The sequence below is a fragment of the Styela clava genome, chromosome 11 (assembly GCF_964204865.1).
Source record: "Styela clava chromosome 11, kaStyClav1.hap1.2, whole genome shotgun sequence".
Taxonomy (NCBI): domain Eukaryota; kingdom Metazoa; phylum Chordata; class Ascidiacea; order Stolidobranchia; family Styelidae; genus Styela; species Styela clava.
The window spans coordinates 11,819,841-12,104,557 of record NC_135260.1 but is presented as its reverse complement, the minus strand read 5'-3'; the positions used below and the strand labels follow the sequence as shown (position 1 = coordinate 12,104,557).

Genomic DNA, 284,717 nt, shown 5'->3' with positions numbered 1-284,717 from the left:
ACGCAAAAACATGAAAGCACCGAGAGTGTCATCATTAAGCTGATTTTGTTGATAAAAATCAAAGTGATGAAAATGCACGCACATCCTCAACTGACGTAGGTTTGATTGTTTTTAGTAGGCCTACTTCATACAACTTTTCCATGTTTTCTGGCCTCTGCCTGCTTGTCTATATAACAGCGTTTCTTTCTCAGCCGCCGCCATTCGACCTCCATAAGCACACCTCCGTCCCTCTTCGTTTTCATCGCCTGCAAGCTGCAACAAAAGCATCAAAGTGACTATATCACGTCATTCGAGTGTCATCGTTGTGGCTGCTATCTTTCTGGATCAAATACTCAGCATTTTTAATTGTTTCTCGATTGGATTCTTCAGTACAAAACAATTTTCGAAGTATATTTGTCGCCAAGTCAGTAATTTTATGACGACTCACAATGTGTCCAAACTGATTGATATATTGATCAATATACGAAAGCTTTTCTCCAAAATCACGTTGCGTTTGAATTTTATATCGAAGGTAGTCCATCTGGGGGAGGAATATCGTAGGCTACGAATTTATGTACCGTGTTTTGCCGGAAGTAAGACCTAGCCTGAATTTAAGAAATAAGACTTTAGCCTTCCTCTGAAAATAAGACCTATAGGCAATAATACGAAGTTTTTTTGACCGATTTTTTTTTGTCGATTTTGACCTGGTCGACGCGTAGAAGAGATAAGGAATCTCTCCTACGCGTTTTGAATGATTAATCATTTTTGTTTTGCAGTTATTGTGAATAAAAACGTTATTTATAAGTAAATGAATATCAATTTTGTATATTCGGAATTCTCTACTTTGTAGATTTGTTTTTGATAAATAAAAATGAGACATCCCCCGAAAATAAGCCCTAGTGGTATTTTTCGGAAGAAAATTGAAATAAGACCCAGTATTATTTTCGGGGAAACACGTTAGGTAAGGCAGTGGTTCTCAATCTTTGGTACGCGTACCACCTAGGGTTGCCGACCTTCTTTATTGGACACGAAATGGGCATAACGATCGTTTCAAAATTTTGTTGTTATTGTTATTTGTCTCCGTCTCCATTTTTAAAAAATCGCTTCTCTCTTCGAATACTGGACCAATTGCTTTGAAATTTTCAGTGGTTGGAGAATTTTTCTCCAGAAGGCTATTACTTTTTTTTCGCTATGACGTCATCAAAATTATTGCCATTGGGTGGCGCTACGTGTCCATATATTTGAGCATAGCTCTCTTGTTTCAAAGGACAATCCTTTAATTAAGTCCTTGTCTTCAATTAGGTCCTTGTCCTTTTTAGCATGCTAATTGTCCTTTATTCTTTCCAACCACGTTTTGTCCGATAGTTATAGTACTGTGTTTGATATTGTTTCGTTCTCAAGAAATCGCGTCCGTTTATGTATTTGCAAGCTTTTAATTATTCTTTTTAATTTCGCTTTGGTCCGACTCAAATAGCCGAAGAAATAAAACAATTTTATTACCATTTCAAATATTTTACATTAATTTTCCGAAAATGGCAACACGATTTGAGTATATTCTAGTTCAATAACTGAAATGGCACTTTATCTTGAAAAGTTTTAATCGTAAGTGTGTTAATGTTTTCATAATGGTAATATTTGTACTCTCAATTCCTGAAACCATTTTTAGTGTAATGTTATCTAAATGGCGCAGTAAAAGAAACAGATGCTCCGTACAACTAATAAAAAGTGAGCTTTTAGTATAATTCAACTTGAAAGACACGTGTCGTGAATTTTCTGGAAAAGTAAAATGGGATCCACAATTTCTGAATTCAGCAAAAAATCAAAAGAAATTTAACTTCAAGATTTATAAACAACTGCAACGAAACCAGGCAGGCATGTTTTCGCCCGTTTTTCGTGTTAGCTCGCAATGCATCTGCATTGAGAAATCGGCCACGAAAGGAGCGTTCGGTGGGAGTTGTCGATGAACCCTGCTTAATGTGCTGGCTGATACGCATATTCTCAAGTTTTAGGGGTAATTTATCAGTAAGTCATTGACTTAAATATTAAGCATGTCGATGCGAAAGTGTAGCCTACCTCCGAATATATTCGCCCGAGGTTTGGGATAAATCAGTGATAGCGATAATTAAAGCTTTTCAGTCCCGACGGTATATAACGCAAATTCTCTCACGATTTTGCACGCAATTGATACGTTGTAGCCGTTGGTTGTAGCTACATATAAAATTAAATTAATTGCATTAAATTAATTAAATATTTAACGTTCAAACCTTGCACAAAGCTCAAAGCGCGTTTCTTATGCCATTGTTGCCTTCCCCAAAACAGGGGGGCTTTGTCGGTGGTAAGCGGTCAAGTAAAAAAGTTGAGAACCACTGATGTAGGGGGTGACGTGAAAACAAACGTAAATAGTAGACAACCAATATGATGTAACAATATTATCAACAATTAACGTTATCTGATTGGACAAAACTCGACTCGAAAGATGCCTCGTTTCAGATCCTCATTTTACATGCAGGCGAGCATGGAACTAGGGTTGCCATATTGGCTTTTTTAACGCCAAATTTGCCATTTTTGGCTTTTTTCAAACGCGTTTGGCGTCAGAATTTCCGTTTGGCTTTTTGGCGTTTTTTTGGCTTTTTTCAAGTCTATTATAGTGTCTATTATTCAAATCATATGAAATACGATATTTAGTGTGTAACAACTGAACAATACCGGTAGCCTATTACCTGTACTTATTAGCTACCGGTACTTAACATTAGGATTTCCTGGAGCATCGATTTCCTTGTTTGTTACATTAACTCTTAACCCTGTAACCATACCCAATAAAAAATAATTGCAGTTTCTGCAACTGCTCAGACAGATGTTCAAGCAGGGTTGTAATCATTGCCTCGTTTTTATAGTTTTGCGTGTTATTTGTCAGTTTTACGTTCTGATTCCAAAAAATAGTTGTACCCGTAACTGTTATAACTTAATTTCATTATGCCTGATATGGTTTATGTGAGCTTTAGTTTAATTCTGCAATTGCAGTAACGATGTGATTAACTACGCTAAAATTACTGAATTAGATATCAGTGGTCCACTTGCGAGCGGCAGAGGGTTGGATAATTTTTTAATAAAATTGATGGTTTATAAATTTTAAAAGTAAAAAAATTTTCAATAGTAAAGTACGATATAGGGAGACTTTTTCAAGGTATATCACAAGTTTAAGTAGAAACATGTAGGTATATTACATACTGACAGACTGAAGCGACACCCTGTATTGTATATTTTGAATGGTAAAATAAGGCTGTCCGCTTGATATTTATTTTACTTTCTAAAGTTCTATAGGAACTTTACTTTCTATTTGTGTGCCTCGCTGAATGAACTGATGGCTCTACATCATCATCAGTATGTTGCCAAGGGCTTAAAATCTGACAAATCATGGGGCTTTTGTACTTAGTAAAATTGTTGGCTTTTTCTGGCTTTTTTTATGTCTTGATTTAGCGTTTTTTGATCGCTGGGGTCTGGCAACCCTGCATGGAACAAGCATTTTTTTCGCAGAAACACATAGTCTGTACGTTACGTTTTTTTCTGGCTGAGCTCTTACGTACGAACTGGTTGCTGTTTGATTGAGAAGATGGTACATTCTCGCAGTTCGCTGTTTGATTAAGACTATGATGTAAATCTATTAAATATCAATGATGTCCAGTTGTAGCGATGGAGGAAATGGGCAACATGCAGTGGCGCAGCCAGGGGGGGTCGGGGTCGAAACCCCCTCTTTTGAATTTTTTTGAAAACAGAAAAAGTCGCCGATAACGCGTGCAATTGCTTTCTGCTAAAATCGCCGTATGTTTTCATCAAGGCGGCGTGTTATGTGGGCCGTAAACGCCTTCTCGTTGGTATTCATTCTCTCTAAATCACAAATTTGTGCCACGGGAACAATTATAATTATTTTATTTTTGTACTCGCACGGAATTGTGAAAACTGAAAAAGTGTGCAATTGCCTTCTGCTAAAATCGCCGATTGTTTTCATCAGTGTGTTATTTAGGCCGTAAACGCCTTTACGTCGGTATTTATTCTCTCTAAATAACAAATTTGTGCCACGATAAACATTATGATTATTTTATTTTTGTACTTTGCAAGGAATTGTGAATTCGGTGAGAGTTATTATACGTTCATCGGCGGCGACCGGCGAGGTTCTAAAGACAAATGAAGGAGTAAACCCGCGATCTAAATTTGACTGAAAATCGCCAATATAAAATACTGGAAACAAAACCGTAAACAATAGGCTATAAGATTTGTTGAGTCCCGTGACAGTCTAAAAACGCTTTTCTAATCTAAAAACGCTTTTGAAAATCGCAAAATTTCGTGTGCCCACGGCACACATTATGTTTCCTCGCTGTTTAGGAACATACGGCCAATAAAATCGAAACACGGCTAATTGTGGGTGGGATCCATTACTTTAAAATTGTCGTCGAAAATTTTAGTGTTATCATTAAACAAGGTTAAAAACGCGATTTTTTCCCCGTTAGTGATGATATATAAGATAATTAATCTGAAGTATATATATCCATCAATTTTTATTCTACTGAAATAAATTTTACTCCATGAGAATTTACAGCAGATTTTATCTTTAAAAATAATCGAAGTGGCAGCATTGCGATTGAACGGAGTCAATGTTACAAGCACATCTCAAATTTGTCGAATTCGCAAAATAGAAAAAATACGGATCAAAACAATATATAAACGGGCAGTTTACCACACATTTTTATGTCCGCGGATTTCCGTGGTGTTTTAGAGTGGCTCTTGTTTTGTCGGCGCAACCGCGCGTTAAATTGAAGACAATTAAATTAATAAAGCAGGACATTTTAAATATGACCTTATCGGTCATGGATTGGTTACCTCGCGCAAGAGAAAAATCATTTTTCGTTAGAAAAGTCGGCTCTTTTAACAAGTGACGTAATCGCGGCGACTGTTCGGCGTGGATTTCGAGGCGGTGAATTTGTATTTTTGATTTACTGGTATACTTAATATCTATTTTCATTGTATGAAGTAAAATTGTACTAAACGTGATTTTATATCAGATATCGAGATTTTACTAACGGCGATAACGAGGTCACAAAATTGCAAAAATCAAAATTCAATATAACAGGCAGCTTGTCTCATTGTTTTATGTCCACGGCAGTAATGTTTTTATTTTGACGTAGAAAGTCGAGACCACGAGTTGCGTCAGGGACAATAAAATTAATATATACGTAAGGACATTTTAGAATCTCGTAGTTGTAGTCTCGTAGTCATGAATTGAATATTTTACGCGACAGAAGCTGAAAAGGCGGCTCTATTAACGAGCGCGTGATCGCGGTGACTGTTACAGACGGCATTAGTAATTTCCCTTTTTTGAAACCCACCCTTTTAAAAATCCTGGCTGCGCGCCTGGCAACATGCGCCCACATTAATAAATTTACATAAATTCTGATACTGGTAGTGAAGAAACCATCTCTTACACTGGAAGAAATACACGTGACAACGACGATGAAAGAAAAGAAGAATCTCTCCATTCCGTTTTAATTAAATTTGAAAAGTAATAAAAGCAAAAACAGTACAGTATTAATAAGATGGTGGAGAAGTTGGGGTAGTAGAGGCCGCTGAGGTAGACGGTAGAGGCTCTGTAGTAATAGAGGCAGCTGATGTAAAGAGCGCAGGTCTCTCAACTTCGTTATAATACTACTCCATGTTAGACTGGACAAACAGCATTTTCTTCTCATCTAAAATCTTTTTGTAACACTAGTAAATCCATAATGCCTCTGGAAACCCTAGCAAACCTTTCCATGTTAGATTCCTGAGCCTCAAAAGTTGCCAACGCTTGCTGTATCTCAGCAAAATCTTTTGACAAACCTCGCCTTGTGAAAGCCTTAGGCTCTGGGGTCGCGGTTTTTTCTTCCTCTAGGATCTGCTTCTCAAGTTGTATCAAGTCTCCAGCAGATAATTCTTCTCCATGAAATTCCAACAACTCTATAACATCAACTTCCACATACAGATCAATTTCCTTACTCAAATCAACAATATTCATAATAATGTGGTTAGCTCTCTCCTCTAACCCATGGAAGTCGTTCACAAATTGAGGACATAGTTTCCTCCAAACACCATTCATGTTTGTAACCTTCACCTTCTCCCAGGAATCAGCAATGTTCTGTACAGCATCACGTATATTGTAAGACTTCCAAAAGTTTTTCAGAGTCAAATCCTTCTTTCTTTCAGTTGCCTGTAACGCCATAGCAAATGTCCGTCTGAGATAGTAGGCCCGCGGCCGCGGAACAATATAATCCGGCCCGCGACGCTTCACTGAATTATAGTAACAAAACAACTGTATTGGCGATTATATTCTTTACGTAACAGAATTTGTTTAGAGACACTGAATTATAATATAACCTGACAAGTATATGATTCACAATCACTCATTTAATAATGAGCCTATAAATTGATTATAACTAGACAACTGGCAACAGAACGTAAAAAAGTTGATGCTGAGTGCAAATGGTTTAATGGCGCAGAAAATATTCATATGATCAGTCTTCGCGCGCTGCTTGAAATTTAACTGAAATCTGTGTGAAAAAATGTGATTCATTGGCCATTCCCTCGGTTTTTAATTTTCTAAAAATATGTGCGGCCCTCCCAATAACTTACAACCTTTAATTTTGGCCCGCTAACGACAAAAGTTTGCCTACCCATAGGCCACTCCTTGACCCATAGGCTGTAAAAGGGCCGTGGTATTGGGTGGAAGGTAAAGCACTTTGACATTCAAGTCTCCCAGCTTAGCAGGGTGTTCAGGAGCATTGTCCAACACCAGTAGCACCTTAAATGGGTTATCCTTTTTGGTGCCATACCTCTCTACACTAGGCACAAAATGGTTAGTAAATCAATCTTCGGACACTGCAAGTGTCACCCATGCCTTCTTATTTGCCTTCCAAATGACTGGGAGTTGACTATTGCCTATTCCCTTGAGCGCCCTTGGATTTTCAGCCAGATATCCCAGCAAGAGCCTCAGTTTGAAGTCGCCAGCTGCATTTCCCCCTAGTCTCATCCACGTTGAACACTTGATAAGCAGAATACGCCTCCGTAATTATATCAGCCAATTTTTTGAAATATTCACTTGCTGCTTTCTCATCTCCTCTAGCAGCTTCACCTTTCAATTTAAGGTTATGGTAAATGGCCTTAGACTTAAATCGCATAAACCAACCCCTACTAGCTGAAAACTCTTCTCTTTCATCTTCTCTTCCCCTTTCTTTTCTTAATGCTTCAAACAATTTTTTCGCCTTCTTTTGAATCGTCATGAAGCTCACCGGAATACGCCTTTGATTTTGATCTTCTAACCTAAGCACCAACAATCTTTCCATTTCAATAGACCACTTCGAGAAATTCGAGAGACCACTTCGCTGACTGAAATTGACAATAAAATATCACAATCACCACTTTCAATCAAAGGAACACAATGAGGAACATATGGAACTCGACCAACTAGAAATAGATGCAACCCCATCATTATTGAAATTGAGTAATGAAGGTGATATATCAGAAAATAATATTTACGTAAATCAGATTGGATATGAAAAGCCCGAAAGTCAGCCAAAGATCCTTTTGATAAGGGATTCACAGGTAAAAAGAATAAAAGAAAGACATAGTATCACCGCAAACTGTCAAAACAATTCATATACCAGACGGTACATTTATGCATAGCGAAGAATGGTTAAAAGCTAAAGATCCATGTAGAAAACCGTGCCTTATATTTTGGCACAAATCATTTATATGATGATGTTGAAACCGTTAATCATCAAGTAGAAAGAATATTGAAATGTGTCAATCAGTCCGCTATAAATGTATATTGTATGGAAATTGTGCCATATAAAAGCCTAACAAAAAAGAAAATAGATGTTAGTCAAGTTAACAATATCAATAAACTGAATGCTATACATCTTGACATCCAAGTTGCAGACTTAACAATGAAAATCTGGGAAAACAACGACCCACTTTATAAAGAAGATGATGTCCATCCAAATGAAGAAAAGGCAAAACTTCTGGCAGTTCTGGCAACAACAAATGACTTTTGAAAAAAGAGAGATGGATATCTCCCCAGTCATTATCAAAAAATATCAAAAGTTAAGGACATAATTATGAAAGGATCAGACTTGTAATGTATTTTTGTCATTTATCTGATGTTGTTTTCTTGTGTTACATTAGCTGTGTAGGTGGTTGTGGTTATTTTTTTGATTTTTGTAATGAATAGTATACCTAGGTTTTAATACTAAGAGAATTAGCTTATTTTTTTTTGGACAAAATGGGCATGGCTAATAATGGTAACCTACTATCTCTCATAACATATAATGTAAATCCATTTGATTTTGAAGAAATTCATACAACAAAAGATTTGCATATAAAGTGTGAAAAAAAAAGACTGGCATGATAATTTCATTAATAAAAAGTGGTGCATATTGCTCAGAGGTATAATCATAGACAATATAAAATGGATAGATATTTGGAATTACTATATTCCCAAAAAGCTGCAAATTTTAGGATGGAAAATCGGACATGAGGCATTAGAAACAGGATTACAGGATTATTCTCCATTACAGTCTTTGACCTATAATTTTACTCCAAAATGTAATACCAATTTTAGGACTAATTATTGCAGCGGGCAATAATATGGGATTTTCGAAATCATATTATATTTGAAGACAGGGATACTTACCAATCGACCCTGCCAACAATGTTCAAATGGAAGCTTAAAGCTACAATCAAGTATATGGGGGAAAGAATGTGTATAGTGGTATTTCATTTAAATTTTGAAGGTACCCGTATCTATTTATAGTGGATCGTTGACATGGATAGTAAGTAGAAAAAACTTATAATAATGGTATGGAAGTTTTTCTTATTCCTATCTAATTTTTTAAAAACTTTAATTTTTAATTATATATCAAAATGATAACACGGATCAACTATATTGGACTTCAAATGGACATTGATGTAATATATATTTAATTCATAATTTGGTATTGAATGATTTTGTAACTTTTCTATGTAATAGGACTTTTTCAACTGGGTGCAATTAAAATCATGGTATTCAAAAACTTGAAAATTCAAATAAATGATTAATAATCATGATCTACTTTCGGAATCTAAAACAATAATTAATATTTTATTTCGGCACTAAAATGCCCCCGAAAATAAAAATAAATGCATTCTTTGGAGACTCCCGCAAGGCTGCATTGTTATTCTTGTTTGGACCGAATGAGAGTGAACAGGCTTATTTGACGTGGCAAATGGCAATATTGATGCGATTAATTTTTATCCCATTATCGCTTTCCATTGTGGTAGGATAGATAGAATTCAACATGATCCACGTAAGATGCGTGAGCACGACGTGTATCCAGATCAGAATTCAGGGTGCCCCTCCCACGCAGATGATCAACACTGCAACTGTCAGTACATCTCTAATGCCCAACAATTCAACACATTGCTATTGTAAAATTTTCGAGCAAATTATATTTTGTAGTTTACCCATCGTGTGCGGAACAGACCAATGGTATAACAGTAAAACCAACTGCATTTCTTTTTTAACATACCTATGCCCTGTTATTACAGAAAATAAAATGTAGCTCATAAAAATACTGAAATATTCAACTTGGTGGAATCAGTGGAGGCTCATAATTTTGCTATGCAAGATTTAAAACAATCAAACAGAATGGCTGATGCTGATATCTTACATAGCTCTAAACAAACGGAGCACCGTCTTGCATTGAAAAAGTCAAGCAATCAGAAACTGATTGAAGATATTGAAAATGTCATGTCAGGCCATGAAAATGATGAATCTGCTGAACCATATTCGTTTTGTAGCGGAACCATCTCTTGGTACAACAACTACCTAAGATATTACACTCATGTGGTCATTTTCTTTGTTATCTGTTGTGTGTTTCTGAACTCATATATCATCGTCTTCGATTACTCATTGTCAACATCTGGCTTTGGTGATCTTGCTGATTTGTTGTACATCATACTTATGTTTTTACGATCACGAACTGGGCATCTCATTGATGGGGTTGAAGAACGAAATCTTTTGAAAGTTCGGGAAAGATATCAGACCAGTATCGGATTTTTCCTGGATTTGATAACCATTCTTCCATTCTCATTTCTTCGATATATTTTACCTGGTGAAGAACATTGGTTTTATGTCATTGATAAGCAGAAGATCTATCTCCGACTTCACTACGTTCTGTACTACATCGGTAAGATTTATCTTATATGGCTGAATGATTATTAAAAGAAACAATATTATTTATTTATCATTAACCTGAAAAAAAAGTATTATTTTATTATCACTGATCTGATTTTTATTTTCCACTGGATGATTATAAAAATAAACTACGATATATTAGGATATTTATTTTTATATTAACTTGAAAAAAACTATATCACTTTATTAACACTTGTCTGATTTTTTTTTTCTACTGTTTCAGGGTGTAGACAAGAAGAACCTGGATCAAGCACTGTTAAATTCAGAACCACGCTTTACATAACTTTATCAAGCATGGTGATTCATTTCTCAGCATTGGGATTTTATGGTGTTTCATGTGCGAATCCAGGTTATGAAGAATTCAGAATAAGCATGTGTCAAGGGAATAGCTGGTTATACCATGCTCTTTTGTGTAAGATCAATAAAGTTTGTTATTATGTGGTATTAGAAGGATATTGATACAGATTTTTTTTAGTTAATATGAACGAGCGTTTGAATGTTAATATTCATAAAATGGAAGAAGATGTTACTGATGAAGTTCGGCATTTGGCTCCCTCCTATATTATAAGTCTTTACTGGGCTGCTCATTCATCCTTTTCAACTGGATTTGGTGATGTACATGCCCATACTATCATTGAAAAGGTAAATTTTTCAGTTATGATGTATGTAGATTGTAGTATCTGTCAGAGTTGCGATTTACATCATGTATTGATGAATTGATTGAAAGATGAAATATACTTATTTAGCATTCTCTGTCAGTGTGGGAATAATTCGTATATGGTATTTTCCTGCCTCAGCTGTCTGAACAAAAAACCATACCATATATTTAAACAGGTGTTCTCAGTGTTTGCAATGTTAATTGGAATGGCTTTCTTATATGGAATGGCTGTTTCAGGAATTACCTCTTTGCTTTTGAATGCAGATGCACGTCGAGCTTCATTTGTTCATTATTATGATGCTTTCAAAGGGGAATTGGTAATACTTTGTTTCATTATCTGATATATTTTCGCCCAGTTTTTATTTCTTTCAAAGACGCATAAAAACACTTCAACATTCCGTATATTCTCACATGTAAGCCTACTGTACATATAAGCCTAAAAACAGCTTTAAAATAGAGGATTTATGAAAATTTGCATATAAGCTGACACTACGGACTGTAACACGCCTACGCACCTATTACAGTCAAGGATATCTAAGTATTATACTATTTCAGCTTATTTTCGAATGATAGCCACTTTTTGCCGCCATCACAGGGTTTCGTTTTCAAGAGAAATAATCGAATTTTAGCGCTTGCCAGATATTGTAATGACAATAAAAAAATGGGCACTTTGATTGTTTATCTTCTGTGCGGCCCTGCGTCTCCTATTGTTGCAACACATTTGCGTAGTTGTGTGGTGGACATTGCTGCCATTTCCATGCAAGGCTCTTATATAACATTTATTTCCATTATGTCGAAAAATTGAAAATGATATTGGTAAAAGTTGTATCACTGCCCGGTAGAATGTAATAAGCCGTTTCATGTATGGTCACAACTGAAACGTTTTTATCGATAACGTAATAACAACATTTGAAATGACAATTTCCACAAGGAGAAAGAGGCAATTTAGTATGGACAGAAAACGCTAGTTCTATAAATAGAATGGAGTTGTACCTCTGCCTGGTAGAATGTAATAAGCCATTTCATGTATGATCATAACTGAAAAGTTATTGATGGTAATGTAAATATTTCAATTGTCATGGAGATAAGAATTCTTATCAGCGCCACTAAAAAAGATAACATATCTTAAAAATGATTAAAAGTGGTGCAGCGTTATTTGCATACGGCGATAGCATAATGTCATTCCGTTTTTTTAGTTGATCTGAGTTATGCGCATATAAGCCGGCCCCTTAGTTGACAACTTTTTTTGGAGTTTTAAACTCAGCTTATATGCGAGAGTATACGTTGATATTAAAAAATGGTATGACAAAGCGTTTGCCCCAGTTAAGTTCGTGCCAAACAATCAGTCCTTCACCTAGTGAACAAAACTGAGAAGCGTTTGGTATAGCGCAAAATGCCTGCATCACTAAAGAGATTAGGGCACAGTAAATCGCATGTAGTTTTATGCCTTCATTGTCGTTACAATTTTGCTTTTGTTTAATATGATTATTAAAAAATTGGTCGACTCTGTGATCATCTTTTTGGTAATTTTTACATACTTAGATACTTTTATTGGTCATCAAGATCATTTTTTTGGTAATTTTTACATATATAGATACTTTCATTGGGCTTCAACACTTTCTCAAAGTAATCATTTGGGACAATGTCAAAACCTTAAAGATGTTATAGGTCATAGGATTTTGACATTGAGTTCCTTATCCTTTCACACCTCACAATTGGGCTCAAAATTTCACTGATGAATTTATAGGCAGCAGGCAACATGGTTGTGATCCATGATTGAACCATGAATAAATTGTATCCAGGCACGATATCGCGTTGCTCAGTAGAAGCTCATTTTCCAACTTCACTACATAATTTGAATTTACCGGGAGCCCTTCATCTAGATCAGTGGTTCTCAAACTTTTTGAAAAATTATGCATAACGGCCCTCTTTCAGTTTTTCTGATTACTCGTGGTCCACTAAATAAATGAAAGCAAATAGCAACGCGGTATTTCAAGCATTCAATCATTGAATGATATTAAAACAGTTCGATGAGATGGGTACGCCTGCTTGGCTCCTACTAGTTTCCTCTTCTAACTTGGGTTCTGTTTTGGATAATGCAACTTTCATATCGTGTCACACGTCCATTCTGTTTCAACATTTTGTTTCAATAGCGAGTAACGTAGAAAAAACTGTCTCACATTCGTAAGTTGTTGCAAATAGAATAAGCATTTTTAGCGCCATCTTAGCGAAATCGGGATAGGACGGTGCCACTGTGGTTTTTTTTCCTCCAGAACTTATCACGGCAGAATCAAATTTTACATATGAATCGCATTTTTAAATTACCTCGTAAAATTTACAACCAGACCCACACGCCTTCCATAAACAATACGCTCTGATTTACGGTACTCGACACGTTCACCAACGTTTGTTATACGTAATAATGTCTTCGGTAGAGCGTGTCGTGCTTTGGAAAAACATTGTAATGACATGACATCAAAATATCACTTCAAATCAAAGTGCTTCTGTGCCGAGGTTAAAGTTGTTTTGTGGTATCCCTAAAATCGGTTCGCGGACCCCAGTTTGAGAACCAATGGTCTGGATTCTAAACTTTCGTGACCAAAGAAAATCAGTAGGTGTAATGTCTAAGTAAAACTCTCAATCTTGTTATGGGATCATTACGGAAGTGAGTTTGCAAATCAAAATTATGGCAAAATTGCATACGAGGTCAGCTTCCACCATATACTCTGATGTGATTAAGATTAACATTTGAAAGATGACCAGTGGCCAAATTTGAGAATTCTTAAGTAATTTATACATGTGGGTATAGAAAAAATATGGTGGAAATGGATAATTAATTAGTTGAAAACTAACTCACTCAACTAATTTCAATAGGTTTTGGATGATAATAACTTTCGATAATCGAAACTGTCAAAATATATGTGGAAAAAGAATATATATAGGCTATATATATATATATATACGCAATGTATCAGAAACAAAATTTTAATGTGTTGAGAATGTGTCTAAACATTAAAAATAATTAATGCAACTCGGTAATATACAATATTGAAGTAAAAGTAACACAATGGATAAGGGCAAAAGGCATTTGAGTTTCTATTAATGGGTTTTACATAATCTGAAAATGTTTATGTAGATATGGATCATTTTGTTATTATGCTTTTGTTGATCATCTTTATTTCATGAATTAAAGCAAAATGCGCAAGTAGTTCCCTGTTTGATATCACTACCTATTATTTTTGGCAATTCGTTTTCAATAAATATGCTGCATTGTGCCTAAAACCATGATGCTCCAAAGGATGATCAGAACAATACATTAGAGGGCCTAGTGAAAATTTAGTCTTAGAGTAATTATAATATGCGATTCATAAAAAAACCTCATTGATAATAATTGTATAGTGATAAAAATTACATGTATATGATTCCGAACATTTTGAAAATTGGAATCTATATTTTAAAATAACACAAAGCCGTAACTGAGATGAAATCCATAGGTTATTTATGAAGCCACCTGTCTAGTCTAAAAGTGATTTAGTTATTTCATTTAAGGAAAACATGTGTGTCAGAGAGCAGGTCAAAAGTGTGTGTTCTGGATATTGTGACTACATATGGCATAGATTTCAGGGTCTCATGATCTATGACATGGGAACATTGGATATTTTGCCTGACTGTCTACATGGAACTTTCACTGAATATGCATTCAAACCACTGCTGGATGGAGTGAGTTTTTTACTTTTCAATTCCACTTTCTATTGATTCTTTTATTTCAAATATGTCTTTAGCCAAGAATCTAACTATACATTTATTCAAGTATACATAAGTTGTAGTATGAAATTCAGTTGAAACATACGCATCATTTTTGTTAGGCAAGCTTGTTGAAAGGAACTCAAGGCGCTTTGTGTAGAAAACTTGCCCGAGTGTCAGAGCATCGAATATATTTGAAAAATCAATATGTTCAGCGTTCTGGAGAGATTGCTGATGCAATGTGCTATGTTCACCGAGGATTAGTTCAGGTTTGTTTCTGACTGAAATCATATGAAGTTTTGTATAGACCATAAAATTTTATTTTTGGTTATAGATTTTGGACCAGTCAGAAAAAAAAGTCATTGATACTATATCAGAAGGTGAATGCTTTGGAGAAGTGTTTTTACTTTTTGATTTGCCTCGTTTAAACACAATTAGATGCCTGACAGATTGTGAGTTATTGTGGCTGGACAAACATGCATTTGCTGAAGTCATTGTAGACTATCCTGAAGGTGAACTTTGTTTTCTTTTCGCAAGATAGCTTGGGGACCTTTCTGTTTAGTAGCTAGGTGAAATCCACACTCTCTGATGAGTTCAAATAGCAGTAAATTCACCAAACATCACACAAATAATAGTTGATACTTATAATTGTCTGATACTGATTTTAATCTACTCTCAATTATGAATGACTTTATTTTGATTCAGTAAGCGCTTAGTTTAGAATCTATTATAATAAATACTTTATTAAAGGTAATGGACATTAAAATATTAGTTTGTGAGAAGTCACTCTAATTGCTTTCTTATTTACTTCCACAATTCTATACAAATTTGCCATCACCAGCTAGTCTTGGTAAAAGCTATATTTGTTGTAATTTCAGCTTCTGATCAAATTAAGGATGCTATCAGAGAAAGATGTAAAGCTTCATGCAGGTGGCCACTTGATATCCCTACATTATCAGATTCTGTCATTTTGGAAAAGTGAGCCGCATATTTTTCAAATTTTACATGTTATTATTTATAGCATATATGTACATACTTTTAATATTTGATAAACTAAACAATATTTGTTTTTGTATGTTTCACATATTTTTCTAGCTATCATACAGACATGTTTAATTAACAGAATTATGAAAGGCCATAGAAAAAGTATAGTTGAAGATTTAGAAGACTCAATACAGAAAATAAAATATCATCAAAAGGTAGAGTCACCTTCTGAAAATGTTTCTGGAGTTGTAAGAATGACTGAAGTTGCAGATACGGAGTATGATGGAATTGGTCTGTCTCGTGTCACTTTTTGTGATATAGGGGGAGGTACAGTATATAACAAAAGCATAAATTCCTAGGCCGTTAATTGAGTTATTTTATGATGTTTAATTTATTGTCCCTCAGATAAACAAAATATCCATTTAGGACAAAAGATAAAAAATGCATCAAACAATAATTTTAATTTAAAATATGCAAGGACAAGTATGGTAAATAGGGTATAAACTTGATATAATCAATGAACAGACATTGTAAGATCAATCTATTATTTCACTCGAAGGTATTTTTTATCAACAACCAACGATTTTCATTTGGCGCTAATATTATTACTGAATGAATGCTGTATTCTCTGAATAATTAGGAAGGTTATGTTTGAATAATTTAAGTTAATTCATATATGTCTACCTTCAGATGGAAAAAACTTTGCTGAGGATGGAAATGATGATTCAAACAAGGTTGGTGAACAAGTATTAATCAGTTATATTCATATGTAATATTAAAATGTATGCACATATTTGAACATTGGACCTTTTAATTTATATTCAACAGCTTTTATATATCAGCTTTTAGACATTTGTTCAAAGTATATCTTACCATACTTTATCCATTAAGTTTTATTTCTATGAAAAATTAGTGTCATATAGGGTCTACATAGAATTTGCACCATGAGTGGATATACACCAAGTAAAATATTTCAAACAGTCCTACTGATATAAGCTAAGGGGATTGATTGATTAATGCGCATTGAATTTGTTCAGTTGTGCAACTCCTAATATCACCTTATGTGCATTAAAAGACTAAATGAAAGATGTAGATGAAAGGGTCAGTTCAGTAAGGTTGTGAAACATTATTCTGAAAGTTCTGTTTTAAGTTTTCCTTTATAAATATCGCTTTGTAGAATGTGCAGCTCTTTTTTACAAAGATGTATATGTGACAGTGGTGGGTAGAATATTCAATAAATTAATACTTTATTTGCTGTATTATCAGTCGAAACTTTCATTATAAGAGCTTACTTGAATAAGAAACAATGTAACTTAGGTAGTATAAGTTTAACTTCAGTAAATATATATTGTAGATCTCTATTGACCAAATTTATCAAAAAATGTATCATTCAATTTTTAAAATTCCAGATGACTTTATTTCAAAGAATTGAGGAAGCAACAATATGCCATACAAACGGAAAATTTTATTGGTTCTGGGAAAGATATATTACAGCGCTGTCTCTCTTTGCATTTTTGTTTCAAACAACCATGTTTTGTATGAACCAGATAATAAGAAGGGGTAAAACCATGGCTTTTATTATGCACCGGTTATGCAGTTTTTCACACTGCAAGTTAATAAGTTCTGTCTAAACTACTTTGTGGGGTTCGCCTCACTACATTTTTGTGCTTGTCCTTCATTTTCTTGTGTCTGTACTCGATTAAATCAAACAAAATTTGATATGAGATAAACTTGTGAGAGCTGTGAGAGTTTATTATAGCCCAAAGTGAGCTTGTTAAATGAAAATTTGATATGAGATAAACTTGTGAGAGCTGTGAGAGTTTATTATAGCCCAAAGTGAGCTTGTCAAATTTTTGTTTTTTTATAAGTAAATCCATGTGGCAGAACATGCCTTGACAATCTGCCAGTACTAGATGTTGCTGTAGATATGGAAGATGATGAAAAAATATTTGAATCTCTTCAAGTGTGTAAAACTGAATCCAACGTGAATGGGACTATTGGATGCATTCTGGGAGTCGGTGGACTGTTATCTGAAAGGATAACAGGCAACCTCACTACAGGATATGTGTAAGAATATTCACAGTTTGTTGTTGGAGCCTTGCTATCATTGATCGAAAGTAACAATTTTCAACTTCAATTCTTATATTGGTTATTGCTATGGGGCCAATGTAAATCAGATATGCATACTATTACCCTTAAATTACCTATCATCTTTATTTACTTTTCGAATGTTGCAAATTGTTGTTGATGTTTACCGAATTACATGCATATCCGCACAAATCATTTGTAAAGAGCCATATTTTTTATTGCTCCCAATGATATTAAGATGGTATTAAAACGTTTATAAAAAGCAACTCCATTGAATTCTTGAATTCCTTAAATAAGCATTTTTGAGTTTATAATTTGGAAACCCTAATGCCTTTATTATATGCCACAAACAATTGTTTTGCCTGGCATTACTCATTGTTTATGCTATTTTCTTGGGCTTATAATGAACGCATTTGTTGCATAATGAACGCATTTGTCGCACCATAATGCACACTGTCAATAAAGGGGTTTTTATTTAAACATAAGGTTCCTGGGACTATGGGGAGCAACAGGTTTTAAAGCAATTCCAATATTGGTGTAGGCAAGAAAGCACAAACCACTACCTGATCCTCACATTAAGTGCACCGGCTTGAATGTCACACAATCAATTTTGCGAAAAAAGCAAATATAAACTACACCTTATAGTCCATAAAATACGGTATAGTTATTAATCATGACAAGGTATTTAATGATGTATATATGGTTAAGATAAATACCATCTACATATTTTTGTAATTTTCTATATGAATGATATATATATGTAAACCGAGTATTGATGTCAATTGCACAAACTTTATATATACTCTGTCCATATTTTGATAAAAGTCAAGTCGCTGTATTAGAATGCTGTTTTGTGTTCAGAGTTGATATACCTTGGACATGGGATGTTACTATTATGGGCTTGAATGTGGAAACTGTTAATGGCTGGATACATATTATCATTTCTTATTTGATAATTGATCTTTCACTTTGGTTACATATCTTTATAAGTATGAGGACTGTTATCCGAACCACCCGAGGTAAAATAAATTCATAGCAGTAAGGTTAATATTATTGTAGTAGATGAGCTACGTTTACACTAGCTAATGAGTTTGCAGTGTTAGATTTGCGGTGTTGTCCTATTCATTTGTAACATCATTACAGTTTTTGAGGTTGGCACATTAGAAGCATTACTATCCACTTCGATTACCTGTTTTACTGTTAATATTGGGAACATTGCAAAATTTACAATCATAAAATAATAGGGCTTTTGTGTGAGCGATTTGTAATTAAAAATGAAACTAAAGAATAATTGAAGTTATGAATCTGCAACTGGTGGAAACAGTTGTGTTGCAATATACTGTTGAACCAGACTATATAAATAGGTATGGTTTTATTCTTGTGTGTTCAATTTTCAACTTTATTAAGATATCTTTTTCAATATTATATTCCATATATTCTCTGAGATATTTAGACTGTTTATGCTTGTAATTGGTATTTACTTTATTTTTTGCAGGGGAAGTTACAAGCTTCCGTGACATTGGAAAGTACTACTTGACATTTAGAAAGTTTGGCATTGATCTGCTCTATGTGTTCCCATTTGAAATTCTTGCCCCAACGTTGTCAATGTTTAATATGCGGAACAGAGCGGGAAAACATGTTTGGTGGCTGCTGCTGCGAAATAACAGAGTCTTATCAATATTCCGTCACTTTCCCAGAAATTTTGGCAAATGGAAGCGAAGCCTCAATGCTAATATTGTGCGAATCAAGCTGTCATATGTCGTCTTTATTTTTGTTTGTATTGTACATACCATATCAGTTTGGCTTCCTTGGTCAAGATGTACTTACATGAATCAGGATTGGAGGTCAGGAACAATCAAGTTTATTAAAGCAATTACAACTCCTCAATAATTATCATAATTTGATTAACTGTATTTGTGCTTTATTCTTATTATAATCATCTTTCTCAATTCAAAAAACGAAAACTCAACAAATAAATCAGTATTCAGAGTCAGCTCTTTTAATGAGTGGGATGACAGTTACATGTTAAAAAGTTTTATTTTATATTTTTACAGTCATGAACACTTTGGTAATCCGGGTATTTATAGTGCAAGTTGTCAAGAAATTCAAGAATACTTTCATTTGTTTTATATCTGCAGTATGATTGTTACAAGTACAGGGTGAGTTTTTATTCTACTAAAAAGAATTCATATTCGTAGAATTAAGGTAATTGGTTAGTGTATAAATACAGTGTAAATTTTTGATTGAAAAGTGGCAATATAAAATACTTGGTCATGGATTGATTACTTTGCACAGCAGAAAAATCATTATTATACATCGAATATGCCGTTTCGCAGGGATTCCGAGGCGATGGTTATGTATTTTCAATATACTGCTTTACTTTATATGTATTCAATTGTACTCTACAGGATTTTATTACAGATCTTGCGATTTTTCTAACGGCGATAATGAATTCGCAAGATCACAAAAATGATTATCAAATCTAAATATAATTAGATTTAAATTACAATTAGGATTTTGAAACCCCCCTACTGAAAATCTTGGCTGCGCGCCGGCATTCAATACTTGAACATAAAAGTTCAAATTTATCCACAAATAACATATATAGGGCCATACGCAAGCCCCATATTGAAGCTACCATACCAGTACTGGATGATCTTTGTGTACCAACAAGGTAGTATTTATATTTAAGTTATGACAATCAACTGGACACTTCTATTTTCTTTTAATATCTGAAACCTACAATTTAATTTGTCTAAAATCCGGAATGGTGTGGCGTGACACCTTTCTTGGTCATACACTCTGCCAGCTCCATTTTAGTAGCACAATTCACATTGTTCATTATCTTGTACGCAATAGAAGATGCGCCAAATGAAACACATGGTCATGTTTGACCCACTGCCCACAAAATCTGTCAGAATTTACTGTTAGTGATACAACTGCAACTTATTTTCGGTACGTCAACTTCCGTTTCTTGAATAAGTTGAATGTATTTCATAGCATCGATATAATGCGACTTGTCAAGCTAAATCATTCCATTAGTAAAGACAATCAATTCCAACCACTTGAATTTTTTTGCTCTGTATAGCACAGGTTGTAAATCATGATTTCAGACCCCCAATAGGTTTATGTTAAACTTGTGAGCAGGCAGGGTATCACCTGTTCCAATTCCCAGTCAAATGTTACTGTCACCCAGTTGATTTAGAACTGCCTTGATTTTTCATTACCAATAAACACTTATCCAATAATTATTATTAGGATTTACATCAACTTGATTGAACGTATAATGAAAAACTGATCGAGAGTATCATGGCTTGTCTGTCCAAGCTGTACCACTTACCGCTTTCTGCAATAGACCTTAGTCATTCAAAACCCATTTTATGCGCAAAAATAAAAGTGGCGTAAACAAAACAATTTCAAGGTTGGCTCTTATGGTGAATGTGATCATCAGGGCAGAAATTTGCATATTTTGTGATTTTCTAGGTATGTTTATATAAATAGAAAATCTAAAGTTTTATATATAGAGTGATTTTTGGATATTCTTCCATATTTTTATGACGATTAATGTGGTCAAATTTTTTCGATAATTGTACATTAATAGGCGGGGTTTTGCCGCATCTAGACCCTGACATTCTGCCAACCTATGAAATATGCGCGCTAATGTTGCCTTGGATACGGTACCGGTAACATTGACAGTCTTTTATCTATACCAGGGATCACCAAACTACGGCCGGATACGGCCCGCGGCGTCATTTTATCCGGCCCGCAATAACACGCAAAAATGGCGAATATTTTTTCCAAGGAAAATTTTTCCCAAGCATTGCCTTCCTTGTTTATTTCGTAACATTGTCCAATCAGCAAGATGCAAAAAGTGACGTAATAATAGGCCTTTTCGCATCCGCTTAGATACTTTTGTTTTGTCACCCTGACAGATTTTCAGTCGTGGTTGTAAACAATACTTCCTTTTTTTGCGATTTTGAATGCTATTCGTTAGTTTTTGGTTGTGTTTGGGAAATTTAATTATGAATTAAATTTTGGCTCTGATTCAGCGTATTTTCCATACAATAATTTTACACGAATGTACTGAACAGTACCGGTATCTAGAGTCGCACAAACACTCTCAAAATTAGCGACAAACTGTAGGAATAATGTTTGGGGTCAAAGGTCAAACGTCCATTTTTGCTCTGATCCAACGTATTTTTTATCCAATACCAGTAATTTAACGTGGATATATTGGGAGGTATCTAATGTCAAAGTCAGTTGCACGCCGTGAGCTATAATTGCACGCCAGGAATTCTAATTTACACGCGGGAATTTCTGATGGCACGCCGGATTTCTCGTTCAAAAAGGCCATAAAATCCAGACTGGCATTTTTTGGAGCGAAAAAGCGGATTTTGTAACATTCCTGAATCCTAATTCATGACTGCAACGTTTTGATAACAGCTAAACTCAGGATAGTTGTCTAGATATAGAAATGTTGTATAATTGTTTTCATAGTATGGGCTCGATCTATATTTTGCGATACCGGTATAGATAGAATTTAATATTCGAGTCTTACGAAATATAGCATATATATCGTTGAATAAATTGAATGGATTTCCCAACTTTTGTGAATTTATTGCATTGCATTGACAAAAATATTTGTTCGGCCCGTTTCAACGGCTGACGGCTAACTCGCCATGAGGGCTAACTCGCCACGGACCACTCGCCATGCGACGGCGGTTAACGGGTTAGCCTGCAACTGTGCGGAGGCTCTTCTTGTAATGGGAGATGGAAAGGTGGCTGTTTATACTAACAACTTGAATAGTAAGGATAAATATATTAAATTAAATGTGTTTGGTTACAATACCTACTGTGCAAATGGTAACAAAGTGACAAGAAAACGGGCTTATATGTCGGAAGGCATACCGGTACCGTACGGTACCGTAAAACCGGCTAACTTCGGATGATTTCACTATATTTTGAACAATATCTATGCCGCATGTTGTTCAACTGAAGCCAAAATTGAAATATAATACATTGTGGCTATTCTCGTCTTGATAAAGTCGGTTCCATATCCATCAAAGCCTTTTTTCATTAAAATTATTGTCTTTATTCGTCTATTCTAAAATTATCTAACTTCGGATGGCCACTTTTCTCTTTGCGTCAACTCGTCGTGAGAGAGAAATGTCTGCGTAAGCAATGACGCGTGACAACGTCGCTGAATAGACCTTACGCCGCCACGACCCGTCTTGCGTGTTGCATACTGACGTTTGTACGTGACGTTACTCTTGCCGCTTCGCGAAGCTCAACTATTTATTCTTGTGTCCTTTATTATAACTCGTATATATTTCACTAACTACTCCTAATTTATTGCAAAATGCTAGTTCGTTCTTTTATGATCGTTTATTTTCAATGCAAGAAAAGGATTAACAAAAAAAAAAAAACGGAAGAATTGAAAGTACCTAACACTGGTGTAGGTTGAAATTGAAATGCAATATGGAACAAGTAAAGAATGAACAGACATATCTAATCATTATGATCGTATAGATACATGTTTCAGGCCTAAGTATTACCAATTGCTACGGTATCTATCGGTGTCGGAGGAAGTATGCAAAAACAAAAATCGACAAATTTCATATGCATTAAGCGTATGCATACCCATATTTTTAAATAAACAACATATGACTGAGACGATAGTGATGTTTTTGTAGGATTTAGTGACTAGGATCATGGATAAGCATAATTTTTAAATTTTACGAAACTGGGCGCCGCGATGTCTGGCGTTCAAATGTCGCAGCGAGTAACGCACGAGCTACGCAAAGTGACGTCGGCTACGAAGAGAGAGAAAGGGATTTGCGTCGTTGACGTCACGCTGTACGTAATCATCAAAACGTCGATATTTTGATGTAATTTTTAAATCAAAATAATCGATTTCACTCGAATCTTGTGATCACTGTATTTTTTTGTATACATTGTGTACGCCCTCTAGCGCTTGGCGGTGATTTGACGAAGGTAGCATCTGTAGAAGTCACGATTTGAGCCGCTCGAAAAAACGGTGTCATTTTTTTGGTAAAATATGATTTTTTGAATGATAAAAAATCAAATCGAGCGATTGGAGGCTACGGCAGATTCAGATATGTAAGGCCTTACTATAGAAACCGACAGAAGCGCAATACGACGAAATTTAGTTGAGATATGAATGATTGAAAATTTCATCCGAAGTTACAAGGCATCCGAAGTTAGCCGGTTTTACGGTACTCGACGCTCAAAAGATGTCTCAACTTATCATTTTCATCTAAGCATGCTAAATATATCATCATATTAATTGATTGTATGAGCACTGAATCAACAACAACGCTAAATATATCAAAAGTTCTAATTTGCTACCGGCAGTCTCATTTTATTCTAACAGCCGTTGATTGCGAGCAGAGAGGGAGAGAGAGAGCTAACTCGTCATGTCTTTATTCTTTATAATTGACGATCGACATCGCGAGTTCGAGAGAGAGAGAGGGCTAACTCGCCATGTCTTTATTCTTTATAATTGACGATCGACATCGCGGGTGAGAGAGAGTGAGAGGGCTAACTCGCCATGTCTTTATTCTTTATAATTGACGATCGACATCGCGAGTTCGAGGGCTAACTCGCCATGTCTATTTTCTATATAATTGTCGATTGCCCTGATGCCGGCTGATATTTGCGTTAAGCCAACTCACCACGACAAGGTTTCAGCCTTCGAGTCAGAATTTCTTTTTACCAGAAGAAACCCAAGCACAGATAGGCATCATAGCTGTACATGAAAAAAAAACTGAGGAAGGGGAAAATACTTACACTAGGTTACTTACTCTTTACAAAAGGCCGGGCCGTAGATTTTTGAACATCTTCGAAGGAGAGCCTCCGCAGATAATCCTCCGTCCTTGAAAACACTCCAAACTTCCTTCAGCTTTTCATTTGCCTAAGGCTGAAACCTTGTCGTGGTGAGTTGGCTTAACACTAATATCAGCCGGCATCAGGGCAATCGACAATTATATAGAAAATAGACATGGCGAGTTAGCCCTCTCTCGAACTCGCGATGTCGATCGTCAATTATAAAGAATAAAGACATGGCGAGTTAGCCCTCTCTCTCTCTCGAACTCGCGATGTCGATCGTCAATTATAAAGAATAAAGACATGGCGAGTTAGCCCTCTCTCGAACTCGCGATGTCGATCGTCAATTATAAAGAATAAAGACATGGCGAGTTAGCCCTCTCTCTCTCTCGATCTCGCAATGTCGATCGTCAATTATAAAGAAAATAGACATGGCAAGTTAGCTCTCTCTCTCCCTCTCTGCTCGCAATCAACGGCTGTTAGAATAAAATGAGACTGCCGGTAGCAAAATAGAACTTTTGATATATTTAGCGTTGTTGTTGATTCAGTGCGCATACAATCAATTAATATGATGATATATTTAGCATGCTTAGATGAAAATGATAAGTTGAGACATCCTTAGCGCGTCGAGTACCGTACGGTACCGGTATGCCTTCCGACATATAAGCCCGTTTTCTTGTCACTTTGTTACCATTTGCACAGTAGGTATTGTAACCAAACACATTTAATTTAATATATTTATCCTTACTATTGAAGTTGTTAGTATAAACAGCCACCTTTTCATCTCCCATTACAAGAAGGGCCTCCACACAGTTGCAGGCTAACCCGTTAACCGCCGTCGCATGGCGAGTTAGCCCTCATGGCGAGTTAGCCTCCACCCGTTTCAACACAGTTTGAGTCATATCTGGCCTGCGGTCAAAAAAGTTTGGTGACCCCTGATCAATACCATTTCACTCGTGTTTTTTACTGGTGTTATGCATTTATGCATGTACAGTTAGCAACCATTTACTGAATGCACGCTGACTTGTTATTTATTTCAAACTACCAGTACCATACCAAGGGGGTGAAAGCTAAATTCTAACGGAAATGTTAGCAAATACGGTACCGGTAGGAGAAGTTGTATACAGAAACAAAGATAAATATCCCCAACCTATCACATTAATTCAATAACGGTACAGTACCTTTACTGTATCATAACTAGGTTGAATAACATGTCAGCATGCCTTCAAAGAAAGGTCGCTCGCTGTACCGGTAGGATATGCGCAAAGCGGGTCTAGTATAGTTTAGTACCACAAGTACCGGTACTTCCGTTTGGCGTAGCATAACGAATTTTGGATATATCATCCAAAAATTACGTCACTACGACGTCACAATCATGTCATAGAGCTTGTCAAGTATAGCTACTATCGTCCGAAATGCCATCTGCGCCGACAATACCGAACTCACTAACGCCAGCGGTCTCTCTCATATCGGGATCGTTGCGATGAGAAAACGAGAGAAATAGCTTGCTAGATTTCGGGTGATCGTCTGCGCGTTTTGGACGACCATCTGTACACTTTGTAGGTATTTATTACGCAACTGTGGCGTCGTAGTGACGTAATTTTTTGGTGACATAGTGAGGTGAGGGTTAGAAATGAAATATGCAAAAGTTGTTGAGCCAGGCTAACTAGAAGTGCGTGTGGTACTAAACTACACCAGACCCCGCAAAGCGAGTAAGGAAAAGTGAATCTGACTGAATACGTGCACAGACTGCCATTCCGGCTAAACTTTACTAACTAAAATAGGTCTTTCTTTAAACTCCAAACACTGTATGTTGTGGTCCTGGTATTCTGTTATCACATAATAAGAAACGCGAACAGTTGGACTGCATATTTCACAGACCACAACGTGTTGACAGAATGTCATGGTATAGTGAGAAAGACGCCAGTGGAAACATTACGCCCATTATAATTTCAATGAACGATTATCAAAAATCTTGACCATGTTTATCATGATAAAAATATATAGAAAATATTCTATTTTTAAAACTGCACACGTCTACAATGAAGGATAACTAGAAAATTACAAAAAAACAAATTTCTGCTCTGATGATCACATTCACCATAAGAGCTAATGTTAAAATCGTTTTGTTTTTGCCACTTTCAACCTCGCTTTCTTGAGATATCGCGTTCATCTAACAGACGAATAAACAGACATACAGACAAACAAATACCTATCAACATACTTACCGATCTTAAGATCGATAAGTAATAACCTGAATCCAATAGCTCCGAGCATGTGCCCCCTGTACATGGATATGGAGGTGCAGTTTCTAAAAACAATTGGCCCATGGGCTGTGAAAGAACTTTTGTTGAGTCTTTTTGGGCTCATGAACATTTTAATATTCTTGTTCTTTCCTGTATTCTTTTTGTCACTTTTCCAACCTGTTTTTACCGTATCACCCCTCATATTCGTCTTAAATTTTTGGTCTTTGTTTGATGTCTGATTCTGAATTTGGCTCTTCAACCTCTTCTTGTTATCTCAGCTGGTATTGATGAGTTTATTTCCCATAGACTGTACCAATTGAAACCAAACTCTCCACCATGTTCAGAACGAAATATATTTTGTTCATTGCTGTTGCCGCAGTGAATCCCAAAAAAACGAACAATTAATTCTGCAGCCTAGAAATAGTTTCAGAAAAACATCTACCAAGGCCAAAAAAAGAAAGCAAATTTGATAAAACCCTGCAGTTGCTCGAAATTTGAATCCCAAAGATTTGGAATATCATCAATAATGTCTTGAACAACGGAAAATCTGCCAATTATCAAAAGCCCCAAAATTATAAGCTCATTCAAGGACAAAGTGGAATTGTTTACAAAATTGCTGTCAATAAATTGTGCATTAAGAGATTTTACGATACCATGATTTCCCAAGTAATTGCCAAGCTGAGCTCCCGGACTGTTTTATGGCCTAGGTTTGAAGAAATATTCTCCTCGACTGCCTTTGATATTTTTGAAATTGATTAACAAATGTTTGTCGGAAACCTCTTTCCATATTGCTCGAAATTGGCTGCCAACTATAGGCAAGGATTTGAATAAGCCACTACTGACCCCTAGAATTGCATAGCTTTTTAATTGACCGACTATATGTTTTTTTTTTTATATAATTCTACAGCTGATCTGTTAGTTATTATAACCTCTAGAAGATTCTGCGAATTGGATATAAATCAATTGTCTTGAATGTTTCGAAAGATTTTGATAGAGTTCGACACACTCGAAATCTGGTCAGATTTTCGACATTATTGAATCATTTCTATTTGATCACAATTCAATGTTGTTACGGATGAGAAACATTCTCAGACTTTACCTTCTGGAGTTCCTCAAGGCTCAACTATTGGATCTACATTGTTTCTAATCTTTTAATCGTTATATCAATCTTGATGCAGCTCTAATTTTAATCTCAAAGGAAATACTGATAAAATCATCCAAATTTTGTTTGGTTGAACTCACCATCTCCAAGAATTTGAGGTCGAATACATAAAGAAGTTTAGTAGCTTGAACGCATCAATGAAAGTTTGGGCGTTAGTGGTGGTTATGCAGAAACTACAACTATATTATATACGTAATATGAAAGATAGATGTGACAGTGAGATGGGGTTACAGTCAGTAGTATGTAACAATATTTATATGAGGGTCTTTGTATTGAAATGATTTTATTTTCTATTCTTACAAGTTACCTAAATATTTTTCTGGGAACTTTCTGTATCAAATTCAGTAGACATGAATATATGAATATTTTTGCTGGAATCATGTTTTTGTCATCACTAATATACAAACATATCTTTACCACATGCCGATGGTTCTTTTTTCTTTTGTATAACTGTAGATGCATTCACATTTCCACATGTAACATATAATTTATAAGAGTGAATATGCCACTTTATTTTTCTGTCTCAACAAAGGTATGGTGAATATCCTGCGACTGACGCTGTTTTGATGATTGTGACTATAATGACAATGACTTTGGGAACAATTATGTGTGGTTGGATAATTGCAGTCATTTCTTCAATGATATCCAGTACAGCATCAGCGGTTACCACTTATAGCAACAATCTTTTGATGATGAAAAGATATCTGCTAAAACATTCTGTGAGTTACACTTTTGACTAATAAGTACAGTTTAAAACTACCATATATTTTTCTGTGTATTTTTTCCAAACATCCATTTCAAGAGATATATTTCTGTCTTTTCCATTAGGTGCCTCTTCAATTGATAAACCGAGCACTTGATTGCCGATATATGCTTTGGGACAGATTCCTGGGTGATGCTACTCCTGGGGAAGGAAGGCATGCAGCTATTGATGGCAAGCTGCCCTTGAATCTTCATCAAATGCTTATGTATGAAAGTTTCGGAAGCTTTATTGAATGTGTCCCTCTGTTTAAAGGCCTGCCTCCTGCTGCAATATCTAAGCTATGCAATAATATTGATGCTTATCATTACTCAGAAGGGATGGTGGTTATCTATGAGGTTGGCATGGCTTTGGTTTAGTAGTGAGTATTTAAAAAGGTTTGTTTATCATAATTTGTTCATTATTTATCTCAGGGTGACGTGTTTGGTGGATTATACATCATTAAACAGGGACATTGCGCTGTTGTTACCGATGATTTGACAGAGTCATTTGATGTTTTGCATCCTGGAGAATATTTTGGGGAAGTTGAGGTATGTGAAGTGAATAGCAAAAATGTATTTGTTATAATCGATGTTTTATATACAGGAGAAACTCAGCTTACAAAATTAATTCCTCATTCTCAATTAAAGCAGAAATTCCATAGTATGAACACGTTTTACCCTATAAATGCCCTTCTCCGTTCTAAGCCCTCACAAAGCGTGGACATAATATTTGTATAAATAATAGGTAAAACCTGTAACAAATACATATTAGAGTTAGAATACTGCATAATGAATAAAAGAGGTACACACAGAAAAAAAATAACAGAGAAATAATGAATAAAAACTATGAGCGTTATGTTTATTTACTATTGGTGTTGGACGACTAGGCTAGGCTAATAAGTGAAGACCGCTGTGAGTTGGGGGACAGGAGTCTGAGAACGTAATGTACAAAAATGAACATACACACTAAACTTAGAAATGAACATTTACCCACAAACATAAACAAACACTTGTTGTTCACTGACTTTCGCTAGCAAATAAAACTGAGTGAGACACAGTGTACATGCCCACAGAAAGCAAACGGACCAATGGGAATATGGGATGACTAGCAGCGGGTATTTTAAATGTTTCGTTTTTGAATATAATTATGCCATACATTGAAATCAATATAATTTTCCAACATTCCCAGTCACCCATCTCAACCATTTAAAATGTATGTATTTTCTGTTTTTCATTGTTAAGGTAACCATGTAGAATGTTTCTAATTCTAAAGTACTTTTAGGAGTTAGGAGGAACAGCTCCCAATAGATATAACCAAATAACCTACACCTAATTCCTTTCATTTTGTTGGTTCAGACTTTCTATGGTAAAGGCTCTGCTCGAACAATTGTTGCTGATACTAGTGTGGAAATCCTTTTCTTGAAGAAAGTTCATATTATTAGCATTGTTGCTACCTTCCCATCAATCAATTCTGAAATAGCCAAAATTAGTGATAACAAGGAATACCATGACATGATCATTCAAAATATGCAACAGCGTACAGACAAGCTAAGGTTCTATGCCTATTATTTTTTTATTAAGCCTTTTGCAAACTTGCAAACATAGATTTTTTTTTGTAATATTAATGATCATGTTGATTCAATTTAGAAGATATTATGCTACTGTATGCTTTTGATCACATTTCTATTTACTGCTTAGTTTTGCACTCTGACGAGCATTGCCTTTCTACTGCGCATAATATAATAACTTGATATTTTTGTGTGTACTCAAGGGTTGATATGAGTAAGCGATTTAATATTCATCATCTGAATGGAGGTGTGTCATATTACGGTGACAAAAGTGTGGAATCTCCTGCAGTTCATAAGATAACAGATGCTGACAGCACTGACGATGTTGATGTGCATCCTGTTTTGAAAACTCTGGCAAAACTGTTCTTGATGCCTTTCACCTTTGACCCAGGCAGCAGGCAATACTTATATTATGAAACATTCAGAACGATTCTGGTCATAATTACCCTGATCATTGTGCCAATCCAGGTATGACTGCGCTTAAACATTAATATCTGCTGAGCGTGGAGTTTTCTTGTTTATGGGTTTTTATACCTCATATCAAGCAATTGGGGGAAAATTTATGTGGAGTGACTGTATACCGAACTGAAATTTGATATTTGGCCATGGCTATGTTAGCTCATCATTTAATTTCACATTAATATGAAATGGTAATATTCTTGTTAATATGAAATGATTTCTCAGGTGATATGTGATTACAATACCAACTTATATATTCAACAGGCCGCTTTCATGCCCAACATACCAGCGCTATTGGTATTGCAGTACTTCCTTGATGGATTGACTATGGTGGACCAATACATTAAGCTCCATACAATGTATTACAACGATCGCAAGGTTCTGGTGTGCCATCCATTATTTACAGCTGGTCATTATTTCAAGACTAGTTTCTTTGTTGATTTCATTTCCTGGTTTCCTTTTGATTTGATCGTAATGGCTGCATTACCAACACCATGGACTCTTGGTCAATGGAGGTTCATTTGTATGTTTCGAATACTTCGTATTCTACAATTGTACAAGGTTCGTACAGATTTGTCTAATGTTATAACATTTTAGGGTATAGTCAAAGTTATACTTTACGATATGATATGTGATGACATTGGGAGATTCTACTATTGCAGATGTGTACTAGGGCTGTCCAAGCAAACCGAATATTCAAAATCGAATCGCAAATTATTCGAATCATTTTCCGGCTAATTTGGGAAAATGTAAAGCAGAAAAGGTATTGGTAAAATGTATTGGACCTTTTCGACGGCTCTTCGTGCTCAAACGACTCTCGCCCCTCGCACAACTGGTTTCTCAATATTTCTCTCGCCTTCTTTTTGCTTTTAAAAGGTGCAGCAATCACCTAATACCCGGTGGCATGTGATTAGGCATTTCCTTCTTGCTCATAACTGAAAAGTTATTATTAGTAGTCACATTTAAAATAAGGTCGCTAGTTGTATAAATAAAATCAATTTGAAACTGTTGTGTTAGTCATCACAGGAACATGGTACATGTAACTCAGAGCTGAACTTGATTGGTGGATTGTTATGATTGCAGTACCTTGTTTTAACAGACTTTGTATTATCTATCCATTACCATTACACTCTTTGCATTTTGATAACTGTTGTAAAGTACCTATACAGTCATCATATATTAATTTCTGAATTCGTGACCTCTCTAAATGCAATGTTGAATTTCTTGGGAAAGAGTTTTATTTATATTAATGGTTGTTTATCATTTTGCTGAAAATCATTCAAGAAAATCTCAAGAAGACTAATGATAATAGGATTAAAAACCCTACAAGCTTCGCATGTCGTGTTAAAACTGAATCCATTAGAATTGAGCAAAGGTATTAACAGTATGGGCATTCATCTCTCAACACTTAAAGCCCTAATTTTGGAGACCTCTGATTTTTTGACCAGTTCATGTAGGCATGTGATCTCCTCTTATGGACTCTGGAAACATAGTTATGCAAAATACAGCAGTATTGTGGATGTAACTGCACATGCGTTATCACAATACCAAAGGTTTTTATTGTACGATGCAGACAGAATTAGTGTTGCGCAATAATATTTGTTTCAAGAAAAGATTTTGGACAGCCCTAAATTGTGTACTGTGTAGGCTACATATTATTCTTTTGAATTCATTAAAATCGTATTACCTTCCTGGTATTATTTAATTAAGATATTTTTTGTTTAATTATAGCGAACAGACCAAAACTTCATCATGCATTATAATTTTGGAAATTAAAGTGACATGAAAAAACAGGTTATAAAGTAAAACTGTTTACAATTTACACATATTGTTTCATACAGAATGTGTCGAGCATATGGATAAATCATTCCATGAAAAAGATGAAAAATACTTCATATTAGTATTATGTAATAATTGTTTGTGTAAGAGATTTATGTCAACATTTTCTAGCTTATAAATTACTTCAACTATTGGCAAAGTGATGTTCGTTGGAAAAGAAGATTCTTAAAACAGTGTACTAGAGTTTTATATACGATACTAATGCACAACTCTGTTGCGTGTGTCATGTACATGACAATGGCTCAACCACAGATCAAATGGGTTTGTACTTGCTACTAAATCACTCTCAATAAAAAAATTTACCTTTTGGGCAGCAGCTTAGCTTTTTTGTCGTAATTTAATGTTAATGATGTTAATTTGCAATGTGTTGTGACATGTATTACTTGGATTTGATAGCATCTCGAGTTTGGATCTAGTAAATGAATATAGTACTTCTATAATTCTAAGTCGCCAAATATTACTAAATTATTACCAATATGTTGAAAATAATGCATTCTTTCTCTCGTTGGATCACAATAGACATTTTTTAAATCTATTTCTTTCTCTGATTCAGGATTGAAGATTTTGTCAGTTGGAAATTGAATATTCTGTGATATATTTTTAGGCCACAAAGGCATTCTTCGTCAATCAGTATATCACCGGATGAGAACAGATAGGGTTTAAGTCACATTTTTGGGAAATTCACTTTTTTCAATATTTTGGGGTTTTGAGTCGTGTTCTACGAGATGGTGGTCTTGAAATCCTGAATTTTTCAGTAAAAAAAAATTTAGCTGGATTTAGGACCTTAATATTTTGTAGAATTCAAGAACAGAATAGGCCTAAGTTCCAATATGATGGGCATGAACATAAGAAATAAAATGTCCGAAACCTACATCTCTAAGAACCTGTTCAGTGCAACTTAGGCCTAAGTCACCTTGTTTTACCTTGCGTCCTATACAAAAAAATTAAGAAGTTGTTGAGAACAGAATGAGCCAAAGTATTTTTTGGGGAGTAAAAAAACAGAAGGGTAGTGCCAAAATATATTGAATGCAAAGATCTTTTCATTCACATTGAAATAACCAGAGCTCAGGTCTTTACTAAGTGGGAAGTTATTGTTCATTATTTGAAGGCTGTATAACAGTTAAATGTTTTACCACAAATTAGGGTTTGTAATATCAACTTGGCGCATAAATTAAGCTGTTTTGTCCTATATGTTAGTTCAATTAGCAGTAGAAATAAAAATGACAAACTGGTCGCAAGACTTGATATTTGTATAATTCGTTGTATTTTCTATTGTTAAGGGAGATCTAATTTATTTTGTCAGGTTGACAACAGTAACAACACTGATTACATAACTCTGACTGGTGCAGCTGGACCATTCTCTGTTCCAAAAGCATCGTGGGTTGGAAAAGCTATCATAGATGATGTGTTCCCTGCACTAGACTTGGTGAACAGTACCTTTCATCGATATCTACTCAGCTTATACTATGTTACAGCCACACTTGTGTCTGTAGGATATGGAGATGTTGTTGCTGCAGCCAGTGTATGTTATACCTGTTGTTTTGGCATTAAGACATTGATTTTTTGATGGAATAATATAGGGCAGGGTTTCACAAAACTGGGGTCCATGATGACTGCAACGATATGGGAAGAGTCTCAAACATATACAAATAGATCATAATCTCATCGAATTGCCATTAGCCTGCCAGTATTCAACATTAGTATGTATTGATTCAGACATTCATGAGTTTTATTTCGTCAAAAAATACATCCTATCTTTTTGGTTAGGCACATAAATTGATACGTCATAGGATTGGGGTCCGCACAAAATAAGATTCACAAACGGTGGTCCGCGACCCAAAAAGTTTGGAAAACCCTGATATAGGGTGTTCTTACAGTTTTGAATTTTTTTAGAATTGCAAAAGGAATTTATTGATACCATATATTTTTTGACCTTCATAGATGTATTAAGTCAGTTCTTAATATATCTTGACCAGGTTTTTTTTTCAGTCCGTAATTTTCAAGTATTTTTACTTCATTTAATTGAAATTGTAAAGGGACTTTATGGACACTCTGTATTTTAAGCAATTGTTTTAGAATGGTTCTTGAAGTCATTGACTACAATTTATTCTGCTCAAACTCCTGTTTAGAGACAAACATTTCCATTATTGCAGAGAAGTTGGCACATTCTATGTCAAATTTTTTTAGAAATAGAAGAGGATTTTGATATTAATTTCTCTTTTGAACCAGAAATAAGTTGATAGATTATTATTCTGGATACCAAGGGTGGGGGAAACCTTTTCTGTACAATTGGCCAGATACAAGTCATGTTATTTTGATTTCCATAAAAACTGATATGTTTTGCTTCACATGATACTGCATTTATATTACTTTATATGATTTTGGTCAGGTCTGTTCTCTGACAGTATTATCTAACAGGGAACTACTCAGGCAATTGATAATTCATTCATCATGTATAGAGTTTGAATGAATAGACTAGAGCTTGACCGATATATCGGGCCAATATTGCGTCTTTGCCCATATATCATATCGGCAATACTCGACTGTATAACTGGTTTCACAATATTTATCTCCCTTTCATTTTGCGTTGTGTAGCAATATCCTATTTCCCCGGTAGCATATGATTCATCATTCATTCCATGCATGGTCATAACTTAAAAGTTATTATCGGAAGTTACATTTTTGAGAGAGTACACAATGAGAAAAAGGCAAATTTAGTATCAACTGTAAATGGTAGTTCAATAAATGGAATCGATTTCAAGCTGATGAGTTATCACGAAAAAAAGGTATATTTAGCTTAAAAAAAAGAATGTCATCAAAGTACCAATATTTCCGAATTTGTGACCTTCCCAAATTTGATTTTGCGTTTCTCGGGTAACAGTTTTATCTTTAATGATGGTTTGCTGAGAATTAGACAAAAAAAAAACCCTAATCCATTATAACGGAAATAAGGTATTGAGAGTCTCTGAAAACATAGTTATTTAAAACATCAGCAGTATTTTACATGTAACTGCACATACGTTATCACAATATCAAAGGATTTCATCATTATAATGATTCACTTTGAAATATATCAATTTATAATTTTCCAATTCCCTTAACATATGCTAATAGTTATATTTAAAAACGTCAGATTAACAATTCTTTCTTCTGGAAAAGGCTAGACTGATATTGAAGGCGCAGGAAAAGTTACAGAATAATATTTGTTCAAGCATTAACTGGAGTTACGGTAGTTAAATAAAAGTCTTACTGCAATGATAATATATATCAAATGAAGCTACAGACGCACAAGGTACATCATTAAAGCCCATTTGTGGCTCACAAAATTAATTTATATTAATATCGGTTATCGGCCACTAGTTAGCCGATATATCGGTGCCAAAAGTGATATCGGTCGAGCTCTAGAATAGACCCAAGATTAATAACAGGCATGATTGTGGTCCCTGAAACCTTCTTTTCAAACAAAAAATAACTCATTCTTTAGTTCGATATATTTTAAAACCTGGGATTTTTTGGTCTTTGTAATGTTTGATACATCACAAGTATATGACTCGAGTATCATATTTGTGACAAATTGGATATCTATAGTGTTTGTTCTATAATGTCCTGCCCAAGCTTCACTGCTTCATACCAATAGCCAATGTTATGTGTATTCGGTTAAATCTGTGTATATCTGTTTGTGAGCTTAATGAAGTGACTAGGTGAGGTGGTAAATCTTATTTATCTTTTTCAGATCGAGAAATTATTTTGCGCTATACTGATGTACTTAGGAATCATTTACTATGCTCTTATACTGGGAGATATTGCTGCCACCATTCAAATGGATGATACAACTAGAGCTGTTTTCAAAAAGCGAATGATGGACATTAGAAAATTTTTCAAGCTGAATCATGTTTCAAAAGAGACAACAAAGCAGGTTCGAAATGGAATATGTTTTCAGTATTTTAGTCATCTGAAAATCTCATCGTAATTTTTTATCTATGACTTGTATTGGATATTACTGGTATTCAATTCAAGTTTTACTTTAGGTTATTGACTTCTACTCATACCTTTGGAATAGAACAGGAGGTGTTACCCCAAATGATTTATTCCGAGGCCTCCCTCCAAACATCAGAGCTCGCCTGTGCCATTGTATGTATGATGAAATGATTCGAGAATCTTTCCAGACTTCAGACACTATTGAAAAGTGAGGAAGTAATATTTATGAATTACCGGTAACTAAAATGAAGTTTAATCGTGTCACTCAAAGAAATTTTGATTTTTAGGCATATCGATCACGATAGTTATGACATTGTTATTTGTTTATCATGTTTAGCTCATATATACATCTATCAAAAAGGTAATCTCGCCTTTGTTTCTGGGTCTAGTTAGCTGCATAGTATTCAGCTACCTCTTCCAACCTTTCATTACTATACAAATATTGGACAACTTTTTTTTTCAATACATAGCTCAAATATATCAGAAAAGGATATGAATCGATTTTTCAATCTTCTATCTATGTACATCCATCCACAAATCTTCCTGGCAAAAACTATCATATTCAGGTGCTGTATTGTTTCTATATTGTAAAAAAAGTTAAATGGTGCTAGAGACATGTTTCGTGAAAAATTATCCATGTTCTATAATATTAGTTAATTTGGTTCGATAAAGAAAAATGAATTATGTAAAAATTTTGCTCAAATTTTCATCATTATGGTAAATTTGTAAACAAAACATTTGAGATTATGTTGAGCAATATCCATATCTTCAGTTATATTTTGCATTTCCAGTCTGAATAGTGTTGGAGAAGATATGTATTTTCTTCAGCGAGGTAATGTTGCCATACTTGAAGAAGATGATGTAACAGTGAAACGTGTGCTTGGACCAGGACAATATTTTGGAGAGGTGAGAATTTAATACTTGCGGTAACACATTCTGAAAATTTTGTAGATAGTCTACATCCGCGGTTCTCGAGGTGGGTGTTATTCCATTTTTGCTAGGGCGTCGCAAAACTCTTCCACATTTGCGGAATTGTACCTATTTTGCGGTGCGTAGAAAAAGTATAAATATGAAATTGCACTGTAGAAATTTACAAGCGTAAAAATGATACTGAACAAGAAAAGTCTATAAAGAAAATTCGCAAGTATAATGAAAGCTACTTGGACTTTGTATTATTCAAGTTTGGGGTGAAAAGTGCCTTGGTTTTTGTTGCAACAGGAGGTGCGATGCTGCTTAATTCCGCTTAGCCCTTTAGGTAACTCGCTTTGGGCAAAATCATGCTACAAACAACACACTGCGGCTTTTTTCGCCATTCTGTTGAACGGAATCGATATAAAAAGAAAGTGAATTCCGAAAATGTAATGAGTTTCTGAATTTCATTGGATAAAGATGATCTTTCTTTGGTAAAAAGAGCGTTGCTCACTGTCATCCCTTTTGCGATTTCATATATATTTCCTGCTGTTTCACTGACTTTTGTCAAGTTTCGTTTGTTCGTTTAAATAAACTCATTGCAATAAGGTCTTTTATTGAAAGGTATTACGACGTTTTTTATGGAGAGTCGCAACTTGAGCATCTTTTTTGAAGGCGTCACATCACAAAGAAGTTTGAGAACCACTGGTCTACATAATATCAATTATTAGCTAAACATCCTATAACCATGAACATTATGATAAACAGCCTGGGATTATATCACTCATGATCTGTGTGTAGTATATAGAACTATAGTTTATAGATATTGTGTTCACTGAATTATATTTTTCCATATGGACGGTTTATGGGTTGTACTATCAAAAAGTGGTGTGGTTTTTATCAGTGGCGTAGCCAGGAATTTTTGAAGGGAAGGGTTCCGAAATTTGCTATTGCCAAGTTAGACTGTAACAGCTAGGTTGTAACGAGTTTTCAAGAGAATTGGTGTTCTAAAAAGCTATCCGAGCCTACGAAAAATTGCCATACTGTATGTGGTACAGAAGATTGTTTTTAGAAATTGAAACTGAATATGTCAGGATTCGCCACGAACAAGTGCTAAAATAAATATTGTGGACTGAATGAATTACCTTATTTGGTCACAATCATGTGGCTTCTACTTTAGACAACAAGCGGCGTTTCCCCATTACAAGATTGATATCAATAAGATTGTCGTTAGAAACAGCGTAGCATGCAGCAGTGCTTTTCCAAAATGAGTAACAAACAGAGAAATATAGCTTCATATTTTACAAGATCAGGGGGCAGCAATGACCAAGGACAGGTACCCTCCTTTCATAATATTTCAAAATCCACAGACGAACTGAGGTCTAAAGAAATGGATCGCCCTTCAACAACAGAATCCGAATCGAAAGTGAAAAAAGTTTAAATTTCCTTTGAATATTGGTAAATTCATGCGTGAATCGAATGTTGATGATCGAATGAAATACGATTATTTGACTAACCGTTGGGTCCCAAGCAAAGACTTCCATCTTCCCCTCCAGCGAGCGTGGCTGAAGAAATTCAAATGGCTGGCATGCACCCCAAACGAAGATGGCAAAGGGTCAAAATTGCAGAAGCTTATCAACGAGCATTTGCAAAACTTGTTAAATGCACTTAAGGAAATGCACTTAAGGCCAAACCCATGTCACAGCACAATTACGTGCCGAAAATTTCCTCAAAACTTACACTACCAGAAACGTTGTTGGTCAAATGACCTCTGCAAGAGCTCAGCAATCTGATGGGAACAGAAGGGCACTCGCATCAAGAATAAGTGTTCTGCGGGCATTAAAGTATAGCCTCAAGAGGTCACATAGACCATGGAGTTTTGTCAAATCTGACAAATTTTGAAATCAAAGTTAACGAAGGGGAATTTCTGTGCGCTTCCGCGATTTAGAATTTCCTCTGGAATCAAGGTTTTTTGAATTATGTTCAGAATGCTTCTTTAAATACCTTGTACCCAAGCCCGCAAATCCAAAATGAGATCATCACACTGTGCAGCAAAATAGTCCGAAAGATCCTTGTGAATAAGTTCAGTAAAAGTAACTGTTCCACCGTGCTTGCTGATGAAACAATTTATTTTAGACATATTGAACAATTTTCTGTTTGTGTGAGATATGTTCAGGATGAGCACAATGTCTGCACCCTTCGGGAGGATTTTCTTGGATTCGTCGAACATGTCTACTTGTCTGGCCAAGCCCGTAGTGCAGGGATATGACGGTGCCGCCAACATGCAAGGCTCTTCTTGTGGAGTACGGGCAGTTATTAACAGCACAGGAATTTTCAAGAATGCTGTCATAGCACTCCTTCCACAAAGTCGACATACACAACACTTTGTGAAACCAAATGGGTGGAAAAACATGAGTCAATCATTATATTCTGCCATCGCCCACTCTTTGGACCAGATAGAAGAAGAAGAGTCGCTGCTGTTAGATGAATTTAGATACAGGATGATGAATGCAGGTTTTATTTTCTATTTATGTATACTGAACAGCATACTTGGCATTACGCATCGATTGTCAGTTATTCTGCTATCAAAAGATTCCTACACAATAGGGTGCTGTCTAATGCTCAATGCTTTTACACCACATATAGGATAACACATATGAAAATTATTTTAGAAATTTCAAACGAAAGCAGATTGATGACCAATGATCACCAAATTCTGCTTGTTATGAGATCTCTGAATTCGACTAGCGTGGATTCGGAGAGTCAATGGCTGGCTTTGCCATGCTTCTAATGCATCGGGAAATTCCAACAGAAAAAGTTATTTTTGCGTTTATTCAGAGCTCGGCGTTTAGTAAAGGTTATATTGTAAATATACCTTAAAGTATGTTGTATCACAAGTAAGAATTTGAGTAAAATGGAATTTCTTTGAAATTTTTGAGAATCCTCAGTTATAATCTGTATTAAGGAAAAACTATTTTATTGTATGCATTGCTGTATTATGGCACCACTTGAAACCATACATTTATTTTTTTCCAGATTGCTTTATTCTCTTCAATTCCTCGTACTGCAACAGTTGTCGCTATGACTAATTGTGATTTGAGTGTTATCAACAAGCAAGATTTGAATAATATTCTTGATAGACACCCTCAATTCAGGGAAATCATGACCAACATTGCCCTTGTAAGTGTAGTAGTATTGTAGTAGTATAACTTCTGTGTGTATAATGCAATGCAACATGCATACTGATTCAAACTAAATAGATAACTCGAAAACTGGAAAGTGGCTTTGGGTTTATTTTGTTTCATACATATGTTTTTGGTATTATTGATGATCATACACTTTCCGAAATTCTGTTGTATTATTCTGCACTAATTTATGGTCTTATCACAAATGTATCAATACTAAGGATCGCAGACTCAAAGGAACAACCTCAACTAGCTATGTCAGACGCAAGAGCATGACTGACCAATTCTCCAATGCGAATGTTTATGATGAAAAGGGTAACAGGAATGATGGTCAAGATAAGTTCTTCTTTTCTAAGGTTAAATTACCTATTTTCTTCAATTGAATACAGAACTTTGGTGGGTGTTAATAATCCATCTTGTTTCAGTATAGCAAGACGAATAACAGTGGAAAGATTCATTAAGTGTTGCCCCTTTTGAAATTGAGATGTCATTCTCATTTCATAACTTGAAAAGATTGAAATTATGTATGTCTGTATTCTAAATGATAATTATCCAAATTTGCAAACATAAAAACATGAAGTAGTTAAGAAAAGTGTAGCAAGTGAAAAGTGAAGCAACAGAATTGTGTCCTTATAAACCTTAAATATTACTATATTTGGTTCAAAATAATTTTTATTGTGTATTCAAATTTTAAATAGAAAACTGCAATTTTTCAACAGAATATATTTTGATACAGATAATAGATCGTAACTCAACATTTGCACAAATATGGGATCATGGCACAGTTATCTTGGCCTTTCTTTCATCCTCATTGGCTGTCTATCAAGCATGCTTCCTTACCCACGATTCTGGAATTGATACTTCTATATTTCTCATGGATGTATGGTAAGTTTATTTGAATATTTGGACTCAATAGTCATTTTGGTTTAAATTTTCATCTTCATTTGGGATCTAGGTGCACGAATTCTTTCATTTTTATTTGAAAACTTTTGTCTCAATATTCTTATGTTTTTATTATTTACAGGTTTGCAATTGACATGGTGATATGTTTCCACACAAGTTACTTTGACAAAATGGGAGACATTGTTGAAACCTTGGAAAAAATTCATGCACATTATGGGAAGGATTGGAGGAGATTTTTTATTGATTGTGTTACAAACTTTCCTTTTGAAGTTTTCATGCATTTTGTTCCAATTGGTGGAACAATGAGTGAGGTCAGTGTGAATCTTTATTAAACACTTTTGCTTCATGTCTCCTAGGTTTTGTCTTTCATCTTGTTGAAATGTTACAAGAATTTTATATATCTTAGACCTACACAAGAAAGTTGACGATATTGTCTTATCTACGATTGAATAGAGTTCTTAGGATGAGGAAATTTTTCACTATATTGGCTATGTGGGAACGAGATCTACAGAAAGAGTATATCATTTATATCTTTGCTGTATTTTTCTTTGCAATTTGTTTCTGCAGACAATAGAGAAATGTAACCTTTTTCAGCACATTGTTAGTCAGAATGTACAAACTTGTTCTTGTGCTTTTCTATATCATCAATTTTTTTTCTTCTGTCTTCTACTTCGTTGCTTGTCCTGGTGGAAGTTGTGTTGAATTGAGTTGGACAACAATGCCTTTGACTGGTAAGTGTTAACCAAGGATGTAAGTTTTGAATATTTTTTTTTTGAATCAAATTTTCGTATCAGAATGTTACGACTTAAATTTTTCAGATTCAATTTAGTATAACATTTTATATTGATAACTTTCTTTAAATTTGGGAGAACTTTAGTATAAGTTGTGATTAAATAATAATATTGAACTTGAAGAATGAATAAAGTTATTGATAAAGCACATTGAATGTATCAATTACCTAATATGTTAGGGATTTTAGTCAATGTAAACACAGCGCTGCTGCGTCACACGACCGCCTCGTGTTATCCAAATTATTACATTTTTGGATCAAATCAAGCCATTTTTTCTGAATTTGCTCACAATTGATGTTGGTTATTGTTGTTTGATTAAGATTTAAAACTAGAGTTGACCTAGTTTTAAATATAAAATTTAATACATCTTGATTTATTAACACCATGAGTGGAAATAAAAAACGAAACTATGAAAAAAAGCAATCATCAAATAAAAAAAAACAGTCCAATGGAACTCTCAAAATCAGAGGCGATTTCAAGCATGCCAGGGTCATCATCATCGACAGGCAAATGGTTGATCGATTCGAGCTCATTTCTGCCAGTGTTCCATTCTTCCATATTTAATTCAATGAAAGTGCAGCTGCCTACTATGATAGAACGATTCCTGAATGATAGATCTGATCTTTCAAAGGTATCTCTACAAAAATCGTAGAAATATTGAATCTTGGTTCGAAATACAGAATGACATATCTGAGATAAAAAAGATTCATGATTACCAATCAAACAAATTCGACTGGATTTTGCAAAATCCTGAAATACTGAAAGATACTACATCCTCTAACCAAAAATTTTCGAAGAGCGTATCTATTGACTTGATGATTACTTGCAGTATTATGCCGAACACCAACACAAGCAATAAAGGCACTTCAGGCTCTACAACCTGGAATTTCATGGAGTTCCAGTCTCAACAACCTCTTCTATTCAAATCGACATCAATTAACAGATATAGTCAATTTATACAGTTTCAACGCCAGAAATAGAAACCAATCAACATTGGCCGATGTAAAGACTCAAAGACCTCCTCCTATAATTATCAAATTTTTCAACAGAAAAATTATTAGCCAAATACTAAAAATAAAAGAAACTTGAAACTTATTCCTGAAGACTCTGGATACCCTACCAACATGTTCGTAGTAGAAAATTTATCAGTTTCCACAAGACATCTATTGTTTATCAAGCAAGAGGAAGGTGACATGGTCAAGAAGAATGACCCATTCAGACCAATACTCATCAAGGATGTAGGAACATAAATAATTCTTCATTGAAAATACTGACTGTAATGCTTTCGTTAAGTAACCAATGTCATATATCCTGTATAGTAAATGAATCTTATTTTTAGTTTGTCCTCTGTTTGAAACCTTGAAACCTTTTATATGAATTTTGCAACCAATGATATTGCGCCCCACTCAATTGTCCATACAACATGTAAATAAAGCTATATTTTCCAATTCAATTGGCTCTCAACAACGATGTCTAGAAGATGATCCAAATTTTGACTCTATGACAAACTTTTCATGACTATTGAAATAGATGAAATGCCCTCTAAATCCAGTCTTTCTCTCATCTAAAATCTAAATATTCGGTAAATCCAGAAAAATATTGATGCTTTAGTAAATCTCCCGTCGTAATTCAAACACCCACTTAATATTATCGGAATCAGTGAGAATCCACAAATTAACATTCAGGAAAACAATTTCATTCACCAACCTTTTAATACAAATGCTGGAGGGGCAGGCACGCAGCCAGGATTTTCAAAAGGAGGGGGGGGGGTTCATAATCTTAAATTTCCATTGCGGTCTGTAACAGTCTTCGCATTACGCGCTAATTAAAGGGAGGTCTTTTCAGCGTACAATGATTATTCTTGTCGCGTGAAATATTCAATCCCTGACAAATACAAAATTCTAAAATGTCTTTATATATTAGTTTAATTGTATCCGACGTAACTCGCAGTTGCTTCTTCTTACGTCAAAATTAAAACATTAGTTCTCTGAAATGCCACGGCGATCGGTGGACATAAAAATATGAGATAAACTGTGTATTTAATTTTAATCGGTATTTTTGGAATCTTGCCAACTCGTTATCGCCGTTGGAAAAATGTCAATAACTGATATAAAATCCCGAAAGGTACAATTTTATTTCGTACAATGAAAATGCATATGAAGTATATCGTTAAATCAAAAATACATATTCATAAAAGATAAAACCTCCTGAAAAATCCGTAAATCTGCTGCTGTAAATTCTCATGAAGTAAAATTTTTTTCAGTACAATAAAAATTGATGGATATACTTCGGATTAATTATCTTATATATCATCACAAACCGGGAAAAAATCGCGTTTTCAACCTTGTTTAATAATAACACGAAAATTTTCTACGACAATTTTAAAGTAATGGATAATAGGCAAATCCCACCCACAATTAACCGTGTTTCGATTTTAGTGACGGTATGTTCCTAAACGGCGACCAAACATAATGTGCGCCGTAGGCACACGAAATTTTGCGACTAGAAAAGCGTTTTTAGACTGTCGCGGGACTCAAAACAAAACTTATATTGTTTACGGTTTTATTTTCAGTATTTTATAATAACGCTTTTCAATCAAATTTAGATCGCGGTTTTACTCCTTCTTTTGTCTTCAGAACCTCGCCACCGATGAACGTATAATAACTCACGAATTCACAATTCCGTGCAAAGTACAAAAATAAAATAATTATCATGTCTATCGTGGCACAAATTTATGATTTAGAAAGAATAAAAACCGACGTAAGGGCGTTTACGGCCTAAATAACACGCTGGTGAAAACATGGGCGATTTTAGCAGAAGGCGATTGCACGCTTTTTCAGTTTTCACATTTCCGTGCGGGTACAAAAATAAAATAATTATCGTTGTTCCCGCGGCACAAATTTGTGATTTAAAGAGAATAAACACCAATATAAAGGGCGTTCACGACATAAATAACATGCCGCGTTGATGAAAACGAACAGCGATTTTAGCAGAAGGCAATTGCAACTTTTTCACTTTTCAGAAATTTCAAAAGGTGCGGGGGGGGGATTCGACCCCGAAACCGTTCATCCTGCTTGGGAATTTCAATCTAAATCTTTTAAAAATTCCTCGAACAAATCCTTATCTGAATACATGAATATGATATCTTCGTATTTCACGGCACACATCACGAGACCTACCAGGGTTTCGAACTCATCTTGCACATTAATTGATCATATATACACCGACATCATACATAAAACAAGATAGCAATGCTCAAATATATGGACACGTTACCTAGAGCAAGGCAGTCCTTACCTTTGATGCTACCGGTACCCTCAAAAAATCCCAGAGTTATGACAACTTTCATAATACCATCAAATTGTCGACTCATTCACTCATTTCTTCATCTTATTTAAAGTTTATATATTATAATCTCATTTGCATCCCGCTATGGTACGGTACCTACTATTTATGCCATGTTGAGCTTATATACAGCAGATACACAAGGGTCGGCAGCCTAGATGACTTTAATCGGTCTTGCACATCGACCCGCACAAAGCAATAATCAATCACTGCTGAAATATTTTCATTATTGTATTATTACTATAATAGTGTTGACTTTGTATTGTGGCAATAAATCGCTCTCTAGCGGGAATTTATAGAATCAAACCGGACAACCAGTGTCCCGTGGATAAATCAATACAGCGAAATTTAGGACGAAATATCAGATTTCACACGAAATTTAGAAATAAATAAAAGTAATAGCCTTCTAGCAATTGTAAAAGTAATAGCCTTCACAATTTGGATTTAGGGACAACTATTCAACAAACCATGCTATTTTTGACATTAATCTATGACAGATTAGAGAATAATGAGATTTGTTTTTCCCGTTTTCATTGACGTAAAAAAGGCATCCGATATTGTTGACCACATAATCTTACTTTATAAACTGTCTAACTATGGATTTCGTGGACTAGCACTAGTCCAATCACTCCTAAAAGCTACCTAACAAACCGAGTTTAATTTGGTAAAATTGGCGACGTGACATCAAAAACTTTACCAATAGTTTGCGGCGTCCCGCAGGGATCCTGTTTAGCCCCAATATTAGGCTAGCATATATTGATGATCTCAACCAATGCTCCAACCTATTAACAAAATTATTTCCTAATCACACAGATCTCCTTTCAAATCATAAATCAATTCAAACTTTAGAGAGGAATGTATACGATTAAATGATTGATAACTACTTCCCAAAAGCATCAGATAAACTGTGAATTGTCAATAAATACCTTTTAATATTTATTGATTCTGGTCTAAAATGGGACGCACATATCGAGCATGTGGGGAAAAAAATAACTAGAGAGCCATCGGTATCACCTACAAGCTCAAAAAAATTAACTTAAACAGCGATCATAAACAAACGTCCACAAGTTTACACAACTATATATCGACTGGTGAGCCAGATAGATGAGATGCGCCGTGACAATTAAGAGTTGTCTTTGTGTCAATTTTTTTTTCTATTCCTATTTTTGACTCGTTATATATCCTGGTGTCGCAGACTCATGATGACCGGTTCTGGTCCTTTGACTCCCTGTCAATTACAATTAAATATGATATTCTAATGTATAATACTTCGTCTCTGAATATGAATTATTTGTGATTTCTTGTATGACGAAATAAACTCATTGACCATTGTCTATTGATTTGATTCGAAATTCTGGTATCCATAAACTTGACCTTTTTATAGATTTCATCAATTTAATTAATAAAATGAATAGGAGGATTTTACTATTAAAGCTATTCAGAATAAAATTCAATATTAAATATCATTGTTTAACATATGATAAGTATATAACTTTCTTTTACTATACTAACGTCCATGTTTTGCTATGATTACGGAGTATTCAATTTGGTACATTTTTTTAAATAGACTATAAGAATAAAGGCGTTAGAGGTGAAGAGCTGTTACCATGGGTCGATGGATGCTATTGGACTGTTGCTACGATGACATCAACTGGTTATGGAGACATCAGGCCTAAAACTGCCACTGAAATTGCATTTGCAATGTGTGTTATGGTTGCTGGGAAAGTACTGATCGGTTACATATTGAGTATGCTTGCTGCTACTTTAGCCAATGACGATGCAAGAAAAGTATGGTATGAAGAACAAGTCAATGTGAGTTCCGAGATCTCAAAAAGATATCTTTTGTTGCATTCATGTCATATTATTGGTAAAAAAATATGAATTAACATTTTTATTTACTTTCGTCTAACTTCAATCAAATTAAACTGCCTTAATCCATATTGTTCACAGGCTGTTAAAACATATATGACGGACATGAAGTTTGATAAAACTATATTCGATCATATTGAACAATATTATGATTATATTTGGATGAAAAATCAGGGAGCAAAATTTTCTGAACTTTTCAACGATTTGTGCTACAGGTTTGATCTTAATGTATTCGTAAATTAATGCAATGTACGTAGCATATCATATGTCATAAAAGTACTTCAGCGAGATTTTTATTTTATGATATTGAATTTCCTATCTATACAAGATTTTGTCTACTGTTTTTATGTTTAAAACAGCCTGAAAGCAGACATCATGTATCAATTAGTTGGAAGTGATGTAGAACGGAATGAATTGTTCAATGGATGTTCGATAAATTTCATTCGCCATGTTTGTTCGTTGATGCGATCTGTCTCGTACATGCCAAGCGACTATATTTGCCTCCAGGTATATGTTCATGTTGTATGGCGAGCGCATTTATGATGTTTTCCATATTAAGCAGTGGTTGTTTTTGATATAGTCCAAAAGTACTTAACAGTATTAATGTGATGAGCTAAGTTTTACCTCTGTTTTCGTTCACAGGATGATGTTCGTAGCGACATGCTTGTTATACATCGTGGAGTGGCCGAAATATTCAAACGTGATGAGAAAGGAAAAAACATTCCCATACGTTTGATGATGGACGGAGAAACTTTCTTATCAGAATGTGTGCTTAGAGCAGTAAGTTATAGATGGATTCTGGTAATTGATCCTTATGATTTCAACGCCTCAGTCCTTTCGTTAATACTTGATCAATATTTTGTTTTACAGACTTGTGTTTCATTTTCTGTACGAGCTAGAACATATGTTGACGTGTATTTACTTAGCAAAGATGATTTAAAAACTTGCATTGAGAGTTATACCATTGATGGGGATATTTTGCGACAAAATGCAGCAAATTTGCATTCAATATTAGCGTAATATTTATTTGCCTTTCAATGTAGAATAAATCATTAGTGTTTGTGTTTATTGCAAAAATCTATTTTCGGTTTACCATTTTGTTGTTAATTTTGTGGTATAGTATTATTATAGGCTCGGCCTTGTTTTCAGATATAAAGTTTTTTTTCATGAGTGATTGTTCTTCCAGTGATTATCACGAGTCATTTCCAGATAGTGAGGAGTTTTCACCATTGAGAGTTTCTAAAAAAAGCGTAATACCTTGAGGAAGGGGAAGTTGATGAGACCGTTTAAACTTATGGCGAACCACAGCCTCTTGTCTGGTTATCAGTCTATATCGGGTATGGCATTAGTTAGCCGGTTATTTGTTTTCGGAAGCATGGACTCGATGGTGGAGGAAGCGGTAACCGACCAGCGGTTACGTGAACCATCCTACGGCGAGTTCAGCAATCCTCTCGCGCATAATCACGCTCGCATGGGATTCGAAACCACGCATAGTAATCAGAGGTGCGGTGGCGAGCGTGTAGGGACAATCATATCAAGTTGATTGAGTTCGGGCTAATAGTATTATTAGTTGTAATAATCGGGTTTAAATCAGATTCTTTTAATTAGGACAAAACGAGTTGGTCCGAACAATTCTGAGTTGTTGTTCGCGTCGCAGGCCATAGCCCGGGGACAAAACATAAGATACGTTTATTTCGACTCCATAATCAGCAAAAAGGCGATAAAATGGTTGATAAAAACAAATTTAAAAAAATGATTATGAAATCAGGAGAGTAAACAAAACCTTGGATAAGATTTATAACGTACAGAATATAAGGTGGAAAGTAGCCTATTGCCAAAAAGAAGTGGCCTACGTGTTCACTCACCTAAAACTATTAAATCAAATCATTCACACTCGCACACACACACAACCATGGGGGATTAATAAAATTAGAAAAAAGAGAGAAGCTTTAGATAAATTATATGATAACAAAAAATAAATAAAACGAAACACATAAATTAGAATAATAGATGAAATGTAAAAAATAATAAGAATTGTTTGCCACACCATTTTAATAAAAATTCCCAAACATGAGTGAGCAATAAAAAAAAATTATTTTGCCAAGCTGATTATAATTGGAGTCAAATGCCAAATTGCCCAACCAAAGTTGAGTGCATGAAGAGGTGGGCTAAACGTTTTCATTCACCAAAGTAAATGCCAAATTGTAGTCCAGATTATATCAATTATTAAATACTACTGGTAACAGTTTAAGTATAATATAATTAGATCAGGGCAGGGGTGTACAACCTTTTTGCTATTGGCGGCCAAATTGCAATTGTATTCAACACGGCCTCCAGGGGTTTGATTAGCGCGCCAAAGGCGCGTGAAATTTTTGGCTTTTATGACGTCATATCCGCGTATTTGACCCATGCGAGGTGCAGTCTGTCCAATTATGAAGTATGTAGGACTACTTGGAAGTATAATATTCGCATTTTAAACGGATTTTTTTTAGTTCGGTGGACCTATTCTTGAGCAGATATATTGCAGCAAGTTGCATATTGGTTGCACAAACGCGGGATCAATATGGACCGTGAATGGAAATCCCAACAGCAAATACACCAGTATGTTCCCCAGCTTTTCTTTTTGGGGGGGGGGGGTTTCAAAATGTAGGGGGTGGTAAATAATTTGCTATTAGAGATAAAACTAGGCTATTTGTATTCTTAAAAAAATGGTATGTATTTAAGAAACGATGTACATGGGGGCCCCCAAGTTGATTGACGCGAGCCAAAATCCACAGCAGAATGAAATTGTAGGGCCATAAAAGGGAAGCGAGGAAAAGCGCGGGACGACACGGCTGGGGTTCAGGGCGCGCTCAAGCGCCCTGAGAAAATTTTGAGAAATAGGCATCAAAATAGGCTCTAAGCTTGATTTTAGATACACCTAGCATCGCAGTTTGTTATGTAATGAAATCAATAATTATATTATTTAGCTGATAGAATTCCAGGGGAATAGATAACAAGCACGGCTTTCAACCGTAAATATATACTACTACGTTTCAACAAGTAATTTGCAACTGATAGTGACTAATGAAGTTACTTGCTAATCTGGCATTGTATGAATGGCTACTTATGGCTTGTTTTGTTACATATTTCTAATTTTTTTGAACATGTTTGTTTGACTTTTGTATGAATTAAATTTTGAAATAAGCTCGTCAACTGATCATAATGTCGCATAATGTTGTATTCCTTCAGAACTGAAATATTTTGTTGGTAAGAAGACAAATCGCTGAAGTTTGATTCTTTTCGATAAAGAAATAAAAACGCTGTCATTCATCTAAAAAACGTCTGTTTTCAGTGCCTAGTTTTCGTTTTGTGACATCTTTAAGCTTTCTTAATATACGGCTGATATCTAAAATACTGCAGTGTGTAATCCTAATACCCATACGTATACATAAGATACCGGAATAATTCAAATGTTACGAAATAAACGTGCTTAAACTGTGATAATGATGTAACAATAGACGGTATATAAAACTCAAAGGCCGTAATTGGCCCGCAGACTGCGGTTTATAACCCCTCAGTGTGGAATCGCACCTCAAAATTAGGGGGGGTGTTTGAAATTTTAGGGGGGGTGTTCACCCCCTATAGGGGGGGGTGTAGGGAAATCACTGAAATACACCATCCAGATTGTGACGCATTGTGTCATCTGACTTTTTTGCAGTGCTTCTGTTTTGCTTCAAAATACGCCAGCATAGCCGCCAAATCCTATATTTTAAACTTTTTTTGTTTATAGGATTTTGTATGTGGACGGCCGCATTATTTTTTCACGACGGCCGCAGGTTTCACGTCATTCGATGATTGTGACGTAGTCTAAAAAACGATCTGCGAGTAGGTGTTTAAAAGATTGCATATATGGATATATGTTAACCTATTAATTATTAGAAGATAAATGAAATTGTTGAATTGATTTCAGGAGGTATTGATCATTAAATTATGATCACTTTATATTGGTGTTTGGAGAATCCAAAAGCAATTTCTGTTAGGGACACAATTGTCACACCATGTAAAAACACTCAACTTTGATCATATCACACTATATACACTTTGGTCAACAAGTCAACTCCACAGCAATAGCTTACCTAAACATAAAGTGCATGCTTACATTGAGAGGAAGAAAACCACATCAAATTAAAATCACCAACACAAAATTAAAAATTTATCACACACCAAGAAAAGAAGCATAACCATGCAATTGTCGGAAAGTGAACAGCTATTCATAAAAAAATACCATCCAAGTATGTCAGTTACCATCTGACAAAGCAAACAACATTTATATATATATACAGTGATAAGAATGCCCTCACCAGATTGCGATCGAAACAAGACTAATTACAATTTGAAGCAGGTATAAAAGAGCTACACAGCACACCTAGTCACAGTAGTTAGTAGCTGCAGGAACTATAACAGGATTTCTATAGCTGTTCATAGCTGACAAAAAACAAAGAGCAAGTGAGGAGTGTCCCGACTTTTTGTCATGGATTGTCAGAAAGATATTCATTTTTTTTTAGGTTCGATTGCTTCGAAACTATTAACACGTATCAGTGAGTGTTTGAAACAGTAATTTTTAATATTCGGAGACTAGATAAGACTTAACTTGTTTTCGAAAAGATTTTTTAGACTTCAATGTTTTCAAATTTGATGGAAGAGAGTTTCAAAGTTTGGGTCTATTAAAACACAGGGAATGCTGGCACACAGATTTACTCATGAAGGGTAGGAACAAATCGTAGCTACTTCGGTTGGAGGTATTTTTGATAAGTATGTCGTCGAAGCAGTTTGGTAGTGCGTTATTATGAAAGTCATAAGCTAATGACAATACTTCAAATTTCGTCATATCTTCAATCTTAAGTATATTTAGTGATTTGAAGTAATGGTTTACACTTTCATATCATTTTTTCTTAAAGACAATTCTTAAAAAATTATTACAAGTACTTTGCAATTTTGAGACTAGTTTTTTGTTTTCATGGAGCCAAACTGAGCAACAGTATCGGATGTGGCTGAGTAATAATGATTGAAACATTGCTAGTAAAGCCGATTGATTGACACACTGGGAAACCTTGGCAGCAATTGCAAAATTTCTTTCTGTTTTGCCAATAACATGGATAATTTGTAATTTCCAAGATAGATTTTCATCAAAGATAACTCCCAAGAATTTTATTTCACTCACTCTTTCAATTTCTTTGCCATTGATTGATAAATATTTTGAGCAATTCAAATTTTTATGATTATTAGGATGGAATAGTACAAATTTAGTCTTGTTGGCATTAAGAGATAGTTTATTAGTCAGCATCCAACTGTGAATGTTGGATAGTTCTCGGTTCGCAACTCTGTATAGATCTTCCAGATTTTTCCCACAGAGAATCAAGTCTGTGTCATCAGCAAACATGATTGACTCAGATGAGTCCAAACGCCTAGGCATGTCGTTTATATAAGCTAGGAAGAATAATGGGCCAAGTAAAGATCCCGTGCTTCATGACAAAAATATTAGTAGAGAATGAATTGTCATATTGTACGACTTGCTTTCTGGCATGCAGGTAGCTCCAGATCCAATTGAGTGGGATCCCTTTTATTCTATTTTGATAGAGCTTACCTAGAAGAATAGAATGGTCAATGGCTCGAAAGCTTCAGAAATATCGAGAAATATTCCATAGCATTTGTTTTACCGATTAGTTAATTAATTGTTATCCACACTGCCTCAATGCTGCCCTTATGAGAGGCAAATTTCGACTTATATAATAATTTGATTTCTTTTTTTTGGAGCAGTCGAGCATAAAGATTCCTACATTCACTATACTGTGGTTTAAGTTCTATGTTTTGTTTGTTCATATTGTTTTGATCGGACAATCCAGATTAGATCTCATGCCGTGCTTGATAGTACATCAACTTATGGACCCAATTTGTTTTTAAAAAAGATAGGAGAGGAAGGTTCAAGACAGAAAGTAATAGTATTTATCCGTAAGATGCTGTAGAATTGTGACGATCGAGGTATAAAATATCAATTTTGTGCTGGTAAATTCTGATTCCCTTGCATTTGTTGTTGGAAGTGAAGATCAGGCAATCTGAGAAAGATGGTGCGATGGAGATCAAGCTAAGGTTTGGGCCGCTCCCTACGCCTTTACACAACGTAAAATCAGTAATAATATTATAAACTAAAGGCTATAAGCGTGAAAATGATAATAATGAAATTCAGCTTATTTGCCACTTTCATTTCTCTCGCAAGTGTCGACAATAACGCTATTGAATGATTGCAATGGGAGAAACATTTTGAATTGTATTACCCATGCGGCCGCGTAACTTTCACAATAATGTGAGGTGCTCCGAAGACGCTCTCGTTTACATGAACGCAGCAACGCACGATTAGGTTAAACAAACAAGGTTTGAAGGTGCATCAACGCAATAGTGTGAACATATGTGAACGGGCCCTTAATGTAAGAAGACAGTTATAATATTTAACCATTTGTTTGCGTTCGACTATCGCACTCTTTATGGGTAGAAAATGTTCTGGTTTTGTGATAGGTGTGTCGCAAATATTAAAAGAGCTAAATAATGTGCCGCGATATAAAGAAAAGTTGGGAAGCACTGGCACTGCCCTAGGTTCTTTAATATTTCTGCGTCAATATAACATGAAATAAATATGTGATTTTATTGTCATGCAAGTTGTTTCAATGTTTTACTTAATTCCGAGAAACCCCGGGATTATACGGCTCAATCCCGAAATCGGGATTTCAAAATCTGGCCCCGACATCCCAACCCTAGTATGGGATTAGTTAGTTATCTGTTTTTGTAAGCATGGACTTGAGGGTGGAGGAAGCCGTAACCATAAATTTTACAAAACATACGTCTTGTCGTTATGCATTGTTTCTGCCGCAATCGACCAGCGGTTACGTGAACCACCCTCCTAAGTAGCCTACTACGTTGGCGCGGCGGTATGGCTCATCGTGCTAAGCGTTCGGAATACGCTCACAACCGCTCCTCTGATTACTCTGCTTGGGTTCGCAGGTTCGAGTCCCATGCAGAGGAAGTTATGTGCGAGAGGATTGCTGAACTTCTCGCCGTCGTAGGGTATGTGTGTATGTTTATTTGTTTCGTAAAAGCAGCAAAAGCGTAGATAAATCGTCAATACTGAAGACGGGATGTATGCGCAAGACCATATTTGCCTAAAACACGAACGTGCGCCATGCACCCCCTTCGAAAAATTTCAAAAAGAAATAAATCGAATACATATATATAATATGGTCTCTTATATACCAGTTGTGCAAGAAGAGTGGGTGAGTGTGGTAACAGGGGTAAGGGTGGAGTATACAAAACTGTTTGTACAAGGGAATTTGTAAGACAAGACAACATCCATAAATGAAACATAACACAACACGAAATAAACTGCATGTATAAATAATACTAAAATTTAGAATTTGGATATAAATACAACACCCTTGAGTGATGGTACCACATATATAATATAAATGTGGTATGGAATGGTCGTGTTCGTTAGTCGTTGGTCATGTTTAAGTAAGTGTTAGTGTTCGATTTCTTACGCGTACTTGGTATGGACTACTCAAGGATGATAGTGACTTTGGTAAAATATGGCTATTCTAGCAAAACGTTTTGGTGGAATGAGATAAAAATATGTATCAGCTTATCTCTCTATTTTGGGTGCTTCATGTAACCGCTGGTCGGTTACGGCTTCCTCTACCATCAAGTCTATGCTTCCGAAAACCAATAACTAACTAACCCCATACCCGACATGGAATGGTAACCGGACGAGAGGCCGTGGTTCGCCATATGGTTAAGCCGTCGTATCGACTTTCCTCTCCTCGGGATAAATATGTAAATCCTATCGTATTGTACCGTATCGCACGTTGGATAATATTTACAATTTACATGGTATCGCTAATGTGTCAGAAGTATTTCTTTGTTAGTGGGGTGAATAGCGCTCCGTTCATCCACCGTACATTCTATAACTAGTGAAAATTCACGTTTTTACACCTAAAAGTGTATGCACGTTTCTGATTTTCAGCTCCTTTGTTGTTGTTTTTCTGCACTTTTTGGGGTGTTTAGGTGCGAATTAGTAACAAACTCGCTTTTCGATTCCGATCCGGCAATTTAAAATTTAGTCTCGCAGACTCTGCGCAAAAACCTCAAAGCACAATACTGTGAAGGTTGGTTCAGTCCATTGAACTGGAAATACATGGAACGATCTTCTCTCTCGTTTTGCGTTGTCTCGCCGCGGGATCATTTGATCGCCGCCATCTTGGCATTTATGCTTCCAAAGTTTCTTCGTGTTGCATATGGTTTTGGCCAGTATTTCGTCTGTTTCAGTACCCAGTGGGCCGCATATGGATCTATATGCGACACTGTGTGGGTATTCAAATACAATTATATTCGAGTTGGGAATTTAGAGTCCGGTGTGGATCTCGTTCTTGAAAAAATTTGATTGTTCAGGCGATTACACAATAGATATAAGTGGAAACAATTTTTTTGCCTGATATCATAAAAATGCAATATCCTCCACGGGGAAACTTTCACCCAAGTCTTGGGTATCGTGCGAAGCGCAGCTCCCGTAATCTGTGTACCAGGTTGGGGTCAGGCTATACCTTTATTCCTATTTTGGTTCTATTAATATATCGGGTACTGTGTGTGTTAGCCAAGTGAATATGTCTTTCGGTCCCTTCACACACCTTGATGTAAAGTAGGCGAACTATATTAGTTACCTCCATATTGATACACACACTTCTAGAGCGCCCTTCAGTTTTATTTATTTATTCATAGCTCGGGTACTACGGAACCAGGCCACGCAATGATATTGAGATAGCCACGCAAAATACTTGAGGCGGTAAAACATGGCCAAATACAGATGAACGGGGAAGCGATTCCTATAAGCCATCTTGGCTAATGTTCTGTGGTCGTTTTTGTTCGATTTATTTAGACCAACGACTAACATACCGATTTAGACTGATACCTTGGCTATATTATTAACCACAACTTGAGCAATTTTATAAAACTACCAAAATTAGCACCGTATGTTGGTCAGGGATATATTAGCGTTTGATATATAATGAGAAACGAGTCATGATCAGGAGAATATGCGAGAAAAATTGACGCAAATAATTGATTTCTGTCAAATCTCATAAGAAATGCATTACGCGACTAGGAAAACTCGGAAGCATATCGTCAAAACGAGAGAGTGTTCAAAGGATCCCGCGGAAATGAGAGAGAAGCGCACTCTATTTATAGATCTATGTGGTTCAGTCAAAGTGACTATAAGTGAGCATATGCATTGGTAACGTTATAAGCGGGTGTGTGACGTCACACCCGCCATTTTGGGTCCAGGGTTCTATCGCTGTGTGGTATGTATGTATGTATGTATGTATGTATGTATGTATGTATGTATGTATGTATGTATGTATGTATGTATGTATGTATGTATGTATGTATGTATGTATGTATGTATGTATGTATGTATGTATGTATGTATGTATGTATGTATGTATGTATGTATGTATGTATGTATGTATGTATGTATGTATGTATGTATGTATGTATGTATGTATGTATGTATGTATGTATGTATGTATGTATGTATGTATGTATGTATGTATGTATGTATGTATGTATGTATGTATGTATGTATGTATGTATGTATGTATGTATGTATGTATGTATGTATGTATGTATGTATGTATGTATGTATGTATGTATGTATGTATGTATGTATGTATGTATGTATGTATGTATGTATGTATGTATGTATGTATGTATGTATGTATGTATGTATGTTTATTCGTCTCGTAAAAGCAATATAAAAGAGTAAGTAATTATAAATACTGAAGACGGGATGTATGCACAAGACCATATTGGCCTAAAACACAGTTGTGCGGCATACCCCCCTTTTGATATATATAAATTATAATAGGGTAAATCAAATATGTACAATATGGTCCTTTATACAGGCAGTTGTGCAAGGAGGGTGGGTGGATGAGGCAACAGGGATATGTGTGGAGTGTACAAAACTGTTTGTACAAAGGAGTTTGTTAGACAAAACAACATGTATAAATAGAGACACAACACAACATGAAACACACTGCATATGAATATAGTAATAAAAAAAATTTAAAAAAAAAAAAATTAAGAATTTGGATGAATGTACAATACCATTGAGTGATGATACCACATACTATAAAACGCGGGAATGGTCAAGTTTAAAGGGTGTGTACATATATGGTATGCACCACTCAAGGGCGACAGTGTTATAAGTGGTCTATGGCTGTTCTGGCCAAAATGTGACCCTACAGGTTTTGGTGAAATATGATAAAGGTATGTATCAAATGACTCACTATTGTAAGGTTTTTTTTGGAATTCTGGATTCAGCCAAAACCAATGAAGTTTCAAAAAAAAAAAAAAAAAATTAATAAAAAGCATTTCCACAAAACCTATTATGGTTGCATTTCAGCCAGAAGATTAGCATGGTATAAAGGTACAGTGGGATAGGGAATGATAAGTTAAAAAGAGGAGCCATTTTACCATGTCATGGATTTTCCAATGTAAATTAAAATAATAAAATTATATGGTATCCTGGGATGAGCAGAAGAAAAAGTGTGATTCGGTGATAGGTAGCAACAATGGAAATAAATTGAACAGCATGCTACTCAAACAAAAACCATTGTCCCTACTCCCTACTATTTGAGCATTGAAGTTCTATTGAATTGTACTATCTATAACCTAAATTGCTGTGCTTTTGTTGTTGTCTAATTACGCATGATAATGAAATTAGAATGGTGTGCTAGATATTAATTCAGTCCATTGTTCTGGGTGATAAGTGATTCTAACTAAGTGTTTTAAACCTGCGATCGTTACACATTTGAATAAAAAAAAAGATGCTCAATAATTCGGACCAAACTCTCGCAGCAGCAAAACGAATGAATATTCTTCTGAAAAATTAATTTTCCGCAGATGTTTTTCTGATAACTCGGCTCGGTGGTATGGTCAGCATATACGAAGTTAAGATTAAATCCGTCCAACTAAACTCGATAAATCAACACCCAATAAGACCAAAATATTAAACAAAGAGATGGGCGCGGCGGTGTGGCTCAACGGGCTAAGCGTTAGGAATACGCTCGCCACCGCACCTCTAATTACTCTGCGTGGGTTCGCAGGTTCGAATCCCATGCAGGGATGGTTATGTGCGAGAGGATTGCTGGACTCCTCGCCGTCGTTGGGTGGTTCACGTAACCGCTGGTCGGTTACGGCTTCCTCCACCACCAAGTCCATGCTTCCGAAAACAAACAATACAGTAAAAACTAATCCCATACCCGACTTGGAATGATAACCGGACGAGAGGCCGTGGTTCGCCATATGGATAAGCCGTCTTATCGGCTTTCCTCTCCCCCGGGATAAATATGTAAATCCTATCCTATCCTATCCTATTTTATTATAAAAATTCCTGATGTAAGTATATCACGTGGAATTATATCTACTTAAACCCTAACCCTAACCCCAAATCAATCAAAACTGTATCCATAAGAAAAACGTTCCAACTTACCAAATATTTGAGACAGCCCTGTCTTTACGGCCCACCTGCCGCGGTTACGGCAGCAAAATTTTACCTGCCATTGGTTTTCACCTTGCTGCCGCGGTAACGGCAGCTCGACCATTGAGGTGTTATATACACCACAATGAGCTCGACATTGGTTTGTGGCAGCTAAAAAGTCAGTTGCCATGAGTTTGGCCGTAGCGGACATGGTATGGAAATACCGCCATGGTTTTGCGGCAGCTGCAGAGCAGATGCCACAGAATACTTAAAACTGCACTTGCGGTTTCGCGATTCGTCGGACCCAAAATGGCGTCCGATATGCATCATTGCATTTGTTGTTTCCACTTGTATTATAGTCACTTTGGTTTCAGTGAGCTCAACATTCTCGACTGATGTTGCGAACTGGTGTTGTTGTAAGCTTTAGGCCAGTGCAGCAGTGTGCGCCTACTGACAACCTCTCGTTCGTTTTGGTGTTACTTTCATAACGGGTACAGCCGGTGGTACCCATATCATCAGTAGACTACTACAGCACGGTATCTTGTATATATAGACTTATGTCATACCTGTTCCTTATATTTCAGTATTTAGTCAAGTTAGACTACCGGTACCGGTTATTCACATAAGAAGAAATCACATTTATTCGTTCTGAAGCAAAGCAATCAAGTGGATATAGGCCCTACTACTGTACGGTACTAGTCTACAAGAACATAAGCTCGCACAAGTTTAGCAGTTCGGAAGACTGGAAGAAAAGTTTGATTGTGGAATGTCTGTGCATGCTGCTGGGCAAAGTGTTGGCGCTGGAAATGGTAAAATTTGTAATTAATTTTTGTTAAAAAATATGTCTGTATGTGATACGTCAGAACAGGGGTCGTACTTCTAGTAGGCGTAGCATAACAATTTTTTGACATGTCAATCCTAACCCTCACCTGACTACGCCATCCAAAAATTACGTCTCTACGACATCACAATCACGTCATAGAGCCTGCCAAAAGGAGTGGCTTAGCCACTTTGCAGCTACGACTTATTTGCGGCCATCAACTTCATCGATTAAATTGATGCAGAAAAAATTAACGAAAACCGAGACGATATTTCTCACGCGTTATCTTCCACTAATTCCTCGTAGCCCTGCGAAGTTACACTGAAATGCGGCCACAAACAAAAAAGTTACGACTGAAAACCCGATCGAAGAAAAAAAACGCACCGTTTTTTAGTGTCGCCAACTACCCATTGTCTCTCTAGAAAAGCTTGAAAGTCCATACAAATATAAGAGATAAAAAGGTAAAATTTGGCAGGTGGGTAGAGTTTTGTTTCTTTTAACCATCTTTTTTAAAGTTTCACGTTTGTACATTCAGACATTTAAAGGAGGAGGAATAGGGAGGGGGTGCACATTTCCAATACGTCGATACTGCGATAAAATCTTTGCTGACCAATTTGTGACCACAGTGTTTTTTTCTGTTTGATTATTGTGATGCGGTGCTTTGTTTATAATTTGACGAGTTTTGTTCGAAATAACTGTGTTCTTAAAATATATGACGGTCAGAAATGCAATTAGAAGCCCAATTTTTTCACGCATGGCTGCGTATGCTCTAGTCTCGACGCAGCAGAAACTATGTTCAAGGCTTGAAATCCGGGGTCGCACACTGGTCGTTCGGTCGCAAATACGTCTTCCGAGTGTCAAACTTTGGTGATTTGTATAGCTTTAACCCCTGCTCGTAGAAAGTTAATTCGAGGTTTAGCATGCCAATGCACCCATGGTAAAAAATTAACGGGTTAGAAATATTGGTTTTTGTTTTATAGCGGTTTGAATGAGATCGTCCGCAGCCTGGCTACACCACCCTACACGTACGTTCGCCCGAAATGGCATTGACGCGGAGGATGAAGAACTGACCAATGCAGCGATCTCTCCTATCGGGATTGTTGCGAGGAGAAAACGAGAGAAATAGCTGTTCGATTTCGGGTTCTTGTCTGCGCGTCTTGGGTGACAGTTCGAATAGTTTTAAGAGCTCTATTACGTCATTGTGATGTCGTAGTGACATAATTTTTGGATGGCCTAGTCAGGTGGGGGTTAGGATTGACACATGAGAAAATTGTTACGCTACGCCCACTAGAAGTACGTTAGGTAGGAAACTACATGAGACCCCCTTCTGTAGATAGGCTACATATATCGTCATTGTGCCGTACCTCTTTGTCTTGTGTATTGTACTAGAGTTTTATTTGTATATTCCAGGTCTGTTGTCCTACTACTATACTATAACGCAGCAGTCCCAAACTGCAGTTATACTTGTTAATGTGTTAAGGGTCCACATCTGTGTCTAAGGCAGTGTTTCCCAACCCGAGTCCGCGGTCTCAAATGAGTCCGCAGAGCGTTTGAATGAGTCCGCAACGAGCCAGAAATTCACTTCGTGCAGCAAACGTTTTTGCGAAACTCAACTATCAGCCAAGTTACGATTTACGTCAGAATTTACATAAAACATAAAAAGCAAGTTTATTCACATAAAATTAATCGAGTTAATAATTACTGGTTACTGAGTAGGGTTCATCATATATTCGAAAATTCGACTATTATAATATAAATTTACTATTCGAAAATTTGGTAACAGGTGACGTGAAGGTCACCTGCGCGTCGCCAAATCAAACGATCGGATCGCACAATTCACTTGCGGATTTCCGACGAAAACACGAGGGTGCACACGCTTCGGTAGATATCTAAATGGAGTTTCGCAAGTTCGAACAACAAGGAATAAATATTTTTTTCTGATGATAAGTGTCAATGGTGGCAACCCGAATTTTCTAAATTGAAAAGCGGCAATACTAAAAATAAAACGGAAAACACCTTAAATTTTGTTTTATGATGGTCCGCGACCGATTAAAAACGCTTTTTTAGACATTACAAATCGCAAAATTTCGGGTGCTACCGTAGTATACATACCAAGGCATTTTCCCTTAGGATTCTTTGCTTTACCGCCTCTACTTTAGTACGTACAGTACTGGAGCACCGTAAGTGTTGTACGAACAGCTCAGATTTGTCGAAAATTTACAAAAATACGAATCAAAACAAAATATAATCAAGCACTTTACCATGCATTTTTGTGTCCACGCATTGTCATGATATTTTCTGAGTAGCATTGCTTTTATTTCGACAACACAACTGCAGATTAAAATGATCACAACTAAATTAATAATAAAGCAAGACGATGAATATGTATTTTTGATTTATTGATATACTTTAAATATATTTTTAATAAGTACTAAATCAAGTTGTACTTTCTGGAAATTTATAGCAGATGTTAGGATTTTTCTAACGGCGATAACAAATTCGCAAGATCGCAAAAAATATAATCGGGCAATATTATATATTCTCACATTATTATAGTCGCACATTGCCCTGCCATTTTAAGGAAGTAATGCTTTCCTCTTGTCGTAAGTCGATGCAACCGCGAGTTACCATGAACACAATTAAATTAAAATAGAAGGACATTTTAAATTCTCGTCGTTGTGATAGATTGAATATATTTGGACAGCAAAAGCCATTATACACATCGTAGTGAAGTAATACGACCCTCAGAAGTAAAAGCATGGTCGCGCTGACAATCATTTGAAATCGCGTAAGCTATTTCTCTCGTTTTCTCGCCTCAACAATACCGATAGGTGAGAGATTGCTGGTGTTAGTGAGTTCATTATAGTCGGCACAAATGCCATTTCGGACGATCGTAGCTTTAATTTAGCAAGCTCCATGGCGCGATTGTGATGTCGCAGTAATGTAATTTTTGGTTGACATACTCATGTGGGGGTTCGGAATATTATATGCAAAAATCGTTATGCTACGCCCGGTAGAAGTACTTGAGGACACGTACTTCAAGAGACCTAAAATATTAATATCAGATTACGGTGCAGCAAAATTTTTATTTTATTTTTTTGTCTAGTTTTCTCCATTGTATACTTTAGTAATAAATAAATCAAAGGTTTATTTTCTTCAGATGCATGAACTTGACGATGGAGTAAGCTGTAATCCGTGTTGAATAATTTTAATATATGGTGTTTCAAATGTATGTGTTTTATCTGTGAAAAAATCTGTTTTGCCTGCCTTTGAAATATTTTAAATATTTCAAGTTCAAAGAAAAATTCTAGAGATTTTGTAGCAATTCAACATTTTTTCTCAAATGTGATGTTGATATAATTTCAAACTTATCTAATTTTGTATAAACTCAATCATTTCATTTATATTTCTTAAGACTCAACTAAGCAAAAAACGACCCATCACCATAAACATCAAGTAGCTTCTGCATTAGTACAAAACACAGAAAATGTAAATTCATCTGATGTTATACCACCACTACCTAAAGGATGTAAGCCTCTTGCTCATCAAGTGGCGGGGCACAGATTTGGACAAGGACGTTTAAAATTGGGTAATAAAATCTTTTTGTAGAAAGAACAGCTTTCATAGATGGTATTGGTCATCCAGATTTAAAAAAAATAGAATCGTTAAGAATGAAGCACATTGGGGTCAATTGATAAACAGAGAAAAAAAGCAACTCAATTTTTCTGATCCGCTTATTTAGCCGAGGAAAATCTTGGTCTCTGCCTATTCGCAGAGCCAGCTTATTACCCGGGAAATATGGTATTTGTTATTTTCGACAATATATCTTTTTATAATGTGTTGAAACCTGAGAACAGTAAATTTGATCTATGCATGGTCATTTTCTCTGATTAAGAAACAAAAGGAATGATCTCTGAGTGAACTTGCTCGCCTCCACTAAAGTGCCAAGTTTTACTAACACTATGAAGAATTAGTGTTTAATATAGCATTAGTAAAGTAAATACTGATTGACGGGACAAAGCAGTTAACTATGATCTATACATAAATCAATTATATTGTAAATTTGTAATAGTCTGAGATTTATCCGAAAATTTAATACATCGTACATATCAAAAAGCATGGATATTGTGTTACAATTAAGACCCAAGAACTTCCATTGATCTTTAAATTTTACATCTCTTTTTCTGGATATTTCCCCATAAAACTTTATGCAAAGATAATCAATAAAGTATCAAATTTCTGTATCTCTGTTAGGAATGTTACAGCATACAGATGGGTCAATTCTAAAACCTGTGCAACCTCCGCCAAGAGGAGAATGTGAAGTTAATTTTTATACCAAAGTATTCAACCCAAAATGTGAAGATCCAGTTTTGATGACACTGCGGCCATTTCTTCCAAAATATCTTGGGTTGTGTCATCCTATTATTGTAGAAAATGAATCTGAGTCACGTAAGTGAAGTTACTTGGTGTTATATAAAGTTCACTGTAGTTTTGTACTGCTTTGCTGTGTATGTGAAGGTGTCTGGAAAATTGAAATTGATATTATAATATAAAATTTTGAAATAGCCAATGTTTAGGATGTTTATGAAATCATTACTTTGCTTAGGTTTTTAAGTTGGAAGCTTGTGAGTATAATTATGTGCAAACTGCGAATGGATCGCTGGACTCTTTGATGTCATAGGCCGGCCCATTACAACTTCCTTCCTCCAGATTCATGCATTTAGAACAATCAACTGGTTACTTATTCCCAAGCCTGAACTTGTTTGTCAATCGGATGAGAGTGACAAGGCATGACAAAAAACAAAGAGTGACAAATTCTATGATTAGTGGTCACTTTTATCTGGCTTTCTCTCTCCTTGGATGAACATGGAAATTTTTAAATAGCCTACTATATGTTGCAATATTTTTATTTTTAATAATTATTAATGGTTTTTTCTATCATATGAAAAATGATTAGCCTATGTATTTAATCTAACACTCAGATTCTCTTAGTAATCATTTGGAATGTCTAGACCAAGGGTTCTCAACCTGGGGTTCGTGAACCCCTGACGAGAAGATTTCTAGGGGTACTTGGATGGTAGTCGAGTTTTCGTGTTTTTTTTTAATATTCTTCAACAAAGAAAAACTAAGTATCTACCGATTGAAACCCAGTGAGGTTTTCCCCGATCCTGCGATGTTGTGATTGTGACGCAACAACATGAAATGACGGCTTTGCAGCCAAACCGTGAAATCTCAAAAGACAGTGTGCTGCAACCTGCAAGCATTGCAGAAAGTGATATGCTTATCGATACTTGAGAGAGATATTTCAAGAATTCATTAGTTTGGCAGAGGATAACGGCAATAACACCTACATGGTTGTCTGTGAGCTATCATCAGTTCATAGACAATAATATGCAAAACTTATGCTATCTCAAATTCATTACCGGATAACTTTTTCCTGATCATCCTCCTTATGTTCATGGAGCATGAGGTCAACTTATAAAATAAGTACATTTTTCTTTAGCTGCATACATGAAATTAGAAGATGCATGCCGCAGATTTCGCAATCCTTCAATTCTAGACATCAAAATTGGAAGAGTGTCTTATGACCCACATGCAGATGAAGCGAAAATAGCATTCGAAACGGGAAAATATCCACCCCAGCAAAACCTTGGATTTCAATTGTTAGGAATGAGGGTGAGATATTCTCGTTACTATATTTGTTTGATTTTAAAGGCTTTTGAAATCTGATTACTACGTATGAATTTGGAAGTACCACTGGCCTTGATTTCAACTTCAGGCATCAGTTTCATTTCCTCCAAAAAATTCTCTGGATAAGTGCCAATGATGTGTAATGATTTTCACTTTTTATAATTCGGTTTGCTACAAATTATTCATTTAAACAGAGTATTTGAATTGAACTCTGATAGAACTGATCTGATCTTGATTGATCTGATCTCTGATCTTGGTTAGAACAACAAGAGCTTTTAAACTTGCACTATTACACTTGCAAAGACATTTGGCAGCTACAAGATAAGAAACAACCAACTAATTTGGTGAATGATGGAAAATGAGAGTTGCCTTGCCCTATTATAGTGTTTAGCAGGTCATGTAATGTTTTTTGGTCATGTGGTTAAAATTGTGCGTCTTGTGTGATAAAATCTGATAGGCTGTGCCCACCAGTAATCTTTTTAGTAATTGTATATTTAATAGGAATACTTGTCTGCAGCCTTGTTTGGAGCCAGTTCACAATAAGATTGAATGTCGGATCTCTTTTGTAATTTCTAGATTTTTGATAGTGAATAGGTATAGGTTTCATAAATTTCAGTTTATTTATTGTTGTCAATTCGTGTTTTTCTGTTTATATTGTTGGTTTTATTATCTATATATTACATAAATATACAAACTTATGTAACTTGTGCTTCGTATTTTGTCAATCAGTTTTGTAGTTAAGTTTATTAATAAGGTTTTTGTAAAATTCCATTTTGAATTGACTCCATTGATGTTTTATTGTGTTTGCCTTAATTTAAATGTCAGTCAGGATGTTGTAAATCATTCAGCTGTATTGTTTGATAAACATATCGTATGGTTGTTCTGTAATAAGGTTGTAGTCAAAAACGATGATAAAAAAATATGAAAAACATCGAAAAATGATGTTATTTTTTTTATCTGAAAAAAATTAATTAAGACTAGAATTGATAAATATATAAAAATCTCTTACACCATTTCATATGACATTTAGGGTTGAAAATTCAATCTTTATCTACTTTTTAAATTACTGAAGTTAACTGGTCGATTGGTAGGCTTACTATAAACAACTATAGGTAAACTTTAAGCAAGATAATGGAAATTTATCCTGTCGCCTCTAATGTCATTGTATTATGTTATATATGAAAGTTAATAGTCAATAAAATTCTTAACCCACAAATTCTATTTTTAGTCCCTCCATGTTTATACAATTTTGCTTAAAACTGGTATTTTAGTTTTTTTTAAATGAAGGCATGTGAATTATGTATTTACCCTGAAGGTTGAATATGTTTTTTACAATTTCTTTGTAGAAGTAAATGTAATAGCCAGAAAAAGTTATCCATTTGCACCCAGCCATGTATTTCCTATTAAGCATTTGGGTTTAACAGTCTGAATACATTCCATAAAAGCACTGGAGGGTTGTTTATTGCTCCTCTAGAACTCATGTATGGTTCGTTCATATATAATATTATCATTTCCTTTGACGTAATGGCCCGTTTGATTCACTCACTTTATGAAGCCTATTAACAGCTCATCTCTAACATATGTTATTATGTAGAATTATTTTAAGCTGTATAAATTATACATTGACAAGCTATAGTTTGGTCTGCTGAGAAAAACAATATTGTGGACTCATCTAACGTAAGTTGATTGGATATTTTGCCTCGGGGAAGAAGCTTTGAACCTGCTTGTTGCTGCAATTTGCAGAACGAATCGAATAATCGAATCAGTCCAGACTAATATTACTTGATATTTCAAATTTGTAATAATAGATCCATTTGAAAATTTAATATTTCAAGCTATTGAAATTTTACAATATTACCAGACTAGCCCTTGTTCAATTTCGGAACGTTTTCAAATACACACCTATGTTATTTTTGAAATATTAGAATATTCAGTTTCCATCATCCATGGATGTGTATTAAATTTTTTGTTTCCATTTCATGATAAAACAAATCGCAATTGCACTATCAGACTAGAAGAAGGAAAATTCCACACGCCTGAATAAAATTTCGAATAAAAAATTATGAAGGTTGTTAGTTCTTCATAGAAAGCATGAATCTGGATCTTTTTCACTAGAAACAGTTTTCAATTTATCAATACTGCAAGCTATATTATTGTTAGTGGAAATAATTGGATAATGAGCTATAATAGCGTAAATAATCATCATTCAGTGTAATAGGGTAGAATGTAGAATAAAAAAATGATAAATTTCCTCTTTAACCCGCTATGTTGAAAATTTTAAATTTGGGAATTTTGCTGCTAAATTTTTAAGATATGCTTGTCCACATTCTATAATATAGATATCTATTTCTGAACAATTTGGTATTCTAGGATTATGCATTGAAATTAACTTTGATTTCATACCGTTCGTATGGAACAAAATCATGATATATTCTGGATTTCCTCTACTTCGCAAGGTCATTGTTGTGGAATGACAAATTAATTCTGGTTGTACGAATGTTTGAAAAGATATTTCTATTCTTCAGATTTCATTTAAATCAAATTAGTACCATCCGTCAATGGCGAAATTCATCAGTGTTGGGCCAAATATGGGCAGAGGATGTAGATTTTAATAATATGGGCGTGGAGAAGGATCACATGCCTTTTACTGGATGGTTGTGCAACAGATCAGTTAGGCTTCCACTAACTACATCAAATAGGATTAGGTAAAATGAACTGGCCAATTAATCTAGGCATTCCATGGATTAGTAACCAAACAATACGCTTCTGCTCCCTTTGCTTTTTAATTGAGATCCTAATGTAATTGGTGGAAATAGGCTATTGAATTGAAGTAAATATTATTTCTATTTTTCAGGAAACTAAGTTCATCATCGTAAAGCATTTTTGTTATATAATTATGATGGATGGATTGTTGATATTTTGATAAGCACGCCTCATATTCTTGCTTTGTAGTATGAATGTTACTGATTTATTTTATGTTGCGTTTCCAATCGAATAAAAAAAAATATGTTGTTTTTCTGAGGATGATAACAAATGATGATGATGATGATGATGATGGGAACTTCTATTCAATTTTAATTGTTTTTAAATCCTTCTTTATTAATACTATTATATAAATCACATTTTACTAGTTCTTAGTTAACAAGATTTATCGGCTGATATACAATATGAAGATAAATGATATGTTCGATTTGAGTGTGATTTTTAATTGAAATTCAGCTTATCATGTCAAAATTCTGTAATTATTAGAAACTGTTATTCGCCTATATTATACTATTCTGTATTATCATATATATCATATTAGATACAATCTGCATTTCTTTTATCAGTTTTGAATCTTCTTTGAACATTTTTAAAATTCTTGACCTTACGATAAAATGTATACATTGTGTTTTACAAGTAGTGACACTGAGCACGTTTCAAATTCATGATATCATAATGCTGTGAAATCAAGCAAGCCTGCATTATTATTTATTTTATTGTGGTCATAAACAAAGCTGCCATTGTTTGTTTTCACAAGTACAAATCATTTTTGGATAACATCCAATAGAAGTTACTAATCTTAATTTCATACTTGACAGTGGTAATAATAACGCTGATGGTTGCTTTGTTTACGAGAACAATATAATGAAGTTTTAATGCACTTTCATTATGAGATTAAAAGCTCAGATTTGTTATTAGGAACCACAACTGAAGAAGACTTTGTGTCTTTAGTGTTTAAAACGTGACTGCCTTATTATCAGACATTTTGGAAACTAATTTATATCAACAGTATTGTTGTCTTTATTATTTACTAAATGACTTTATTTGCTTTTTATTACATCAAGATTCTAATACTGATACTTATTCCAGACTTTTTTGTCTGCCAATTTTGGCAAAAGTTATATCTGATTATTATAAAAATGGTATTCATTAATTAATCGAGAATAATCAACTTTAAATGTATATGGCTTTCAGACATATTATCATTATTAATATTATAACATATTTGAATGATCTAAGATTCCCCAATTTTTTGGATATGTCCAGAATTGTCTAAGAATTGGTTCAAAATGAAAAGATTCATTTTCAAAAAAAATCAAAAATGCTGCTTTTAATTTAAAAGTTAATTTAAAGTACTTTCTACTTGTTGAATAATCAAAATTAAAATTAAGTGGTAAATTTTAGATCCAGCATGATAGAATATCTTTATTAAAAAGCTTATGTAGATGCCAAAAGTAGCAGCTTCCAATCTTGGACTTGTTTCAATGTTGCATTCATCACATCCTAAATTTGCATGAGTAATAAAATTATGGGCATTAGAAATAACAAGTGGCAACTGTTGTACATGATTTAATATTAAATTTGTAATATTACTAACGTCTGTCAGTTAACCACAGCTAGCCCAAAGGGAATGAAGCATATAAATTCCAAGATATGATGTAATATGTAAGTCTGTGTTCGTGTTATCTGAAGGTTCACACCAGTTAGTTCGAATGCCCACCAATCTTCTATCTCAACTTTGTTTATGAAAGGAATATATTATGTAAAACTTTATTGAACTTGAAGTTCCTGTAATACTCTGATGGGTACATAATACACATACGGTAGATTGTTTTATGCCACTTTCTTCTCCTTGGATCGAATTCTTTCATTTAAAAGAAAATTCCTGAAAACAAAGTCACACTCACTCACTCAAGCAAGCGAGAATAGAAATGTGAATAAATATAATATACTGGTAGTTAAATCAGGGATATTTTTTTATTTAATAGGTCAAATCACATAAATTAAATTGTTAGTAATGTATTTGTTCAAAGATAAATGTGCAATAACACCTATTCTTTACTCTATATATAACAGATATGGGATTTTTTTTATTCAAATTTGTACACTATCCTTTCCCTTTGCACGGTATCAGATTAAAATGAGCCAAATTACTGTACTGGAAAAAATTAGACCAGTAAATAGTCTCATTGTTGCATTCCATTCCCACCCACACATTATTTGTCATTTTACGCATGTTGATAGAACAACCATTGAATTGTGAAGCTTGTTTTTGTAGGACTCAACTTTTCTCAATATTAGTAACTAGGGTAAACTCATAAAATTGCTTGATAAATAATGTATCAGAATCTTACAGAATTTCCAATTTGTCCATTACCAAATTGAAACTGCACAACGACTTATCAGTCAATGGTTTAGCATTCAACAGTAGCAATGTTCATCTATGCAGTGGTAAAAAATAAATAAATTTCAAAACTTATCTTATGTGAAAACATACCTTATGCTATATCCAAGGTTCATGAAATTTTTATCATCGTGAATACTCAATTGTCAAGTTCAAGTAGCACGGTTAACTTGCTTTGGATTTGAAATCGGTTGATAAAATTGTACTTTGTATACCAGGCCCACCAAATTGTCAAAAAATGAGATTTTAGGCATGATTATTGGTCAGTTTTATATGTAAATAAACACATTACTGAAATTTGAAACTGTGGGATTCTAGAAATTCTTGGAATACACCCAAATAGTTTGTTCACATTATTTAGTATCAGCTTATTGAAAAGTTTTTGGTCAGAATTTCATAGCATATTAATCATATATTACAATTTTGATTAAAATATATGAAGAGGGTATCATGAGGGAAAAGTTGAAATACCCAATACACAAGTTACACTAGGAATTGCAAAAAAGTTTAGAAGGGTTTGTCAGTCACAAACTGTGATTTCAAATTAAAAAAGTTTTTTCAAATCAAAAAATTACTTTGATAAACTAACTTTTACGTATATATATAAGTAAATCATCGTTGCTTCCAACGTTGGAAACCTTTATTGGAAAATCTTTCTATACATGATAAATTACTTCAATCTCTAACTTATTTATAATTTAAAGTTAAATCTTCTTATTTGCAAGTTGCGAAGTTATAAATATACAAGGATTCTGATTCTGACATACAACAATGTCAATATTTGTTGACTTCACCTTTACATTAAACATGTTTTGATGGATGGTATTACGTTTGCAGAATGCTGAACCCACAGAGGTTAAACAGTTTAAGGATCGTAAATATTTTTGTTGTTTGTACGTTTGGTCGGTTGACTGGTTTATTCCTGATTGAAGCACACTTGTCATTTTTCAATATCAACCAAGCACCTTGAAAAAAGACAAGAGCTTTCATGGAAACTTGAGTGCTTTTTAATTAGTTTTGTACAGATATTTTTTTTATTTACTGTTTTTGCAAATACTGTTCTGAATATTCCATTACTGGTTCAAGGGAATCTATTGTAAATCTGATTTTAACCTCTGTAGAGATTTGTCTCCACCCAATATTACGCTTTTACTTCGAACAAAACTGCACAAGTTACCACCGCTTAATATAGAGCTATTATAGTTTGGAAGGACTATAAAAGCTTTCAGTTGCAAACAGTAGAATTTTTCCGGTTCATCAATGGCCGCCCAATTTATTACACCCTGATTGAGGTGGTGGGCATGGGATTTGAATTCAAGATAACAATGTCATCATAGTTGATAAGTCTAATAATGCTCCGACCACTGGATCATTACGCTTTTAATTCTGCCATAATTTTTAATGGACACTTCGCAGAATAAATTTAGTTGTGCAATTTTTGTCAAAGTAGTACTAGTATTATTAATGATTTCTTGTGGTGTTATGTGCATATATGACTCATTTCATGATTTTTAATCATACATTTTTGTTCAGTTATTTTGTAGAATTTCATATTTATTTATTGATATTTATGTATATTTTTCGTAAAAGGTCTCTGGTCAATCACCTAATGAAGCAATCTTTTTGGACAAAAAATGGGGGAGATCATTAACTGAGGAAACCATCATGGACGGTATGTGAGAGACTAACTACCCATCTTTCCTCTTTGGCTTTGCAATAGTGAAAACAAATGTATCCATATGTATTGTGTTTATTGTATTTTCGCAAGTTCATATTGGACCTTGCTATTAACAGATTTTAGTTGCAAATTGTGAAAAAAGAAATAACGAAAGCTCCCTAACATTTTTTACATTCTCACATAACATGTTTCAAACCTTATGCTTTGGTCATAAAAATTGTAAAATTATTTTTGTTCTTTATTATAGAATTTACCTGTATATTTTAAGATTTTGTTCTTTGTTTAATGATATAAAATATAATATGCTGATGTAAAATTTATTATTTATTTAATTTATGTCTCATATTAAAAAAGATTATGCCAAATAGTAGATCTCAACCATGCTAATTCTTGTATTCAGCTCATTATACTGATATTTTTTTGTGGTTGGTATTGGTCTGCTGACTTCATAAAAGGGTTGAGTAATACTACACACTACACTAGATATTTGCATATGTGAAGGTAGTTTGAAATAGTCTTAAAAAATGCTTTAATTTACATAACCCCCTGTAACTCACATTTTCATTCATTGGTCAAATTTTTTTTCAAATAAGATTTTATCATTCCCCAAGTGTTAATAGGGTAAAATATGTGTTTAGTCATTTCAAAATGACGTTATATATTGTTTGCTTATTTATAATCACTCCGATGGGCTTAGACTTAGTAATACACACCGGTAATATAGTTAGTCATTCAGACTTCCTGTGCTAGAGCCTGTTATTAAATTTTATTGAACATTATAAGAAACAGTGGTGGCAACCTGATGGATGTCACATCTCACACGCTATATGAAAAACATGTTTTAATACTATATATTTTGCAGTGTGCCCTCAATAGATGTTCAAATAATTTGAAAAATAACTTCATTTACGAATATTCTATAGGGATCACTTTTTCGTACAATATACCCATGCATAAAATGTTTAATTTGGGAAATTTGGATAACAAATTATACATTTTAAATCAGAACAACAATTTCAATAACGAATGTGAATAAAATTACTTGGGAAGACAAATAAGTCTCATTTAAACCATTTTATTCAGCTATCATTTTTCTACACATATTATGCTGCCAATAGGTTTTGCTTTGATATTCTATGCTATGGATCAGATCTTTTACACATTAAAGCAAAAAGAGTATATTGAGAATTAGTTTCATAGTCTATATGAATAATGGGGATGGGTTTACTTTCAACCACAGTAAAATTGTTCCATGATTTTTAACGATGTCTTATTCAGTTAATCTCTTTGTGTGAACCTCAATCCATTTATACGAAAGCTTTTATTTGATTACTGTAAACGCAGGTGTTATTTATCCAAGTGTATATTTTTCTGAAGGATGGTTTTGCTTAGCATGCATTCACTAAAAGACAGGTTAAAATAATGGGCGCTCCAAAGGTATGTGTACTTATATGGAGGTAACTAATTTTGTTCGCCTACTTTACATCGAGTTGTGTGTGTAAAGGGACGGAAGCCTATGGGCATGGGGTATATTCACTTGGCTAACACAACAGTCCCCGAACTCGTAATAGATCTAAATTACAGAAAATCGGAATCAAATTATGGCCTAACCCTAAACTGGTACACATACTACGGGAGTATCAAATAATGTATATTATCAGTGGTTCACACTTGTGGCTCCCTCCTCTTCGATAAATGTAACTAGATTTGCTTCAAACAAGTTTATATAAATTATTTTATTTGTCGCATTGCCAACATACGAGAACAAAGACATTACAGTCAAAGAGTTAACCAAATTGTGGCCGATTTACTTGAAATGAATTCAGTCATTACGAATGGTACCTACTACTAGTGAAAGCTTTTACTGCCCATGGCCCAGAGAATCGTACTGGGCCCACTATTGGGGTCGAGAGCCCAGATTGAGTAATGCTAATTTTTTTTTCTCACAGGTCTGGAGGTTTTCTTCACTGGAAACAAAGCCTGGCGTAAACATTTAATAAAAGCTTTCTTGCAAAGACTGGAAACTATCTTAATTTGGTTCGAATCACAAAGCCAGTGAGTTGACACTTCATTTTTGTATAGAATTTACTGATTTATAAAATGTAATGCGACTTCATAAGCTGGATAGGATTTCCACATTTATTTTTAGGATAGGAATACTGAGAAGACGATGTAATCATAACGAAACATTTCGTTTTTTGTGTTATCGGTTCAGGTTGGATATGGAAATAGCTAACTAATTTAGTCTTCCAGATACATGTATTTGGATGGCTAAAGAGGCCGCAACTTATTACTGACAGTGTGAACCATTAGTCTAACACATGATCATATTTAACTAACACCCTAGCTTACGGTTTAAAATTAAATTATAATTAAATATCTTGTTATTCCTTATATAGTGACTATATTGCTTGTATATCTACTATATGTGAATTAAATTTTTACCTTCAGTAGGCTATAAATATCAAGGTTTCCCAAACATTTTGGGCTGCGGACCCCTGGTTGTGAATCTTTTTTTTTTGACGGACCCCCATCCCATGCCGTATCAATTTATGTGCCTAACCAACGAGAAAGAATAATGTTTCCTTCGTCGAATTAAAACTCATAAAAGTCTGAATCAATACATACGGTACTTACGTTAAATACTGGCAGGCTAATGGCAATTCAATGAGATTATGATCTTTTGGATATATTCGAGACTCGTTTCATATCGTTACGGACATCCTGTGCAGTCATCACGGCCTCCAAGGGTCCGCGGACCCCAGTTTGGGGACTATAGTATAGCAAACCTTTTAATGCAAGCATTTTTTTGCAACTTTCAGACTTCAGTTTTACTCATCGTCAATACTTCTCATATACGAAGGAGAATTTTTCGATGGATCATCTGATTCTGATGAAGAATTTATGCATAAATATAGATCGTATGTTCCTAACAATTTTCGTGTCAATGAGTGCTTTCGTGCCATAGATAAAGTTCTGCAGGTATATATAACCAAATAACCAAAGATGCTTCTAAATATGGAATACCGAAAATATAAAAAACGTGCTGCCGTTTGTTTGAGAGGAAAGGCAGCTCGGTTCGAAAGTGGCAATCCTGAGGTGCTCTGTCATTGTCTGACTCCCAGCAACTTGACCCATTGACCCGTATGTTTCCAGCGGGTATGTACAATGCGTCTCTGTCAACTGTTTGCCACCTCTCTGATTGCCGTCCTCAAACTCAGTGGTCTTCGCCTAGCCTAGTCGGCCAATGCCAAAGCCAAACATACCGTTCTTTATTTATTTCCGGAATAACCTAGAATAGTTTCATAAAAATATTTTATTTTGCTGAGCTGTTAAATTTTCACATCATATCCAAAAATGCCTTCACTTTATTTTTGCTACCTTATTTTTTACAGACCATAGGGCGCACCTGGTTATAAGGTGCATCATCAATAAATTGCTTAGATTGGTGTTTTGTCCATACATAGGGCGCTCTGGACTGTAAGACACGGCCGTTATTGCTTCTGAGTGTAGCCAATAAAGCATGAAGCACTAGAGAAAAAAGCACTTTTAAGAAAAAAATAATTCAAAGTGCACCGCTTAGTCTGTGAAATACGGTCTTGTTTATTTGGAACCACTCTGCATTTCCAAAACAATCTCATTGTATATTATACCAGTGTTCTATGTTAAACATGACTGAATTCAGAATAAATCCGATATGCCTTATTATTTTAAAGCATTATAATAGAATGTATTCGGATTTTGTAATACTATATTTTTCGGTTTTGGTCTTCCCTTCTATTGGCCTATCATCTCTCTAATTTTAACCTAATTTTACACCTGATTTGTATTATTAAACGACTGTAATTTTGACATTCCGCAGGCCAATCTTACCCAAGACTTGAGAGAGAATTCTCTTGAAGAGAGTCTTGAATTTCCTACATGTGATTTTCCAAGCCAACATACGAAGACAACAAGTAGTAATGAAAACAATGAATCGTCGTCAACAAATGAACAACAAAAACAACCTCAACATGAAGATAAGACAAAAGAAACATATGCAAGTAAGTATGGCAGTGTGTCTCATGATGATTGTAACCAACAAGTTTCAGTAATCTTGGGGAGGGGTGTGCAACCTGCGGGCCAAATTCGGCCCACAAGGAAAAATTCTGCGGCCAGTGGAGACTGTCCAATTTTGAATTGTGTGGGCCTGCGTAACAGGTTTTCAATTTAGTATAGTGCGTGCGAGTAATCCCAATTCCTTTTCCTTTTTTTATGAAGTTACAATACTCTGACAGCTAGCTTGTGCGGAACGAACAAGGCATGTCATAAGGTCGATAACCAAAATTTTTGTGCCTAGTAGAAAGTCTATGTTAAATAAAGGTACAGCCCGCTGTTTTATTCAGGTATTTGAATCTGGCCATCCTGTATTAAACGGTTGCACAGCCCTTATCTAGGGCGTTCTGAATGAAGGTAATGTTGTTTCTAGAATGTGCTTTAAATGGTTCTGGTTTTTTATTCAGGTCACCTTGTATATATATATATGCCCACACCTTGTATTCTGACTGGTTTCCCAAATCTGTTGTCTCAAGTGTTCTGAGAAAGAAATAATGGAGCTCTTTTTGTAACATTGAAAAACTAAGCTCAAATTACTTTGTATAGCAAACAAAGAAATGTCACAAACTCAACCATCTGTACCTGCAGGAGGAGATAATTCAAACAATCAAACATTCCGAACACCTAGTGGAAATGAATCTGGGTAAATATGTTTAATGTTTTTGTGCATTAAGATTACATTTATCCCAGTGTAGTATATGTAAACATGTAGTACCGGTCGTTTTTTGACACAAAATAGCATTTATTTCAGGAATGTCCGAAACGAATCTTCGAAATTATTTGAAATTTATATATTCGAAAAAGAAAATTTTTGTATTTAGGAATAATTTAGAATCTTTTTATTGAAAAATTAGAAATTTTGAGCCGAGAGTCGAGCGAATCTAAACGTACGATATCTCAGCTGATAACAAACAACACAGAGAAAACAATGATTTTTATACTTGTGTCGTTTTAGATCAACATGGAGATTTAGTGGTTTATGTAATTTTCCACATGAACTTGCCCCAATTTAGGAAGTATTCAGTATTTTATATTTAAAAATATTTTTTCAGAATCGATTCGGAATAGTGAAATATTCTATTTTGGCCATTCATGCTACATAAATGTTCAAAACAATTTTATCTCAACTCAGCAAATTTACAATTTGAGCCGAAGTTGAATTACTTGAGTCTTTTTTTTCTCACAGCCATATCACTAGTAAAATGTGCCCAACTTTTTCCCAACAAAATAAACTGTATGTTTTATTCCTATTCTGGCAATGACTATAACCAAGTTTTAATTCGTAGATATTCGAGTGAAGTCGATTCTAAGAAGAAATTGTCAAGTGAGGTCAGGGTGCAACAAGAATTTGTAAACAATTTAAGTCGAAAAATGCAACAACATGCTATGACTGAATACAGTAAATACAGGTTTCCACCTGACCTTGTAGATGTCAGGTAAGTTCATAATAATTTTCACATTGTTTGTTTTTGTTTCTATTCTGTAGCTGGTTGTATAATTACCTTTGAAGAAAATTTAAAAAATATTCTAATTCTATGAGACTGACTCAGTGTGTGATTGCTAGTAGATTTATAACTTGCCATTACATAGAAAATATCACCATTTGTTAAATTAGCACAGTTTCAATACCTTCCCCCATTTACCCGTTGTCTATTTTGAAAATCATTATTCATCCTCGTTATGCATAAAAACTCTGTTTCCATTTTTGTTCAATATCTGATCAATCACTAGGTTGTAGAAATTTGCACGACCCAACTCAGTATTTGTATGATTTGAATTGTTTATAATGTGTGCATGAATATGTTTTTAAGTAAAAAATATCAGTATTATTACATCGAAATACAATGTAAAAATTCTGATTCTGAAATATTAAAATCCCTTCCTACCTTGGGAGAAATTCCTCCCTGGATTAGCACTTATCACATCTGTGACAAATGCAAATTTATTTTCAAATAAGTCAAATGTTCATTTTTCGTCATTTTGTTTCATTTACATTTCTAGATATTCCGCTTATGGTTAGCTAATCTCAGTGCTACTTGAGAATTTTACAAATAACATAGGAAAACATTATTAAAAAACTTTTTGGTGCTCTATGCATAATTATATTCCAAAAATGGGAAATTTTTAAATGCCATAAATTAAGAAATTTTGTGATTTGATAAAATCTTTATAAACAGTCTGTATGTTCAGGTTCAAATATTTTCCTAAGTCATCTTGATATCTGGACAGGATGATCGTAATACTGCTTTTGCCATTAAGTCGATTTCATTCATGACAAACAATACCTCGGGCCGACTATTTGTATTCATGATTGTTTATCCAGAATATTATTAGCCTGTCACACCCACTTTCCTCCATTTTGAAAGTCATTCTAGCGTGGAGGTGTTCGCTGTGTATTTGAAGGACTAAACTAAGAATATATTACACCATGCGTTGTGATAACAAATAGCTTTTATGTTTAATCAACACAAACATAATATATCAAAAAGTGTAATTCATGTAAGTCAGCAGTCTGGTATTATCTCTATTTATGTATTTAATATAATTCCAATTCCATGCATAATAATATATTCTACTGTATTGTTTGACATTGTTTATGATAATCAAAAGTTTTGATATTTGTCACTTCATATGGAACTAATTTAGTCGGTAAAATCAAGGGTGCTGGGTTGGCACAGTAAAACTCGTTCATGGATTGCTAATTATAGTAGGCGCACTTTGTTTTAATTTTGAAGTTTTTAATAGATAGGCCTACACTTTGACAGCATCGTAAGATTGACTGAGTGTGGTTTTTTGAGTAGTAAATGCCACTAATTGTGTGCTCACTTTAAATTCATACATACATATCGATACATTTAATTTTTTAATGTTGTTTTGTACATATTCTTACATGACCAAAAATGTGTGATATATTTGGCTCTTTATATCTGTAAGAAAGCATCATTGTACATTTTGTTTAATCAAATAATATTCATCCAAAACTGTTCACCCTACTTCTGAATACCAGAAAAGCATGAGCAGAAATTTTTCTTTGTTTTGGCTTGTTTATTTTTACTAATCCCTACATATCTGAAAACATGAACTAGGCCCTATTCACGTAACCAATTATTTCAACTCACTAATTCAACATTCCCTCGTTTTACAGAATGATTGACTTCACTCACATATTTGAAGATAAATGTAAAGATGAAAATTACATATACGGATTACGGAATCTGATAACACATCTACGACTCCTCCTTAAGCGATCGTAACTTTCTCACGTGGCATAAAGTAACCAAAAATCTGTTTCCTGTTTTTAATAGTCAAGATTCTTGAGTTTTATTTTCATCATGTCAGTTTGTTTTATTTTTTAACAATGCTTTTTGTGTAACTATGTCGCATAATGTGTTTCATTTAAGAATCGTTTTGCTGAAAACAGGTCAGACATAACGCTCAAATTTTTGCTTTAATTGAATTATTGTTTGTGTACTCTATGTAAATGCGTTTGTATTTGAGTATTTTGTTTATATAGCGTTGATATTGCCACAAAATTAACAATAACCCATTTGAAGATAATTGTCTATTTCATCATTCATTTCCACAGGAAAATGTAATAACACACACATACTATATGTTTATATAGACATCATATTGACTGTAAAGTGAAATTTTTAGGTTTACATGTCAAATATCAAAATCCCTGTACTCCCATTTTTTCATAGTATTATGGCACGTATTCTCAAATATTAAATCAACATTTGACGAAAATCAAAAATAATACAATTATTGCCTTGACCTCAATAGACAACTTAGCACCTTACCTTGGAAAAATTCAATCTAGTTTAGTCGTTAGAGATATCTCGTGAATATATTTTGTTACCAATATTTTTTTTAATTTATTGCAAAATTAAATTTTGGCCTCTTCACAAAAATAAAGCAAAGTTTATATTTTATTTTAGACACAATTACAGTGAATATTTTTGACTCATAAGATGCAAACCATGTTTTTAAAATACTTCCATATGTTTTTTACATGACTGTTCATGTAATTTGAGAATATTATTTTCTAACTATTGGAAATAAATTTATAATTTGTCTTATTGCTATTATTATGAAAGCAATTTTACACAACTAGTAAATTGTTTTGTTATTTCAGTTTTACTCGTCGATTGTCACTGCTTTGTGTTTGTGCGTTCTTCTATATATTCTCTTCTGTTGTGTTTGTTGTTGAAATCATTAAAAACGGCTAGAGAATAGTATAGCTATCCTGCTACTTGATATATGCTATGTAACATATATTCAGTCACTAATATACGCCAGTGGAAATATTTACATACAAAACTTTCTTCCAATTTTCATCCAAATGTCATACAATTCATACAGTATTTTAGTTTCACTCAGATTCGGGGCATGGCAATTAATCGATTGCTCTACTTTAAATGTTTTGGATTGCTGTAACATGTAACTTAATGCTTCTTGCTTTTATGTGCCTTCAAGAACAAAATAACTTCACAATTCAAATAATTTGATTGGAAAAATACGGCTTCAATATGGGTTTTCATTAAGTATTTAAGTTCAATAATAATAGAAATGAGACAAAAAAGGCTTTGTTCATGACCCCCAGAAAGCAGCTCCATGGCCTCTTGAGAAGCCTTGTATGCAAATAGTTTTTGTATCTGCTATCAAAGATGGTCTTGATTTTATAATGTCAGCTAAAAATGTCTGTCCATTTATTCTTTATTTCCTTCATGTATTTTGAAGCATATTGTACATGGAAATACTAAAACATTGCTCGAGTGTGAACAATAACTATCGTATCTTGAAAACTTGGTCTGGTATTTACATTCATGTTTTTATTTGTGAAATTTTATAGTTTTTCAACCTTCTATTGCATTGTTAGTCAGGATTAACTATGTACATTTATAAAAAAAATACTGCTCCAAAATAATTGCATCAATTTATTTTTTATGATTGTTTTTTTCACTTTTACATTCACAAGGATTCATCTCATCGATACTAGTCATTCAGTTAAGATGCTTTAATGAACTCGTCTATATAAACGTTGTTTCACAAAAAAGCATTTTTCACATTTTCACAGCAATTTCTTAACGTTGTGTATGTGTTTCTTGGTGGTTTTTATATGTGATTTGAACAATTAGACAGAACAATGGACCAAAATCTATCCTGCAATACCCTCATTGGTAATTTTAAATTCAATTAGTTATCAATTTCATGGTATATTGTTAATGGTTGATATTTTTGATAAGGTTGGTCAAAAAAAGATCTATAAACACGCCACTGTAATTTAGAACTACTTACAATCAAACCCAAAAAAATGGCTTCGGAGTATAGTTGGGAATGCACAATTTGTACATAAAGTATACCATCTACACATTTAATTGTGCCTTATACATTTTAGCTTACTATTACCGTATATTTTCTATATATTCGAAATCTTACTATTTTGTTTATAAATTTAACAGCGGCAGTGCTTTATTATTTGTTAAATGTATTTTACTGTATGATTAAACATATCCATAAACTTAATTATATTTGGAATCTGATACCAGTGTGGCCAATTCTATCGTAAACTTTTACTTTTGGTCGGTTGACATTAATCGCTGTGAATGAGAACATTTTATTCGCGATTAATCAGCTTTATTTTTCTTTAACTAAAAGAAATTTTGTCCACTGAAATTATTTGGAAAATTACCTATTTCATTAATGACTTATTTATGGTTCCTTATCTTTAATGAACACATAATCTAGTGAAATATCTTAGTGAATATCTGTTATCAAATATACTTCCAAAAAATGTGAAAATCTGACATTTTTCCACTGTTAATGACAACATGTTTTGAAAATGAAATTCAGCCTCATTTTCTTGATAAATGAATAACAAGACTTTCAAAGCAGGTGGCTTTATTTTGCATTCATTATAATTTTTTGGTTTTACTTTATTGTGAAAAATTCTTTGGAAGCAATAATGTGTGATAAATTTGATTTAGGATGAAACTATCTTTCTGATCATAATGAAAGTAAAAAAAAATCTGTATATCCTGTTTTTTTAAATAAGAAATTTCTATTATCTGGTTAAAGTTTATTATCCTGTTGCTCAGTAAATGTACAGGCATTTAGTATTCAGAAATCTAACTAAAAAGTTATTGTTTTAAATAGGGTTGCTGAATTCTGAGAATCAATTTAAGACCTAATTCTGATATCTCAATCAAAACAATAGCTTCATTGGGCACTAGCTTGTTTTACCTTCATCGAGACAGACTTGTTTTTGTTATGTGTACATGTTATTACACCATAAATTGAGTGGATCGTATGCTTTCGTTTCTGCCTTGCTAATTGAAAAGCTTATTATTTCGATATGTTTTTGTAGATCGTGTGGAAATACTCTATGTGCATGCCAAAGTTTTTCCAAGAACTTGGCAACGTTTATATTTGACTACCATTACAAAAGATATTAATGAATTTGTCATAATTATGAACTGAATTAATAGGCGACAGTTGGCAATAGATCAATTGAATAGTATTTTTTTTTTCAGTTCAAACATTGGTGCTTCAAGTCACACTGTATTGGACTGTGTCCAAGTCATTAATCCCTTGTCTTCTTTTGAAACATTTTGTTTTCACACAATGACTGTCTAAACTTAATATGATAGGTACCGCGAGTCGAAGTGTTTGAATAATCCTTCAACTTTCAACCCACCCATCGAAATTTGTGTATACACTGTGCCCTTGTGAAATATACTAGACTATTTAGTTGGAAGCTTCAATAATTAGAAAGAATATGTGCCTTGAATTCGTCTTTTATTGAAAATTGACAGGTTTTCGAGAATATGGATATATTTAGTATTCTTTACGTTTGAGTAAAAACTTTAGCTATGTATATAAAACTTGTCGAATCAATGCTTCAAGATACTTTTATAAAACTAACTTTCTTTTGAAACTACTAGTATTACATTCCTAGTTGTAAAGAGACGCTTGCAACATTAATTTACCATGATCTCATGGAGAAACGCTTTGCCATTGTAATTGTGTATTAGGCTAATCTGTAAGTAACGCTGGATTGAATGTATCCAAGAATTATCTAGTATGATGTTATATGTATTCGTTCGTTTTTCTATGCATATGACTGAATCCAATAAACCTTGATTACATGTTGGGAAGGATATATATGAACCTGAATATTAACATTGAATATTGAAATAAATTAAGAGTGCTTTTACATTAATAAGCTGGTGTGATGATTGATGACTATATTTCCAAGGCCGGTGAGATTGTTCTGGCTTGCTGGCCCGGCTGTGGCCGCAGAAGTCGGCTGAGGGTCTTACTTTTAAATCAGCGCATTGTTATACAGGTAGTATTCCACCTAAATTGCATTTTAGATTTGCTACAAAATCCAATGATCAACAGTCTAATCTCTAATGAATCAACATAGCTTCATTTATTCTAAAATTCAGTTTTCAAATATTATCACAGAGAAAAATGCACCACATTACTTACAACAATATTTTTTTCAAATTATTGCTTATTGAGAATATCATCGAAGTCTGTCCAGGAGCATCTATATATATTCTTCAGTTTTTAAAGATTGATGTTGTCGCTGGAAAGCTATCACTTTTATTTATTTCTGTAGGTTCGATGGAATTCGTTATTTGGTGTTTGATGACGTTATCGAAATAAAAAAAATTGCGCATCTTGTGGAGGTTACGCGTTTGAGATTTTTGCTATTAGCGGTCCGCTCACTCCATGTCGGCAAATCTTGTGCTATGCGAAAGAGGAAGAGAAATACGTTGTATTGTCAACAAAAAATACAGTCATCAATAAAATTGGAACAGCAATGAAATCGTTTGGTATGGACGACAAGGACTTTAGTTAATCGGTAACTTGCAATTTTTAACGACTGTTGTTGAATTGAGATACCCTACGTTATTATTTAGATAGAAATACGAATTCTAATTTTTTCCAACTTAAAAGTAATTATTTAAAACATTTTACGATTAACACTTACTTTTGCGCCCCTGTCGAAATGGCTGCCATACGCCACGGTGGTGCTGACGGCAGCTTTGCTCGTATATTTTTTTCAGCGAGGAAGCTGTTTCCAATTCAACACCATGTTATCATAATTGAAAGGCAAACATCAAAAAATAAAGAAAAATATATCAAATTTTGTGTAATTATGAATGACCATCATTTTTATTTAAAAATTTTAACCACTTTCCATTCGAAAATACTGATAACGTTTTTTTTAGATGACCCAGACTCTGAACTATTTTTTTAACCTTGAAAACGATTGTAAATTTTTTCCGGCTCCACCGCCCAAGCCTTGTCTATTGCAGATTCTCGATGGTCTTTTTTTCATATCTTCACCTATCCATAGAAATCAAAATGACGATTCAGTTATTTGATTTATACCTGAATTTCGTAGACACAACTGAAAACTGACAAAATTGCTAGCAAAGCAACGAAAACGAGCTTTTTGTTTGAAAACAATTGAAACCCTTTGATCTAGCTAAAACCTATAAGTTGGAATTCAGCATAAAAAACACATTAGATATATTGTCCACGAAGGGTCTCACGGAGGACAAAGAGAACCCAAATGAAGAGAGGCAGATGGACTAACACAGTGAGCAAAAACAGGTATATCATTTAAGTATCATGGATATTATGATTTGCTCTTGTCTCGATCATACTTACAGTGTAAGTGTATATTTCCAAGCAGTCCGTGTTGATTTACACACGTTAATTATTTTTGCGATCCATTAAGTTAGTCGCGTTGTTTGTAGATCATGGTACCTACTCATCACAATCCCATTTAAGAATAGAGAAATGATTTCTACAATTCTCCTCGAGAAGTGGAAAACTGATGAGACTGGCCCGTATGGTGAACCATCGTTTTTTTGTCTGGTTAATCAGTCCCAACAAGTTATAGAATCCATAACTAAATATAGTCAAACGCATAAACTTAGTTGGTGGAGAGAGTCGTAACATGAAAGCGTTTTGTGAATCACTTTGCAATTTTATCATACTAACATAGACATCGTTGACACTTATATTCGCCCGGGTTTTTCTTTGAAAACAACAATCTGTTTCAGTGAAAATTCATGAACAGCTGTTCGGATTTCACTTGTTACGTTACCGCTTACCACTTGCTAGTTGGCCAATGTTATGGAAGTAACTGCGGAAAACATCCATTGTCTCGCTGAACACCATTCTTGCGCAGAAAATAATTTCAATTGGATAGAGGGCACTATGGAGCACAGGAATATCCGTATATGTGAGTTGTGTGATGCGGTAGGACTTTACGAACTAAGATCATAATACGAGGAAGATTTTGAGTGAAAGAACGGTAGTGTACGCATGATTATGGGAGCGCGATATAATAATAATTCAGTAATTGATAAGGGTAATGATATTACAAAATATCTCCTTCTATTCTCGTGGAAGTGGAAATAAAGTAATATGAGCATTTTACATTTGTTTTCAAGGAAAAACCCGGGCGAATATAAGAGCCAACGATGTCTATGTATGATAAAAAATAAAATACGAAAATAAAATAAAAACGGAATAAAAAAAAAAGAATTGAAAAAAAAAACGTGAATAAAAAGAAAATAAAAAGATTGACAACGATGGGCCGCCTCGTGGCCCATCGTTGTCACGCGTTTATATTTTGAGAAAATTTGCTCCTGCTTGGGACCAACGTTGTCATGCATAATCCTACGCGCACAAACGGTGTTCCCTGGGTTTTACGCGTGACAACGATGGGCCACCATACTCCACCAACTAAGTTTATACGTTTGATTATATTTAGACGGTGACCGTACATTTGAACCCATGTACATTTGAACCCATGCGTATATCCACGGGTTCAATATATATGCGGGTGCTAAAACCCATGGGTTAGGGTTAGTATGGGTTTAACTATCCGTGAAACAAAAAAAAATTCCATAGGTGCAATAGCATACAGGTGCAATTGTCATGGGTTCAAATGTACGTGGGTTCAAATGTAATGGAACCTATTTAGACATGGCTTCCATTCTTAATGGGACTGGTTAACCAGACAAGAAACGATAGCTCACCATACGGACCAGTCTCATCAGTTTTCCATTCCTCGAGGAGAAATGTAGAAATCATTTCTCTATTCTTGAATGGGATTGTGATGAGTAGGTTCCATGATCTACAAACACCGCGACTAAAAATGGATCGAAAAAACACGCTCGGAACTGCTGCTGCTCGGAATATACACACAGTGCAAGTGTAATCGAAAATTGAGACAAGAGCAAATTAAGTCTAATGCGTTAATATCGAATTAGAAAAATCGGTGATTTCATGTGACGATCAAATTAGATTGGTAATTTTACCTGATAATGAGTTTAAAACTGCGTAGTAGTTGGAAATCCATGACACTTAAATGATATTCCTGTGTTTGCTCACTGTAGTATGTTAGTCCACCTGCCTCTTTTCATTTATCTTTATCTTCGGGTTATCTTTGTCTTCCGTGATACCTTTCATAGACAATTTATGTAATGTGTTTTTTATGCTGAACGGCAATTCCAACTTATGGGTTTTAGGGAGATCAAAGTGTCCTAATTGGTTTTAAACGAAAAGAAGATAACAAAAGAGTTCAATAATAACATCTTCATCCCACAACATCGCAAGACAATAATCAATTAATTAGATATTTTTTACATAAACATATTCAGTTTAATTGTTCTGACAATTGACTGGCGCCAAAATATCGTTGCTTCCTTCTCTGGTGTCGGGAATTTTAGTCCATTAACGGGTCGACAGTCCGTCCGTCTTGCCAAGCATAGATCATGAATCGAGCTGAGTAGCCGATTGTATTTTCAGAAACAAACATTCTTAGACCTAGAGAAGCTCTTAACAACAGGAAAACAAGTTGTTTCACCTCTAGCGCGTGCCTCAATTTATTCAGCTATAAAAGCCAGCATTAAAAGGATCGCTACAAGCTGTTGATTTGTGTATTGTGTTGCTTAGTGGAGTTTCGTGTCATCAGGCTTGTTCACAATAGGCTAACGACGATCGTAGACAATTGCGCTATTGAAACAGGTTATTATTTTAAGAGCTAAAGGTTGTTTTGATTGCCCCGGAGTAACACCAACATTTATTTCAAAGAACTTTTTGTCGAGCGATGTATCAACTGTGCACTATTATATATATCTCTGCGATCTTTCTTTTGTCTAAAATGTTTTAAAATTCCTACGCAGGCCTGTCCGGATGTGTCATATAGGATCCCGCTAAATGTAATAGATCAAATTTGAAATTACAAATTGGTTTTTAAAGATCGGAAAAATAGTAACACGCATTTTACACCATACAGACTATTACATATGTCGCTCCTACTTTTAACAACTGGAATTCTTTCCTTCGCCTTTTCTTCATCTTCGTCACCATGAATCCATGCCGTTCTTATAAACATAATATAAATAATGCAAACTGCATTCAAACTCTAATTTCAAGGAGGATATCTGATTTCTGTTTAGTCAAACCGTTGCAGTTCTTCCAATTCCATAAAAAATATTCAAGTATCTACAGCGTTTTCTCTATTCGATTGACAAAATGGAGAAATGTAAGATTTTCCATTTGAACTGAACTCGGAAAGCACGCAGTTACTCTTATATACTTTTAACTGCTACAAATAATTTACACTGATTTAAAATAAGCCGAAATTAAATGGTTTGACCTTCAGCGAATCGAGAAAACTTTTTGATAATTTGCTATTTAAAGCAGAAGTCGTTTATGATATTGATTGACTGTTACTTAAGCATCCTGCATTTCACTCCTTTCTTCCAACAAAATAAAAAAAAATGCGGTCATTTAAAGTATTATGACTTCTCAATATTGTGTATTTATTTTAACAATTCATCTTGATAACAAACAAAATTTGTCAATTGTTATTCTGTTCGCATTACCGTTTGAAAAAAAAAAACAACACCTTGTAATGCGCAGGTAGTATAATTGTCCAATGTAATTACTATTGTAAGATTTATTTACGTTTTGGTACAAAATAATAGGCCATTATGACGATAAGTTCAGCACCTGTGATTTTGCTGAGTAAATTGAATAAGACAGTTGCCACATTATATTGCGATACCTCGGTCGAATTTCGTTTCCCTCTCGTTTTTGCAGCCGTGCGGAACGATACCGTTAGTTATGCGTACGAGTTATCATTTTCCTTAAATGATCTCTCGTCTCGGTTTGCAAATAGTTCAACCATTTATACGCCAATATTAATAATAAACGTATCGCCATATGTAATAACATTCTCTTTCGTCGCAATTTCGGAGTGAAATTGGCGCCCCCTTGTTTAAGCGGGGATAAATCGCGCACAAAACTCTTATCATCAACACCCCACACCAAACGAAGGATAAAAATTCAAAGAAGAGCAGACGAAACTACCCAACATTCGTTAAACAAATACACCAGCGCTCGAGGTGTCTTTCAGCTTTTATTTACTTGGTCCGGTCCGGTTGCTATAAAGCGATAGCTTTATTGAGACGAAATAGCGACGTTTGTTTAACATAATATTTGTTTTAATAAACAAGGGCGCAACGTCGTTACAAAGGCCACAAATGACAGAAGCCAATATACCACTGGCAGAAATATATTTGAAATTACTTTTAGCGTGTGTGTGTGCCCGCGAGGGGCCAATGTCACTATCGGCTGAGTCTAACTCTAAGTACTTATGTGTCTTCTACATTTAGCCCATTGAACTTGGAATCCTAGCTCATTATACGAAATACTCACGTAAATCAAACATTTTGGAGCATAAATGACGGAAATCTCATCTTAATCTCTTTTATCCATTTTGAAAAGACATTTAACTGATGATAAGAGGTGTGCACGTTAGTCACTATAGTAGTAACAGTAGATTAGTAAAAGTTTCTTTCCTCCGAACAACTGTACAACAAATCGTTCATGTCATGCAAAACTGGGACTCACTTCGGGTTATGATTTTAGACGACTGATCATAACTCGCGGATCGCTTTAGCGCGTCCTAGTGCATAAGTGCAGGTGGCGGCGATAAGCGAACGGTGATGTTAACCTCACAACCTCATATTGAGGTGTTTAATGACAAGCGGTTATTAATACCGGTCCAATTAAGCTTATCTCTCCAACAAAGTAATCATGTAGTACTAAATTACCTTTGTTATGGCATGCAGTGGTATTCATACCACAGGAAAATAGTTTAGTATTTTTTACCACATTGTCATTGACCCGACATCTTTTATGCCAGGTAGATTGCGGACTGGAGGTCTCTTTTATCATAAAATTGCTCTTCAATTGTTTCAACTGTAGCTCGCAACGTTTGGTGAAATATGCAACCAGAAGATCACGAATGTCGGTGGGATGGAAGGGCAGACAAATTAAGCAATCACATTCTGTTCTCGAAACTATAAATGGGCGTTAGTATCAAAAGAAAGCGGGGAAGTCGGAGGGCGACAAAACGGCAATTTAGCTGCAATTTGATTCCAGGCCAACAAAGGCCTCTGCCGCTGTAAACGAAATATTAGATTACTGCTAGTAGTCCAAAACGGGAAGCACAATACTTCGACACAGTGAGTCAGTACAAAAGAAACCCTGTATCGTTAGTTGTAACACAATGGAGTCAATAAGCCGACGTGTATTGAGGGCGGCCAGAAAGAAAGGATCTATTTGCTACTTACGCTTTCTCTTGTCAAGTGATTGTATAGTGTTGTTACATTAGTATTTTATGGATTTTGGACAAGTCATTTAACAACAATAACAGATTTTTGAATCAGGTCAGTCAGTTTGGTGGCACGGTGGATGCCGTGAAAGCAACAACGTAATGGTTGTCGCTCATCTGCAATGTAGGATACCGTTAGTAGTATCGGGTCTGAAGCTGGGTAATAATTGTTCTACTTGCTGTTAATCCGAGAATTAAAATTTGATGAGCTCTGCGCGCTTTCAATGCAGTCAAATAAACTAGTCACACTAGTGCTGGCTAACTTGGCTTTCTTTAAAGGGCCATCAGCGTTAATTTGGCAGTGACGCGTACCGTATGGAGACGTAATCAAAATTGATTATTACTTACAGTAGTCTGGTAGCTTCGAGATGTATTTGTTTCCATATACAGGTTTCAAATAAAAAATAACAGGTTTGCAGGCATAGACACTAGACAGTTTTTCAAGCACTTATGTGGTCACAGTGACGTCACCATACGAAACAAAGACATTATTATTTCGTGTCAACATTTATGCTTCAAAAATATCTGTATTATGTAATGTATATATTTGCATGCTTTGATGACTGGTGGGCAATCAAAGTGCAATAACCGTGACAGAACAGTGAGAACACCTGCGCTAGAAAAGCTTACTATTCCGAAACAAACGAGCGCGAAACATATTTTTAACAAACACGTAACTTTCTAGTTGTAATAAACCCAAATGAAGCCTGTACACGCCGTGTATCCTTGTCTTATTTTGATTTAGGTAGTCAACAAAGCTTTTTTCAGGTGAAAGCAGTAAATGCCCTGCTATTCCGGATCTAATTTCCAACTTCTCTCACGACACTAATACGAGGATTCCGATACTATTCGGTGTTATACATTGAGATCAATCACTAAAAGCTTCGATAAAACTTGTAGAATATATGTGTGCTATGTAAACGTTGACAGTAGTAGCAGATTACACCGATCTCGTTACCGCGCGTAATGTCACGTGTCAGGAAAGAATCTTCCGGTTATCTTCTAAAAATAGCAATTGCTGACGAAATACGTGTTACTTTGTCTTGCTGCGGTTGCATTTCCTTGTCATTTGGTCATAAATAAAAATTATTGACGAATCTTTTCGACACATAGGCAATAAGGCTTTACTCAAGCGCGTTTAATTATTTAAACACTCATTAATCGATAGCTTAAATTGATTTTGAAAGATGCAACGGCATGAATGAAATAATTTTAGTCACGGACTGATTTTAACAAAAAAAAACGTTGCGTTTCTAGATTTTCTAAAGTAATTATGAATAAGGAACTGTTCTGAGGGGACTGTTCTGGTGGAACAATGTTAGTCACTAATTTCTTATGCTTTTATAAAGTTATATTGATGGTTAGTCACGGCTTGCAGAGTTTGAGTATAATACGACGCATATGCTTCATTGGGTTTCAGTGGCATGTTTATTTGATGATAAATCCCGGTCAATATATGTATATATATTTCAGAATAGCCATATGATAAACGTAACTTATGCATTAGAGAACATAAGGATGTAGTTTTCGCGCATAAAGTTTTCAGACGTTTTTATTTCGTATATACTATTTGTTACATCCTAGAAAGTGTACTGGTAAATAGGCAATAACAAATTAGGGAGTTTATGTGCTAAATTGGTATGGTAGGTTGATATATTGACGGTGTGTTTTTTGGGGGTTCTAAATGTGAAGCAAGTGCTTGGTTCTATTTTGAGAAATATTTGTCGGATTTTAACATCGTTTGGACCATATTACTCGAGTGCTATTAATGTGACTGTAAAGTTGTAAAGAATAGAACCAGTTGATCGTTGAAAATATACCTCGAAGGTATGTCGTAAATTAAGATTGATGTAAAATACCATATCATAGTTATCATAGGAGTAACAAATGGGATTTTCTATTCGATTATTAGAATCTTCTACAGTACATTCAATAGAATAAACGCGACAGACCATGTCCAATACCTCTTGGTTGACAGGATATTGTTGGCATTCCATTATTGCGACAAATACTTGGCTCGTTACTCGCTCTCATACGTCTGGGAATCTGTTCGAACTTGATCCGTAGAGGATTGCGTATTGTGCTTAATTGCTATTATTTTCTTGGAAATGAGGCGGATATAAGAAATGATTTGAGACGTCACGTTAATTGCAGAGTTGTAAAAATGGTCTTGTTTTGGGAACTTGCGTGCTGCCATCACGCAGAATATAAGGTGTATAAAAGAGACGCAGGGGAATATTATGCCATATGATTCTGAATTGCTCAACGCATGTTTGTCTTTTCATATAATGTAAAATGGTTTACAGATATATTTTAAAAATATTTAACATTTACTCATTTGCATAGCATTCAAAACTAAAGACATGCTGCGTGTTTTTCAAATTTTTTTTTTTCACTTTTCGAGACCTCTTGGGCTTTAGCTGTACTTTTGACTTATTCAGGATAATCGTTCCCAAAGTATTATTTTAGCTATGGCTTGTGTTGTCGAGACGGTCCATGGCACGATATCTCACAGTTACCATTTTTCTTGTTGTGGGATATTACCTTTATTTCAAAATGGTATGTTCAAGTTTATTTTGGATACTTGAATGTTCAACGTACAGAAAATCTATCAATCATTATGTATCAAGTCGCAGATAAGTCCGATAAGGTTGGATATTGGTAATGTCGATTATCCTCGATATAACATGATCCGTTTGCATCCGTGATTTATGAATGCTTCTGCCTAATGCAACAAGCATGGCAGAAGATAATTTCGGCATAATTCGATTAGAATTTTCAATTGAATACTACCACGACCATGCCATATCTGACGTAAAACAAAAATAAATTCTGAAGAATAGGCATGATGTAATTGTTGCTACTTTACTTTTTAGGACTTCTGAACATTTTGTACAGGAAACCAGTATTCAATATTGCACTCGTACAACCTATCAGAGTTTATGGGTATTTTGGGGAGAAATTTTTGCCATATTCAGAATGTTCGAGAGAATTTGTTATCATATTTAATCAGTACCAATAATTCATCTCATTTACAATGGGAAAACGTTTACGAGCATTTGGCTTTGACAGCAAAACATAAAAATATATGCAATTTTTTACGGAAAATATCAGTAATTCTACCGCGAATCAAATAAATAAATAAAAACCGCAATATGTTCTGTTATACGGTGGTGGAATTATAATTTAAATTACAATATTGTTATATTGTTTTCAGTGTGTTGGATTCCGCGTGAATAGAAAAACATAAGATATTGGTATGTCGCCATATTAAACAAAGGAAAAAGTAGCAAAATTAGTGAATTGTGAATATCAATGAACAACTACGACTTTGAAAGCTCTTGATTCAAATCAATACATAAAAACGAGTATTTTCAGCATCAAACATGGGGATGTTAGTCGAACGGCGTTTTCGGGCCTGGTTCGAGAGCGGGGATTAATTCGAAATCGCCAAGCAAAAATCCTCTGTTCTAAATGTCAGTCAAATTCATCAATTTAGTGGAAAGTAGCTCACGCTGATGAAATAATGAGGATTATTTAAACAAAAGAGCGATGCTCAAATATAGGAACACGAATGCCAAAATGAAGTAGTACGGATATGCAATCTTTAATAGTAGACTACCGGTACCTTACCGCAGCAGATCCCCAGATATCAACTTACGCGAATGCGGAACTACTACAAGGAGCGCAATTTTGATGACGTCATTGCACACAAAAAACAAATCCATGGATCAGCTGCAGCGGAGGTCACAGAACATTTGGAAATGAATAGAAGTAATATCCTTCTAGCGAAAAATACAATCTATAATCACTAAGAATTTCAAAGCAATTGGTCTAGTAGTTAAAAAGAAAAGCGATTTTTTCCTAACAATAAGAAGAAAAATATTAAGAACAACAACAACATAATTACAAAACGATTCATAGGTCGTGTCCAATAATCGATATTTTGTGATTTATGGATATACAAGCTCCTCCTGGAACTAGCCTGAATACAACTTTATCTTCATCGTACTCAACATACCGTTGGTAGAGATTGATTCATCAACAGTCATTGTATTTTCTTATTGTTATTGATCCAATCGTAACGGGTCGCGTAAGAAGGCGTAGACACAAGATGTAACCTCACTGAAGGTTGTTTTCTCGTTTCCGCACTGTTGTGCGACATTTTCGGGTTATTGCAACCACATATGTTGCAACTTTCCAAAATCGTTTCAAACAATCAAAGCGAATGTATAATCTAGGAATAGTATGTATGAATCACAACGCCCTCATTTCATACAGAGTCAGTTTAATAAATATTACACTTGAAGGATGCAGACTTTCGTTTCCCATGTATACGTTTTATTGGTATATTGCAATTTACTTCAGATTTCAAAGTTTAAAAACTCTATAATATATATTTATCAATCACTTACGTAGCAGCGCTTTATCTGAAGTCAGATCTTAACTTAGGGTAAAATTCACCAATATCTTCTAATTACCTACAGGGTAATGACAACATTAGTAATTACAACATAACTATAAAGAAAATGATTATTCATTCCCTTGAATGAATTGCCTGAACAATATTTTCAGTTTTCCGTTCTCGGCGTTTGGAAAGTGTAATGCCATCCATTTGAAAATTACCAAGATAAATAAAGTTTTACTATCTTTGTACTTGATTTTTCTTCGAAAAAATCTGAAGCTTTGAAATTCTGGTGCTTTCAGTATTCTACTATTAATTACAATTGGTGAATTGACGAAGACTTGTAATATTCCTCAACATAACTATAACTCTTCAAATTTTTAAATAAACATTGCTTTGTACATTTACTGTAAAATGCTTGTAAAATTCTGTTTATATCCGTGAACTATTTAAAATCACTAGCTTACATAATCAGAATTTAGTGTAATGCTACACACACTGCCTTATATAAGCGTCACATTTCTGGTATAAGAAATCGGGAAATTTTAAGCTTTTGTCGTCAGACCCGGTTTCTCCGCAGAAAGTGATGAAGAGTCGCGCTGTTTCTGACAACAAATGTAATGACGATCAAATGTAGCAAAAAAGTTTCAGTTCAGTGTTCATCTATACTTACTGGCAGTTGGGCTTTAAGAGTCGCTAGAGGACGGCCAATAGTGCAATTCATTGTGCTACACATTTTATGCCGTGTCTCGAAAAACCCTAAGCGAGAGTTTTGTGTCATTTTTGGTATATTGGGAAGTAGAGAGAGACTTATAGTAAAATTTTTGATATAGCTATTTACTCATGACTAATATTATCAAAAATAGGTTAAACATAATTTTACTGCATCACGAATGGGAAACGGATAAATTGCATCACAAGAGGACAATTAGTTGGATGGTCCGTGCGTGACCATTCGTGATTACCATTTATGTCAAGTTAATATCGATAAACAATAGTACTAGCGCCTGCTAGCATTACCGGTGGGATGAAAAACACACGGTCGCGACTAAAGAAACAATATAATGCCTAAACTGCCAAGCGATCCATTTCCTATTGCCCTGTGTTGTATCCTGATTTGCTATGCGGTGGTTTCTGTTTTATTTGAAGCTGTTGCTTTTATTTTTTTATTTTTGCAGAAGAGAGATATACACGCATTAAAGCAGTTGCAATCATGTTAGAAATCCCGAAAGTATTACGTATTTCGAGGTTGCATCAGATGAGCCAGTTCAAACCAAATTTGAATTTACTCTTGCTTCGTTTATCAAATCTCATCATATTAAAGCACAAATGAGGTTTCCGCTAACGTTTAGTGGTGAAATGTAAGTGTTGAGCAGGAAAGAGGGAATTGGTTTTCATTTCATCGAATTACGCAAGTAGTGGATCAGAATAGATACTCGTAGCGTAAGTATCGAAATCTAGTTATTTTAAATATGCAATTTGCTTACATGATAAAAATCCATAGCACCTGCTTTAAATTTTCTTAATAAAATGTTGTTCAGTTATTCATTACAAAAACTTAATACACACGTGTTATTCATTTTTGACGCTCAAAACAATTTTGAAAATTTACGTATCCGTAAAGTTTTCGAATCTCAGCAATATAATCTGAGTATTTATTACAATCCGGTCAAATAGCGTTCTTTCTAAAAGTAGATATCATGTATATATATATAACAAATACACTCCAGGGTCCAGTTGCGTCCAATATAAAATTTGTAAACCATTAATGAAACGACAGAAAACAGAATTTCAATGTGAATTTTATTCGGTTAATGTAAGTGATAATTCCAAGGCACACCTCCATCCAAGCTTCTTAAACAAACCTACATTTCCAAATTGTCATTTTGCAAGCCATGCAGACCTATGCAATGATCTGGGTTTGTTGCATGATAATAATCATATGCAGTCACCACACGTACATGCATAATGCATCGGAATCTCTTTCACTGGCTGGTAGGTGGAAGAGATTGATTCCCTTATTTCCGGGTTAGGAGACTGTGGTAATTATATATTTACATATATCGAAGGTAAACTTTAGTTTGCGTTTCCTTTTAGGTGAGTGTTAGATTGCTGAGTAGTTGAAGGAGTTATGTAATGAGAGAGAAGAGGAGTTCTGCAGATGGAGAGAGAGAGAAATATTAAAAAAAAATAGTTCAAATAATATGGGGATGAATATACGGGGATTGTGCATTAGAATATACGAGTTTATGACTACAACGGAATTCGAATAAAAAAGTATTGTAATTCATTTTAGCAAAATGTCTACAAATTATGTGTAATATACTCGCAACTTCAATATTTCTTATTTTGTTTTATTCAATCCATTATGTTTGTACATTGTTTCTAAAGTGTAGCATATACATTATTCTATCAGTAAATGCGGATATGTGATATCCTGCATGAAAGCCTTTGTTTTGATAATACAGTACTTATTTGAGCAATCATTTTATTCTTGTTAGAAACACTTATATATTACTATATAGACGCGTATGGGCTAGTGATGACTCCTGTTGATTAAACACGATCATCTATAGTTTGTCCTTTTTGAAAAAATGAATAATGCTTGGCGGAGATGCTTCGTAGCGTTTGTGTTTGACTTAGTCAATGTGAAAAGCTGTATGCCGGCCGGAATACATGTAATGACTCAAAATGGAATGGAAAATAAAATTGTTTCACAAATAATCTGCATAACTATCTGCAGTAATGAAATAGCTCAGACATATATATTCTATACTTATATATATTTTATATTATATATATATTATATATATTTTTTAATTTAGACTATTAATTTAGATTTATTAATAAGACTAATGTAAAGTTTGACCTAATCCTATACGACGGAGAAAAAACTCTCTTACGTGAAATGACAATATTTCGTCCAACTTGTTACGGCTCACATTTGGGATATTTCGGTTTTATACATTCCACTAACCAATTTGATAAATGTGATACTAAAAAATAAATACTTTTCCGGGGGCTTGCGATAAGTGATAAAAAATATTAAATTAAATAATATAATTCTGAGCAAATACAAATAATGGGTATTAAAACCGAATGACGTTTGCGTTAGCGCTCTTACCATCTTCCTAAATTTTGATTCTCATTGTGTTACGCTAAAAAAGAGCATTTACGCGTCAGAAAAGTCTGATTTTCCTGTGGAGGAATGAATACGCCTTTCTAAAATTATATAGCGCATACGTGTGTAACATGATTTACATCTCATCAACATAACTGAACTATCAGGCTCAAACATTGTAGGATTGAAACTTATAGTTTTGGAGATGTATGTATCAGTGTACAATCAGCGATGCGTTGCTAATACGTGATACATGGGCTCATAGGGGTAATAGATTTTCCTTAAAATTTGAAAATATTTATAACACCGGTTAAAATGTTTATTTTAACTTATTTATATACGTGTTGGAATTTTTCATGAGAAAATCCTATATATAACCTAAGGATTTTATAAATCAACGGATATATTTTAAGATTAACCATCATTTAGGATTTATCGAATACCTCTAAATAAATATACCAATAACTTGATTAGATTTTATCACATTGATAGTGCGTATTATGAAGGAAGAAATCATTCATAACGCCACATCCAATACAAAACTTTCATGAAAGCACTCGACAATTTGCAACAAAGGCAAAGAGTCGAATCGATGACAATTATCCTGGCAGGAGTACACTTACGACGATAGTACATTGCTTGTTTCTTAGATAAATGAAGCTCATTCGCACATTTCTATGCTTCTTTGCTGGTTCTTTAAAGTCAGTTTAATGTTTAAATAACGACAGAAGCGATCTTAACCCCAACAGACAAAAGCAATTAGCGTTTATTTTGATATGAATAGCTTCTACTTAAAATCACCAAACTCTGATTTGGTGATTTTACTTTCACGAGAGATCAAGTACGTACAGATAGTTGTATTATGAATAATTTTGAGTGAATATACTTTAGCAAGTTGGTATTTGTACCCAGGTTTAGTTGTATGTTTTAAGCCTAGACTAAAAATTAACACAGGTTCAAATTGATTTTCATTGTAAATCGGAATTCCTGCTAGGGTTATATTTAAATTTTTTTTAAATGTTCATAATCGTGTTCTCCGATGTTTCATAGATTTATAACTTTATAATGGAAGTTCTTTCCCTGCACCGAAGTTCCTTTCTCTCTGAAATTTCACCACTGCAAAGGTACATTTATAAACAAGGTCGATGGTATGCATAACAATAACGATAAACATCAATGTAATAATTCTCCTTGATCCCATTTTCTTTGCTTATGTATATTTGTGTATCATTATCTGCGAATTTCTCAGAAATTAACGACCTCGAGACCGTGTTTTGAGTTGTTTGCCTTGGCACATCACTTTCTAAAAACCTTAAAAGATCCTTTCTCAACCAATCCACGCCTATATCCCATGGCTACTATGGAATGTATTGATATTCTCAACAAAGAATTAACTTTTTCTGCTGATCGTGTTTTGTGGCTGTATCGCGTGATCTCAAATTCATCAAAGCAATGTATACGTGGTCTCGAACCAAAGTTATTTAATTTGAGCTTTGACAAAAGATGGTTTAATACCAAAGAGCGACTAAGCAACGACCAATTTTACCTTAATGGGGAATTGCATTATATTTTCGAAACTGCTATCAAATTCTGTCTCTTTTGATTAGTTGTTAAACAGTATGCATCATGTCGTAGGCTAGATGTTTGCTTTTAAATTCAAGTTCTTTATCATCTCACAATGAATACATCTATAAAATGTTAAATACATAGATATAAAATGGTAATTGTACTGTACTTGTTATTCCGACGTATGATTACGTCAATGATACAATATACAGTAGCAGGTCTTTTTGCAACTATGCGACAGTACCAAGTTTTCTCTTCGCAGAATATTCAAATACCTCTATACCGAGTTCAAAGCCACGATGCTAAATTTATCTTTTGTATATTTTTCTTGTCGCTTCGTCTCGTATAATAGTCTGCAAGTTTCATTAATATTAGATATCGGTGGGCAATCTATATGTATTTTTAGACAAAACGTTGTTTTATTGGGCGGGGCATTCTCTTCGAAGAATGAGAAGAGAGTTATTAAACTAGGAATGCGGTGGCGAGACCAAATTAACGTAATTCTTGAAGGAATCATCTTTGGAAGGGTTTAAACTTGGAAAAAGCACATATAAGCCTAACATCGGGAAGTTTCATTTGGAAATGGTTACAAGTTTGTTGTTTCTCCATATTTCTTAGACTTCTGGTGACCACCAATTACTCCCTATTGAACTTATTTATTGATATCTCATACGTAACAAAATCAATTCCGACATTAAAAGGATATTACCTCGCGCTATCTATTTTCATACGTTGAGAATTCAAAAAAATACACTTTAAATTTTTGAATGATTTCTGCTTGATTTTTGAGCGTACATCACTGAGGCAGGATGATGTCTGGACATTGTTTAACAAACCAATTGCCTCACCAATTTTTCCTCAATTTCCTATATTTTTCATAAATTTAAAATATTTCAGCAGAATTCATTTTAAAATAGTATAAAAATTTATATTATAAGAGGCCAGCTACTTGTGTAATATAATTTATTACTATTGCTTTAGTACTTGTGTTGTTTATGTCAATCTTTAATCGGCTATTTCTTGTAATCTTTATCATTCGACATTAACAGTCGTCTTCAATCCCGATTGCGACGACAAGCTACTCGGCGTAAAACAAACATTGAGGTTCCAAGTGCTGTTTGAATACCGTTTATGATTAACTCTCCTTTTATTTAATTTCATTGCATTGGAATATTTTGTACAAACAAAAAGAAAAGAAATCACGTCGCTTCATTTCCAATAAATTAGAAATATTTGATATTTTCAACCTGAAATTCATAGTTATTATGTTTTTGAATCCATCCAATCTATCTAAGCAAACTTGTAAGCAATTAAATTTTTATCTCCACTTATGAAATTGAATACACATAATCTATTTTTCAAATACAATCTAATTTGGAGGGACGAAAAGCCAAATTTCCCTCAGAATACTGTTAGTTTTCGGAATTTTTACAATTATAAGTTTAGTTTAGTTTTGCTGACTGAAAATACCGTTGTATATGTAATGTTGGTTGCCGATTTCATTTGCGTCGTGTTCTGTTATAATGAGATATGTCATTTTAAAAGTTATACTGTGCACATTCGGTGTCGAAAACTAAATATACTAGGACAAGTTGAGGCATGATTTCAGATCATATTGGTGATATAGAATGGGCTCGGCCAGAGGATGGCCCGAACAAGTTGACTAGAGATTTGGCAATATGTAGGTAATTAACGAGTTGTATCTCACAGATATTTACAAGGACTATCGAGTTTTATTAGCCCGGGCTTGTTATGTTTGATATTTATTTTATTGGAGGTGGAGATTAAATTTGTACAATGTCTATATATATAAATAATACGTTCATATTATATAACGTTAAGTACAGCGATTGATAAAGTTTCAGTCGATGATGAGGTTTGCAGCATAATAATGCAGATTGAGAGTTTTGGCACCTTTAACTTCACTTTCGCATTATTCTAATTTTGATGGACGGAAAAGACCGATGTGGAAAATTGTTCGATTATGTGTGTGCCTGTGTGTATCCGCGTGTCTTTCTGTTAAAATTAAAAATATTTTGTTCTTATTGTTTGTTATTATTTTTAGTTGTTTTAAACTCTATCTATTTTGTCGGAGCAATATTTATGTTCATTATATTTGTTTTCAGAAAAAAAATTCCCCAGCATCGAAGTATATCGAAATATTTAATGCTTAATCAACCAGCCGTAATTAGAAAATATAGTATCAATTATATAAGGATGACTGTGTATTATGCATATTTCTTACAATATTGTTAAGCATACTTTCAATTTCACATAATATGTGCAGTTAATACTGTATATACATATATCTGCGTATGTGATAGGGAATTTCAAAATAGAACATCATATTTCATTTATATATATATAGGATATAATTAGTTTGCACAATATTTGTCGTTCGTTCGGAAATTAGTTTTTTTTTCGGTTTTTATTCAAAATTTTATTTGCGTTAATCACGTTCAACCCCGCAACATAGATAAATCTCGTCTTTAATCTTTGCCCCATATATGACCAAGATTTGGTTTTATTAAGGTTACAAATTACACTTCCTGTTATATGGTGCTTTGAGTGATTGATCAACAAATCATGTATTGTAAGTATTATTCGGTATAAGAATATGACGTCTGTATTTTAGTAATCAATGTGTTTCTTCTCGATGCCCATATTTTCAATTGATTTGTGCATTGTCATTATCAGGTGTTACATCTTGATGAATTGTTGCAAGAATGTACCGGAAATGATAGTGTGTTGAGTTTAAAACAATTAGCGAGGTGACTTTAGATATACTACACTAGATCAGTGGGCATTGACCAAAACAAAATCGTTCAGCTTGCAGTAGTTTTGGTCAATATATATATAAAGTATTTGAATTGTTACTATTCAAAATGTTGTTTTAATGAGTGTAAAGGAAATAAATTTCAAGTTTAAATTATAAATTTCAAGTTCAAATGATGATTTGTTTGGAGATTAATAAATTTGTTTCAGGGCCATGAAACATTCTGTATGTTTATTTTTCTGGCAACTGTTTCTTAAATAGTCGTGCAAGAATATGGATTGTATTTCAGAGTCTCGTTCAGAGCCTATTTTATGATAAGTCGAGGAGAAGGCTTTTCGAATTTGAAATATATTATTTTTCAAATCACGACCAACACCATGTTTCAAGAAGATTTGTGTTTGTAATATGGTTGAAAATAAATCAAACTCTGAATTTTATGCTTGCTGCTCTAATATTTAAGGACACAAATTACGGACAAATTAGACCTATCGATCGTACTGCTAAATTGTTGTTGTGGTTCAACCACAATAGTATCCTTATTTATATGATCAATCGCTTTTAATTATCAATCGTTTAGGTTTCTTGTACGAAAAGTGTCCAGCGGGAAATATTGCTTTTTTAGACTTTTATATACCTCTTTTCTACTTATTTTATGACAAATTCTCTTATTTTATGAAATTTACCTTCCCAACATTTCGATTGTGACTATCTTGAGCAATTGGTGTTAAATAAATCGCGCGCTGCTCTCTTGTTTCATGGATTCTGTCATGACTAAAATCACAATCTATTCTAAACAATAAATACTCGTACATGCGTGCATGTTCAGTTTTTTTGTTTAACACATTGAAACTAAAAAAATCCTCCTTGAATTATATAGATTGACAAGTGTAGTATATACAAACATACATTATCGACTCGAGAGACTATCGAATGCATATCTCAGTTTATTTGTACAATTCTTATACAATCATCGGAAAGTTGATGTAAACACGACGGTAAATGTAATTAAATATTTCACAGCAGTTGCGCTCATAGGTGCAGTCAATATGTATCAATAGTCGTAGTTGAACCATAGAAAAATACCAGTGATTTAAAGCATTATTTGGAAGTGTCAACGAACATGATCTACATTCATTCATCTTTGTTTATTATGAATGTACTTTCATGTTGTAATGTGGAATGTTATCGATACTTTCGTCCAATAAAATAAACAATCCCCTAATTGTTGATGCCAGGAAAGACTGGGATTTAATGAAGTGCATTAATTGATGAGAATTTATTACAATAATCTTAACCTATCTCAATTTAACTTTTTTATTTGTTAATAAGTACAAATGAGTATGAAGTTTATAATGTAGGAAAGGAAAAAAGTTCGTGTCTATTTACTTTTGTTTGAATGAACATTTTTGCTGTATGGTTAATATTTATGTATGTTTTCGTCGCTTTAGACCAGGGGTGGGTAACGTTTTCGGACCAGGCGCCAAAAATTTTGCCCGCCAACATGTAAGTGTGACGTATAAAATACATTTTATGAACAACAATTACAGTTTCAAAAACGAATGCGGAAAACAATAGACCTGCCAAAATTAAATTTAATCGCAATCTCAACAAATTTCTTGAGCAATTTTCTGCTAATTTGGCTTTAGTTAGGTTGCGGCAGCATCAGGCGGGCCAGATTGAATTATCCAACGGGCCGGATTCGGCCCGCTTTCCGTAGTTTTCCCATTTCAGTTTTAGACGGATATATATCAGCCATTGCGATTGGTTCACTTGTCACGTTGCGTATTATTATGAAATTAACCATATTCTTGAGATTGGCGCCAAACTTCTTCTCTTAAAACATTCCGTTCCGAGGTTTGCTTGCTATAAAAAGCACAAAGTTTAATAAAAATTCCTTATCAAAAGCCATTATTGGTCCTTCCAATCAAATATATTCCGTTAATGGAACGGACCGCCCACAGGTCCACAACAGTCGAATGATAAGACCATCATTTCAATTTCATAACTAAGTACAGTCAATGTATGGTTATAATAAAATTAAAATGTTAAGGCATGGTTTGAATTGATAGCAATACGGCTTTCTTTGTTTCCAGACATTTTTTTTTGAATCTTAGTGTAACGTTAGGCTCTCAGTTTGCGGCGACAGGTTGCAACACCGATTCCCCTTTCCCGTTGGTCCGACTCGCTCCTAAACAAACACACACGATTGAAATTCGGGCACTTGAAATCGCTTATGTTATAGTTATGTCTTTGAAACACACTTTTAAAAACATTTGAAAAACTAAGAGTGCATTTTGGGTAATTCTATTGTGCAAGTCGTTAAAATTATGTCGCTAGTCCTATCTTGGATAAATGAGCAACATATTCCAAGTTCGTTTTATATCAGCATTGTCTATTCGTTTTGTTTTCTTACGTAATCATTCCATAAAATTCTAGTGATATTAACTTTGTTTTTAAAACATGATCAAACGTTAATTTGTTATTCTTGTCTTTATTTTATCTTTACTCATATAACAGTCTGACCAAACATGTATAACAGCTGTTTCAAGCCTTTTATATGATCCATCGATGGTCAGGTAATATTTCAACTTTATAATTAATTATGCTTACTCTTATTTGGTGAATTATTAGGATTTTATTATGAACTATTCTGCAAGCACGCAGAATACCACGATTCCCTCCGTTGTGAACATTTTTTCTTCATGACGAATTCAAAATTTTATCAATAAATGGGATTCATATACGCAAAAAATGGAAATGGTGTTTTGAAGTGTTGATAGTTATTTCACGATCACGAGGCCTCTTATGTATTTATTAATAGAATAATAAAACGATTCTCGCAGTTTGTTTTTTGTTTGTGAGAAACTTTATGACAATTTTATTAATGATATGCCATTATTATCCGAATTTTCCCTCTTGCATTCGATGTGTTTAGATTGACAAAGAAAATTATAATAAGTAAAATACTATATATATAAGAAACAAGCAACTTTCTCACGACATTCAAAATTCCAATTATGTAAAAATTTATTCAGAATCGTTTTTTTATCTGGCATATCAGCTGGACTAACTGAATCATTTCTTTCCATTTAATATTCGTAAGTTTTCTGAGTGAATATTCTGATATTTTCTTGTTCATTATTCGATGTGAATAACAGTAATTTTACAGTGAGGTTTACTAATTTACTATTACAAATTATAGACCAATCCATCAGATCAAAAGTTCTACCATATGTATCATAAATGACGTGTTTATGCCGCATTTTGTCAAATTTACGTATTCATAATTTTCACGATGATTTTCCGAAAGTTACTTCGTAAATAATTAAACAGCAAGGAATACTAAGAATTTGATCTGTAGGCGACATCGAACGGAGTTAAAACTCATTCTCTTTTTACGCGAGATGACGGTTCGTAGTCCTGAATAAAAATGAATCGTTGTTCGAGTTTTGGTCATGACTCTTCTGTAGCATAATATGGATGTTCACTTCGGAAGTAGCATGTTTGAGCAAAAAATATTGAACAGAAAAAAATATTGTGCTTCTAGATTCTCTGCAATCTGATTCTAACAGTCAAACACTTATGTTTATAATTAACGGTTCCACAGATTCGCCCTTTCAACCCCGTTAAGCTTTTATCGTTATTATATAACAAGGAACTAGAAATCTATGAAATTCCTTAAAGAGTTAACTCACCGCTGCACTGTCACTTATCGTATGGTAATGAATTATTTAGCTTGGGATTCTGAGACTTGAATCGATATAGGCAACTACGTGCACTCGTCGAGTGTTAAGTCAGCTGCTCAATTATTTATGCCTAATATACCTTTATCTTTTCTATATTATGCGATTTTTGTCTTTTTTGTTTTTGTTTTAAGATTAAGAATAAAAATAATTAAAGCGCGAAAACACGGCGGATCCGCTTTTTGCAGCAGCAAAATGGGCAGTGAATAATCGAAATTGGTTAAGTAGCGTACGTAAAAAATGTCAACACCCCAGAGACATAAAAGTGATAATTTTATCATGCTCGGTAATACATGGGGTAGAAATAAGCTATAGTGCTTTATATGGGGACTTTTTATTCCCCAGTCTTGGTCAAGATTAACGTATTTCTCAGTTTGAAAGATTTTATAAAAATTATTGTGTCCGGTGAAAATCCCATTAGTAAGCAGACAAATCGATTCAAAGCTGTCACGAACGGTTTCAAACTTGCTGAAAGAGTTTTTTTCTGTGTGTAGCCTAAACAATAATGTTGTGTATATTATAATTAACCCATTTATTGTCATATCATATGATATCATACGAATATTTAAAATCAGAACATAATTATTTATTTAATTATTTTTATAATATACATTATATATGTTAAGTCGACATAGGATGGCGCAAATATAATTAAGATTTAAAAAGAAGAATTATTGAAATTTGCAATTCGATATATAAGGGATTAATTAGGTGATAGTCATAAATCATCATCGATAGGTGTGTAAAACTGAGTTTAAGTAAAAAATAACGCTAAGGGTTCGATTCTAGAAGCAACTATATGACAAAAGACGTTAAGTTTCTTAATTTGGAACATTTCACGTGTAAGATTAAGTTACACTGAGTGCTCCAAACCATATATACTTAAGCTGTCGTTTAGTAACAAAATGAATGAAACTCATTTGTTGACAAAATTGGAGAAGGGATCATTTTTAGCACGATGACGCGACGTTATATTTTATATTCAGGTCATCTTCACGTTGTAATCTTAAAACGCTACTTCTTCCAAGTATGGTGACAAAACAATGATTTCTTCTCTTTTTAATAAGGTCACAGGTGGTCTAATTGAGTATTACACTGGTGAGTGACCAATATCAAAGACGAGCTATTTCATATTCTTACACATTCATGAGTAAACTTTTTCATATATCGTGAAGTAATATTGTCAAAAATAGATGCGTGTATTCCTCATAAAATTTGATAGGTAAATGCTACCCGTAATGGAATTTTACAAAAATATCTGGTTTCCTTCAACGTTGTTTGTTTTCGCCGTCGAAGACAACTAAAATTCCAACCTAACTAACTCGTGTGACGCCGCCCTATTAAATGTGTACGTATAAATGGCATCGAAATCTTACCATATCTCAAAATAAAAGTGTATTGTCATTTTAATGTCAACGACGTGTTTAAATTTTCGGATGATTAATATTTCATTCATTTTAGTTTTGTTCCGAAGAATTTGCAAAAAAATGTGTCTGTAGAAAATGCGTTAGATTGGCAGACATATCAGCTCGTTTTCAATTCTCTCGCCGAAATCAAAAAGGATAGCGTTTTCGGCGTATGATATTGATAAAAAGCGCTACGTCTTCAGCATTGTCGTTAGTTGCCATAGGTTAACATCTTGGCATTAACAATCCCAAGCATAGGCTGCGCAATGACGAAAATGGTCTAATAAGCCGCGAGGTATCTCGAATGAGAGAAATTTAAACAGGAACAAAAAGAGAGAGAAATTGTTCAAAATGAGAGCGATTAGAAATTCGAGAGAAGTGGGAAGCAACCAGGGGACGGTTCATCGATTTGAATTCATTTTGTCACTAAATAGAGAGAAAGATATATAGGAAGTTTTACCAGTACATAGTGGGTGGAAAGCAAACATCACAAGTGGCGACCGGTGTACAATAATATCTTAATTTTAAGCGAGCAGACAACATTGATTTTATTTCTTATAGTGAGTCATTACGTGCGATATGATACTAACTCTATAAACCTCGGCTTCATGATGCGCCGTGTCTGCTCCGTAACGATATCGCGGAACAGACAACCGGTGCGCCAAGGGTTAATCTTATCATCTGAAGCGCATTCTTGAGTCGTTGTTCAACAAATCTCGTATTTGATGCCTGTTTTTAGATTGATTCGTTTTTCCTTAATTCTCCTTGGGCCTAATGTTGTTAACTACCGCCATAGTGCCGTTTCGACATAATATCGTCACCCCGCTGGTCAATAAAATATCATAAGTATCTCTGTTTGTTGAGACTGCGAGGCAAGAGCGTGCGTGGTTTATCGCGTAGCGTTAAATTGTGTGCAGAATATTGTCAGTTTCGAAAGTAGAGCGTTTATGTATACGATATAATAGTTTTACAACACGACAATATGATAGTATCGTGATATGGACTTAAAATTTTATGTTCGGACAAGCACGGGGCAAAGTTAAATATCACAGATCGTAATATATGGGTCTAACGTACTGCTTATATAATACTGTATATATTTCCTTTCGAGTTGTTGGATATGTTATTGACCACAATGAATAATAGATCGATAATGAGCGAGAGTTGAGACAAATTAGGTCATATGAATTTCGTGAGTATCGCGTTTCGTTCAATTTTTCTCCTGTGTTACTTGAGAAACTTATACACCGTATTGTTCACTTCAAATACAAGTGCATTGATTTGAAAATTAAAACAGAACGTTAGCTGTCGGTAATACCAAATCATAATTGTAGTAAAATACTGTAATATCAGTATTCCCCAAGTAATTTGCATTGAGCATTGTAAGGATTTCGCAAGAAATATTTATTTTGAATGCCGTATACGTATATTGACGTAACAATCGATGTCAGAGATATGTAGTAGAAAGTCAAGACGGGAAAATGCCAGGTCAAAAGAAAATCAAAATTAAGTTTTCGAGAAAACGTATTCAAATTGAAAGCAATCGTGCTACGATGTCGTTACAAACAGAAAGTCGGGTATCATATTCACTCGTGTTAGATGTATGCAAAGTTAGGCATTAGTGCATTTTTGCGAGTAATTTTCAAACATGGGGTGTTGCATCAAACCGTTTATGTAGGATAATAAGACATAACATAAATATTACCTGTTGTTCATATTGCCATGTAGGTGCCACTTTGGTATGCGATCTCATAAAACTACCTTGTAGGCGATCTCGCGTGCCCAACGCGACCCTGTCATCGTTGGGTTAGGGTATTCCTAAAAATCCTTGAGATCACACAACCGCCGAGATCGCATACCGAAGTGACACCGCCATGTATTTGTTTGAAATTGTCGACCAGTCTCTATGCAATTTAAATATTAGAAAGTTCATTTATGGATACCGGGTAAGAGATCCAATAAATATAATTGAATTACCATTATTACTTTGAGTGGTATCTAAATAAGAAAACGATTTAAGTCCCTGTTATAAAATCTTTAAGCCTGCCGTTTTGTTTTTGTACAATAACTACATTATCATGGCCTATGCATATTCAATTCAATATACAGGTTTACATAACTTGAATGAATCTATTATGGCATTTTGAGAGTGATATCCTGTTTTATCTCCTACAGCTGTTTTAATGAACATAAACCGAGACTCGTTTAGTATTATGTAATATGTAAACATATCCAATAAAGTTTTTACTTACTGTAAACAATATTTTCCAGTTAGTAGGAAAATATTTAGTATGGTCCTAGCCGTTCTTATATTGGTTGTAGATGTATATATTGATATTGTTAATACGTTTGAAGTCTCAGTCACGTATTTTATTAGTTCGATAGGACGCGTTGACGTCACAATTACGACATCATATTCGTGATAAAATTATTTTCGCTGTATCAGCGTGGAATTTTCTCGTTGACCAAAAAAATATTTTTCTCGGGAGTGGAAAGGCAATGGAACAGAGATAATTTGGGGCAAAGATTCCTAATTTCTATAAAAATAGGTTTATGTTATTTCGCACGGACCTGGTGCATCATTTCACCCGGTATCAATGCTTCTGGGATTGAATATGGTAGGATGGTATCCAACATTGGGTAATTTTCATGGTTTTTGTTGCTCTAAAACTATCCTACAATAAATTTCAAATGGAATTCGACGGGAAGATAACATTTAGTGATATGACGGATAAAATGCTTGTATCGTTTCTTGTACCCATTCCCTACTGCATAATATGGAAAATACAGTATAGAAGCCATAAGTAATCGATATAATGAAGTGGAATTAAATATGGAGCTATTATTTTCGCACTATTGCCACCAAAATAGCAATACTCATCGCTCTAATCTTTGTGATTTGCTAACTAACCCATTTCCTACCAGTAATGCTTGTTTGACATAAAATGATTATTGTCTCAAATCTTGCCTAATGTGGTATATTTTGATATATGTTTTTTACCCCAAAGGTCGAGTTCTGTGCACGGTCACATAAATGTCGTGAGAGCTATATGTCGTTATGGGTAATAATAATATTGCGAAATGAGTAAATTGAGTTGGAGAAACGTCTCACGGAAACAACCAGAATGTCTAGTCGTTGTTCGTAACGTGCCCCATTGCACCCCCCTAATTTACCATAACTGGATTTGTGAGGATCAACGGAAATATATCATTAGACAAACTTTATCTAACCCCATTCATAAGTTCAAGGTTAATTGACGTCATCATACAATCTCTTTCCAGCTGTTATATTCTTTATTATTTTGCAAATTGAGTTAATACTGAAGTTTCTCCACGTGGGAGAACGGAACGTCTAAGGAATATTTATTAATATATTTTGATTTATCAGGAACTGGTAATTGCCAAGCTATGTGTACTATAGTGATGCACGTATTTCTTCTAGTAATCTACGAAATTACTCGATTCTCAGAATTGTCCAACGCCGGTTGAATATGGTAATAAATTACCCGACGCTAATGGCGTTGAATTTCTGACGTTAATTTATGCTTCGGGCGTTATTTATGCTTCAGTTATGTGTTAACAACGCGAACCTTTGTCTTTTTATGATGCTGAGGCCATATATTAACAGCTTTTGAGCAATGTGGTCTTCTAGCAAATTGGGTGGCATCCGACTTCTTGCGCAGATACGATGCCCCGCAAGTATATATCTGTTTAATGCGATACAAAATACCACAAAATTTACTAGAATTTAGAAAGTTGTCAAACGCATAGCTTCTTTATGACACGACCCTACAATAAGATCGTATGGTATATTCCAGGATTCTGTATGTTACCAAAACATCTTCTTTATCTCATACCTCCACCATGTAGGTGGGTTGCTCGCTGGATTGAATCGTCTTTACCAATAGTTTTATTTTTAGAGATTACGCCCATCATTGGTGAAATTTGATTCCGGCGCGCAGAAAAATATTTTGATTTGAGCAATGCACACTCATAACTGAGCATCCGTGCCCGATCCATTAGCGTCTGCATTAGACTGTGTCGCATTTGTTCCATGATCTTACTAGCCAGTTATTGTGTTTCGTCTCGTTTCTGACTTAATTAGTCAATCGGTTCCTAAAATTATTAGAAAGAAATATGATATTTTTGTTTGCACTTTAACATAGCGAACGTGAACACGATATTTAGTATAATTAAACGGGTTAACTCGGCGAATTTGGAATTCCATCGCGTTTTATTTATTACAAAATATTAATTGTCGATAGTTGTGACAAATTGACAATGTGCTTCTTAGACGATTAAAAAAAAAACACTCATCTCACAGTCACAGCCTGCCACTGAACTGCCAATTTGTTCAACATTCTTGTTATATTTGAAAATATCAGAATAGAAATATAAAAATATTGAAATCGATTTTGCTTTTGATAAGTAGCATATTTTAATGGGATATTGGATAATTTAAAACTTATAATAGATACCAGACATCATTTTATTTACGGTGCTTCCTTTGTAAGTATTTCTGAGGTCTGCTCAATCAAACAGGTACAGGGCCATACTGACTGTCTCTTCGCGGACAACACACCGCAACAATGAAGGTCGAGAGTTTATGGCGTCTGGCCTAAATTAGCGTCGATAAGCTCTGTCGTGTAACCACCCAAAACAAATTTAACTACGTTGAATTGATTTTTTTTAGTTACTTTAAAGTTTGAGGGGTCAAAGTTCTACAGCCATTAACATTTTTAGACTTGCATTTCAACTTTGGCATTGGAGGAAACCGCCGAGAATAATTATAGACATTTCAAAACCGATATCTGTTATATAAAAGATCTTTCGGATCTTTTTTACCCTAATTGAGTGGAATCGGAAAATAGTAAGAGTAAGTCGAAACCCAAGGTGTCGGTACTGTTACAAGAATAAGTTTGCGAACCATTTCGCTCGAACGTATCGGAGTGGTTTTTGACATAAATATATGATGTAAACATATTTACTGCGGGATCGAATTGCATTATGGGCATGGGTACAGTGCTATGAAGTGTTTGCGGGACATTCTACAATGTCACGTAGGGGAATGACGCAAATTGTGTGGTATGACGTAAAAAAAACAGCAGGATGTACCTGTGTGAAATTGATGTTTGCAGTGTCGATTTATTGAAATGATCACAGAATCATTGTTTTTTTTTTATTTCTAACGTAGGTTTTATCTATAAACACCTAGTTCTTACCGCTGACATGTATATTTTGTAAGACGTAATATATAACCAATATTCCAGGTCGATTGCACCTTAACGTAAACGAAATTAACACAAATAAGTGTCTCTGATTTTAGGCTCAATGAGGACTGTCAGTACTTTTATTCCTATTATTCCATACAAGCTCCAGATACATCTGAAATAGTAAGAAAAGGTCAGTTGCTATTAAGGGAATGATATATATATATATCTTCAAAGATCGGTATACCTTTCGGGAGTTTTTTAGATTGGTTTCTTATGACGATATAAATATTTCATGAACCTCACCTAAATCAAACGACAATATTGACGCCTTACTACCTATACATGCATGAGTGTATTGTTGACGAGCGAATTTGTAGGAGAATCAATTCTTTCTAGGGCGACATGACAGCAGAAGACATGCTGGGTGCGTATAACTATACCAATACAAAACGAATTTACTTTCTTTTATTGATCACTGACCTGACTAAATTTTGACAAATTATGGAATAGTATGCTATATTGTACTAATAAGAAATTGAAATCGAATATATAAATGAAATCCATGTTAGAATTTTTACCTGAATACCCATTGAATATAAAAACTAATTATTACAAACTAGGAGCGTTACATTTTGTGTTATGAATGCTGTTCCATTAAAGACTATAAATATGTTGGCTAGACTATACACTATCGAAAATATTATTATAGTGCGTTATTATAATGTGTGCGTTGAATATTTAGTTGCATTTTTAAGTGCAATAAATAAAATATCAAACATAAGTAAATTGAATGCCTTTCCTAAAAGTTTCGAGAGTTTCTTGAGCCGTTGGATGGATTGTATTGACGAGTTTGAGCAATTTATAATTATATGTTTCACAAAACGTATCCGTTAGCATTCCGAATCGCCAATTTTTAAGAAGAAATATAGGTTTATCAAGTAAGAAATTGATCACAAATAAATGGAGGCTTGCGTTTGCTATACGCGGTGGCAGCGAGGTCGTCGATTAAATGACATTGAAAAAAAAAAATGAGAGAGAGCTTTGCGTCTGGTCTCTAGTCACGGTCGGTTGAACGCATAATAACTGCGATAATTCTCTCATATTGACACATCGACCCTAATTCCACGAATGGAATATTTTGTTCTCGGATTAAACTCGATCAGGAAATGATTAAACGAAAGCTAAAGCTAGAACTAGTAGCAGGCTAACTATCGCGCCATGATCATTATATTTATGCTGTTGTATGAAGACCGAAAATAAATTGTTATGATATTACGGGTTTGGAATATAATAATGTACTAATATGCGTAACTATATCACTATATTTATGTACCATGTATTTGTGAAAAATAAATCTTACAGATAAACAATAAAAATATACAGATGTTTAGAATATATAGAAACTAATAGGTTTGCATAATTTTGATTTGATGAAAAATTCTTCAAACTAATGTTGAATACTAATTTTCGAATATCTATTGAGCATTGATTGATTCATACTATTATCATTTTTGATTTGGGCGTATATGCATGCTTAAATTGCTCTAACCACCATGACGCTTCTTGCAACGCCATTAGTTTTCATTTTTCACATTACAAACTTTTGAACTACGAGTAATTTTGCTTCCGTTCTCCTAAATATGATGACGCATTTGTGTGGTTTGGTGCGAAGAAAAGATTTCACGAAAAACGCGCGCTCAAACCCAATACTTGTAGTTGATGCATGGATTAACTAGGAGTAGTATTTGAAACACCAAACTATATTCTCTTCCTGTCTCTGTCTTATGCATTGACAAAATATATATTTTCCGGTGGTTAAATATTACACTCGGTGCCGCTACTGTACAAAATATGACGCAATTTTGTGATGGTAGTTTTTGTTTTACAAATATTGTACAATATATGGAAGTTTGCACTCTTTATGATTTGGAATATTTTATTTATTATTCACGTTGTACGCTATGCAAATTGGGACATTAACATATTTTGTAAGAGGGAAATATCGACGCGCTGTCGCCATAGTTAAATCCCATTCGCGCGAGGGCTCTATTCCCCCGGGCTACCACAATTGATAATTTATAATCCACTGCTACTGTAGTCAGTAAGTGGGGTTTTGACAAGCATAGAAATTAGATAACTATACCAATCAATGTGTGGCCATGTTTGATTTTCATTTAAATACTCTAGTTGTCACATTTTCAGTTGCAGTCAGTTTTGAAAAGACAGAAGCGAAAACCGAAGTCGTATCGTTTACGTCGATGATTTCCTTTTTTCACGTCACTCTCGCCTTTTCGTTTACCCGGCTCGCTCACTCTCTCTCGATATCATCGAGTTTTAGTACCTTACGTTCGATGACTTGTATTTTCTTTTGTGCTCTATAAATCTGTACGCGCGACTAGTCACTTGCTGTCTAATAAGACGCGGTTTAACAATAAACAAAGAGTCGATGTAGTGTCTACAAGAAACAAGCTGTCCTAATATCAGTTAGTCGGACGACTCGCCGGGCGCGCGCGTTATTCCGTGACAACCGCGTCGCCGTTTCGCCGCTGATCGCTTGCCATCTGCACTTAGAGAATGTTTGTACACTTACAGCAGCAATAAAGTGATAAGTTTTATTATACAGCATTAAATGACCACAGTTTGATTACTGTATGGGCTACTTTTGAGCAAGCAGACTATTACAGCTCGATATGTTTATATACCGCTAATTAATTTATTATTAATGAGACAGTTCTTAGATTTTGAATATGTATTTGATTTTTGAACAGAAATTTATAGCATATAAGTGTTATTAGATTTTACTACTTTCTGTATTATAAAAAATGCATGACTCACCAGCTGGCAACTGTTCAATGAAAATGGACTTGATTGTAGATTTATTTTCAATGGGTTCTAAGCAGTACCGTATCTAAGCTCAGATTCTCATCATTTTCATTCAAGTTAACAGAGCTTTTGATTCATTATCTGAATTCATTTTCTACTCCTGTTTTGATTAATAGTATTAAAGCCATGCTTTATAAACATGATACATTTCATTGTTAAACCAAGAAGAATTATTTGACTTCTGTCATTGGTCTTATGTCTGTATGTATTTATAGAACTTATCGCTGTATTCCTATTGTTGTAACGTTACAACATATCATCTCAGTAAAGGCCCGACTGGACTGTAATCATTGTTCTACTTGAACGACTCTCCACGGGATTAAGTGTCGACGAGAATTAATTCGTATGCATGGGAAGCTTTCTGTGGCAAAATGGGATAGCTAACTAGCGCTGAATGCCTTCTATTGTTACGGAATCACACAATGCTAATTCTGTAGTGACGTAGCGAACAAACAAGATAAAAGGACATATAATAACATTTTACAAGTCGAGTGATTTAATGATATCATCTGTAGTGGTTCTTTGATTAATTACCACGTGTGGAGAATTTAAAAGGAAAAATACTTCTACAAAAGAGAACTATGGCCCACATGGGCGGCCCTAACTCAATGTCAAATGGCGGAATGACACAAGTCGCCAATGCCGAAGTTGAACGTCACATCCGACAAAACAACGAAAGACTTAGGTGTATTCAGCAGGTATGATTGTTTCAGTTAGTTAGTGTCATTCAATTTTTATATATTATCATGATCATACATATATGGGTAAATGCAATTAAAGTTAATGTATTAGCGTAATTTATTCGCCATCAGTTTCGGTTTTGGTACAGGTACGTATTTGAGCCCCAGACATTCAGGAGTTAAGGGTTTGTACTGGTGTAGCAGAAGAATCGACTTAGTGGTGTATATGGTATTTATTTGAAATATATTGTTTTTATTTGAACTATTTATGTAGTAAGAAACCTAGTGTATACCTACATCAATCAGTACATCGATAAATCACGCTTGAGTGTGATAACAGAGGACTACAAAAGTATTTTCATCGCTTGCAATTCCGAACTCGCGGTTGTTTCCGAGAGCGATCGTAATTTTTCTAGACAGGACGAAGTCGTCGTCAAAGTATAACTTGCTGTCCTTGAAATTTCAGCATTTACAAACGCCTGAAGGTTTCGATAAAGCCGCTAAAGAATTGCTGGAATGGTGTTCTGATCAGAGAGCATTTCAAAAAGCATTTGAACAGAGTCTGATGAGCTGTCTAACGGTACGTTCATTTTTTTCATAAAAAGTTTTCCTTCCTCTTATGCCGAAATTCGAAATTTGCTTTGCTGATAAGTACAATGTAATGAGCTTATTTTTCGAGTTACGTTGTTTTTTTGTGTAACGGTGACTTTGTCCGGTGTCATCAAAACGATAATGACATCATTTGTCTGATTGATAAAAGAAACTGGAGATTTTTGTCGTATCATCTTTTATAAAATACCCAACAACGATTGGGAGTTTCGGTATGAGGCATGATGTTCCATTAGTAAAAACAGGTGGTTTTTCCCCCTCAAATCATATAAGCCCCCATTTCTATTTAAAAAATCAAGGAACGTTTTTGTTCATCGTGCATATTTATTTTGAGAACTTGAATGTTTCTCTTTGTATACAATGCGTAAGACCCGCATAACTCTGTTAATATTTTTGTACGTATCGTATTACGTCATATTTGAGAAATTCACCTGCTTTGAGTCTCGGCGTACCGAGTAGCCACGATTTTTTTGTGAGAGGGAATATTAGATTGGTATATTTTAGGCAGTTTCGCAATTTTGATCGCTTTACTAAACCAACATACGTCAATTCGCATCTGGCTGAATAATTAATTTTAGAAGCACTTGAAATTAATATTTGCAATATTTAGTATATCTGTCTTTATCACATCACAATAAAACCATTCAAAGATTTCACAACACACAAATCTAATGCCTTGTGTTTATTTATAGATATAAAACCTATTTCTGATTTTAAATCATACGTATTTTTAACTCATAGCCCATGCCATGCAACCTTTTCTCTTATACATAACAATGCTTTATTTAAATACTACGCACTTATTACTACCAAAAAGCAAGCGTGGAGTCCATGGGTTTACAATATTTACCAAACTGCAATATACATCGATTTTACAACGTGCACATATTAGTGTCTACGCGCCGTAATGACGTCATCATAAACATGACAAATGATTCCGAAGGAAGTAAACAGTGTGTTTGTTATCATGCAGTAAGAGTTGACGTAGTTCGGAGATAGTAGGAGTGTAATTTTTGAGGTACATTATCAAGTTATCAAATACTTTCAGCTAAAATTTGCTACGTAGTTACGAGTTTTCGAAACAATCCAAAACCGTATTCGGCGATTCGAAAAACATATCCTGTATCAAATATATATCTTGCAAATTAACCTAATAAGAACGATTAATAAGATAATAAGAACGATTTTGTGCCATCACAACAATTTCCAAACTGTCGATGTCCTGCGGAGTTGCCAATCTGTTTGTTTGAATCGTGTGTTCTGCTGTTGTTTTTCTCAAGAATGAGTACAAAGGTACTGCGAATATTTGGTGACGAAGGAGGGATGACTGTATTGGATATTAATAAAAAATGTTGTTATGGCAATTAGGCCACTCGTAAATTCCACAGCCTACTCAGTCAGTGAAAGCAAATAACCAAGGATTTTTAACAATGTTGGAAATTTAAATATTCATTCGTTTAATCACGTATGTAAAAGATATTTTACACCTGGTACATTTTCACCTGATTTCTTTATTTATTTAGCCCTCACGGTAAAATTATTGAAAAAAACCTTTAACGTTGGATAGTGTTTATGATATTCTTTAATAAAATATAACTTCCCACAAAATTTGGGGTTAGGCCATATTTTGAGGTACAAATACTATGGGATTCACTTGGCTAGTCCCCGAACTCGTAATAGAACTAAAATGAATAAAATTTGAATAAAATTATGGCCTAACCCTAACCTGATACGCATACTACGTTCCGGTGTCCGCCATCTTGGTTCACATACTTCGGGAGTACCCAAAATTTTATTTACTCATCGCCCACGCAATAATTTCAAAATTATCGGTTTATGAGAAAATAATATCAGTTACATAAAAATAGCATTCAGAGCGATTAAAGTGTATTGTTAGTTATCGAGTGACACTATATTTAGAACGGTCAGCCGCTCTGATATTCGGGTCAAGTCAAAACGCCTGATTTGTTGTTTTATTGTAATCCGAATTTTATATTTGTCATCGCTGTGAAAATTACCTTCAAAATATATTAGTTTTTCACAGTTATTTGAATAATTAGTTACACAATCATGGTGACGGGCAGACCTAGGTTGGTTATTGTGTGAAAGACGATCATCGTTGTCCAAATTAGACGAAATATCATTACGTTATATTTATCTTACGTTATTTAGTATATCAATGAGAACGACAGTTATCAGTGTTTTGTAATTAAATTTTAAACATCGAACCCTAATTATAAAATTTTGTTCACTACATTCAATAAAATTATACTTCGGTTTCTTGTATTTATGTATTACATGGGTCAACAGAATTCGAATACACATAAAGGACAGTTTATGTCATTCATGTCCCTCATCTCCAATTCCCATTTATGCACATTGTGTTAGTGCAAGACAAGTTGAGCGTGAAGTTATCGTCTGAATTGTCGTTCAAATCAGTGCCAACACTTGTTGTATCGTTTATTATTCTCATTTCTTTGTACTAATATCGTCACGCAAGTGAATTAGGTCCTTTACTCATAAAATATTAACGCCGAAGACAAGGGAAATAAAAGAAGTCGGTTTTGTGGTTTTACTATTGTTATGTAAGCCCGAGTATGGCAAGTGAAAAAGGCGCGATTTCTAACATGTTTTATCACGAGTTTTGTATGGTCAGAGGTAACTAATGATGAAGTTTTGGGAGAACAGAATCTAGTTGTCCTAGCTCCCTCTACCACAGAATCGATATAATGTGTCTTGCTTACTCCGTCGTCGCAAACTCTTGCCATCCAACTAATGCCATTTGCAAAGCAGCACATCGAACACACATACGGTGATAGACAATAGTCTTTACAAACATGTATTCCGCTGATCGATAAAATTGCGAAGGAATAGCGATACTATTCATTGTTCAATGTTACCATGTATAAAAATTATTTTAATCATATTTTTCATGTGTGATTCGGAACACTTATTCGTTTATGCGGGTTTATGAACATGCTGGTAGTTATATTGATACCCCAGAACTATACCTGCAAAACTCAGATATCTGCGATTTTTGTAGACTTTCACTTTGTTATGTTATAGTTGTTGGGACAACGTCAAAACCATTGCGACTTCAAATCATATACGTGACAAACAAAAAATAAATATCAATGAATATAGCAGGATTGGCTTATAACTTGACTTTGGTCAAAATTACGGGTATATATATGGAATTTAGAATTAGATGATACTAAAATGGCGGGTATAGTGCGGATTCACACATTGTTGGAAGGTGAATCAAATTATGATGTCGCATTGCTTGTTTGTTGAGCTATGATGTCGGGACGCGAATATTTATTTTTCAATATAACATATGGATTTTAATTCTATATTGGTAAATGGTTAACAAAGTTGAATGATGTACCATACCCATATAATTGAAACTTGTTAATTATAGGTACATCTAAGAATACAAACTTTAAGAATTCTTTGTGATTATCGAAATAAAAAACTTGCACCTCGTAAAAGTTCGATTTTCTTTGTGTGAAAGATGTAATAATTTGGGAGGGTAGGGTACAACTCCAGTGATTGCACAAATTCTTGACCCTTGTGGATTTTTCTAGCAAAATCGTTGGCATCTAACTTATATATGTCAAGACAGAATATTGCGTATTTTTAGATTTAATTTTATCATTTGGCATTCAAGGTCAAATCGCGCGGCATGGCTAAAGCAACAAGGGGCGCGTAGATGCACAAAATTAGACGTCTCAGCTAACCGCAGACGGACCCAACGCGCGTCGATTTTTTGTTACCGGCAATCGACCGTGTCGCTGGTATCAGAATGCTATATACACATTCATTACAGATATTTAAAGTTAAGATTGATCTGCCATATTCCGTCGCTATTTATTCGTTCGCCATGTACGTACTAACGTGAACTGAAAGATCAGAATACGTATACGGTCGTCATTTTTTCTATTACGACACATTGTTGATTTTGCGGATGTCTTCTCAACTGTAGCGTTAAAAGCCTTATACGTTAAGTATGTTATCACCCAAAACTTTAAAGTTGACGACAAAGAGCCTACTTTATTGAGCAGTTTTATTTGATAATGACATAGTTTCTTACGACGAAAAAATAATGAAAAAACCATCGAAATGTTGTGAAATATCGAATATTTGCTAATATTATTTGAAAATGATTGGAGTCAAGTATGAGATAAGAGGTCATAGCTGATTAGTACGATTGAACAAACTCGAATATTCTCATAATCAAGTTTGGAATCGGTTCCACAATAACAGAGTACAGGTGTAACTCCGATACGAAATAAGAATGGATCGGGGTAATATTAACTTTACATAATATCAAATGGACCTGATGGATCACCTATATTGCAAATAAAAATCACATTTATCGAGATTGCTAGTTTAAAAATCCTATTATTCACTGATATATCATCATAATATACATAATGTTTGCATTCTTTCCATTTACACTTCAATTTTCTAATTGACAGTATTTGAAATTTTGATTTTGTCATTTTGTCATAATAATACAAACTTGAATACACTATTTTGTATGCAGGAAACAAATATGGGCTTAATTAGGTCTTCAGTCTAGCTGAACAAACCTTTATTCTAACCCCTTATCGACTATTTGAATCCTTGAAGGCAGAATTATATACAGTATAGCAAATAACGCCTGTAAATCAATGGCCAGTGGGAGCCGTGTTGAGCAGTTGTCATTCATAGGTTAAGAAATGTGGTCGATGTTTTGCGCGATTGCTATTTTCAATGAAAATTGATCGATTTCCTTTCAAAACTAAACAAAACTTGACAGATGTAGGAAAAATAACACGTAAAATAGTAGTTTTTCAGGGAAATCGTTTGGCGATAAACATTGATAATACTCAAATAACTGAATTATTCAAAAAACAGATAAAACTAATGTAATAAATATTTTGATCAATGACCGTGATATCGAATGAAACCAAAACCAGTGCAATTTTGTATAATTTTAGTCTATATTGTGATAATGATCCATTGTTTTTTGATTCGATGACGAACAATATAATTTAATGATGTCTAGAAATATTGGAAAATACTTTTCTTCACGTACAAGCATTATGCAAATGACATTGAAATTGAAGGGACGAAGAATTATATAACTTGGATAGTCAACGCGACATTACAAATTTTCCAAATCATTATGTATCCTGATCATCATTAATTTTATTTTTCATTTACATCATTAGTTGTATTGTGAGTTGACAGGCCGACCATGATCATTTGAATGTACAATCGTAAGAATTTTTTTATTGAAACAAAAGAGCAGAATATCAATATGAATGAAATTCTTACCGTGCTAGTTTCGTCAGGTATTGTGAAATTTCTAACACACAACATATGCATAATCTAGTTGTCGTGATACGTTTATACTAACCCTAATTACGATCGTTACAAATTGCCTTGAGCTAAAATACTGTCATTCGTCGTTCGTTATACGAGACAATTACGACGCATTAATAGCATTTGCAGATTGTCGTGCAAAGTTTCACTCGATTTTTTTCTGGCAACTTGGACATTATGATGCCCAAGTTCAAAGGTTTATTTAAAAAAATTCACTCCATTTAGGGACAAAATTCGAAAGATATGCTTAAGATTGACTTATGAGCATTATGAGATACATTAAATTTAAACCCACAATAAACCCTCATGAACTTCGGGCGGGAGGCAGTTATGCAAAATACGCGAAAAAAAAATAAACATCTTCCCACCCTGTTACATATAAACAATAAACAAGTACGGTTACACCAACGGATCGAATGGGTGTCAGCATTTTCAAAAATAATGGTCTAAATTTAGCAATCAACAATAAATTAACAATAAATTTTCATATATATTAGTTTTCATATTAATTTTCATATACCGTAAGTGTTCACAATTAATGTATTTACAAAAGTTTTAAATCATATCATATCTATAAATATATTTATAAGTTGAATGATGTATTTTCCATAACTGATTCCATACAAACATTATATATTAAAATTTATTCACTTGAAGTCCCAAAAATCTCACAAAAAACTAAAATTCATCTATCATGTGGCAGGTGGTATTGCCGTTAAAATAACGCCGGTTGCCGCAAAACGTCTCCGAACGCCAATTAACCATATGCTCAAGTCGCCCGGGGGTCAAGTCTTACGGAATAATATGCCTTTCAAAGAAAGTAAGCTGTAGCTAGTTAGCTATAATATATGACACCAAACATAATTTGTAGCTACGGATGTATTTTATTACTGGGAAAATTGACTTTTATTTATGTTATATTGTACTGGACCTAGCGCAGTAAAGAGTCTTCAAACCGGCTAAATTGGCATTTACGGTTGCCATAAAATAAGTCCATATACCGAAACTTGGGCTATATTATTTAGTACCCTAGCAATTATGAAGAACAAAATAAAAAAAACAAAATATGTCAAGTAATAAATAACCACTGAATACAATATTTCTATAGATAGGATACTATAGTGAGAAACAAAACGGCCCAACTCCGTGATGGTCGAAACCCAAATCACACCTAAATTATCCTAATTTAATATTGTTATATTTTTAAGTTAACGGTCAAGATTTCACAAGTCGAAACTTTCGCCTGCTAGCACAGTTCTAATCGAATTTTATGTTTCGACTTCAAAGACCATTTTTGTATTAATAGAATTCGCAAATAAGTCAAAAATCTGAATGCGCACTATATTTCAACCCATTGGACCGGGTGTACCCCAATTGATTTTACGTAATGAAGCTCTAGTGTAGTACAATCTTTTCTATTTTTGATTTGGCGTTAAACTAAAACTTTTACAAAGCCAGCTTGATTTTTTTTTACAAAATTAAATAAACATTTTTTTGACCTCCGTGCTAAACATTTTCTTTTTATCACTTAAAAATGGAATGGTATTTCCTGCCGCTGACATAATGTTTGCTTTGGTTTGTCGGTATTGTACTTTGTGACCCCGACAGAAACTTTTTAACGAAATATCCATCTGATGATTGACCATGTATATGCAAAGGATATATCGCGCTCCAAATGTACGGAGAATATGTAGATCATACTTGGAGATGATAGAGTTATGCATAAATAATTTTTTAGGATACGGAGTAATGACTTCGCTAATCTACAACCGGCTTTTGTGTTGAGAGACATAGCAAATGTCAAAAGTTGCCTTTTTTTCTTAAAATCAATCTTTTTGTCATTCGTTTGCACATGATTTATCACAGGCCAAGTATAAACACCAACCAATTAATGATAAACTGCCTTTTTAGATATTATTAAATAAGACTTGGGTGCGGGTTAGCAATTTACACGGTTTATACCGGAATCTATAACTCAAAATACAATAATGCCTTTGTGTCTTTGATGCTCGTTGTCCGTGACAATTATGCGGAATGCGAATATACGCACGACGAAATTTGTTTGGAACTTAAAATTAAACAAAATAATAAAGTAATAGAATAAAAAACGAAAGCTTTTTCGACTAAAGGGTGCTGAGATTATCCCGAAATTTTTCTCTCCTGAAGTTTTTAGTGACGAGTCAAAAATCTCGATTCAAAAGAAGTGTTCAATTTATTTATTCGGACTTTCACTCAACGGCCATTTTGAGATTTTATCAAGTTTTTACTAAGGGTGACACTAAAGTAACAATATTCAGTAGAATCGAAAAAACTGTTCCGTAATCATCTTCATTATTATATGACGACACAATTGCCTTTTCGTCACATATCGCTTATATTGAATATCTCCTTACACAACTCATGTTATTTTATGCTATTTTATGCCACGTTTTCACACCATCCTGGATTAGGCAAATTCTACGCAACAAATCCTGTCTGTGACGTCACTATAAAATTAAAATGCATTGGCGTTTTGAATTAATTAACAAAATTTTTTTCTGTTAAATATGGATAGGTAATTAAATAATTGAAGTGTACCGACTAAGAATAAAATAATAACAGGCGCGATTTACGAACGATCGATGTATGAATTGATCTGAACAAAAATATTTCGGACCAGGTGGAGAATAAAATACAATGAATAAAAAAAATTGTTGTTTTCGTCTGAGTCTGGTGTAGCGAGGGTGCTGAGATTAAATATTTGACAGTGATGATGATGTATAGCAGATGTAAAAGTCTTCTTGGCAGGAATATTCAAGCCCGACATCCTTTTTAGTCGGGTCAACGGCTGGTTGCGGCATCAAACTCGAAATTCCGCAGCGATTAGCCATTTTTGTACCTTTTTAGGGGTGTTAAACGTGTGTTGAGCTGGTATCAACAGAATTCGATTTCAGACCTTGTCAAAAAGTGACGCATGATGACCTTTCTTAGGATTTGTTGCAATAATATTTACTCAACTAGAATAAAGATGGAAATGTTACGGATTTATTTTGTTTTTACTCACTTACTCACCAAGAGTAACCTCAATTTTAAATGGATGATTTCATCTTATTGTAAATTTTTATTGTTCTGGTTAATGGCAAAGGTGCATATTATATAACCCAAAGTAAAGCTAGTGCTTAACGCTTGGTATTTTAAGAATATTTGTGTTATGTCAAAATAAAAAAAATAAATGTCAAACGTTTGCATTTTTTGGTATGTGTAGTCGTTCTAGGCCGCGATTCCTTTTCTCCGCACGCGATTATCGAGGGACTCATCCCACGAAAATTTGACATTTTTGTCACTAACATAAAAACAATTAAAATCGTAAGGAGGCTGGGAGTCAGAAATGAATGTTCATTGTTTTTTCCATTTTTCTCGTTAATATGACAGCAAATATCGTTTTGCATCAATTGCAATATTCTTTCAAATATCCTATTCGCTTGAAGACAATAAATATTCTAGCTAACTGGTTTTATTGAGCAATTCCACTTTTTAGTAATATTACCATCGCATGTGCTAGAAGACGATCAACTCATTTGTTTGGCATACAGTCAAGTTTTGTCTGCAGCCCTTTCTTCACTCAAGAAATTGGCCACTTGCCACATTTTGGATTTTCAGGAACCCCACAAAAACGTGCTCCTTCCTTGAATAACTGCCAATTGATACTTGCAAGGTCATTGCCGTGTTCATCCCTAGATATTTCGTTCCCCCATATCCAAATTCGTTGTTTCGCCTCATTTAAAGTGTCACTACTATGTAAGTCAACCTTCACCCCGGCTTTCCGGATACACTCGTAAAGTTATCCACACATGAAACAGAAATTAAAACCAAAAGTTTTTTATTAAATCTTGCAAATCATTAAATATCCTCATAATCTTTAGGCTCATCGTGAAGCAATGGCACGATTTTGTACAGATTTTATAAGTCCTTTATTCCCTGAATGCATTATCGAGAAAATAGCAATTTTTATTCAAGTAAATAAACACTGATTGTATTGGTCGATTGCTTACACGTGTCGAAGGGGCTCAACTTTTCGGAAGCCTGCTGATAAGACAGATTTTTTTTTCAAATAATAACAAGATTCACAAAAACTATTTATTTATGCTTATTGATTGTATACTTTCGGACAAAATGAGTCAACTCTTAAAACTCGTTATTTGTTTCATCCGTTTTGTCTGTCATTAATTTACAAATTAGAAGGGGTTAAGCATGGGACCCACGAATCATGATGAAAGACGGCCCGGGGATCAATCGTCCATGTATGTATTTGATGAAGCATTATACAGTAAATTCCGAGCGTTAAGTAGGTGTGCAAATCGCCCATTCATCTTTCAAATTATTAGTCACTTTGGGGTTTCACTTTTAAAATGTGTAAATGAAGTTAAGTGACTGTAACCTGCTTTATAATATTATACCGGCAAAGGATATCTACTTAATTATAATACCACAGAAGGCAAATGGCATGATTTGCTTAAAAAAAACTAATGAAGGTATCTCGACGGTGCTTGATATGATCGCAGCAAAAAAGCTGGATATTGTAGATATGTAATTGCTTCTTGTTGTTACCCTGTTTTATAAATACGACTGTTAATCAAGTCGAAATGTTAGTTATCACATACAAATTGGCTGATAGCTCCGAATGTTTTTCTTTATAAGTACATCTCCTCCGAGTTCGATGCGCTTTGACGATTTTTCGCAGGTCAATTTGGGTGGCAGAAAGTAAAAGGCGTGAAAGGGGAGCGAAAATTACTCGAAAATTTGTTGCCAATGTACCGTGCAATCTCGCTCCAATTCTTTCATTGCAACGGTAACTCGTGGAATTAAAAATTCATCGAGTTCATTTGTTAACAATGTAACAATGTACCTTTTGCAATAACTGTTCCATGATTACACTGGGCGGAATAAAACTTAATATTTGCGATGTTGTACTCATTCCAATAAATATTTTCCTACAGTGTTACATGTAACCAATTGTGGATCGTAATTCATAGAACGATGCTAAGATAGAATAGAACAGAATTTCAAATTCCCACAATTATTCCCAAATAATTATTTCACAATACGAAGAAATACTTCAACTACTACATCGTCACGTGTATACTGTCTAACGAGCCAATTCAGTCAAAAACTTTGAGCTTAATATTGAATAAGTGTAAACCATTATTAATTCCAATAATGCAAATAAAGGAAAGGTCGTTCATACCTAAACGTACTTGATCGATTGTAATACTTTTATAAAGACTCTTTACCACGTGATACAAAAATATGCGTATATCTGAAATCAAACATCACATGATTTGTGATTTATACTTCGGGCAGTAACCGGAAACAATATGATCGTTTGGTAAAAATGTATCTCTCTCCTTCAGCCTATTAGCCTTCCTGATAGAGACCATACTGAAGATGAAGTTATTTTTTTTTTTATTTAATTAAGGAAAATTTATGAGCAACCATAAGAGGATTTTGATCCCGAGTTGAAGATCATTTTTGGTGTTTTCAGATTGGTACATACTATCGAATCGGCACTTATTCGCTATAAACACGTTTATAAATATTCTCAGACTGTGGTCGAAACAAGAGCCATCTGCAGTTCATACGTTTGACAGAATACCTCCCTACGACACAATTAATGCTTATCAAGCGCTCAACTCTTTCGTAATGGCAGAAATATTGTTGCAATTGGTTTTCACAAATAATATTATACAATAATTACCAATACAAAATCATACGGACGTTTTGAAAATGGAAGATAAAACCGCTTTGATCCAAAATCAGACGAAACTCGTGACAAACCTGCTCATGGGTCACCAAAATTTGTTTTTTTTTCTATTCAAAACCATGGTACCGTGACCAACCGTGGCTAATGGTCAATAAGGGATAGCCACATTAAAGTGACCAGACACTTGTTATTTTGCACCAAATTATTTACGACTCATGGGCCATATACGTTTGTACGAATTGGGTGATTATTTTCTTATCATTCACGCTTGGTATGCCACACAATCTTATTCTCCTAATGTTCCGCTTAATATTTGGAAATATGTAGTTTCGGGTGGTTTAATCTAGCTATCTGCGCCGGAAACTAAAAAATCGAAAATGGGTTTGTCGCCCCCAATTTTTACAAACGAAAACAAACACAGTCGCGTGTTAATGAAATCGAGGCATCAACGGACAAATACTGCGGTTCGCCAACCAGGCGTATCCCCCGCTCATGGCACACCGTGACGCCATGCCTTGTTCACAATGTCACGCTTGAAATATTATAAATTTTCCGTGATAAATTCGTGTTGGTGTTTTCCTTTTTTCACTAAAATTACAATTACTTTCATTGTATTTGTAACACTATCGCGTGATTATAGAATCGCGAAATATGTCATTGTTTGAAGCGTTGAGGAAAAGTTATAAATTTCCAACAATGGTGTAATATTTGTGACGTCACAAAACTGTACGAAGAAATTGCGCATCCTACAAGAAACACTATCACAATTTTTTTTCCAAAAATCTGATACGCCTTCACGCCGTGCTTGATAATTTCACTCAATGAAAAAGTAACTCGACGTTGGTGGCATTCACTTTAACACATATTATACATTCTTCTAACACGCAAGGTTGCTTTGGACACAAAATAATAAGCTATTCAAAGAACCTGTCAAACTATTTATCTTGCATAATATGCAGTCGGACCAGCGCACATATCCTACTTTATCGACTTTAAGCCGATTCGATGATCACCTTTACCCCGTTCGCTACACGTTTTTGCCCCCTTCACGGCTTAAATAACCACTATTTCCATCATATTTTTTATAGAAATATAATTTCATAATACGGTAATGAAATTACGAGTAATTTGAAAGCCTTTTTCGGTTTATTGCCAAGTACGGTTCAGACTAAATTTCCAATCTCAAGTTGAGTTTCATTGGCATTCGACAGACATTTGGATGGTCCAGATTAGCGAACTTTTTTGAAATTTAATGGATTTATAGATATGAACGTGAATAAAGTAAACACAGTTCCGTGTATTACGTAATTAAACTGAAAATTTTATGTAATATCAGTACATGAAACGAAGCCGCTTTCTGTTTCGATTGTCGAAACGTTGATTTGACAACAGACACGTGCACTTTAATTATTACTAACAATCATGCTCAGTTATGCAAATTTAAATTTGTACCAGTTTCACATATTTGTAAAGAATTGTGCGCATCTGGAATCTATTTAGACTCTAAATAATGTGATATTAAAAATAGAAAAACTGTTTATTTTACACCGGTTCATCACAGTGATTATATTTTGCTTTTGGTTATTTATGAAACAGCGGCGATGTTATTCATGGCGGTTGCTAGTTCGTTTTACAACCAGATCTTAGAAGTTTCAATGATATTGCAAGTAGGTCAAACAATCAAGAACCTAAATTATAAATGTAGTCATTGCCGCATAAAACCCATTGGGGTTTGCGGTCTTATTTATGGGTAAATGTATCTAACACCACCCTATCATTTTGCATTCTGTGAATACCTTTCAATCAGTGAGCGTGTCGGTTAAGGGCTTACTTTGTTCCCATAAAAGGGCGGATTAAAGCACTTTCGGCAATCCGAAAAGTGAGAAAATGAGTATTCCTGACTTTTGACCTGTCTATCTCAGATTGAAGGTCGAGGTTAATTGAGCAATTCCAATAGAGTTGGCATTGCTTCGAGTACATCGATGCAAAGTTGCAGTTAATAACGAAAATATGGTGAAATTTCGTTTTTTCATTACAAATATATATGCACTACAAGTTTGCTACATATTATGAATTTGTCTTCATATTTAAATGTTTCCATTTCCAATTGAAATAACATTACAAAAATTCAGAATATTCTATTATTTAATATCAAAATACCGAGGTTATATCAATTTGTCGATTGATTTATTAAACCGATACAAAGCGTGTATAACCTATTGTTTACAAACATTTCCCCGCTTTGGCAAGCAACTCAACAGCTGTCGATTCTAAATGCGCTCATCTCGCTAAGTAACAGCTAACATTTGCGACAGCGTCCGTCGCCGATGGTCTTTAGGGACAACTTCGATTACCGACCCGCGTAATGGGTTGTATATGACCCTAGCCGCCTGTAATCCGATCACGACACTAACGCTCTTCAGATCGTCAGTTACATAAGCTTTTAAAATCATGCAACAATACTAAGTCTAAGACTACTGAATCTTGTTAACCACTTGGGTAATATGTAATTGAAAATATTGTGTTCATTTTTTTATCGAGGGGTGACCGACCGCCGGATCATAATACTCACCAACCGTTGTGGACTGATTTTGGGTAAAGGGGTATTGTCTATACGTAACAAGCCTTGTTATAGGACACCTGTATAGGACTGTGAATGAGCGTTAGCATTATTGGCAATCATTCGTTCTTATAACTTACTAATTACTTACTCAGCACTGTTTTTGATATTTCAACGCGGCGGTTTCGTATTTCAATATGATGATTTCTTTTTATCTTTGTACCTTCGAACACCATGTTCTTTTGCATCGTCGTCTGCAACTCCGAGTACCACGGGTCCCCAAGGGAATGGCATTCTGAATCCAAACGATGTCGCGATTTCTATGACCCATGAGGCCTCTTGATGTACCCGCTCCTTGCGTCCGCACCCGCGACATGTGACGTTTCTAAACCTCAAAGTAAAGCAAAGTAGGCTTAATGCTTTTTAGCGGTAGGACATTGATATTAGTTTTATCGTCATAGGTCGCTACGGTCTAATACTGAGTATAACTTGGCGTGTCATTAACGGTATAAGAAGTTAGAAAACATTGCCTATGCTTTTTATAGTTCAAATTTTGTGTTATTGCTAACTTCTGCAGTGCGGTTGTATGATTTAAACCCGAGTATTCATTTTGTCACGCAACAATCCATGGCTCATCCACTCTTTAGTCTTTTGTAGTCCCACCTGCTATATAACTATTAGTTACATTAAAATTTACTGAAATCTGTTTATAGTTTATTCACAAAAGACACATAACTTCGCCGTACCCACGAAGGCTTAAGTACCCCTTTTTCAGCTTTTGCTTTTACTTTTGTTTTTATATGATTTTATGCTCTCGAGTTGTTGACTTTCCATAACTGCCTCGTTTGAGTGATCGATCGCGAAGCTTAAAATCGCGGTTTTTGCCACCGTACGGCCCAAATATTTTTATTGAAGTCAACTTAACCCATACGCCTACCGCGTGATGCGACAAAAATCGTGATATAACATGTATTGTAAAATAAAAATTCTGCTATTTTACTTTGAATTTACAGTAATCATTTCAATCTGTAATGTCGAATACAGCAATGTTGATTGTTGTTACTTTTTCAATCGTGGTATGCAACAAATATCATTCTGAATATTTCGTTTATACTTGGTCGTTCCAGATCTAAACTAATGGTTTTATTTTTCAATTTTTTCTACCCCATTACATTAAAACGTAATGTATAGTTTTCGTTTATACACTTTACAATTCATCTCAATTGATAGTGTAGTTACTTCAACACAGGAAAACGAGAAATTTAAGTGACCAAAACGATAGAGACGATGAAAGCTCATAGAGATTAGTATCAAATTCGTTTTATGACATTTTATATGAATAAACGATCGGCTTTGGCACTTATGCTTAGATTAGCTTGTCGAGTTGAATTTGCTATCTGATCGGATCGTGTGTGATACTTAACATGTTATGTCGAAGAATAGTGATCATGGGTTCGATTCTCATTTACTCTCCACAATCAATTATCACCAAACATTTTGTTTGGGGTGATTCGTATTTACACGTAGTACTAGTGGAAAATTAGACCGAATGAATTTTATTTGTAGTTTTAAATATATTAACAGCTTAAACTCGTATTTATTAGGAGATGCGCCAAATTCATTAATATTCTACCGTTGTGCATATGCAATAGGCTGATAAATTACTATGCAATATTATTCAATTTGTTGAGTTTGTTGATATTGTATATTGCGTAACTTTCGTAACAAAATACAGATGTTTTGAAGACATTTTAATAAGAATAAAAAGACTTGACTAACAACACCAACTCCTAGCCAACGAATTAAAATTCCCATCTCAGATAATTGTTATATCAAAATAAGTTTGATCGAACTATAACTCTAGTTATTAAGTTTGAGGTTAACCAATCATGATCAAAACAAATCTTTGTAAAAAAAAATCATATGCTAATTTGATGGTGAATATTATATTAACGAGTGTCTCCTGTCAGCATATGCCTGTTGTTTATCAATGTGATCTATTATCTTGATAAAGATTAAAATCATTTCGTTGGTTTTATATCTTATCATTGTTATCTCTTGCGTCACCATCAGTTTCATCGTGTTCTTTTGATCCGTCCAGTATGTGGAAACGTGTTGTTAATTTTGTGATCTGTTTATGTTTGTTATTTAGCAAATTGCCACCTGTGAAGAGAAAATTATAGGGTAAAAAGGATTCAAATGCCACTGTCTCATATCTTGATACAATTTGAGGCCATCATGTAAAACATTTACACTTTGCTTTTACTTTATATTGATTGGGAAATTTTTTTATTGTTGGATTCACTTATTACGCATTACTTATCAATTGATATTTCTGCACCCCGACTACTCATTTTTAATGTTGTGCAATCCATATTTCTATTAGACGTCTTTTAGTCATGATCGAGGCTTGATCATCACCTCGTCCAAAAGTTTAATTTTTATCATGGACTCACAAAACAATGCTGTCTTAAGTATCAGAGACACTCCATTTGGAGGCATACGTATGAAACACTTGACACAAATTCTGTTACATTTTACGGCTTAAGTTACTTGCAAGTGTTTCAGACAGTTGTTAGGCTCAACGAAAGATTCAAAACTTCTCAATTCGTGTAATTTCTCGTTTTCACTTTCTACTCATCCCCTCCAAGAATACAATTAGTTTATTCGAGTAATATTGTCACATTAATGTGTTTTTTCACATGACATGTGAAGTCGTCAATCACATTCAAAGCTCCAAACAAACAAAATTTTATTTTTGTGTGAATTAAGTGAAAGTAAAAATAGAAAATAAAGAGAATATTTGATTTTCCCATGGATAAGAAAATGGGAATATTTCAATATTGAATGAAAAATTTACTTGTGTGTATAACTCTCCCACGTATCTTCAGTGGGGCATTCTTATGACGATTTGGGGTGTAATCGCTCAAATAGGAGAAAATAAATGAGCCTTCAAAATAGAGAATCACTGTATGTTGCGCTTGTCAGTGTGGCAACTACTAGGCAAACAAGCTTTTGAAACATTTAATTTACAGTAATTGCTTTTCGCGGTATTATGAACAACATAATACAACATAATTGAAAAGTTGTTGCTTCCCAAGCACAAATGCCAATATCTGTTGTGATACTCGAATTCGAGCTGGAGGAGGCAACCAAAGTTTTTTTGTAAGTTTGGGCCGAACCACGATTTTATTAAAACAAATGAACCTGAAATTTGAAATATCCTAATTAAATAAGTAATGTTCCTTATCATTGGAAGCGTATGTGATATGTTATATAAAGTTTGAATTTTATGTGTGACAAAATTACGATTCGCCGATCTGAAACTTACACTGGGCCAGATTCAAAATTCTGAAAAGTAGTGTGTGTGAACTGGCAGGTTATAGTTGCAATTTCGTCACTCTGCTGTAGGCTAATGTCAACCCACATAACCGCAAAATAATATCATTTTTTATTTGTTTACGAGATCCTTTAAGTATTTGACGGTAAACCGGTGAATTGCCCGAAGCGCCGGATTCGCCTTTTATGTGTCGTTGATATGTATGTGCAGACTCGACATCGCAACATCGTAAAAAAACAACTTAAAAAGTTTAACGATGTCGGCTACCATTTTAAATAAATATATCCTAATGTGCATATACATTAGCTTAGGATATCCGTTCACACTTATTAGATATTCATCGTTTATAACATATTTCTCACATTATCTGCTGTAAATAAGGTTCATAGAAATTTTATGCTTGGAAAGAGCTACCGCATCTTCTTTATTCCGCGTTTTAATATGGTCAGACCCTCGAATATATTGGTCCTATAGTTTTGACGTTTTCAATCCACATACCGTCTTAGAATCCGACTGTTTTTGGCCTCGTTTAAACATAGAAACCTCATGTCACAATGTATACTTGTTGTGGTCGTCAGCGTTCATGTCGTATCGGGTTGTGCTAGTCTGTGAACATCATTTCTGCAATAGGAATTGAAAGATATTTGTTTATTGTGGTTACGCATGCAATTGAGTATGGATTGAATTGCCCCATGATTATTTTATATCTTCTGAGGATTTATGTTTCAGTTGCATTTAGCGAAAATTATTTCCATAAAAGATGTCTCGCGAAAACACTCAGAACAAGTATAAAAAACTTTGCCATGGGGGAGTATATAAAAAATATTTGTATTGTATAAATACAGTATTGTAGTTTAAAACGAACAAAATTAAAGATTACGGATAATTCCAGAATTAATTCCATACTATAAGAATATAGACGTCGCAAGGGTGGGTTTATACCATAAATATTTCATACGTTTTGCTGCCATAGCATACAATGTATATGAGTGACGTTTTGCGTTGCATTACCGATGAAAGATACCAGTGAAACTATTTATCGTACAAGACATAATCTTTTTATCTGCCCAGCTTTTCACCTGTGGCATAACTAAGAATGCGGGTGGAACTTCGGTGTGGTCACACAGGAATTATTAAACAGAAATGATTTTAATGAACTTGACTTTACCACAATACTATCACTGTTTAGGACCGACCCATCGTATTTTCGTGGTAGTTTGGTTTTCTACGGAGTGGTGATCGGAAAATATTGTTGGATTGACAAAATGCAGATATATTCTAGTTGCCATATTTAGTGTCAAAGTCAAAACAAATCTTGGGGATTGCAGCATCGCAGTTGTGACATATACTTTAGATAACGTATGCCAGGTTGTGGAATTTGATGCCACGGAGTAATGTCTCGCAAAAAGTTCATTCTACAGGTCCAATCGAACATATAATCTTTAATCCGGAAATAAAAGTGGTTTCTTTGCGATCATCGCAGCACCAATCTCGGTTAAACGATATAAAGAGGGAATTATGAGCTAAGTTTATCATGAAACTTTATTCAAATTGTCGCTATATATGCTGTCATGTCTTCAGGGCATAATTTCGCCCGTTGTCAGCTAGGAAAGGCAATTTGGTTACCGCCGTTTGTGTACAATCACATTCCAGTCACCTACTTGTCATTTCACTCGTTTTCAAAGTTTTAATAAATGTCAAAAACATTAATTATGAATCATTATTTCGACACAAATGAGAAAATTAACTTTAAAAATGTTAAAAAAATATCGTTAACGTTGTATTTCTCGTTCTTTACAGGTCATCAGTGAGGTGGCAGCGAAACCTGGTTTTAACTTGAGTCTGGGATATCGATTATTGGCAATATGTTCAGCTAATCGAGAAAAGTTTTCACAAAAGTCGTCGAGTGAGTACACATTCCATAATTGCCTTGGATTGTATTACAAATGACCACAACTAGATCTTTATATTCACAAATTTGAGCGATGTCCGACTGTCTAATTTGAATAAAAAACACTAATTTAATATCATGCGAATTGGTCTCTTCATCCATACTTTCAAGAATACGGACAACAACTTAAATATTAATACTATTATCATTATTTTGACGTTGTATTCAAAGAGCCACGTACACAGACATATAGAGCATTAGGTTTTCAAGATACACATAGCTTTTAAAATATGACAACTCTTTATAATATTAACGACTGTACGATATTTAACATGGGGTGCAAGGTTAGTTTCGCTAATACGTCAGGCACAAATTAAGCCATCGTCTACCTCAATAGTGTCTTCAAGATGGTTATGTCCTTTGAACTATAAGTGTCGTATTCTATGCTTGGATCTCTCCTTGTGTGTATTAGTACTCATTTGATGTTGCTTGCGTATCGATTTTTCCAAACAATCGATTTTCAACTCGGCTTCATGTTAAATGACATATTCGCAAAAACTTTGGTATCGATCGATAGTAGGTGGATATAATATATTATGAAAATTAGATATGGCGAACAAACATCGATGTTGAATATTACTCAATATGATATTAGTCTCCATTAGGGTATAAGAGCTTTTAGACGAAAATTACATGAATATGGGAAGTACTTTCCGTGAATAAATATGCCGGAGAAATATTTGATTAAAATTTGCAATCATTTTACTTACTCTGATATAAGAATATATTTTCTGAATATCAGCCAAGCTAAGCCTTCGAGCAGTTTAGCAACATGAATTCTAGTGTTTAGGCGATTTGATTAAAAAAATATCCGATATCACTACGGTAGAAAACTCGCACTATAATTAATCTGTTCTTACTCGAAGTCTGGGAATTTCATATTAGAGAATCATTTAATTTACATATTTTGTATTTATTGCTCTATTCTAGATTAGAGCAATCTAATATTACGAAATTGAAATTAAATTTTTAACCCCCTACTGTTTTAATATACACAACCCCGATAACATTGTGTTCTATGTTCTATTTCAATGTTAAAAGATTTGTATATTTGTTCACATCAGATATGTTACATTATTGGTGTGAAGAACTCGGTAGATCATTGCTGCTTCAGCACCAAAAAACCCGACCAAACGATGGAATGAAACCGGCAGGAAGCCCAGCCCCAGGATCTAACATGCGGCGACGTACCTGTTATTCTCGTGGCGCCAGTATGGGTCCTAGAATGGGGTGAGCATTTTTGAATTCAAATTTCGATGCTACAAACAGAGCTGTTGAACTAAAATTTTATATTATTGTACTTCTATCGCCAGGAAATGTGATTAGCGTCTCGGCTCAAATTCACCGTTGATTTCCTGGTTGTGTTGACTTGAACTGTTCGAGTATCGCTTCAATCGTTTCTTACCAACGCGTAATGCACCGCAATAATTTCAATGACTTTGACGACAAAAACGCCGCTTAGATATCAGTGTTTAAAAATTCATTCTAGAGAAAAACTTGCGAACTTTACCTTCTGTGCATTTCATACGTTTTTACAATATAGTAAATCAATTATTGTGGTAAAAAAGCTAGCAGTTATTTCCGGATAATACGATAGTGTAATAATTTTGATATTCTGTATCTGATAAAAAATACCGACAGGCTTTAAGTCGCTAAATTCATTTTTAGGTATGCAGACTCGCCTGGTTGGAACAATGGTGATCCCGGTCTCAACTCCGGTGCGATGCCTGGACCAATGCCACAAAGGCCTCAACACCATAGCGTTTCCGTGACGACCACCGTATGGGGTGTGACAAACACTACACAGACCCCGCCCATAAGAGGTCAATCACACCCTCCTATCAATCAATATCCTATGGGACCTGGATCTGTTCCCCATTCGCGTCCTCAAAACTCTGGTTACCATTACCACTCTCAACAGAAGGCGGGACCTTATGGTGGTCCTGCAGCATACCAGAGACCCGACTATGGGGCGCCTATGAATGGCCCGCATCGTGGAATGCCGGGACCTGGTTATGGCCCGAATACAGGGACTCATCAAGGACACCACATGGGACCCGATACGGTAACTAAACACACCTATTTGTTAATGATTAATGGTTAGTGATGGCTGAAACCAATTATAATTCAATGTTAATAAAATTAAAGTCGAGTTTTCGATCATTCAGTGTTGCTGTAGCCTAAACGGTTTGTGTTTAACAACTTTTTCCATTTTTCAGGGCGATTATCCTCCAGCCGCTGCCGCCGCTGCAGCGGCAGTTGCGGCCGCAGCAGCAACCGCTACTGCCACCGCTACCGCGACACTGATGGTCAACGATCAACAACAACAAAATGATATGTATGATCAGGTTAGAGACATTTATCTACTCGATTAACAAATATATCATATATTATCATATATTTTCCAAGAACAATCATATGGACTAAATTAATATTTAGTATAATTGAATTATTACTATTTTTTTGTTGCTGTTGATAAATGGACCATTTCTTTATCAATGTTATAGATATCGTTGAATAACGAAAAAATAATGTATATTTTCCAATTTTTCCTGTTAACATTAGTTTGTTTATCTAAATATAATTGCCCTATTACCCATTTTTTTTTTAATCTTTGGGCCTTCCGCGTTGACGTAATTTCTCCCACAATGACGTGTTCAGATCACCCATGTTGTGATAGGAAAGTAAACAATGTCAAAACGCTGACTCACAAAAAAATATGGGAAAATTCTAGACAAAGTGAACTAAAAATGTCTGGTAGTTCTTTCGGCCATTTTCAATTTCTAAAGTCTTGCGTAATTTACCCTATTATTGATTTTAATTGTGAAAGCATATGACTAGCGATTATCCTTAGTTGAGAATAATAATAAAACAAGAAAGCAAAACGCGTTGTCGGCTTGCTCTATATATCGCAATCTTAAATCATTGCTATTACATAATTATTGGTCACGAAGTGTGCCGATGGATCATTTTGTTCTTGTTGTTGATTGTGGGGTTTTTCAAGTTGTTGGAAAATATCGCTTTTCTGTACAACTAATGGACCAATCGCCCTCAGATTTTTAGTGCTTACAGATAAAAGAAATCGCCAGACGGCCATCATTTTTATACACCTTTTTTTCAAATTCCCTCCGAGTCCGTTATTATACCCGAAATATTGCTGCTTTATTTTAATCAAAGGCCGACCGCCTCCGTATTGTTTGATTGTCTTCTTCATACTCGGTGCTTTCGGTTAATACCGTATCGGTATCGATTCGCGCGACTTTCGTATCCATTTATTTGAGCATCGTTCTCATATTCTGTTCGAAATTTAATGACATGTAGCTGATAAATAAATAATGTTATTATCATCAATTAGTAAGATAGTTTGAAATCATTGCTTCAGTGAGCACAATTCTTACTAGTATCGTGAGGGTAGGCGCAATGGAGTCGCATCTCTCATTCAAAATTGTCATGTTATTGTAAGCTTCGAGCTGAATTCCAGAAACTCCGTTTCAAATTTCACTTTCAATATCCTTTTTTGGGGTGACATCACTCATGTTTATTCGTGGGATACGATGACCCACGTCTTGTCTTTTTACCCCGCTGGGCACGCATCAGGGTATGAATCACGAATTCTCTTTGTGATCCACGACTAACTCTTTTGGAATTTCTGTTTTGAATACAAAAAGATTGGTAAAGTTAAGTTGGGTTTCACGGTGATTGTTTCATTTATCGGTATTTACGAAACGTCCCACACTTTATATACTATGTTTCCTTAATCTACAGCAAAGTTCGTTCCACAATTGTGTTCCCAACAAGCTAGGTAACCGCACGAAAACGGACTTACAGTCTTAATAAACTATAACTTTACTATTCGAAGAATAAATAAACTTTAGGATCAAATGACACGATAACATTTTTTAAGAATATATATCTTTTGGGGGATCAGTAGTTTGCTACTTCAATTAAATTAACAGTAATATCATAGTGTTGTAATACACTTACTGTAAATTGATTGTTTTATTCTTTATGGGCTTCCCCTTTTGTTTCTTTATCATTTTGTTTGTTTGTGTCGTGTTACATGATGGAAACGCGAAAATAAACGATTGCGCTCAAATACGTTTAACTTCAACGATATTCCGTCTATGGCTATGCTATATGGTTTATAGTATAAACTTTATACAATAAGCGATAGCAAAATTGGAAACATCGCTTAATAAATAGCCCGATAGCCTTAAAGGTAGTCTCGTAACCTCTTGAGTTATGTTAATTATATGGAACAGAAACGGGCGTTAACTATAAGGCATTAATTTTAGGTTATTATATCGACTTATAATGGCATTTTTCTGTCGACGTATTTTTATCGTTTTCGACAAAAACGTTAAACGGTGTTTTGTCGCTGAATATCTCGAACTGAACCTCAGGCAAAATTTAACCATGTATGGCCCATGCATACCAGGCAGATACCTATACCATATAAGAATGAAACTAGACCTATATGAAAAGCTATGAAATTGCTTTAAATTTAAAATATGCATGAAAAAATTAAGTTTCAGGACACATTAATGATGTTTTTGGCATTTTTGGTTGGTGAAATATTAAAAAGATTATAGAGGGGCGCCAAAATGACCCAGGGACACCCGAGATCATTAGGTTAAGAAATAAGCTTTTAAATAATTCCTATCAAGAAGTAGGCTATTCGAATGGCGATTGAGAATATATTATATTCAACCTTACTCCGTACGTCGTATACCAAAACTGCGAGCTCGTTCTAAGGATCCCTTAACTTCGAGGTTCTTGATCCTTGTTTGGGAAAATAAATCATTTCATAGTCCCAGTCCAATACCAATGTTTAATTTTTGAGGAAATAATGCAAAAAATTCAATTTTTACTTTTGTGAAATCGTTGATAGGTCACGCATTTTTGCGTGAACAGTTAATGATCACATACGCGTCTTATGAATTATCATAATTTAGATTTCTTGATTAGATAAAATCAGATTATCTAAGATAACTTTGACTAGAATCTTTTGGTTATAGGTTACGATTAGAGAGCTGGTTATATAATTTCTAATAATTTGAACATTTTGATATGATTATCGTTAATTTGCATAATAAATGGTCAAGCGTGCTGAAATTTTTTAACCAATCACGCAAGAATGTACTGTTGCCGCGTCGTAAGCGGTTCATTTAATGGTAGCGAACCAAGTCCTTTTGAGATTTAGGCGCTGAAATAATATATTCATTTGATTATTTGTGTACAAAATAAAAATATATTAGTTCGTACAATACAAATCTTCGCGAGCCAGCAAATCCTGAAAATTCGTTCGAGAAAAAGTCAGATTTCCACGCTAAATCCATATCCTTTATACCAACTATCCATTTATAAGTACTGTTCCAATTTGATTTCCACTATCCTTGTAATTGGACTTGAGAAAGTGATTTTAAATCCATCATTGTTTGTACATATTTATATTATTATTATTTCATATTTCATAATATTTTTTATATTTTTGTATGTATTACTTTTCTATAAAGGTATTAAAAAAGGATAAAGTGGTTTATTTTGAAAATTAGGAATGTTAAACTATGCGTTTGTCACGTACCAGAATTAAATTAAATATGGCTTATTTTTAATTGAATTGCTCCTTATTCCAATATTCTATTATGTAAATTTATTACATAAAATAAAATATAATAAAATTATTATTATTATGTATGTTTATGGTCAAAATAGTAAATGTCATAAAAAGTGCATTTTGCTAAATTCATAATACAAATAATGGCATTTTGGAATTCGAATAGCAGGTTTTAGGAATGCAATTTTTTGATTAAAAAATACCATTTAACCCAAAATTGCAAGTCTGCAATATTCTTGTGTTTACTGTAAACTTGATAGGGAAGGCAAATCACGTCGCGAGTTTCTAAGGATTGACATAACATTATTTGACGAGATTTTGGCCTTTGATATATGAGTTGTGACTCATACGGTACTTGGCAAAATATGCGACGTAGTCTTGCTCCCATCGGCTTTAAATGTAACCGCACTTATGAATCAAAAATCGACTTCATATTGTGGTAACTTTCTCATGAATATACTTTTTGGGGCTAATTTTGACCAAGCTTGAGATATATATCAATCAAGATCTTTTCGGGGACCATACTTGGTTTACCATTTGATACATACATACTTGGCCTGGGAACAAATAATAACCTAGTCCTTATTTGGTGTTTACTTCTATCTTCTGGATGATGAGTGATACGTCATTGGTGACGTAATAAATAATGTTTTAATTTCCTTATTTCAGATGGGTCCTCATCGGAATATGCACCCTATGGATCCGAGTGGTAACAACATACCAGTTGGCATGATGCGGGATGGCGGCGGACCTCAAAGTGGCGCGATGGGACCTGGTGGTGCACGAGGGGGGATGCGACCTGGCATGATAGATCAATATGGCCAACCAGGAAAAACTATGGGGCCTGGACCCCATCCGATGAATCACCCGGCCAGCTCTCCCATCGGTGGACCCACGCATGGTCCAGGAGGTTATAACGGCATGAATTCACAATACAGACCTCCGTATAGACAAAATTCGGTAAGTATAGATATTAAAATATAACCCCATTTCAATTCATTTTTGACGAAAAACATGATCGCCAAGTCTCAGTTCAACTTGGAACACAGCATTTTTCCTACTATAGATATATGTAAGGAAGCATTCCTTACTATTAAAAAACGATATAACTAATGCTTTTTAATTATACCTTGTCATTGTCAAGTCTTTGTGTGTTTCTCACAACAATGTAATGAAACGCGATTTAAGACGGTTAATTAAATTTTCCGGATGAGGTTTTTGCTCGATCTCCTGACTTGAAAAATTTAACATTTGACTCTTCTACCGAATTGATATGCGTAATAGAAATAAATTGCTTAAAGAATCGTTATTCTGAGAATTTGAGAATTGTTTGTACGTTGGGCTTTTCAAAATAAAGATAATCAGCAAATACAGCTACAATAGGTTGTCAAAATCATGAATCTAACATGACCGGTCCATGGATACAAACCTACGTGACATATGGTTACAAAAATGTCACAGGATTTTTTTTATCTGTTCCTCCAAAGCCAAAGGTAAATCGTGGTCGCGCTCTTTCCGCAGTATTATTTTAAATATCTTTAAGTGATCTAAAACTTATTTGACCCACTGCCAAAACTGAGCCGGTTTAATTGCGGCTTTATGTAATGAGAACCGTGTAATTATTTCGCAGTTTTGCTAAAATTGCAGGTTTTTATTTTAAATATCTTTTTTAGAGGATTTTGAATTTGGACGATTTTATTGTTCGCACAAAAACTTCCAATGTCGTGACTTGAGATGACTTGTACATTGTTCTGTTAAATTAATGCTATATTAGTATTGAATAGTATTGAAATTGTTTTTCACTGCGAAGTTGCAAATTCAGCATTTTTTATTCATGGATTTTGCTGCAGAAACTAGTGTTTTTCTGGTTGAACCAGTATCTCCTTTTTCACTAAAATTTATTTTTTTCACAAATTCGTAATGAAGGATATTTTACATGTATGTATAAATTTTTGATAATTATTATCGAGGCACTTATATAGAATTTTTTTCCCTGGCGAAAAAAAGCCTAAATTATGCGAAGTTTTGAAGTAAAAGTATTCCAATCACACTTTTATTTTTTGGCCATAACTTACATTATTTAACTGTTTATTTTAACAGGGTTCATACGGTCCAACCTCACCATACGATCCTGTTCCTCCACATCAGTTCAAATCACCGCCATTAACGGGTCATCCGAGTACGCCAACTGGTGGTTTCAGTCCTCGAATACCCACACCGTCCTCCCACACACCGGGTCCTCTCCTCACTGCTACCCCTGGTCTATATCCATCTGTATCATCAGCGGGTAGCGTCCCTCAATATTACCCCAATTCCCATTCAACCCCCAATTCCGGGGTACCTACGCCGGGACCGATGGGTGCTGGATACTCTTCACAACGACCACCCTTCAATCAATATGGTCCGACAATGGTAAGTACTTCTGGTTTTGTTTTTTGCTCTAATGCAAATCCTATTGTATTGTCGTCATCTATGATTTGAATATTTATAATTTGCGGTGAACGTTTTTTTTGCTTTCTCCTGTGCAGATGAAACATTTCAATAACCAGTATACACAGCTGCTCCGCGTGTTTTGTACGCTCAATACCATGATTATCAGGGTTATTATGAAATTGAAATATAATAATACAATATATGAAATATACAATGAAAATAAATTCATATCCTTATACATGATATTGTAGGTACAGTCGTACATGTCATAGTGTAAACACGGCATAAACATGCTACATACGCTCATTATAAACGTTTTTTTTCACTTTTTCACAGTATCGAGGGCATCCTCAACACCAGCCGCCGAACCCCATGCCTGGGAATCCCACGCCACCTATTACTCCTGGCAGCGCACACAACGTTCCACCGTACCCAGGACCAGACGTGAAGCCTAATATAATGGACTTAAAGCCAATCATCTCAAACCCGGCTGGACTTCCACCCATGGAAGAACCAATGCCGCCTAACCAGGGAGCGGGACCGATGAGTAAGTCTAATAAAATTTTACATATTTTGTATACACACGGACACAAATGCGCTCTACATAGTATTAAGATTTGTTTGAAACCTACTACACATTTTATTCATGATTCTAAAAAGATTTGTTGAGATTTTTTATTATATCTTCACTATACTTAACAATGTGAAAAATTCGACATTTTTCGATTTTTATAGATATCAAATTGTTTCCATTTATGAACGTTTTAAAAATATATATGCAATTTACTTTGACAAATTATATATACCATAATATAAAATGCAAAACACTATTAGCTACAAGACGTAATGCCAATTGAAGGATTGTGAATAAAATCCGAACAATATACCAAATTCAATTCCTGCTTTGTCTCAGATCATGACGAAATGAGAATGACGTTTCCTGTCAGAGATGGCATCGTGCTAGAACCTTTTAGACTAGAACACAATCGATCCGTCAGTACACACGCCTTCCATTTAAGACATCCAGCCTATCAAACGTTAATGTGGAGGTATGTACAAATGTTGTCTATAAACTTATTATTTCGAAATGTCTCCCTATGTCAGCTTGTTTGTTTGTGTGTCGCAAGGTGCTTTTTGTTTATTCAATCACGCCCGTATCTGTTATACAAGAAAAGGTCTTCTTCTCGTTGTTCTTAGATTAACCGCGTCTGGGTGGTGCGTTTTATCAATAACCCACAACAGAACAGACTATTTAGAAAATATAAAGATTTTATGATATTTATGAATAGTAGTAAATGTATTAACATTATAAAAATTTAATGGCCTGAAAATGAATCAAGATCAAACGCAAATTGAACATTAGGTAAATAATAATATCTTATACATCGTCCGTTCTCAATTCTAGTAAACCAGAAAAACGAATTCAATTCAGGCCTTTGCATAGCAAATATACAAACCGCGTACTTTCGATATGTACCAATATGATTCATCGGTAGAAGTGTATTAACGCCTAACAGAAAAAATCAGAAATTATCAACTTTTATTTAATTTTTACGGAGCGCCTTGTACGTTTAATCCAAACAGATCATCGGTCAGGCAACTAATTAGAAAGCTGACAAGAATTTTTCACAATTCGTAATTCAAATAAATCTCTCTTCAGATTAGAGCCGACTTCAGCTTCCGCTAGTCAGGCTATTACAATTCATTGCTATATGTAATGCATTGTAATTCATCACTATTCATCACATCTTAATCTGAAGCTATTTGATAGAAACGAAAAGAACAAGTATTGACATAACACACCACACTTGTCTGACTGTATACCTGCCATTCACGGAGGAAGCCATTCAAATGGCGATTGGAATTTTTTAACCATCCCCACTCCTAAATGTAATAGTTATCGAATGCTTTTTAGATCCGATCTCGAACTTCAATTCAAGTGTTATCATCACGACGATAAAATGCAATATACAAATTGGCCACATTCCGTACAGGTACATTGCAATTATTATTTAAAATTATGTTTATATTTAGTATTTACCCTCAGGAGATCAGAATTCATGTATTTTGTCAAATTTTGATTTATTTGACGTAACAAATTGCCCAATTACGATTTTTAATAAATGTAACATTTCAATCACTTTTTAAAATTTTTAACTTTGTTTTATATTTTCATGATTATTTGGAAGAAGATTTGTACTTGGCCAAGCATGTATTGTAAATAGATAAAAAAAACTTTCTTTCATATTGTGCTGTATGTAAGATTGGCCACGTTTTATCTTTAACTAAATTTCTAAAAATTAGCGTCCTTAATAGTTTTGCTCGCTCTGCATAAGAGTTCAAATATTATCTCGATCATCTAATATTAATTCGAGCAAGGGTTCTCGAGGATGTTGTGTAAATATATTGTTGATATCAAATTCGTGCTCGCGCTCATTTCATTATTTATTTCTAATTCTACCAGGTTACCGTCAACAACACAAAAATGAACATTCCTCGTCACCCAGCCTGTAAACCACTATATTTGCGAGATGTTTGTCAACCTGGAAAAAATACAATTGAAATCACAGTGTCGACGTGTTGTTGTGTGAGTATCTTTTTCAACTAAGGCGCAGAATATTTTTGAGTTTTTTGAGTTTAGAAATGACAATATTAAATTTAAACGTACTTGATTTTATGATGTTTTATACTTAACTTTGCATATCGATTCAATGTTTTATAACAAAATCATTTTCAAAACACGTAATTAATGGTGTCAATTACTATCGCCCGCAGCGCTAACTATATCGTTCGAAGTTACCGCAATTTCATACCATACAATCTTTGCAAAGTACTACAAGTAGGCATCTAATTCCATCTATATAGGTGGGCCGGTGTAGTATGTAATGCTATAGTGTAGAAGGTTTCTAAGTAGATTTAATTTGCTTTGTGAATATATATATATATATAGATAATTCAATACTGCATAATTGAAACAATTTTTGACGTGATTCTCGTAACATTTTGTCACGTTCCAACAATTTTATGTTGATGAATGACGTAAGTGTGACGCAATATTTAATTTTTGATAATTAACTTATTTCTTTTTTTTTTCAGTCACATTTGTTCGTACTGCAGCTGGTCCATCGACCGATCATTAGATCTGTGCTCATGGGACTCTTACAGAAAAGAATGTTGCCAGCTACACACTGCGTTACTAAAAGTAAATATAATATTTCTTCATTGTTCACTATTCCACCAACTAATACAATCTGGCATCGCTTATACGTCTGTATTATATGACATATGTTAACCACAAACTACCATGATGGCCAAACATACGTAATAATAGAATTAATTGGCAACAGCGGGTGGGAAAAATCGAAGTTTTTTTTCTTGCCGGACGGTTAGTATCCCAAGCTCGGCTCGTTCAAAATGCAATTGAAATCAATTTCTTCGAATTTCGGAAGAATTTCTCAATCCTATTCAATTATTATCCGAAATTGTGAATATTTATTTCAAATATTATTTCGCTTTTCGCCAATAATTGTCATTATGATGAATATCTTGAATTCCCACCAAACGCACTGTTTTTTCACTCTCTACTTCCCCAATCAACAATTCAACGAATAAACGATCCGTAGTTCCTCTCGCTCGACAAAACAATTTAGTCATCATTGATTTCACAATTCCTGTTCTGTCCGCGTTGTTGCAGATATTTTTGAAATGCTTACCATGAAGTGACACATTTAAATACCCATGGGAGCTGTCTCTAGTGACGAAACCCAAGTTCGTGTGCGTCAATGACCAATGTACAGTTCAGTATTAATTATTGTTGACTTAGCACACATGGCCCTATGATAGATCGCGATTTAGAGAGGCAATTTTGCAGTGCACCATGCACGGACCTACATTTTTATGACCCTTGTCAATTATTATTCCGAACACATATTATTCGAATCCTGACATTATGAAATAACTATCATCACATCCCTTTGGTATTGGCCGGCAAATTGATCTGCGGGGATGGTTTGTGATATTTTATAAAAAATTTCTCAACTCTTTAAAGTTATTTTTACCGCCTAATTTCAAACTTTTATTATGTCAATGTCGTTACGTGACCTGTGGGAGTGATTATGCAAGCGTGCATCACGCACATTCTGACGCAATCATTAACCGCAATCCTTGAAACCAGACGCAAAAAATGATATAAAAGTACTAATGACTTTATTATTGTGTTTTTCTTTTAGTAAAACGATATTTCAGTAGCGGAGTCATTAACGGGAATAAGGGGATGCTTGGTAGCCCAATGGGAAATGGGGCCAACGAAGACCCAAATTCTACTGTTGTGTCACTACGATGCCCCATCACTTACAGAAGAATAAATTTACCAGCAAGGGGAAACGAATGTAAACATATACAGGTATGCAATTATAAAGATAAGGATTTCTTTAAAAAATACAGAGTTCGGTTTTGTCTTTGTCTTTCAATGTAATATGTTTAATATCTTGTTTTCTCGCCACTTACCTAGAAATATAGATTATACGAACGAATTTTTTGATAATGTAGCGTGCATAACGCATTATTTTGCTTGGTCTGCCGAGTTCGCGCTTGTGGGGATTCATAAAATACCTTAGTTTTTAAACAGACTACTTAAACTGCCGATTATTTGTTTCCAGGATTTTTTAAAACAATCTTTACACAAATTTTAAAAAATCTATCACTATTTTTATTTAGCCTTGAGAAATTTGATCTCATTTATTTAAAAACTCTTTTATACCTAAAAGTCTGCACTAGATTGACAGTACACATCTTTTCTGTCTATACAGAAGCACAGTAGCTGTTTAAATACAGATGAGAATCATATTATGCATTTCTCTTTTTAACTGTAACCAAAAGCTCCAAAATGGCGAATTAGAAAACTTTTTTTGGTTTCCAACTTTTGCAATACACATTAGTGATTTTTCGATTGACGCAATGTGGTTGATTTTGTCAAAACACACGACTTATATTGATCGAACCTGCACCGAGTTCACTGCTTCTCTACGCGTTGGTGGGATTTTCTACGTTATGCTTGATATTTGAAATCTTTCAATCAAAGTTTAAACTCTTGAGTTCATATTAAACGACGAAACAAGTCATCCCTGTAAGTCGTAAGAGATAACTCAAAAGTAGCTGTGGTTACCTTTACCTGTCGTCTTAGTCTATCTTGAGATACGACAACCATATTTAGATAACCACAAGTCCGACTGTTCTAATTCCATATTGGATATGAATATCAAAAAATGCACGTTCACTTTTATAAAAATCATATTAAAAATCTAAGAGCGTCATTTGGTGCAGATGTGGGTGCATATTGGGCAAATGGGGTAAATCATATTGAATATCAGTATTTCATTTGGAGTAGATATGTATATTACGAGAATTTTGCGAATCCGGTAAATCACAATATCAAATCTTAATTATCATTTGGATACATACAGTGGGACATTTTCCAGATAACTCGACATATTATTTGGATATGGAAATATTTCGGCTCACCTTTGGTGTACATTATTACCGTCTTGCGATTATTAATCTTCGCCGAGTAAACGACGCAACATAAAACCAATATTTTCGCACGGAACAAAAATCGATTGTTTTTGTCTCGACAGACAGCAAAGCAAATTTTAATTTTTGTTTTAATCCGCGTTTTTAGATAATCTACCATGTATATCTCGAAGATAAATCGCGTATTCGTAGTATTAATTATCAATATTCCATGCTTGTTACGTGGTTATTTAATTGCCACGTCCACCTTTCCACAGCCTGTGTTAAATGAACGGGTTAATGATCTTGCTTTTTTGCGACTAATGCATATTAGGAACAGGCTCTTTCTTATAAATAATTTAATGCACGGTATTCAACGCAAGATAGATTATACGGTTTACTACACGTTTGATCACGTATACGTCCAAGTTATGTCTTTGAAACCGAAACTCAAGCTAAGCGACACGCTTGATCATGATCTGATTATAACAAGATTGAAAGATATTTTGGCGCATTTGATTCAATAAATTTATATATATTTTTCAATTGAAATGGTCAATATTCGCGTATCAAGCATGGCTATATTGTGCGTTTCTTGAATATAAACGTTTGGACTATTATAATAGATTTTTATCACTGGTTTACAGAAATCAATAATTGGTATTTTTACGGGAAGTCGTAGCATTGATTTTGTAAGAACAAATCTGTGTGCCAGGGCAGTTGTTGAAATATTGTATCTGCCAAGTAAACTCTGGTTGACCCCAACTTTCCAATGGCAGCTGAATATGCCTTCCACAGAAGAGGCCATTCTAATAACGACTGAGACCGTACAACTATCCTTACATAGAGCTAATGTAATAATGCAGATTTATTCTTGAATTCTTCAACTTTGACTGATGATCGCCTGGTTGAACTAGGAAAATGAAACCGTCGAAATCTGTCATTTCTCTAATTTTAATCAAATGAAACTATTTAGATCATTCATTAATATCAAAATAATAATAAAAAATTTTTTTTACAGTGTTTTGACTTGGAAGCATATCTACAGCTTAATTCAGATAAGCGGACGTGGAGATGCCCAATATGCAAGTGAGTGAATTAAATATTGAAAAACCATATACTTCAGTAGTTTAGTGAATTCCGACAATATCGCCTTACAACAATGGTTCCCAAAATTTCTTGGTCTTTGACCCTCTGAATCTCAACATTTGTGGTATCTGCTCGGTCTGAAAACACCTAGTTTTTCTTTTAACGCGTTTCCACCAGATATTTTATGCGCCACATTCAATAATAAAAAGCAAAAAGACGAAAGTAACGAACGAATACATAACAGCCAAAGAGTTAACCACCAAATCTCAGTGAGTTTACCTTAAATTAATGGGTGCTCCCGTAGTAGTGCTTCAAGATGGCGCACAACCTGAACATGGTTCAGGTTGTGTGGCATATTGGTGCACATACTACGTAAGCGCCAATTAATGTTGTCATCGCAAGTCACAATTGCGGTAAGTCCGTTAATTCTGTTTGGTATCAAATACAAGTGGGTACTACAGTCAGTGCATAGAAATGTGTCTTATTTGTAGCCTCTTTGCGAGAAAATTCATTAAAGAACTTTTTCGATTTTGCAGGAAAAGTGCATTACTAGAAGGTCTGGAAGTCGATCAGTATATTTGGGGAATATTGAAGCAATCTCATCCTGAAGATATGGAAGTTATCATTGATCAAGCATGTAACTGGAAACCGGCTCTATCGATCAAGAGAGAACCTTCATTTAACGTAGACGATGAGGGACCACCGAGTATGTTGCTCTATTATACTCAGTTTTGATGTTGTTTAGAATTTGGTAACATGTGTATACCATGTCTATGTGTGTATTTGTGCTTACATTCTGTAATTGTTAGTACATTAATTATTCTTTTTAACTGTTCACACATGGGAGCAGCTTTATAAGTCTAATGTCATAGGGTTCCCACGAATTGAAAGAAAACGGCGAAATTTGGGAGAAATATCGGATCGTAGACTTTCAGAGACTCCTTAGCATCAATATATTGACTGCAAATAAAAAAAATTTTTACATATAATTTTAGATAAAAGATTCAGAAGTACTGGAATGTCGCCTGCTACAATGTTCAATCACCTACCAAGTCCCGGAAGTTATGTGCCACAAATGACACCACTTCCGCCTACAAGACTCACAATGACCCCGGACATGCAACCTTCAGGTATTGTGTATTCGCTTTCGTAATATCATCTTTAGATTTGTCAAAATTGCTTTATAACTAAATATCGAATCAGATTAATAAAGTGTGTATCTACTAGGTATCTAATATACATTTTGTTATTTATCCATTAGGTTCTGGTTTTCCTCAATCTGTTGGTGGGTGCGGTTACCATAACAACGGTAGCAATGGATACATGAGTTCTGGTCCTGGTATGTCAAGTACACCGGGGCCCATGATGAACGGGGGACTGGTATCAGGCATGGGCCATACTAACGTTATGTCCCCAGGAAACTCTATGGGAATGCCTCACATGAACAACCATGGTGGCACCCTGCATCGAGCGAATCCATTACAATTGGAAAACATAGCAGCGGATGACATGGTGACGATTGAGAAAAGACTGAACCACGCAATCGCAAACAACAGAAATTCACCTAATGTAAGTTATTTGCCTAAATCAGAAATATTCTATCGAACACGGTATCGTTGTATAATGGGTGCTAATAGTTCATACTTTAGTTTATTATGGTCTCCGACAAAAGAACACAAATATAAAAAGAAAAATGTGAAAGTAACGGGAAATTGAACATATTCTGTAACTAGGATATAAAACTTGGTATGCCTACTGCTTTAACGCGACGGAAAGTCTCAGTTTCACGTCTTCCAATCACTCGTAATCTAATCCCGGATTTAACTCTTGACTCCGATTTGGAAAAACTTGGATTCTAATTCTAGCTTGGGTTGAAAAATATCGACTCCGATTACAGCTACCGACTTTTATCCCCTAATAATTTTCTGAAGGTTCTTTGCACAGACATGGTTTATTCAATATTCTCCCTATTTGTAATTTTTAGATTCCGCGACCTATGAGCAATCAACCAACCAATTCTGACAATAATAATACATTGGTGAGATCAAATAGTAACAGTCAACTTCCACAACACTCCGGTGGATTTTCTAATCAACGGGGACCTACACCTGATCAACAACGATTGCGTAACACAATGTCGGCTCCTTCCAACACAGCACCTACCACACCCGGTAATCCAACAACTCCGGGAAATGGTATCGAACTATTGTCCCCACAAGGAGGACCTAATAATACCACGAACTCAATGACCGGTGGGTCGTCGACAACAAATCCATCTTCCAGTATGACATCGGCAAACCCAATAGGAGGCTCTGAATTGTCGTTCGATCCAGCCGCTGTTATAAATGGATCTGGAATCGGGGAAAATGATGACAAGATACCGTCTTTAGATGTAAGTATGAGCCACTTACAATTCAGATTCAGTCGATACGTATCGTTTTGGGCCTAATAGCGTTGCATCGCACTCTAAAGATCATTTGGTTCAGCTTCATACCCGATGCCCATCATCTATCTCTATATTCCGAGTATCTAAACATAGTCGCTTCTGTTGCATGAGCGTTTACTTGTATACAGTTTTAAGATGGTTTAGAATATTGGATTAGTCGAAATAAAGCATTCTAACACATTTGTTTATCGATGTAATGATGATATCTCTCATAACTGCTAACAGAATATTTTTAAAGTTCATCAGTGAGTCTGTTTTGTTTGCTTATTTCATTACTTCTAGTTATTTTTCTGGCCAATTACTAAGTTTACATGTTACAAATACGCCGAATTATGCAACTCAAATAATTTCCAATTTCAGATTTTGCCTCCCAACACTGACACCAATGATCTGTTCGACTATTTGGGCGTGAATGACGTGGGAGAACCTAACGAAGACGATATATTTTCATTATTCGATAACTGAACGTCTACAAATGGATGATTCGTCAAAACGATAGAATAAATCTGAAGATCGTCTGTTGTCAAAACGAGGGAGATACAAAGTTGAAAACCGAGATAGAGACTGGGCAGAGACTACAAACACTGCGCCGAGTCTATAAACATGGGACGCTAATGGCGCCAAATTTGAAACAAATGAAACAATCCTCAAAAACAAAATGAAAATGACAATGCAGTGCGAAATAAAGCGCACCTATATTTCACACAAAGGCACATCCAACTTTTCTCCAATGTTTAGTTTAAGTGTAATAGTGCGTTAAACACCATTATCTGTTTCCTGGCATATTGACGATTATCCGTTCCGAAATGGCCAGCTGCATAAGCAGTACACATGGCCCACGCTGATCAGAATTGTTTTTGACATTTTTTACTTTGAAACAAATTGTTGCACTTATTGTAACATTTTTTATGAACTCATTGCACTATTAAAATAAATGTTAACATCACTGACAATTTGAAGTAATTAAAATAAAATGTTAGTTTTCAATGTAAGTATGATGCAGAACTGGCGCACATTTATTCAGCCAATCAAATTTAAGATATTTTAGTTAATTTTACTTAATTTTCTATCAGTGTCATTAGTTACTACATTTTTAATTTTGTAGCTTGAACTCTCTTTTGATGAGTATTTATTATTATTATTCTCTTTTTAATTTTATTCCTAATTTTTTCATTTTTCTTGAACTTCTGCTGTACGTTTCCATCCACAGTATTTATTTTTGTCCGTCTGGTGAGTTTCTGAACCCAAATTTATCTTAAATCCGTCGATGGCAGTTATTTTATGTTTTCATTGAATTCAGATAATTCCGTTACCAGATAGATGGGTTTTATACTCCTTAGTAATATAATGAATTACATGAATGAGTTCTTCTAATTTTCTACAAAGAGCTGATCAGTGATTATTAAAAAAAAACGGAAGTTTCTTGCAAATTCTATGATATACAGTTGTTTAGTTTTCGTTCACTCATAGTTGCAAAATCTACTTAAATATCTCTTATTGTAGTCAATTTTACAATTTTTTTCAGATGTATCCTACACAAAAAATTGTTGACATTCAAAACACTCAGTTAGTGTTTAGTTAAGTTGATTTTGATAAAAATTTCACTATTATTTTTCAAATTTCCGATGAATAAATCATTTTATGGTTGAAAATAATGAAAATCTAGCTAAATCCTCTTTTGTATTTGGCGACTGTTAATTATTTGTTGTTAATAACTTAATAAAAGAAAGAACTATTTAAATATCATAATATGGACCTTTCATATCACATGTAAAACGAAAAAGTCAAACATAACCCAAAAGCTGTTTACATACAAAAAATTTGATAGTTGATCTCAAATCTAATTTGCCATATTTTGTTTTTTACTCTGAAAGTTCCACTTTTCTATTTTTTTGTTGTTGTTTCATCGACTATAACCAGACGTTTTTATTTTCACAATGTTATGTATTCTGAAAGTGGCACAATTTTTTCTCATTTTTTGCCAAAACAGTTTACTCAAGTTAGGTAATTTACACTTGTCAAAAGCATACAAATTTCAAGGATTACACTTTAATCCATTTTTAAAAGTACCAGTACTCGCAGCTCATGAATTATTGCTTGGACTTTAAAAAAAAGTACCAACAAATACCTTTTCATCTAAAATCAAAACACGTTTCTTCCGAATTACTAAAGGTTTTCCCCTGTTCCTACCTCATAGAAAATTATGAAAATGAAATGATCACTTCAAAACTTGGTTTTTTGATATCATCCAATAAATAGCGAGAGATGATGTCCAAACTCATTAACTTGATTTAAATCAAATCCACAACCAAACCATCATTCACAATCAAGTACGTGCATGAAACACCTGCAATCTATCTCGTTTTTGGGCAACTTAGTCTGTACTCAATGAACTCATTTTTATTTTCAGCATCAGCATTTTTCTGTATTTTCGGAAGTATTTAAGGTGCTAATAGATATTTCTTATTTCATGCCATGAATTTTTGGTTAATTCAGCTCGTTTTTTTTATTGATCCAGTTACTTTCCAACATACTATCACAACGTCTTCGTCAATTATTTTGGAGTTAAATTACAATTTTGATCAACTTATATCAACTTATATCAGGATATCAAGTATTATAATTCCCGTTTTAAAAAAGTTATTCTGTCTGACATACTGTTGAATTTATAATGATAATGGAATTAACTATGATAAATTTTTCCACATTTTTCTTTTATTTTTATTTTCCATCAATAAAGCGTTTTAGCTTATTTTTGATATACATGCCCCATAACATCTTTGATTTTTCTCTCCTTTTTTACTTTTTCTATTATTTTCGAGCTTTTTCAATCTCTACTCCTTCAAAGATCGAGAGTGCTTTTTCGAAATAGGAGAGAAAATAATATGAGAGAACGACAAAGTCGATACTTCTCTCTTTTTCGTATTTCACTGCATTCTCACTTTGGTATTTATATTATTCGTTCTTTTACTTATTATTATTTTGTCTGATATATTTAGGATTCTAATTAATATTATTATTATTGTCAATTTAGCGCAATATCATGCGCTTTTCGTCGCCTGGTACAACATGCTTTGGTATAAATAAAATTGGAAATAATCATATTTCTGGGTGGTTGACTTTTTCTCGTTTGTGGAAAACAGATGAACAATGCTCTTTGTCCTCTGTGACGTCATAATATCTTAGGGTAAACCGGTTTTCTAGAAGTTCCAATTCGAGTTAAACTGTACAATCGAGAGTATAAGATGTGATGAAATTTGTACGCGAAAGGCCATACTCCAGTACAATATGTTGTGGAATCCTGGGGTTCGTGGCTATGAGTTTAGCCATCGTGGCATTCCGTGAAAATAGCTGGGCCAAATGGCGAAAAAAATCAGGTGGGCAAAAGATACGGAACTGTATTTATAACTTTGTTGTCTAACATATTTCGATTAGTATTCTTTTTTTTTGCAATATGTTTAACGCGAGGTGTCGAGATTTACACCCTCTGAAAATATCAAAACTGGGCAAAAAACGTTAACAAAAATGGTCACTACCATCGAAAGATTCGCCAGGGATTATACTGCGACTGTTTAATTAATAAGCTTGTTAACTTATTCCGGATTCTGCACTGTTCTGACAATCAGTTTGAATAGGTTTGATTTGTAACATTAGCCATTTGTAGTGTTTAACACTTTTCACGAAAGCACTCTGTTATCTGTAGAGACTTGTTGAGTTTGGCAGCAGCGGTATCTTGGCATACAATACCATATTAGTTCACTTTGCTTATTTTATTACCGCTGGACTTGCTGGCCAGTCTATAGCACTTAAGAAAGGTTTATGGCATATAAACGCCTATAGTTTTTATTCATTCACTGTAAATATTGTCGCTTTTTTGGGAAATTTCTATGCCAAAAGTTTTTCAATAACCTTAGTTCATGGATTTCACATCCACTCGGCATGCATTCCTGGTGGCGTCAACCGATATCTACTGGCGACAAATCTATAATTGTTGATTATTCACCTCTTTCTATTTAAGGATGTTTCGAGATTGATAGTTCGACACCGCTACTCACTAAAATGTCATTTATCGAAATCTAGGACATAGTCTTTGTTTTTGTTTACTATATATATGTACCACAGCAATGATGGAATGTCTTCCCCTACCACCTCCACTTGGATGCTCAGACCAATCCTCCACAGCTGAAGTATTAAAAGACGATGAAACTGATTTTGCTTGGTTAACTTTTATCAGTATTTTCCCATCCTGTTGTCATGTGATATCATGCTTCTTATCTACGAGAGATCATGATTTAAAATCAGCTATCGTAAAGGAATTGGTATCGAGCAGATCTCAATCTCGTTTGATGCTTGCTACAGGTAAGTGACTTGATAGCAAACAAGATTTCGAATTTATAGTCGAAAATAATAACTTAATAATAAATAAAATTTTATTCAGGCATTCTCAATATTTTATGCTGCATGATTGCAATGCTTCGGATCAATGTTATCAGTGCCATACGGAGGAACCAGAGTTTCTATCAATTTTCTGATATGAATGCTGTTTATTCCTCGTCATATTATTGCAGCATGCTATCATCTACTAGTGCCTTCATTTCTTCAGTTTGCCATAAATATATTTCGCAAGATATTTCGCAAGATATCTTTCGTATGGCAAAAACCATAAAGCAAGTAAGAACATTTTTATCATATTTTTTCATTTCCGTAAATAAGCGATGTGAATTGAGTTCGATAAATGAAATAGGTGAGTTATAAACTGAGGGAATTCTTACCATGTTCAGACATATTTTTTTCTACGGAGAAAAGCGATTTTGGAATAAGTTGGAGACCAAAGCTTACTGTGGGCGAAGGAACAATTGTTGCTGTGTCCTAAAAAGGCCATATTTATGAAGTATTGACAATTTGAAAACTAGTGCAAAATAATATTTATAGCTATAAGCGAAAATATTGGGCTTTAAATTTCAAAATGATAAAAATAAATTTAGGAGGAAGGGGAAAAAATGAGGTTTACTGTTTTCCGAAGTGGCATCAAACCAATACAAATAACCTTTTTTTGCCACTGTATCAGCACTGATAAACCGAATTTTACCAGCGGTAAAGAAGTGAATAAATTGCTGTGCCGACTTCGTTATACATAGGAAGAGAATGTTTTGTAAATTAATCAAGTGTAATATATTTTTAAGCACTTGGCTAGAAACCTCATGTATCCAGACAATAAAAGAACAACGAAAATGGTGACATTTTCTAGTATGAATCCAGAAATGGAAGAAGCAGCAACTGAAATTGCTGTTAGAGCTGTGATGCAATATAAATTAGAAGAGGACATTGCTGAAAATGTCAAACAGGTGTGCAAGTTTGTTGAAATAACCACATTATTCTCACTGTTACAATATTCAGTATTTTCGTCAAAATTATCGCTGTTTTAGCAACACACGCATTACATGAAATATAGATGACGAAATATAACATGTCTCTTCGAATTATAAATTTGAATTATTCAGGCTGATGGGATGTTCGAAACTTCAAAATGGTGACTAGATTTGGCTTATTAAAAAATAAACGAGGAATAATTTAACAATTCTTACATTGCAATTTTATCTGTATGCTTGATTCCACAGAAAACAGGGCGAATGTGAATAAATTTGAATAAACAAACACGCTGGATGCTATCTATATACGTCCGGAGAATTACCACACCCCTCTCTGTGCCACTATTTTGATCATAGGCTGTCAAAAATGCTCACAAATTTTTTTTGTTCACAATCAGACGTTCGAGGCCAAATTTGGTCCAACGTGGCATTGTGCTGCTGGAAGTGAATTTGGTAGTGCCGTACATCACCGAGCTCACGAATATATCGAAATCGCAACGCCACAGATATCAGTTTTGCTCTTCCGATGTGACGAACCTAAGCAAGCAGAGCTGAATACACAATCTACTGTTGGGGAATCCGGATCATTAGACTCCTTAGACTTGCGATGAAATGATACACTATTTTATATTCCGTTATTACATGGTGTCCTGGGCAATTTTGTAGCTTTATTTCACTGGATGCGTCTGTTGTAAGTTTACCTATAGTAAGAAAAGAACAAGAACCGGTCCGAGTCATAGGATAAATATAAACGTGGGATCCGTGTTCAAATGTCGATACTAAAACCAGATGAATAATATGGCTAACGGTTTACTGAATGTCTATAAAATGGTAAACTACTTGCATCGGATTCCATATGAAGATGTCCCATGATTATAAAAAACAAACAAAAAAAATTTGACTCTGCATCAGTAAATCACTCGAAATTTTAAATCTATTGGACCAATAGTTACAGAGGAAAGCCAACACCTCATTAGAATGAAAATCAATCTCATTTTCATGTGTGTTAGAGGTTGTCACTATTATATAGTCAATATTGAGCAATTTTATGAACAATTAAAAGAAAAAATCTTGCAGTAAGTGAATATTTTTCTTGAGTTGATTTAACATACCGCATATTACAAGTTGTCAATCAAATGACACCGATGAGTACATGATTAGCATACATTTTTAATCGATACTCAGCAATATTTAGAATATAATTCGGATACTGGTATAAAAAATTTTTGTGCGATCAATAGTCTTTTTAAATTGCTGCAAGCAACGAGTTATACACTTATGTTAGCCAGGCCCAGTAAGCCTCATTGATTAAGACCAACTCGGCACAAGGAAAAGATATCCATGATAAAGTACTATGAATGAATTGTCTCATATGTGATGACATGGAAATACGACCATAATTATCACGGAATTACACAAAATGAATATTTTGATACAAAACAAGTTTATTTTAACTTAAAGCAGCATCTATACTGATTTATGTAAATGAATTTGAAAAAAAGTTCGTGGTAGTGTTTAATTTCAATTATTCAACTTTTGAATCGCATGTTTTCAAAACATGTTTCTTATTAAATCAATGTTAGACTGGTAACAACGGAACATGTTCTTTGTTGTATAGAACTCACTAACAACAGGTTCTCTTATTTCCGAAAATGTATCAATTCCACTGCATAAGCTACATTAACATTAAACGCGTTACATAAATCCAATATATACTTAAAATTTCGAAAAGCCAAAAAATGGTCAGCTGCGGTGCACGAAACTCAGTAGCTTGGGTTAGAGACATGGTTTTGATTATCTTTTCGTGGTTTAAAAGAGTTTGAAAATGAATTCCACTCGGCTTTCATCTGCCTTGAATTGAACTCACGATTTCGTAAACACTGTGACAGCGTTGCACCTGTCTGCTACCCGTTTGCTTCACACCGGCATGCTAAAATAAACCATGTCTAATATGTTAGGTTCCGCAGGACCCTACACAAATTGCCGCGAGTGACGGTTGCATCACCAGACCGGTACCAGGCAATGGTCACCAAAAAAATGAAGTGGTTCATTTTGTAACCCTCACGTCAGTGGTTTGCTTCCTCTGCTATTAAACTGGTAAAGTGCCATTTCAGTAAATGAAAGTACTAACATCCAGAACCTCACTGTTGGGTTTCTATATTTTGCTTTCCAAACAGCGCTGTATGCGTGGAAGAAATATAGCGCAATGCAGCACCTGATTCCCGGATGCTATAAAAGCATTCTGTGGGTTAACTACTGGATGATGCATTTCCAAAAGGGAATCGCTGTAATCAATAAAACAATTGCTTCGAATAGATGCCAGCTTTTAGAAATTGTTAGAAATGAACAGATGTATGTCTTGAATATTGTGAAAGCGTTGTTGTTAGTTGCTGCTTACCAGTATACATTATTAAATCACATATTGTAAAATTAAATTGAGCATATTCTTATTATAACGTTTTTATCCCTTAAATGCTACTATGATTTTACATAATATCGTGTCTTGAGACGCAACCAGAAACGTGATGCGTTATCTCTTCTTTAAAACCAGAGTGGTATGTCAGGAAATGAAATCTCCCTAGTCGCTATCTTTCCGAGGATCGTACGGGTATATGTCTAATAGGTTAGGTTCCGCAGAACCCTACACAGATTGCCTTGGGTGACAGCTTGCGCCACCAAAGCGGGGTATTGGTAATAGTTTTCAACTAACAATAATCGAACAAAATGGAAGGAAAATTCGATGAAATTAAAAACAAGCTGGACCTTATGGAAGCAAGAATAACTAAAAATTTGAAAATTGAAATCAAAGCTATAGTTGAAGACAGTATCAAGGACCTTCTGGAAGAATCAATACACGAACATGATAAAAAAATTTCGACCCAAATAGACGAATCCGTGTTAAACAACACACGTGAAATGGCTGATCGCTTAGAAGGCATGTTTAAGCAGACTGACAGCCTGATGAGCAAAGTGAATACCCTGATGGAAGACCTGAATGGCATTCATGCTGTGAATAATGCTCTTCAGCAAGATGTGCAAGTGGTTGAAGCCAGCCAGAATTTTATTAACGCTGAGTTTGAAATTCAAAAGAGTTACTTAAATGACCTCCACAACAAAGTAGCAGAATTAACAGCGTCAAACAAAGAACTTGAAGCACTGGTTATATCCCTTCAACATAGATTTAACAAGGATTTCGAGGACTTGGCTCAGTATGTTCGAAGAGAAAACTTGGAATTGCATGGCATCCCTTACACAGTAGGTGAAAGCACAGACGACATAGTCATGGCAATGGGAAAACTTTTGGATATCAAAGTGGAAAAATGTGACATATCTGTTTCGCACAGACTCCCCCGTCGCGACAAAACAAAAATCCCTCCAATTATTGTGAGATTTACCGCCAGGAATAAAAGAAATGAATTTTTAGATAAAAAGCGTACTACATCAAGCATTGAAAACTTTGGAATAAAGGGCATGAAATCTCTGTACATAAATGAGAATCTAACGGACTTCCGAAATAACTTGCTTTACAGCGCTCGCATATCAAGAAAAACAAATAAATACGAACGGCTTTGGACCACAAATGGGAATATATATATGAGAAAAAACAAGGACACTCCGAGAATTGCTATCACAAAGCTGGCTGATCTTCAAAAATTTGGATTGAACAGCCTTCAATTAAGTGGGTATATTTTATAACTGTTTTAAAATGTCGACCATACCCATTTGTGCCTCTTGTAATAATCCATGTTTAGATCATTTTATTATTTGTAATACTTGTGGTTACAGAACACACACTATATGTTCTTTTTCAATAGATGATACATCCTTAGTGCCCAGGGCTTCCAACTACTGTTATGCATGTTTTAATCTCCTCTCACCATTTAATAATAGTCCCAACTTTAGTGGTAATGATTTACAACATACGGTTTTGAATATCACTGATTTTGATTTTGAAAATGTAGAAAATTGTGTTTCGCTTTTTGATCGAAAAGATGTACTAACTGCCCTCACTCGATCTGATAAACACTCAGTCACTATAGCACACTTGAATATTCGATCCCTACAAAAAAATGTAGATGAATTGTCCAGACTTGTATACGAATTAGAATCCACCCCATCCATCATAGCAGTCTCAGAAACCAAATTAAAAACTGATCCTTTCTCAAACGTAGATATGGAAGGCTATGACTTCTACCATACACCAACAGTTACAAATGCTGGTGGTGTTGAATTGTATTTAAAATCTTACTTTTCACCAAATTTCATAAGTTGTTATAATCTAAATGTTGTTGGTTGTGAAGAGTTATGGGTTGAAATTCCTATAACATCTGCTAAGTCTACTTCTTTAACCATTGGGGTCCTCTATCGACATCCAAACTCTGACTCCCACGACTTCCTAAATAATCTTCAAATTAGCCTACACAATCTATCTCAAGGTAAGAAAAAGTTTTTCATTGTTGGAGACATAAATATAAACTTGATTGCAAATACAAACTTCACGAAGCAATATTTGAATATGCTCCGGTCCCATGCCACAATTCCACTAATCACAATTCCTACCAGAGGGTAACCAGTAATTCTGAAACTTTAATTGATCATATGTATACCAATTTGACTGATAAGACTATGAAGCCACTTGTGTTATTTGATGATATAACTGATCACTTTCCTATATTCTGCCAGACTAACATGCAACATACAGCTCCCAAGCATGAAGCTGATATGAAGCGAGACATGAAGCATTTCAATCCTGAAAATTTTTTAAATGAAGCCCTGACTATATTTAGCAGTGAAATTTTGCCTCCGCAAATAGGTGTAGATAATTTTAACATATTATTTGATGAATTTGTTAACAAAGTTCAATATTTAATTGATAAACATGCCCCACTGCGAAAATTAAGTAGGAAAGAATGCCGGTTGATGCGAAAACCCTGGATCACTCCTGGTATGTTACGTTCTGCCAAAATTCGAAACAAAATGTGTAAATCTTTATTTTTAAATGGCACTGAAGTTGAAAAGCAACAATATAAAAAGTATTCCAATACTCTATGTCATATTAAAAGTAGGGCCAAAGATGATTATTATGCTAAATGCTTTGAGAAACATAAGACTGACACGAAGAAGACTTGGAATACTATTAACTCCATTATTAGTCAAAGAAGTAAGAAATCTCATCCAAACTGTTTACATGATGAGACTCGAAACAACTTAATTCAAGAGCCAGATGGCATTTGCGATCTTTTTAATAAATATTTTTCTCAGATTGGGCCTTCTCTCGCTTCCACGTTTTCCAATAATAATGGATATGAATTTTTTAAGTATTTGAATCCACCTAACAAATCATCTATGTTCTTGGAGGAGACCACCCCTCATGAAATAGAAATAGTTTGTAATTCTTTTATAATTGGAAAGGCTGAGGGTCATGACCATATATCTATCTATATGCTTAAACTGTTGAAAAATATTATTAGTCCAATTTTATGTCGATTTTTCAACACCTCTATATCTATAGGAATTTTTCCGAAGCATTTGAAAATTGCCAGAGTGGTTCCTGTTCATAAATCCGGTAGCAAGGATAATGTTTCAAATTATCGCCCTATCTCAATTTTATCCTGCTTTTCGACTCTTTTTGAAAAAATTATTATTGAAAAGATTAAACTCTTTTTTAGAAAAAAATTCAATTTTAAATAATGATCAGTTTGGTTTTCGCAATGGACACTGCACATCTCATGCAATACTTGACATTGTTAGTAAATATTATAATATTATAGATGAGGGTGTAGTAGGCTGCAGTATATTTTTGGATTTAAAAAAAGCTTTTGATACCGTGGATCATAATATTTTAATTAGTAAATTGAATCATTATGGTGTTCGTGGGGTTGCTAATAAGTTGTTTTCTAGTTACTTAGAAGGTAGATGCCAATTTGTATGTTTGGCTGGTTCGGAATCTCGGAGAGAAGCTGTGTCTGTTGGGGTCCCTCAAGGCTCTGTATTAGGACCTACCCTTTTTCCTATCCATAACAACGATATAGTTAATGCCACTAAAGCTTCAATAAACCTTTACGCAGACGACACTAGCGCTACATTCTCTGCCGCGAATATGACAGACTTGGAGCGTATAGTTAATAATGAACTAGTTCATATATCCAATTGGCTCACTTTAAATAAGCTTACAGTAAATCCTAACAAAACACAAATCATGTTAATTAACTGTAACAAACACCCAGAAACTTCCAACTTCATCCCAAAGTTTATCCTGAATGACTCTGTATTAACTATTTGCAACTCGGTCAAGTATCTTGGTGTAATTTTAGATAGTAAAATCAATTGGCAAATGCATATTCACCATCTAGCAAGCAAGTTGTCTAGAGCTATTGGTGCAATGACTAAATTAAGCCGATTTGTGCCAAAAAGTATATTAAGAACTGTTTACTTTGCACTATTCCACTCTCATCTAATCTACAATATGGAATTGTGGCATGGGGCTCGGCATGCAAATCCCATCTCAAAACAATATCTGTTCTTCAAAACCGTGCCCTGATATTGATGACTGGTGCTCGTTCTAGACAGAGTTTGGGACCAATTTATAAAAAAATGAACATCCTTAAACTTGAGGATGTGATAAACTTGAAGTGGCGAAAGTCATGTTCCAGTTCAAATTCGGTATGCTGCCCATTGCTTTTAACAATTATTTTACCAGTTGCAGCAATGTCCATAGTTATAACACCCGTTCAGCTGGCAGAGGCTCTTATTTTGTTAGAAGGACAAACTCCACCCTGGTGCAAAAATCTATAAAAATTGCTGGCCCAAACATATGGAATAACATTCCAAATTTGATCAAAGAATCTTCGTATAATAGTTTTAAGAGTAAATTCATGAGGCATCTCATTGATAAGTACTGAAGGTATGATTTTGTCCAAACTTCATGATACCTTCTGTATCCTAGCATATATAAATTACTATTATGTTTTTTATGTTTATCCATATTTATATATTGAGTACTATTTGTGTATCTGCAATAACTGCCATCTAATTTTGAGGCAAACCCTTGCTGATTCAAATAATAGTTTATTCTCCATATTTATATAATGAGTACTATTTCTGTATTTGCAAAAATTGCCATCTAATTTTGAGGCAAACCCTTGGTGACTCAAATATTAATTTATTTATCCATATTTATATATCGAATACTTTTGTGTATTTGCAATTACTATCATCCAATTTTGGGCAAACCCTCATTTACTCATATTTATATATTGAGTACTATTTGTGTATTTGCTAAAATTGCCATCTAATTTTGAGGCAAACCCTTGCTGATTCAAATAATAGTTTATTTATCCATAGGCTATTTATATTATGAGCACCATTGGTGCCCTTGCAATCTAATCTAAACTGCCATCTAATTTCGAGCCTAACCCTTGCTGATTTAAATAATAGTTTATTTTTCCACATTTATATATTGAGTACTATTTGTGTATCTGCAATAACTGCCATCTAATTTTGAGCCTAACCCTTGCTGATTCAAATAATAGTTTATTTCTTCATATTTATATATTAAGTACTATTTGTGTATCTGCAATAACTGCCATCTAATTTTGAAGCTAACCCTTGCTCATTCAAATAATAGTTTATTCATCCTATTTATATTTTGAGTACTGTTTTATGTATTCGCCAAAACTGCCATTTAATTTTGAGGCAAATCCTTGCTGATTCAAATTATAGTATATTTCTCCGTACTTATATACTGAATACTATTTGCGTATTTGCAATAACTGCCATCTAATATTGGGGGAAACCCTTGCTGATTCAAATTATAGTTCATTTATCCATATTTATATATTGAATTCTATTTGTGTATTCGCAATGACTGCCATCTAATTTTGGGGCTAACGCTTGCTAAGTCAAATAATAGTTTATTTATCCATGTTTATATATTGAATCTTATTTGTGGAATCGCAATAACTGTCATCTAATTTTGGGGCAAACCCTTGCTAAGTCAAATAATAGTTTATTCATCCATATTTATATATTTAATACTTTTTGTGTATTCGCAATAACTGCCATCTAATTTTGGGGCAAACTCTTGCTAAGTCAAATAATAGTTTATTTATCCATATTTATATATTGAATACTATTTGTGTATTCGCAATAACTGCCATCTAATTTTGAGGTAAACCCTTGCTAAGTCAAATAATAGTTTATTTATTCATATTTATATATTGAATACTATTTGTGTATTTGCAATAACTGCCATCTAATTTTGAGGCAAACCCTTGCTGATTCAAATAATAGTTTATTCATTCATATTTATATATTGAATACTATTTGTGTATTCGCAATAACTGCCATCTAATTTTGGGGCAAACCCTTGCCAAGTCAAATTATAGTTCATTTATTCATATTTATATATTGAATCCTATTTGTGTATTCGCAATAACTGCCATCTAATTTTGGGGTAAACCCTTGCTAAGTCAAATAATAGTTTATTTATTCATATTTATATATTGAATACTATTTGTGTATTTGCAATAACTGCCATCTAATTTTGAGGCAAACCCTTGCTGATTCAAATAATAGTTTATTTATTCATATTTATATTATGAGAACCATTGGTGTATTTGCAATAACTGCCGTCTAATTTTGAGGCTGAACCCTTGCCATATTCTTTATATTGAGGTCTATTTTGTGCATTTGAGAGGCTGACCCTCTCTATTTCAAATAATGTTTATTTATCCAAATTTCCACTCGATATTAAGATTACCAAAATTTTTTCACATTTGGGGCATATAATAGTTTATAAATTGGTACTTATATATGTATTTGTGGTATTAGTCATCCATCTGGCTAAATTCTTTCTTGTTATAAGGCTGATTCCACTCTTTATACAATTGTTTCCCAATATTATATTCACATGACTATGAGTACCATTTTGTTTATCTCCGGAAACTTATTTTTATATGTGAGGCTTAATTGTTATGTGTCCAACATTACATTTGAGTATAGTAGTCCAATAGCCAAATTTGTTTTTTATTCATGGGACTTAGACCTCGCTTTCAAATAATAGTCTGTGTAATAGTTGATTATTCGTTCAAACTGTTTCATTTCTCAAAGACAAATCTTATCTTTTAAAAATTTACTTTGCTAAAATAATTATATATTTTTTTGTTCAATTTGTATAACGCGCCTCAGCCCTTCTCTTATTTTCTCATTTTGTTTTTAATCATCACATGTCGATGGCTATTGAAATTTTTAGCCCAATTGCAGGCAATTTAGGTAAATTAGATAACAACATCACATGTAATATCAAAACGATAAATAGCATCCCGATCCCGCTTTTATATTTTCCAAATATGTATCCATGACGAATGCTTGTAATATCCTTACCTGACCCCTTCATAAATTATTCTCCCAGTCCAAAATGAATGCAATATTTCTTCAAATGAAAAATAGTAATGGGCTTCTTAGTTGCATCATACCACATTTATTTTGTTAGTTTTATAACTTTTCTGTATTACCATGTTTATTCAAATTGTTTGTTTGTATATATAGATGTTAACACGAACAATTGCTTAGTCCATTTTTTTGTTTTGTTCGTTTTTTTTTTTTTTTTTTTTTTCAAATTTTGTTTCATGAATTTTAACCACTTCAAATAGTCATATTTTACTGTGAACTTATCAGCGTAAATTTGGAGGGAGCTGACTCCGATGACCGCATGGTCGTATCGCTCCTTCCAGTCTATACCGAAAAAAGTGTATTTTTTGTTACCATTATTTATTGTTACGTTTTTTTTCCTTTCTGGTTGACGAAAATAAATCTCTCTCTCTCTCTCTCTCGGATGAACCCCATTGGTTACGATACTGCCACTGCGCAAAGCTGATGACGAAATGAAAAAAAGATCCAGTTGTATTATGGATCAATTATACCAGTTGTGGTGATTCGATTTGCAGATATAAACATTTTTAAAGTAATCTAATATCGAGGTTTCATTATTTTTTTGGTTTGTTCATTTCTTATTCTTATGGAAGCAAAAACTGATAAATTCAATCTATCTGTTACCATGCAGCTAATGCAGTTTTCACCATTTCTGACTGACTCCCAAGCACTTCTATCCCTTTGAACATGCTTTGGAATTTCGCAAAGAGAATTTTGCTAAGAAGAGTTTCACAGTAAGTGATTTATTATGAATGTCTCCCAGACCTTTGATCCTAGAAAAATCCTTCCTATACTTTACCGTTGAAGATTTCTGATGCTTATTCGAAACTTGAAAGTTGAAACAACCAAAGTCGTTGAACGCGACAATCCACAGTTACAACTTTACCGAAAGATGGCGGTCATGAGCAATAATATTTTGATTGACCGAACCGGTGTTTATCGTCATTGGAAACGTAGGATCGCTCGTTCCGTTTAGCGTTATTTAGCATCATCAGGTCTTCTGTACCGTTCCTGTGGGTTCGTGTGTCGGTTTGTAGAGCGGCAATATTCGAAGCAAAATGGAGGAGTACCGGTATACTATGAATAACACGGATTTGGATCTTGACATGGACGAGGAATCTGGTAAGTTCTGCAGTCATCGGACCTGTACCAGCAACCAGTGTACAGTGTTAGCCCAGAAGTCACAATTTGTTGGGGTTCTTGGTTTCATGATCGATAACTTTTGTTATTATGTTAGTAGATATGTATGCGTATGTATTTAAATGCCTTAATTTTGTATTTTTGTAAGGTTCGTAAAAAAACGCGGAACGCTGAACAGAAAACCAAGCAGTCACTGATAGACTATATATGAATATTATTTTGTTGTTGAAATGAGTCTTTTCCGTTCAGTATTCTGCGCAGTTCTCTAATTCCGAGAATAGCCCCCACATAAAAAGACATCAGTTATAACAGCGATTGCAAACCTCTCCTTTACAAGACAGTCTGAGCCCCCATACCGGCAAAAATCCGCAAACTGGCATTGCGAAACAAACTAAAGGAAGGGAAATCTCAAAACGTCACCATTGTATTCTTCGGAAAAAAAGAACCTGATTCACGGAAGGAAAAATTTATTCAAGAGTTTTCAGAGAAAAAAAAAAATTTTGGTCACATTACGCCGGCGCATGTCGCGAATAATTTAGATTATCATTAAGACAAGCAGGATGCGATCTGACTCATCTGTCATCGTGCAAGATAGCCTTGTTTCAAAGACAAATTGAGTGTTCGATTTATTGAACCGAATGTCGGGTTATCTTGGAATTGGTGCCCGACTGGTATTTTATGCTTAGTTTTATTACTCAGAGTGAATGGTGGCAACGGTTAAAACATAAAATCATTACTCAGTGATTCCATCATAGTTATATTTAATGGCTTCTACCACTAAGTCATCATCCATTTTTAACTGGAAATTACTAGTTAGTAATTGAAATTCAATAATCGTGAAGTGAAACTTTGTCAAAGCGCATCTATCATGTGTATAAAAGATCATAGTGGTGGACACCTTTTTTATATGACTCTTATTTACATTGTCCGCTCCAATTGATGTTCTGTCAAAACATCCACTGATATCTAGCCAATATCAAGGATCATAATCTTTTTGGTCCGGGATTGCAAACAAAGTCGAAAACTTTACCCACAACACCATCTTGCCTGATTTGGAAACAGCATTGTATTAGTGGTGAATATTTCCACCAGAAGATTTCATTTCTTCATTGCTTTGTCATCAGGTTTGATTTGATCTTTGAATTGTATATCCAAATGGTGGTGTAGTTGTTGATTTTGTTAGACCTAACAATGATGGTATCTCACTCACAGGGTGAAAGTTCAAATCCCATGTACACCATCTCACCCAAGGTGTAATAAATTGGGAAGACAATGCCGAACCGGGAAGATTTCAGTCTTTTCCATAAAAGTATCAATGACTGCTTGTGCATAGGCTTGTTTAGAGCAAGTAGCCTATTCAAAATTATTCTTATTACATTTTCAGAGTCAAATTTTGACATTGATGCAGAATTTGCAGATTTGTTCAGCGAACCAGAAGAGGAATATTTTACTGATGGTTTATATACTGAAGATAATGAAGGTATGTTTATTAACTATGCATTAGCACTTTTTTACCTTCACAATGGGTCTTCAAACTTTTTTCATTATGTCATGCTTGGCAAGGCCAAATATTTTTGCCAGCCCCTGGAACTAAAATAAAAATAAAGTAAAGTTTATTAATGCAGAAAATTAGATAATAAATACATAAAATTGACAATACTTTTTATGAGACTGATGTGCTCACATATTATTGCACAAAATATCGTTAGAGTCTTAGGAAGGGGCATTGGATAATGGGAGTTTGAGAACCGCAAAACTAGAATAAACTATAATATGGCTAGAATTCATTGTTCTGAAAATAATATTGGGTTGAATCAAAGACATTTTGTGACCTTTTCAAACATCTACTTTCCACTTCTACTTAGTACATTGCACTGATGGTAAAGTACAATATGACAATAGCAAAAAGTAGGCTAGGTATTGAATACAAACTAAGTGCTGTAGAATTTTCAGTGGTTGAAGATTATTGTTATTGCTAGAAGGCTATTTCTTTAATTTGTACCTATATTTTCTATTAATCCCTCGATATTTTACTGTTTAATTTTTACTCATGGGTACACAGCTTTTATTATCCCTAGCGTGACGTGTTTTGCTTCACGAAAGTGGAAGGTTTTTTGGTAGAGGTACGATAAGTTATTTTGTGTCCATATATTCGAGCATTGCTCTCTTGTTTTAAAAATATTACTCAATTAAATGAGAGACAATTTTCTCTGCGATGAACTCGTGTGAACCACCAAAAAATTATAGCAATCGAAAATCGAAAATTTTTATGGTATCTACATTATTATTTTTTATAGAAAATTCAGGTGTCAGTGATATCCAAGCAGAAAGGTCGCAACTACTCTTGCTTCGTCGTCATCTTGATATGCTGCAAGAAAAAATGAAAAACCAGGAGTTTCAAGTGTTAAAAGCGAGGTGCATATTCTTGACGAAATATTTAAAAGTTAAAAAATTGAATGCGAATTAGTAACTCTCGCTATATTTCAAAATTTTATGCTGACATATTGGTCAGTAATGTATGAAATATATAGCCTAATTTAGCTGAAATTTGGAATTGCCGAAAATTTAAGAAAGTTGAGTTTGTTTTAAATTTGATTGTGATTAATCAGTATTCTGTATTATACTAGTATTCTTTATCTGTAGCATTCAATTCACTCAAATTTGTCGGTGTAAAATGCAGATTTTCAGAATTAACCAAGTATTGAGTACACTCATAGTTATTTATATCCGATATCATTGTTTCTGTACAATTGTTTTCCGATGTTCAGACCAGACCAGAAAATTTTTCATAAATGTAGGAAGCCAATGATTAAATGGCCTATCTTAACATTTCTACAATATAAAATTCAATCTCTATGAATACAATTTCTGTGTTGAACATGTTCCATTTTAGAATATTCCATTTGAAAATAATATTTTAGAATGTATTTGCAAGAAGTGACTAACAATTAACTTTTGTTCATTCGGGTTTAAAATTTAATTTAAAACCATATTATATTTAATTCTGCACCTGAATAGGTTTAAATCAAAATATTATTATCAGGGTTTTTCAAACTGTTCCCGGGGCTCATTTAGGGGGCCATGGATCGTTTCTCTGGGGGCCGCATGCAGAAGCCTTCACTTGACCACAATAATTTAAAGTAAATTGACTAATTTGTTAAATTGTTTGTCCATAATGCATTTATTTTTTTATTTTTAGTTGCTGGCTTTTATTATTAACTTGGAAGATAAGATAACTGATGGAAACCTCTCAACAACAAAACTAATTTTTTTATTGAAAATCGGGGGGCCACAAAGTGTTGAGAGTCTTTGAAAGAGGGCCACAGTTTCAAAATCAAATACATTTTAACTAGAATCTATGTTCAATATTTGATTTTGATTTTAGAGAGGAACTGAATGCATGTCGTACTAAGATACATGCCTTAACTGAAGAACAATTGAATGTGAAGGAAGAAATGGAAACCATGAAATCTATTGGAAACAATGCTTCCTATTTTCGCTTGTTGTCACAGATTGAAAAATTGTCGACTGAAATATTAAATGAAAAAGATGTTGAAACAACTGTTAAGGCTAATTTACAAGCAGCTGAGTGAGTATACTATTCCATGTTTTAAGTGTTTCACAAAACAAATTTGAGATGTGGAAATATTTAGTTTTATGCTTTCATATCATATAGAAAAACCTCTTTAACACACTAAAACAGTAGTTTTATTCCCAAATGTTTCACAATTTTGTTCTGAGGAAAGTTCTGCGGTAACAGCCATTATTAAAAATAGGGTGCCATCGAACTCACAATCCAGTTTTCTCGGTTTTGCGAATTTGTGGGTGCAATGGGCTGGCCTAGATGTTTGAGCATTAGTCTTGACTGCATTGTCATTGCAGGTTTCCAGGTCAGCCCGGGTTCGTAACCCATGCCATCATCTCACCCATTGTGTGATAAATTGTGCTGGTCCTTCAAAAAATGATAGCCCCATACCTATCAGTGGATATCTGTTGGCTGCTTGTAAAGGGCATTGTTCCGAGCAAAAAGCACAAATAGGTGACATTTAAAATTTTTTTTTATACCCTGGTCGATGTGTAGTGTATGAATCAGAAGCTTAACTAGAGGGGGGGGGGGATGTTGGGGGTCGGAACCCCCTCTTTTGAAATGAAAAAACCCCACTAGCTGTTACACGATTTAACTTGTCAATTAGAAATTTCTGAACCCTGACGTGAAAGAATTACAATCAGGGCTGAGAAGCCGGAGCCGTGGTGTCCTGTTGGAGCTGGAGCCAAGCTTACCGTAATAGCTGGAGCCAGAGATACCAAAAATTTAGGCTTCAATTGACGATTTTTAATTGCAAACCTTCAATATACCTTCAGGCTTGCTCTATCGGAGGTAGCTTTAGAACAACGTCATTATATGGATTTGGGTGAAAAAGTACAAGAACAAGAAAAAAAAGTCAACGATCATAAGCAGATGATGGCACAATATAGATTGTTGAAGGAAAATGATGGATTGATGCAGCAGAGAAAATTGTGGAGAAACACTGAGAGGTATGACAACTTTAGAGCAGTATTTTACAAACCGCGGGCCTATTACGACCTATGTAACGATTTAATATCGCCCGCCAAACTCAGATGAAATAGTTTGACACTTTAGGTTTTTACCTTTTGCGTCATAGATACAGCCAATTGTTACGAATTATCACACCCAAAATTCATCACAATTCAATTATACCCGTATCTTAGTTATTCGTACCGGTATCGATCCCTTGCGAGCGTTCTCTTCCGACTCCGCAAATATCTTCCCGCTTCTAATTTTGGCCCTCAATCTATCAAATTTGGTAACCACTGCTTCAGATGAATATATTTCATACAATAAATCAATTATACAAACAGAGCTACTGGGTTATGAAATGACTGATACATCATGGTTCAGTATACATTTTTCAATCAGTTGGTGAAAAAATTCAAAATTTACATTATTTTTAGCATCTCAGATTTAAAATGACATGAAATATTATTCCAGAAATACAACTACATTATGAATTTCAATTCTGAGGTTAGTGAGTGAAGTCATCAAATCAAAACTCATTTAAATGGCTATATTATGCTCTTTGATTGGGTTATTTTGAACCAAGTAATGTACGTTAGTTATAACAATGTTCAAATTTATCAATTGCAAAAATGAAGTACTATAATTGAGATGCATATTACTTTAGTCCAGGAGTTCTCAATCTTTTGGTGTTATGGAGTCTGTGGAGAGGTTGACTCTTATTTACAAAGACCCACAATGAACTTATAAAAAACATAAAACACATTGTCATCCACTGATTAATGTTCCTGAATAAATTGAACTATTTATTCACTTTATTTGATGACCCTGGATGTATTTGCTGCTTAGTGCTTTGTGTTTGCTGTTGTCAAATTTGTTAATGTCTATATTGCTTTTTTAGACAGTTGCGAAATGAGCAATGTCAGTATTTTAATAAGTAAACAAATAGCTCGCGGAGCCCCTGGGTTTCTCTCACAGAGCCCTGGGGCTCCGTATGGAGCACTTTGGAAACCAATAATATAGGTCATCCGAGTTTCAAGTAGAGTTAAGTCTCACGGACAGTTAGTTAATGATGAGTCCGAGTCATTCCATTTGATGACTCGAGTAACTTTAAGTTTTTGATAGAAGATGACTCGCATTCAACTCGAGTCAAGTTCCTGGCTCAAGCCTTCTCAACGCTGTTGAATACTGCATTAAATATTGATTTTATATGCTTTCAGATTATACAACCAACAAATACAAGATGCTCAAGTTGCATATAATGAAAAAATGCAAGATGCTCTTATTAACAATACCAAGGCTAGACAGTTTCTGCAGGTATGATTTTTGTTGTAGACTTTGTAGGCAAATTGTAGTACAATAAACCTGTCTGTATATTGGAACAACGTACAGAGCTATAACTAAAAATGGAATAAATACTAGAAATGTTGGAAACAAACCGGCCTCTAAACTAAAACAATTTGATTCAACACTACCAGGTAACAATTAGGGTTTCTTCTCACTTATTTTAAATCCAACTAATTTAATACTAAATATTTTTCAGTTTAACAACAAAAAACATTCAAAGTAACAGAATTTTTAGATAGCAAATTTGGCCGACACGTTGTTTAATGGTTTTGTTTTCGATTTGAAACATTAATAATTTTGAGTTCATTTGGAATTGGACCACTCTGTCTAGCCTAATAAAAATTGCAATGACTTTACTTTCACTTTTAACAGCATTCATTAGAAAAGATAAAACGTAAACAAAATGTTCAAGATTATGCCGCACAACAATTTATGGAGAAAAAAATGAAAAGTATAATGGAATTGAAGAAAAGTATTTCATCAACACATGAGAACTTGAAAGCATTACAGGTAATGTCAGTCCTAATTTGAATTTAACTTATACATCTTATGACTTATATAACTACTAATGGATTTTCTTGAAACATCATTATATTTAAATTTGACTAAAGGTATTGTTATTTTTCAACAAATGTTGTAGAATGAGTCAGGGTTAAGCATATTTTTCCTGGGGTTCGGTCGTATTTTCAAACTGGTTGGATTTTTGGACGAAATTTTGATGGAATTTAAATTTTATTGGTGTCAGAATTGGTAGTGATAGAAAAAAATATTTTTACGGAACGTTATATTAAAGGAGGCTTGCATATGCCGAAGAAAATTTAATTTTCTCAGGGCTTGGAGTTGTTGTCGGAGTCGTAATTTTTGACAATACAGATTCGGAGTCAAGTTCTTGCTACTTTACAAGAGTTGTAATAAATTCAGCAGGATATGCCGATCTGAAAAGAGTGACATACTTTCAAATAGTATACTCCATGTTTCAGTATATGCTTGTCTTAAGCCATACTAGCAAAACTGATTTTTGTGAACTGATTTCAACTAAGTAACTAACGATTGTTATTAGATAAAAATTCTTTCAAATTTTTTTTTATTAAATTTTATGTGTCTTTGTCTTTCATCTCTCAGTGAATTTTTATTGAATTTGAAATATTTTTTTTGCTAATGTTTCCTTGTTGTAGGCAAGAGACAGAGCTCGACGACGTGAAAAGAAGTTGGCGGAAGATAAAGAGAGATTACATGTTTTAAATGAAGGTGGAAATCCTGATCAAGTCATTCTACAAAGAAAAAAATTGATTGAACAAGAAGCTGCAGCAAAGTTAGTTTGTATTTAATATGTATCAATAAAAATATTGTTCTAAGTAAGAATGCTACAAAAATTAGTTTTCATGAAAATTGACATTCATGTGTTATGTGAGAAAGTTTGATTTTTTTTTTTCAGTAAGCTCATTCTGTGGATATTTTTTAGAAGCAGTGAATTGAATATGAACTTTTTGTTTGTGTATTTCTCTGTGGGCGTGAAGGCCTAGAGCAGGGGTCCCAATCCTGTTATGGTTGGTGGCCTTCTTTCCAAGGCTGTTAGCCACCCTGTTGACCATTCCCAAAATACGAAGAATGAAAGCATCACGCACACTCTACTTTTACTTTAGCAAAGCCGATGGCAACACAATTGGCGTCTCAGTGTTGTTTCTTGGGACTATTAGAAACAACAATACCAACTTCTAATTGTTACTTATTACTCAAATTAAATGCTTTTCTCAAAATCCTACTTTCTATTCTGACCAGGGCTTTTGCAGAGAAACAGAACAATGCACACATTCGTATTGCTGAAAAAATTCTGATGGAAGAAAATCGAATCAAACAGAGGAAAAAGCAACAGGTTTATAACAAACAGTTCAAATAAAGTACATCCATACTGAATAATAATGATTGCTCACTTTTGTAATATTTGAAATAAATTCATCAATAAATCACAGTTATACATATCCAGACAAAACAAGATATAACTGCAAAGATAACCAACCGTATGAATATAACAATTGCTGAATCAAGTTACTATTATGAAATTTGAAAATAGCAGAGATGGAAAGATTTGGTCTGTCTTATCTTGACTATTCAAGCCAGGGGCGTGAAATAGTTTTGTTTGTGGGCCCTATATAACCAACTTCTGACATTTTTCTCAGCCATACAAAAATGTGAATGCGGCTAACGCTCAGCCTTACAGTAATAAAGGCACCGAGCAAAACGGCGGAAGATTTAAGACAGCGACAAGAGCAAAGAAACATTATGTATTTTTACCCATTTGAGTGCATTTTTGAACATAATGTATCAGATAAGAATTTTTTGTATGACGAGGAAAGATCTGAGTGTTGACAGGGTCCACGTTGAATGTCTTGGAGGGCGATGTTGTAGCCCCCGGGCTGCATGTTGCACACCCCTGATCTAAGTCAATTGATATGGTTGAATTCTGGATACCAACCCAGAACACAAATATACTTGCTCTTTCGTGAAATTCTGTCTGTTATTGTCCTTTATCACTCCAATACTAGCTCGTTCAAGCATCCTTGTTGCATTCGTCACATGCCAATCCGAAGTAGACAAATAGACAGGGCTTACAGTTTAATACAAAACATCCTAGTACCCTCTGTAACAATAAGTAAATTTAAGTTAGTTTATCCACACTTTTTTACTTATATTTCTTATTTTCTCCTTCTATAGCCACAGCTATGGTCAACACCGCGAAAAGAAAAACAAAAAGAGCTTGGACCTTTGAAAAAGAGACCGGTTACTAACAGAATTCAACTTGATAAAAATGATAAACCTATATTTCTTGATGAAATAAGGGAGACTGAATCTCATCATGCCAGCACAAGATCTACGATGGTTTGTTAGATTGTTAATCAAACTAATTCTAGATATCTTTCACTTTAAGTGTTAACATCGAATCAAGTCATCTCGTCATTTACTAATTTTTGATTCAAAATTAGGGTTGTCAGTCGGAAAATAATATGTAATGAATTCTTTTGAATGATTTATATTTTTGAATATTGCCTTAAACTATGAATATATAGCAGTTTGAAGCGCACCTTTTTCTTTGTATTATTTTCAAAAAAAACTTTTTTTGAAATTTTAAATTTCACCCTTTTGTCTTCAAACCCTTGGTATGTCGAATTGTAAGTAGTAAAATCTGTCATATATCACCAATTTTTCTGCAAATCAGATATATTCAAAATATTCATAATATATAAAATAATCTCTACATGGAATTTTAATTATAATGCTCGAATATTCAAATACGAAAATCTCAAAAAATATAGCGAGAATGATGTTCAAATTGATTCGACTATGTCTATAACTATTCGAAATTTTTAGAGTTGAATGATTCATTTCAGTTGGATTTGAATCAAATCATGTGATCATATTTTGATTCATCCACTTCAATCTTTGTTTATGTATATATTGATTCATTAACAATTGAATAAAAACTCTTCCAGAATACTCAGGTTGACTGGACTTATGCTTGCTGAATACATGTAGCATTTTAATAAATGTTATCCATCACAAAAAATATCACAATGAAAATTCTCAGACAATTTGTTCAAATTTATTTCATAAATAGTTTTATAAAATATAAAAATACGAAATTTGTTAGACCATCTAAATATCATTAATATTTGGATAGTATTCACTTTTGCATGTTGTAGGATTCAAATGATTTAATATTTGAAAAATTGACATTAATTATTTTTGTCTCATGTCTAGCCTGTATTAGAATAGTCATCAATCATATAATGTGATAGTTTGTAATTTTGATTGACGAAAATTACAATTCAGCATGATCATACAATTGAATTTACTAACGAAGATGATGATTCAGAATTAACATCAAAATCAAATACTTTATCTAGTCCAACTTCTCTCAATGAAAGATTACAGGTATTATTGCTGTTTTTTACACCTTTCAATGTTTATATTCGATCTTTACATTATATACTTTAACGGACCATAAGGCGCACTGTCAATGAATTGCTTAGTTTAGGGTTTTGTTCGTACATGAGGCACGCCTTTAAGACGCAACTGGCACTGGTACTGATTTGGAATGTAGGCAATGAAGCATAAAGCACTACCTGGTCCATACATAAGTCGCAACGGCTTGTAAAACACACAATCGATCTTGAAGAAAAAGAAAATTTACACTTTTACCAACTCTTGACTTAATTCTGTTGACAAAATTGCAAGCTGTTAATTGTCTGTTGAAAACACTTAATGCTTTGTGGCGGAAATTATCATCATTAGAAGCAGGGTGGTGTGAGGGTTAGAATTTTTCGTAGCTCAAAACCTTGGCTTTTAGACCCCCAAAACTCTAATGAAGCCACGTTTTCCGGTCAGACCACTAGCTGATACGTCCTAACTTGGCAATTAGAAATTTCCGAACCAGAAGCCCCGACCCTCTTTGAAAATTCCTGATTACGTCACTGATTGGAAGTCTAGAATTCTGACTTCAACTCCGAAGAATTCAAACTCAGACTGTTTTATTTTCTAATCATCTTCATAGAATATTAATTAAGCTGGTGATGACTAATATTAACTTTATTTCTTGACTGTTGATTATTATGTTCTTCCGATAAATTATTGTTTGAGATCATGAATATTATTTTTAACAACTGAATGATTAATCGATTCTGATTTCATGATTACATTCTTTCTAAAGCGTTGTTTATATTTTACTAGTTTGGAATTTTCTGGACAGTTTTAAAATTCATACACAATTTCAATAACGTAATAAGCCAACATTGATTATTATTGAATTTGCATTTTGATGTCAAGTATTTCCAGTTTGTTGTTTTAAAATATCTAATTATTTTTAAGTCATTAGCTGCTACAAGAACAGATCACGGAAAGGGTGAAGGCCTAGCAAGACCAGAGTTTCAAGGTTTATGGACAAAGAAACACAAAAACTATAAGGTAGCTACTAGTCAAATAGTAAGTTACTAGTAACCAGCCAATCACATTTACAATGAAATTTATTTATTATAGAAATTGCATTTGAACTATTGTCATTTCTTCAAAATGAACAGGTGGGATCATATGGCAGACACTTGCCTCTAATTTAGTTACTGATTCAGGTTATAGATATAATAATCTTATTGCAGATGTATAAATTGGCAACGTTAACTGTCTTTAGCTCACGAAGATAACAGAATCCTCTCTCATATAGTGACCAATAACATGCTTAAAGCCAGACTGGAGGCAAATGATCGGTGTATTTTTATGCTCAGTGCAATAAGCGAAAAGACAAGCAACACACTCATTCGGATCAAGAAACTTTGACAGTTTGTTTGCACTATAGAATGACTTTTTAAACTCATTCTTGGCTGCATAACAATCACACCCTGTTTTTAATGAATATGAAGTGCATTTATAGATCATTTTGCTAAATTATTGTTGTACCTAAATGGGTTTGTTAATAAAAATTTCAAAGGTTCCGAACGATGATGCCGTTGTTCCTAAACCAGTTGGTGGAAGTAAAATGGAGAAAGCTATCCTCAAGAAAACATTGGATAAACATCGTGCCGGCATCACTGTAAAACAAGTAGCTGCAGGAAGAGAATTTGTTGGTCAACCATTTTATAGCAAGCCTGATGTTATTCATTTTAAGGTTTGAAGGTTTTATACTTGATGATGAATTGAAATTTAGATATGCAAGCCCATTAATTTGGAAATATCGGATGTAATTTAACAAGGAAATTTCGAATGCATTTGTTTTAAATGGGGTTGGAATCTGGTTTGAAATCACAAAAGCTCCTGCTCCATATCTCGAGCCATAGTATATTTAAACTGCTGCTCCAGCTCTGAAACTGGAGATTCATTTATTACCTAAGAGCTGGGGTCCAAATTTTGGCTCCAGCCATTGAGGTTTTGGTATGACCACTACTATCAGTCCAAATGCACTTTCGCTAAAGCATGACCCAACTATTAATTATGATATAAGAGGTTCAATATTTCAAATTCAACTTTAAAAGTATACAAGTTCAACTTGAAACATTTAAATCATTATAGGAAATTGAATTCAAATAAAAAGCATGAAAAGTGTAAAAGAAAACGATAACGAAAATTATTTTATTTGTATGGAGTATGATGTATGAACAAATAATTAGATGGTTATGAGCTGGAGCCACTAAAATGTATGGTAGTTTCGGCTTCTTGTTTGTGAACTCAACTCTTTATAGCCTTATTTATGCATGCACATTTAGTATTTCTATTAACTTTATTATCGCAGGATTTTGATGTTGGTAAGACATATCAAAAAAGAATTGTGATCACCAATGTATCTTATACAATGAATTTCTGCAAATTCAGTGGAATTTCTGAACATCTGAAAGACTTCATTAATGTGGAGTATGTTTTTTGTTATGTTTTATCTAATACCGCATCATGTCCAATTTCAATATACCTCTGCATTCAAATACGTTTTAAATGATTTGATTAAAGGTGAATTCATCACAAACATTGATAAATTCTACTCCTATATCAGTTAAATCCTATTGGAATTTTAGATTCAAACCACCAGGACAAATGTCAGCAGGAATGTCATGTGATATGAATGTGACTTTCACACCAATGGTAAGACTTTAAAATTTTAAACTTAAACTTCAACTTGGATTTCATCTTCACTGAAAGTTGTGATGACCCTAACACTTATAATATAAACAAGGCTGTACTCTAGGATTTTATTAGCTCAAACATCGACTAAGTGTTTTGACACCGCACTACTCAAATGATGGAATTTTTATGCTTCTTCTCCACGCTGTTGGCCCTGTGGCTCTGCACAAACAGCTACTAATATCTAATGATGTGTAAGGAGCTACTATTTGTTACCATGAGAAACCATAAGAACGTGTTTGCAACCTAAATTTGTGCCTAAATGCCTAAAAATTTGTCTGAGTGAAGAAGTTGTTACGTCACCTTTGACCCTTTCAATATCAGCCAATGTTGTGGGCAATGTAACAAGAAAGTCGAAGTTCGGAAAAACATCCATGGTTAGTTTAGTCTTAAAAATACTTACAGGTTTTCAATTTCATTTTCGACTTTTTATTTTTATTTCAGATAAATGAAGATTTGGAAGGTGAAGTACAGTTTTTAGCTCAGACTGGTCCATTTTCAATTCCACTGAAATGTTCGACGAAGAAATGTGATGTAGGTTACAACCATAAAAAATTAAAACAAAAAATAATACAATTTTACTGCTAAATTTATGGTATTAGCAGGATGTCATTCATTGTCTTTATATTACAATGTTGTACAACTATATTAGACTTTATTTCTATTATTCCCATAATTATTTCTATATGATTTTCTTATGCAGCTCTGCCTCGATGTTGACTTTATTGATTTTGGTTCACAAGTAGTTGGAGAAACAATATGTAGATCTGTCAATTTGATAAATAAAGGAGCCCTTGGAACCAGATTTGAATTTTTTAAAGTTCCAGATAAACCTGCAACGACATATACAACTGAAACTTCATTGGGACGTCTGGTAAGTTTCCAAATCTCATTCATGTAGGATTCTTAACTCCTGTCACAATGAAAAAGAAAATAATAATCGAAACAATGTTTATCTCAAACATTCTGCATCACCAAGTTTCGTTTAAATTTCTCAGATGAAACTGACCCATTTTGGAATACATTAGAAAATATTTTTCAGAATGTATTCAGAATAGTAAATTATTTGGCTTTGGTCATGTCTGCTTAGCAGCTGATAGGATCCATGCTGACCATATCTCTATTCAGGTTAGGATAGGTAATTGGGTATTTGTTCTCCACAGTATTCGTATGTGTAAACTCGCAAACAGTAATCATAGGTGTAATTGCAAGCCTGCTCACGATACTGATTTGACACACACTGGCCATTAAGCATCATTTTGGTAACTCTCCTAGATATTCATTTTTTTTCATATTTCTATTCATTGATAATATGTTGCATCCCATTGAATATAGACAACAGCAGAGACAGCAGCTATGACTCCAGTTGATGAATCAGAATTTGCAAAGACAGCAACAACTATGCCGCAGGATCCGCAATCAAAACATCGAAGGCAAACTACAAAGGAGGGAACAGTTGGTATGTCAACTGCTCCTACTGCAGGTATTTGAATGTTAATTTAAAAAGTCTACAACACTGTGTAGGGAAATTGTTTATTTATTCATGATTTTTTGAAAAAACATAAAAAAGCTGAAAGTTGTTCCTATGGGTACAGAATGTGCATTAAAGTTTTTATTGAGCTTGCTGGGAATATAAAGATCAGATATGTCTGAATTCAAAAGATTTTGGTTTTTTAATGTCTTTTCTCAAATTTTATTCTCAAGTATTCTATATTACTCCATTCTACTCTCAAATTGTGAGATTTTTAGAGAATTGACTCTACTAATGATTAGGCTGCAAGCCTGCAACAATTGGAAATATTTTATTAACGGTGTTAGAAACGTTTTCTAAATACCGTTGCTCATGATTTTCTACACAAAAATCTTTCAATTTTTTAGGGCATAAGATACATAATGTAAGTTTAGTAAAGTTTGAAAATTTGTGTTTTGAAGCAAAAGTCACATTTTATCAATGAGATATAGCTATGTGATCAACATACTTCTTCATAACCGTTCTTATTTTTTGATATTCTCAGCACAAACTGCCGATTCATTTCCTGCACCTTTTACTGGAGAAAATGAAAGAATCCAAAATGTTGACATTATTGAAGAGACTTCATTTGCAGACAGAGGTAATGTTTAATTTGCAGAATAAGAATACACTATAAAAACTTGTTTTCTAATCTCCATGACTCATGACCCCCTTTCGAAAGCTGTCAAAACTAGTGGCCCTCCTGCTTCTATATTAAATATTAAGCAGCTAAATTTTCTCTTACACTGTGATGGGCTTATTGCTGGATTTGAACCCAGGGTCTGGCTTCTGATGCCAACATACAAACCACTGTGCCATAATATCCACGAAATTATTTTTAAAATTCAGATATGTTGAGAAGTGAAGGTGATGAAATCAAATTTGCATCAACTGTTACTGATTATTCTATGTTACCAGAAGAAATTAAAGTTGGCCAGGTAAAGTAATTTCATTAATTTTGTACAGTAGTATTGGAGAAACATTTTTTTTGTTATGATAAATTCCAACATATGTCCGACTGCCAAACCGACTTCAGCTTATTTATATGTTTCTAACGAGGCACTAAACAAGCAGCCATACTTACGTAAGGAGCTACTATAGTTTGGAAGGATTTGAAAACTATTTAGTGTGGCATTAACCTACTCAATTTATAACGTCCTAGGTGAAGAGCTGAAAATAGGATATGAACTCGATTTTAACCTGCATTGATATCGTAATTAAGTCTAATACTTTTTAACTGCTAGGCCATCCCAAACTCATTTTGCTTCAAAATTGTTGATCACCAATCTTTCACACTTCGCCATGACACCCAGCGACGTTTAATCCATTGAGCCTATGTGCACTACCATTTTTCCTCTTTCAGACAATGAGTGGAGAGATAGCAGCATTTTCCAGTGTCAGACTTGATGTTATTTTTGCACCTACCATTCCTGGAACTATTAAAGCAAATTTCAGAATTGCTTTCTCTGACAAAGATTCTGAACCTGTGAGTTAATTTTTATGTTATAGTTACATTTTGAATAAAAAAAAGCTATATTTTCATGAAGTTCCATCCACTTGCGATTACTTGCTAATTTAAAATAAGTAAAATGTGATTTTTTTTTGTTCATACTGCATATCGCGGTAAAAGTAAGTCACACATAGTAAATATTTGTTCTGAACGAGGCATTGTTATGGACTGGTCCACATACTGCATATAACGGTAAATTTTCATCTAGTTCCATCGACTTTCGATTACTCTGTTAATTTAAAATAAATTAAATGTGATTTTTTTCTTGGTTCTTTGTCCATACTGCATATCACGGTAAATTTTCATCAAGTTCCATTTAAAAAAAGGTTTGCTTGCACCGATATGGACTTTCGAAAAGAAAAATTTGTTGGTAATTTTTGTTAATTGAAATAGTTCAAATGTATTATTCCTTTCAGATAACAGTGAGAACAACTGCCAAAGCTACAGATGTTCCAGTTTGGATTGAAAAACAGGTAGGTAACAAAAATCATCAGCATCAACGAGCTAATCAATTGCTTGTCCTAGCTGAATATACAGTGAAAATTTAGGGCTTGCACAAACCTTACTAATTATGCTGAATCAAATTTTGTTTATGGGAGTTACCGGTTATCAGCTGTGTCTATTAATGTGGCTACACTGGCTAGTGTATCTTTCGAAAAAGCCTTAAATGGGAACCTCTACTGTTAACATGAATTCAACTTTCAAATCTTCCTGGAACCATATGATAAAATGTTTTATCTATCCTAACTGAAAACACAATTGTAAAAGATTGGTTACCCATGCTGGGCTAGAAAAATTCTGACACACTCACATATATTATCTTCTTATATCTGTCTCCCGCTCTGGGTATAACTAGTGGTGCCTTGAATAAGCGTCTCTCAAAAAAATATTAACAGAACACTTAAAGCCAATTATAATTTAATTACAGACTGTATCCAACATGAATCTTTATCCCATAGTAAGTTCAAATTTCTTCAAAACTCTGCCAACTACTCCATATATTATTACTTACACATTTCCATTATTTTATAGACTGTTGATCTTCAGATATGCATGTATGATAGACTTTATCAAGACCAGCTTATTGTCAGAAACAGGTATGCTCATTCATGTATCATCACTAATAAATAGTTTCACCCAGGGCTGTTCACTGGAGTCGAAATCCGAATTGAAATATCAAATTTCCCAGAGTCATGAGGCGAAGTGGAAATTCTGAAATCCCTGGATCCGGAGGTTGGATTCGCAATTGCAGTCTTTGAATGATGATAAATTAAGTCAAAACTTTATACTAAAACTCAGAAAGTAATAATTTTACTAAGATATTTCAACAATGTATTTAAACAAGGCTCGCTCGCATATGCCAAGGTTTTGTCATCAAAATTTGAGGATATGGTTGCACAAAGCTGGAATCGGAGTCAAAATTTCTTGCAATTTGCAGTCGGGCCAACATTTTTCCTACTCGTTGATAGGAGTCAGCATCAGTTGTGAATTTTTCCCCAACCACAGACCGGGTTTCATCCCACTTACATGTCTCGCATTCTTTTAATCCATTTTACTTTTCAAACTTCGCCCAAATCAGTCGATGCATCATTTGATTAGTACTTTCCACATACAGGGAGTCCTCCGGTTACGACGGTCGCGACTTACGATGTTTCGAGGTTACAAACGCGCACTCCATAGCGCTGTTTCGAGGTTACGAACGCACTTTACGAACATATACAGATATAAAAGATAATACTGTACTGTAATATCTAAGCCCATGAACTGAATCGTTGTGATCAAGAAAATCAGTGCTCTGGGCTCATTGGTTTTCGTTATTTACATCGTAAATGACATGACCAATTGCGAACTATTACGATTATGAACGAATAATCACTAAGCTTCAGTCACATGGTACAGTACAGTGCTGTACACAGTCATTTTGGTTGTTTAAGCCGTTTTTTTCGTAACTTGTGTGATCGTTTTTTTTTACTTTTGCCTTTTGTTATAGACTCGAAGCAATAAAAAGATGTTAAGATACTGTACAGTGTTTGCTTTTATTCATGTGATGTGGAATTGTTTTCTGTTTTTCTAATAAAGTTCTTATTTGCATTATTTGTACATTTTATTAGTGTACAGTACCATACTTTACAATACAGTACGATGTGTATAGAGTAATTCATGCACTGTACCACTGTACAGTATAATGTTCCGACTTACACTGAAATTCGGGTAACACCGAGTCTCAGGAACGGAACTGTGTCGTAAGTCGAGGTCTCCCTGTAATTTGAAATTGCCAGTAAACTCGATCCAAAATTCATGAGCATATGATTTTTTATAGTCACAAGCTCAATTCTATTACTAAAATACATTAATGAATTGTTAAATTACCTCTTTTCACAAGAGCTACAACTGCACTTCGATTGAATTTTGAAGTTCCGAAAGAATTGAGAAATCATGTTGAACTCTTGCCTAAGACTGGATATGTACAAGCACAATCTACATTCACTGCTCAGCTCAAATTTTTACCAAGGTGTGTTTGAAAATATATAAATAATAATGTAAATTTGACCGTACAGTTCAGTGTAATGTATATATATTCAACAAAGGATACACAACTGCATCTCAAGTAACAATAGTATAGAAGTTTCATATTTATCCTGGGGGAGCAAAAACATGATAAGACAGATTAATCATACGACGAACTACAGCTTATCATCCATGTATGGTATGGTAATAGTCAGAAGCAGGGACTTGATGGTGGAGGAAGCTGTAACCAATCTAATCAACCTACGGCAGAGAGGAGTCCAGCTGTCGTTAGACACATAATTACCCACCAAGGGGTTCGAGCCTTCAAACCTTCGCAGGGTAATCGGGGCACGGACTTGATGGTGGAGGAAACTGTAACTAACCTAATTAACCTACTTCGGAGAGGAGTCCAGCAGTTGTCAGACACATAATTATCCACCAATGGATTCGAGCCTACAAACCCTCACAGTGTAAGCAGGGGTGCGCTGGCAAGCCTAATTCTTGCGCTTAGCACGATGCGCTAATCTCTGAAATATTTAGGATAGACTAGATATCCAACCTCACCAAAATGCTCAAAATTGGATGGGGCAAACAGAAAATATTTGGTTTTCTTTTACGGAACTGAATTTTTAAATTGAAAACAATGTTGATTTTTGTTCTATTTTTATAATAATTCAATCTATTATTTAAGAAAAAACTTAGCTGAAGAGGCGGCTGGCTTATTCGATCCTGAAACTGGGATATTAGAAGCACCGATGGTCATACATGTTGCTGATCAAACTCGGCCCGTACCTTTTGTTGTTACTGCCATCGTTACATCATCGGATTTAGAATTTGAACAAGATGAAATAAATTTTGGTGATTGTGGGATTTATGAATCCGTTACTTCTACAATACGGTTAACGAATCATTCTATTTTGCCACAAAAGTTTGGATTTGTGGATGTTCCAGATGTAAGTTTAGTTTTACTGTTTATGAAGAAGTTGGAAATTTAATTTACACATTTATCAAACAGATGTCTGTTTATATATAGACACTTCTCCAATTTATTTCTTGTTTTTGAATGAGCAAAGCCAGAAGCAAAAACAGTAACAAAAAGTACTTTGTGATACTTGGCTGTCGCTGCTTGATAACCAGCTTTGGTTCCCTGCGGCTTCCCTTCCCCAGTGAAATGTGTTTTCAATATTATTTATTCGTCTTAATTTTGCACGTTAACTTTTTTTACTGGATGGAAAAAATAAACTTGACTATGACTATACAGATTGCTAGTAACAATGCAAGTGTTTCGTGATAGTCAGTTAACACCCAATTTGTATAGTCAAAATGAAAAAACAAACGTTTGAAGCTTGATGATACATATATAAGGATTCAATCGGGGTGACTGAATCATTAGTGCCCTCGATCCCCTCCTATAGGGTTGAGACAGTTCTCTGGGGGCATTGGCAAAAACTTTCACTAGATACTATTTGCAATTGCTACATTGATTTAAAGCAAATTAACTGTTATTTGTTCAATTTTGATTTATCTTTTTACTTTCGTTTGTTAAAAAGAAATTTTTTTTTTTCATTGAAGAGCATGGCCACAGAGTGTTGAGAGTCTTTGAAAGCTGGCTATGGATCATGAAGTCCATAATCCACTGAGTCCTAAATTTTGGATTGTGCTTATTTTACTATTTTCGATTTTACAGCGATTATCAGGAACCCCGTTTCAAAAACCAAAACATGACGTTTTATTCCCCACTCATAAATATTGACCTAACTTTGATAACTTATTTTTTGCATCAGTATGCAGAGGTGCAACCTAACGATGGATTTGGAACAATACTACCATTGGAAACAATTGAACTGGATGTTATTATAAGTATCAGTAAAGCAAAAGAATATGATTTTAAACTTACATGTAAAAACAGTATTGGAAGATCATTTGTTATCAGATGTAAAGCTGTAGGAGTTCATCCACCATTGGAATTAACAACTCAGGTACGAATTGACAACCAAAATTTAGGGCTTGATATCTAAAATGAATCAAATATTCCAGTTTGTTTGAGATTGGTTACTTTCGATATTTTGAATTCCTGATCTCAGAAATAATTGAAAATAGTTTTATTCCAAAAGTTGTCAGGTTGACCATTTGCCATTTGTTGATCTAGGTCAGTGGTTCCCAAGCTTTTTCAAGAAAATTCCACGACGAACACCTTGCAATTTTTTTAATGTGTCGTGGCCCTGTGCACTGAAATTAAACATTAAAAGATCACAACAAAAAAATAAATACGCCGTACGGTAGAGTGAAAAAAATATCTTCACCTGCGTTTATCACGATAAATTTACATACGATTCATCGATTCTCAATTTTAATTTTAGAAGACATTTTGAAATTAATATTACAGAGCTTAAAAATATATGCCTGCCGTTACCGTGTATCAAAAACTAAATCTAAAAACTGAAACGTAGCGCTTCTCTGACTATCCTCTACAATCTACATAACGGCATCTACCTTTCAATATAAAGGAGTAATACAGCATTTAGAAGCGGACTGGCATACTTTATAAATTACCTACTGTAACTCCCCCCTAAAACAAAAGCATGCAAAAAGGCAGCGCCAGCTACACCTCCAAGTGCAGTTTTAAGTATTTTGTAGCGTCTGAAGCTACCGCAAATCCATGGCGGGACTTCCAAACCATGGCCAAACTACGGCGACTGACTTTTTAGCTGCCGCAAATCGATGGCGATACCACGGCAGCAAATTGAAAACCAATGGCAGGTAAAATTTTGATGCCGTAACCAAGGCATGTCGACTGTAAGCAGGGCTGCTCCTGATGGTAGCAAATACTGGATAAATTGGAACATTTTTTTTATCGATACAGTTTTGGTGGATTTGGGGTTAAGTATCAGTTTTAAGTAGATATAATTCTGTATGATAAACTAAAATCTGGTACATAATTTTGCGAATATACCGATAATACTGATTACTGAATATCGTCATAAAACCATGTCATGAGTTGCTGCGGTTTGTTCGTGGCGGGAGCTGCCATGAAGTGGTAAGAACTTCGACTCTACACCTCTGCAGTTAGTTAACTTTTATTAGTAGCAATTGACCTCTCACTGTGATATCACAGACCCATAGCTTTGTGACATCACAATTGGACAAGCGTGATCTGAACGGAAAGTGAAGAATCAGTGTCCCCAGCAGTGATTGTGAAGCAGCAAAAGGCGATAAATGTGTATATTCAAATTTAAGCATTTAAATTTTCCATTCTTAAACTATGTGCCATATAACAGATTTCTTTCACGGACCCTACGAAAGTGCTTCGCGGACCCCAAAAGGTTCGCGGACCCTAGTCTGGGAGCCACTGATCTAGATAAAAAAATAAAATTGATAGAAAAATTCTGACACTGTAAAAATAGAAAATAAATCATCACCTCGTATGTCTCAACACTTCTGTGTTATCAAATTGATTTTTTATAATTTACATTAATTCGTGTTTATATAGCCATAGAACTTAGCCGAATTTGTAAAATTTGATGTTCAACTTTTTCCCAAAATTGTTGCTATCTATTTTGGAAAAATAAATTTAACTATGACTACTATTGATGGTAATTTTCTGCCTTCCGTTTTTTTGTTACTTGAGACACGCACTTGCCCATTTTCAGGTTTTAAATTTTGCTGCTACTGCTCTGGGTGATACATCATGTGGTTTTTTTCATGTTGTCAACTCCCATGTTTCTGCTAATGAGTTTACTCATCCTGTACCTAGAATAGGTGAGTGTCGTTTCGTATGGTATATCAATAGATTTTGTGTAAGCAACACAAAAGTATGTATAATTGAATCATTTTTTTGATGTTTTAAAGTACTGATCAACAAATCAGTTGAAAATCAAACAATATGATTCCATGTAAAATGTAAAAGTTAAGAAGTCTAAGTACAGTTGAAAAAAGTGCCGAAGCAAAACTAGTATTTGTATACTCTATGACAGATATTTATTAAATTTTTTTACCTAAAACACTCTCATATGATGTTGATTGTCTTCCGCTAGGCGTCAATTTCAAAATAGTGTTTGCTCCTGGTCATTTTGTAACTTTAAATCACCTTAGCTCATTCGATTTCGCTATCTGTATCATACCATAAAAAAGGGAATCTGGTTAAATTGAAATCTTTCAACTATTGTTTATATATAAACACATTTGAATGTTAACTATCAACGGCTTACTAATCAGAAACTATTTTAAACCCTCTTGTCAAGTTTTATGTGCTCGTATTTTCCTAAGATCCGAAGAAATTATTTTCTTTAATGAAAATCTGTAATAGGTAAATTGATATTTAGGCAAAGGAGAGATTGTACCAGTTGGTCCAACATCATTTGAATTTGCCATACCCGACCATGCACCTATATCAATAACACCCACTGTAGGAACTGTGATGCCAGGAGAGGTAAACATTTTCAAATTTTCTTATTTCGAGTTTATAGTGAGATAAAGAAAATTACCAATTTAGCCAAGGTATACATGGTTGTTATTAGGGGGCTCCCGAAGTATGCGAACCAAGATGGCGGACATCGGAATGTAATATGTGTACTAGGTTAGGGTTAGGCCATAATTTTAGGTATAAATACTACGGGAGGCTCTTGGCTTGTCTTCGAACTGATAATAGGACTAAAATAAGGAAAATTGGAAAAAAATTATCGCCTAACCCTAACCTGTTACCCATGTTACGTTCCGATGTCCGCCATCTTGGTTCGCATACTTCGGGAGCACCGTTATTAGCAGATAAAAATTGTTATCAGCACGCTTTTTGCAGAAAACATTCACTTTGAATTCTGCTATAAAGGATCAGCCACTCGCATATAGCTCTTTGTGAAGCAAGGAACATATTACCAGAATTTGAAAGTATTTTTCCATGTTTTTGTTCACTGTTATTGGAAACTTTTGTTATCGCTACTTCAGTTAGTGTCAACTACTTGGTTGAAAAACAAAATTAAAAAAAAACTATTGTTTATTCTATTGGATTCAAAATTTGTTTATCTATTTAGAAATGTCACATCACTGTTCACTTCAGTCCAACTTTACCTGAAAATGTAATTCGAGAGGAAGCGGTTCATGTGTTTCAAGTACAACGTGAGGAAGAGAAGAAGAAAGAAGCAGAGAGACAAGCTATGGAACAAGCTCTCGCAGCATCAAAAGTTGAAGAAGATAAAAGTGTACGGTGTTTTACAATTTTTAAAATTATGAGGATAGAATTTTGCAGAAATTAATTTTATAGAAAAAATGGGTGCTCCTGAAGTATGCGCACCAAGATGTCGCATAACGTGAACCCTAACCTGGTACATAACCTGAGTTCAGGTTGTGCGCCATCTTGGTGGGCATACTTCAGAAGGTCCAAAAAATGTTTGGTTCGATTTTAATTATATGTTCTTGATCAATTAATATTTTTTTATTTTCCACTTGTTCACAAGAATAAAAATACATTGTTCCTTATCACAAAGTTGTCCCTATTTCCCTATTTGTCATTTGATATTTCAATTTTGCAGTGGCTTAGCAGTTAGAGCGTTAGACTTAACTATTTTACCATGTAGGTTGCACATCTCAGGTTTACATCGCATGCCCGCCACCTCACCTAGGGTGTAATAGGTTAGGTAGGCAATGCCAGACTATAGTAATTCCTTACCTGGCATTGGCTGCTGATGTATAGCCTTGTTCGGAGCAAAATGCATATAAATACGTTGTATACAAATCAAATCTTTACACAGGGCAAGGGTAAGAAATCCAAAACACCAGCTCGAAGTAAAACAACAGAATCCGGACATCCGAAATCTGGTAAAAGTGATGGAGGAAGAAAATCAACGTCATCAAATGATGAACAAGTGATTCCAATACCTGATCAGATTGAAAAAGAGTAAGTTGCTTAATCATGAGTCGTGGTATGAATCAAATTGAAACTATCCTTATTGTCAAACATGCATAAATGAGGGAATACACCATGACCATATTATATTGATAATGTTATGTTGCTTATGGCCAAGTCGTTCTCAAACTTTTACAAAGGTGGCCCCTTTCCAATGACTTTGAACACTTGTGAAAGTACCTAGTTTTGCTTTTAACGAATTCCCACCAATTATTTTATTTGCCATGTTTAATAATAAAGCAATTAACTCGCGAAAGTAAAAGAATAAATGCATTACAGCTAAAAAATTAAACAAATCACATCAAATTGAAGTAGTCGAGACGAATGGTACTAAGCGAAGACCTGTGCTTGTGGCCATCAGAGAACTGCTCTGTGGCCCCCGAGAAACCATGTCATTTTATTAATTTGATGATATTCCAGAATCCCTCAACGAAACTTAATTAAATTTCAAAAATTTTATTCTTTGGTTATCGAGCAATAACCTAATTCAAATTTAAAATAAAAAATATTTCTATTGATGTTTTACATTTACAATTATTTAATTATAACTTGAACACTGTTTTTCAGTTCAATTGCATACAAAGCAGCTGCAGCTGCATTAACACGATCTCATACTGGTTCTTTCGAATCTTTTAAAATTCCTTGTTTCGTAGCAACAGGAAGATGTGATGATATCAAAAATCCCCCTTCTAAAACTTATCAGTAAGTATCTTGTTGAGTGAATGGCAAAATATCATAATTCGTTTAACAATATTGGTTCAAAATCCAATACTTTATATTGTATTATTTGGAGAGAAATACGATAGTATGTATTTGCTGATGTATGATTTAGGTGCATCCATCCCGAGATTTGACAGTTCGGTCTGAATATTTTATTGTCATAGATAGTAGATTTGTAGTTCAAACCCCATGTTGCGACTTTAACCAGGTTTTGTAAGAGATTCAGTTTGTTATACGAGACCAAAACAATTAAGGACTTTTGCCACTTCATTAAGGTTGTAATAAATTTGGTGTAATATTCATAACAAAATTATTGGGGTCTTTGCAAAAATAAAGTAGATCACTACCGTAGTTTACAGACCATAAAATAATTTGAAGTGAACCTCGGAATATTTTCATTTCAATTAATTATTTTCTTTAATTATTTTAAATTATGTTACATTCAACATCCGAACCGGTATTGCTTGTTGCGTCTTATAGCCCGATGTATGGATAAAAACCCAATCTATGCGATTTATCGACAGTGCGCCTTAAGGTCCGTAAAATATGGTATATATTAGTGGGTGCTTATTCAGAAGATTTTGTGTTTAAATACTACCTCACTGGAAGTCAAATTAAAGTCATTGTCTACATTGTGAAAATATGAAAAATAAAACAAAAAATTTTGAATAACCTGCTACTTGAAGTGTTTTATTTGTCAAATACTATAACACAGAAACAATATGCTTGTTTTCAGTCCAGCTGATATTCTGTACCTGGATGTACATTGTCCAACAGTGAAACCACCAGTTGTTGTTATATCGAATCACGGACAGAATCTGACTGAATTCGGACAAGTTTCAATTGGTCAGAATACAATCAAACCTATTAGTATTCAGAATATATCTGACCATTCTGTCGATGTAAGTATATTGTAATATCAGCTATATTGGTTTTCCTTTCGGACTTTATTTTAAACTTTCCATCTATCGCTAGTTTTGTGTTCGAATGGAATATAAAATATTTTTTCTCAAATTTCAAACTAAAAGTTGAAAAATGCTGATAGGTGGGTTGCAAGCAACTGCTATTCTCAGAGCTATATAATGTTTATTTATCTTTACGAAGATGTGCAGTAAATAATAGTTGACACTAACTTGAAATATTTCAAATCAACTCGTCAACGAAATCATCTAGGCCATGGTTTTCCAAACTTTTTGTGCCGCTAACCCCTGTTTGTAAAACCTACTTTTTACGGAACCCAATCCCATGCCATTTCAATTTATGTACCTAACCAACGAGGAAGGATAATGTTTCATTTACTACACAACAACACAAACGACATTATTATGATAGATGTAGTTGCTTTTCACCGCACAATTTATCAATTCTCGGCGCAATTTGTGACAAGCATACTCATAGGTTTGCAGGCTTTATACAGTTTTACATCTCCTTTGGCAAAATAAAACTCATGAAATTCTGAATCATTACATACCACTACCTTACTTGATCGCCACTGCCTCGTTCAATCACTAAATGCCTTACCATACTTAACCGCCACTGCCTTACTTAATCGCTAAATGCCTTAACTTACATAATCGCCATCACCTTACCTAATCGCTAAATGCCTTAACTTACATAATTGGCAAAAATATATTCAATCGCTAAATGCTTATCTTACATAATCGCCACTGCTTACATAAACTCCAAAGACTTATTTAACCGCTAAATGTCTTTCTTTACTTAATCGTCACTGCTTACATAATCTCCAATGACATATTTGATTTATAAAATAATGCTAAATGCCTCAACTTACCTAATTGCCAAAAACCTATTCAGTCACTAAATGTGTCAACTTACTTGATCGATAAAAAACATATTTAATTGCTAAATGCTTAGGTACCTTACTTAATCGGCGCTGCCTCGTTTAATCGCTAAATGCCTTACCTTACTTAATCGCCACTGCTTACTTGATCGCCAATAACATATTTAATTGCTAAATACCTCTCCAAAATTTTTGGGTTGCAGACCCATGTTTGTGAATCTTATTTTTGATGGACCCCCATCCTATGTCGAATCATTTTTTGTGCCCATCCGACGAGGAAATAAAACTCATGAAAGTCTGAATCATTACATATCAACGTCGAATACTGGCAGACTAACAGTAATTCGTTAGGAATATGATCTATCTGTATATGTTTCAGATTCTTTTCATATTGTTGCGGACCGCTGTGCGGTCATCACCGACTCCCAAGGGTCCACAGACCCCAGTTCGGTTCGCGAAACCCTGATCTAGGCGATATTTGAGAATTATTAGCGTCTAAGAAATAGAACCTCTTTTCCCCAACTTCATTATATGACCTGTTTAACCTTAGTCTATACTCTATAGTATTTTATATTATTGCACAGAGGTTTGCAAACTTTTCAAACTCAGAATCATGCACTTTCTGTAATACAAATCATAACTCAATTAAAAAAAAAAGCTTCAAAATTTTTGCAAAAAAGAGTTTATCATATATAATGCATCTAAATGTCAGATGTCAGCAGTCATACTTCTCCTCAAACCAGTGGTTTCCAACCTTTTTCGTTAAATCCTCTATTTTGGAACTCTTCATTCCTTCCTCTCTATGCAAGACTACTTTATTTATTTCATCTTCAATGGATTCTTAGTCAGTGCTTCGGTCTAGTTGCACTGCCGTTTTTGGACTGTTCAAGTTTTTAAATGTGTGCATATATAAGTATAAAGTACTAAAGAATATTATTAATACTACTGCAAATACAAGCAAAATTTCCCTGCAAGAATAACAAAATCACAATCTAGGTTAAAATTCGTCCTCGGTTGGAAAAGGTGGCCTTAAACCTAAACATAAACTAGAACTGACTTTATCATTTTATGACTAGTTCTAAATGATGGCAGATAGTAAGTACGGTAATATTTTAAAGAAATGGATTGATAATTGCCACATGAAATTGTCAAGTGCATCTTGATTTGCTGTTTGATTCCCACTGTTCTAACGCATTTTCTTTTTTCTGTTCAGTTGACACTATCCTCACTTGATACAAATGGACCTTTCCAAGTATTAAATGCATTACGAACATTGGAACCTGAGGAAACACATACTTTACTTGTGTCTTTCACTCCTAATGCAGGAAAATTGGTAAGACGGTTGATTACTGGTATCTGTTTGGAAGCATTCCAGATGAATACTAACAATTTTGTGTTTGGTAAAGATAGTTTTACACCTACTATCTACACATAATTTTCTTTTACTGCTCTTCTGAGTACTTCCTGAAAGAATATATAAGATAATATTATTTTGCTTCACTCATGCTGCTTTAAAAATTAGACCTATCGCAGTTTTAAAATAATTTAGCAGAGGAAAATGTATTCACACTTACTCATGTAAGTAATTGGTGCTCAGCACTTCCCCATGATCAAAGTTATTGTCAACCACGAAAATTCTGGGAGCTACTGAAATAACTGCATCCAATAATATATTTGTAATTTGAATTTAACAGCTTAATATATTTTTAATATTTCAATTTTGAATGTATTTGAATGTCTAAGTCATTTTGTGAGTTATTATTTGCTACAAATCTGATCCTATTTTTTTCAGTCTTATGAAGTATTGAGGATAATCAGTGCAACCTCAGTACTTAGCGTACCACTGACTGGTGAAGGAGTCAGTCCTATAATTAATGTATCTGTTGAAGATGGAATTTTGAATCTAGGTGACGTACTACAGGGTGAATCTCAAACTTCAACTTTTACTGTAAGTATTTTATTTATTTAAGATAGGATTTATGAATAAGACCTTCCTTAAGTATACTAATCCAGATATTGGGTAAAAAAAACCTATTTAATTTTTTGCTCCTCCTTGCCTTGCCGCCTTAGGGGTGATTCACATAACCGTTGGTCTGTGCATCTGAAAACGAAATACCTGACTATCTATTTCTCATACCCGAAATAGACTGGAAACATAATGAGAGGCAGTGGTTCACCATATGATTAAGACGTATTATCGGTTTTATTTTTACTTCAGAGCGAATTCTTGGGTACATCGGGCCACTTCGACATACTTCATCTTGAATTTTTTTCTATTACTGTATATATTGATTGATTTTATCCTTCACTGTTAGCTTTTAACAAAGGTATCATTGCACAATAATCCTCCATTTTGAGATGCCATTTTACATTTCATATTATACATTCAATATGTACAGTGTATTTTTAGTATGGTGAAAAAAAATACTGATTACATACAAGCATTATTGTATAACATCCTGCTAGTGGATCGGTGTTTTTTTTCATCGATTCACAAAATTGGAATAATTGTCTTATCAGTAAATTACCAAGCACAAATTATTTATGAATTTCCTTCGTAGTGTATTCTTTCAGAAGTAAAACTGTAAGTTAAATACCGGTAAGTCTTAAATAAAGTCTTGAAATATTCTATTCTCTTACTATCATGTGTATTATATATATATTTAATATTTTGGTTTTAAGCTTTCCAATTCGTCATCATTGAAAGTGAACTACAGTGTTAAACTAGATAGCTGTTCATTACTTCGACATAATTTATCTCAACAATTTCCTGATTATGTCATCAAAAATTTGGGAAAGAAACAAAGTAATAAGATGTTGGCTGGTAAGTTTTTTAAAATTTCTTTGTTACGTTTTCTTAATTTTGTGTGATTGTTGGTATCTTGATGAATTGATAACAGTTGGTAAAATGTGTAGGAGATGGTGAATGCATAGTTTTATTCTCATTCTGAATGATGCTAAATGCTGATATTTCTCACTCAACTTTCAATTTCATATATTTGGTTGGCGAGTCATATCGCCAACTTGTTCATATTATCGTTGTAACAAAAATTACTTGTCTCCTAATGGGTATTTTTAAACGCTCTGTTCAAGTTGTTTATGAACGCTTATCTAATTAATCGCATTAATTGAATATTGAAGTCTCTGAATATTTGAAGTCACCAGTTAAAAAGACCTTGGATTCAAATCTGATGCTCTTCTCCCCACCTAGTGTGTAGTAAATTGGGCAGGTAAAGTTAAAATCTTTACCAAAATTATAGATTCTTATATATCAGTGACTGGTTCTTAAAAAGCCTTGTTATAAAAAAAACTGAAATTATATTTTCATATTACAGGACCCCAAAATTTTGATGGATCTTGTGTTTTTGATTGTGTGCCTTGTGAAGGATCTATTGCACCAACTGAATCACAAGAAATAACAGTGACATTCAATCCTGATCATGATTCAAGACATTTCTCTGACGGTGCCAGGATTGTTCTATTTAACTTGGTAAGATATGAACAGGATTGTTTGGATTTATATTTCAATGTTGCCGAATTTTGTTTGCTTATTTGAGTAATAACCACCCTACGACGTTGAGGAATCCAGAAATCCACTTGAACATATTCTATTTGCCAACCGCCAAGCCTATATTTACTAATATTTATTCGGTCAAATAGGCAAACTCCAACAATAAAGCTTTTCAAATTAAGGATTTTTTGAGAAACTGACTAAAGATGTCTCAAAATTGAGTTTTTTTTTTGTTTTAAACAAGTTTAGTTTAAATATACTCGGGACTTCATCGTTACATTTTTACATTTAGGAAGAAGCACATCTTCTTCATCTCAAAGGTCGTGCCCATAAACATATGATGTTTGTTGATGGATATGATCCCCAAGATGTCAGTGTTGAGTCACTTACTGTTGAAAAGAAACCACGTGATCCCGAATCGGGTAATTTGCATGCAATGGTTATGTTTTTGTTTTTAAAATTATAGTTCAATATTTTCTGAAAAATGCCTTTCTAAAAGCTGCAAGTGAAGTCCTTCACTAGATACCATTCACATATATTACATTAATTGAGAGAGAGAGAGTTTATTTCATTTTGTCAAACCAAGAAAACAATTTATGCACACATAAACAAATATCAAAAAAATAGTTTTCGGTATATGACTGGGGGGCAACGATACGACCTTTGGGGGTCATCAGAGTCAGTTGCCACATTTGCCACATCAGTTGCCAATTTAAAATGAATTCAATGCGATTTTTTAAATCTTTGACAGTAATGCATTTATTCTTCTGCTTCCATTTGATAGCTTCTTTATTGTTAAACGTGACACATAAAATAAATGATAAAAATCCTTATTACCCTAGGACTAGGTATTCTAGTGGTTATTCCATAGAAGAGCACAGGATATATACCAACTGACCTAACATATCCTATAAAAAATTCATTATGTGATTCCATAAAGGGACAGTTATTTTCTAATGTGATTGGTAATTATTATTGTTCCAAGTTTATTAAACATCTCGATGGCAATGCTTTCATTCCTCGCAAATTCACTGTACTATTTTTTACACAGATGCACCAGAACCAGTCGAATCAATTCTCCTAACGTTTCGAAGTAAAATAAATGAAGTTGCTTTTCCGCCTGTTACACGTCAATTAATTATTGGATGTTTAAGAACAAACGCATTTGTTGCGAAAAAGGTGAACCATTTGATTTTTCTTTTTAATTTTATTACGTCTGAGAGTGGACTGCCTGATCTCGTCAGGTCAACGATTTTCCTGAATCAAGTTGACAGTGGAGATGGCCGAATGGTTCTTTTTTGCTCGGCGGTGTGGCGCATCGTGCTAAGATTCAGGAATACCTTTGCCACCGGACCTCTGATTGCCATGCGTGGCTTCGCAGGTTCGAATTCCGTGGGGAATGAATATGTGCAAGAGGATTGCTGGACTCCTCGCCGCCGTGGGGTGATTCACGTAACCGCCAGTCGGTTAAGGCTTTCTCCACCATCGAGTCGATGCATCTGAGAACTAATAACTGGTTAACTAATCTGATACGCGACATAGACTGGTGACTGACGAGATGCCGTGGTTCGCCATATGATTAGGCCATAGTATTCCCGGAATAAATATGTAATTGTAAAAATTATCCGATCCTGAAAAAATAAACCGTCGACATTTAGCGTTTAGCCCGATTCTTTAACAACTATCGAAATTGCACCGTTTATATGCCCTGCGCAAGCTCACGGGTTCTTATTACGTGGAGATATTTATGTGTAAGAGGATTTTTGGAATCGTCGTCCATTTGCAATCTTGTTGGAAAGGTGGAGTACTAATGAGTGAATACTAATTTCGAGATGTCGCGTGATAATTTTTTGATAAAACTTTCATTGTCCACACGCACAAATTACATGCGGAAAAAAAATTGTACAGAAAGTTGCATTTAGAAGTCTTTATATATGATAAAATCTAAATCGTCGAAACTATCAGCTCATTAAATGACTTTGTAATGCGATATTCTTCAGCGTGACCTGTTATTGGTTGTATCCAAAATAGAAAATTACATCAATTTTCTCAAAAACGACAAAAATAAACCTATTATTATTTTGATGTTTTTATAAAACTATTTTTGTAGTCATTTTCCATGCATAAAAATGAGGTCACGTTTCTTCCGCGCAGCGGAGGTAGTTTTTGTAATTTAGGGGAGCGTCGTTTTTGGTAATAGGATAACCGTGACTAAATAATATGAATCGTACGAAATAAAGATTTTTATTTTATTCAATTACCGAATTCTTTATTGATGTTGTGTCCAGTGTGAATTCTATAATTTTGCGAGTAATTTCAATGAAAAAAGAAGTTTTCATTTCAATACATGTTTCGTCATTATTTATGAAATATCAGAATTGTGTTGTTTTTGATAATGGCATTTTAGTTTTTAGTTATCTGTATTTTTAAAGATAACCAAAGATTGTTTTTATATCGTCTTAAATGAACTCAAGAGTATCCACCCTACATTCCTGAGTAAATGACCGTCCCAGCCCGTATTAATTGTCTTTTTCGAGTCGAGGACTCTAACCCGAAAGGGCGGAAATTGAAAAATCAGTTTGAAAAAATGAAAATAAAAACGTGTATTTTTGATTTTTAAACTTATAGTAAATAATAGCTACATCTTGGAATGAGAATGCTGCACCCACTTCATTTTACCTTACCTCAAGTTTTTACCTCAAGTGTACGTTACTTTGGAGAATCGACGTTGGTTTCGCTGGGCATTTACATACGTAAGGCATTTACGTAAATGATGATCTTATGATTTCTTAAGCTGAATTTATTACGTGGAGGTTTTGAATCGCTTATTTCACGTGTCAAAAATAACCTTGTTTACGTTAAATTGAAAAATACCCTGTAATTTCCTTTACTATGAACGTATTGTAACGTCACAACCGCGGCAAAAACCTGTTTCTCATAAAGCCTTGTTAAATTTCATTCTCGAATATCTGAAGCGTTGATAATGGAACGGTACTTCTGTTTGTCCTGCTGTCATTAAAGGTTGAGAAAGTTTAAACCGATAAATAGCAAATTAAAGTTTTTTTTTGCGAGTGCAGCGGAAAGTTTCGACCCATAAATCCATATGCTTATACAGGCGTAAAATAGTAAAATAGAAAATAATAAAATACCTATGAATATGGTACTAAATGGACATTTCCAAGCACGGGCGTCTATGAACAGTCTTTTCCTTCTCGAATCTGAATGCCATTTAAAAGAAAGCGTTTTTAAACTTTTTATGGCGAAATTAATTCGTTTATAAATTTAACGAATACCAGGCACTTTATCACAAAAAGGCGGCTTCAAATTTCCAACTTTTTTGGCACTTTTTTGTAGTAAACTTAAATACCGAATCGAAACTACTTCATACTTGTGGTACTCTCGGTAAAGTATAATCTCAACTACAGTTATAATAAGAAGACGATTGTAGCCGTTAACCTTGAATGCCAAATGAATCGAAGACTACCAAAATAAAATGTAGGAAATTAGTAATAGTAAATCTGCCTTCGTGACCGAATCATAAGCAAGGGAATCACGTCTCAGTTTTAAACATACAACACGAAATTAATCTGGAGAAATGTGTCTAATATATTAATAAAACAATTCGGCGATTCACAAATATTCACAATAACGTTGTAATTAAATTCTGTATGATGAAATACCGCTGTCGAATTGCGCAATTTTGAACCGATTCAAACGATGTACATACAGTTATAGGTAAGATTCTGCGGTCAAAATTATAAAGGGTGTTGTTGAAAATTACGTGCCAGTTTCAGCGAACTCACTGGTTATCAAATTTTTGTGAAAAGTGCGAGATCTCGGTGAGATCGTTTTAGTTCTCCTCTTAGTCACACAAAATAATCATTCTTGGGAGACTGACACATCAAATTGATGTGGTTTTCAACGATAAAAGAATTTAGGAATTTTCCGTATCCATGAATATGCATGGATATGAGTAATATGGGAAAGTAACATCAGAAAAACGCAGACGCTATCTGTACTCCATGACCTCGGGGTTAACTTTTCTTTGATCAGTTTTATCACGACAACTTTCTACTTTTGAAACTTTTCAAATGTATATATGCTTCTATGAACTTTGATCTACAGCTTTATTTTTGATTTTCTGCAATCATTATTTTTCAATACGACGTATTTATACGCTTTTCGTTTCGAAACAAGGTTCTGTACAAACAGCCCCTTTTATCTAAGGAGCTACGAAAGTTTGAAAGGATCGGGAGGGCGGCCGGATCCCCTCCTCCCGCTTTCTATTGTATCCCCCCCTCCAAGTCCAAACCCGCTGGCTGTTACGGTCCAACTTGACAATTAGAAATTCCAAGCCCTCTGCAGTATTCTTCTCAAGGATCATATAGCTGTAGTGTTCGACCTCACTTAAGTGTTACATTTTATTCGTCCCAAGTCGCTCCCATTTGTAGGATTGCTAGGAGCCTTGTTTCGAGTTGATTTATCCAAAATAAGTTCCATGTGGTGTAAGTAGGGATCTTACATTGACTGAAAGTTACGGGTACATGATTTTGATATGGTTTTCGGTAAGATTTCGATTCGTCCAATAAAATATTATTTGAATAAAATATTATTATGCAAATGAATGATTGCTTATTCAGAACCTTGTTCTGAGAGGAGAGAGCAAATAAAACTAAATTGCCCAATTTTTAGCAAGAATATTTCACTCGTTGCCTTCGAGACAAGGTTAATAACAGTAACTAACATAATGTATTAGATTTTTCTCCCGCATGCTACTTCATATAATAAATAGCGAAATTTTAATTTACTTGAATTATTCAGTTGTTTCCTGAGATGTTTCGGGAAGTAGTTCTCGTCTTACCAAAAGGTTCCGCGCAAATAAACATTTTTGGCAATTAGAAATCCAATACTCGCAACAGTCGTTAACGAGTCTACGTTAAATTCAAAATCTTGTTGTTTTCAATTCTTACCAGAAATTCGGTGAATTTTGTTACCAAGTTGACGCATTTCCAATATTACATTCAATATATAGGAAACAACTTCTTTGGGAAGTTCACTAATGTCATACGTTACATTTGGCCTATTCATGTGATGGTAAATTTCGACCAAATAAAATGCTATTTTGGCGCGCTCGTTTAGCAGTTAAAGCGTTTGGCGTAACTATCTCAGATTAAAGTCCCATGTCCATCACTTCACCCAAGGGGTAACAATTTGGGTCGGAGCCTTTGCTTAAAAATTTCGAATCGGAACCTTTGATTCTTATTAATATTAGCTCGGTATATAGCTTTATTCGTCGTGAACATGTATTCTCACAGATAGAGTGTACCCTTCTGTACTTTCTCCTAGTCGTAACGTGAAAGTACGAATGAAAACCGATCATCTGTTTTTGGCTCTATCTTATTTGTCATATCTATTACAGCCAGACCACATATGATTTGGTTGCCGTCATTCCGAGTTGGATTCAGAAGTTATTTTGCGGCATAAATGGCCATATATTTGAATAATATATGAATTATGCTCGGTTTAACTTGGAACTATCGGAATTTTTAAATCAGTCTTCGAATTGTAGATTTCGTAATTTCCAGTGGGAAATAATAGCCGATATGATGATCCATCGCTCGCTTAACGAGAATTTAACTACAGATAACAGCTTTGATAACATCTCGCGGTCATATAGACGATTATCTGGAGGGCAGACACCCCGTATCTTGTCCAAAGTTTGAAATTGAGATGTATATTTCATGAACAGGGCGTTAAAAATTTAACAGTCTGTTTTTCACTTCATTTCAGCTTCTCGAATTCTGAGTTTGGCGCCAATTTACGTTTTGGTTTGCCTCTTTCTCTTTATTGAATAGAATTCATTTCTTAAATCTCATTTCTTGGTTTTGTTTATCTTTGCCAAGGATTTAATGATGTTTTTACCCTTTTCGAATATAATCTTCAACGTGCGGCCTAATTGTGGTTGAAGTTTTATATATGCAAGTACGCGCCCATTCTCGAATTGTCATCAGATAGGACGAAGAAACTCCCTCAGTCCACGGCGTTCATCCTAAACTGATGACGCCGTGATGGTGTTTTCCGCTTTGCCGCCATTTTGATATGTCTATCCATATTTACATTCTGTATTTGAAGCAGTATTATATCACATGGATTCAATGCTTCAAACGGCTGAATTGAGGTTATCCAATCTAAATAAATGTGCAGAAAAACTAGAACCAGAATGTTCGCTTCTTAACTTAGATTTCTATCTTACCACAAGTTTACTATATCTTTCTTATATCGAAATTCCAGCAACCTAACAATTCTTTCCGTGATTTAGAATGGAGAATGGATCTTCGAAAATTTACAACACGCCCAATCTCTTGGTTTTGTGGTTGATCCTCCGAAAGGTGTCGTTGATGTTGACGGTACGAAGACGGTCGATATTACGTGGAATCCTCCAGAAGGCCATAACGTAAGTTCTACCATTGAAAATATTTTTCTTCATTGAATGAGAAAGCTAATAACTAAATGTAAAACTGATGCATGAAATTTAAAACAATATCTTAACGGAAAGGAGTCCATGCAAGGAGATTAAATATACTACATGGGCCATGTTTCTAACAAGGCTCTGTAAAAGAAACCATTCATGGAAGAACTGTAATCCGCATTGGTATTGTCTACCCCGGGCATTGACAAACTATGCCACGCGAGCCAAATCCGGGCCGTTGGGAAATTCAGTCTGATCCTGTTTGATACTGCACAACTAACTTAAACCAAATTTCAAAATTTAGGTAAAAAAAATAACTCAAGGAATTTCTCGTGATTGCGATTAAATTTAGCTTTGGCAGGAGTCTTATTGTTATTCACTTTTGCTTTTGTAACACTGGAAATATTGTTCATTAAATGTAAATTTTTACGTCACACTTACATGGCCCGCCAGTCTAGGTGGGCGAAATTTTTGGCCCCTGGTCCTAAAACCTTGCCCAACCCTGGCTTCTACACCTTATATATTACCTTATATAACCTAATAATGAAAGTAATGAAGCGGACTCTTGTGTGTTCTGGCAACCAGCATCTCGTCAGGTCGCGAAATAATTTCAAAATGACTGATGGCATTTGGAATGGATAATATTAAGGATTTTTTTATATGAATTATCTCGGGGATGCTTTACTGATTACTTTTGTCATAACTACCTGAATTTGATGAATAATTGTTTTGTGAATTAAATGTAGAAATCATGCCCCTTCGACAATCATTCGAAAATATATTATGAAGTCACTAGTCTCCTAGAACAATAATTACGTGCGTGTCGTCTTCCTAAACGATGTAATTTTTGTGCGTCATGCGTCATTTTTATGATGTATTAGATTCATTAATAAAATTACAACACATTAATATTAATAATTCATTCCCGATTATAAAAGCACTGTTGGAATCAGCTGAAACTTTTAAAAAACGTTCTAAAAAATAAAAAGCGTAACTTTGAATAAGGGGTGAAATACTCGAAAGAGTGTTTATATTGTTTTCATTTGAGTACGCCCTAAAAATTGACAAAAGTCGAAATTCCAAATCATTGGTAAGAACAAATGTTCTTTCTCATCAGAAATTTTGTATAATCAGCCATTCTAACAGCACACACTGTTACAGTATCAAATCAGCTAGAGTTTCAATTAGATTTTTCGACATCTAACCCCTAAAAATGCTCAAAGCAAAATTACTGAAACGTCCGGCCTAGCTCGGAGCTTGTAAACAAAACTAAAGACTATGGTTATCTCCATGTCCAGTTTCTCAGTTGCCGTCTGATAAGCAGGGAGCGATCGAACAACGGGGGTTTAGGAGTTTTGAAGGTCTAAAACGCGTTTCAAGCTACGGAAAATTGCAATGTATGCTACAGACACATTCTTTTTTTTTACATTTCAAAAATGGTTTTGTTAATCTGAGTGAGTTGATTACACGCTCAGAGCTGTGCCGGACTTTTCAGTTATTTAGTTTTTGGCCTTTTTGGTGAAAGAATTTAACAAGTTGAAGTCATGTTTTTATATCGCGCTTCCGGATCGGGAAAATGGTAAATATATCCGTAATTGTGAAAAAAAAGTGGTTTCCAGAATAACTCCAGAATACGACAATATATGGAAATATACTTTTCGCTTTTTTGTGTGCTATATGAATCTGAAATACTCAATCTATACTACAAAAAGGCTAATAGTGAAGTGAAAATTATTATAAATCCGTTTTAATAATACTTCCTTTATCATAAGTCTTATATTTTATTTCCATTTACAGCCAAAAGAACCAGTCGAGTCATCGTTAACTTTGACATTGAAGGCAGACGTTTCTTTAACATACAACGTTCTTCTGCGAGCACTTCTTATATTACATTAACAAAACACTGTTTTGCTACGAGGGTTCTATTTTATTCTATTTAAAAAAAAATTCAAATTTTTTTTTTTAAAATATTGAATTTGAATAATTTATTTCATTTGATGTATATGTTGTTTTGCGTAATTTTCCGAAATAGAAAATTTTATAAAGCACAATCGTAATTTAAGACAAAATTGGAAAAGCCTTGTATTTTTGTGTTGAATTGTCCTATTTCATATACTTAACTATTCAGACTATTATTTAATATAAAAAAATGACATACTTTAAACTGTGCTCTATTTCTTCAATTTTCATATATATATATTGTAGATAATAAAATATTTATTTTTTGTCATAAATTTATTGAATTTAGAACAAAAAAAAAAGAGGATAAGTAGGTTTTCTGAATATTACAATTCCAAATCTCTAATTACTAGTGGTCTCAGCTGGGGGGATAAAAATGTTGTAGGGAAGAACAAATGAATATTGTCCATAAATTAGTATCTTAAGATTTTCACAGTTTTAGATTCGAATCCGTTGTCTTTTTATCGTTAAAAATATCTAAATTTGGCATAATATTGTATTGAATTTGAAGCCCACAAGAAATTTACTAACCGTTTAAACTGAAAAACTACTGAATTAAAGTTTGATTGAATTCAATTGTTGACTGTGGAATTCGGATTGAATCGAGCTCAGCCGGGTATTCTGCCTGTCGATTCCCGGTCTAACATTTATTTCGCCTTACTGCTACTCCAAGTCGCTTTCAGGTTAACGCGTTAAACGCTAAATGAAAAGAATGCTGGTTCTGGTTTACGTTCCAAACCATCACTCACAATGATGATTTCACATCACGATTTAATCCCAAAAACTATTCCGTTAATTTTTTTTTATCCCCGCAACATAGAGAAATTCTCACCATAACCTTAATAAATGGGGCACGTGGTAACAACTTTCATTACAGAAAATGTTTATTATGAGTTACGCTAAAAAATGAGATGCGATGAAATGTGTCGACTCGTTCGTGCTCATTGGAGGAATACATTTTCTATCGTTTGAAAAACGAGAGCGCATTGATTAGTCATTTTCAATAGTTGTTCAGTTTATCTTTTAAAGTTTGTTAACGACATCCAATGATACATATCACGAAAGACCACTTTTTTTTATTTTTACACGAGTTAGTAAAATTTGTGAATTCAATTCTGGGGGATATTAGACTTATTTTAACTGATTGTAAACCAAAAAATCTGAACAATGTGCTGGTTTAAAACTAATACGATATTCACAGCGAGCATGTGATTAACATTTCAAAGTAGGAACTCGTATATGCAGAATAATAAATGTATCCGGTACCATGTGGGAATATAAATACTTTTTTTGAATAATCGAGTGGTGTACAAAAGATGATATGACTATTATTTATATATCCCGTGGGATGTGTTCTGAATTCTAAATTTTTCGTTTTCTAGAGATTGTAAACAAAGGTCAACCCTTGATCTGAAACATATGTTCTATAGTCCCATTCATCTTCAAGAGATTTGGTTTGACCTTTGAGAGGATTCGTAGCAATTCCGCTGATCGATATTATCACGGTCGCATGCGACGTCGACAAGATCTCAAAAATGTTTATGGCGCAACAAGGGTAGGAAAAAAGTTCTATATTATATTTCATGATCTATATTTGAATATTTAGATTTAGATAACCTGTATTCTTTGCTAAACCTCGTCAATACACCGTTAAACTCGTGAACTGTCATCTCCGGATTTTTATTGCAATACATCAAATTTTATTGTAAAACATTACTGATCTTTGTGGCATCGGACATACACTGAGGGTTACGCGTTCGAATAGATTTCCAAGGATCGAAGAACAGCCAGGGATTTCAGCACTTCCTTTTGCGACACCTGTATTTGCCAAGTTACATAGAAAAAGTTACATTGGGACTCCATCACAAACTATGTATGTATTTCAATATCCGACCTAGATTTTATTGTATAGTTCGGCATGTATGGTGTGAATTAGATCGAGAAACACGAGAGTTAAGGATTAATTTAATATATACCGTAGATATTTTTGCACACATAAAAATTAAAAAAGTTGGAATAGAATATACGACACTAATAAATACATAAAAAGTAACAAGAACTGAAGAAAAAATGATTTTAAATAATAAAAAACATAAATAATATCAATAAACAGAAACAGTGCATCTTCCTGAAACAGTGATGTTGTTGTTCGTAGCCTTTTAAATAGAATTCACAGTCCAGATTTTTGTCAGATTTGTTTTGCCGCAAGTCTCAGCCAATTGAGTTGAGAAGTTCCCAGTTATTAAGCGCAGCCCTTCCATTGGAATCAGCTTCTTCGGCATCCATTAATCCGCTTAGTAAATGCAATGGGAGGTCCAAACTGTTAACACTCCTTGGACTTTTTCTCCTCAGTTTACGAATTACAAACGGAGCTGTTGATGAAACAAATATACATTTCAAAATTCAAATATATATTCAGTTGGGCCGAGTCTAACCTTGTACAATTTCACCACAATTTCCTAACTTATAAACTCACGCAGAGCGCCGTACGAGTAATTTGCTGTTAGAATGAGACTCGGACTAGGATGAGACTGTTGAGATGAGCTCAAATGGTGATAAACCGAAATCGAAGTGTATTTGAAAGCGAGAATGACCTACACCACTCCTACTTTTCTTGTCCGACACAAGAACATAAGCCCCTTTTTCGTTCAGAATGATAAGCAAGGTACGAATTAATGCATACCTGAGAGTCTCCTGCTTCTATAGATTCGTCTCGATGTAGGTGTAGTGGATATTGAACGCCTTTTAATTTTCGATAAATTGCTCGTCAACTGAGATTTATGCACAGAAGTGAAATCAGAAGCCATGTTTCGAATGCCTATTATGTCAACACCAGCTGTAAAAAAACAAATACAAATTAGCATTATGAACTAAACAGTATTTATAGAAAAACGTAAGCATGTAATGTCCAAACTCTATGTTTGACGCGATTCCAAGTAAGAAGTAACTATTATTTATTTTTATTATACTATTATTATTGTTTGACAATTTAAAAATACATGCCTGAAAAAAAATTCACAGTACTTACGAGAAACGATGTTCTCTTTTTGATTTGTATTTGAAACGTCCCGATCGTTTGAATCAATTTTGTTTTCATATGCAGGAAAATTCGATGATTCGGTCGGGATAAGTCTGAACATTTGATTCAGCGGTGTACCGTTGCATTGCACCAATATTGCAAATGATAACAAAACGTAAAACGACATATTCTGGTGTATAGATTTGGTATTCATAGTATATATTTTTATTATCTGTTAATGAAAATTATACGTTGTTATGTCGTACAAATATATTCTAGCAAAACTCCATATATATATATATATGTACTCAAAAATTTTCGACAACCAGTATTCACAATGTAGTCGGGTTTATGACGAAACAAGATCATCATATATAGAAGACGAACATTTAGTTCAGTAATATTACCTATTTTGAAATATAAAAAATCTATTTATTAATTAAACCACGGTAGCGTGTAACTACCCTAACTACTAATGCTCTTTTGTCTGCATTTGTGTTTGGCTGCAAGTATTTTGTAATAAGAATCAAAACACTTGAACTGAGTGCTTGACTTATTCTTGACCTTTCAACCACCTAAAAATTAATTTTGGTTTAATTTAGATCACAGAAGATAAGAATTCGTTGCTGTATTTTAATAAAATATTATAAGATAAATAAGACGTTAGAAAAATTATTAGAAATAAGGTAATAAGCGCACTTCTGCGTCAGTCAATCTAACGACACAGTCAACAAACTAATTGAATTCACCACTTGAATTGTAAAAAAAAACGATAAATATTTTAAGAGATGGCATTGAATACAAGAAATTTCTGATCGACTCTGCTTGTAATTTGATATATTTGTTACTTTGATATAAATTTACACCGCATACCGTATGTAATCAACAACAAACGGGTTTTTCATCGTTGCCGAACGTTTTGTATGCCGCCGATTTTACTTTTAGCACTTTTTTATGTAAAGTTTCTCTCGTCCATATAATCCAATATGAACAGATAAAAAATCGAATTATAGATGGTTGCAATAACAAACTCATGAATTATAGCAAGCGAAAGAAGGCGTCCGCCGACCCGCATTCTACAAGCGAGACTGCGAACTGGTCGTCCTGAAGGAAGTATTGCCCTTTTATACATCTGAGCACGAAATATTCTGATGAAAAAATCCGCAAAAAACGTACGTCTAGACTTGCGTAATACGTAATGCCGTAGGAACTTGAAAATACCTCGCATTTCGTAAGTCTACTAACCTAAATCACATTTTCGTAGATATTCGTGGATTTGGGGAATAAATATTGTCTTTATTAGTATGATACATATTATGAGTAAGCATAAATGACTTATACGGTACCACGTATAAAAAACAAAGTTCAATTTGCTAATTATATAAATTCACATTTTCCAGTTTCGACGACGTCAGATATTAACGTGAATAGAAAATTTGACCCATATTATATAAGCAGGAAAATGGAGTGTAAAAATTCTCTTTAAAACCTAAAGTCAGTTTGTTCTCAGCACAATTACCCTTTACATTTTCAGATATAACTCACCCTATTCATAATCGATGAAAGAATGTTTGCGTGCTATGAATGTGTCATTGATCCTGTCGTTTATGATTTTGTCAAGAGAAAAAGGAAAATAGTCTACCTATGTAATCAGGCAAAACGCTTTTGGCACAGTGTATATTTGGTCCAATGAAATATATCCTATAGGTATTAAAATCAGAGATTTGACTCAAAAATTGGTTTGATTAACCAAGTTAATTGATGACTGTTTACTCGATCCAGGTTTGAGACATTCAACTCAGCTTAGGAACTAGTTAGGAACTAGAATTTGATTGCATGATTTAATTTTATCTTGTTTTCAAAATAAAATATGCATGGGCTTATTTAATAACCATGCGATGGATAGACTTTGGAAGGTTCGATGTCGTTAAGAGTGGTGAGTTTTGACGATTTTGTTTTCAAAACAATTGGAAATGATTGAACTGGAAGAATATATAACCAATGACAAAGTTATATAATTGAAGATCAAATTATTTATTAAATAATGGTGACAAAGTCTGAACTCGAAAATAGATCACTCAACCCAGACTTGCTAGATTGCCCACATATTTGAAATAGAAATAATAAACCAAATGACAACATTTCAGTTTACAAAATTTGAAAAACTGATGATTGACCGTTATCTCTCTCTTTGAAAACATTTTTTTTGAGAAGACCAAATTTAAAGAGTTAATCTCACTTCTAAATCAATTCTAAGTGTCTAGCTCCAGCCGATTTACTAAATACTCTGACTTCACTCAAGTCGTAAAATACGCCATGATCCAAGTAATGAATTATTCGGTTCACCTTTATTGTTGGATTTAAAATAAATCACCTTTAACTCAACATGCAGATGTCAACGATAGCAAACCAATTTGCACTTTATCATGGAATCACATATGACTATATCAAATATTTTCTGTGAAGGCTCCGGGTCCGTCCTGAACTGATAAAGCGAGTAAGAGGGAAGCATCAGTAATATTCAACGCTATTATTTGGTATTCCTTTATTGCAACTTAATTTTGCCCTCTAGATAAAAAAATTTCAGGTTTAGATCCAGGTAGTCTTGGTAAGTAAGTAGTCTTGTCTACAACTCCAAATAAAATTTAAATTTTAGTTGATCTTATGTTTTGCAGGATCGTCTTTTACAGACTAAACAGCATAACTCAAAAGAGCTAATCAGACAATCATTACTTCTTGGTCTGCAGAAATGTCACTTTAAATTTATTATTTTTCAAGTTTTTGAAAACGTGTCAGTATGATTCACAAATGATGTATTAATGGCTCATCCGACAGTTAATACAAACAGGTACAAAAATATGGCGCAAAATTAATGAACTCATTGTCCATTCTTTTGTGTCGTCAACTCATGATCGGTTTAATTATGGTAATTTCAAGGGCATATATTTAGAATCGAACGATAAATCTGATAGATAGTTGTATGTTCATTGTAAATAATGATAAATAGATTGTGTTTTGTCACGAAAAATCACAAATATTTTCCACTTTTGTAAATTTTTTTCTTTTTACCTTTTCCTTTCTGACAATTTTTTTAGGACTGAACAACGCTACGTTTGTAACAAAGGGAGATATAGAACTTCTGTACTGGTGCAATTTTAAAGTTATATAGTATATGTTGAAAAAAAAGCGCATATTAATACAATAGCAATGATAAAGATTAACAACATATCCATTCCGAAATATTCAACCACAAATCACACTCCATTCCAAAATTCTGCATGGGTGAAGTCTTTTAGAAGCATTATTTGTTAAGAGACAATTACAGTAATCAGTTTTTACTGAAGACCGTAATGTTATTCTCATTAGTAGATAATTTGTCGCTAATGAAGAAGGACTGCGTAGACAATTTAGACATTTCTGACAAAAATGTGGCATTCTTCCCATGCTACGTACTTCTGAATCTTTTATTTTTAATTAATCACAAACTTCGAAGGTCCATATTATTTCAAGACTGTTTTTTAGTCATGATTGCATTATATATCTATCTCATTATTATTATTCTTTCTTTCTCATTTTGAATTAATTGTTTCACTAGTTCACCACCCAAAGAATAATCCAGACCAGCAATTTTGAGATGAAGGCGTTCTAGCACATCAGAGTCTCTAAAATGAAATCCCGGTCTTGAACACTATGTAATGATATCATCAAACCGTTTTGCTATTGATTTTATCCTTTTTATTTCGTAATTGCTTCACACTGTTGCAATATGATTGTAAAAAATAAGGATAATAATAATAAAAAAAAAAATTCTCGTCCTTTTGGCCCGAAAATTTCTAATTTTTGATTCGTTTGTTTTGACATTGTCACGTGGGGTATTTTTGATATATTCGTGATTTCTATTGATTACTTTATCCTTTTGTAAAGTCCTACAAACATCAAAAATGAACACGATGTTAGATTTGATTTCTTGATAAAGGTAATGAAGATTCTTTTCTTATTAAATCAACACCTGACGCATCAATTTATTCTGATACCAAGATGATCGTTACAATATTCACCAACAAGATCTTTATCGGTGACATAAATATTGGTAACATTGTATTGAAAATGTGTAAAGTTAGGTGAAAATATATACGCTGCTGTGTGAAAAAATGATGATTATTCGCGTTGCGCCGATTCATTAATAATACTGAGATTATGGAAAGAGATTAAATGGCTTGAAAATGGCTAGTTCGAGTTGGTGTTTTCAAGTATTGCAATTCACCTTGATGACGTCATCATTATTTCGACGTCATCGAGTAGACGATTCCATACGTGCTGTCAGAAATTATTTCGATATATATACGAAAAACTTATGCGAACTGTTTTTCGCATTAACAACAGCTATGCGTCAATGAAACTACTATATCATACTTGTCGTTCACGCGATGTTGTGGTCTCTAAATTGCAAACCTCACGTCTCAGAACACCTTATCACTATCTCAAAAAGTTAAAATACCCGTTCCCGACGATCGTATATTTTTTATTTTTAGCAGATGAGAAAGTGATGATTATAAGAAATGTTATGATATTATTCTTTACCGAAAACTTATTACGGAAGATTACTTACCCGCTTATTTCGTCCCTGCAGCGCCATACTCAATAATATGGAGTGATCGAAAATATCTATTCATATTATGCATGTTTACTCGATTGTGGTGTAAAAGAAAGAATCGTTTTTATTAATATTCAAGCTAAATAAATATTTTAGCTTGAAGCGCACAGCTTGATTCCGTAATGTGAATGCAAAAATTGTTCAAACCTTGCATAATTTTCCGAGATTGTTCCATACATGATCAATACGTATATATGTGTCACTATGCAGCTGGGTCATCCAAAATATTTTATAATTATATCATTCATAGAACATGTAGAATATAAATATCATATACTTGTGATCATGCCATCATCCCCTGTCACTTTACCTTTGTGACACGACTACATTTCACTTCAATATTTGATTCTGGTAAATGTCCACATACCATATATTTAATCATAATGGCTATATTAGATGGAGAGACAAAATAATGATTATTTCTCTGACTTATTTATGGTACTGGTTTGAAGTCACGTTGTTATATTTGTTTCTTATTTGATTCATTCATTGTACTGATTCATTTAATAGAAGACAAGTGTCGCTGAATCATTAGTATTCCTTATATGTTTCCGGAGTTTCGAGAACATTAATCATTATTTTAAAGCTATTTCTCCCGAGTAAAAATGCCAAAAAGAAATTAAGAAACCACTTCTAACATGTATAGAAATTAAACGAATGATCTAGCAAAGATGAAGTCATAGATAAGACAACAAGCTTTTAGATTCGTAGTGTATGGGCTAGATTTTTATCTGATTTAGTTGAAAATAAACTGAATATGTATTAAATAGTTCATTCTTATTATTCAAAACTTTGCAGATCAGAATTGATTATACTTCGCAAGATAGTTATTTCGCCTTAATATGAAAGTATTCTTTGATATAAATTGATTGACTCATACTTAGAACTGTGGAATTTTATTTGTGCACTTCATACCAGCTAAATCAGTAGCCAATTAAAGAAAACTTCGAGTCCTGCTGAGCATAATATTTCATAGATGCGTTGAATGCAAAGTCACATAGAAAAAGGATAAGTAATTTGCCCACAGAACGCCAATTGAAAATATATATTCAACATTCAATCATAAAATATGTTATCACGATGCATATAAGGAGAAAGTGAAGGTATGGTCCCAAGCATAAATACTTGCTGTTTGTGATTATTAAAAAATTCATTATATACGTTTTTAGCTCTGTAAAATACACGATTTTTAAATTTGGAACACGTGGTACCTGAAGCGAAAATTTTTACATATTTGAGAGGTCACAAAAGCAAAATGAAATTCTAAAAGCTCACGTAACTTCCAATAGTGCAATCAAGTGCGAATAATATACATAGATTATGCTAAAAATTGAACATTTTTACCACAACGTCTCGACAAATCGTTCCGGTTATTACCAGGTTTGGTGTAAATAAACAACTTTCGTCGAGTGTGTTATATTGCACCATCTTGATAAATAACTGGTATTTAATTACTGAATATTATTCAATGATAAAAGAAATTCACTATTCAAAAGTTAGACAAGAATCGAAAGTTTTTTATTTCTCCTAACCTAAAGTATACATATATATTGTTACCATGTTCCTGTCAGTTAATAAAAACTAGTCCATTATCTTCTAGATATACCTCAACAGCATACATGTGCATACCAAAATTATTTTCTTTTTTAATCGTGCAGCAACTATTGAGGTTACCCCGTACGTGATAGGTTCCATATTAGATCGTTTGAACCGAGTATTGTTGCAAAATAAACTTTGTCAAATAGTGCTGGTAACATAAGGTATTATATTTCAGGGCGCTGTGCGAACGTGAATCTCTTCAAACGTGAAATGACAAGTAGGGTGGCTCGAAACACCGACATGATAGCATTCTTTGGGTAAAACAAAAATATTTTGCCTCGTGTATAAAAAACATAACGAATTAGAATCAAAAGACAAGATGATTCAGAGATTAAATTTCAATTTAACTCTTTGATTTTTCAAATAATTAATATGCTCATAAACGCAATTTTTCATTGCATCAAAAGTAAATAAAAAATCGAGAAAATTGCTGAAAAGAAAAATTATTCCCGAGAAAAAAAATCAAAACTCTCAACCGATTTAGTTCTTATGGACAGTTTTCTTTCTTCTTGTACTTTTATCCTCGGCGGGATGGATCTAGAAAAGACGATATATGACTCAATATTTTTAATAATGTATATGCTAAATCATTCTGTGATATATTCAATAATCTATAAATAAATCTGAATATATATATATATATAATTGATATAATATCATAACTTTGACTTTGACTTTCAAATCTTGCGTGCGGTCGCGGAAATTATTTCAATTTTTAGTTTTGTTGACATCAATTTTTAATTTCGATGATGCCACCACACAAAACGCCAAATAGAGAAACGAATTCCACACAGTTTACAGGAAGTTTTGAAATAAAAAAAGTAATAGCCTTCTATCGTCAACAACAATCGTTAATTACTGGGAATTTTAAAGCAATTGATCCAATGGTTAATAAGAAAAGCATTTTAAGGTAGAATTTATTAAAGTTTATAACGATAAATGGTGCAGAGGATGGTTGCGTCAATGAAGACAAGCGAAAAACTCATATCCACTCCACACAATTAGCGGTATAGTCTTTCACTGCTAATAATAATAAGCGAAAGTTTAGATTTATCTTCAAAACTGTCTTTGAATCAACGCAAATGGCTCTATCCATGAGTTACAAAATAGGTGACTCAGCATGATTGTTTCAAAGAAAATCAATCAATTTGGATGACAACATCATCATTTTCGAATATTGCATCAGGAAGATCGTTGGTGATGAGAAAATTTTCTCCCCTGCAAAACTAATTGGCTAATGGTTTTCAAATTTTCATTACTTGAAGTTGGTTGAAGCCGCTAATGGGCTATTACTTTTATTTTTTCGTATTTCTTATTTCTACGAATACTGCGCCAACATAACATGCCATTGCGGTAGAACAGTGCGGCAACTTGCGGTACTCACTGCTCAGCTGCGGTCTTACCGGTACCAATGCGAATCGATACGGCGGTGGAACTTTACTGTAGCTGTCGCCTGAAAGCTATTTTTTTTATTCATTTCAAAAAATTCGGTGGGCTCTTTGATGGTATTCATTTTCCACATTGAAGTTTGATGTTGTGACGTCATCAAAATTGAAAATTCCTCACCGCGTGGCGGTTCGACGATCGCGTCTCCGCGATTTAGATAATGAAGACTACCGTAGAAGTCTACTGCAGTCTACTGTAGAAGATTTAGTACTACTTTGTTTTGGCTTTCATGTTCACATATTTGAGTATTGGTTTCTTGTTATATCGTGATGAATTGAATAATGCGCCTTTCATGTTACCTGAACATAAGTCTTCTTCCGGTCCGTTTGAAACTGACTGCATTTGCCCTTTCAGTCGCCTTCTTTGCTCTTTCTTCTTGTTTTAATCGCTGGATTGCCATCTTTTCCTCGCGTAGTTGCATTCGTCTTTCCTGTAATGCATAATGCAGTAAGATGTTAATCAATTCAAGATAAAGTTTCCGAATACGCCAAAAGAATAAGCGATAGAAACCACATCTGAGAAAATTGCAGTCAAAACAGAAGATCTTCAAGCACTGATACGTTCAACCTATTTTGCTCTTTCTATCAAACGTCACCTCATAATGTGATATTACAACAAGATTAACAAGAGTTCTTACAATAATGTGACCTACTCCGACCAAATCATGAGTTAAAAGTGCAAGTTTGGTAAGGGGAAATAATGTCCATGCATCATTTAAATCCTTTGAATGTTTTCTCGTACTTGAACTTGTAACCCATAACGTAAGTCTAAATCAGATATATGACTGACCTAATAATTGGACTAATTATTTAAATTTGAATCCCGCGCAGCACAAAATGAAATATATACTGTATTTTTTACTTTAATTTAGGAGAATCCACTGCGATTCTTTGCACAAGACAGTATTTCAGTGTGATATAGTGATTTAGGTGCACGCAATAATTTCATGATATTGTCGGCCTGCATTGCACTTGATGAAGTGGTATGTTTGGGTTTACCACTAAACTGTGAAGGTCTCATACCCAATTGAAAGATATCCGTGTCATCATAGAATATCCAGTACCGCAAGTACGGAATCATCGAAAGTACTTGCCAATAAAACGAATGAATAACAACACACAATGTAAGTATGACAGATTTCAAACACTAGATCTCGCCCTTGTTAACAAATGGAATTCATCGTAACGTGCAAAGAAATATTTAAAGGCAATATTTACCTTGTCAATTGTTTTTTGTACTTCTTGTACTTTATCTGGATGGATAGAATCAACTTCTTCTAATAACTCGTCCATTTGATATTCAAGACAAGTTAACATCACCAGTGCATCAACGGTTACTATCGATTGACTAAATACTGACTTGTAGACCTTGAGGTGATATAATTAGGCTTATTGTAGAGGAGACACTTTTTGATATGTAGAAACGATTGAAAATTCAACCACAAAACGTAGTCAAAAAATATTTATTAGAAGACATGTATTGAACTCCAAAACTGTAAAAACATCAGTAAACGAAATAAAGTTAACATCGCAATCTGATTTTCCCTATACCACACACGGCATAAAATCACGTTTCGATCAACCAATGGGACCACAAAAGGGACCCATTCCACGACTATGTTACTTTGAAGTTTTGACATGAGCCTCTTCCCTCTTTTATGCCAAATAGTCTGCAAACTCGAATCGGTTTAACGACTTAGTAATTGTTCGATCATATTATCTGACTTTTTACTAGGAGGCATTGCATTCAATACATCACGATCTTGTGAATTTATGGCGAAGAAGAAAAAATCGTAAATGATTTCAATGTGAATTCAAATCTGTTGCTATTTTTGTGGTATTTCCAATTTTACCTTTGCAACGTTCACTGTCAATTCTGCCAAAGCCTGTTTTGAATCTCGCTCTCTGCTGCCCCCACTCAGAATAGTGCACATAACGCTTAATTCATTTGCTTTATTTTCACAATTTGATATATTGTCCCTTATATCACGAACATGTCCAGATAATACTTTTGTTTCGGCAATAAGACGCTTTTTAACTGATTGTGCGGAATTCTGAATAGAATAAAAAAAAATTATGAATTTAAAAAGAATTACAATTCTTTCATTTCAACCTGAAACATCTCTTCGATATAAAGGAACAAATAATTTTTCATTATATTCAAACTCAATGTGCAAAATATATCATGTTTGTACTTCAGGTTGGAAAAAACCTAAACATAAATTTTAGTGCCTACAATTCAAATCTTGAATAAGGAAGTAAGAAATTTTAACAGTAAATATTGGTGAAGGGGGTTACTGCTCATAGAGTTACTAATTGGAAACAATTTTGCCTAAAAACAAAGTATCAGAACAGCCAGCGCCATCCAATAGTAAAATCTGTTGAGCGGTTAAAGGTTATACGCAGTGACAAGATTCAAAATCTTGAGAACGGCTTCTCTTTTGTATTGAACTAACTAACAACGGGTTCCCTATTTAAAAAAAAATACATTTGCTGCTGCGGTCGTCTGAGGTTTAATACACAAAACAAGAACGGGTTCGCTGATATCACGACATTCCCGCAAACCCCTTGAATCTCACCACTGGTTATGAATATTTATGATGATATAGATTGCAAGGACTCCGGTGCACGACATTTATAAGTTTATATTTCATTATTAGTACCATCCGCCAAAACTAAGGGATATCTTTATTAAGTCTTGAATATACTACCTGTTTTTGTACCACTTAGTGACATCTTACCTTCATATCTTCCAACTCTTCCTCAGTTTGCTGATATTTGTAAATTAATTTCAAATTTTTTTCTTCCAAATCATGAATAATGTCAAGAAGTTGCTTGGGGTTTTCAAAGGGCAAAACAGCAGGAACATCATCAACTGTAGGAAATGACATCAGTAGTAAAGAATTACTGGTTAAGAAAGTGACGTATCGTGATACTGGAATTAATACGAAATATATCAAATAAAGACCAATTTGGATCAAATAAAATGTAAATAGATCATTCGGGTTAGTGAAATCAAACACAAAACAAAAACTAACTGATTGAAGCATCTGCCTTATGTTGTTTCGTGTTAAATAATACCAGAGGGGCGGGGAGCTGAATTTGGCTCTTCGGCATTTGCATTTGCTCGTCTATTTCCTTTTCCCTGTTGTCTTGCTGATGGAACATCATGATCCCATTCTTCTGGAAACATGATCTTTGAAAATGCTTGTTTGCTATCTACTCTAGAAATTGCACGTTCTTCTGTCGGAGCTTTTCTGGATGCTCGCCTACGGAAAACAAAAGAAGCATGGATGATATAAACGTTCTTGGGTATTTATTTGAATTTTCTTCGAGAAGTCATAATGTCATTTTACGCATTAACTTGTTGGTATCTAATCAATTCACGGTTTTTAGAACGGTGTTTAAAAAATGTTGTGTTCCCCCTTGCCACAATTGCTCCACTTGAAGTAACTGCGTGACACGTATGAGGCACTGATATTTTCGAGACACTCTTTTTGAGCAACTCGTGGATGAGGGGCCATAGCAGGATAATTGACCATCTCATCAGGCATGACTTTCTGATGAATTGTCATTGCTTGGAATAGTCTGAAGGAGATATAAAAAGAGTCAATAATCCAAATATACCAATTTACCTGAAAGTATTTCTCCTACTCAAAAATTTGTCTTTTTGTTTACTATCTGTCGTACTTTTCCGAGATGCAGCTCTACTTTGAAGCAACTTGATTCTTTCTGCTTCCCTTCTAGCTGACCATTCATCTGTGCCGATGGGCAATGAATCTTTTCTCAAAGCATTTTCATGGACTCGCGTCAGGAAAATTTTGCAGCTGTAAAATTCTTTTTTCGTTATTCCATTTTTTTTTCTAAACGTGGCAACGAGTTTTGATATATATATTGTTCAGATATATATACTGTACATAATATCAATAATTATTCTACATTCTACATATTTTTTCATTGTAAGAGAAATTAATATGGGAAAAGTAAAATATAAACAATACTTCAAGTATTCGGTTAGTATTTCATCCTTCTTCGATATTTCGCTTTTCAGTGCTGTCATGCGACTCGAACACTTCTTGAATTCAGCTACCTGCAATTCGTTTATTTATTTTTACATGAAAAAATAATCCTCAGGCAGTATGAGAAATATTGCAAGACTTTTAAAAGTAATAGTATCCTTCCAGCTAGAGCAGAGGTGACCAACCTATGGCGCATGCGCCAAACGTGGCGCATTGTATGATTAGAGGTGGCGCATTGCATCTTTAACCCTTTTCATGCCAAAATTGTTAATTGCACTTGGCTTCTCCACGCCAAGCCGTTTTTTTGCGATTTACATGGTGACTTTTGATTGTACCTAAAATCTATTCTCCTTACTCCACGTCGCTCACTTACGGCTGGTTGGAATTAGAAACAACAGGCGATTATCGACGTTAGCTTTTGGACGGACTTTATGACATTCATTCTAGACTTTTAGCAAAAATTAGTAAAATTTACTATTTTTTCCCTACTGAAGTAAAAAGTTCAGAACTTTTGGAAAGATAGAAAATCGTCATTTATCAGCTTGAAACATGGATTTTCCATTGCCCAGACTTCCCAAATATCTCCCAATAACCATTGAACAACCAGTTGAATTGCCCAAGCCTAAAAAAATTATTATAAATCAACCCACAACATGCTGAAAATGATCCCCAAAAAAACCACCTTTTCATCCAAACTTCAAATGACCGTTGTCAACAAAAGCGAAGCGTAAAATCGCTTGCTGTGACGCAAGTTCTAATCTCGAAGAAGCCTGGAGTAAAATCACGCGACGCTAGGCCAAACACCTGATTAGCAAAGGCCAATTAGAATCGAGGGTAGAGTAGAGTAGATATTGATACTAAAGGCCTGTTTCGCAACGACATATAGATGTGAACAAACATTTTCTGCCGTGAAACTAATTAAAAGCAAAACGAGGTCAAGACTTACAGATTTAAATTTGAAGAATGCACTGCTCCTCTCAGTAACAAACTTAACTCCAAGAAAAAAAAAACTGGCGAAAGTAAAACAGCAGCAAAAGTCTCATAAAGGCGGTACTTAAATAAAATTTTCAGTTTTATTTATTATTTTCCTTGCTTAATTTCTATTCATGTGAAGTTGTAAATTGTAAAAACTACATATACGTGTGTATATATGTGTGTGTATTATAAATTTATATAATTTCAACAAGAAGCGGACATTAGGCGTGGGAATACAAGAGATTTACGGCGCATCTGAAACATTATGTTTAAAACGTGGCGCATGGTATATGAAAGGTTGGCCACCCCTGAGCTAGAGCATAATTCCATTTCTAACTGTTGAGGGAATGATCTAGTCTAGTAGTTTTGGTGATTTTGTGTCCAGCAATAATATGACAGGCATGTAGAATAAAAAAAGCCGTTTTCAAGTTTTCAAATGTAGCAGTAGAAATAGATGGATGAAGGCGGACGAGAGTAACCATAAACTCACTCGTTCTAATTTTAATCTTGTTTCTCTTTCTGCTATTTTCATTGCTTCAACTGCAGCATCATCAGTAGCTTTTAGAAAGTCATCAAATAATACTGCATCTTCGTGTAATCTATTCATCTGTCGAATAACCTTCGCAAAACATTTTTTGGATTCAATTCAATGGTTTGTCAATTTGTGAGTTCTTTGAGATCGAAATTCATTATCGTTTTAAGTATAAAACACTGGTAGTTGACTATTCACATATGCAACTTAATATATTATTCAATATTTTGACAATCGCATACGGAAATGATTTAATTTTTTTTAATTTTATGGTATTATATTTTATTTATAAACCTTGTTTCATTTATGAATTAGATTGCGATATGGTAAAACCAAAAGAGATGTTTTTGAAGCCGCTCATTTCTTACTAAAGTTCATACTAAAATGCCCTCTTAGTTCAGATCTTCCGACCAAATCAGTCATACGAAGAAATACGATTGGTTCACGAAAAAATGGGTTCAATAAAATGATCCATTTTTAAGAGCACCACAAATGTAATCAACCTCTTTCTCGCCAGCTAGAGCAAGAGCTTTGAATTTTTCGACTTCATGTCGTTTGGTTTGCAACGCAAACTCCATCAGAAAAATATTTCTCTTTTTTTGAATGAAATCGTGTGTGAATTCTCTTTCAACGGGCCGAACTTGTAGCTTTCTTGTCGTTTTCAAGACACTTTCTGAATCTTTTTTCATTCTGGCAGCCTGGAGAGAGAATGACAAAGTTTGAGATGTAAAAGTCCTTCATAATTATACATGTGAAATTTCCCTGCAAAATTAAAAACTAATAACAATGCAAGCAAATTTTGGTTTTGGTGAAAACTTGATAGAAGATATCATGATATTAGCATTTTTATTTTAAATTTAGGTAATACAGCTTGATGTTTTGGACAGATAATGCTTTAATTGTAACTCTTTCATCAAGAATCAATTCTTATATAGTCTTTTAATGCTTGTTAGACAACAGAATCCTTGTCGAAGGTTGGATCATATAGGCTACTCCTTTCCCTTTTTTGCTATGATGAAAGCTAGGAAGGACGATATTTCGGAATGTATAAAATATTTCAAATACCTCTTCCATATCTATATTCTTGCACATTTGTCGTATTGCTGGCAGTGTTGAATATGCACTTCTCGTTGAAAATGTGTGTTTGAGGTGGACCTTACATTTTCTTTCTGTTTTTCTGATTTCATTTTGCGTTTCTTTTTCAGCCTGAAAGTAATTTAGAGAGCTTCACTTTGTTTTGCAATTAGTCAGATGAAAATTTATTGCTATTGGTATGGACCTAGGTACACAAAAAACGAGGGGGGGAGTCATCACAAAACTCTCGTTAATCTTGTCCTGCCGAACGAGTCATTGTAGACTGTAGAGTAGCAGAAATCCGTCATTTCATTGCTACTAAAACTTATCCAATTATCCAAATTAATCCAATACTACGAATGGCATAATATCGATCTTCAAACAAAATCATAATACTTACTTTCCATGCATTAATCCAAGAATTTGCAGAAGGAAGAACAAAAGGGTTTCTTTGCTTCTTATCTGATAATAACGTATGTGACGCATCTATTGGTGGAAGTTTTACCTGAATAAAAATATCATTGCGGATTCCAAACAAAGTTCTACTATAGTTACATTTGAGTCATGGCTATAAAATACTTGACTTGACTACCGAATCATTTTAAATTCCGTTATTCGACAGTTTGTTTAAGAAAGACCCGAGGATACTTAAATTATGAACCCTCCCCACCACTGCATTGAAACCCTGTCGCGATCGTAAATTTCAGTTCAATGAGGACGTGCATTCCAGCATTATAACATCATATTTATCGGAAAAATCGGTTTCGAACTCCAAGAAATAAGTAATTTAGTAAATTAGGTACAGTTGGTGTCGAAACTTAACACTTTTGTGTTCAAATTACTATCCCACCGTTTTCAATTGCAAATCCAGCTACCGGTACTCAATAACTTTATAATTGGATGACAAATGGCCTAAAATATTTATTTCCTAAGCTAGCTGATACTTTCCGAACGAATATTTAACGGGGACGTCGGGGAGCATTAGCATTACTGCTTTGTATTATTTTATCCATTCCGGAACTTTTTTTCAATACTTCATTCATTATCTACTTAATAGCATGAATAGTAATACTACCGCACAATACTGTCAATGAAAGATTTGATTCGACCCCAAAACACAAATAAATTTACAGGTTTTAAAATATAGATAGATACGTGCTTTAATATACTTCTGGAGAAAATAATATGGCGACGTATGATATGAAAATAGTCGCGAAATAGCTATAAATATCTCACTAATTGGAATAAATAACGTCTTATGAATGTTATGTTCAATTCTTAAAACTCACGTCACTTTTCTCATCTTTCTTTTTCTCAGTTTTTAAGAATTCGCGAAGTCCATTACGATAAGGTAGAGTGCTAGACAACATTGCCAGTGCTCAGGTTTCCTAAATTCCACAAAAATGACCTTTTACTAGCATGCAGATTTAATTTTGCCAGGAAAACCCAAATGATTCGTCAATAGTGACGTCACAATGTATCCCGAAATTATGTATTGAAATCCAGTTTTTCATTTTGTGTAACGTCTTTATTTGTCGTGCCCAAAAAGAAAAAGAATGATGAAGGAAGAAGGCCCTAAAGTTTATGAAGGTACAAGGGGTGTTCCAGCAGTGACTACGCCAAACAAAAATAAACCGAGAACATCGGCTTCCAGTGGTGTTGTGGAGACTGTGAAATTACGCCCCTCTCATGTATCCTTAACAAAATTTGACGAATGCATGCCACAAACTACGGGAAATGTGAACGCAAGACTTAGTAGAACTTCTTCGCATTCTATTAGAAGATCAATTTCATCAGGCAGTCATCGAACAACCAGATCTCAGTCTCTAGTTCACGGATCCAAAGTTGCGCTTGGTGGAAGACATAAGATGTCTAGTAGTGATCTTACAAACGCGAGTGATAAAGTTTCAGCTATACATCCTATGACGGTCAGATTTTCTTTAAAACCACTTACAGTAGGAACTTTTTTTCAGTATTACGATGTAAAATGTGTCATTTGAAATGCAGGTAGCTCCTAAAACTGGGGTATGTAACTGAATCTTTCCATATAATACAACTATAGCCTACCTTCGATTACTTACACCTTGAGAGAGCAAGTGGACTTGAGTTAAACAGATATCGATTGAACACAGTACACACTTGGAGTCGAAGTCAATACGCCCTGGGAAAATGACTTGGTTCTGCAAAAACAAACTATTGGCATTTAATTGAATCATTTTTAGTTTCGACAAATTAAGCATATTACTCTGCTTTAATGAGATGACCCAATTGATATTTTATCAGATCATGTTAGTAATCTTATATATATATATTATAACAGACTATTATTGACGAAGAGGATAGGCTTTCAGAACGTCGACGAAGTATTCTTGAAAACGAAATATCAAATACAAGTTATGTAAAAATACAGGAATTAGCGTTACTCGCCGTTTGCTTGATTACAGGTAACTAATTTGCAGCGATATAATGTTACTCTACTGGTGTAGCAAGTGAGACTTATCATGTACCGAAGAACACATTAAATATAAGAGATACCTAAATCGACTATAAATATTAGAAGTTCAACGTGAGATTCTGGTTAAATCCATATTTTTCCAGGGCCAGTTAGTAAAGGAATTGCAAATATTAAAATAGCTTTATGCATTGAAGTGTCAGTATATTCACATGTTTTGACCAGCCAAATGTGATTGTATCCTGTGAATGGAACCTATACTGCCCAATGGTTCCATTACATTTGAACCCACGACGATTGCACCTGCATACTATTGCACCTATGAATTTCTTTTGTGTTTCATGGATAATTGAACCCATACTTACCCTAACCCATAGGTTTCAGCACCCGCATATAGATTGAACCCGCGGATGTACACATGGGTTCAAATGTACGGTAACCTCCCTGAGATATGAATACAGATTTAACTTCTTAATTTCAGGAACGGCTCTCATCGTTGTGGGATTTGTTATCGGAACGACCAATGTACTTGTAGGAATAATCGGAATTGTGGTTTTTATCATAGGATTGATAGGAACCGGAAGAACAATTTTCAAATATCATGTTGTCAGATCGTCGAATGAGGTACGGTCGAAAGTGAATCTATCATGACCCCCCCCCCCCCCCAAATACGATTTTGCTGCTTATCCTTGGTATTTAATATCTCGATGTACGAATCACGATAATGGGTGCGATTGTCTAGCCTAGCGGTTACCGCGTAGAGCCTAACTTTGTTAACGTGCCGGCCAGCAGGCGACAAATATTGTGTGTTTAACCGCATGATTAGTCGACCCCAGAATGCAACAAAAGGCGGAAGCTGTGCTTTGATGGAATACAGCCTTTCTGAATGCACTTCTTGAGTTTTTTAGAAAAAAGTTCTTCTAGGAAATGTAATTTCGATATTTAATTTTTTTTCTGTTGACATCTTGGACGTAATAGTGCGTTTGTATAACACTCTCGTACTCACTCCCAGTACACAGTGTTGACACTGTTGGCCGAGGTTTCGTCTGTACAAACTTTCACTTTATCCTAAGTTTTAAACATTGTGGCTAAATTTAGTAAACACAAACTCTCATTTAGTCTTGGTGAATTTTCCCTCGCTAGCTTATTGTGAAACTTCTTCCTCTGCTGACACCGTCTTAAAACGCCACTGCGCAAATATCATAAACGTAATGCCAATGATCACGTATGGATAATTTTAATGGTCGCTAACAAATTATAGTAAATATTTGAAAAACTACCATTTATTACTAATTTATTTTTTATATCTAGGCGGGTATGCGTTCAACCAGAGAAAAGAAGGGAAGCTATACAACAATTCCGCACTCATCAAGCATAGATGCAGATCAAATGACAGTAACTTTGTTATCATCATTTATGAAAAAATAAAATATATATATATATACGATTTCATTGTTAATAAATGTTTGAAAGGTTTGATTTCTGGAGTGTTTTTCTGGCATACAAAAAATATTTTTGGTCGAATCGTTTTAGGTATATATTTTTATTCTCACCATGTGCAATAGATAGTGCTACACAGAGGGCTCCCAATCCATTTTTTTTTTCTAATTTAGGGCGTGTTAGATATTTTGCTATTATCGAAACATATATTTATGTACTTAGTTATTTGACCGGCCATCTGTACGGAACCACTTTCTGAATATTCGAAGGCAAATTATATTTAAGCAAAGCTACATTTTCCCATTCAGTATCATCCGGGTAAACGGTTATCCAATTGTTATTACTATTATGTGTGATACGGGGATGTGTTCGATGACAAAGGGACGAAATTACCTAAAAATTCATCAAAAGTTTCAAACATGCGCGCGTGCTTCACCTGCATAAATTATCGTTGGGATTTTGGAAATGGGTCGATGTCATCTACAGGAAAGCCACTTCCCCTTGTTATATCTATCTATCTTGCCACTTCTTATATCAGGGATGGCGGACCTTTTTCAATGAATGGGTCAAAAATTATATTTTTATCGCGGAACAGAAGTGGGTGGGTCACAGATATTTATTCAAGGCTTTTATCATTAAGAAACTTCTGAAACAAATCTTATAAGCTTCTGTTGGCGTTTTGGGCTTTACTTATGCGGCATTTCTATCAGGGACTCATTATGGCACTCGAATATATTAAATTAGTGTAAGAAAACACACATATGAATTACCAAAAACGTTTAGGATGATGCGGCAAATTATTTTACGGTTCCAAAGAGTTCGGGAGGGAATTCCACAACCCCTAAGACAGTCTGCAGAAGCATTTCCAAAAGAGACAAGACGTTGCGAGAAATGAACATATCAGTTGCATTGTTATGTCATAAACGATGTCAGAGTCAATAGCTGATTAACGCGTACGAGATTAGGGGTTTTGATAATTACCTTACCTGTCCAGAAATTAATTTGAATATTTTTAGCGATCGCAGCCCTGACGGTACATTATAATATTTTAGCTATTGTTAGATTCATATAGGGCCGGTTTCATCAATGTTTATAGGTTAGCATTTTTTTTAAACTTATTCGTGTCTTGGCGGGTCACGAATAAAACGCAGTGGTTCGCCATCCCTGTCTTATATCTATGACGCTTCATTCATTCCAAATGTTATCGTCGAATAATTGAGTCTCAATCCAACCGCCGCCCAGTAGTTTTAGCAGCTAAAATACTAATGTTTAGGTTCAACTTTGTCAACCAGATTCATCAAATAAAAACAGCTACGCAACACACCGAAAATTAAAAAGAACGTGATATATTGTTGCTATATATTTATATATATATGTATGTATTGTGTACATTGTGCTATATTATTAAGTAAAATTTAGGTTTTCAATGAATAACAGACATATTGAATCAAGAATCGCAGACATAAGTGAGAAGACATTCTCAGGTGTGTCCTTGTTGTTAATTAACCAGAAATTGCGTCACTATGTAGACAACAATACAAATGAGCACGGGAATTGTTGCTAAGTATTTTTTGTCTAGGCCGCCGAGTAGAAAGTAAACATCAGCAATGCACTGTTTAAATAAACTTTATACTTCGTGCAATAGATCGCGTATCTTTTATTTGCCATTTTAGTAGAGATATAATAAAAGAATGAAATTTGATCCTATCGAAATAAAGAATTCGTTTTATTTTTAGTTTGAATTTTTCAAATCGTCGTCCGAAAAAGTTCGAAACAAACCCGTTTACCTGCAACGTTATGCCCAAACTAATTTTTATCAAGTAAGAGTCATAAATATAGCGCACCTGGGTTACAGACTCAGTATATATGGATCATACTCGAGCTTGTATAATTTGCAATTATTTTTTTATGGCGGTGCTATCGTGACAAAAGTTTTTATTTGTCTATTTTCAAAATGTATGACGAATTGCGTCACTCAGTCAAGTATCAGTATCAAATTAGACAATGATTAACCAATTTATGTGTAATGGATTCACATGCTCTTTTGAAAGCATGATTTTTCCAAGGACCTTACATGAAAACTTGTGATGTGTTATTTTAGTGCTTAAAATTTGATAACTTGCGTTATCAATGTTTACTCACCTAATACAGTATCATAAAATGTATTTACACACAGGGGAGCAATGTTTGACTTCTATAATTCTTCCTCCTTTGTGCAGCACGCGGGTAGGGCTTACCAGTGCTTTATAATTACATCGTTCTGCCATTGTGAAAGATAGGTGGAATTTTACCATGGAGTTATTGAATAGGTGAAAGAATAAAATTAGCACGAAACTTGTATAGAATTGGGAAATAGCTATATTGTATATATTGATAAAAATCAGCACGACATTGGATAACGAAAATGTTCGTTGGAAAATGAAATTGTATGTGTGTTCAGATACGAAGATTGTAGAAAAGCAACGTTTTCTTGGTGTACCATTTGTCGCCTGCTAAAAGAGTGTGTTGGCGCTACAAGTGCAGTTTGTTTGAGGTATAATTTGAAAATCTAAGTGCGATATTGCGGATAGAGCTCTCGTCCCGCGCTCTGAATAGCATAGTACAATACTAACGCATGGGCAGTACGAAAAATTCCTTCAGAAGGTATAGTATGTTATTAAGATTTCGTTGAAACTTACGTTCAATAAGTGAGTAGAATGAACATCACGCATATAATTTATAATTAGAACATTTCTATTCATTTTTTTGCGATTTTCTAGTCTCAATCATAACCCAAAAATTTACTTCATCGTTTTACGTTTTTGAAAAAGTACTTGCTTAGAGCGAATGAATGTTTATACAGAATTAGAGTTATTCCTACAGTTGTTAATAATTCATTTGAAGAGGTAATGGTTAGGATGTTGCCTAATCATATTGTCCTTCGCCAATTGTGCTGAGACAAGTGTTGTCTCGTGTTCATACTATATCCTGACTGTACTAAATTTAGGTACTCCCGTAGTATGTGTACCAGGTTAGGGTTGGGCCATAATTTTATTCCGATTTTCCTTATTTTAGTTCTATTACGAGTTCGGGGACTTTTTGTGTTAGCGAAGGTTTCTAGTGCTGAGTGCCCACTGGCTTCCCTCCATTTACACAAGCGAACAAAATTAGTTACCTCCATAATGGTATATACTTCTGGATCGCCTAAATTTATGTGTTGAATGTGTTGTTAAAGTTATACCGAACAGCCAGGAGTAATTCCAGATGCGGTACAGTAACTATCTTGGAGCTACTGGTGATCGAATAATTACACCTATTTATTTGAACATGTTTTGACTGTTCTATAGATATACATATATAAGGTTTGAGTTTAATTAATTTTCGTAAACCTCAATCTGGTCATGAACATAATCCTATATTATGTGGACAAAAACGCTTCGAGTCAAAATAACACCTTTGAGGATTAGTACTGATTTTCTACCTAATTTTAGAGTATTTGTACTTTGATTAGACGAAGATTAAATATGGAATTTGTGAAGCTATACTAATACAATCTAAATGACTTTCTGCTAGCAAAAGTCAGTAAATTTAATAACTGCTTTGTGTAATTGCAGTTGTGTTTGTAATTCTGCGAAATAGCGTGTACGAAAGTCACGTAAATCCACGTTTTGTTTTATTTTCAATACTACTTAACATATTACCGTAAAACCGGCTAACTTCGGATGCCTTGTAACTTCGGATGAAATTTTCAATCATTCATATCTCAACTAAATTTCGTCGCATTGCGCTTCTGTCGGTTTCTATAGTAAGGCCTTACATATTTGAATCTGCTGTAGCCTCAAATCGCTCGATTTGATTTTTTATCATTCAAAAAATCATATTTTACCAAAAAAATGACACCGTTTTTTCGAGCGGCTCAAATCGTGACTTCTACAGACGCTACCTTCGTCAAATCACCGCCAAGCGCTAGAGAGCGTACACAATGTATACAAAAAAATACAGTGATCACAAGGTGTCGTACGAGATTCGGGTGAAATCGATTATTTTGATTTAAAAATTACATCAAAATATCGACGTTTTGATGATTACGTACAGCGTGACGTCAACGACGCAAATCCCTTTCTCTCTCTTCGTAGCCGACGTCACTTTGCGTAGCTCGTGCGTTACTCGCTGCGACATTTGAACGCCAGACATCGCGGCGCCCAGTTTTGTAAAATTTGAAAATTATGCTTATCCATGATCCTAGTCACTAAATCCTACAAATCACTATCGTCTCAGTCATATGTTGTTTATTTAAAAATATGGGTATGCATACGCTTAATGCATATGAAATTTGTCGATTTTTGTTTTTGCATACTTCCTCCGACACCGATAGATACCGTAGCAATTGGTAATACGTTAGGCCTGAAACATGTATCTATACGATCATAATGATTAGATATGTCTGTTTACGATCGGTGTTAGGTACTTTCAATTCTTCCGTTTTGTTTTTTTGTTTTGTTAATCCTTTTCTTGCATTGAAAATAAACGATCATAAAAGAACGAACTAGCATTTTGCAATAAATTAAGAGTAGTTAGTGAAATATATACGAGTTATAATAAAGGACACAAGAATAAATAGTTAAGCTTCGCGAAGCGGCAAGAGTAACGTCACGTAGTAACGTCACGTACAAACGTCAGTATGCAACACGCAAGACAGGTCGTGGCGGCGTAAGGTCTATTCGGCGACGTTGTCACGCGTCATTGCTTACGCAGACATTTCTCTCTCACGACGAGTTGACGCAAAGAGAAAAGTGGCCATCCGAAGTTAGATAATTTTAGAATAGACGAATAAAGACAATAATTTCAATGAAAAAAGGCTTTGATGGATATGGAACCGACTTTATCAAGACGAGAATAGCCACAATGTATTATATTCCAAATTTGGCTTCAGTTGAACAACATGCGGCGGAGATATTGTTCAAAATATAGTGAAATCATCCGAAGTTAGCCGGTTTTACGGTACCGGTATACCGCCATACGGTACCGGTACGGTACGCATAATATTATAATTTTTGTATTAAAAATGCTGTCATCATCACTGACCATCGAAGCACTCGAAGTCTGGTTTCCATAGTAACAAGTGCTTAACTTGGTTCTTAACAACACTTGTAACATCTAATGATGTTTGTCGCATTCCAAATGTGAGGCAAAACGTGTATTTGGTGGTTAGAAAGCTTGTACGATACCCAACTTTTGCAGTTTAAGCTGTGCTATAAATTTAGTAGTAGGTCAGAAGAAGAAAGACATCAAGATCTACACATAGAATTTAGGATCATATAATCAATACATTTCGAACAGTACTGACATGCTATTTGCCTCCAGAGAGGATTATGAAGTTTCCACAGCAGTATGGTTTGTTATTCGGGATACCATATAAACCATGCTTTTTGTAAATTGTAGGTATTGTACCATCAAATGTTCGTTCGCTTGCGGATATTTTGTCTACACAAGGTGGCTGAACGCAGAATTGTTGAGTATTCCAATTTATTTATGCACGATCGTGTTTTCTTTCAAAGCAAAAGATGAACTCAACATATTCATATTAAATAATTAATTAGCTTCTAAGTGATGGTACAATATACCAGTATAATCGCTATTCTTGCTTGACTATATAAGACATAAGTGTTGTGAATAAATTCGGTTACTTATACATTTCCATCTTATGAAAAGTTGGAATTATTGTTAACTGATTCACTCAAATATGGTACACAAGGTCTTTTTAGTTTTTGAATGATGAATAATAAAAATATTAAGCATATTTTATCATATACATTATGACTATTCAATTGATTTAACAAAACAATTCCCATATTAAGTTTAACTTTTTGTTCTGTATTTGGAATGTTCTGTTCTGTAAATTATATAGAGTATTTTTATTCAAAGTGTTTTATTAGTACAATGTATTGAAAAGTATAGGATTTTCATATTTATCTTAGGAATAGCTAGAACAAAGCTAATGATAATAAAACACATTGAAAGATTATTAAATACAAGCTAATGACATAGCAAAATTATATTGATTTTTTGTAGGTTTCACTATCATTTATGTCTTATATTTCATGATGATATGTCAATGTCTTGTGACCAATTAGTTGACAGAGTTCTGCTTCTAATGATTCTGTTTTAACTTCTGATTTTGTCATCAGTCATCCCTTATTTACCCTTCCTCCCCATTGTGTGCATTAACACACACATTGAATATTAATGGTTTATTTATTTTAACAACCCAGCGTGAGTTGTTTTCTTTCGTATATAGAGCTTGATAAGTGTTGAAGTAGTAGCCTATCAGGATAGCTCAGTCTTTTCTGGATATTAAAAACTACTTTTGTACTCATTATTTAGTTTATAGTGCTCTTGACTTTTTAGAGTACCGTATATATTGTATGTATATTCCATATATAGATATCTGTCTCTAGCTGTGGTTTTAATCATTTTAACACAGTCAGAAAATATTGAATAGTTAAATTCATAATTTTATTCTCTACATCTCATTATTAAAGGAGAATTTACCAATTGATTTCAAAAATGAAACGCATCATACTGATGTATTTTATTTATTTCTTATTGCATATTGGTTTTGCACAATGAAAACAAATATCTCAATCTGGTATTTTGTTAGCTCAATGAATGATTCAATGAATGGTCCTAGATTCTAGAATATAAACAAGAATTTAAATTTGTATTTGTTTTGACTATGCCATATGGCATATTTACAGTTCTTAAATGTGAAATATATTAGAAGCAGTTTTCTTAATTGATTGTTTGATTAAATTGAAAAAGACCTAAAATATGCATTCAGCTAAAAACAATATGTAATTATGGATTTCTGTAATTATTCAAATATGTAACATAATAGCCAGAAACCAATCAGAGAACTGAAGCTATCCTAAGTATTTGATATTTTGAGAAATTGTAGCTTCATTGGCTGAAGGATTAGATCTCAACTCACTAAAACATAAAAACATAGTTGTCATTACTACTGAAACATAGTTGTCATCACTACTGATTTACTTGTATGAGTCTGAATTTTTGGATTCGGTAGAGAATAAAAATGTGTTTGAGTATTACTGGATTCCCTGCCATTGAAAGATGATTGGCATTACTGCTGGTTATTATTCCAAATGCTTAAAATTTTTAATGGCTTACTGGGAGAAATAACTAAGAATAGAACTTTCAAGACACCAGGAAAATATTCAATTTCAATGTGGTAATTGATATAATTATGTAAATTGATCCATAAGGTGGGGCTGAAATTAAATTTTAATCCAAGTTACATTTATTTTATTACTGATGGAATCTCTTGAAAGGCCACGTATGAAAACTTAAATTGATATATATTCAATAATCCATGTGACGTTAACTTCATTTCAGTTTAGAAATCATATCTTATGTTTGAATGTATTTTATAATCAAATTCGCTTTTCTATATAATTAATTATCAGACCCATATTTAACAATTACATTTGTTGCAATGGTGGACATAACCTCATATTATCTTAGTCCAACTGTTTTTCATACAACATTTCCATGAGATTAGCAGATTAGAAAATGGAAGGTGATTCAGGAAGTGTTGTTTGTTTCTAATTTTTTATTGCTTAGATTGTATTATATATTTTAGATTAAAAGTTATTATATGGATTAATGGTTTAGAAATACATGATGAAAGTGTTGCTGGTTTTCATTTTATCAAGTTGTGCTTTGGTGAATATTAAAGTTCATGCCCAAGGTAAGTATTTGTATATTTTATATTTTCAAGATTATGATAAAAACTAATTAGTGGAGTAGTTTTCAAATTTTTTCAGTTCTATGGGCACTTTTAATGATTTCCCTAAAAGTTTTAAACCCAAATCAATATTATGTCTACTAAAAACGTTTGAGCTTTGAAGCAAAAAGCATCATTTATATATATGAGCAAAATCTTGTGTTACACAGTGTTCTTGTGCTGTTAATTTGTTGTTGTGAACATAACCAAAATAGTTTTTTTTAGCTCTAAAAACTCAGATTGTCTTTTATTTCAAATATCATTGCTCCAAAGCTCAGAATTTTTACATTGAGTTACCCAGTAAACAACGTTTCAAAATCTTTTTTATTTTGCATAGTTATATTTGTGAAAGATTTTATAGAGTAATTATCAACACATTAATACCCATTCTAAACCATATTGGAAGTAAGTTTTCAAAAAGTATGGAAAAATATAAAATAATTTATAATTTTTTACTTATTTTTCTATTATATGTATTATCTTCACCAATTAAAATGCTTGTATTCAAGGCATATTATGCATTTATTCACATAAAAACGTTTGAATATGAAATTATTTGATTGTTAACATGCCTGGTTATCTTTATCAATTTTTTTACTAATTTTTAATTGTATCTTTCGCTTAGTTTCATGGGTTACGGACATGGATGGGCAAAGTTATTGTGAAAACACATCAGTTGGAACTCATGTGTATACATTAGAGGCAAATGGCGCGATTTTATATTACATCGATAATAAAGCAAATGTGCCATTTGACATATGCGGAAGTGGAGGTGGAAACGTGTGTTTGACAGCAGCTCTAAACAGAGAAGTATTGACATTTACGAATCTTTGCTTCACAAATTTCAAACCCTTCAATTCCCTAAAAATCAGGTTGTGCTGTCACCAACATTTCTCAGATTTGTCGATTTCAAATTTGTTGTAAAAGTTTTAATATGAATGAAGCACTAATTTTGTCAATAATTAGAACAGAATTGTTTTCAGTCATTTCCATTCGCCCCCAAAGAAGAGTGTAGCAAAAGAGCAATTTCAAGAACAAAATTAAAGATTACGGTAATTCCATTCCATTCCCGCGATTGTTCATCACAGAAAACCAATTAGCATCATTCAGAGCTGATTTTTCCATTCAAAACTTTTCCACCATCAAGGCTTAATTTTCCCATAAAGGTTTACATAAAATTTGCAGGTTAGAAAACAATTAACATAACTTTACTTTTGATGCAATGCTGTAATAGTTTCATTAAAACTGTGTTATACAATTGGCAGCCGCAACAAGTGTTTTTATTAACAGAGTTCCAGTAAACATACAGTTGAAGTTTGTGCAAGTGATAACCTTGTGAGTATTTGTTTATTTGTCTAGCTATTTTATTCATATATTTATATTCATGTTAAGTTATTTTCATCTTTGTTGACTGCTCAATACCTACAGAATTACCTGGATGAATAAAAATGAGTAAGCCTCTTTTCATGCTCATGATATTACTGTCTACCGGTATATAAAAAAGTTGTTAATAAATCTACTCCAGAGTACTCAAAATTTCAAGAATTTATATTGGATGATGACTAGTTTTAATTGTGATTTTTTACAGAATGCCCCAGTTTGTAGAAGCTCTGATGTCTTCGTTCAAGATGAGAATGACAATCCTCCTCAATTTTTAAATTCACCATATATTTACAACGTTTTGGAGGTATGAGTCAATTTTTTGTTAATTCCATATTGATGCATTGAGGTATTTCTCATCATCAAGTTGCGCTTAGTACGAAACTTTTAGTCCGACAGATAAAGGGACTTTTTGGGCCCAACCTTTTTTTCAGACATAAAGTTTTTTTTATTTGTGGTTATTCATCTTGGGGTCATTGCCCATCATTTCTACATGGGTGTGGAATTTGCAGCCTAGAGCAATTTTTTACGGCTTGATATTTGTATTAGTGTTTTTTGTCAAATCTATGGTGCACAACCTGAACCATAACCTGGTTTACATACTATGTTCAGGTTGTGTGCCATCTTTGTGCACAAACTACGGAAGCACCAAATTTACTAGGAAATAAATTAATTACTTTTAGATATCTGTTGAACCCAGCTTTGGGTTCTGACCCATATATATACTGTTAAAACATGCTGTTAAAACATGCGCGTAAAATAAAGAGTACTATTTCAAAATACCCACTATTGTTGCAATTAACAATACAAGCCTGCTCATGCAGTTGGCAGTGGTTCAAGTGAATATACACCCAGTGGAAAACAGTTAATTATTTGCTAGCAAAGATTGTTATGCAGCGGGATGATAATGATGTTGAAAGTTGTTGATGTTGATGTTGAAGTGATGTCCTAAAAGGTTCCGGTTCTTCCAAAAGGAAACATGTTACACACCGTTAGATACCAGTGGGTGGTTTTACATGGGCTTGTTTGGAGTAAATGACGAGTTCGAATATTCCAATCCATTTCAACTAATAGAACATTTCCCAAGTCCCTAACCTTTGATCAGGAAAACGAAATGTCCGCGGCAACACAAATGTAGTTTGAAGAGTGCAAAAGAAAGTGGCTAGATGCTGTCGATGGCTCTTGGCTTATATTAATGAAATAAACTACCATTTATTCTACTAAAATTAAATTTCTGACATTGTAAGGAGATTCGATGTTACTATGTATTCAATACTAAACCATGTAGTTATGAAATATTCTTTATATTAACAAAAAGGTGCTCCCGAAGTATTCGTACCAAGATGGCGCACAACCTGAACATTGTATTGTACCATGTTGATGTGCGTCATCTTGGTACGAATACTCAAAATCCACTTAGAAAAATTGCTCAACATTATATACTCCACACCTACCTGGGTATCATTATTTATATCTGAACAATAAAAAAAACTTCATGTCCCAAAACAATGTTGAGGCCCGATTTTGCCGTACTATTTCATTCAATTCATTATGCGTAATTTTAATGTTATTAATTTCTCATATCATATAAAAAGTGTACTTGCATGAATCATTTTTCATTGTCGAACATAGAATGTTGAATAAATGTAATATACGTATAACGTTCCCCAATCTATCCAAAATAGATAATTCCAGTCATGTGGTTGAGCATGTCCAAAGCTAAAGAATACACACTTCTCAATCCCACTGTTAAAAAGACAAAAAGGAGAAAAGCTGATCTGTGAATGTGGCTGTTACAATTATTATTTTACTATTATGTCAAAATGGTTATGTTTTTGTTTTCAAAATAAATTTGCGTTTCTGTATAATATGTATATTTGAAAGCACAGATTATGTATGATAATTTGTACTTAGTTTGATATATTATTGACTTTCATGTTAATCAAAAACACTGATATGTATTTGGTATTCCTAATATAAGGTAATAAATTAATAACAGGGTAAAACAAATGGCAACTATGTTTTCACTTCTATTGCTGGAGATGCAGATGATGGAAAGTCTGGAAATGTGGATTTCTCATTGGAGGTTTGTTTATTGTAAATTTTTTCGAAAAGAAGTCGTGGTATTGAGATATAACAAGAATTGATTTGCTGTCTCTTGCTAAAAATAGGTTTCAGTTTTTATTCTCACAATAGGCCAATTTTAACATAAATACTGTTTCTGTTTTAAAATCCTAAATCCTATTGTTTCTGTTCTTTGCAATGTTATTTGAATTAAAGTTAAATTTTTGTAAGAAGTTTCCAACTTGATTGTGATATTTTGATTAATTATTTTATACAATTATGTCCTATTTGCTGTGAAAAAATTGACCCAAACTGTAAAATGAATGTAAATTACTCAAAAAAACCTATTTATTATTCAAGGGAAAAGAATCAGACAAATTTACACTTTCTTCCAAAACTAGTGTTGAGCGAACTTTTCATGTAGATGTTTCTCTCAATATGGATTTGGACTTTGAGATAGCTCAAATTCATGTAGTAACCTTAGTAGCAACGGTGAGTTTTTTTGGTATTGATTCCAGATGTGTAGAAATCTGCGATACTTTAAGAAACTTAGGTCATATTATAGTTGACAAATCAATTAAGTCAGTTATTATTTTATAAAGTGATCTAATAAAAAGTCAGAATTAGGCTCGGCTGTGTGGCGCATCATGCTACACTCGCCATGGCACCTCTGATTACCCTGCGTGGGTATGCAGGTTCAAATCGTGTGGGGGATAATTAGGTGCAAGACGGCTCGCTGGATTCCTCGTCACCTAGGGTGGTTCACGTAACCCTCAGGTGCTTGCGGCTCCCTTCACCATCAAGTCCATGTATCTGAAACAGATAGTTGGCTAACTAGCCCCATACCCGACATGGACTGGTGACCCGTCGAGATGCTGTGGTTCGCCATATGATTAAGCTATCTTGTCGACTTCTCTCTCCCCCAGAATAAATATGTAAACCCTGTCCTAATAATACTGCTATCAGAACCACTGCATCAAATAGAATGCTCAGTAGAATTAGTCTGATGATATTAGTTATGAAGCACCTTTGCAGTCAAACTGTTTGCTGTAATTAGACTTATCAACAGCCAGTACCAATTTCTTTGAGAAAAAATGGATAATCAAGTTTCTATACTAAAACAGGGTAAATTTTTTTATTTTGAAAAAACCAGCCATCATCTACAAAAAATGCACATAAAGGCAATGCAGCTTGACTGTGTTTTGGTCACCAACTGTTCATTCAGCTTTCCATTTTTTTTTAATACACTTGCCAGTAAGATGCGTTTCATAATTTTTCTCCCACCCAATGGTAAAAAAAAGTTCAAATTTGTGAATAGTCAAAGTTATAATCATTTCAGATATGCATAGATTTGAAGGGTGAAGAAGTCCTCATTAATCAGAAGTTAACTAAATGCAACCTTGCAACTGATTTAATAATCCTTAAATGTATAATTGTAATGTTCAAGCCCATTTTTTTCCAAGGACCAAGGCGGCGGATGTGGAAACACTACAAAACAAAGTTCTACAGCTAATGTATATGTAAATGTGATTAATGGACCTGACCAACCTCCTGTGTTCACTCCATCATCAGAATATGTTACTAGTATGCAGGAGGATAGTACGGTATACAATTTGTTAATTAAACTTACAGTTTCTCAGGTAATACAAATTTGGCACAACAAATAATCACTGCTAATTTTTGAAAAATAAAAGTAATTCTCAGGTTTTTGTGGTAGTTTTCAAGTGAAAAAAAAAATTGTAAAGAGTATTGAATTTTATTTTGCAAATGAAATATGACTTCAGAGTTACTGTAATTTGAGGATACTACTTTTATTTTTTGGTAACACAACACCTTGTCTGTTTGATTGCTTCCTCTAATTTGAAATTCTTTTTTATCTTTGTTGTTCAATTTTTTTTCTTGTTTTAAAAATATAGTATCCCTATAGCAATACTGCTTCTAGCCAAAGAAAGCCATATATTGTATGTGAATTTTTATCGATGCATTTGCTAATTTCAATAAAATAACGACTTTTCAGATCCATGATATACACTAAAAACTTTTCTTAGATTTATGTTTTATATTCTGATAGATTTTACATGGTCTCAGCATATCCGCATCAGATGGTGATTACGGTTTAGACTGGAACATAAAATATACCTTACATGGTGGTGACTCGGTTTTCAGCATTGATGAAACCACAGGTGTTATAAGTGTAATTGGAACAGTTGATCGAGAGTCAGAACAAACAGAAAATGGATACTTTTCATTAATAGTAACGGTAACGGTCTGCTAGAATCCTTTTTGACTTTTTTACATTTATCTTCAGTACATACAATCTCTCGTAATTGAGAAATAATTGGATATTTAAATAATATTTTCTCAAATATTTCCATTTCTAGTACTGGAAAATATTTGCTAGCTTGTTGTACATTCTATTTAGGATATAAAATTTGAAACGATTTATAAAAGATTCTTCCAATTGTATATTACAAATAAAATCTCATATCTATTTGATCATGGAGTTGGAGTATTAGCATATTCAAAGATATGTGGAGACTCACAACCCATGAAATTTGGTGGGATGTTTAAAGTTTCAAGTGTTTATAAATAGCTTCCTCATTTAAAATTTTACGGTCAAAACAAAATTGTTCATTCTGTGACATATGATCACTTTTATTTAATGGGCAACAATAACTTTAGGCAACCGAAGTGGTACCATCAACAGCTGCAGCAGAATTTCCTGGTTTTACCGGCAATCCGATGTCAAGTAATGCCACGGTGACTATCAATATTTTGGATATAAATGATAACCAGCCATTATTTTATAGGTGACCATTGCTTATTGTTTTATATCATAAAAATTAAGTCTACCTCTAATAAAAGATATAATATGTTGATCTTGTTTTGTAATACAAACATGCAATTGCCTTGTGGTTGGTGCGATTGATCATTGAAGTTCAGCAGATTCTAAACATTTTGTCTTACTTGCACAAAAATCCAAAACCTTGATCAAAAGGGTAGTTTGGAATATCTCATTTAAAATCCTGATTGTTGAACAGGCAGAGATAGTGAAATCTATTCATAATGAAAAATAAATACAAGAAACAGAACATGATTTAGTTAATTATCTCCCAGCTTAACTTGATGATTTATATTAAATAGCCAGATGCTGTAGATTTTGATTTTTAAAATAATATATTCTTGTGAACATTCTAACCAGATTCCATCAATGAGGTTTGTTTTATTTTGTCACATCGAACTGAAATAAGATTGATTGAAATAAAATTTACCTACATTCATCAACATTGAGAATTAAAAAATATGGGAACCATAGTAATATCGACTCACATTCAGCTGAAAAAATAGGTAACTGCAACAGCAAATACACTATTGTATCTTGTTTTTTTTCTATTCATCAACAGGTCATCAGATTACAAGACTACTGTTACTAAATACGAATCAAGTGTGCAAGAAAATTCTGTGAACGCTGTTCCAAATTTCTCAATCTATGTTCAAGACAAAGACCAGGTTTGATACTGACTTGCAATTTAAACATGAAATATTTCTTTAGTTATTATAAAGTCTTACATAAATGGCTCAATCTTTGTTCATAAAGCACTCATTTTGTGAACATCATTTTCATCTGATTGATTTATATTCAAAAATATAGATACAGATACAAACGCTGTATTGTATGTGTACCTGTCTGTCATGGTAAATAAATTTTTAGGGTTGCTTTTATTTGACTTATGACAATATAATCATTTTCAGGGCAAAAATGCTGAATTTGATCTGAAGTTGGAAGGAAGTAATGCAAAGTACTTTAACTTGTCTCCGACAAAGGTGCAATCACAAGCAATAGTCACATTACTTGTTAATGATTCTTCAGGTTTGGATTATGAAAAGGTGAAGTCGTTGAACTTCGAGGTATGACATAGTTTATTGATATGTTATGTCTATATATAATAGGAGCAGTGGTAATTATATATTATAAAAATGGATTTTATATTGTGCCTAACATTGCTCAATTACATTAAAAACAATCTGGGCTAATAAAGCATGTAAAGTTTTCTAAATACAGTATAAGAACTACCAGTATTTGCATTGGTAAACATTTTGCTATATTTCCCATAATTTTGGCCTGAAAAATTCAACTACAGCTCTCTGATTTGCATAATAACACTAAATCAGGTAGATAACTTGTATGATACCTAGAGAATTTTAAGAATTAAGAACTATAAGAATTTTATGCATTTATTAAAATGGATCTGTCAAAATCTGATGTTGCTTGAATTTAAACTCACATCTGATTTAGTTCACTTTGATTGAATGAATCATCTGCATGAAATGGGAGTAGATTTTCTCATAAAAAGCATCCACTCAGTGCTTCCCAATATGTTTATACTGCTGGCATCACTTCAACATTCTGATCCAAGGGTTCACAAACTGGGATACATGTGTCCTCAGGGGTACATTTTGACTTTCCAAGAGTTCCATTAGATTAAGTATAAGGCTATTCTTTCCATAACTGCTAATCTGCCCTAAATACTTTTTCATCACCTGATGTTACCTGATAAAAAAATTACTCATGAACTTGCATTTTCACCAGCAACTACCAAGTTTATATTCACAGTTAACATGACTTATTTTGTCCAATCAGAGCATGTAAGAAAATTTTGGGGGTTCATGAGCGATCTATAAATTGTCCAAAGGGTACAAACAAATAGAAGGTTTTGGAAAACCTGTTCTAAGCAATATTTTTTTTCTTGGTTTTCCCTCAAATTCATGCAAGTGCTGTTAATTTGTGTACACCAACGATTTAAATAAATGTTTTGTAAACATTGACACAAAACCAAGTCTTCTAATGTAAATATTTTAGATTGTGGCAACTGATCTATCAGGTATCGGAACAAGAGCTAACATTACCATCGATCTTGAGGATGTTAATGACAACTATCCAGCATTTGATTCAAATAGTTATGAGGCATCGATTGATGAACATACACCAAATGGAACAAGTGTCACTACTATAAAAGTACTGGTTCAATTCATCAATACTTAAGCTTACTAAATAAAATATGGAAGTTTGAAAACTTGCATTATGTAATAATTACGAAATATAAATTGACACAAAATAAAATATGCTATGTTGGACTTTTTCAGTACTATTAGTTGAGATTCTATACAATCATATGTTGCCAAGTTACTTGGAGGCTGGCTTCATTGCCAGTATTGAAATATTTTCTTAGTTTTGAATTAATCTTCCATATAAGTCACTTGTAACTGAATGCATTTACTGCATCAATTGCATCTAGAATGACCACTGTACATAACACTACTGCTGAGTATGGATGTTTCCCCAATCCTGGACCCCTGAAAGATTCTTCCTATGCCGTATCATTGCGAAATCTTCAACGCTGATTTTGTGAGTGATTTGGAGGGGTGGCGCTTACAAACTGGCTGACATATTCAAAACTATCATTTTTATTTAAAAAAATAAACTATGTGCCGCTCATAGGTACTGATAGCTAATTTTGGGCTAGTCAATCGCAGCATTTGCTGTATTAATTTTTGGTTATTGTAACTAAACTAAAAGTACTCAGGAGACACAATGACAATTAAGTTATTCGATTTACAACTATTTTTTAAAAACATAACTAAACACTGAAAAATATCATCAAAAACTACCAAAAAGAGGCAATGTTTACACCATGCTTGAATATCTGTCTGAGCGAAAAAAGTGTCTGAGCGGTGACATAAATTCCAATTCTTATGTCATTGTTAACTTATTGCTGATTTGTAATTCTTACGGAAATAAACAAGAAAATCGATGCTTGGGGAGACATCCATTGATTCATTGTGTGATATTTTTAAGATAACCATATAGCTTTAAACCTAGTTGTTTATAACATATTTTTAATTTATATTAGGCAACTGATGTAGATTCAGGGCCATTTGGTGAAGTTAGTTACAGTTTACTTCAAACAGATTCGTAAGTTATATTTAATTATGCTTTGTGCTAGGAGACTCTTAACTATATTCATCTTGGCGATATCTTTTTTTTTTTATATTTGTATTGTTTATATTGTATATTTTTCTTTTCAGTAAGTAATATATTATTTGTTTCTCCTTTTTCTTTTCTCTTCTAATTTTATCATGTCTGTGTGATTGTATGTATGTGTGTGTGTTTTAATTAACTTAATACCTTTGGGTGAACGATCCCGTACCAATTCTTTTGACAAAACCTTTCAATTTAAAATATGTACGTTAAAAATCATACTAGGTTTTGTTAGCTTTCCTAATTCTGCAATCAGTCGTCCTTCATGCTGACTATGGAGTCAAAATAAACTTGACAATATTTGTTGAAATTTTATTGGTGCAAAATTGCAGTAATTGTATCAGAAGTGGAAACAATTTCTCAAAACACAGCTTATGCACCTTGAATAAAAATTAGAATGTGATAATATTTTTATACTGAGGGGCCAGGGTTATAACATGTAATGTCAGCGTGATAAAACTAATCCAATATCTGTATACTTTTCATCATTTGATATAAACAGTGATATTTGCCTTTTCTGTGCCTCACATGTGTAATACAAATACACAATTTCAAAAGTTATATCATGCAAATATTTTATATTCTTTTGATTGCTTTGAAGTAAACTAACATTTTCACTTTTCTTTTCAATCACATACAACATTTGTAGCAGAATTGGGGCTCTTAATTCTCATACTTAATTTCTAAAATTATTATTTGATGATATTTGGTTTCAATCTATGTCTGAGTAATTCTTTCTGTTTCATCTCTAAAATGATTCTGATCTAATAAAATTTTGGCTGAAAAATTATTGATAAATAACACTTTTCATGGTTTTCATGCTTAGCATTTTTTGTCAACTGGATTTCAATTTTAGAATTTTTGCAATTACTGAAGATGGAACCGTTCAAGTAACAGCCGATACTAACCGTGAACAGCGCAGTGAATATTACTTGACAGTGAGAGCGGTAGATAAAGGAGGACTTGCAAATACGACTCAACTCACAATAACTATTACAGATATTAATGATAATGCACCAACGTAAGTAAATATATACAACCTCATAACATTCTATTTTTAAAGTGATTCAAGTGAATTCTTGAATGTATTCTTACAATATCAGTGCTTTAGTACTATCATATATATATACCACAGCATCTTGATAATTCATTACTTGATTCACATTGCTTCGAACTTATTTGTATTTCAATTTTTAGATTTCAGCAAAACCAATATTCTGCTAATTGGGTTGAAAACACCAATGTCAATGATGCTACTCCAGTCAGCATATATGTAAGTTTATTCTATTTCTTTTTTTATTTCATGATTAAAGCAATGAATTTTTCATATTTGAGCTTCTGTACTTGAGTGTACATATAGATCGATTTGTTATCATGTTGTTGTTGTTGTTCTTGTTGGTATTTTCCTTCCTATTGCTATGAAAAAATTACCTTTTCAATAAATACGAGACCAATTGCTTTTGAAATTTTCAGTGGTTGATAATTGTATTTTTTGCTAGGGAGCTATTACTTTTATTTAATTTAATGATTGATTCAACTGTTTCTCGACTGTGTTTTTCATATTTATTACATAAATATCTCACACTGTTGTAAAAAATTTATAAATGTTTTAGGCACTTGACTTAGATGAAGCTGGGACTAATAATAGCAAGTTGACTTTAAAGTTTACAGATGTGGAATCAGAACTTAACTATACAATAACAAAAATATCAGGTAAAAATCAGGTTTGATTCTTTTTATGATAACTGTCAAAACTTTTTTCCCACATACAGCAATTTTTTCTGTTACAATATGAAATAATATTGCCCACATTAGAAACATTCCAAGTACAAGTCGAATCTGAATAAATTTCTCTATTGTTTTCGTTTGGATAGTTCTCTAATTTTTTTTTTTTTTACTTTTTTTTGTGAACTTTAAAATACATTTTATAAACTTTGTTATATACTAAAATGCGTTCCCGGATCCAACAAACAATCTGAGTTTGGAATACAATATAGCAATAAACATAATATTTCATATTTAATATATAAGAAAACAAAATTGAGAAAATGAATTAAATTATGCTGTGAAGCTAAACTGATATATCTATCAACATCAAAGTAAATCCTGAGTTTTCCTTGTTAAGCTGAAGGAGGAGGAACAACATTTGAAGTAAGACCGAGTCATCCACTTGATGCAGAAGCCACTAATGGTACGTGTGCAAATGGAGTCATTAAATCTTTGCTTGGTGTTACTGTGTTTGACAATGGCATCCCACAAAGAAATGACACAGCGGATATAGCTATCTATTTAGAGGTAAGTTGGGTTAGCTGTGAGTTGTCATTTTTTACTGCCAGTGTACAATTTCAGGAAGTGGAATTCACTACTTTATAACTGTTTACCTGACTGTATTGATTGAACTACTTCTTGTGTTGCGCTATCAATACTTGCGGACAATATTACACAACCATGAATCAGAACAGTCTCAATAACCTTTTGATATTTTGATAGTTGTTTTATGGTTTGCTCAGAAGTGTCTTCATTTTACTTTTGAGTGCCATTACATTGTTTTGAGTGAATCCTCTTTATAAAGTAAATTATTCAAATTACCTATAGTATCGTAAATGACTTAGCTGATTTTGACTTAATTATGAGCATTATGACAATACCTAAGTTTTACATGGAAAAAATGCTGATTATAAAATTGAGATTACCGTAATTCTTTGAACAATGTGGGAAAATTATTATCTGGGCTAATAAAGAATATACACTACCAGATTCTCCAAAATATTTTCGATTTATATTTGTGAAAGTATTGGATATTACATTCAAGGGTATAAGGATTGATTCATTACACATTAATATATCGAAAATTATTAGACTATCCTATGTAATAAATATCGCTTTATTCACATTTTACAGGATGCCAACGATTTTACACCAGTTTTTGAGAAAACTGAATATTCAGGGGAAGTTGCCGAAGCATCAGGTATTGGAACAGTAATAGCGAATGTAAGTAGTTGCTTGTATTTTTCATCTCAAGCCAGCAGGTTCTTCAGTGCACATAAATTAAATATTTTTTGCATGCAAACTTATTATTTTTTAAATAAATATACATGATATATTTTAATACATTTTTTTTATCAAGGTATCTGCTACAGATGGTGATATATGTGATCCTAACAATGACATTGTGTACACAGTTGATGATGCATTTACTGATAAATTTTCAATAATCACTAATAAGGATGAATCTTTGGGAACACTGCAGGTAATATCCGGCATGGAAAATATTTTACATATTAGTTTCATTGTAGCGAAAAAATTATTTACACTAAACTAATGATAAACACTACTTCGGAAACACTTCCAGTAACAATTCTGCTCTTCAAATGCTGAGTTTAACTGATAGTTCTGATTTTGTATAATACTGTTTTCAAATAACTCTAGCTAATTTGATGATAACCTAGTTGCTTTGTTAGAGTTTATCAAAAAATTTTAAAATGATATTTGATGTTTTAATTTAACTCCAGCTCAACATTTGAAGTGCTAGAATGCCATTGACTGTTTTTCTGGTATAAAATAAATTTAAGATTATATCTTGATTTATCTTGGAAATATTTTGAAATAAGCAATAGATTCTCATGACAAAACATCAATATGTTATCAGAATATATAGTTTGCTCTTAAAGTACAGTTTCATACCATACTCTTGATTGACCATTAAGCTGTTGTTTACATGATTTTCTAGATCAAAAGTGATCGTCTTGATCGAGATGATCAAGACAGTTATGATGTCATTGTTAAAGCAATAGATAATGGAAATCCAAGAAAAACTGGAACAGCAACTGTGAAAGTAACCATCGCGGATATAAACAATAAAAATCCTCTTTTTAACTCTTCTATCAGTAATGCAACTGCAACAATCAATGAAAACGAGGATGTCAATACAAGTATGAATGCTAGTTTTTTTATTACTGTGATTCATTCCCATGATAATACCCTATACATATCGCACACAGTTTCTGAAATAAATAGTTATACTAATATGGGATGTATGCAAGTCAAGTTAGTTCAACTAGAAATATACAAAGGAGTGTATGAAATTGTTCCTGTTGAAATACCTCAAATTGTGATTTGATAAACCTGTATTGTCTTATTTTATGATATAAAATGAATTCTTCATCTATTTTAATTTTTTTCACACAGTTGTGACAACTCTCACAGCAAATGATCTTGACACTGACTCAAATTTGATTTATAATATAACTGGAGTTTCTTGTGAAGATCAAAATGGCAACAAAGTTTTATCAACTAAATGTGATGAATGGTTCAAAGTTGTTACTTCTGATCAGGTGAATATCTATATTTTGATCACCATTTTGTTAAAGGAAGTGTAAACAGGTGACAATCTGTCTACAACTAGTTACCAAATGTGAAACATTCAAATATAAGAAAATTTAAATTTTACCAAATTAGTACATTTGATATGTTCAAATTAATTCAAACAAAATACATTTTTATTGGTCAATTGCATATTTATGTTCGATTTTTTACGTATGCTAACTTTAATTTTCAATGCAGAAAGGGAACATAGAAGTATCATCAAAATTAGATCGTGAATCTGTTGAAAAGGTGACTCTCTCGGTACAAGTTGAAGATGTAAATGCAAATGAAAATTATCCTAAACAGACAGATTCATGTAAGAAATTTAAGAAACAAGATATTCAAGAAACAAGAATTCCTTTTAATGCCTAACTGCAAATGTACTTTAATCATTGAACAAGCGTGACATCATGAGGTTGCATATGCCATTAAAAGCGTTAGAGGGAAATTGAATAAAACAGCAAAATTTTGGCGGAAATATTTAGTCCCATAAGACAATTTGATGAGAAATAAGAGTTATACCATGTACTGGTCGCTCTTTTCATGCTTATATAATAAAGATTTGAAATTGATTGATTCTTTAGCTACAGAGCAAACCAAATTTTTCTAAACACAACAACAAGTAAAACCCAACTACAATACCAATAAAAATAATTTAACGATTTGTCATCATTGATAAATCTGAAAATATAAAATACACTTTTTTTATTCTTCATCCATTAAATTTAACCAAATTATATTCTTAAATTTTGTGGCATTCATGAGCTGTAACATTCTTTTATTAATTTCAGGGACTCTAGTAATCACTATTCTTGATTATAATGATAATCCACCTGAATTTGTCGAGATTCCAAAACTCATTGTTATTGAAGAAGTGGAAACTGGAACAGTAATAGAACAGGTTGGATATTTCCCTTCGTATTCTTTCATTTGGTGGTTGACGATTTGTTTGTATAAATTATTCTGAATAAAAAAACAGCAAATCCTTGCTATTATACATTAAACATGTATAGTAAAGATGCATAGTTGTCTAAAAATATATCAAATATTTTTGTGTGAACATAAGAGATGAATATGCACATGAAACAATCTTTTAAATCAATTTTAAAAACTATAATAAATTCCATTCCATTGATTAAGACAGACACTGAAAATACAGACAAGGAGCTTACTATGTATTTGGTGACCAAAAACATTTGTATAATATTTTTATAGCTCTCTGCAACAGATAAAGACAAAGGCCAAACAATCGAATTTTCAACATCTAATGATTTTGTTGAAGTTACACCTACAGGTATCAGTTTGTTACATTAAAGTTTATATTACAGACAAAATACTGAAACAAAGTATTAATAAAATAATTCAGCTTGATTATGCAAAAGGATAAGACTTTAAAAGCAGGAAACATATAATATAAACATTTTCAATTGAATGTTTTTATGTATAAATGTTATAGAATTTACATAAATTCAAAACAAGAGCTACTTTAATTCAATAAACAATAAATTCAATAATTTATCATTATGTCATTTCCGACAGCTATGAACTATTTAGTCTCATTTCATGATTGTTTGATTCACAAGAAATGCATTTTAATTATGCTCAAGTCTTATGATTGCCCTAACAAATATAATTTAACAGATTTAATATTTTTTTCATCTAGGTCAATTGAGAGTCAGGGGTAGAATAGATCGAGAGGGAAATCCAGGAAGTTTTTTCACAGCAGTAATTTTTGCTACTGATAATGGTATACCAAGTTTAACCAGTAATGAAACTGTGAATTTCACTGTTAGTGACACAAACGACCATTCACCAAGTTTCAGTAACCAGGTATATATTTATTTATTTTTCACATTCAATATGCACACGCTTGCTATTAAATAGTAGGGAAATAGAAAGAATATAATTGCAGTTTTTTTTTGAGTTTTTTGAGCAGTTTGTGTGTATAATCATGAATCAATTAGGATATTAATAGAATGAAACTGATTTTGTGGGTGATAGCAAAAGTAAAAACAAATTCCGATAATATTGTTTTCTGCATTTTGTAAAAAATTAGTGATAAGTTTAGTTATACAACGTCAAATCACCGAAAATGTTCATGTATAAGAGACTTTCTGGACTTTTCGATCGCCATTGAAGCACTCTTGCACTTTCTAGTCAGTTACAGTCTTCAGATATACATGTAGAGCACTGTGCTCAAGTATTTTACCTTACTATGCACAATATTTTCACTAACCACTTTTCATATTTTCATTAATTCAGACATACAACTGCTCTATCAAGGAAAATTTAAGTGCAGTAAGTACATGAGATTTTATGCTAGAATTTTTATTTCTTTGTATTAATAAATAGGGACCTCCTGAAGTATGCGCACCAAGATGACGCACAACCTGAACTCAGGTTGTGTACTAGGTTAGGGTTCAGGTTATGTGACATCTTGGTAGCATACTTCAGGAGCACCATAAATAGTGCTATAAAGTTTATAAACATCTATTTAAATGTCATTAAGTGCTTGATCAGTACCCAGTAAAATAAAAAATAAATTGAAGTGAATGCAGCAATAATTGAAATATAAATAAAATCATCTCTGTACTGCTCATCAGGGTGTAGTTGTGTGCAAGATTGAAGCAACTGATGAAGATATTGGACCTAATGCTGACATATCATATTCTATTCAACCGGTTGACTCGTTCAGTGTAGACAGCAGCAGTGGAAACATAAGCACAAAAGTGGTTTTTGATCAGGAAACCCAAAATGAATATCGGGTATTAATTTTATGTATGCAGTTTGTTTCTATTCAATTATGAATTGTAGTTTGTTCTTCTCTTAAATATTTTGACACCGGTGTTTTAAAAATGCATAATATGTATATGGTTCGATAATAACTATGACATCGAATGTTTTGATCCACGATGCAATGGCATTTATTAATGCCAATACCATGGTAAGTAACTGAAAATGAACTCATACTGTGGTAGCATTTCAACCCAATGCAAATGTATTGCTCTTAAATTCAATTCGAAAAACTTCAATAGTCCCAACCTAAAATTGTCCCACATCCTGTATTTAATTGAGCATAATTGTCCTCCCATCAATCCGTTTTCATATTTCAACTATTGTTGGACAGGAAGTGTACATATAGTTCTAGTTGCTGGGATTGGTTTTCTCTGCAACTAATGAATCACCTTTTTCCAATTTTAGTACTTATTAAAGATGGAAAAAGTCGCTAGACAGCTATTGTTTTTTTTTTTCAATTTCTTATTTATTTTACTCAAAATTTTGATGTTTATTTAATTTTGAGAAAAACTTTCTATTCTGTCATGCTCACCACCTCTGTCATGCCTGACTACCGTTTTTCTTAGCAACTCAAAATACAAGTCCTTATCATCATGTTGTATGGCCTTTGTTTCCATACATTTGAGCATTTTTTCTCTTGTTATTATCCAAACAGTGACTAACATAAATCGGACTATATAAATATTTTAAACAACTTCAGCATAATCTGTAAATAACGACTTTTGTTGGAATAATATCTAATGTCATAACTATTCATCTATAGTTGACATTGAAAGCCAGAGACAATGCTGGATCCCAATCAAGAGAAAATGAAGTTGATGTTGTTATTACTATCATTGATGAAGATGACAATGATCCAACTTATAAAGATTTTGTATGTATTAATTCAGAATTGACAAAAAAATGTTTTATAGATGTAATAGGCTTCGACAAACTCTGTTGGATTTGTTCGAGTCATTGACTCGACTCAAGTTTGACCATTTAACAGAGACTCAAAGTGTCTCATCCAGTTTGAAATGATACCCAGCTGACCGTCAGTGAGACTCGACTTCGGAATCGATCTTGACTCAAAATTCTGATGACCTGTGATTCGATTTGCCTTGCCACTCGAGGTTTATGAACTTCTACTCAGCACTGAAAATATTTATTGAAATTTATAGAGTTAGGCCTTTTACTAAGTTAGAAAATGGTTACTATTCTACAGTTTTCTTAAATGTTATTCAAGATACTTGGGGAAGTTAGCGATGTACCAGTAATCACTGGAAAAAAATTATTGTTTAGGCCACACAATCCATGACTATTTCCGAAGAAGAAGAACCCGAAGCATCTGTTGGTGATATAAAAATCTCTTTCGATGCAGATACTGAACAATATCAGAACAATTATTTTTTCTTAGTCTGTGAGTATGGGTTTTATGCACAATTTCAATTCTAACAATTTTATGTCCATCGGCTTACGACAACATGCGTCTGTGAATGTTTTAATTTTCAAAATAATTTTTCTACATCACATGGTATTTCGGATACAATAACTTTTGTTATCCAATTTTGCAGACTTCCGTTTTGTTCAACCTATTCACGGTAATTAACATACTGCAATAATTCTCTATTGCACATCCCAATTCAACAGATGTGCAAAGGTGCAATTGCAGAGCTCTGAAATAAAATACCCACTTACTTTTTATTTGTTCATATCGCATTCATGTTTTGCACAATGAAAATAAATATCTGCATTTCTGAATCTTTCATTCAATTCATGGTCAAATTTAATATCCAGCATTTGAATGAACCATCTAGGTCTTGCGATTAAATTATAGTTCTTTGAAGTCATATCCTATGTACAGTCATCATTATTCTATGATCAATCTTAACTGTATTGCATAAATTATTGTACTTGAAGTGTACATATGGGTCATTTTGTCAAATTGTTGTCATTGTTGTGAAACATCTTTTTTGACTGATAAACTTCACATTTTGAATACTTGGAGCCACTAGAAGGCTATTGCTTTAACTTACTTTTTTTCGAATATCTTCCGAGTCCAATTTTTAGCCTTTGGGTTCTTATATTTGAGCATTTCGCTCTTGCTTGCTATACATGCTATTTACATATTGTTGTGGTATGTATGTGGACTAGTCCATCAACATAATTTATGAAAATTATTTTATCAAATACCATTGTTAACATTAACTTATAATTGGCTTGAAAATATTAAACAATTTTCAGATAAAAATGATACAGAAAAAGGTATCTTCCGACTAGACAAAGATACAAGAAAGTTGTATGCAATACAAAAACTTGATCGCGAAACTAGAGGAGAATTTGATCTCTTTGTTCTGGTATGTGTTCTAACTTGAAAAGTTATATTGCATAAGATTTGTGATAAGTGATTTTTTGTGTTTCAATTTATTGAATAAGTACATAGGTATTCTATTCAATATTTTTGTTTTAGACGACTGGAAAATCAGAAATAACAAATGAAAGTTATTTTGCATATGAAGAAAATTCTATTCTCAATGTTGTGGTAACTGTACTTGACAAAAATGATAATGCACCCAAGTTTCAAACGGATATATATTCTGCAGGTTGGTAACCATTTTAACGATCTAGAGAAGTGTATTACTTTATTTAGATATTTTTTATATTTTCATTACAACAGATTGCTAGGTATTAGGCAACAATTTTCATCTAATTCAATATTTTACATTTTTTAAACATTTCAATTCATTTTAGATTTACAGAATGATGTGCAGACCAGTGCAAGCAATGCTATTTTGACTGTTTCTGCTACTGATGCAGATATCAGTGAAAATGCAGTACTTACTTATTCAATTGAATCTCAAACTTACTCGGGAACTGGGGAACAAGTTGATGTAAGTTTTTAATTTTTCAAAATAGATGGTATGTTAAATTAATTAGGACTTAGTAAGGACAGAGTCGAAAAAAAAAACAGTGGCATACCAAACTTTTCTGCTGCCGGGGGCGAGTTTCATATAATGATGCCCCTTATAACTAACTTTAAAAATAATTCGGGGGATAAACAAATTATAGATGTTGTTATACATGAGAATGAATAAATTGAGGGCCAGAGAAGAATGAAATGTTTGTATTGTTTTATTAATAATTGAATCATCAAACTAAATAGTAAACTCACCCTAACAACGTGCTGCTCAGGGAGACTGCCCCTCTTTAGGCACGTTATATCCACATATCTAATATGTGTTTAGTCACATTAATTAATTTTTTCATTATTCTGAAAATTTTTGTAGAATTTTGTCATTGAAAAAGTGAATGAAAATGCCAATATATATCTTGTGAAGCCAATAGAATCTACCATTGGAGAATCATACTCACTGACAATAAAAGTAGAAGATGGGTAAGATCAAGAAATTTTCAACTGAACTATAATTTAACAAAACAATTCTCAAAATTGCCATTTTTTTAAAATTTTACAGGGGATCACCAAGACTTTCTGACACTGCTAAAGTGACTGTAAGAATATTTGATCTTACTGATGAATCTGTAGAAGCTCAGAGCAGCTATTCACCTGAATATCTAAATGACCATAGAATTGAATTGGAACAGTAAGAAAGAAATTTATCATATCAATTAGAGTATTCTGGGTAAAATGTATATAAAATTTCAACGTTTTCAAACAATGAGACAAACATTTTAAATTGTAGTTCATGCTTAGTATATAGGGTTGTAATAAAGTTATATACTGTTCATTTCAGAGATCTGGAAAAACGACTTGAGGCCGATGTTGTGATTGACAGCATACTTGCACATAATTCAGAAACTGAACCAGAAGCAAGAGCAACTGATATCGCTAAATCGTAAGTGAAAAAGGAAATCTTTTTATGTGAGATCTCCAAGTTTTGACTAGTAATTAGTATATATTAGACCTAAATTCATACTACAAAAATCAAGGTTATCCAGGTTAGGTTTGAATTTTGTCTGGATGGAATATTGTACGAAGGAAGTTTTTCGAAGGAGAAATTTTTAAGTAAATCAAGGATCAACTGGCCATCATTAGCAAATCTAGGATCAACACTAAATTATTATTAAACAATAATGCAATTATATTGAAAGCATATCCAACTTAAATCATTTTTTAGTGATGTCAAATTTCATGCAACATCTTGGAACACTTCAACACTTGTTCCAGCAGAAGAAATAACAACGTATGTATTGAGCATATTTTGAGAATGAAATAGAATTGAATAGGAGTTTGTATTTATATAATTATATTATATTTATCTTGATTGAGAGGAAATCCGATAAGATGGCATTATCATATGGTGATTCACGGACTCTCATCCGATTACCAGTCCATGTCGAATATGGAATTAAATTATTCGTTTCAGATTCATGTCGACAAAAACATAACTGAGAATATCGGTCAGAGACCGAAGACTTATCGATCGAAAGTTAGGGGATCCCTCAAAACAGGGCTCTTACTTCATAGTGACACCCTGTGTCCCATCACTAATTAATTAATAACTCGCTAATTATCCGACATAATTCATCCAGAATCAATAGGCTTCTGGTATGACATATGATGAATGCACATGCAAAATCTAGAGCAGATTCAATCTCGCTTTCGTGAGATATCGCGTGCATCTAACAGACAAACAAACAGACAAATACCTATCAACATACTTACCAGTTAAATCGATAAGTAATAACCAGCAGTTACGCAAATTACTCGAGACTCCTCGCAATCCTTTTGCACATGATTATCCCCCATAGTATTTGACCCTGTGAACTCGCACAGAGTGATAAGAAGTGCATTTGCAAGCATGTTCTCATCGCTTAGGATATAGATCTTGGTGTTATCAAATTAGAGCTATTCATGAAAATTATTACCGTAATTTAACTTTTCAGGGTTTTGACAAATGATAACAATAACGATATATTGATCAAATGGTCGATTGTTTCTATCAGTAGTGGAAATGCAAATACTGTTGATCCTGCAACAGAAACAGATTTACTAAAGGTATATTTGAAACTGATTTAGTATAATGCAGATCCAACAAATTGAAAATTTTTGTTTGACATGGTTACATTTTCGACAATGCTGACTGGGCATTTGGAATATGCTCATCCTTTCGATACTAAATATCAGAATATGCTACTGTTTGGATCAATATTTTAGGGTTGTTTACACAACCACTGACTGCTTCCGATACTAACTATATCAGAGATGGAGTATCTTTTTTAATGAATAGGTGAACAAATTTTTTTTTGCTGAAAAAAATACTGAGTCATAGATATTCAATCAAAGTTTGCCCCAATTAGAAACTTGCTGTTGCATGTTTTTCGCAAATCTTGTAATCCTTGGCTGGTATTGTGTAGTTTTTTTAGTTTTGCACTCCACTTTGAGAGTAACCTCATTAAAGTCACCATATCCTGCTGCATTTTTATTTAAGATGTCTGTAGTTGGAATTTTGGGTCAAAAATCTGTTTTCGAAACGGTGTTTTCTTAGATAATATAACTTTTATGTCTTCTTATACTGTTTGCAGATAGCGTTTGTATTCTATAGTCGATTGATATAAAAGCTCTAGATTCATTTACCACTACAATAATCTAGGACAAAAAAATAACCCACATGGAATTACATGCACTGTGATATTTTTTTAACTTGAACATTATTTAAAATGTTCTGATCAATGTTTATATTTCTGGTGCTATGATTGCTATCAATTCTAGGATATGTTTTTTGTGTTGTACAGCTTACAAAAACAACTTTTTAGTTCATTTCATTTCAACACATTCAAATTTCACTTTATGGCAATGATGATTTCCAATCTGTATTTACCTAATCTCATTTTTTAGGCTGTTCTTGTTGTAGCATGCTGCCTACTTGTCATTGTACTTGTGGTTTATACTACAGCATTCATTTTGATGAGGCGAAGGTAAGATTCTCATCAATTTCCTAACCTAATCTATGGATATATAACATTTATCTAGAAATATATAATTATAAAAGCAAATGATTATTTGTGAGTAATACAGAAAAATAAATTTACAGTGATGTTTCAATGAAATAACACTATGCAATATGGAAGATATGACAAACCAATTCGAAAAAAAAAAAAAAAAATCTTCAAAGAATACTAGGAAACACGTCTGATTTGCAATATTTTAATGTTTATATCTATTGTAAACTCTTTGAATCAGGCTGGTCGGGTGGCCCATGTCACATTTGCTAATATAGGTAACTACTATTGATGGTACAGGGTAGCCAAAGAATAACACTTTGGTGTTATTTTATCACAAAAATAACCAGGAAAATCTATTGCCATATTTCTTACATCACTAGATCAATTATTGTTACGTGGATATTACCCTTCTGTACCTCACATGCCGAGATTTAGTAATCAATCATTTTGCAGTGATTTATAAGTTGTTTTGTAAACGTGAGTTTGGAAAGAAACTGACCAATTCAAATAGATATCTTTAAGTCAATATGGGACGAAAAGTGCTTGTTTGTGGAAAACAAGTTCAGCCATAATGCTTAGCATGTCTGCAAGTTTTCTCAGTTTGAATTTTGTTTTGTATTGTGAAGTTTACATACTCTTAGCACTAATGTGGCCTGCGAACAATACAAAAATAATATTGTGGATCGAGGTGCCGACAAACTTGTATTTTTATTTGTAGGATGTGCATTTATATCATAAAACTCATATTCATCCATAAATTGCAAAAGTCATTAAAAATACCATTCAATATATGATTCAAATCTTAACTGCAAAAAATACCATCACACAGTATTTGACCATCATTATAAATTGTGGCACTGTGGCAGTTAATATTATTTCAATACACATTTTATTTTTGTCATTTTAGGCATATCATGCCTAATTAAACAAATGTCAAAATCTGTAGTTAGCTTTGTAGGAAGTAAAACACCATCTTTACCATTATCAATTCAGTTACAAACGAAAGCTCAAGGTTGAAAAGGCATCAGCAAAATCAGCAGCATCTCACGAAAGGAATGATGGAGGTGGAGCTCTCAATATTCCGAACACAAATCAAGCTGCCGCAGGGTAATTATTAAAGTCTGGTATTGAAATCATTTATCCACTATTTCGTTTTAAAAGTTTAGCATATTGTTTTATAATTTTTGTATTATATATATAAAAATGCACTTCTATCAGTAGCATAACAATCTCTACTAAAAGTTTGGAACAATAAATTTGACCTCGTTGAATTGAAATTTCATCAGTTTGAATTCCGTTGTTACATACTTTCTCTCACATTAACATTTCTGTAAATAGCAAATAATTTTTTCTCCTGTCATACTGATACACAACCTTACTGCTACTACTGACTTGTGAAACAATGTATCATTGGTAGTATTTTTCTTTCCAGTATGACATGCTTAAATTTATTTTACCACTACCAATGGGTATTATTGATTTTTTTTTCAATTTTTAAAGAAAAAGCAAATTATTTGAAGAGTATGAAAAAGGAAATGTAGATGTGAATATCTGGAGAGAATCAAATGATGATGACTCAATTGATGACAATGCTGTTGACAGCCAAGACAGTGCCATTTCTACAGATCCACGTGTAAGTAGAAATTTGACACAAGGTTGCATTGACATAAAATCAGGAAACATGCAGGTGATTGGACCTAATAGCTTGAAGAAATGATGTAACGAATTCCTGAAATTATACATCGTGAAAACATAAATATTGTTTTGTCATTGTACAAGTTGCAGCATCATGTTTCTGAAGACATCACATGGAAATGTAGTTTGACATATGCAACTTATGAAGCATAAATCTGTGATTACCAAATATCATCAATTTATGTGTTTTCCATAATCCAAAAGCTTAGGATAAGATTTTCGTTTTTTATCTCGGGGCGAAAAAAGCAAATTTTATGGCGTACCGCAGCCTGTTGTTGAGTTACCATTCCATGCCGGGTATGGGATTAGTATTTGCTTCAGATGCATAGACTTATGGTGGAGTAAGCGTATTCCTAGCCCTTAACGCGATGCATCAACCTCAGAACCCTTTTTGAGTTATTGTACTTAGTGTATGCTACGCACCCAGGTAAGGTAGTGTTTTTCTTGATAAAAACATAAAATGTCCTTTTCCACGGCCGGTAAGATAATGTCAATCTCATAACAGGATCAAGAGGGATTGGGTCAGGAATATGATGAGTTGAATGACATTGATATTGACTTTGATGACTCAAATGATGCAGAAAATCTGACTGCTGCACTCAATGCTGCAAAGAGAAAGAATGGGCAAGAAGAAATCGAATTTTCGTTTGATAATCCAGCAATGGAAAACACACCAATGTAAATTAATATAATTGCTCCTTTAAATTTTGCGCAATCTTTGCAAAGCAGTAAAATGTCATTTGCGTTTCACTATTAATTACAATACTTGATTATACAGTCTAATAATGTATAATGCATTGTGGTTTGATGAATTAACATTGATGTACTGATTAGTTCAGCTCAATGTGTAGTTGCAACCCTGTTTTTTTATGGCGGACCAATATCCTTACTGAATGTATTTGCACAATAATCGTATGTCATCAAATCTCCAAACTATTAAATTGGGAAGTTAGATATTGTAAAAGTTTGAAACAATGGCAGTGATTCAAATTAGTGTCTGTCCGTCTTAGAATAAATTATTAAAGATATTTTTCATGAAGTTAATTTTTATTCTCCTCTTATACTTACATTTAGCATGTAATGTAGAAAATGAATGCCTACTTTAAATATCGCTAATTTTGGGATTAATTTCCTCAGTGATTGTCATACTGTTCTGTTTTAAAGTGCCTTCTCCTCGTGCTCATATTTTATCTAGCTGTCTCTTCGCTCAAAACTGCTTAATTTAATCATGTAAATAAGTTTTTTTTAAATTTAAGTGCTAATTTATGCCTTTTCAAGATGTTGAATTTTGCTATTAAGATTCCGAAATTGTAATCAAATGTAAAATCCTTTGATTACCTTATAAAGTAATAATCCGAACCTACCCTATCAGAAAATGGTGATATTCGATATAAAATAGTTCTTTTAATCATATGACATTTTTTGGTACTCTTGAAGTATGCGCACCAACATTCCTGAACCCTAACCTGGTACACAACCTGATTTCAGGTTGTGCGCCATCTTGGTGCACATACTTCAGAGGTCCCATTTTTTATTGTAGTTTCATTTGTTCATTCTGTTCCGAATAGTAGATACAATTTTCATTGTGATGGTGTCCGATCACTGTTCTTTATAATGATTCTAATAATTGTATATAACTTTCATTTTGCATTAAAATTTGAACAGCAATTATTTTCATTCTGGCCCCTGAGTTGTTTATTTCAAATAGGGTGGAATGAAGATACATCATTAGCTATTCAAATGTTCCCAGATCAGCTGTAGGGTTCAAATCACTAATCCAAATAGGCTTGAGTTAATGTTATTACAACTTCAGGCATAAGCTAATGCATCTGTTACTTTAGCAAATCCTCGTGAATACCATTGGACCAGCGCACATCTGCATAAATGGGTCAAACACTCCTGAAGATATATAGTTATTGAATATCATTGGGCCAGTACATCTGCATAAATGGGCCACACACTCATGAAGATATACAGTTATTGAATATCATTGGGCCAGTACATCTGCATAAATGGGCCACACACTCATGAAGATATACAGTTATTGAATATCATTGGGCCAGTACATCTGCATAAATGGGCCACACACTCATGAAGATATATAGTTATTGAATATCATTGTGCCAGTACATCTGCATAAATGGGCCACACACTCATGAAGATGTATAGTTATTGAATATCATTGGGCCAGTACATCTGCATAAATGGGCCACACACTCATGAAGATATATAGTTATTGAATATCATTGGGCCAGTACATCTGCATAAATGGGCCACACACTCCTGAAGATATATAGTCATTGAATATCATTGAGCCAGTACATCTGCATAAATGGGCCACACACTCATGAAGATATATAGTTATTGAATATCATTGGGCCAGTACATCTGCATAAATGGGCCAAACACTCCTGAAGATATATAGTTATTGAATATCATTGTGCCAGTACATCTGCATAAATGGGCCAAACACTCCTGAAGATATATATTCATTGAATATCACTGTGCCAGTACTTCTGCATAAATGGGCCAAACACTCCTGAAGATATATAGTCATTGAATATCATTGAGCCAGTACATCTGCATAAATGGGCCAAACACTCCTGAAGATATATAGTTATTGAATATCATTGTGCCAGTACATCTGCATAAATGGGCCAAACACTCCTGAAGATATATAGTCATTGAATATCATTGAGCCAGTACATCTGCATAAATGGGCCACACACTCATGAATATATATAGTCATTGAATATCATTGAGCCAGTACATCTGCATAAATGGGCCACACACTCATGAATATATATAGTTATTGAATATCATTGAGCCATTACATCTGCATAAATGGGCCAAACATTCCTGAAGATATATAGTCATTGAATATCATTAGGCCAGTACATCTGCATGAATGGGCCAAACACTCCTGAAGATATATAGTTATTAAATATCATTGTGCCAGTACATCTGCATAAATGGGCCAAACACTCCTGAAGATATATAGTTATTGAATATCATTGGGCCAGTACATCTGCATAAATGGGCCACACACTCATGAAGATATATAGTCATTGAATATCATTGAGCCAGTACATCTGCATAAATGGGCCACACACTCATGAAGATATACAGTTATTGAATATCATTGGGCCAGTACATCTGCATAAATGGGCCACACACTCATGAAGATATATAGTCATTGAATATCATTGACCCAGTACATCTGCATAAATGGGCCACACACTCATGAAGATATATAGTTATTGAATATAATTGGGCCACTTCATCTGCATAAATGGGCCACGCACTCATGAAGATATAGGTATTGAATATAATTGGGCCAGCACATCTGCATACATGGGCCACGCACTCATGAAGATATATAGGTATTGAATATAATTGGGCCAGCACATCTGCATACATGGGCCACATTGTAAAGCCAACCACACATAGAGAAACACGGTTGAATTTATGGAGTGGTTCCAAATTTTAAAAACAGGTTCTCTGTTGTGTCGAACTCACTAACAACGGGTTTCCTCATTCTAGGAAAACGTTGCCGAACCTATGGCTCTGCAACTGGATGAGATGATTCAAACAAAATTTATTTTCTAATACGAATGAATGAAAATTGAATAAGCCGAGGCATAAAATACAATGAGAACATTTCCAAAAGAAAACATGAGAACAAGTGACTCACTCACAATCATATGGTCAGCAATACTGAAAACAAGTGTAACTGGGGGAATTGGCATAGTTTGGTTCAAAGACAATTGAAGTGGCCTAACTACTTTGATGAAAACTACATTTGGGAATTATATAAAATCAGACCTTGAGAAAAATGCACTTTATTTCAATATTAATAAACAATACACAATTAAAAGTTTAAACAAATTGAATGTAGTTGAAAAGTATAAATATAGTAACTGGGGTCTGTTCCGTGTGCCCCAACAATACCACATTCAAAATCTTTTATTTTAGTAAATTCCAAATGGCAACTTGATTGCAATCATATTCCTGGACTACTCTCTGCTGTAGCTTTTGATCATCAGCAACGTGGTTTCTCAGCCATGTTTTAGCATAAGGTGCGGCGTCCCATATCTCAAAAGGGAGGCCAATAAGGTTAATTGTCATCAAATTTGCTATATTTTCAACAACAAGGCTCTTATCTGAGCAAATATGATTCATACTGGAGAAGCCTCTTTCCAGTTCAGCAGAGCTGACAGCAATTGTGCTTACTATGGCTTTGGCTTTTTGAACACTTCGAGGAATTACAGGGTTTTTAAAATTTTGCAATACATTTTTCACGTAATCACGGAAATCATTGACAGGAATTTCATAATGAAAAATGTCAGTGAACCTGCACAGTTTTTCTTCAGCAGCAAGCCAGGGTACAACTACTTCCTGAGTATTCCAGGTGTCTGACTCTAACAAATTTACCACTTGATGAAATTCCGTGTTTTCCTGGTCATCACTTCCTGATGTCAAATGACCATTATCCATTAGTTTCTTTCTCATGTTTTCGATAATTTCTTCAAGCAGCTTTTTCCGAGGAAGGCATAAAAATTTGTGGTTTTCAATAAGCTGGACATCTTTAAATTCCTCAGAAGCAATTCTGTCGGTAATTTTGTTTTCAAATGTCCCTTTACTTTCTATTAGTAGTTCAAATGCTTTAATGGACTCAAGTACTAATTTTTCAGCTTGTGTCAAAGTTACACATCTAGCTTGAAGAGCTTCAGAAAGAAAGGACAATTCTTGCAGTATATCAATCATTAATGCTAAATCATCTAGAAAATATTTGTTCCCAAGACGAGCAACCATTCCTGAATGTTTGGTAAACTTAGAAAAATATTTCCACAAGGCAGGATAAGCATGCCATACAGCGAGTGCAGACTCTAAGCTGCAAGCAGACCATTTTGATCCAGAAACTCTACCAATCTCCGCTATTTGCTGTCCAAGTTCTTCAGAAATTTTGAAAATTTCCATTTGGTTTTTATTTGACTTATGAAAAATAGTGTGTATTTTATCCATGAAAATTTCCAAGTGATTCACTTGTTTTATATCAGTGATAGCGGCATCTAAAACTAGTTGCAGGCGATGATTCAAGCAATGCCAAAGAATAATATCAGGGAAATTATTTTTGAGTTTTATGCCTAATCCAGATCTACGACCGAGCATTACACTTGCTCCATCGGTACAGAAAGCGATTAGGTTTTTTTCCAAATATGCCTCATCGAATCCAACAAGATGCAAGCTATTTAATAAGGTTGCATATATTTCTTCTGCTCCATGTTGTTCCAATTCAGCTAAATCCAAAAATATCATCGGAGAAAAATTGCAATCTTCGACCTTTATGAATATTACAATGACGGGTTTACTAAACACAGTTAACGCTTCATCAATAATAACACAGATTTTTAAGTTTTTTTCAATGATTTTTGTGAATATTTCTTTTCTAATTTGTCTTGCAATGTGGTCTACTATTTTCATAGCAGTTTTGCGACAATGAGGTCCTGCGCCCATATCTACTCCATTTTTTATTTGCAGCGCGATTTCATCTTCAATATCAGAAAATGGGCGACTTTTTTTCGCGAAACTGTAAACTGTATTAAAGACTTTGATCGTAGAATTTATACAACTCTTATTTAGATTATCAATGCAATCTGCAATAATATTTGGATAATCCCGCAACCCCATAACGCAAATATGGTGCGCCTTCGACGAAAAGTGTAAATTCATCTTTTTTCGCAGAGAAGCTTGCTGGACTTTTTTATTCTTTCCTGAAGCTGCAACTCGGCAATTAGCCCATTCCATTGACAAGTGAATGCCTTTAGAATTTACTAATTCAGATGGAAATCTACCACAGTAATCACAACCAAGTCTTTTATTGCGAAGTGTTAAACCATCATATTTTTGTTTAAAGTTAATAAATTGATTCATACTCCAGCAGTCTGGAATAGCTGAAACTTCTTCATCCACCTCACGACTACTATTTTGCAAATCATTCATATTTTTGGTCGTAATATCATGATCCAATGCTTGTTGTCCATTTTGTTTTACACATGCTTTATCAAGTTCAGTTCTTGGAATTTTCCGGAAGCACTGTAAAATATTTTGTCGCCGTTTCATTTTTGGTTCCAGTCTTCTAGCTGTGAATTTAAAATACTAGTGGAGCATTTAAAAGAGAAATAACTCTTCTTGAACCAACCTGCAATAAATTTTATTTTGGCTTTAGTTTTTTTGTATTTTTAAGGGTAGAAGTTTTGGGTCTCGTGTAGTTTCATACCTAACGTACTTCTAGTGGGCGTAGCATAACAATTTTTTGATATGTCAATCCTAACCCCCATCTGATTACGCCATCCAAAAATTAAATCACTACGACATCACAATCACGTCATAGAGCTTGCCAAACATACGCACGATCGACCGAAATGGCATTGGCGCCGACGATAAAGAACTGACTGACGTTATCGGTCTCTCTCCTATTGGAATCTTTGCGACGAGAAAACTAACTGTTCGATTTCGGGTGCTCGTTTGCGCGTCTTGGATGGCAGTTCGTATAGTTTGAAGGGCTCTATTACGTCACTGTGACGTCGTAATGACGTAATTTTTGGATGGTGTAGTCAGGTGGGGGTTAGGATTAATACGTAAAAAAATTGTCATGCTACGCCCACTAGAAGTATGTTAGGTAAGAAACTACATGAGACACAAAGTTTTGGGTCTGGTATAGTTTAGTACCACATGTACTTCTAGTTGACCTGGCTCAACAATTTTTGCATATGTAAATCCCAACCCCCACCTGACTACATCACCGAAAAATTACGTCATTTCGACGTCACAGTGGCGTAATAAGGCCCACCGAAGTATGCGGATGGTCGTCCAAAACGCGCAGACGATCATCCGAAATCGAGCAAGCAATTTCTCTCGTTTTCTCGTCACAACGATCACGATAGGAGAGAGATCGCCGGCTTTAGCAAGTTCGTTATCGGCGGCGCAGATGACATTTCGGGCGATCATAATTATACTTTGGCAATCCTTATGACATGATGGTGACGTCGTAGTGACGTAATTTTTGGATGGCATAGTCAGGTGGGGGTTAGGAATAGCATATGCAAAATTCGTTATGCTACGCCCACCGGAAGTACCGTACTTGTGGTACTAAACTATACTAGACCCGAAGTTTTCACATCAGCTTGAAATTAAAAGTTTTACATCAGTTGCTATAACACCTCTATGACAGTATGAATCTATGTCGGTTCCCGTACATTTGAACCCACGACAATTGCACCTGCATACCGGTACCGGTACTATTGCACCTATGGAAATTTTTTTCGTTTTGCGGATATTTGAACCCGTACTAACCTAACCCATGGGTTTTAGCACCTGCATATAGGCTAGATTGAACCCGCGGATATACACATGGGTTCAAATGTACGGTCACCATCTATGTCACCGGAAATCTACTGAATCTATGCTAAAATTGTTGAGCCAGGCCTATTACAGTATTAGAATTGCATGCAGTACTAAACTATACAGGACCCGTACTAAACTATATCCAGATATCAGACCCTACAACCCTCTGATCTGACCTTGCAAGCAACTGAGCAATGATTACACTTAATTTTTGACTAATTTTTGTTTTGTCATGTTTTTGTGCGATCGTGCCTTTTTATTCATAACATAGCCTACCTACATCAGAAAAAAAATCAAACTTCTAAACAAGCCAGAGCTGCCTGCATGCGTGCGTTGCATTTGTGCAGAGATAGGTATTTCCCCGAACATCGATTTTCTGGTTTATTTCCGTAACAGTGACCAATCGGCAATAAGTCAATGATGACGATGTCGTTTTATTCGAGATTCTGCGTGCTGTGTGTCAGCTTTCAGTTGCGTTCCAAAAACTTGATTGTAGATAAAATACCTTGTAATTATGCCGTTTTTTGTGTCAAGGGTCAGGGAAACTAACTCAAATCGCCTTCCTCACGCTTTTTGATAAATATTCTTCTTTACTGTTCACTCTTGTTTACAAAATCGATATTCAGTTTGGCGACTGTTATAAAATTATTAATATGGTGTAAAAATACTTCATTTTGTTTAGGATATTTTTTTTGTTTATTATGTAATTTATCTCAAGTTTCTTGCGTTTTCTTTCTTCGATTGTGTCGTGTGTGTGTACGAGTGAAATAATTCAATACTCTAAGTTAGTGAAAACAACCCATTCCTTTTTGATAAAACCCCGCAACTTATATTCCAAACGTTTTGGTGGCGCATCGTGCATCGTCATCGCACTTCTGATTACCCTGCGTGGGTTCACAGGTTCGATTCCAGTGGGGGATGATTATGTGTGAGAATATTGCTGGACTCCTCGCCGCCGTGAGGTGCTTAACGTAACCGCTCGTATGTTACAGCTTCCTCCACTATCAAGTCCATGCATCTGAAACAAATAACTGGATAACTAGTCCCAGTGGCTACAACCGTTCTGGGGTGATGTAGAAATCTGTTTTCAGTGAATTCGATACAATGAAGAACCCATTTTTAATCCCGCTACCGGACATTGTGTACCAATAGTAATTTGAATGGATTCATCAGAAAGACGCTTGGACTGCCTTATAGACAGTCGGTTTTATTTGGGGGCCAGTCAAACACAGCTACCGTTCTGACATGACAAAGAATTTCATTTATCATGGCCAATGCCTACACGATTAAGCAGATAGTTAGGTAGTCGCTGCTCATGAACTTAGATGACGAAACTAGGTGATGACAGGAACCAGCCTGCAACGGCTGAGATTTCGGTTTTGACACATCATTTCCCATGAGAATCGAACTTGTGAATCTTTGTTGAGTTATTGAATATACACGATTGCCTTCTATTTTTGAAAAAATTTTTTTCTCTATCTTTTCCTTGGATGTCAATATGTATATATGTTTCTAATGAACGAAAAAAACAAGAATTCATTTGAAAATAGAAACGAAACAAACAAGAAAATATGAATAAACATCTTTAATGATCATGAATGACACTTTAATAACCCAGCAAAACTTAAACTCGTCTAGACAGATATCATAAAATTTAATTCTTTTTGGATTCAGATAATGCAATAACAATTGCATCAAGTACGTTTCTGACAATATGATCATGTATCTCTTCTTTTTTCTTATGTTTTGCGTCTTTAACCATTGCTGTCATTTCTACAGGATTCGTTGTACTTTCAACCAAACCTGGTGTTGTTTGTTCTGTTGTAGAAGTTAGGCCTACAGTTGAGTTGCTTTCCGAAGTGCAATCTTGTACCGAGACGCAACTGAATGTTTATATACAGTATAAGGGAATGTTATATAAATTTAATGAGGATATGAGTGTAAAGAATTTGTAGTGTCATCACGGCAAATATATAGGATGTCCATAAAGTCTTAAATTTTTTTTTTTCAAATTGCAAAGTGAATTCATCGAAACCATAATATTGTTTCGGCCCTCACTGATTTTAAATGAAGTAAAAATACAAATATTGATTAACAAATCTGATATATTGAGAACTGACTTCATAATGCATTTGAAATTATAAAGGGATTTTATGGACACCCTGTATATATTTATTCGGGAATAGATGCACTGTATAGTTGTACATTGTATTTGTATTGATTATATGAGACGGCAAAATCATAGCCTTAGACAAACTTTCTTTAATTGCAAAAAAGCATTTTTACTCGTTTAGATTAAACAAGCATAGAGGTATTCTTAGACAAGCTTTCTTTAATAACATGTAAAATTGCAAATGAGCATTTTTACTTGTTTAGATTAAACAAGCATAGAGGTACCAAAATGTAGTATGTTACTTTTAATAGCAAATTTTTACGCTAATTTTGCTTACCTTCCATCTTTGAAAATTGGTAGTTCAACAGGGCATGCGCAATCACCGAAGCAAGCTCGCGCGCAGAAAATGCTTACACCTAACTCATCTAGGTTGTCGCAAGATAGAACGCACCCATCGCCACAGCTGCCTTGCTCCATGTTGGTTGGGCAATCGCCTGGATTGAGTATTGTTATTAATACAAGAGAGTAATTCTTAAATATATAGACACGAACGCCACAGCGAAGTAGTATCAAATCTTTTACGGTATCGATAGTCTGACCACCAGATCAAGAACCACAACACGAAATTTGTGATTTTGATGACTTCATCACACAGAACTTCGGGGTGGAAAACCAATCCTATAGAGCCCACAAATATTTTTAAAATTAATGAAAGTAATAGCCTTCTAGCGACAACAGCAAGCTTTAACCACTAAAAATAGCAATTGTTCCAGTAGTTAAAAAGAAAAGCGATCCATAAATCCGTTTCATGTCTCATAAATAACGGAATGTGTGCGCAATACCCACATTACATCAAATTCGGGCATTTGTTATTCCTTCGGTATGTTTGACCATCTACAAATCATTTTGTGTATCTATGGAAACTGAAAACTCTCTCTTTGGTGTGTAATTCGTACGCATAATGGCAATCATACAGAAAATCAATAAGACAATCCACATTGAACCATTACAACTGATGATTGTTGAACTTTTGATTACTATTGTGGCACTGTACTGCAAGATATTGTTGGAATGTTTAACTATTACGATTACGAAGGGAGTAAACATCTACGTTTTTCATCATTGTTTCGTCAGCCAGAATCCACTAAAGGAAGCAGTAATGTGAAAATAAGGTCATCAAATTCAACTCTTCCTACCAGAGTTCTGATGACGGTTTAATAAACGCGATTTCAATATACTTAAATTCTTTTTGTTATATATATATATACTTACTTGGAATCAGTGAACCTCCTTCTAGTGTAGGCGTCAAAGAAATCGGTGGTTGGTTGTCGACTGAAAAATATTAATGGTGTGACAATCAATATCTTTCCGTGATATAATTTTAATAATACCAAAGAGTGAGCACAAAAATGTTTTTGAATGAGAAGCATATTGTGTAAATAGCTGCTATTGCAATTTATTCCTATCATTATACTGACCGACCTTCAAGTGTTCTTTGTGGTTGATTACAGTCTCCTTCCGTTATGCTGATATCATCAATAGCCATATCAGACTTATAATTTGAACCACGCTTACCTTCAAATGTGATCTGTACAAAAATAGCAGCTGAAACACGCAGATATTTCTCTGGGAATCGGGAAAAAATAAAATGTGTTGTTGCTGTAGGGCTCACACCTTGCGAAGGTATTTATATTTAAACTCGAGGTCGATTATTTTAGGAATCCACGTTTTTGGACAAACATGCCTTTTCTATAGCATTAAAAAAGTTTATTCGTTTCCCTGGCGAAAACATGTCTAAACATTTGATTTTAAACGAATATAACAGTTCAATATATAAGCATATATCATCAACCGTATGAAACATTATTTACGAATCGCAAGCTTACTTCCGACGCGTTTTCGTTTTTTTTTAACAAAAACTCGTTTCTTGTGAAGCGCTTGCATTTAAATCCCTAACTTCAATGGGTCATCCTGGTTTGGGGTTTTCATTGAATACGAATGCATTTTTTGACCTAATAAAAAATAGTATGAAAAATTTGAAACTTGTCAAGTAAAATTTAATACCCAGCTCATTAGCGATTCCAGTGTAATGGTATATTCTCCTTCGAACCACATGTCTCCTTTATCTCCGGAAAAACTTGCCAATAGCGTCGGATTGCCTTCACCATCTTTGATGTAAACAGACAAGGAACCCATTCCTCCTTCTCCAAACATATGATACCAAAATCTTAAACATCTTTTGTCTTGGATTCCTTCTAAAATGGAAATGTTTTCAAATGAAAGTAAGTTTAGGTAGTGCATTAATACCAACCAAAACTTGCGATGTGGGCGATGACACCCATTCTAAAATTCTCGTCGGTAATTTTATAACTTACATTTACGTCATATGTTCTAGATATAACCTTGAAAATTTAAATAAATCAGTGTCGTTTCAATTAGTTCTCAGTTATTTTGATTGGATTTCTACCCGAACCCAGCACTACCAGAGTGAGAAAAATTATATTTTCTTAGTGGTCCGCAAACAGACACCAAATAACCTGAAATGAGACAATCATATTTTATAGCTTCCTGTACGAATATTCACAAAAAGTAGAATGTTAATGAAATAAACGTTTACCCATTTCAAACTATATCTCCAACCGCTCTGAGCTTAGCTAGGAATAAATTAATATATGTTGTGGCGACATAAACTGTTTTAAAAATGTTCTTGTCTAGTTGTCTGTATTCTATTTGAAATATTTTTATCACACATTATTATTGTAAATATATTTTTTAATCCAATTAGTGAATAATAGTCACAAATGTTTGTTCATGCTCACTCGATATAATAGCAGGAGATTGTAATATCGCTGTAGAATCTTCATCGACTTTTGAAGCTTCAATGAACGCAAATCTACCACCTGCAATGAAAATAGAACTAACTCTCCTGGTCAGAGTTAACAGTTTTTGTGCATTTTGTTCGGATTATATGTTGACTGTGGGCTACATGTATTCTACCTCAAGACACTAAAATGCAATATTCTTACAATAAGCGGTGGGCCAGTATGGCTTACCGATTTGTAATCATTGCAGTTCGTGTCAATTTTTACAATTGTAATAAAATAAACTAATGACTTTCCGCATGGTATCAACATTTAAATGCACTTTACCTGAGCCTTCCGTCGTATGATCGGCTATTGGACCAGTATTGGCAGACGGAGTGTGCCCTCTAGTAAATAACCATTTATACTCCTTGTTTTCGTTTGTCCATCCTGAATTTAGATTAAATAAAGTATAGAAAAGTTGCAGCTTACATTTCAGAGTTACAAAGTATCTGCAGCTGATTTTACTGATATAGTAACTGCAAATACTGTTGGTTGGCAGAGATTTCTCGAACTTGATAGCTTCTTACTAAGTGACAAAACAGGAACATCAAAACTTATATTTAAACAAGTAGTTCATGGCATTCAAGCTGTATTATTTATTGATTGGTTTTTATAGCTTTTTTCGTTCAATTATATTCAGATTTAGCAGTCTATATACAACTTTTTTTCATAGGTGCTGTAAGTTGTAATTGTATATATATATATATATGATAAAATTGTTCAAATACAAAATTATATTCATAACTTTCAAAGTTGTGGTATTTTCCCAAGAGTTAGTTGATTGACCATACATATGGTCAGAGTGGTTACCCACCTGCACAAAGTGGAATGCCGTCATCAAAATTACAGTTTAACGTAATATCTCGATCTTCCGGATTTACTATTTTCCATTCTATTCTAAAACCTTCCAATTCAGTTGTGTAGTCAGACACAAACCATATACTGTAAAATTGTGGATGTGTACAATAAATATAAACGGTTTTTTAATCTGTAAAAAACTTTAAGACTAGATAATTACTTAAGAAAAAGCATCTCAAGAAAAGATACAGAAAAATGTTTCCATCACACGTAAAAAGTACTTTGACATATGGTAATGTGAAACCCCATACATATTATAGATAAGTTGACAATAGCTGAAGTGCATTTTGTTGTTAAAGGAAGAATGTGGGGCGCTCCCGTAATATGTGAACCAAGATGGCGGACACCGGAACGTAGTATGTGTACCAGATTAGGGTTAGGGCATAATTTTATTCCAATTTTTCTCATTTTACTTTTAGTACAACGACTATAGTCAAGTGACTCCCGTAGTATTTGTACCTGAAATTATGGCCTAACCTTAACCTGTTACACATACTACGTCCCGGTGTCCGCCATCTTGGTTCACATAATACATGAGTACCCAATGTGGTAGATGTAAAGTATAAAATCGAAATTGAGATGTACGGTTCGCTAACGTAAAATCGGACCAGTAAGATTGCTAGATGCGAGTTCCCACTTACGTTAAAATTGGTGAAGTTGTAACGTTTGGATATATTGATTGTTGGCCACAGTATGTGTTTGAAACGTCATCCCCATCGTATACTCTAACGTAGTCATAAACACACAAAGCCGACGATGGATCCTGCTCCTCTACATTCATAAATGTGCTTTCATACTGGAATATTAAAAAATTACTGAACTGCATGAAAAGCTGTCAATCGATACTTCTTCACCGTTCATTCAATATAATTTTTTAAAAAATTTTATCTACATTACGGTGTATAATTTTCACAAAATCCAAACGTTCTGTCAGATGCATTAAATATACGATATTATATTTATAAACTAAATTAACGAATCATAAATGTTAACTGAACGAAAAACATAAACACTTTTTTACAGAAAACGTGCTTATATTCATCATAAACACAAAATATTTGTCTACCTCGATCACATGACCCGCCGGCGCTATTATAGTAAAGTTACATCTTGAGATAGGCGGGTATGTATCTGGAAAACTGGGACTCGTAATCACTCCTTCCGTTTTGTCAGTAACGATGCTTTCGCACTTTTGAGACAAAACATCGAGATCATCGACAATACCCAATTCCTCGTCTAGGAAAAGAAAAAGAATTGAAAAAGTATTCTAAATTTTATTTATTAAAATATTATTGCAATTAGGTAAATTAACAACTCAGGAAAGCAAGTTTAAAAAAGTCAATGCACTATGAAAACGACCACAAATACTGTAAAACATACCTGGATAACTAAAAACCACTGAAACAATGGAGTATTGTTGGAGTAAACGTAAAGTGATTTTTCGATCCCAGCGCGCCGTTTAAATTAATGATACAAAATAGCCATACGATTTTGGAGCAAATAAATATGATTTTCATATTCAAATATTATTTTATAGTTCTAAAATAGCTTGTGCATAGTTAGTATACACTGTTTTTATAAACATTATTTTGTTCAATGAATGTTGCCAGTGAACCATGTGACATACTTTGACTCAATGTACATTCGCGCGATAAAATATAGATCCATACAGTTATCGAATGCATGCGTGATTCAACGTACGTGCTGTCTGAAATCCAATCCAATCGATTATTCCTAAAGGATTTCTAGTTATACCAGATTATTAGCCTCGTATAAATCGTGACTTACTGTGTATGCGTAACAATTCTGCTGTAGATAAGCCATTTAAAAGCTTTCCTCGGGCCAATTGCGTGCAGATTAATAAAATTTAATATTCAAACGTCCATCATGAAAATATAAATTTATTCATAACTGTAAGCAGGGTGTTTATTTTATCAGTTGGTATTTTGCCCAGATTATAGCCACAACTGCTGCTTTACATCCACCCTTAAAATGGAACTATTGGACATCGCTTTGGTTTGACAATGTCGATACCGTATGGAATAAATATCGGATTAGTGATTACCCCAGCTTTAAATACAAGATAATGCGGACGTCATTGAGCTTCGGCAGCCGTTTTCTAGTGCCTAGATTGGCGCGAAAGTATGATAGAACTTTTACCGATGAGGAACATTTGACTGTAATTAACCCGTTGCAGACTTCGAATGTGTAAGTAGAAATATTCATCAAACAATGTTCAGTTACATGTTGTGAATTTTTCTTTCGATCGTATGTCGGGTCGAGTATTGCTACAAAAAGTGACTTTTGACGTTTTGATTTCGATATTTTTCCAAGGAACTTTCTTTTCCATATAATATCTAGTTAAGCTCATGGCTTAGTTAGAACCCTGACTATTTTTGTGCAGAGCAGTTAATTGCGATAAGAAGTTCATAAAAATGGTGCAACTGACTGAAACTCCACTCGTTTTACTTTGAGTAAACAGATAAGCACTAAAGGTAATTATTCAACAATGATGTTATAAAAATATCTTACCGCCAATTGTTAATAATTCCTGCGTGCTTCCGATCTTGACTAGAAGAAGTGCGATGATTATAAAGCGAGAATCCATGATTTGAAATAAGGCGTGCCACACTTTTTCACTAAAACTGTAAAAACAACTAAATATTGAATGTAAATTTCAGGGACTCTCAAAGGGTGTGTCCTAACTTTCCTACATCTAAATAAATGTACTCAAAATTGCACGCGAAACTTCTGCATGATATGGGGAATGCACCACAGGTGTTGCAACGATAATAATTCAATTAAAAATGACTAATTTAGCGCCGCGGGCATGAGACATCATACAAAATATATTAAAAAAACACACGAAAAGCAACAGATTTCTACACAAATGATTTAATACGATATCAAACTTTAGTTGAACTGAAGCCGAACATGTATCGATTATTTACGTAATTGATATTTAAACGGGAATTGAAATTCTTGGAATGCTGTGCAAAAATTACGTGAAAAAGCGCAGACGAATTGCCTTATACATTATGCTTCAAGCCTTGCAACATTTTGAACTATGATCAATTTTTAATTTCGAAAAAGAAAATTCACGTTTATTTTCAAATTTTTCACGCGGTTAACAGATTGTTACAGGTTTTCCATGCTTCCTTTTTTATGAAATCAGACACCACCCAAGTTATTGACATGAATATTATAAACACACTTTAGTGAATGATGTAGCTGTATAATCTATTTCCAATATTCAATTAGTGACGCAGAATGGTCTTTTTTACTTGTTTGATTGGCATTAATTCATTCTTGGGACTGTTTTAAACACATTTGAAATACATTATTGCGAATAATCGATCACAAAATTTACACCGCATTCATATAAACAAGTAAGAAGACCATCAGTACTAACAACAAGCGAACTTGGAAGCTCAGAAACCATGCCTTACTTTTAATCAAATTGATATTTGATATTACGATTTACGTTTTTTTGGCAGTCTCCTTATAGCTATTGTATTATAAAGCAACTTAATTAAAATCTTTCGGCACTCTTACGATAGTAAAACTATAGTTCGTGGGTATCGTTTTTATGCGTCACGGTGATAAAATTTAGTGATATAAGCCGTCATAAAACTTTAGGGTGCCTTTGGCACAAAATTGTAAGTGTACTACCGCATAATCTTAACTGCGTAATGTAGATTACCGAATATAATCGATTACGTTATTTCTTAATTTCAAATAGAATGAATATCGAGGGCGTACAATTTGTATTTCTCGAATAACGAAAGTGACTAAAATTGAAAACAAAAAACTATAAAAAACATACTGATCCTTTTTCGTCGATTGGCATATATCTCGCGCAAACAATCCTTGTTCACTTTAGAATGTTCAATATAAAAGTCTTTAGCATTTGTTGCCTCTAGCCAAAAGACTTGCAACTCAATTCACTCAAATAATACTTTAAACCTTTTGCATCGATTAAATATAACTTGCTATGCTAATTACTTTTGGATTTCTTGGTTTTACCGAAAAATCAAACTAATCAATATATGCAACGAGTCAGCCATTCACTAATTAAGGAACGTTTCGGCAGATCAAAGTCAAAATTGATACGCTATTTCTGGAGAATTCACTAAATTTAATTCTTCGTTATTTTAGCAGTCTGGAATTAAAAATTGCAAGGAAAAATGCCACAACGACTTACGCGTTGTTATAGAGTATACTATAACCTTTTTATCAATACGTATATATACAATACATATATATATACCTAGTCCTATACAATACAATATATATACCAATACATATATGATTTGTCTTAATTTGATTCATAGTGCCCTGTTAGTCTGGCACCCAGTGGGTTGCTGCGGGAACTGGGCTTCAAACAATTTTTGGTACCCGTATAGTATGTGAACCAAGAGGGCGGATAGGGTCGTAATAGAACGAAAATAAGAAAAATTAGAATAAACTTATGTCCCAACTTGGTCTATATACTACGTTCATGTGTCCGCCATCTTGGTCCACATACTGGGAGCGCCCAATTCTTGTGGTATCATTGAGCTTGCCTTAAAATACAGTCAGATATCTGTAAATAAATACACGAGCGCTTTCCGTGCAATATAACCTGCTGTATAAGGTAGAAATACGGATGGATATAAGGTTCCAGATATCGCCAAGCTGATTATGGTTGGAGTCTCGTAATGCCAAATTGCCCAATTGGAATTGTCAAGTTGTATGCACGAAGAGGTGGGATAGACCACTTCAGCACTTACCAAAGCCAAAACTAGCCAAATCAGAGTCAAGATTATACAAAATATTATCAATCAGTATGAATTATTATAATTAAACTGGTGTTTACAAACCATGCAAAGACACACTCAATTGCGGTCAAAGCTTAGGAACGATCCACATGTTGGCCATTATGTAAACTTTACAGCAAAACCCTAACCATACGCAAAATTTCAGTTCACACAAAGCATAGAACACCACAGCAAATTAAATTATACCAGTGTGATTGTGAAATAATAATTTATGGGAAGAAAATTCCATAGTTTGAGTCCAGTATAACATAAGGCATGCCGACTCACTGATTTACTCATGAAGGGTAGGAACAAATCGGAATTACTTCTTCGTTTCGGTTCGGTTCGGTAACGGCTTCGGTTTTTCGTCGTTATTTTTTACAATTATGTCGTCAAATCAGTTTGGTTGCGCATGACTGTAAAAGTCAAAATCGAATGATAATATTTCAAATTTTGAGTAATGGCGTAAGTTTTCACGTCTTCTTTTTCGAAAAACAATTCTTGAAAAATGACTACAAATACTTTGCAATTTTTACCCATGGAGCCATTCTGAGCAACTGTATCGGATGTAGCTGAGTGATAATGATTGAAACATTGACAATAAAGATGATTGGCTAACACGCTGGGATGCCCTGGCTACAACTGCCAAGTTTCAATGTTTACTGATGACATGCGCAATTTATGATCTCCAAGAGAGATTTTCATCAAAGATATCTTTTAAGAATTTTATTTCACTCAGTCTTTCAATTTCCTTGCCATTGAGCAGTAAAAGTTTTATACATTTTAGACATGGGTTTTATCGTAGTAGTATATATTTACGGTTTTATACATTCAATTTCATGGTAGATAATTCGTCAAATCAGTTTTGACTGTTGAATTTAGACATCAAAAACGAGGCAATGTGTCTCGGTGGTTAAATGTTTTTGTGACGACCCTTGTTTTATCTGTTAAATGCTGTCATGTGATATTATTGCCTTATTTGGTATTTTGGCGTTGGGACATTGGGGGCGCTGTGACACTGTCGGTTCTGTTCCAGTGTCTGTGGGAGTGCCTCTGGTTCCCGGTGGGTTATCAGGGATGTTTGTTTGTGGTTTGTGACTGCGAAATGGGGATTTGTTGGATGTTTTATGCTGGACCGTAGGCTGATATTATTGTTTCAGTACAGTGCCATTGCAGTTATTTTAGCGTTGTGTTTTTGGTTGTTGCCAGGGAATTAGTTTTCATCAGTACTGTTCAAAGTGTTTTTATTGTGTATATTCTGTTTTCTCACACTGTGCTGCCTGGTACTTGTCGCTTTATGAACCTTTCTCCGAACATCAACTTCCTTGTTTACTTCGTGACATTGGCCAATCAGCAAGATGCAAAAAATGACGTAACAATGCTCCCTTTTAGCATCCGCTCAGACACTTTTCTCACTCAGACAGATTCTCAAGCGTGGTCGTAAACATTACCTCGTTTTCGAGTTTTTGAACTCTATTCGTTAGTTTTCAGTCGTGTTTCGGAAACTTAAATATAAATCAGATAATTCAGTGATCACTCTGTCATCCTATGAGTTTTAATTTAATTGCAGTAATAAAAAATTAGTGTATAAATAGCTGTGATAGACTAGGCTAAAAATCTTTACTTGTACTTTAAAAAAAAAGATTGTTGTATGCGATGAATCATAATGATGGTTTGAAACACATATTCCATTTTACTGGCGCCAAATCGCAAAAGCACTTAAAATAGCTCCAAAAATTTTGCAATGGTAAAGTATAGAAAAAATATTTTTGAGGGTCAAAGGTCCATTGTATGCACGTCGTTTTGTTTGGAGTATTTGGTTGTGTTAAGATTGTTAATTAATAAATAAAATAGTATAACTTGAAGCGAAAATTTAGAAAAAACTTGACATCAGATCATATTGGAAGATATTCTGAACTTGGATAATTATTTCATAGACTGCCGGTACGATATATTTTTAATTTGCTTATGAATTCTTGTTCAGTTTAAAATACAGAAATAGGTACCTACATGTGCAAATCAGTTTTGGTTTGTTTATGCCTATCTTTTATATTCATGAAAGTTAACAGGTGTGATATTTGGCTTATATTTCAATTTTCCCTTCATGAGACCCCGCGTGGAATTTCATACTTGTTTACCTGCATATCTGGCAACGGTGGATAAATTTATTATTGCTCAGTTGAGTTTGATTGATTTTCCCGGCAATTGTGGCGATTGCGAACCATCAACTGCCGGATTCTCAAAAGTTCTGGTGCTGATTTAGATATGGATATGTGCAATTTAGTACGGTAGTTTGTAACTGTTTAGGGTGACTTAACTCTTTGAACCATAAAATTCGGTGTTACGGCTTTCCCGAGGACGTCTTCGGACCCTTCGGCGCGGCGGTGTGGCTCAACGGGCTAAGCGTTAGGAATACGCTCGCCACCGCACCTCTAACTACTCTGCGTGGGTTCGCAGGTTCGAATCCCATGCAGGGATGGTTATGTGCGAGAGGATTGCTGGACTCCTCGCCGTCGTTGGGTGGTTCACGTAACCGCTGGTCGGTTACGGCTTCCTCCACCACCAAGTCCATGCTTCCGAAAACAAACAATACAGTAAAACTAATCCCATACCCGACTTGGAATGGTAACCGGACGAGAGGCCGTGGTTCGCCATATGGATAAGCCGTCTTATCGGCTTTCCTCTCCCCCGGGATAAATATGTAAATCCTATCCTATCCTATCCTGAAAGCCGGTTTCAGGCTTTGGCATCTCGCAGGGTCTCCCTAAAACCAGGCACTTGCGAATTCAGGCACTTTTTCAGGCACCATTTCAGGCACTTTGATATTTTTTATTTTTACCGTACGTCATTGGGATTTCCAATTTACCTGACAAGATAATTAGACTTTAAATAATTTTTTGCATCCCTATATTGCAATAAAACAATATTATTTCCAATTTATTAGGGTATAAATTATTTTTCAATAGTAAAATGTGGCAACATTGATTACAAAATATAGAAATCAGGGGCGCCATTCGCTAAACTTCGTAAAAAGCCGGGTTTACGATCTCGTAACTGTGTCTCTCAGAATCGTGATAGCGAAATCTCGTTAAATGCGATTCACCAAAGACCTCGTAAGCACTTGACGCACGGTCACTAGCATTCTCTCGAAATCTTACGCACGGTCGCAGTTGAACAAAATGCACTGACTGATCACTCAGCCGTATCAGTTGTCGCCGCTTACGGTCGAGCGTCTTTCGCCTTCGCGGTAACCTATCGGCTTTCTCTGCTTCACCTTTGCAGCCTGCGTTTTGAAATTTTGTTCATATAGCAGTGGCGTAATCTATAGACTGACGGATAGGCTACATGGAATAAATGCTGAAGTTACACAGAGAGAGATTTATTGCCACAAAACAAATTACATATTGTGAACTATTTGTGTAACAGACAATAAAATCAGTGAGTTGCCAAAGCTTGTTAAGATTCCATATTTTTAATTTTTCATTGAGTCTATAGTCCTCTATTAAGGTCCTTTCATTTGCATCTAGCTAATTTTTTTCTTTCGGATACGACATGGAGAGATTGTTGGACTTTTCTTCTGCAAGCTTCAATATAGGTAGCCATTTGTGAATCTGTGTTCATAATACTGTAGGCCAGTGCTAGAATAAACAAAAAACAATGACTTCAACAACTGAACAATCTCTGAATCTCAACCCTAGTTTAATCTGTAAATGCGGCAGATATTCCACAGCTAAGTTAACGGCACTAGACTACATACACGCTTACCTGAGTAAGGCCCCTTGATACTATGCCAATTTTTACAAAGTATGCTAACGTCCCAACGAGCCTATTTTAATTTGAATCACTGCTGAGAGCAATCCGAACTGTTAACGAGGCGAAGATTGTTCTCGTTAGCTAGCGAGCTCTTCAGCGGTTAAAGAACTTTCGTGAATACCGATTCCCGATAAAATGTGAGAAGAAGGCACTTTACGAGACGTCTCATTTGGCGCCAAAAAAACTCTCTCGAATAATTTCTCTCGAATATTTACGAAGCTCTGTGAATACCATTTTTGCTTTTCACGAGAAAGTCGGTGCTTAACTAACACGTTAAGCGGTAACGAAGCTTTGTGAATGGGGCCCCAGGCACTTGTGAAATTTCAGGCACTTGGTCAAAACCTATTTTACAATGTATCTGATTACTCTAAAACAGAAAATTAAATATATACACTTTGTATGGTTGAATTTACAACATTTTGGTAAAATACAATACCGTTTGTGACTGATGGAGACGTGTCATATTTCGCAAGTGCCTGATTTTTCTCGGTGACAGTTGCCATATTTTTTCGCAATTATTTTTTGAATTATTTGCGTCAGCACTTACTATTCTTTGCTTTCTAACGCAAATTCATTGTTCCACAACAATTTGAGCGTTTTTAATATTGCAATGAACAATACTATTTGACAACATATGGTCAACCATCGTACTTTCTGGATTTATTTGAAATTGAATATGAATAATAAAATCTGGCAACCTCAAGCACAAAATACTAAAACCAGGCACTTGTGAAATTTCAGGCACTTCGTAAAAACCTATTTCTCGATGTTTTTACTTACTTTGAAGCAGAAAACTAAAATATACACTCTTTTGTATGATTGAAATGACGTCTTTTTGGTAAAAAACAAGAACGATTGGGACTGGTGATGAGGGGTCAAATTTCGCAAGTGCCTGATTTTTCATTTTTTTCGATAACAGTTGCCATATATTTTCGCAACAATTTTTCTAGATTATTTGCGTCAGCACTTACTATACTTTGCTTTCTAACGCAAATTCATTGTTCCACAACAATTTGAGCGTTTTTAATATTGCAATGAGCAATACCGTTTGACAACATATGGTCAACCATCGTACTTTCTGGATTTATTTGAAATTGAATATGAATAATAAAATCTGGCAACCTCAAGCACAAAATACTAAAACCAAGCACTTGTGAAATTTCAGGCACTTCGTAAAAACCTATTTCTCGATGTTTTTACTTACTTTGAAGCAGAAAACTAAAATATACACTCTTTTGTATGATTGAAATGACGTCTTTTTGGTAAAAAACAAGAACGATTGGGACTGGTCATGAGGGGTCAAATTTCGCAAGTGCCTGATTTTTCATTTTTTTTGATTACAGTTGCCATATATTTTTGCAATACTTTTCATAAAATCTTTTTCGTCAGAACTTACTAATCATTGCTTTTTAAAGGAAATTCCTAGTTCTACAACAATTTCAGCGTTTTTAATAATGCAATGAGCAATATCATTTGACAACATATAGATAACCATCGTACCTTTTGGATTTATTTGAAATTGAATAGGAATGATAAAATCTGGCAACCGCAAGCACAAAATACTAAAATCAGGCACTTGTGAAATTTCAGGCACTTTGTAAAAAACCATTTCCCGATGTTTTTGATTACTTTAAAGCCGAAAATCCAAATATACATATTTTGTATGACTGAATTTGGTATTTTTATTGTTCAAAACAAGAAGAACTGTCACTGGTAGGAATGTGGCAAATTTAGCAAGTGCCTGATTTTTTGGTTTTGTCAATGGTAGTTGCCATATCTCTATAATTTTTTTCTTTTTTTTATATGTTGTTTCCCTATTGCATTATTTTATAAAAGTCAATGTTTGTATGAGAGCTCCACTTAGCATAAATGGAATTAAACTTTTAACATCAGTATCTACTCCGGAAATTGGTATTTAATTAAACCAATCACTATTTGAATATTGTAAAGTTTGAATGACATTGTGTTGTTTATTTTTATTAATTCAAAAGTATTACATATGTATTATTTAAATACGGGTTTAAATTGGACAGATCTGTAAAGAATATTAGTTATTCAGACGACATCTTTATAGTAATGTTCGGAACCCTTGAAATTGGTTCAAAACTTCTTCTAATTTGTTATAAACATTTCGACGTAATATATTACCCAGGTAGCAACAATCGCATTGTTATAAAGAACCTAATTTGTCTTCTGGCAATATTAGTTCGAAATTCCAGTTTTAATTGTTATCGGACGACGATTTTAATAATGTAATTCGGCCTATGACTTCATATAAACTACATAACAGAAACAATTGACTTATGTCGTATAGAATTTTTTATAATACGTATCCAAGTCACATTATCCCCTAATAGAACATAATTTACCGTTCACAAAATGTATAAAAGCCTATGCAAAATCTATATTGACAACCAGCGGTGTTCAACCACGGCTACAATAAAGATATTCAATCACTTGACGTTGCTGTTGTA

General features: G+C 34.1%; 11 protein-coding genes and 1 long non-coding RNA gene across 16 annotated transcripts; 7 read left to right on the top strand and 5 right to left on the bottom strand.

The window, feature by feature from the left end:
* The first annotated feature begins 9,557 nt into the window (after positions 1-9,557).
* On the top strand, positions 9,558-48,649 carry LOC120347090 (uncharacterized). 3 transcript variants are annotated; one of them, XM_078117687.1, is made up of 38 exons: positions 9,558-10,229; positions 10,461-10,649; positions 10,713-10,879; positions 11,072-11,212; positions 14,445-14,615; positions 14,762-14,908; positions 14,974-15,151; positions 15,518-15,617; positions 15,763-15,950; positions 16,314-16,357; positions 17,033-17,183; positions 17,492-17,690; positions 18,573-18,730; positions 19,207-19,555; positions 19,766-19,870; positions 28,498-28,684; positions 28,794-29,063; positions 29,139-29,255; positions 30,063-30,259; positions 30,478-30,742; positions 30,998-31,294; positions 32,684-32,833; positions 33,876-34,094; positions 36,306-36,488; positions 36,601-36,758; positions 37,021-37,116; positions 37,342-37,456; positions 40,496-40,639; positions 40,866-41,000; positions 41,381-41,529; positions 41,669-41,858; positions 41,954-42,063; positions 42,142-42,278; positions 47,251-47,495; positions 47,634-47,767; positions 47,912-48,059; positions 48,195-48,332; positions 48,423-48,649. In XM_078117687.1, the coding sequence occupies exons 1-38, from the start codon at positions 9,662-9,664 to the stop codon at positions 48,570-48,572; spliced, it is 6,789 nt and encodes a 2,262-aa protein (XP_077973813.1). In that variant the 5' UTR covers positions 9,558-9,661; the 3' UTR covers positions 48,573-48,649. The 3 variants fall into 3 exon arrangements, with proteins under 3 accessions (XP_077973813.1, XP_077973812.1, XP_077973814.1); XM_078117686.1 differs by having other exon boundaries at positions 15,763-15,952; positions 16,304-16,357; XM_078117688.1 differs by lacking the exon at positions 32,684-32,833 and having other exon boundaries at positions 15,763-15,952; positions 16,304-16,357.
* Positions 48,650-59,681: 11,032 nt separating this feature from the next.
* Positions 59,682-83,791, top strand: LOC120348086 (inositol polyphosphate multikinase-like). Its single transcript, XM_039418202.2, has 11 exons — positions 59,682-59,921; positions 63,348-63,521; positions 64,187-64,381; positions 65,436-65,608; positions 72,381-72,462; positions 74,418-74,523; positions 75,291-75,450; positions 76,331-76,511; positions 77,110-77,206; positions 77,850-77,999; positions 79,709-83,791. Exons 1-11 carry the CDS (start codon positions 59,879-59,881, stop codon positions 79,815-79,817), a joined length of 1,470 nt encoding a protein of 489 aa, XP_039274136.2. The 5' UTR covers positions 59,682-59,878; the 3' UTR covers positions 79,818-83,791.
* Positions 83,792-115,405: 31,614 nt separating this feature from the next.
* On the top strand, positions 115,406-155,843 carry LOC120347299 (zinc finger MIZ domain-containing protein 1-like). The gene is made up of 20 exons (XM_039417211.2): positions 115,406-116,097; positions 116,546-116,659; positions 135,502-135,607; positions 136,717-136,882; positions 137,321-137,717; positions 137,872-138,000; positions 141,939-142,229; positions 143,370-143,681; positions 144,039-144,249; positions 144,616-144,751; positions 145,618-145,696; positions 146,167-146,289; positions 146,799-146,904; positions 147,932-148,104; positions 150,232-150,299; positions 150,836-151,005; positions 151,295-151,429; positions 151,561-151,868; positions 152,284-152,691; positions 153,106-155,843. The coding sequence occupies exons 1-20, from the start codon at positions 115,981-115,983 to the stop codon at positions 153,208-153,210; spliced, it is 3,654 nt and encodes a 1,217-aa protein (XP_039273145.2). The 5' UTR covers positions 115,406-115,980; the 3' UTR covers positions 153,211-155,843.
* Positions 155,844-155,972: 129 nt separating this feature from the next.
* LOC120347740 (uncharacterized) lies at positions 155,973-158,766 on the top strand. The gene is made up of 5 exons (XM_039417811.2): positions 155,973-156,122; positions 156,868-157,104; positions 157,184-157,416; positions 157,929-158,090; positions 158,513-158,766. Exons 1-5 carry the CDS (start codon positions 155,996-155,998, stop codon positions 158,723-158,725), a joined length of 972 nt encoding a protein of 323 aa, XP_039273745.1. The 5' UTR covers positions 155,973-155,995; the 3' UTR covers positions 158,726-158,766.
* A 9,732-nt stretch (positions 158,767-168,498) lies between these two features.
* LOC120347712 (cilia- and flagella-associated protein 74-like) lies at positions 168,499-207,343 on the top strand. 2 transcript variants are annotated; one of them, XM_078118075.1, is made up of 40 exons: positions 168,499-168,668; positions 170,071-170,166; positions 170,984-171,101; positions 172,072-172,275; positions 173,049-173,222; positions 174,444-174,540; positions 174,943-175,080; positions 175,746-175,882; positions 176,350-176,443; positions 177,283-177,447; positions 178,399-178,500; positions 179,434-179,529; positions 180,047-180,223; positions 180,845-180,963; positions 181,122-181,188; positions 181,672-181,761; positions 181,931-182,101; positions 182,563-182,710; positions 183,243-183,338; positions 183,587-183,675; positions 184,101-184,223; positions 184,664-184,720; positions 185,280-185,344; positions 186,631-186,759; positions 187,447-187,708; positions 188,540-188,734; positions 190,406-190,514; positions 191,078-191,184; positions 191,783-191,950; positions 192,500-192,645; positions 193,222-193,356; positions 194,111-194,276; positions 196,389-196,508; positions 196,968-197,123; positions 197,858-197,999; positions 198,511-198,665; positions 198,979-199,108; positions 199,738-199,865; positions 205,006-205,140; positions 206,953-207,343. In XM_078118075.1, exons 1-40 carry the CDS (start codon positions 168,605-168,607, stop codon positions 207,049-207,051), a joined length of 5,169 nt encoding a protein of 1,722 aa, XP_077974201.1. In that variant the 5' UTR covers positions 168,499-168,604; the 3' UTR covers positions 207,052-207,343. The 2 variants fall into 2 exon arrangements, with proteins under 2 accessions (XP_077974201.1, XP_077974202.1); XM_078118076.1 differs by lacking the exon at positions 178,399-178,500.
* A 1,657-nt stretch (positions 207,344-209,000) lies between these two features.
* On the bottom strand, positions 209,001-210,383 carry LOC120347970 (uncharacterized). Its single transcript, XM_039418081.2, has 3 exons — positions 210,143-210,383; positions 209,798-209,950; positions 209,001-209,486 (listed from the first exon to the last, which is right to left on the bottom strand). The coding sequence occupies exons 1-3, from the start codon at positions 210,345-210,347 to the stop codon at positions 209,326-209,328; spliced, it is 519 nt and encodes a 172-aa protein (XP_039274015.2). The 5' UTR covers positions 210,348-210,383; the 3' UTR covers positions 209,001-209,325.
* A 6,332-nt stretch (positions 210,384-216,715) lies between these two features.
* On the bottom strand, positions 216,716-225,846 carry LOC120347922 (cilia- and flagella-associated protein 100-like). Its single transcript, XM_039418034.2, has 13 exons — positions 225,721-225,846; positions 224,832-224,936; positions 224,423-224,563; positions 223,861-224,055; positions 223,316-223,444; positions 221,833-221,921; positions 221,467-221,658; positions 220,913-221,100; positions 220,573-220,706; positions 219,685-219,885; positions 219,050-219,199; positions 218,132-218,262; positions 216,716-216,923 (listed from the first exon to the last, which is right to left on the bottom strand). The coding sequence occupies exons 1-13, from the start codon at positions 225,799-225,801 to the stop codon at positions 216,830-216,832; spliced, it is 1,830 nt and encodes a 609-aa protein (XP_039273968.2). The 5' UTR covers positions 225,802-225,846; the 3' UTR covers positions 216,716-216,829.
* Positions 225,847-225,971: 125 nt separating this feature from the next.
* Positions 225,972-228,347, top strand: LOC120348041 (uncharacterized). The gene is made up of 4 exons (XM_039418149.2): positions 225,972-226,359; positions 226,752-226,875; positions 227,365-227,507; positions 228,195-228,347. Exons 1-4 carry the CDS (start codon positions 225,988-225,990, stop codon positions 228,309-228,311), a joined length of 756 nt encoding a protein of 251 aa, XP_039274083.2. The 5' UTR covers positions 225,972-225,987; the 3' UTR covers positions 228,312-228,347.
* A 7,608-nt stretch (positions 228,348-235,955) lies between these two features.
* LOC120347286 (cadherin-related family member 2-like) lies at positions 235,956-262,071 on the top strand. Its single transcript, XM_039417190.2, has 41 exons — positions 235,956-236,070; positions 236,732-236,916; positions 237,397-237,441; positions 237,695-237,793; positions 239,486-239,572; positions 239,911-240,042; positions 241,014-241,154; positions 241,622-241,810; positions 242,233-242,360; positions 242,955-243,060; positions 243,304-243,459; positions 244,412-244,567; positions 245,463-245,524; positions 246,447-246,611; positions 246,788-246,863; positions 247,204-247,303; positions 247,716-247,885; positions 248,492-248,581; positions 248,718-248,840; positions 249,321-249,522; positions 249,779-249,924; positions 250,154-250,271; positions 250,747-250,856; positions 251,171-251,249; positions 251,619-251,785; positions 252,218-252,253; positions 252,559-252,720; positions 253,515-253,625; positions 254,033-254,150; positions 254,975-255,087; positions 255,201-255,333; positions 255,482-255,621; positions 256,018-256,124; positions 256,204-256,332; positions 256,483-256,584; positions 256,867-256,932; positions 257,636-257,747; positions 258,588-258,667; positions 259,688-259,801; positions 260,195-260,327; positions 260,895-262,071. Exons 1-41 carry the CDS (start codon positions 236,001-236,003, stop codon positions 261,069-261,071), a joined length of 4,935 nt encoding a protein of 1,644 aa, XP_039273124.2. The 5' UTR covers positions 235,956-236,000; the 3' UTR covers positions 261,072-262,071.
* A 2,284-nt stretch (positions 262,072-264,355) lies between these two features.
* Positions 264,356-266,512, bottom strand: LOC120347923 (E3 SUMO-protein ligase KIAA1586-like). The gene is made up of 2 exons (XM_078118033.1): positions 266,225-266,512; positions 264,356-265,732 (listed from the first exon to the last, which is right to left on the bottom strand). Exons 1-2 carry the CDS (start codon positions 266,510-266,512, stop codon positions 264,356-264,358), a joined length of 1,665 nt encoding a protein of 554 aa, XP_077974159.1.
* Positions 266,513-269,366: 2,854 nt separating this feature from the next.
* LOC120348176 (enteropeptidase-like) lies at positions 269,367-276,409 on the bottom strand. Of its 2 annotated transcripts, none has more exons than XM_039418304.2 (11): positions 276,164-276,409; positions 274,698-274,867; positions 274,273-274,427; positions 273,588-273,715; positions 273,059-273,160; positions 272,729-272,809; positions 271,974-272,161; positions 271,392-271,497; positions 271,182-271,241; positions 270,247-270,403; positions 269,367-269,679 (listed from the first exon to the last, which is right to left on the bottom strand). In XM_039418304.2, exons 1-11 carry the CDS (start codon positions 276,237-276,239, stop codon positions 269,451-269,453), a joined length of 1,452 nt encoding a protein of 483 aa, XP_039274238.2. In that variant the 5' UTR covers positions 276,240-276,409; the 3' UTR covers positions 269,367-269,450. The 2 variants fall into 2 exon arrangements, with proteins under 2 accessions (XP_039274238.2, XP_039274237.2); XM_039418303.2 differs by having other exon boundaries at positions 271,974-272,164; positions 276,164-276,407.
* Positions 276,410-281,793: 5,384 nt separating this feature from the next.
* LOC120334007 (uncharacterized) lies at positions 281,794-282,543 on the bottom strand. The gene is made up of 2 exons (XR_005568346.2): positions 282,196-282,543; positions 281,794-282,068 (listed from the first exon to the last, which is right to left on the bottom strand). It is a non-coding gene; the product is annotated as an uncharacterized LOC120334007 (long non-coding RNA).
* Between the last annotated feature and the right edge of the window lie 2,174 nt (positions 282,544-284,717).

Coding starts and splice junctions, on each gene's coding strand:
- LOC120347090 (XM_078117686.1), top strand. CDS start 9,662: ATGCAAGATTTAAAACAATCAAACAGAATGGCTGATGCTGATATCTTA. Junction 15,618..15,762: donor GATTCTGTCATTTTGGAAAA/GTGAGCCGCATA, acceptor TTTAATTAACAG/AATTATGAAAGGCCATAGAA. Junction 36,759..37,020: donor ACTTCAGACACTATTGAAAA/GTGAGGAAGTAA, acceptor TTCAATACATAG/CTCAAATATATCAGAAAAGG.
- LOC120348086 (XM_039418202.2), top strand. CDS start 59,879: ATGTCTGTGCATGCTGCTGGGCAAAGTGTTGGCGCTGGAAATG. Junction 75,451..76,330: donor CCATAGATAAAGTTCTGCAG/GTATATATAACC, acceptor GACATTCCGCAG/GCCAATCTTACCCAAGACTT. Junction 77,207..77,849: donor CCTAGTGGAAATGAATCTGG/GTAAATATGTTT, acceptor TTTAATTCGTAG/ATATTCGAGTGAAGTCGATT.
- LOC120347299 (XM_039417211.2), top strand. CDS start 115,981: ATGGCCCACATGGGCGGCCCTAACTCAATGTCAAATGGCGGAATGACA. Junction 116,098..116,545: donor GACTTAGGTGTATTCAGCAG/GTATGATTGTTT, acceptor TTGAAATTTCAG/CATTTACAAACGCCTGAAGG. Junction 144,250..144,615: donor CCAGGGAGCGGGACCGATGA/GTAAGTCTAATA, acceptor GCTTTGTCTCAG/ATCATGACGAAATGAGAATG.
- LOC120347740 (XM_039417811.2), top strand. CDS start 155,996: ATGAAATTTGTACGCGAAAGGCCATACTCCAGTACAATATGTTGTGGA. Junction 156,123..156,867: donor CAAATGGCGAAAAAAATCAG/GTGGGCAAAAGA, acceptor TATGTACCACAG/CAATGATGGAATGTCTTCCC. Junction 157,105..157,183: donor TCGTTTGATGCTTGCTACAG/GTAAGTGACTTG, acceptor AATTTTATTCAG/GCATTCTCAATATTTTATGC.
- LOC120347712 (XM_078118075.1), top strand. CDS start 168,605: ATGGAGGAGTACCGGTATACTATGAATAACACGGATTTGGATCTTGAC. Junction 183,676..184,100: donor AAGAAATTAAAGTTGGCCAG/GTAAAGTAATTT, acceptor TTCCTCTTTCAG/ACAATGAGTGGAGAGATAGC. Junction 188,735..190,405: donor CATTGGAATTAACAACTCAG/GTACGAATTGAC, acceptor GCCCATTTTCAG/GTTTTAAATTTTGCTGCTAC.
- LOC120347970 (XM_039418081.2), bottom strand. CDS start 210,347: ATGAATACCAAATCTATACACCAGAATATGTCGTTTTACGTTTTGTTA. Junction 209,951..210,142: donor AAAAGAGAACATCGTTTCTC/GTAAGTACTGTG, acceptor GTTTTTTTACAG/CTGGTGTTGACATAATAGGC. Junction 209,487..209,797: donor TAGAAGCAGGAGACTCTCAG/GTATGCATTAAT, acceptor TTTCATCAACAG/CTCCGTTTGTAATTCGTAAA.
- LOC120347922 (XM_039418034.2), bottom strand. CDS start 225,801: ATGTTGTCTAGCACTCTACCTTATCGTAATGGACTTCGCGAATTCTTA. Junction 219,200..219,684: donor TGACAGTGAACGTTGCAAAG/GTAAAATTGGAA, acceptor TATCACCTCAAG/GTCTACAAGTCAGTATTTAG. Junction 216,924..218,131: donor GGAAGAAGACTTATGTTCAG/GTAACATGAAAG, acceptor CGTCTTTTCTAG/ATCCATCCCGCCGAGGATAA.
- LOC120348041 (XM_039418149.2), top strand. CDS start 225,988: ATGATGAAGGAAGAAGGCCCTAAAGTTTATGAAGGTACAAGGGGTGTT. Junction 226,360..226,751: donor CAGCTATACATCCTATGACG/GTCAGATTTTCT, acceptor ATATTATAACAG/ACTATTATTGACGAAGAGGA. Junction 226,876..227,364: donor CGCCGTTTGCTTGATTACAG/GTAACTAATTTG, acceptor TCTTAATTTCAG/GAACGGCTCTCATCGTTGTG.
- LOC120347286 (XM_039417190.2), top strand. CDS start 236,001: ATGATGAAAGTGTTGCTGGTTTTCATTTTATCAAGTTGTGCTTTGGTG. Junction 254,151..254,974: donor CAATTATTTTTTCTTAGTCT/GTGAGTATGGGT, acceptor AACAATTTTCAG/ATAAAAATGATACAGAAAAA. Junction 256,933..257,635: donor CCAGCAGAAGAAATAACAAC/GTATGTATTGAG, acceptor TTAACTTTTCAG/GGTTTTGACAAATGATAACA.
- LOC120347923 (XM_078118033.1), bottom strand. CDS start 266,512: ATGAAACGGCGACAAAATATTTTACAGTGCTTCCGGAAAATTCCAAGA. Junction 265,733..266,224: donor GTAGATTTCCATCTGAATTA/GTAAATTCTAAA, acceptor ATATTCATAAAG/GTCGAAGATTGCAATTTTTC.
- LOC120348176 (XM_039418303.2), bottom strand. CDS start 276,239: ATGGATTCTCGCTTTATAATCATCGCACTTCTTCTAGTCAAGATCGGA. Junction 272,165..272,728: donor ATCTCCTGCTATTATATCGA/GTGAGCATGAAC, acceptor TTTCCATTTTAG/AAGGAATCCAAGACAAAAGA. Junction 271,498..271,973: donor TGGAATCGCTAATGAGCTGG/GTATTAAATTTT, acceptor ATTTTTGTACAG/ATCACATTTGAAGGTAAGCG.